The following is a 288,358-nucleotide window of genomic DNA, read 5'->3' as shown; positions in this document are numbered from 1 at the left end:
TTCTCTGTCTTTTCTTCTAGGACTTCTATGCTATCAGTGTTGGGATTTTGGAACTTGTGATAGAGGTCCTTCAGTTTATCTTCATTATTTTTTATTCTTTTTTCTTTCTGTTGCTTAGCTTGAGTGCTTTCTATTACTCTGTTTTCTATATCCTTATTCTGTTCTTTATTTCCTCTAGTGTATTTTTCATTTCACATTGTATTCATCATCTCTGATTGGTTCTTTCTCATATTTTCTATGTCTGCTGAGATCCTCCTTGAGTTTATTTACTCTTTTCTCAAGTGCTGTATTTTTATAATCATTATTTTGAACACTTTATCCTGCAGATTTCTTAACTTTGTTTCATTTAGTTCTTCTCTGAAGATTTTTCATTATCTTTTGTTTCAAGTATATTCCTCTGTCTCAACATTTTTTTTGACTTTATGTGTTTGTTTCTATAGGTTAGGTGGCTGGGACTTCTTTCTCTGTCTTGTAGGTGCGGCATGTAGGAATATTCCCTTTGCAGACTGTGTGTGCCTGGAAGCTTTGAGTGGTTGGCTAGGGGCCAGGTGGGTGTGAGCTATGGTGTCACAATGTCAAGGCTTCTATAGTGTTGGCCAAGAGTCTACCTACAGGTAAGTACCAGCTGGGGCCATGTTGGTGGAGTGGCCAGCGTCAGACTAAGGAGCTTCTCTTTAGGTAGCATGTTGGGCTCTTGCTATCAGGGTGACTTGGGGTGATAGTGCACAGTCCAGACACTTCCTGGGTGGGCACCAGCTGGTGCCTCATTGGTGGGGTGGCCGTAGAAGGAGGTGGCCTGGAGGATCCCCAGTGGGTGCCAGGCCTGGGCCTTGCTGGTGGTGTAATGTGGATAGGAGGAATGTGGTCCAGAATCTCCTGGGTGGGTACTCATCAAAGCCTTGCTAATGTGGTTCCTGCAAAAGGAAGGGACATGGGATGTGTGAATCTTGTGGGCACTACACCCATGCCAAGTTGGCAGGACTTGTTGATCTCTGTCAGATGTATTTTGTTTGCAGGTATGTCCTGGGTGAGTGAACTGGTTAAGTCTACAGCTGATCTGTGCACCATGACCTTACTCCCATCCACCCTTCAAGGTGATGGGGGAATTTTAACAATGGTGCTCACCCTGCTCCTTTCTGCCCTATCAACATGAAAGGGGGACATAAACGATGGCAGTCATCAGAACCTCTGGTCCCAGAGACAGTTCTAGCAGTTCCCTCACAGTTTGGCAGTTGCTTTAGTTAGGAAAATTGGTTTGATTGCAAATAGTGTTGTTACCCATTAAATCCTTTCAACCACGGCTTTTTTTTTTTTTCCTTTTTGGTGTCCAGTTCAGCAGAATCTGTGTTCTAGTCCTATGGTGATATCTCTCCCTACTATAAGGCCAAGTGGAGTTTAGGGTCCCTCTATCCCCTTTTCTCTGTGTAGTTTACTATTTTTAGGTGGTTCATCACTTGTTTTATATAAGTTGTTCACTCAGGCCTCTGTTCTTTCTCACAGTGAATTGCTCTGTATGTAGGTATAGATTCTGTGTGTATGTGTAAGGATGTGGTTACAGGTTTTATATGCGCTGCCATCTATGACCCACTTCCTCTCTCCCTGTTGTTTTAGTTTGATTTTACTTGATTAATAATTATGCTGAACACCATCTTGTATGCTTATTGGTCATTGTCTATGCTCTTATGAAATGCCATTTCAAGTCTCTGCTCAATTATTTACTGGGTTGCCTTTTCTTTGTTGATATGCAAGGGTTCTTTCAATATGGAAGTAGACATTTGAGTTTATAATTTCCTTAGTTTTCAAAATTTTAGTACCTTTTTATTGAGATATAAATTACATAAATTGACAAAAGTTTACTTCTAGACATTACAGTTTCCATGAGAATTTCAGCTTTCATATCAGAAAGTGAATTAAAAATAAGTTATTGAATTTCATAACTCTTTTTTGATCATTCTTCAACTTTAATGTGTCTATACTGTGATTAACATTTATACATGTTCTGAACAAGGGTCTGCCACATAGGAATGTACACATTTTCATTTCTAGTATTGTTTTTTAACACCTACTGCCTACTTTACTTCCCTGTTAGTGTAAACATAATTTTGATAAATGTATTTTTTTTTAAGAAACTAGTTTTGGAATTTTACTATCCCTTACTGTGTTTTGTTTTTAAGTCCATTAATTTTGGTATCTACCTTTATTACTTCCTTCCTAAAATTTATTTTAATTTGACATCCATTATAAGCCTTTTAAGATGGATAGAAATAACTTATTTCCACCCTTTCCTGTTTTGGAGTATGAAATTTTTTCTAATACTTAAAAATTCTGATAAAATATCCATAAGAAAAGAAGGAAGGATATCTGACTTGTGCTACAACATGGATGAACCATGAGGATGTTGTGCTATGTGAAACAAGCTGGTTTGAAAAGAAACACATATAATAATGAGGTACTTACAGTAGTCAAAATCTTAAAAACAGAAAGTAGAATAGGGACTATCTGGGGTTGGGAGGAGGGATGAATGGGAGTTACTTTTTAGTGTGTATATAGTTTGAGGTTTGTAAGATGGTAGAGTTATGTAGATGAATGGTGGTGATGGTTGTACCACATTATGAATGTATTTAATACTACTGAAATGTACATTTGAAAATGGCTAAGAGGGTACCCTTCATGTTATGAAGGTACCACAATAAAATTAACCAGAAAGAAAACATAAAATATGAAAAACCATGCTATATGTTGTTTGAGATTCTATGGGTAGGCAGTAAAAGCATAAAGGAATACAGGGAAATCAGCAATGCTAAACTGTAGATAGAGATGCATTTGGAGGTGGAAGAGATCATGACTGGAAAGTTAATACAGCGGACTTCCAATGTACTTGAAATGTTTAATTACTTAAGCTGAGCACTGGGTACATTTTTTATTTTATATTTTCTTGTTTATTTTATCCAAAAATGATTTTTATATTTATTTTTATTGAAGTATAGCTGGTATACAATATTATATTAGTTTCAGATGTACTACACTGTGATTTGATGATTATATGTGTTACAAAATGCACAGTATAATAAGTAGAATTACCATCAGTCACCATACAAAGTTATTAAAAATTTTTTATATATTCCTTATGCTGAACTTTTCACACCCATCACTCATTTACTTTACAATTACAGATTTGTACGTTTTTATCCCCTTCACCTAGTTGGCCTATCCTACCATGTCTCTCCTTATGGTGAACATCAGTTTGTTCTCTGTACTCATGAGTCTATTTCTGTTTTGTTTGTGTTTTCAAATTGTTTTTAAATTCCACATATAAACAAAATCATAAGGTATGTGCCTTTGTCCATTTGCCTAATTTCATTCAGCATAATACCGTCCAGGTCCACCCACATTGTCACAATGGCCAGGGTTCATTCCTTTGAATAGCTGAGTAATATTCCACTATACATATATTACTTCTTCTTCATCCATTCATCTATTGTTTAACACTTACATATCTTCTATATATTGGCTATACCTGAAAACTCTAAGACATTAATTAAAGAAATTGAAGATACAAATAATGGAGCTGTTAGAAAAGCTGGTGGAACAAGCATTGTTCCATTTGTTAATGTTCATGGATAGGAAGAATTAATATTGTTAAAATAGCCATAGTACTCAAAGCAATTGCAAATTCAATGCAATCCCTATCAACAGGCCAGTGGCATTTTTCACAGACTAGAGAAAATAATCCTAAAATTTGTATAGAAGTCCAGAAACCCTAGCTAGCTAAAGCAGTCTTGAGAAAGAAGAACAAAGCTGAATGTATCACACTACCTAATTTCAAACTATACTAAGAAGCTATAGTAATCAGAATGGCATGGTACTAATCCAAAAAATAGACGTATCTAAGAATGGAACAGAATAGAAACCCTGAAACAAATCCATGCTATAGTGTCCATCAATATATGACATAGGAGGCAAGAATATACAAAAGGGAAGACAGTCTCTTCAAAAAATGGTGTAGGGAAAACTGAACAGCTACATGCAAAAGAATGAAACTGGACCACTGTCTAATGCCATACACAAAAACAATCTAGAAATGGATTAAAGACCTTAATATAAAACCTGAAACCATTAATATCCTAAAGGAAAATATGAGCGGATATATTTGCATATATATTTATAAATGCATGCACAGTCTCCGAAGGAATTTGCTAGAAATAGTAATAGTATCTGCCTAAAGGAGAAAATATCAAGTGACTATGTCACAGGGAAAAACTTATATTTCATCCTTTATCTGTGTCTTTATGCTCTTAAAATTCACATTACGTGTACATTTAAACTATTTGGGAAATTAATTAAATTTAAAAACTGATGAAACAAGGCAAAAAAAAAGAAAGAAAATGCAGTCAGTAAACTCTTGAACATTGGCATTAGAATTTTCTTTCTGGATGTTTCTCCAGGTGAGGGAAACAAAAGCAAAAATAAACAAGTGTTTTATGCCATTCTTTATACTTTTCCTTAAGTATAAAATATTTTCTAGTAACAATTCATAAATGTCACATAATTCCTACCTGTACATTTCTTTAGGCTCCTTAGGAATCTATTATGGAAGAGTTGCACCCCCATTCATATATTGTAATCCAAATTCCCTGTACCTCAGAACATGACTGTGCTTGAATATAGGACGTTTAAAGAGGGAGTAAGTTAAAATTTTTTCCTTAGGGTGGGCCATAATTTAATATGACTATGTCCTTATAAGAAGAGATTAGGACACAGATATGTATAGAGGGAACCCAGGAGAAGATGACCAGCAAAAGAAAAGGCTTCTATAGAAACCAACCTTGTTAGTACCTTGATCTCGGGCTTTGAGATTCCTGAACTATGAGAAAACATATTTCTGTTCTGCCAAAAATAAAAATGCATTTCACAGCTTTTGGGTGTCATTTTTCTACATATATCTATTATCGATCTTGTTCATTTTATTGTTCAAATCTTCATTTTACTTACTCACTTCTTTTTCCTACTTTTTTTATTAATTACTAAGAAATTTATTAAACATTTTTTACTCTGCAGTTCAATCTATCTCAACTTTTAGATATATATGCACCTGGTCAGTGTATATTTATGTGTAAGGGCAAGAAATATATATATAATTATATATATATGTAATATGTACATATTAAGAAATTTATATATAAAGAAATGTATATTGAGAAATCTGCTTTTTCCTGGCAGAGAACTCATAACTTGCTGATTGATAGGAGTGTCTTTTTTTAGCTTCAGTTGACATAGGTTGGGGGTCCTAGATAGCTTCAGAATGCGCCTGGACATAAGAAAAACCCAATGATCAGGGGATTGGAAACTTCAGCTCATCCACTGATCTCTGAGGTGGGCAAGGGGAGAACTTAGATTAACCACTACAAGCTCGAAAAGGAGATTAGGGGAGTTTCTGGGTTGGTGTCCACACTGAGATGCTGGAGTGTGTGAACCAGGAAAGGGCATGCCACCCCATCCCCCATCCCCTGTCTTATGAATCTCTCCCATTTGCATGTTTCTGAGTGGTATCATTATAATAAGAAAATTAATAGTAAGTCTAGCACTTATATATTACTATGGGCAATATTCAAAAGAACAAGGATCAAAACAATGTTTATTTTTGTATATTACAGTTTCCATGACTCTTTCAGTTTTCATATCTACTCTGGATTTATGTATAGGTTAAATATTTTTATGAATGTAATTTTAGTTAAGAAGGCTATCTTCTTACTCATTGCACTGCATAAACCGTGTGTGAACAAATATATAAGAAATGTATAAGAATTGTCATTGGAATCTTGTATTTTTGCAGGTGGCTGATTTGGTTACTATTATTGCTCTTTTGTTTGTTTGAGGACATTATCCAGATTGGTGCTTGGGTTAGAACTGTTTATGGCAAAGTAAACTATATTTCAGATTCATCATAGACTTTGAATCAGCTCCTCCAAGGACTTGTTATTCAGTTGTTTTCTGCACACCTGTTGCAGATAGACAAAATATACAGGGTCATAGGTGTAAAAACTTGTCTAGAAAAATCAAAACATGCTTTTTCTCTGCGTCAGAAAGTCCTCCTTGCTCTTTGAACTTTTTTATCTTCTTTTTAGCTACCTAGAGTATTCAGAAATATTCTCTTTAATTTAGGATGGAATTTCTTATAAATTCAGAAACCACATTTATATAGAGAGTAAGAATATTTTTCTGGGGGCAAGAGTCTAGGAAGGAATTTAAATGATCCTACTAGTATATTTTTCTTCAACTGTGAGGCTCATTTGAGGTATAAATTCCTGGTGAAAAAAATGAACAATGTCAAAAAAAAAGTCATGGGATATTTTCAACCTCACAATATCAAAACTTTGGGTAGCACTCATTTAACATATCATTATGTTGCTTCACTCTCATAAAAAATGATTTTATTGGCACACGGAATATACTTTTAAATCTCTTTCTATTCTCCTTTTTCTTCTGTCTGCGTCTGTCTCTCAATTATCTATCTGCTATCTATCTATATAATTATATCCCATGCATGTGAATTATCATTGCAAACATTTCATTTTTTTTCCTTCCTTCAGTACCATTATCACCTATGTACAACCTGGTTGCCTTATAAACCCAGGTTAATATCCCATTTTCTGTGATATCTATATGCTGTCAATGTCCTGTGATAAATCTGTACTTGGGGGAATTAATACTACTCATTTAAACCTCACAGTGACTCCATGAAGTAGTATTCTTACTAACTCTACTTTACAGATTAAGAAATTGAGAGCACAGACATATTAAATGACCTGCCAAAGGTCACTCAGCTAATATATGATAGAGATGGGACATGCACTTAACCCCTGTGAATTACTGAAATATGTATTACACTTCTTGTCATGAAGGATGGGGAGCAAGATATGTCTTTATATCCTTCATCTGTTTATATTTTACCCATGATTTTTCAAGTTACATTAAAATAATCATACATAAAGTATTCTCTGCTGAAGACAGAAAATAAAGGAATAATAGAGGAACCTAGAGAAAGTCAGGAGAAAGGGCCATTGAAGACTGAAATCTGGGAAGAAACTCACTTGACCTGTAAGTAATGCCTAGTTCACTAGAGGACAGATCTATAGGTAGGGCATATCACCATCTCCTATATATTTCCATTTTATCAGACACCACAACTTGAAGTAAAGGAATTGTAGGATTTGGCTTTCGATTATTAAAGTTTTGGAACAAAGAGACTCTATTCACCATGAAAATATAGCTCAAAAGCAGTCAATTACTGGATCCTACAAGGGAAATATCAACCCAAGTATGGACTGAAAAATATTAATTGGAAATAGTGCTGTATATTGGGGGATCCTGCGATATTTAAAACAATCTCAGTAGCAAAGCAGGCAGTCTTAAGTGACATGCTCCCAAACCAGGAAGCTGCTATCCTGGGAGGAAATCAGAGCAGTAAAATTCTTATAAATAACCAGGAAGACTAATAAACTTAATGTCTCTTCAAAGATAAACATCATTTTGGGACCACTTAGCAGGTGTACATCCCTAGCCCTTTGTCTCTCAACCACCTATAAAACCTCTAGACAACGCAGCACCCCGGGACTCTCTTGTCCCCTCCTGGCTTGAGCCAGGAGCTCTGTCCTCTCACTTTCTCTCTAAATGAAAGCCTCTGCCTTGCTCTCCTACCTTGAGTGTTTGCAAAGTTCATTTTTGACTCCACGAACAAGAACCCCACTATCAGTTTGTCTTTGAGAGCATAAGGCCTCACCTCGGAGGAGGTCACAATTACAATGAGACCTAAAAATTCAAAAGGACAGACATATGAGAAGGTGGAGGAACTGAAAAAGGCCACAGTAAATGGAACTTGCTGAATGAGAGAAAGAGTAGGAAAGGCTCAAGTTGGAAAGATGTGCAGGGAACAGATCACAGGGGAATTTACAGAGCAAAATAGAAAATTTCAGGTTTATCCCAGTTCAGGAAGCCATTGAAGAGACTGAAGAAGGGAAGCAATATCACTCCGTGTATTTCTTTACAAGAGCATGGTTGCTATGCACATGATGCTTTGTTTTCCTCCAGTTTTGAAAGTGAAGTGAGTAGGAAGGTGGCAACTAATTTAAAGGAGCAAATTTGGCTGTGGACTCAGAAAAGGCAGAGACTCATAGAAGAAGCAGCTTTAGGAACCTCATGCCTTTCATTATAATCAACTCTACATTTCACTTTTTTATATTAATCCAGCCATAGAAAAGAAAGAAATCCTGGATGAACACACGGATTTTTAAAAAGTTTATAGTGTTTATGACTAGAAGGTTTATCATTATTAATTCTAAAATCTTGTATATAAAAAGAATACCAAAACCATATGGAGTGCTTGTGATAGGCCAGGCAATATTCCAACTGGTTTAAATGCATTATCTCATACATACCTTTTAACAATTCTTTGAGATAAGTTCAGTTATCCTCCATAGTTTATTTATTTTTAATGAAGTATAGTTGATATATAGTATTATATTGGTTTCAAGTATACAACACAGTGATTCAACAGTTGCACACAGTATTAAATCCTCACCCTTTAATTCGTGCAGTTATTATCTGTCAACACAGGAAGATGTTACAGAATCATTGGGTATATCCTCCATGCTGCACTTCCATCCCTGAGACCAACTTATATTATGACAGGGATTTTGTGCCTTTTTATGCCCCTCAGCCTCACCACCCAACCACCACTACCCCTACCCATGGTAATACATGAATCACTTCTCAGTGTCTATGCGTCTACTGCTGTTATGTTTATTATGTTTTGTTTTGTTTTTAGATCACACATATAAGTGAAATCATATGGTATTTCTCTTTCTCCACCTGGCTTATTTCACTTACCATAATATCCTCCAGGTTCATCCATGTGCTGCAAATGGCAGGATTTCTTTCTTTTCTATGGCTGGATTAATATTCCATTGTGAATATATACGACATTTTATTTATCCATTCATCTATCAATAGACACTTTGATAGCTTCCATGTCATGGCTATTGTAAATAATGTAGCAATAAACATAAGGGTACATAGATCTTTTTAAATCAGGAATTTTGTTTTCTTCTGGTAAATACCCAGAAGTGGAGTTACTGGGTCATATGATATTTTTACTTTCAGTTTTTTGAGAAACCTCCGTACTGTTTTCCATAGTGGCTGCACCAACTCACATTCTCACCAGCAGTGTAGGAGGGTTCCCATTTCTCCACATCCTTGCCAACATGTAATTTCCTGTCTTGGAGTGGCCATCCTAACTGGTGTGAGGTCATAGCTCATTGTGGCTTTGATTTGCATTTCCCTGATGATTAGTGATGTGGAGCGTCATTTCATGTGCCTATTGGCCATCTGTATTTCTTCTTCGGAAAAGTGTCTGTTCAGGTCTTCTTTCCTTTATTTAATTGGGATATTTGTTTTTTGGTGCTCAGCCATATGAATTTCTTACATATTTTGGATGTTGACCTCTTATTGGATAATTAGTGAATATATTATCCCATAATGTAAGTTGCCTTTTTATTGTGTTGATGGTGTCCTTTGCTTTACAGAAGTTTCATTTGATGTAACCCCACTTCTTCACTTTTGCTTTTGTTTCCCTTGCCCAGTGAGACATGTACAGAAATAAAATTGCTCATGCTTATGTTCAAGAGATTTTGCCTGTTTTCTGTTAAGAGTTTTATGGTTTGAGGTGTTATACTGAGGTATTTAATCCACTTCAAGTTTTACTTGGATGAACTTTTGTGTATGGAGTTAAATAGTAATCTAGTTTCATTCTCTTGCATATAGCTGCCCAGTTTTCCTAAGACCATTATTTGAAGAGACTGTCTTTTTCCTATTGTATATTCATGGTTCCTTTATCATATATTAATTACCCTTATATGTATGGGTTTATTTCTGTGCTCTCTATTCTGATCCAATGATCTATGCATCTGTTCTTATGCCAGTACCATACTCTTTTAGTTAGTGTAACTTTGTAGTATATCGTGAACTCAGAAACATGATAACCCCAGCTTTGTTCTTTCTCAAAATTTCTTTGACTCTTTGGGGTCTTTTGTGGTTACATATGAATTTGAGGTTTGTATTCTTTACTTCATTGAAAAATACCATTGATATTTTGATAATAATTGCATTGAATTTATAAATAGCTTTGTGTAGGTTAGATATTTTGACAATATTAACTTCCTATCCAAGAGCATGAGATAGATTTCCATTTATTTGCGTCTTCATTAGTTTCTCCCATCAGTGTCTTATAGTTTTCTGAGTTCAGGTCTTTCACTTCCTTGGTTAGGTTTATCCTAGGTATTTTATACTTTCTGATACAGTTTTAAATGGGATTTTTTCCTTTATTTCTCTTTCTGCTAATTCATTGTTAGAACCTAGGAATTCAACAGATTTCTGTGTATTAATTTTGCATCTTGCAACTTTACTAAATCCATCTATTAGTTCTAATAGTTTTTGGTGGAGTCTTTAAGGTTTCTTTATATAATATCATGACATCTGCCACTAGTGACAGTTTTACTTCTTCCTTAAAAATTTGGATGCCTTTTATCTCTTTATCTTACCTGACTGCCAAGGCCAGGACTTCCAGGACTATGTTACATAAAAGGGGTCAGAGTGGACATCCTTGTCTTGTTCCTGATCTTAGAGAAAAGCTTTCAGCTTTTTTGCTATTGATTATGATGTTAGTTGTGGGTTTTTCACAGGTGTACTTTATTATGATGAGGTCTGTTTCCCCTATACCCATTTGGTTGAGGGTTTTTATCATGAGTAAACACTGGATTTTGTCAAATGCTTTTTCAGCATCTATTGAGATGATCATATGGTTTTATCCTTCCTTTTGTTAATGTGGTGTATCACATTGATTGAATACAAATATTATCATCTTTGTATCACTGGAATAAATCACCGTTGGTCATGATGCAAGGCCCTTTTGATATATTTTTAATTTGATTTGCTAACATTTCATTGAAGATTTTTTCATCTATGTTCATCAGGGATATTGGTCTATAATTTTCTTTTTTTGTAGGGTCTGTCTGGCTTTATTACTACAGTGATACTGTCATGATCAAATGAGTATGGAAGTATTCTCTCGTCTTCTACTTTTTTGGGATACTTTAAGATAGGTGGTTATTAGCTTTCCTTTTACTTGTTTGGAAGAATTCAGCTGTGAAGCCATCTGGTCCTACAATTTCTGTTTTGGGAATATTTCGATTAACAATTCAATTTTAATACTGGTAATAAAAATCAGTTTAGATTTTCTGATTCTTCCTGGGTCAGTCTTGGAAGGTTGACCTTTTCTAGGAATTTTTCCATTTATTCCAGGTTGCCCAATTTATTACTATGTAATTTTTCATACAGTTCTGTTATAATTCTTTGTATTTCTTTGGTGTTGTCAGTTGTAACTTCTCCTTTTTCATTTCTGATTTTGTTTATTTGTGTCCTTTCTTTCTTTCTTGATAAGTCTAAATAGGGTTTTTCATTTTGTTTATCTTCTCAAAGAACCAGTTCTTAATTTCATTGATTTTTTCCTATCATTTTCTTTTTCTCTATTTTATTTATTTCTGCTCTGATATTTATTACATTCCTCCTTCTACTAACTTTGGGTTCTGTTTTTTCATCTTTTTTTAGTTCCTTTAGTTGTGAGTTTAGATTGTTTATCTGGTATTGTTCTAGTTTCTTGAGTTAGGCTTGTATTGCTACGTACTTCCCTCTTAAAACAGCTTTGCTGCTTCCCACACATTTTTAAACTGCATTTCTGTTTTGATTTGCCTTTATGTATTATATGATTTCCTTCTTTATTTGTTCATTGATCAATTGATTATTTAGAAGTATGTTGTTTGGCCTCCACATGTTTATGTTTTTTACTTTGGTTTTCTTCATGTAACTGATTTCTAGTTTCATACCATGGTGGTCTGTAAAGATGCTTGATACAATTTTAAACATTTTGAATTTATTGAGGTTCTGTTTGTGTCCTAATATGTGATCTATTCTAGAGAACATTCACAGCAGACTTCAGAAAAATGTGAATCCTGCTACTTGTGTGTAGAATGTTCTGTATGTATCTCTTAAATCCATTTGATCTAGTGTGTTGTTCAGTGCCTCTGCTTCCCAATTTCTTTTCTGTATGAATCTGTCCATTGATGTATATGGGGTTGTGAAATCTCCTAATATTGTATTGCTGTCTATATCTCCCTTTAGTTCTGTCAAAATTTGTTTTACATATTTAGATGCTCCTATATTAGGTGCACTGATATTTATGATCACTATATCCTCTTGCTGAACTGATCCCTTTATCATTATGTATTGTTCTTCTATGTCTCGTTACTTTCACTGTTTTGAAATCTATTTTGTCTGATACAAGTACTGCTACTCCTGATTTTTCCTCCCTTTTATTTTCATGAAATGTCTTTTTCCATCCATTCTCTATCAGTCTATGTATGTCTTTAGGTCTGAATTGACTCTCTTGTAGGCAGCATATAAGTGGGTCTTGTTTCCTTATCCATATACCACCCTATGTCATTTCATTGGTGCATCAGTCCAATTATATGTAAGGTAGCTATTGATGGGTGTGTACCTAGAGCCATTTTATGAACTGTTTTCTGGTTGTTCTTTTGTCGTTCCTCTCTGGTCCTTTCTTCCTCTCTTATACTCTTCTCTTGCTATTTGAGGATTTTCTTTAGTGTTATGCTTGGATTTCTTCCTTTTGGTTTTTTATGTATCTACTATAGGCTTTAGGTTTGTGGTTACCATACGGCTCATAGATAGTTTTCTAAATATATTGCAGTCTATATTTACTTGATGGTCACTTTATTTCAAACACAATCTAGATGTAGTACTTCTTTATTCTTCTTATTCCTCCACACTTTATGTATAACATGTCATTATCTACATCTTTTGGGTATCACTTGACAGATTTTGTAAGTTGATTATACTGCTTTTGTTTTTAACTTCATACTTGCTTAGTAAGTAATTGGTCTACTGCCTTTTCTGTAGGTTTCTTTTCACTGATGAAAAATATTAAGACTTAAAACATTTCCCTGTACAGAGTTCCCTTTAGCATATCCTATAAGGCCAGTTTGGTGGTGGTGAATTCTTTTAGCTTTCATTTATCTGGGAAACTTTTAATGTGTCCTTCAATTCTGAATGATAACCTTGCTGGCCAGAGGATTCCCCATTTATATTCTTCTGTTTCAATACATTAAATATTTCATGCCACTCCCTTTTGGCCTTTAAAGTCTCTGCTAAAAAATCTGCTGATAACCTTGAGGAGTTTCCCTTATAGGTAACTGTCTGCCTGTCTGGCTGCTTTTAAGATTCTCTGTTTTTACTCTTTGCTATTTTAATTACTATACATCTTGTTGTCTTCCTCAGATTCCTTTTGATAGGGGCTTACTGCGCTTGCAAGACCTGGTGGTCTATCTGCTTCCCCAGACTGGGGAAGTTTTCAGCTATTATTTCTTCAAAGAGACATTCTACTCCTTTGTCTCTCTCTTCTCCTTTGGGACACCTCTTATATAAGTACTGTTTCATGTGGAGTTGTCACACAGCTCTCTTAACATCTTCTCATTGTGAGAAATTCCTTTTTCTGTTGCTCAGCTTGGTTGCTCTCCTGTTCTGTATTTTCCATCTCATTAATTATTTCCTCTACTTACAGAAATCTATCATTCATTCCCTCCACTGCATTTTTCATTTCAGTTAGTGTATTCTTCAGCACTGAGTGGCTTTTTTTATATTTTCTATCTCTTTGTTGAAGTTGCCTCTGAGATCACTAATTGTTTTTCCTCCTACACTCTTCTTGGGAGTGTAGATTGGTGCCTCCACTATGGAAGGCAGTGTGGATACTCCTCCAAAACTAAAAGTAGAAATAGCATGGAACCTTGTATCTCCACTTCAAGGTGTTTATCTGAGAAAACAAAATCTCCCATTCAAAAAGATATATGCACCCCTATGTTTATTGCCACATTATCTACAGTAGCCAAGATATGGAAGCAACAAAAGTGTCTATTGATGATGAATGGATAAAGAAGATGTGTACATATACACAATAGAATATTATTCAATCATAAAAAAAGAAAAAGTCCTGCCACTTGTAAAAATATGGATGAACCTGGAGGGTATCACACTAAGTGAAATAAGCAAGGTGGAAAAGGCAAACTACACATAATTTAACTTATATGTGGAAAATAAAATCAAACAAAAAAAATGAACAAAACGGCAACAGATTCATAGACACTGAGAAGAGGCTGGTCATTGGCTGGGTAGAATAGGTAAAGGGTATAAAGAGGCACAAAATCTCAACCATAAGTTACTCATTGGGATGAAAGTGAAGAATAGAGAATAAAGCAATAGTTCTGTAGCATATTTCTGTGTTGACAAATAGTGACTTCTCAAGTTGAGCACTTAATAATGTATATAGCTGTTGAAACACAGTGTTTTATACTACAAACCAAAAGAATATTATATATCAAATATCCTTCGAGAAAGGAAATATATTTATAAAAACAGAAACGTTGTGCCTGCCTGCTCATCTCCCATACCTTGCCCCATGAATCTCTGCCATTTAGCTGTTCCTGCGTGGTATTATTTATATTAAACTGTCAATAGTAAGTACAGCACTTACATACTCCCATGGGAAATATTCAAAAGGACAAATATCAAAACAGTAAATGTTTATTCTGGATATTACACTTTCTGGAACTTTTTTAGTTTTTCATGTGTGTGTTTGAATTTTCAATGTAATTTGTTCTTCAAGATTTCCCTTTGTTATAACTCTCATTCACAATGGCCTATGTCCCCACATACTTGTACATTACATCAAATGGGAACAAAGCCATCAGTTTCAAATCCTGCTTCACCAAAGATTTTTGTTGTCCTTTTTGGAGGTACCAATTTTTTTCTCTTGGCTGTGATGTCCTATGACTGCTGCGTGTATATCTGCAAAAACCTTTATTACATGACCACCATGAGCAGGAGAGTCTGCAGGATTCTTATCCTGTGTTACTGGGTATCTGGTTTATTGATTATCCTTCCACCCCTTGGTTTGAGCTTCCATCTGGAATTCTATGACTCTGTTATTGACAATTTGATCTGTAATGCTTCTCCACTATTGAAGAATTCCTGCTCAGATACATGGTTCATAGAGCAGCTAGTTATATTCTGTGCTGTGTTGACATTTATAATGACCCTCATGTGTGTAGTTCTGTCATATGTGTGTGTGTGTGTGTGTGTGTCATTAGGACTATTCTAAGATTATCCTCTACCAAGTAAAGGAAAAAAGCCTTGTCTGACTGTTCTTCCTACATGATTGTGATTTCCTTCACCTATGGCAGCTGCGTCTTTATCTATATCAAATCTTCAGCTAAGGATGAAGTGGTGATTAATAAGTTGGTTTCTCTGTTCATTACATTTGCTGCCCTTTTGCTGAGTCCCTTCATTTATACCCTGAGAATTATTCAAATAAAGCAGTCTTTCCATAACTCCCTCAAAAGAATTGCATCTCCTTCAAAGAAATATTAGATTTTCATACCACAAATTTTAAATGAAATAAAAATAATTTATGAACATATAGATGAAAATTGAGCAATGGGAATTTTTCAGTCTCATACTATTGAGGAGCAATAAAAACAGTTGAAAAGAAAGTTTGTTTTCTTTATTTTTACTGATTCCTCATACATGTGAAATCCTATGGTATTTGCTTTCTCTGCCTATTTCACTTAGCACAATACCCTCTAGATCCATTCATTTGTTATAAATGGCAAGATTTCACAGCTATGCAATGTTCCATTATGTATTTACACCATATCTTCTTTATCTACTCTTCTATTGATGGACACTTTCGTTGCTTCCATATCTTGGCTATTACAAAAAATACCACATTAAACAGAGGGGGCATATATCTTTTCAAATTAGTGATTTTGTTTTCTTTGAGTAAATATCCAGAAATGGGGTTACTAGGTAATATGGTATTTTATTTTCTCTTCTCAGAAACCTCCATACTCTTTTCCATATTGGATGCACCAATTCATATTCCAACCAACAGTGAACAACGGTTCCCATTTTTCTACCCTCACCAACATTTGTTATTTCATGCCTTTTTTATAATAGCCATTCTACCAAAAGTTAGTTAATATCTGATTATGGTTTTAATTTGCAGTTCCCCGATTAGTGATGTTGAGGATCTTTTCACATGCCTATTAGACATCTGTATGTTCTCGGTGGAAAATTGTCTATCCAGGACTCCTGTCCATTCTTCAACAAGACTATTTGGGAGATATTTGGGGTTGAATTGCGTGTGTTGTTTATATATTTTGTATCTTAACCTCTTATCTCATCTATCATTTGCAAACATATCTCCCATTCCATAGGTTGCCTTTTCATTTTGTTGATGCTTTTCTTCACTGTGAAAAACCCTTTTAGTTCGATGTAGTCCTATTTGTTTTCTGAGGTTTTTTCAATAACATGAGCAACACTGTGGTTACTAGATTCCCCCCATTATCAAATCCCCACCACATACCCCCTTACAGTCACTGTCCATCAGCGTAGAAAGATGCTATAGAGTCACTACTTGTCTTTTCTGTGATGTACTGCCTTCCCCGTGCCCCCTCCACATTATGTGTGCTAATCGTAATGACTCTTTTTCCCCTTATCCCTCCCTTCCCACCCATCCTCCCCAGGCCCTTTCCCTTTGGTAACTGTTGGTCCATTCTTGGGTTCTGTGATTATGCTGATGTTTTGTTGCTTCAGTTTTTGCTTTGTTCTTCTACACTACAGATGAGTGAAATCATTCGGTACTTGTCTTTCTCCAACTGGCTTATTTCACTGAGCATAATACACTCAAGCTCCATCCATGCTGTTGCAAATGCTAGGATTTGTTTTCTTCTTATGGCTGAATAATATTCCATTGTGCATATGTGCCACATCTTCTTTATCCATTCATCTACTGACAGACACTTAGGTTGCTTTCATTTCTTGGCTATTGTAAATAGTGCTATGATAAACATAGGGGTGCATACGTCTATTTCAGACTGGACTCCTGCATTGTTAGGGTAAATTCCTAGGAGTAGAATTCCTGGGTCAAATGGTATTTCTATTTTGAGTTTTTTCAGGAACCTCCATACTGCTTTCCACAATAGTTGAACTAATTTACATTCCCACCAGCAGTGTAGGAGGGTTCCCCTTTCTCCACCTTCTTGCCAACATTTGTTGTTGTTTGTCTTTTGGATGTTTGCCATCCTAACTGGTGTGAGGTGATATCTCATTGTGGTTTTAATTTGCATTTCCCTGATGATTAGTGATGTGGAGCATCTTTTCATATGCCTATTGGCCATCTGAATTTCTTCTTTGGAGAAGTGTCTGTTCAGCTCCTCTGCCCATTTTTTAATTGGATTATTTGCTTTTTGTTTGTTGAGGTGCATGAGCTCTTTATATGTTTTGGATATCAACCTCTTAATGGATATGTCATTTATGAATATATTCTCCCATACTGTAGAATGTCTTTTTGTTCTACTGATGGTGTCCTTTGCTGTACAGAAGCTTTTTATTTGATATAGTCCCACTTGTTCATTTTTGCTTCTATTCCCCTTGCCCAGGGAGATATGTTCATGAAGAAGTCACTCAGGTTTATGTACAAGAGAGATTTGCCTATGTTTTCTTCCAAGAGTTTTATGATTTCATGACTTATGTTCAGGTCTTTGATCCATTTTGAGTTTACTTTTGTGAATGGAGTTAGGAAGTAATTCAGTTTTATTCTCTTACATGTAGCTGTCCAGTTTTGCAAACACCAGCTGTTGAAGAGGCTGTCATTTCCCCATTGTATATCAATGGCTCCTTTCTTGTATATTAATTGACCTTATATGCTTGGGTGAATATCTGGACTCTCTATTCTGTTCCACTGTTCTATGGGTCTGTTCTTGGGGCAGTCCCAAATTGTCTTGATTACTGTGGCTTTGTAGTAGAGCTTGAAGTTGGGAAGAAGATTCCCCCCTGCTTTATTCTCCCTTCTCAGAATTGCTTTGGCTATTTGGGGTCTTTTTTGGTTCCATATGAATTTTAGAACTATTTGTTCCAGTTTTTTGAAGAATGCTCTCAGGATTTTGATAGGGATTGCTTTGAATCTGTCAATTGCTTTAGGTGGGATGGCCATTTTAACAATATTAATTCTTCCTACCCAAACGCATGGGATGAGTTTCCATTACTGCCTCTTTAATTTCTCTTAAGAGTGTGTTGTAGTTTTCAGGGTATAGGTCTTTCACTTCCTGGGTTTTAGGTTTATTCCTAGGTATTTTACTCTTTTTGATGCAATTGTGAATGGAATTGTTTTCCTGATTTCTCTTTCTGTTAGTTCATTGTTAGTGTATAGGAAAGCAACAGATTTCTGTGTATTAATTTTGTATCCTGCAACTTTGCTGAATTCCAATATTAGTTCTAGTAGTTTTGGAGTGAATTCTTTATGGATTTTTATGTACAATTTCATGTCATCTGCAAACAGTGACAGTTTAACTTCTTCATTACCAATCTGGATGTCTTTTAAATCTTTGTGTTGTCTGATTGCTGTGGCTAGGATCTCCAGTACTATGTTGAATAAAAGCAGGGAGAGTGGGCATCCTTGTCTTATTCCCAAGCTTAGGGGAAAAGCTTTCAGCTTCTTGCTGCTAAGTATGATGTTGGCCATGGTTTTGTCATATATGGCCTTTATTAAGTTGAGATACTTGCCCTCTATACCAATTTTTGTTGAGAGTTTTTATCATGAATGGATGTTGAATTTTGTCAAATGCTTTTTCTGCATCTATGGAGATGATCATATGGTTTTTGTCCTTCTTTTTGTTGATGAGGTGCATGATGTTGATGGATTTTCCAATGTTGTACCATCCTTGCATCCCTGAGATGAATCCCATTTGCTTATGGTGTATGATACTCCTGAAGTATTTTTTAATTTGGTTTGCTAATATTTTGTTGACTCTTTTTGCATCTATGTTCATCAGGGGTATTGGTACTTAGTTTTCTTTTTTTGTGGGGTCTTTGCCTGGTTTTGGTATTAGAGTGATGCTGGCTTCATAGAATGAGTTCAGAAGTATACCCTCCTCTTCTATTTTTTGGAAAACTTTAAGGAGAATAGGTATTATGTCTTCCTTAAATGTCTGAAAGAATTCAGTGGTCAATCCATCTGTTCCAGGGGTTTTGTTCTTGGGTAGTTTTTTGATTACCGAATCAATTTCTATGCTGGTAATTGGTCTGCTTAGATTTTCAGTTTCTTCCTTGGTCAGTCTTGGAAGGTTGTATTTTTCTAGGAAGTTGCCCATTTCTCTTAGGTTTTCCAGCTTGTTAGCATATAGATTTTCATAGTATTCTCTAATTATTTTTTGTTTTTCTATGGGATCTGTCATGATTTTTCCTTTCTCATTTCTGATTCTGTTAATATGTGTAGATTCTCTTTTTCTCTTAATAAGCCTGGCTAGGGGTTTATCTATTTTGTTTATTTTCTCAAAGAACCAGCTCTTGGTTTCATTGATTTTTTTCTATTATTTTATTCTTCTCACTTTTATTTCTTTCTTCTCTGATATTTATTATGTCCCTCCTTCTGCTGACTTTGGGCCTCATTTGTTCTTATTTTTCCAGTTTCAATAATTGTGACTTTAGACTATTCATTTGGGATTGTTCTTCCTTCTTTAAACAGGCCTGGATTGCTATATACTTTCCTCTTAGAACTGCTTTTGCTGCATCCCACAGAGGTTGGGGTGTTGTGCTGTTGGGTTCATTTGTCACCATATATTGCTTGATCTCTGTTTTAATTTCATCATTGATCCATTGATTATTTAGGAGCATGTTGTTAAGCCTCCATGTGTTTGTGAGCCTTTTTGCTTTCTTTGTACAATTTATTTCTAGTTTTATACCTTTGTGGTCTGAAAAGTTGGTTGGTAGAATTTCAATCTTTTTGAATTTACTGAGGCTCTTTTTCTGGTGTAGTATGTGGTCTATTCTGGAAAATGTTCCATGTGCACTTGTGTATCCACTGCTTTTGGGTGGAGAGTTCTGTAGTTGTCTGTTATGCCCATCTGTTCTAATGTCTTATTCAGTGCCTGTGTGTCCTGTTTATTTTCTGTCTGGTTGATCTGTCTTTTGGAGTGAGTGGTGTGTTGAACTCTCCTAAAATGGATGCAGTGCATTCTATTTCCTCTTTTAATTCCATTAGTATTTGTTTCACATATGTCGGTGTTCCTGTGTTGGATGCATACATATTTTTAATGGTTATATCCACTTATTGGACTGACCCCTTTATCATTATGTAATGTACTTTCTTTGTTTTGAATTCTGTTTTGTCTGATACAAGTACTGCAACACCTGCTTTTTTCTCCCTACTCTTTGCATAAAATATCTTTTACCATCACTTCACTTTTAGTCTGTGTATGTCTTTGGGTTTGAAGTGAATCTCTTGTAGACAGCTTACAGATGGGTCTTGCTTTTCATACATTCTATTGCTCTGTGTCTTTTGATTGGTGCATTCAATCCACTTACATTTAGGGTGATTATCGATTGATGTGTACTTATTGCCATTGCAGACTTTGGATTTGTGGTTACCAAAGGTTCAGGGGCAGCTTCTTTAGTATCTAACTTTCTAACTTAACTCACTTATTATGCTATTATAAATACAGTCTGATGATTCTTTATTTCTCTCCCTTCTTTTTCTTCCTCCTCCACTCTCTGTATGTTAGGTGTTTTATTCTGTACTCTTTGTGTTTTCCTTGACTGATTTTGTGAATAGCTGATTTTATTTTTCATTTAGTTAGTATTTGGTTGGTCCACATTCTTTGCTGTGGTTTTATTTTCTCTGGTGACATCTATTTAGCCTTTAGCCTTAGGAGCACTTCCATCTAGAGCAGTCCCTTTAAAATACACTGTAGAGATGCTTTGTGGGAGGTAAATTCCCTCAACTTTTGCTTATCTGGAAATTGTTTAATCCCTCCTTCAAATTTAAGTGATAATCTTGCTGGATACAGTATTCTTGGTCCAAGGCCCTTCTGTTTCATTGCCATTCCCTTCTGGCCTGTAAGGTTTCTGCTGAGAAGGCTGATGATAGCCTAATGGGTTTTCCTTTGTAGGTGATCTTTTTCTCTCTCTGGCTGCTTTTAATACTCTGTCCGTGTCTTTGATCTTTGCCATTTTAATTATTATATGTCTTGGTGTTCTTGTCCTTGTGTCCATCTGTGGGCTTCCATGGTCTGAGAGACTATTTCCTTCCCAGGATTGGGGAAGTTTTCAGCAATTATTTCTTCCAAGACACTTCCTGTCCCTTCTTCTCTCTTCTTCTTCTGGTACCCGTATAATGTGAATATTTTTCCATTTGGATTGGTCACACAGTTTTCTTAATATTCTTTCATTCCTAGAGATCCTTTTATTTCTCTCTGCCGCAGCTTCTTTGTATTCCCATTCTCTGATTTCTATTCCATTATCAGTCTCTTCAACCTTATGCAGTCTGCTCTTAAATCCTTCCATTGCTTGTTTCATTTCTATTATTTCCCTCCAGAATTCATCCCTTAGCTCTTGCATATTTCTCTGTAGCTCCATCAGCATGCTTATGACTTTTATTTTGAATTCTTTTTCAGGAAGAGTGATGATTTCAGTCTCACCAGGCCCTGTCTCTGGTGTTTGAGGAATTTTGGGCTGAACAAGGTTCTTCTGCCTTTTTATGGTGATGGGAGTAGTTGCTGGCAAGTGGCGTGTTTGTCAGCCAGGTGAACAAAGTCCCTTCCTGCTTGCTGGTCACCTTGTCCATCTCCGCTGCCTGTGCCAGGCAACTGCACACAGGGAGCAGCCTCTGGGTTAATCCCCTGAGCTCCCATGGACAGAGTGGCCCTTGGGATAGTCTAGGGCACTGATGGGAGTTGCAGGCAAGCAGCACATGTTTGTCATGACAACAAAGCCCCTTTGTGCCTCCCAGACTCTGTGCCAGTCTCTGCTGTCAGTGCTGGTCCCCCACTCACAGGGGGAAGCCTCTGGGTCAGGACCAGTTAGCCCCTCACAGGGAGAAGTCTCTGTGTGGTTACTGTGGGAGGGACTGCTCCCTGGCTGTTCAGCACCAATGGCAGGTCAGCCAGTTTGATTGCAGTGCCGGTAGGGAAGAATGAATGGCAGGTTGCTTATTGCCATGAGGGGCTTCAGAGCTGTGTTGCCACCCAGGGGGTTAGGACGCCTGAAGTTCCTTGAAGTTCCCAGCCTGCTGGGCTGAGTGTGCCAGGACGATTTTGTCCTCCTATTAAACCCTTGTCCCTTTATGACTTTTAAAGTGCCTGCTTTTCTTTTGTCCCAGGGCAGCCAGCTGTGGGAACCTGTTCACAGTCTTAGTCTCAGATTTTGCATTTCCATTCCCCTAATATCCAGTACACCATGCAATGTGTGTCTGTGCTCCTGGTGCAGATTATTAGGGCTGGTTATTTAGCAGTCCTGTGCTCCCACTCCCTCCCCACTTTGATTCTTTTCCTCCCACCAGTGAGCTGGAGTAGAGAGAGTGCTCGGGTCCTTCTGGGTCACGGCTTTGTATCTCACCTTTTTTTTGTGAGATATTGAGTTCTCACAGATGTAGATGTAACCTGGCTGGTGTACTGTATCTTCTGGTCACTCTTTTAGGAATAGCTGTATTTACTGTATTTTCAAAATACATATGGTTTGGGGAGGAGATTTCCACCACCCTACTCACACCATCATCTTGAGGATCTCCTCCTTAAAGTCTTTTTTTTCTTATAGAAATGACTACAGAGACTCATAGAAGTTAAGTAGTTTAATGAGTGATGGATCCATGATCAAATTCACTTTAACAGACTCCAAACTTCTTTTACTATCAGTATCTGATAGAGCCTCAGACTGTTTTCTTGAATGAGACAATTTGAAGGCTGACTCAAGAAAGCCTACACTGTCAGAGATAAGCAAAATTTAAATCATGACTATACTAAAATATTTCAGAAAAATTTTTCATGTTAAAGGTTCCAGGAAAGTTATTTAAGATACATCACTGTTTAAGAAGTTTTAATTTGTATTTTTTCAGCTTTAAGATATAATTGACAAAAAACTTTAAAAATATTTAAAGTATATGTTGTGATAATTTGATATACATACATATTGTGAAAGTAGTTCTCCCACCTAGTTAGCACCAACTCACATATATATCTTTTTTGAGTATGTTTGAGGACAATTAAGCTCTACTTTCTTAGCAAATTTCAATGATACAGTGTTATCAACTAGAGTCACCATGTTATATGTTAGATCCTCAGAACTTATTCATGTTATAGCTGAAAGTTTGTACCCTTTCTCCCTATTTTTGCCAACTACAAATGTGTCACCTGCTTTCTACTCTATTTCTGAGTTTGACTTAGTGACTTCCATGTATAAGTGGCACCATGTAGTGGTGACATCCCTTCTTCTGTCTGGTATATTTCACTTATCATTATGCTCTCAAGGTCCATCCATGTTTTGACAAATGGAAGGATTTCCTTCCTACTCATGGATGAGTAATATTCCATTGTACATATACACACTACATCTTTGTCCATTCATCCACTAGTGGACACTTACTTTGTCTCCATTGTCTTGGCAATTATGAACGATGCTACAATCAACATGGGGTGTGGGTATCGTTTTTAGTCAGTGTTTTGTTTCCTTCACATAAATATTCAGAAGCAGAATTGCTGGATCAGAAATTGGGTCTATTTTAAATTTTTTGAGGAACCTCTAGTTTTTTCCATAGTGGCTGCACCAATTTACATTCCCACCAGCAGTACCTAAAGGTTCCCTTTTCCCAATGTTCTTGTCAACACTTATTATCATCTGTCTTATTTCTTTTTATTGATATATAACTGACATAAAACATTATGTTAGTTTCAAGTAAAATATAATTTGATATATGTATATATTGTGAAATGATCACCATGATAAGTCTAATTAATATCAATCACCACACAGTTATATTTTTTGTTACAATGAAAACTTTTAGCATCTACTCTCTTAGTAACTTTCAAATATACAACACAGTATTATTAACTATAGTTACCATGCTCTATATTACATCTCCAGGATTTATTTATCTTATAACTGAAGTTCGTTCCTTTTGACCACCTGCATCCATTTTGCTGACACTTCACTTCCTACCTCTGGCAGCCACCAATCTGTTCTAGTGTCTATGAGTTTGTTTGTTTGTGTTTGTTTGTTTGTTTGTTTTTCAGATTCCACACATAAATGAGATCATATATTATTGTCTTTCTTTATCTGACTTATTTCACTTAGCACAATGCCTCAAGGTCCATCCATGTTGTCTCAAACGGCAAAGATTTCCTTCTTTGTTGTGGCTGAATTGTTTATACAGACACACACACACACACATGCATATCACATATCCTTGTCCTTTTGTCCACACTTAGGTTGCTTCCATACCTTGGCTATTTGTAAGTCATGCAATAAACATGGGGGTGAAACACTTTTTGAATTTGTGTTTTTGTTTCCTTCAGATAAATACCCAGAACTGGAGTTGCTGGATCAGAAGGTAGCTCTATTTTTAATGTTTTGAGGAGCCCACATACTCTTCTCCATTTTTGGCTGCACCAATTTACATTCCCACGAATACCACCAATATCGTATTGTTCTGATTACTAAAGTTTCATATATGGTTACCACACCCTCTTTTTTAGCATAAAATGTTACTCCATTTAATTTTTTAATGTTTACGAGCATGATATAAGTCTCAAAACTCTATGACATAGGATATATTAGTACCACTTGATAAACAGGAACCTGTGTGCTAAGAGACTTCACATATACTGAAGGTCACCCAGCTGATAAGTGCAGCATTCAGCCTAGGGCCATGAGACCCAGAACCAGATCTTTACCCTACACTCTCTCCCCCAGTGCCAATGAAGTGAGCAGCCAGTTTGACCACTGGTTATTCAACAAATTGGGATGCATACATAAAATGGATCTATCTTTCCAATGTTCCCCTCTATGCTAGGTTGAGGGATTTTTTAATGTCATCACAGTCCAGCTGTAGAACTCTGCATCATTTTGGTTATTAAAATTCAGTCTTGTTTGTTTTAAATTCCAACCTGATATCTGATTCAAATCTTTCCTCCTTTCTGAAGTTCAGGCTAAAATTGTGACTTTAGAGGCCTGGAGTACAAGAGATGGAATGATCTTCCCCCTTTGCTGTTACCCTCCTCCTCCTGTGCTTTGGCAGAGGAGGAAAGCTGTCATAAAGCAAGAACCTGCATCAAAGTTTGGTCCCCTCTGTGTTGGTTGTCACCACCAATCCAGTTCCTTTGTTGGCAGCCCCTCACCCCCATGGCACTAGGTCCCTGGTCTGAGTGGTACCTGTGAGACATAGCTGCCCCCATGGTCCTCAGCTGTGCAGGACTCTTTGCTCCAAGCCCAGCAATCCCAGAATCCGGAACCTCAGTCTCCTCTTCCTCCCCTAGCCTGAGTCTAATGGGGCAAGGACCAGATCCCTCTTCTATATCTCTGAGAACTGGGGCTTACCACACTCTTAACAGTGATTTAAAATTGAAAAATTATATTGTAACCATAAAGGGAAAGAATAAATAGTCAAAAATATTCTCACAAAATATCCCCCAGACCTTTGGCTTAAATAAAAATTTTACAAATCACTCAAAAAGAAATTACTTCATAAACTCTTCTCCAACTCCCTGTAACATTAACTCAATACCCAAACCTGACAAGGACTGTCAAGAATAGAAAATTGCAGAGGAATTTCATTCAAAAACATAGATGCAGAAATCCTAAAGAAAGTGTTAGTAAAACAAGTCAGTAATATTTTTAAAGTATGATGTAGTTCAACCGAAGTGTATCCTCCCCAGAAATGAAGGTTGGTTTAATATTAGAGAACCTATTTATGTCTCACCACTTTAATTGAATTAGAAGAGACAAATATAATGATCTCCACTGATGTACAAAAGGCATTGGTAAAATCACTATGCATTCATTAATGATTTTTAAAAACTTATCAAAACCAGAAACTTCAGTACTTCTTTAACATGATTAGAGAAAAATCTATAGCAAAAACCATAGTGAAATAAAAAATGCTGTCTTTTATCTCGGTTGAAATTGGAAGATGTTTATTATACATTTTTAGGTAAAAATGGAAGTTAAAATGGTATTTATAATTAAAATATTTGTATAAATAAAATATATAAAATGTATACTTAAAATATATATGTGTACATAAATATGGACAACATTTGTAATGACAAACATCAAAATAATAATGCTTGTTTCTGGATGTTAGAAGTTCTGTGAATTTTTTTCCAGCTTTTTATATCTACTTTAAATTTTCTACATCAAATATGTATTACGTGTGCTATTAGATGAGAAGGCTACCTTATAACTCATTGCACTTCTCAAACTGTGTGAATAAATAATGAAGAATACTTTCTTAGTTGTAATTAGAATATTATTTTTCTATGTCTGGATTGAGTCTGTTGTCATTATTGCATCATTTTCTCTCCAGGGATATTAACCCCACTGGTCCTTGAATTGGGAATTTTTTGCCAAAATAAATGTCATTTTAGATTCACTAGAGGGTTTTGGTAAAAGGCCTCCAAGGATATCTTTATCAGTTTTTTTTCTGCACACTATTATCAATGAAGGAAATAAAGAGGGCATTTAATGTAAAAATCTGTTTGCCCCTTGGAAATCAGAACACCCACTCTTTTGAAAAACTAGAGAAGCTTCTTAAATTCTCTTTGTTTTTAAGCTTTGTTATCTTCCCTTTAGTTACCCAGAATGCATAGAAATATTTCCTAATCTAAAAACAGGGTGTCATATTTTGTAATTCAGAAACCATGTGAATATTCACAGTGAGTATGGCTTCCTAAATACGAGGGCCTAAAAATGCACTTAAATGCTCCTGTCTGTAATTTTTTTGTTTGGTTGAAGATTCACTTATGTCCAGCTTCTAAGTGAAATGATGAAGAATGTCAGAGGTAGGTACTGGGTGTTCTACTAGTCAGGTACCTTTCTGTTTGTAACTGACGGTAAAGCTATTTATGTTTGCCTAAATAATATATTTCACTTTATATGTGTTTCACTCTAGGAAAGAAAATAAGGCATTAGTTTCAGACTTTGTTTTTGTTACTTTATTAAGAGAATCAGTAATTTCTGAGATTCTTTAGAGAGCAAACAAACCATCAGATCAAACATGAGGGCACGACTCATTTAATGCATTACTCAACTGGTGGAATTCCAGGGACAGTGGTTTGCTTGGCATATGGAAACAACTCCCCAGATGTCTTCAAAACTCTCCCTTGTCTATCTTTCTATGATGTCTATCTCTCTTTTTATCAATCAAGTGTCCATCTGCACATCTACCTATTCTTTTTATCTCAATTATCAATGGTAAAAATTCAACTTAAAAATATCTCCCTCTCTTTCAACACAGGTGTCATCTATTCACCAACTATCAACCACTTAAACCCATTTGTTAATGTCTCTCCCCATTTTTGCTACCTGGGAGATGCTACCTGAACAGCTAAATTCCTTCTTGAGATGATCAGAGACTGGCTTCAGAAAATAAGAAAAATTATATCTGTACACTCCTCATTATTTCCTTAATGCTGTTGTGAGCATTTTATGTTAAAACCTCACAATAACTCTACGATGTAGTATTATAATTAAGTCCTTCATACAGAGGAGGAAACTGGGAGCACAGATTGGTTAAATGACTTGCCGAAGGTTACCCAGCTAGGAGATGACAGAGAAATGATGTGAACCCAGAGAAACTGTCTCCATCTTCCCTGTGGTCTATTCAGTGGAGTTCAGGGTATCACCTCATGAAAAATGAATTGTTGGGTTATAGAAGGAAATGTGTATGACTGGTCTAATTGTAATTTATGGTCTCTATTTGATCCATCATGCTTGACATTGCTCCTCAGATCCAATTCCTGTGAGTTTTATGTAAGACTGGCAAAAGACAAGTCAGTGATGAGAAACCATTCGACGATCACAACGTTCATCATACTGGGGCTGACAAATGACCTACGGCTGGAGATTTTCATTTTCATATTTATGCTTACCACATATATGTTAAGTATAATTGGGAATCTGACCATAATTTCACTCATTTTGGTGGATTCTCATTTAAAAACAGCTATGTATTTTTTTCTTCAAAATTTCTCTTTCTTAGAAATCTCATTCACAACGGCCTGTGTCCCCACATACCTGTACAGCATATCAAGTGGGAACAAAGCCATCAGCATCAAAGCCTGCTTCAGCCAAATATTTTTTATGGTCCTCTTTGGAGCTACGGAATTTTTTCTGTTGGCTGTGATGTCCTATGACCGCTATGTGGCCATCTGCAAACCCCTGCATTACATGACCATCATGAACAGCAGAGTCTGCAGGACCCTCATCCTCTGTTGTTGGACATCTGGTCTATTGATCATCCTTCCACCCCTTGGTCTGAGCCTTAATCTGGAATTCTGTGAGTTTCTTATTGACCATTTTGTCTGTGATGCTTCTCCAATACTGAAGAATTCCTGCTCAGATACATGGCTCATAGAGCAGCTGGCTATATTCTGCGCTGTGTTGTCCGTCATAATGACCCTTGCGTGTGTGGTTTTGTCCTACATATACATCATTAGGACAATTCTTAGATTACCCTCTGCCCAGCAAAGGAAAAAAGCCTTTTCCACCTGTTCTTCCCACATGATCGTGGTTTCCATCAGCTATGGCAGCTGCATTTTTATGTATGTCAAGCCTTCAGCAAAGGATGAAGTGGCCATTAATAAGGCAGTTTCTCTGCTTACTGTGTCTGTTGCCCCTGTGTTGAACCCCTTCATTTATACCCTGAGAAATAAACAAGTAAGGCAATCTTTCCACAATACTTTCAAAAGATTAGTATTTCATTCAAAGAAGTAGAACAGTATGCTGAAAATAAGAATAAAGCATCAGAATATGGAAGAAAATTGAAACTATTGAAAATGGCATATTTTGACTGGAATTAAAGAAAATTGAGAAGAAAGTCTAAGAAAAAACACTGAAAGACCCACCATTATGATATAGGCATTTTGCTACTCCCTTGAAACTACTAACTCATTTTACCTCTGTCTAAACACAATTCAATCAGCTCTACTTGGTCTCCTCAAACGTTCCCTTGTCACTATCTTGGGTGTGGATGCTACTCTGGACATGTAACTGCATTCCCTCCTTGCATCACAATGTGTTTCTAGAAGATAATTACACTGATTTTCAGGAAATGTAAAACTGCCTTTATCTTTTCTTAGGCTTTTCAGTGCTGTGTCACAGTATATAATATGTGAATTTGTACAAAACTAGAATATGATAATATTCTGTGACCATTCCTATTTGAATGTATTAAAAATGATGATAAAACTACCGTGAAAACTCCCAGCAATACAAAGAAGTGTAACTATATAGTCTTTCGGGTTTACTAATAGATTCCCTTCTCTTCTAGTATTTGCTTTGAGAGCCCTCAGAAAAGCCTGGTACAACACAAAAATCATTGGCTTAAAGCATCAGACTGCTAGGGAAACAGTGAGAACCAGAGGGCCAAGACTCTGCCAAGTGTAGAACTGTTGAAGGGTGAACTGATTGCATGTAGTTAAATACCTCTGGGGGCCTTTTCGGATTCATGGCTGTGGTGGGTTAAAGGTTGTTTCAAACTCTTTAATTTGCCATTTCCCCATTGGGAGATGTGATTTCCTTTCTCTCCCCTTAAACTTGGTCAGGTCTATGACTTACTTTTGATCATGAGAATGCAGTAGATATGAAGTTGCATGACTAAGAGATAAGCTTTGCACTTCCATCTAACATTACAGAGATGAATATTCATCTGTCTCATTACATTTATATATGATTTTTTGCCCAAACAATCCATATATAATCTAATATTTTTAAACTTAAAAGGAAAAATTATTAACTGTAGGCTCTCTAGTTATGTTTCTCTGGCTTTGTCACTGGTGGTTTTAAACTAGATTGGAACATACACACTGGGGCAGGACTCATGCTATTAGGATTAATGAATCTATACTATTTGGTCTGAAGAGTTTTCAGAGTGCTTAGGTGTACTTTCCTTTCTTGGTGTTTTTTACCTTATTTGTCTCTTTCTGGTATTATTACAGAATTGTATTTTGTATTTTTACTTATGAGCATACATTTTTTTTTACAACCTATTTTACTAAGTTTATGATTACTGTGCTGATGGAAGCTTTATTTAGGCATTAGATGGGAGAATCCTTGCTTTCTCAAGACACTGAACTGTTACAGTCCCATACTGATTTAGATGAGGCCACAATTCTACTCCAAGAAGGACTTATTTGATTTAGTGAGGATATTTAAGGTTTCAATAGTCACAGTAAAAAAAATTGGCTTTGTGTTGCTTGGTCCAAATCTGGCAGAGAATGGCAATGTTTTTCCAAAGAGAATTTTACAAAAGAATTTATATTATTATAGTATTAGATTATGTAAGAAAGTGTTTCCCATTATGACAGCTTTGGTGAGAGTGTGGATTTTGAGCTGCTTTTGTTTTATTCCATCAAAGACAATGACCTCATGTCCTACACACTGCCATATCTTCATAGTCCAGGTATCTGTCCCCAGCATGAGGGGAGTACGAGTGCCCCAAGTCACTGAAAGGTTGGCATCCAAAGAAGGCAGAAGGTGAAGACCAAGCACCTCTGGGCCACCACTGGTGGAAGGCTGCTTGCTGTGCATGAGGAGTTCTAGTTCCTGGCCTCAGCTGCTTTACATAAACAGCCATGTGTGTTGTGGAACTTGGGGAAGAGCAGCGATAGGGATCCATATAGATCTTCCTGCATCAGCGAACCAGGTTCCACCCTACCCTGTCCACGGGGAAGGAAGCGCCAAGTGAAGGTTGGCAGAGCACTTCCAAAGATGCAGGGCAAAGCCGTGGTGCATGTGCAGGGGCCAAAAGTAAGAGCCCCTGTGCCCCAGGCTCTCCTGACACTGAGAGATGTGCACAGGAGGTGGGGGCGCTGACCATGGGGGGAAAGCCAAAGGAAAGAATGGCTCTCTGCCTGTCTGGCCATCTCCCTGCTCCCTGGGTACCTTTCCCATCCTCTGCTCTCCCTGAGCTCCCAGCTGGAGATGACATGACTTTCTGGCAGCTGTTATAAACCCTAATGTTCAAGTGTTAGGACACCTTGGTCTGTTTTAGAGAAAAAGAGTGCCTGAATCCAACTGAGAGGATTTAATCAGACTCACTGTGAGATAAAAGGTTAAACTGACTATATGGATGGAGCTCCTCACTGATCCAAGGTACACCCATTGTAACTTCCATTGCTAAATGTATGATGAATCGATGTGCTCCTTGTCCAGTGTATGTTCATAAAGTGTCAAGAGACATTGCCCTGTTTGGGACCCAGTCACAGGTAGAAAGGTACTCAAGCACACGACAAGCTCCTGTGCCATTAACAACCAGTTAGTGTGTCAGGATTTATTGTGGATGGCTTCAGTTATTGTGGATGTATTTATCTACCCTCCAAGTCTTTGTTACATAGATGATGTCCATTTGGTTGGTAATTCAAGAAGACTCATTCTCACTTGCTCAGATTGTAGTGTTATCCTTTCTCTACCATCAGGGAAGTCTGAAAAACTGCAACAAAATCAGATGGCTTCTTAAAAAGTAAAGTGCTTGGGAACCTGTGGGCAGATTCCCAACCATTCACAACTCTCATCTCTCCAGCATTCAAGAAAAACTGTCTTTTACAAAGGAAAAGACTCAGTATTTCTGATGCAGAAGCCACCACCTCATGCCGGACTTATGACTCTTACCGAAGTTGTCCTGTTTCCCTTGAGGTGAAGGAGACCACATTACATGGGACACTGGCCCTGCCCTCTCATGGCAGATGGACTGCATGGTACTTTGACTCCTCTAGGAATAAGTCTTGGTGCTGCTGTTCCTCTGCTTACACCTTTTCCAGTTATGATATTCCCGTTCCATTCAACATAGCCCCACAGTAATAGTTGTGGCTCTTCAAATACCTATCATTTTGTACGCAACTCAGACCCTCTGTAATTGACACGGCACACATTGAATTGCAAAGCTACACAGCAGTGGGCCAACAGTCAACATGTTTTATGGATATTCAATACAGTCATACAACTATAATAATAATGCAGAATGTATTGCTTTAAAGGAGTAGACCCTGGCCTCAAGTATACCCTACCTGAACATCAGTTGCTAAATAGCTAATAATTAATTATTAACTAATCAACCACAAGTGTTGTTCTCTCCTGTCGTCAGTATTTTTTGGGTGGGTTACAGCAAAGCCCTAATAAGGAAGGCATTGTCCACCAAGCACCCATCCTTAAGTATAAACAGTGCATCCAAGGCAGGAGTAAGCCAGACTGTATGAAGAGGTGGCCTGAACCCCTTGTTCAGCTGTTCCTCTGCTGGAGTCTGACAGAGCTTCACACTTGTTGGGGTTTGACGCATGGAAGCACTCTGTGTGCCTGGGCCTGGTTGACACATGGATCGGCCAAGTTAAAGCAAGCAGCCATTGATGAAGATAATTACACTGGACCCCTTCTCTCTTGGAGTGAATAACATGTCTGGCTTACTTGGACTGAAATGTTTCAGATATAAGTTTGCCTTCCTTGTCCTCAGTGCCTTGTCCAGGATCAATGTCTGAGAGTTTATCCACTGTCTGACTTATCTTCACGGGATGTTACAGATTATCTCTGAATTTCAAGGAGCCACTTTATGGCAAAAGAGGTTGAACTAAGACACATGACCATGGTATCTCCTGTCCCACCACACACTGCATCACCCAGAAGATGAAGCCCTGAAAAGGCTTCATAAAAGACAATTGTTTAACTCAGGTGCCAGTGACATCCTGTGAGGATAGGGCACTGGTCCAAAGATGAAATATGTACTTGAAACAATGATCATTAAAGATACTGATTCCTGATAGGTAGGATACACAGGCCTAGGATCCAAGTGATAGACAGACAAGTGGCCCTGTCCTCTCTTTCTTCAGTGAAACATTTGTTGAATTTGTGCTTCAGGTTCCTGAGACTTTAGGCTTTGCTGGACTAGAAATGCTGGTATGAGTGTGAGTGGGGAAATACTTCTACTAGGGAAGAAAACAAGTTTGCCACTAAACTTCAAACTATCCATTTTGCCTGGTCGTTTTAGGCTACTTATGCCAGGAGGCAATCCACCTGGTTGGTCAGGGCCTCATGTGTAATAGATGCTTTCCAATGGCCACTGATGTGGGATACAGAAATACGCACACTTGTTGCCTGTCCCAGTTTCAACCTCTCCAATCTTCATTGTCTCAATGTTCAGTCTTTATTAGGCCCCAGTAGGTTGCCAGTAACTAGTTTGAATCATGAATACATTTTTGGTGTAATGGAATGAATTTGCTTCAGGACTTTTGATGTCCATGCAGGATCTCCACTATTTGGTCCCCAGACATTACATCCAGCAACTTCATATAAGATGAATGCTTCTAGCAACACAAGATTTGTCAGCTGATATGGCCCAATAGCAGGACCTCTTATAGTTCAGCCTGAATCTGCTGCTGAGCCTCCTTATACTCACCAGGCTGTATCCAGAGTGGGTAACTTTGAGTCATATGACAAATGTGTCAGAATTGCATTCCAAAGGGTGATATGATCTGTGTGTAGTATGAAGATGCCTATTAAATGCTTCAGGGTGCAGGAGTGAATCACTTGTCCTTTACCCTTGAAGGAGGTGTTTTCAAATGTTCCTGATAATGGACTTCTAAAAATTTCCTCATATAGCAGGCTCTGAATTTGTGTAAGGTGAATCTCCCACTTTCCATTGTGTACACTCTTACCTGACAGCCAGAACACCTGCAACTTCCTGTTCACTAAGTCTAATTAACACAGTGTCACCATTAAAGTGGACCAGAATAACATTCTGAGGAATGTCCAGATGATCAGGTTCCTTTTGGTGTCTAAAGTGATAGAGAGCAGAATCAACACAGCCTCGAGATGTGACTGTTAATGGTTTTCTATCCATTTCAGTGAATGCAAAGTGCCTTGGATGCAACTTCTTTATGGGGAATGAAAAAAAGCATAAAATGAAATTCTGAATAGCAAGCATCAGAGGTGGTATAGATCTGGTCTTCAAAGCAGCTAGACCAGTTTCAGTTTAAGATAGGTCACCATCATCACTGCATCACCCATACCATAAGTTTTTCAGGACCAAACAGGTGAATTAAGTAAGGCTCAGATGGGACCTATCAATCCTGCACTGTTTAAATGTTTTAGGGTGCCCCTTATCTCTGCCGTTCTCATTGGATATGTTATTACTTCTGATTTACTAACCTGGCCAAGGCAGGTAGTCTTAGGGCTTTCACTTGGCAGTTATATTTTGGTATTTACCCCACAAGTCAGAAGTGACCTGTAGGAAGAGCTCTGTCATTTCTAACTTTGCACATTCTGATGATACTCAAGAATCAGGGCAATTTCCTAAGGTGTGAATACAGAACTGTTGAACACACTGTGAGCTAGTCTTGGGTAAGGACTCCATCTATTGCCTCATTTCACATCACCTCAAACATGTTGGTTGCATTATTGATTTTATACCTGACACATGTCTCAGCTAAGACTCTACCCAATAGTCCTAGAAATGTCTACAATTCTCCTTTCTTCAGTGTTCATTTGATTTGGTGAATCCTTTTCGGTTGTTTTGGGAAAAGACTGGACTGTTCACTTCAGTTCTTTCTGTATTTCAGAATCTTGCATTGAAGGCAATAGTCTGCCCTTTATTGGAGGAATTCTGAGCCCAAAAAGTAGATCAGTTCTGAGAACTGGATGGAGAATCATGAGTTTTCCACTGTGACAGCTGATATTAGTCTTCTGCTCATGCACTCTTGTTCAGTTTTGGTTATAGTCAGTCAGTATTCTTGGTGGCCTTTTATCTCTCACACTCAGCACTACCACATTCCACTAGCCATTACCACAGATCCCCGCATATGAGGTGCACTTTGGGTGCCTACTTTCTCTTCTGGTGCTGTACAATGATTCTATTACCCTGTCTTTGACACTTAAGTTCTATTGTCTGGTGTCTGTTTTACTGGAATCCTGTGTCTCCTTTGGCAATAGGGAATATAGTTCCATAACAACCTCTACTCCTGTGGAGGATCTCAGAGGACAGTCAACACTGAGTGTTTCCGTGGTGCCCAGTCTCCTCCCACCAATGCATTCCTTAGTGCTTTAATGAAGGTGGATCCTCTCTGCCTGTCTGGGGGACACAGTCAGTTAGTTGGTGCTTTCATCAGTTGTAGCTAATAAATGTATTTTTCCATGCTCACCTTTTGGTTTCTTTGCATCTTCATTCTTTATTCTGACATGGCAGTTTCAGCAGCTCTGCTTTATGAACCTTGGTTCATTATTTTACACCTTCGGAGAGCCATCTCAGAATATCTTCGTACCATGTCCAGATGTCCATGCCTGAGGTGATCCTGAATTTTCCTTCAATGTCAGTAAACTCTTCCTTATCCAGCCTCATAATGCGACTGCGACTTCTCTCCAAGTTCATCTTTGTCAAGGTTCACTCCCAGCCCTGCCATTTCAGTTTCTGAAACCTGTTACTCTTCAGTGAATAGTCCTATTCCTTTCATAGCAGAACATTACTAAGAAGAAAGTGGATATAATAATAGGTGCTGGAATTTTTAGGATGATGACAGGAGGGTATTATGGAAAACTTTTCTCAATAAATTTGGTTAGAGAGTAGATAAATTCTTTAAATTAGTTTTTGTATTACAGGTAACAAAGTACCCAAAACATAGCAGTTTCAAACAACAAACATCTGTCAGATTCTGTGGGAAGGTGTCCAGGCACCGCTCAACTGGCTATCACGGGGCTGTAGTCACAGTACCATCCAGCCCAGGCCCATCTCAAGGGTCGGCTGTGAGAGGGTCTGGTTCCTGTTTTACTCCCAAGATTACTGGCAGGAGTCAAGTCCTCACAGGCAATTTGCCAGAGACTTAAGTTCCTTGCCATGTGGACCCCTCTAAATAAATGGTTACTCACAGCATGGTGGCTGGTATCCCAGAGCCAGGGCTCTGACAGAAAGAGAGCAAAACAGGACAAAAGCCACAGTCCTTTTATAACTGAATCTCAAAAAGAATATGCTGTCCATTTTTTTCCAAATAAATAATTTTGAATTATGATACATTACTTATTACAGTAAAAATTGGCATTTTCCCCTTCAAAAGCAGAAGCACCAGACTTAGAATGTATACTATCAATGATATTTTGAGTGAAACATAGCATAATATCTAATGTGAAAATATTATTTTAGTATAGAACATACTTTCTAAAAGTAAAATAATTTCACACACTGAAATCTGTTAGAATGGAAGTAATATCATGCTGAATAAAATAAAAAATCGCCACGGGGACCCCAGCAGCCAGCGAGTAGAGGAGCAAGGCAGGGCACGGCGCTGCTGTCCTCCAGGCCTGGGTAGGGCTTGCGGTAGGCGCTGTCATGGCAGAAGCAGCCCTGCACGTTCACGGCGAATGTGTCCATGACTTTCAAAGTCCACTTCAAATGAAATGTGGTATACTGGTGAACAGATAAATGAATAATTTAAAAAGCTGCACTAGCCCCAAATGGAGGGATTTCTTATACAAATATGACTTGTGTTGAGGTTATTTTTCGCATACTCTCAGTGATTCTGCAAGAAACTAAAGTGAATGTTTTATTTAGGAATCAATTTGTTCAGTAGGTCATCGCATTATTGAGCACCTACTTTTTGCAAGGCTTTGCTGTAGGTGCTGGGGATATAGAGAAGAAAAGACACAGTCCTGCCCTTGAGGAGCTCACAGTCTAGTGGGGGAAACAGATAAGTTGACACTGGTTTTTAAATTAAAAAATTTTAAGAAAACTTTATAAACTTCTTTTGTAATCAAACTTTGGGTGTTATGAATGGATGGTGAAAAGGGATGATGCCCTATGCAGTTAAAAACCGCTTGCTTCAGTATCATGTAACTTCTGCAAAGGTGGTGATGTGGTTCTTTTCCAAAGGACTTTCTACTTGAGGGATACTGATCATTGGCATTCGGGCCAGATCATCCATGTGTATGTGCTCATTTTCCGGTTGTCTTCCTTTGAAAGTATTTACCACACACACAATCAGAAATACTGCTATAGATCTTCCAACCAGAAAGCCTGCTATCACATCTGACCAGTGATTTCGATATTCTGCTACTCTGTTGAGTCCAGTAAGAAAGGCCAAACACAGTAATCCCAAACACAGAACGGGCTTAGCAAGTCTCGTTCCTTTCGCTTTGATTGTGCTGGTAATGTACATTGTCAGATACATAGCTGCATAGACACTGAGAGCTGCTTCTTTGGATGGAAATGTTCTCCTTGCCCTCACGATGAGATCTGGCTTGCCCGTGCAGGCCTCTTCCCCACTGATGAACTGGGTATACTGCTGACTTCCAAGTGTTGTATAGTTCTGCTTCCACAGGGCAAGAAAATGTGGAGCCAGATTCCCTGAAACTACTTGCCCAGCATTTACAAAGATATCAGTAGCAAATAGCCCAAATGTATACATTCCAAGAAATCATACAGCAGTTCCCCACACCAGTGGGTTTATATAGCAACAGTCTCCAGTTAAAACAGTTTTCTCCTGGTTTTCAAAATCCCTTGTCGCTAGTTGTAGACAAAACACAGCAGTTTCTCCAACTATTATCATGAGCATGGGTAGGGCTTGCAGTAGGCGCTGTCGTGGCAGAAGCAGCCCTGCACGTTCACGGCGAACGTGTCCGTGTACTCGAAGTAGTAAGCCAGTATCACTGTCCCTGCCATGATCACCATCTGGAAATGGAGCATGCTGCTGGTGATGGTCCCGGGCCAGGCCGAGCCACGCCGAGTGGGCGGCAGACGTGCAGGGGCCCCTCCTGGGTCCTCAGAGGCAGCCACCGGGGGCGTGGTGGCAGGGGCGGTGGGAGGATGAGGCAGGAAGGAGTGGTGGAGCCACCAGAGGAAGACGCACAGGAAGGTCCAGGTTTCCAGGCACCGGCAGGCTGCGGCAGAGGCGGCTACCCCCAGACAAGCCCCCGCTCCCCTCGCCATCCCCCTCCAGCCCCTGTCCTATCCATTTTGTTGCAAATGACTCTGTTTAACCCCCATTCCAAAGAAGGGTATCATGTAAGGGCCTGAACAAGGAGTTGGAGACCAGGGGGCCTGTTTTGGGGGTTGCCTACCACACTCAAGACAGTGGCTTTTAAAATGGAAAAAGTGTATTATAATCATTTAACCTTATGATTAAGGAAGGGGGTGAATATGGCAAAAAAAAAAATCTCAAAACACCACTAGCCTAGTTGGTTGAAATAACAAGTTCTACCAATTGTTCAAGGAAACAACCACTTTACAGGCGCTTCCAGAGAGTATGAGATGCATCCTTGACTCACTGAACCATTAACTCAATAACTAAATGGCCAAGCATTGTCAAGAATAGAAAATTACACTGGAATCTCACTCATAAATATAAATGCAGAAATTCTTTAAAAACATACTAGTAAACCAAGTCAGTTAAAAGTAGAACACAGTTCAAGGTGAATTCATCTCAGAGATGCAAGTTTGGTTTAATATTTAAAAATTTACCTATTTCTGTTTCATCACTTTAAACAAATAAAAGAAGAAACATATATCCGCGCATATACAAAAGGCATTGGAGAAATAAATATCCATTCATTAATAATTGAAAAATCACAGCAAACTAGGAAAAGAAAGGTATTTCCTTGTTTTTTAAAAATGTACAATTAATAACAGTGAAATATAAAATGCTCATTTAAATCTCTTTTATTAAAATAGAAGGAAAGATGTCTACCATACATATTTATGTGAAATAAGTTAATATTGTACTTAAATTATATGTGAGGACTAAAAGAGGAGCCAAGATGGCAGCGTGAGTAGGGCAGGGGAAATCTCCTCCAAAAACCATATATATTTTTTAAAATAAAACAAATACAACTATTCCTAAAAGAGAGACCAGAGGGTACAGTACAACACCCAGGCTACATCTACATCTGCGAGAACTCAGCATCGCCCAAAGGGGGTAAGGTACAAGCAGTGGCCCGGCATGACCCAAGCACTACCCCCACCCCAGCTTCCCAGTAGCAAGAAAGAAGTCGGAGAGGGGAGGGTGTGGGAGCCCAGGACTGCTAATTACTTAGCCCTAGTAATCCGCACCGGGAGCACAGACACACATTGCATGGTGTGTTGGATTTTAGAGAAACGCAAAAGTAAAATCTGCGAGTAGGTCGCCCAAGCTGGCTCCCCTGAGAAAAAAGAAAAGCAAGTGTTTTTTGAAAGTCTTAAAGGGACAGGGGCCTCACAGCTGGATGGAAGCATCCAGGCACACTCAGCCCAGCAGCTGGGAATCCTGGGGAACTTCAGCCCTGAGGCCTCTCATGGCAATAAACAGCCTTCCAGTAGTTCCCCCTCTGGTGCAACACAGCTGCACCTGCCAAGCAGCTTCCCAGAATCTCCTCCCAGCAAACAGCTGCCCAGGCCAGACTCAGACACCGCCGCTGATGTGCTGTTGCCCGACATAGGCAGGGGAAAAAAGGGTAAGGTGTGAAAGGACATCATTCTCACAGGAAAGCACATGCACTGTCCCTGCCACTCCCTGCAGGGCTCCGGGATAACCTGAGGGTGACCCCACCCATGGCAGCTTAGGGGATTAATCCAGAGGCTGTGCCAGGTGTGTGGGTAACTGACACAGGCAGCACAGAAGGGCAAGGTGACCAGAAAGCAGGAAAAGACTTTGTTCTCCCAGCTGACACATGAACTACCTGCCTACAACTACCTCTATTGCCATGAAAAGGCAGAAGAATTTGATCCACCCCAGAATTACCAAGACAACCCCTGAGAGAGGGCCTGGGGAGATACATTTAACCAATCTTCCTGAAAAAGAATTCAAAATAAAGGTCATAACCACGTTGATGGGCCTGCAGAGAAGTGTGCAAGAGTTAAGGATCAAGTTGGGAGAGAGAACACAGAAATAAAACAATCTCTGGAAGGACTTAACAGCAGACTGGATGAGGTGCAAGAGGCCATTAATGGAATAGAAATCAGAGAACTGGAACACAGAGAAGCTGAGGCAGAGAGAGATAAAAGGATCTCCAGGAAGGAAGGAATATTAAGAGAATTGTGTGATCAATCCAAATGGAACAATATTTGCATTATAGGAGTACCAGAAGAAGAAAAGAGAGAAATGGATAGAAAGTGTCTTTGAAGAAATAAATGCTGAAAACCTCCCCAACTGGGGGAGGAAATAGTCTCTCAGACCATGAAAGCACACAGAACTCCCAACACAAAGGATACAAGGAGGACAACACCAAGACATATAATAATTAAAATGGCAAAGATCAAAGACAAGGACAGAGTATTAAAGGCAGCCAGAGAGAGAAAAAAGGTCACCTACAAAGGAAAACCCATCAGGCTATCATCAGACTTCTCAACAGAAATATTATAGGCCAGAAGGGAATGGCATGATATATTTAATGCAATGAAACAGAAAGGCCTTGAACCAAGCATACTGTATCCAGCACAACTATCATTTAAATATGAAGGAGGGATTAAAAAAACAAAAGTTGATGGAATTTGCCTGCCACAAACCACCTCTACAGGATATTTTAAAGGGACTGCTCTAGATGGAAGCACTCCTAAGGCTAAATAGATGTCAACAGAGAAAATAAAATTACAGCAAAGAAAGCAGACCAACCAAATACTAACTAAAGGCAAAAAATAAAATCAACTACCCACAAAAGCAGGCAAAGGAAACACAAAAGAGTACAGAATAAACACCTAACATATAAAGAATGGAGGAGGAGGAATAAGAAGGGAGAGAAATAAAGAATCATCAGACTGTGTTTATAATAGTTTAATAAGAGAGTTAAGTTAGATGGTAAGATAGTAAAGAAGCTACCCCTGAACAATTGGTAACCATGAATCTAAAGCCTGCAATGGCAATACCTACATATCTTTCAAAAATCACCCTGAATGTAAATGGATTGAATGCACCAATCAAAAGACACAGAGTGATAGAATGGGTAAAAAAGCAACACCCATCTATATGCTGCTTATAAGGGACTCACCTCAAACCCAAAGACATGCACAGACTAAAAGTCAAGGGATGGAAAAAGATATTTCATGCCAACAATGGGGAGAAAAAAGCAGGTGTTGCAGTACTTGTATCAGAGAAAATAGACTTCAAAATAAAGAAAGTAACAAGAGATGAAGAAGGACATTACATAATGATAAAGGGCTCAGTCCAACAAGAGGATATAACCATTATAAATATATATGCACCCAATACTGGAGCACCAACATATCTGAAACAAATACTAACAGAACTAAAGAGGGAAATAGACTGCAATGCATTCGTTCTAGGAGACTTCAACACACCACTCATTCCAAAGGACAGATCCACCAGACAGAAAATAAGTAAGGACACAGAGGCACTGAACAACACACTAGAACAGATGACCTAACAGACATCTACAGAACTTTACACCCAAAAGCATCAGGATACACATTCTTCTCAAGTGCACATGGAACATTCTCCAAAATAGACCACATACTAGGCCACAAAAAGAGCCTCAGTAAATTCAAAAAGACTGAAATTCTACCAACCAACTTCTCAGACCACAAAGTCATAAAACTAGAAATAAATTGTACAAAGAAAACAAAAAGACTCACAACCACATGGCAGCTTAACAAAATGCTCCTAAATAATCAATGGATCAATGACCAAATTAAAACAGAGATCAAGCAATATATGGAGACAAATGACAACAACAGCACAAAGCCCCAACTTCTGTGGGACACAGCGAAGGCAGTTCTAAGAGGAAAGCATATAGCAATCCAGGCCTATTTAAATAAGGAAGAACAATCCCAAATGAATAGTCTAAAGTCACAATTATTGATACTGGAAAAAGAGGAACAAATGAGGCCCAAAGTCAGCAGAAGGAGGGTCATAATAAATATCAGAGAAGAAATAAATAAAATTAAGAATAAAACAATAGAAAAAAAATCAATGAAACCAAGAGCTGGTTCTTTGAGAAAATAAACCCCTAGCCAGACTTATTAAGAGAAAAAAAGAGAATCTACACACATCAACAGAATCAGAAGTGAGAAAGGAAAAATCATGACAGATCCCATAGAAAACAAAAAATTATTAGAGAATACTATGAAAATCCATATGCTAACAAGCTGGAAAACCTAAGAGAAATGGGCAACTTCCTAGAAAAATACAACCTTCCAAGACTGACCAAGGAAGAAACAGAAAATCTAAACAGACCAATTACCAGCATAGAAATTGAATTGGTAATCAAAAAAATGCCCAAGAACAAAACCCCTGGGCCAGATGGATTCACCACTGAATTGTACCAGACACATAGAGGAGATAATACCCATTCTCCTTAAAGTTTTCCAAAAAATGAAAGAGGAGGGAATACTTCCAAACTCATTCTATGAAGCCAGCATCACTCTAATACCAAAACCAGGCAAAGACCCCACAAAAAAAAGAGAATTACAGACCAATATCCTTCATGAACATAGATGCAAAAATATTCAACAAAACATTTGCAAACCGAATTCAAAAATACTTCAAGAGGATCATACACCATGAGCAAGTAGAATTCATCCCAGGGATGCAAGGATGGTACAGCATTCAAAAATCCATCAACATCATCCAACACATCAACAAAAAGAAGGACAGAAACCAAATGATCATCTCCATAGATGCTGAAAAAGCATTTGACAAAATTCAACATCCATTCATGATAAAAACTCTCAACAAAATGGGTATAGAGGGCAAGTACCTCAACATAATAAAGGCCATATATGATAAACCCACAGCCAACATCATACTGAACAGTGAGAAGCTGAAAGCTTTTCCTCTGTGATCGGGAACAAGACAGGGATGCCCACTATCCCCACTGTTATTCAACATAGTACTGGAGGCCCTAGCCATGGCAATTAGACAAAACAAATACAAGGAATCCAGATTGGTAAAGAAGTTAAACTGTCACTATTTGCAGATGACATGATATTGTACATAAAATATGCTAAAGACTCTACTCCAAACTACTAGAACTAATATCTGAATTCAGCAAAGTTGCAGAATACAAAATTAATACACAGAAATCTGTTGTTTACCTATATACTAATGAGAAACTAGCAGAAAGAGAAATCAGGAAAACAATTCCATTCAAAATTGCAACAAAAAGAATAAAATACCTAGGAATAAACAAAACCAAGAAAGTGAAAGACCTATACCCTGAAAACTGCAAGACCCTCTTAAGAGAAATTAAAGAAGACAATAACAAATGGAAACTCATCCCATGCGCCTGGCTAGGAAGAATTAATATTCTTAAAATGGCCATCCTGCCTAAAGCAATCTACAGATTCAATGCAATGCCTATCAAAATACCAACAGTATTCTTCAATGAACTGGAACAAATAGTTTTAAAATTCATATGGAAACACCAAAGACCCCGAATAGCTAAAGCAATCCTGAGGAGGAAGAATAAAGTGGGGGGGATCTCATTCCCTAACTTCAAGCTCTACTACAAAGCCACAGTAATCAAGACAATTTGGTACTGGCACAAGAACAGAGCCACAGACCAGTGGAACAGAATAGAGACCCCAGATATTAACCCAAACATATATGGTCAATTAATATATGATAAAGGAGCCATTAACATACAATGGGGAAATGACAGCCTCTTCAACAGCTGGTGTTGGCAAAACTGGACAGCTACATGTAGGAGAATGAAACTGAATCATTGTCTGATCCCATACACAAAAGTAAATTTGAAATAGATCAAAGACCTGAATGTAAGTCATGAAACCATAAAACTCTTAGAAAAAAACATAGGCAAAAATCTCTTGGACATAAACATGAGTGACTTCTTCATGAACATATCTCCCCAGGCAAGGGAAACAAAAGCAAAAAAAAAAAAGTGGGACTATATCAAACTGAAAAGCTTTTGTACAGCAAAGTGAAACTTGAGTTTTTGTAGAGTAATGATACTAAAAAGGCATCCTACAATATGGGAGAATATATTCATAAATGACATATGCAATAAAGGGTTGACATCCAAAATATAAAAAGAGCTCATGCACATCAACAAACAAAAAGCAAATAATACAATTAAAAAATGGTCAAAGGAGCTGAACAGACACTTCTCCAAAGAAGAAATTCGGATGGCCAACAGACACATGAAAAGATGCTCCCCATCACTAGTCATCAGAGAAATGCAAATTAAAACCAGAATGAGGTATCACCTCACACCAGTAAGGATCACCACCATCCAAAAGACAAACAACAACAAATGTTGGTGAGGTTGTGGAGAAAGGGGAACCCTCCTACACTGCTGATGGGAATGTAAACTAGTTTAGCCATTGTGGAAAGCAGTATGGAGGTTCTTCAAAAAGCTCAAAATAGAAATAACATTTGACCCAGGAATTACACTCCTAGGAATTTACCCTAAGAACACAGCAGCACAGTTTGAAAAAGACAAATGCACCCCTATGTTTATCACAGCACTATTCACAATAGCCAAGAAATGGAAGCAACCTGAGTGTCCATCAGTAGATGAAAGGATAAAGAAGATGTGGTACATATACACAATGGAATATTATTCAGCCATAAGAAGAAAACAAATCCTATCATTCACAACAACATGGATGGAGCTAGAGGGTATTATGCTCAGTGAAATAAGCCAGGTGGAGAATGACAAGTATCAAATGCTTTCACTCACCTGTGGAGTATAAGAACAAAGGAAAACCTGAAGGAGCAAAACACCAGAAGACTCACAGAACCGAAGAGTGGACTAACAGTTACCAAAGGGAAAAGAATTGGGGAGGATGGGTGGGAAGGGAAGGATAAGGGGGCAAAAAAAGAAAGGGGGGCATTACGATTAGCATGTATAATGTGGGGGGGGCACAGGGAGGGCTGTGCAACACAGAGAAGACAAGTAGTGATCCTACAACATCTTACTACGCTGATGGACAATGACTGTAGTCAGGAATGTCTAGGGAACTTGGTGATGGGGAAGTCTAGTAAACATAATGTTCCTCATGTAATTGTAGAATAATGAACATAAAATAAATAAATAAATAAATACATTTAAAAAATTTATATGTGTGATAAAATGTGAAAGGATAACACCAAAATAATATTTCTTAATATCAGAGTTTCTGAGATTATTTTCTCAGATTTTTATATTTCCATTTGTATTCTGTAGTCTGTATTATGCCTGTAATTTTAGATAGGAAAGCTACCTTCTTACTACATTGCATAAACCATGTGTGAATATATAGTGAAGAATAGATTTCTTACTTGTAATTAGCATCATACTTTTCTGTGCTTCCACTTAATTTGTTGTTATTGCATCTTGTTCTCTCTGAGGACATTAATCCCATTGGTGCTCCGGTTGGGATTCTTTTACCAAAAGAAATTATGGTTAGATTAGAGACTTTAGAATGAGGGCCTCTAAGGACATTGTGTTTTCATTCGTTTTCTGCAAATCTGGTGCAAATGGATGAAATAAAGATCTTAATGTAAACATCTGTTTGCCCATAGAAAACCAGAACCCTGTGGCTTTCAGAGCTAGTGAAGTTTCTTCACTTCCTTTGTTTTTGAACTTCTCTTCTCTCAGTTATTCATGGTACACAGAAATATTTCCTAATTTAAAAATAGGATGGAATATTTTATAATCCAGGAACCCTGTACATACTCACAGTGAGCATGGTTCCTATGGGCAAGGGCCTACAACACACTTCAGTGTCCCCACCGGTATCATTTTGTTCAGTTGGCAGTTCACTTAGGTCATGAGGTACAGTTTCCAAGTGAAACAATGAAAAATGTCAGAGTGAATACTGGATGGTTTACCTTTCTATTGTAGCTGATGGAACAGAAATTCATGTTTCACTCCATATAACATTTCACTTTATATGTTTCACTCTATGAAAGGAAATAAAGTTCTAGTTTCTAAACTTGAGTTTTTTATTATATTAGGAAGAACAATAATTTCTGAGATCATTTATAGAGCAAACAAACCATCAGATCAAACTGAGTACACCTCATTTAGTGGACCATCACATTGGTGGAATCCCAGGTACAGTGGTTTGAATGGCATACAGAAACGACTAGCCAGATGTCTTCAGAACTCTTACTTTGTCTCTCAGTGATGTCTGTGTCCCTTTTTTATCCAACAGGTGTCCATCTACACACCTTTCTATTCTGTTTATCTCAAATATCACAGAAAAATATTCCATTTAGAAAAAAATCTGCTTTTTCAACACCAGTATCACCAACTGAAAACCACCAGTCTCATGACCCAGTTTAATGTCCCCTCCTTGTGTTACAGAAAATACTGGAAAACCTGGACTGGATCACTGACAGAAGAACCAAGCAGCACTCAGAGGTCTTGGAGTGTTGAGGTTTTATTTTAAACCAGGGGGCTTAGAGGGGAGTAATCTCCCAACGTCTGAAATCCGAGCACAAGCAAGGGGAGCAATTTATATTATTTTTATATGTGGCATTTCGGCATGCGCAGGGCAAAAGAGGGGCCTGGAGCAGGGAGGAGGGAGGTGGGAGTGCTTTGCCAACCGGAGGGAAAGAGCAGTTCGCTGACCTTGATGTTTGTGTTGAATATTTTCCTTATCACTTGTATTTATCATATCTGTAAATCTGGTATTTTATTGAGAAATCTACTTGGTGGGAGCTGATACAGCTCACTCAGTTGACAAAGAGAAAAGAGTTTAATATCCTTGATCCATACTCTTAAGGGATATTTGTGTGGAATAATTAGAGTGAAAACTATTTAGATAACAAACTAATTTGGTCCCATGAGGATCTTTTTTTAAATTCTCTGAAAGAGGACTTGAAACCATTTAACACCTCTGGTCAAAACAAGTATAATGTAATCTAAATTTGTAATTTTAAATGTTCTAGAACCAATGAAAATGTGAAAAAAACAGAGAAATTAATTTAATTATGTATTTTCTTTATATCAACATACCTAGAATATTGTTTTAATGTATTCCTTTAATAAATTATTAAGGATAGACTGTATGTTATTGTTTTCTTACTAAGACTTCTAAACATTACATGTATTTGACACTGGCTGCACATCTTACTCAGACCAGCCACATCTTATGTGCATGATGTGGTTAGTGGCCACTGTATTGGACAGCACAGAACTAAAACACTAAATGAAGGCAACAAAGTTGAATAGACCAATGTAATAAGTTACAAATTTGAAAAACAACTATTATGTTCCCTTGCCCAGACCCAAGGGATTGTGTGGTTGGTTACTGATCTTTTTATTTCATTGATAGAGAAAATGAATAGATAAAAATTGTATTAAGAAAGAGAATGCCAGTCATCTGCTTGGAAGACATTTCTCTGGAGGAGAAATCCAAAACAGTTGACCATTATTCCTCATGAGAGTGGATATAGTTGGTGTGTTAAAGATAATATTTAATAGATATGGCAAAAAGCATCTCATGAAAATCTTTCTCCCACCTTCTCTTAAAAAATATTCTCATACCTTCTGTTACTGAAGTGAAAAATCTCTTAAAAATGTTCTCACACCTCTGTTACTGAGAGGAAAAATTCACTGAGGTAAAAAGGTGTAGAGATTCATTTCTTTGTTTATATTTCATATGTCTGTTTAAATGATTCTGGTTGAGAAAGAATAAATCTCAATGATTCAGCAGTTTGTCATGCTAAAATCTATGCCGGGTACTGTTCTGAGTGCAGAGTGTGAAGGACAGTATAAGAATTTAAGATCCTTGACTAAGGGGAATTTATATTACAGTTGGTGGTAATGGAGGGGAACACAGATAATTTCAAACTGTGTTAATTATTAGGAGGAAAGTAAAAAAAGCTGGTTAGTGGGTAGCCTCACCAAATTTGGTGGTTAGAGGAGAGACCTATACATAGGTGACCTTTGAACTGAGCCTTCAGTGATGAGATGCACCCAGGAGTGTGCTAACTGAACAGTCTAGACAGATGGCTCAGTATGTGCAAAGGCCAAACAAAGTCAAGTTGCCTTGAGGATGAGAGAGAGAGAGACAGATAACTAGGGTGTGGTCAAATACAGCAGGAATTACAGGAGACGGCTAGTAGGCTATGTTATAGACTTGTTCTTTTTTTTACTTGTGATGAGAACTTAAAGATGTACTCTTAGCAACTTTTAAATATAGTCTGTATTGTTAACTATGGTCACCATGCTATGTGTATGTCCTTGGAATTTATCTTACAACTGGAAGTTTGTTCCTTTTGACCACCTAACTCATTTTACCCACCCCACCACCTCTAGGAACCACAGGTTTGATCTCTTTTTATGAGTGTGTGTGTGCACGTTTTCTTAGATTCCACATATAAATCAAATCAGATGATATTTCTTTCTCTGTGTGTTATTTCACAAAGCATAAAGCACTCAAGTTCTATCCATGTTTTTGCAAATGACAGAATTTCCCTTTTTAATGGCTGAATAATATTCCATTGTGTATATAGCCACATTTTCTTTATCCATTCATCTGTAAACCTGTGTCAATACACACAGGTTGTTTCCATGTCTTGGCTATTGTAAATAAGGCTAAAATAAACATAGGGTGCAGATACTATTTGGGGATTGGGATATCTATTACTTCAGATAAATAACAAAATGGAATTGCTGGATCATGTGGTAGCTCTATTTTTAATTTTTTGAGAAACTTCCATAATGTTTTCCGTAGTGGCTGCACCAATTTGCATTCCAACAGTGCACAAGGCTTCCCTGTTGCCCACATCTTTGCCAATACTTATATCTCCTTTTTTTTATAATTGCCATTGTAACAGGTGTGAGGTGGTGTTTCACTGTGGTTTGATTTACTGTCCTCTGATGGTTAGTGATGGTAGGCAACTTTACATGTACCTGTTTGCCCTTTGTTTTCTTTGGAGAAATGTCCATTCATGCTCTCTGATGTTTTAATCAGATTTTTTTTCTATTGAATTGTATGAGTTCCTTATATATTTTGCATATTAATCACTTATCAGATATATAATTTGCAAATATTTTCTCTAATTCTGTGGGTTGCTTTTTCATTAAGTTGATGGTTTCCTTTGCTGTAGTCTTTAGTTTGACATAGTCCCATTGTTTGTTTTGCTTTTGTTGCCTTTGCTTTTGGTACCAAATAAAAAAAAATCAATGCCAATACTGGTGCCAAGGAGCTTACTCCCTATGTTTTCCTCTAGGAGTCGTAAGTTTCAGGTCTTACATTCAAATGTTTAATCAATTTGAGTTAATTTTGTGTATGGCACAAAGTAGGGGTTGAGTTTTATTCTTTTGTATGAGGCTGACCAGTTTTCTCAACAGCAATTGAATATTGAAGAGATTATCCTTTCCTGATTAAGTATTCTTAGTTCCTTTACTGTAAATTAATGGATCACATATGCATGGGCTCTCTATTCAATTTCATTTTCCTGTGTGGCCGTTTTGTATGCCAATACCACACTGTTTTGATTACTATAGATTTGTGGTTTGAAATCAGGAAGTGTTATGCCTCTGCTTTGTTCCTCTCTCAGGACTGCTTTATAGATAAATTCTGCATTTTATATATATATATATATGTGTGTGTGTGTGTGTGTATATACACATATATATACATATATATATATAATTTTCAGGAGTTACTGTTCTTGTTGCCCTTCATATAAATTTTATCTCATGATTCCTAATAATGATGCTTATTTATTTTAACACTTTAGGTATACATTTGTTCTGTGATATGTGCTACTCGTGGACAGGATTGTCAGTTTTTTCTGTTTTATTTCAGTTCTTAATCATGATTGTGTCTCTTATGAATCCAGGGATATTTTGAGAAGCTATGGATTGAAAAGGCAAAAGAAGCACTATTAATTGTTCTACTGAAAATCTTTTATTAATATTCACATTTTTTCTTTTAAAATTTTTGTTTCATTTACACTTTTTGTAAGGTCACATATGATGTGGAATATTTGTCCCTCATAGAAAACTATTAACATAACATCAGTTAAAGAGGTTTACAAGGAATAACTTTATTAAGTAAGGGAAGTGCTGGAGATTAGGAGGAAGCAAATTATTTTAGGAACTTAATAATAAATGCTTTGACTCTCATAAGTCAGTTATTTTAGGAACTTAATGATACATGTTTTGACTCTCATAAGTCAATCTCTTATGAGAACCCTTGAATTATACCCTTGACATTCCTTTACTTCTTGAAGAATAAGGTAACTCATTTGATTGAGTCATTGAAGATTTGTTTTACTTGTTTCTCAAGTTGTAAAAGAAGGAGTTCAACATAGAAGTGAGACAGGAACCATGGACTTGGACAGAGTAGGGTGAGGGCCTCTCGAGTAAAACAAAGCAAGATAATCCATTGTGGGATTTGCTTTGGCTTGCTGGGGGGCCCAGCTTATTTTTCTAACTTTACCCAGGTGCTACTTTTCTTCCTCCAGCCCTAAACAAATGATTTGCAACTTGGGCAATATAGCAGGCAAGCCCAAAACAATGTAGTAAAAACAGGAAGGATTCCATCTTGAAAATAAGATTGCATCTTAAAACCCAATTAGTTAAAACGTAAGTTTCTTAACAAACAGACAATAACTCAACCCACCTTGGGAGCAAAGCAGGCATCCTTGAGTGATATGCTTCCAGACCAGGAAGCTGCTATCCTGGGAGGAAATCAGAGCAGTAAAATTCTTGTAAATAACCAGGACTAATAAGAAATTTAGTGTTTTTTCAAAGGTAAACATTTTAGGACCACTTAGCAGGTGTACGTCCCTAGCCCTCTGTCCCTCAACTGCCTATAATATAACCCCTGGATAATGCACCACCCCGGGATTCTCTTGTCCCCTCCTGGCATGAGCCAGGAGCCCTGTCCTCTGGCTTCTTCTCTAAATAAAAGCCTCTGCCTTGCTCTCCTGTAAAAAAAAAGTACATTGATGTTTTAAGGTGAGAATCTACTAACATAAGTGAGGAAATAGCCAGGTTCCCAGTTGCACTTAATAGGCAAAAAATAGAAAAGTTAAAAGCAGACCTTGTAGTCGTGGGTCATATTTTAGTCCAGTAGAAGAATGCTTTTACTCTATGGTTCCTTATAATCTGCCTTTTGATTTTTGTCCAATCTTCATGAAAACATGTTGTTATTAAAATATAGAGATGTCAAAGTTCAGTAGTGTTCATCAATGACAAGTCAAGTAAAGCAGGTAACTTGTTCACATGAAATTCATTTTTTAATTTGACACATGGAACAATGTTGCAAACCTGTTCTCAGATATAGGAGGATGCAATAGAAACAACAGGCACAAGTTCTAGGCCAAAAAATAGGACCATATTTTAAGATAAAAGTATAGTTTATTCTTTCTGTCATGTAATGTACTTGGTAGATTATAAGGCATCCTTTTCTTTATTATGATTTTATTAGAGAAAAATGCATATCATTGAAAAGCCTTAAAATGATACACCAAAAGAAAAAAGTATAGAATCACATAGGGTAGAAATAACTAATCCAAATATTTGGGGCATATATTTCCCAACTTTACTTTCTGTGATTGTACCCAGAAATATTATATACTAATGTGATTAGTAAATGTGTGCACATATCTTATTATTCTTAAAACCTACTATGCACCTATCTACAGCTCATTAAAGATAGGCATCTATTTAACTTCAAGTTTTTGTGTGTGTTTTTCACCATATTTAAAAACTCATCTCCTTCTTTAAAATTTTGTGGTTTTTCCCTAAGAAGTCTCCACTTTTAATGTGGCAATACACCTCATTTTTAAGCCATAACTAATGACAATTTTTAGATTCTTTTTGCTTCTAAAAATTACCAAAAAAATTCTGATAGCATCCTTGTACAAACATTTCACATTTGTCATGACAATGTGAGTGGAATTTCGAGGACAAGGATGTGTTTATTTTTTAAAAGCTTTCAATGATGTTACCAAAGTGACATTCATGTTTTATCATCTTTAAGTCCACTATATGTTTGATTTTGCTTATATGAAAATCACTATTGCGTTCTATTTTTTTTTAAGCTTTAAAGGGTATTGGTACTTTGGTGTAGGAATTGTTAGTGGCTCTAAAATAACCCATGAAATGATTACCTATTCAGCTTGTGCATAAAACTTTCATATAAAACAAGACAAAACAAAAAATTTTTCTCCTCCCTGCCTTCTACAAAGCTTTCCCTAGAGAATTTTCTCTTTATATTTCTTTCAATTATATTAACATTTCTCTTTCAATTATCCCTTATCAACGTATCCTTCTGTAAGACAATTACAAAAATTAAGTTTAAGGGTTTTGTAAATCTTGGTTTTGTACCATAGCTGCTCCATAATAGTTCCTAAGTTATCATCAATTATGTATCATAGCAGCTAATCAAAGACTTCTTTCTTGAATAAGTATCTCCAGAGATCACAACCTTCTTAAATTGTTGTTTAAAGAAATTTTCCCAGGAGACTCAATTTGGCTTTTTTATGAGACTGGTTTTAATTACTTCCTTTAAAACTTTGCTTTCCTGTTGACATCAGCTCTTGTCAGTTCCCCCTCTGGGCAGTTCCCATAGATAAAACTGCTGCCATGTGACGGAGGGAGGACTGCCTGAGAGACGCAGTTTCCTGCTGAGCTGTGTCACAGTCTCCAGGCCACTCATTCATTCTGATATACTTGAAGGCACTGCCTCTACAAGACCCTGACTTGTTCTCGAGCCTTCCGATCCTCAGTCAGGAAGTTCCTAAAACACCCTGAATAGTCTGGGCAAATTCTGACAAGTCTTTTTTTCTTTTTTTCTTACTCTTTTTTTTCCTTTTAAACTTATTAAGAGGCAATATTTGGGGAAATGACTGACTGAAATGTGTCTGACTGACTCATGTTTGCCTCATTGGCTTTCAGAGATTTTTTTCATTCTAAAAGAGTTCATGGGTCACTAAATAAACCAATGTTAGGAAATACGTCAGTAAATATCTATGTCTGTGTCTGTATCTACATCAATATCATCTCTATCTATATAGAATATTTTGGTGAAGTATCTACATTATCGTGCACTCTTGATGAAAAATTTCAATCAGTAAGGATCTCACAGCTGTGAAAAGTCACAATTACTTAAGTAGCTTTTTCATCACAATATTGGTAAAAACAGATCAAATCTGTTACTCAGAGGATATTGTCATCTAAATCTTTCAAAGAGAAAAGTAAGTGAAATCTTAAAATCATATTTTTTGAGTGCCAATAGTAACTTTTATCTTTTAGTGTAGGAAACATCTTCTAGTTTTATCTCCACTTTAGTGTAAAATACTACTCAAAGGCTTCTAGACCATGAGTAACTCTCTTTGGTTTGAAGAGCTGATAATTCTCAACACTCAAACTTTACACCAAAAAGACTACCTTTTTGGGGGGAAGGGCATTGTTGACAAGACTAAAACTAAGTATATAAACAAAAGGGTTCTTAGTATCTCAGATTTAAAAATAAGTAATGAATCCCTTGTATAAGCACTCGAGCAAGAATCCTAATTGATGCAACAGTGGAGACAGTTCCTTAGAGACATGAAGTTTCAACAATAACATCAGGCAGTCTACTTCAATGAAAATCATCTGGTAAGAAACCAGACAGACTTCTTATTTTGTTCTCATTTAAAGCACTCAACAATCATAAAAGACTGTTTTCCTCTTCCTGATTATTTTTATCTAGACAAAAAAGGAAAAAGGAAATATGTCAGTATACTTACTCTTAATATTTTAAATGTATCATTTCAATTTTTTTGTAATATACCTGCTGCATCTGAATAAGTTAAAAGATTGCCCTTCTTTAAGGAGAACAACAACCAACTACTGAGATTTCAAATGTTTCAAGATAGTATATCTCTATATTCTATATACATATTGAAATAAAGAATACATATACCTACATATCTAGACAGATATTATATAGAACATAAATATAAAATTTCATATTTCAATCTCATATATTTCTATATTTATAGTAATGATAAACATAGAGACAAATGTGATAAAACTAAAAGGATATAAATGAATATAACTTGCTAATACCAATCAAAAGAAGTCTGGAAAGTCTATATTAATATTAGAAAAACTAAGTTTCAGAGTAAAATTTAATACCAGAAATAAAGAAGGTCATTTTATGATTACAGAGGTCAGCTTTATTAAAATGGCATAGAAATCCTCAGATTTTATGCTTTTAATAATAGATTTTCAAAGTACATGGGACAAAAACTGATAGGCTGTAAGGAGAAATAGAATACAACTATAGTTACATATTTCAATATTCTTCTCTCAATACTGACAGAACAAATAAACAGAAAATCAGTAAAAAAACTACAGGTCAATATTTCTGATGAACATAGATACAAATATCCTCAACAAAATAGTAGTGTGCCAAATTGAACAGTACATTAAAGAGATCATATAACATGAACAAGTGGAATTTATCCCTGGAATGCAAGAATGTTTCAACCTATGAAAATCAATATGGTTAACAGAATGGAGGATACAAATCACAAGATCATCTCATTAGATTCAGAAAACACATTTGACAAATTCAAACCTTTTCATCTAACTGGCTATAGAAGGAAGCTACCTCCCATAATAAAGGCAATATATGTGAACCTACAGCTAACATCATCCTCAGTGGTAAAAAACAGAGGCCCTTCCCTCTAAGATCAGGAACAAGAGAAAGATGCCTACTCTTACCACTTGTATTCAAACTAGTACTGGAAATCCTAGTCAGGACAATTAGGCAAGAAAAATAAATTAAAAGGCATGCATATAGGAAAGGAAGAAGTGAAATATCTTTGACTTGCCTTTATATGTAGTAAACCCTAAAGACTCCACTAAAAGCTGTTAGAATTAATAAACAAATGTAGTAAGTTGTGGTATAAAAATTAATATATTTTATATATTTTGTATCTATAATATATATAAATGCACTAACAATGAACTATCTGAAATGGAAATTTAAGAAAACAGTTCCATTTAAAAAATCATCAATAAAAATACAATACTTAGGAAAAATTTAATAAAGGAAGTGAAAGACTTGTACATCAAAAACTTTAAACCCATGGATGAAATAAAAGAAGACAAATAAATGGAAGGACATCCTGTGTTTGTGGACTGAAAGTCCTATTATTGTAAAAATCCATACTACCCAAAGTGATCTATGGATCCAGTGCAATCCCCATCAAAATCCCAGGGTAATTTTTTACAGAAATAGGACAACAATCCTAAAATTCATATGAAATCACAAAAGACCACAAAAAGTCAAAGCAACCTTGAAAAAGAATAATAAAGCTGGGAGCATCACACTTACTGATTTGAAAACATATTATAAAGCTTTAATAATCAAAACAGTACTACTTGCATAGACAGACATATAGACCAATGAAATAGAATAGAGAGCACAGAAACAAATTCACACATTTATGCTCAACTGATTTTTTACCAGGGTGCCAATACACAAGTGGGAAAGGACAATCTTCTTTACAAATATTGTTGGGAAAACTGGATATCCACTTGGAAGAATGAAATTTGATGCTTATCTCACACCATATACAAAATCAACATAAAATGGGCTAAAGACTTAAATACAGGACTTTAAACCATGAAATTCCTGCAAGTTTTTTGACATTGGTCTTGGAAATGATTTGTTGAATATGACACTAAAAGCAAAGGCAACAAAAGCACAAGTAAACAAGTAGGATTACATCAACCTAAAAAACTTCTGCAAAGTAAACCATTAACAAAATTAAAAGACAACATCCTGAGCAGGAGAAAATATTTGCATTCCATTTATATGATGAGAAGTTAACACTCAAAATATATAAAGAGCTCCTACAATTCAACAACAATAAAAGCAAATGACTGAATTAATAAATGGGCAAAGGATTTGAGTAGATGTTTCTGCAAAGTAGAGGTACCAATAACCAAAGGTGGAAAGACCTCACCATAGTCAATCATTAGGGAATTGCGAATCAAAACCACAATGAGAACTCACTTCACACCTGTAAAGATAGTCTAAAGAAAAATAAAAGCAAAAGATAAGTGTTGTCAAGAATGTCGAAAAATTATAATCCCAGTATACTGGGTTTGGGAATGTAAAATAGTGAAGCCACTGCAGTAAAGAGTATGGAGTTTCCTCAAACAATTAAAGATAGAATCATTGTATGATCAGCATTCCCACTTCTGTATATATATCCAAAATAATTGAAATCAGCATCTCAAAGAGCTATCTGCACCCCCATGCTCACTGCAGCATTCTTCACTATAGCTAAGATATGGGAACCACTTAAATGTCCATCTACAGATGAGTAGATAAAAAATATGCGGTAAAAACATACAATGGAGTATTATTCAGCCTTAAAAATTAAGTAAACCCTGCTGTATGCTACAACATGGAAAAAACCAGAAGACACTATGGTGACAAGCCAGTCACAAATATTGCTTAATTCCACTTATATGAAATATCTAAAATAATCAAACCCACAGAAGCAGAGAGTGGAATGATGGTTGCCTGGGCTTTGGAGTGGTGTTTATTCAGGGGTTTGGAGGAAGGAGAAATGGGAAGGATCAAGCTAAATAATATTTTCTTTTGAATATGCAATTTGGTAGGCTTAGTTTTTTTTATTCAGAACCTTCATGATAGTCCTCCACTGCTTGGCAAATTGGTGACAGCTGGCTCAATGCATGGGTGAATTTGTTTTGGCATCTGATGAACACCCAATTTTTAACTAGTCATTAAATTGAGAATTCCTGATAAGAACTTTTCCATGTTTTTTCTAGTAAGATTATAGTATGTCTCACTCTGGAAGGTGCAGGGATAGAAAAGTTAGAATTCTGACACCAAGGAGTAGCCTAGAGGCTGAATTTTTTCAATTCTAGAGTGTTCTTCATTCTTTGTAGGTTAATTTTTAATAGCCTTGTTCTGACAACCAGCAAAATACTGATACCCATTGTCCTCATTTCTTCATTCCAACTTTTAAGTCTTTTATGCTTTCAATTGCATTTTAAGGAACATCTGCCTCTTCCTTACTACTGTGTATTAGAATTATTTGAACTTCCTTTTCAATTATCTTAGACTTCCATGTATATTGCTGTTTTGGTTTCCCAGATTTCTTTTAAAGTTCTGTTTTCATGACACACAAAAACCTAATGCCTAATTTAGCTATATTCTGAGTTTGGATACTCATTTTAACGATTATTTTCAACAAGTTAATTCCACAACTGTAATTAATATTTTGACATTATACTTATAACTTTAGATCCTTTTAGAGTAGAGCTTTTCCTCATTTAGATATCATTTTTTCTGTGTGATCTGCAAATCTTTTTTTTAAATTTCAGCATTTTATATGTATGTGTGTATATGTATATGCATTATATGTCTATTTCAGCATTTTATACATGCATGTGTGTATATACAGTATTATTATACATATTCCAATAAAATATACCTTTATAAATAAGCTTCAGGATTGTAGATATCAAATTTACTTCCATTTAAAATATTTATTTGGATATGTATTTTTGTTTTCTTTCCTTTTACTTTACTATATCATGCTACTCTTGTTAAAGTTGCTTTAAAAATTTTAGTAATATAGGATTACTAGTTAGCATTGATCTGCTAAGAACTAGGTACTCAATACATTTTAATTTAATCCATTAAATTGTCAGTAACACCAAGATTGGAAGAACACTTTAAATCAATTATTTTCTTGAAAGTCTGAAAAAATATAAGCTATTTGTTTCCTGTTTGATTTTCACTAGTTTATTTTTCTTTATTTCAATTTCATTTGCTAAATCACGAGTAAAGTCAGGGTTACATTTGCTAGAAATTATTTTCGTGTCCTCTGAAAAGAATTTTACTCTAAGAGGTTTTGTTTGCATGGAAATTGAGAGTGAACTCATGGTGGAGTGTTCATTCTGGGCACAGTAAATGTTTGAGAAAGTTAACCTGAGTAGAGTCAGATCAAGAAGGAACAAACAGATTTAGAGCTTTAGTTTATGCTTAGCTTGATATTTTATTTCTGGAGTTAAACATACTCTTACTTCTTCGAGACCAATGCAGGTTTTTTTGGAGGAATGACTGAAGGCTTGTCTCTTGTTTATTTCTGAGTGTAAATAAATGGGCTCAACATGGAAACAATGGACGTCATTAGCACTGTCACATCCTTGTTAATGGCCACTGACTCCTTTGCTGAAGGTTTGACCCAGAGGAAGATAGAGCTGCCATAGGTGATGGAATCCACAATCATGCAAGAACAGGTGGAAAAGGCTCTTTACTGATTCCGGGCAGAGGGAAACGGTTTCAACGTAAATGTAAGAACAACTCACACAACAGTCAGAATGAAGGTCAGCATGGCACAGACAACAACCAACAGCTCTGTGAGCCTTGTGTCTGAGCATGAAATCTTCAAGACAGGAGATACCTCACAGAAAAAATGACATGTGAGTCACAGACTTCCAAATTTAGGAACAGAGTAAGTTGTGGGAATATGATTAACAAACAACAAGCCAGCCAGCCAACAGCAGAGGACAAGCCTCTTGCAGATTCCGCTGCTCATGATGGTCACATAATGCAGGGGTTTGCAGACCATACAGCAGTCATAAGATATGGCAGCAGGAGAAAAACTTGTTACTTTAGACATGTCAATAAAAACACTTGAATTACACAATTATGTGTAATTGACCTCTCACCTGTTGCTAAGTTGTATAGATACCTAGGAATACAAACAGATGTAAATGAAATGTCTAATGAGGCAAAATTCTGTAGGAAAAAAGTACATGTGTGTTTTAAGGTGGGAGTTCACTAAAGTGAGGAATGTGATAGTCAGATTCCCAGTTATACTCAGCATGTAAGTGAGAAATAGAAACATGAAAATTGTGATCTGAAGTTGAGGGTCATCTGTCATTCCCAACAGGATGAAGGGTGTTATTGTGTGATTTTTCCATCACTGAGAACTATTGAATTTTATTCAATTTCATGTAAACTTTGGAGATATCTTATTTGAATAGAGTGTTACTAAGCCAGAGAGCAATAAGCAGTGATTACTAGAGACAGGAAACCAATTCACCATATAGTTTCTTCTCTAAATTAGCAATTGATATTGCCAGTACTCTGGTGGGCTTAGCTACTCAATTATTTTATTTTATTGCTTTAGCTGTACTGTGATAGATTTGTAAACTTCTTTTTAAAAATAGTCCTTACCACCACCTTTTCCTCCTTTCACAGTTTTAGTCTATACCCAAGGCAGGATTTTCTCATCTAGGGATTATATTTGACCCACTATGTATTGTGATCCAACAAAATTAAGACTTCTTCTTATGTCTTAAGATTTTCTTATTTCAAAGGTGAATATTTATATTTAACCATTTGTTTTGTGTCTTTCCTTGAAGATTGGTCATAATAAAACATAAATATGTAAAAACTAACCTAAGCTCCATCCGGCTTTGTTGAAACATCTGCAACTTGTATTTTATGTTTTGCCACTATGGCCAAACATGTATTTACACTGTTTTGTTTTGGTTTCAACATGCAACTTCTACATTGTTGGATCATTCCTCTGACTCTTTTTGTGCTTCTCTGGTAGCATGTAGTTTACATCCAGTGCCCATTGGATACACAATACAGAGTATTTTAATGCACAGTCTATTTTCTACCTTTGAGAAATGTTTGGCCCAATGATATTACAGCTGGAAAAAAAAACATTTCTTTTATGCTTTCAGTCTGTTGAGTTAGGAGGTATGAAAAACACACTACTACTTTGTTATCACTTTCTCTAAGTTCAAAATCAAATTAAAAATTCTTACTATACTCTCCACATACCTGTCTTCATTCTCTCCCTCAGTCTTAGCCATAGTGGCAGCACCATGGTGAGTAAGAGCAGAATTTCTATAGCAAGGTTTCCATGGTCTAATACCCAGTTTCCTGCTCATGTCTGTATGACCTTGGGCAAGTTTCCCAACCTCTCAGGACTCCAGTTTCTTAATCTATAACATGCAGATAATAATATCTACTATATACAATTAAAATGATTAGAAAAGGTGATACATTTGTCATAAAATCTGATGCACAATGTGTGCTGCATATATATCAGCTGTTATTTTCTGGATTCCTACAGATAATTCATGTGATGTGAGTTCAAAAACCACAAACTCCTACATGGCTCTTAAACTGAGTAGCCCATATCTTTTTTCTACTTCATGTTCCTTCAGATTATATTTATTGAGACTTTACCATGTGATAGGTCTTGTAGTCAACACTTCACATTTATTACCTGTCTGGAAAAAATATCTCCCCTCCTATCTGTGTCCTTCTACATTCTCTTTATTTTCCAGGCTCCTGAATTACCCAGAAACAACTATTTATTTGTGATTTTCACTTTGAGCATCACTTCTACTGGAAAGTCTTCTAAAACTGTATTGTCTGTGATAACTGGTCATTTGCTTTCATAGCAAGTAATTGTTCCCGCCACCTTAGCACTCACTCTGAGTAAGTAAGCTTGTGCATATCAAGGATTGTTTTCCTTATTACTGGGATAGCTACCAAAACTAGCAATCTAAGACTTAAAGTCAATAGTAAGACATATGCTTATTGACTTACCTATACATTCAAATCTGTCATCTGTCCTATTTAGGTTTCATCTTAAAACTGCTTGGTCACCAAATTATTTAAAATTTGTATGTCCTCATATTTAACACTGGGGATGTTTTTTGTTTTTTTTTTTTTTTGGCCTTTGAAATAGCAGTTTTGCTAGTGAATAACATCATGTATACCATGAAACTATTATCCTCTTTACATATGTTACTACCTTCATTGGTGGCCAAATTGTTAACTGGCATCTCTTCTTTCTTTGTGCTGTCAAGCAGATAAATAATTGTATATTTCACGATGGCTCTTTTTGCTTTCCTGAGGAATCTGTAAGATATTCAAAGTGAAAATGAAGAAATTTGCATATTTGAGTATATAATGCTATTCATCTTAAAATGTTACAAATATTTTTACATTCCTACAAGATAAATATACTTAATGCCATTTAATTTCAACCCATGTTTATATAACTTGTTTTTTAATCCCTCTTTATTTTGGTAAATTCTTATGATTCCAAAATTTCAACTATTGAAAAACAGCTTTCTGTTCTTCTGTTAAATCTAGTGAATGGACCACTAGATTTAAATGAATTTCCAGCACACATTGATGTCTTTCTTTGTTTTCTACAATTGTTAAAATGTTGTCAAAAAGCATCTTTTTATAAACATTATTGCATGATTTCATAATAATTCCTGAAAATGAAATTTCAAGGAAAAAGGAGATATTCATTTAGAAATTTGTATAGATTTACAGAGGTGTATCATCATAAAATACTCACCCTCTTCAGATATTAGGGCAGGATCAACTCACTGTAAAACCAGTTACTACAGTTAAACCCCAAGGTTTACTGGTACCATCACTGGAAAGGAAAGATGACAATGATTTTTTGAAGAACTTTGACATTACTAGGGATTGTAGGGACACATCATAGTAAGTGCAATAGATCATTTTAATTACATGGGAGGATACTCTTTTGGGCCTTCTGAACTTCCTTAATCTGTTACTCATCACCCCAGTGGTTCCTAGAGCTTTACAGAGTAACATGCTTTTTCCTGTGCCCTTTGGGTAGCACTTGTTCCAAAATATTCTTCAATTTTTCCGCTCTTTAAAATGCTAGTTTTTAAGATGCAAAGTTTCTAGGAAATATTTTCTGGCTCTCTCTTGATAGAAAGTAAAATATTGTTAAAATATTTACCCCTCTTACTTTGAAATAATTGATTTTGTGACTTCTCTGAATAGAGTAAGAGGCTTTTACACTATTAAAATTTATATTTGATTTATAAATATATAAGATTTATATTTAATTATAATACCCTCAAACTAAATAACAAACAAATGGGTCTTTGGTGACCAAGGGTCAAACATCACTAATGAGTCTCCTTCATAATGAACCTGGGAGAAAAATCCCCGACAGATGTAGCAGTGGGAACAGTGTCCTTTAGATACAAAGATGCAACAATAGCTACAGGAACCAGTCAAGATACAAAGAAAAAAGCCAGGCAGTCCAGAAGTAGTCTGCCTTTTTTTTTTTTTTTTTAAGTACACAAAGATACATTTACCAGCTCTTCATGGCAGCACTGTTTTTCATGTTAAAGAATTTTTTTTTTAGATAATGTTAAAGAATTTTTTTTTTAGATAATTATTTTTTATTGAAGGGTAGTTGACACACAGTATTACATTAGTTTCAGGTGTACAACACAGTGATTGAACATTTATATACATGATAATTCTAGGTATCAGCTATCACCATACCAAGTTGTTACAATATTTTGACTATATTCCTTATGCTATACATTACATCCAGGTTACTTATGTATTTTACAATTGGAAGTGTGTACTTTTTTTTTTCTTTTTTTTTTGTGAGGGCATCTCCCCTATTTATTGATCAAATGGTTGTTAACAACAATAAAATTCTGTATAGGGGAGTCAATGCTCAAGGCACAATCATTAATCCACCCCAAGCCTAATTTTCGTCAGTCTCCAATCTTCTGAAGCATAACGAACAAGTTCTTACATGGAGAACAAATTCTTACATAGTGAATAAGTTACATGGTGAACAGTACAAGGCCAGTCATCACAGAAACTTTCAGTTTTGATCATGCATTATGAACTATAAACAGTCAGTCCAAATATGAATATTAGTTTGATTTTTATACTTGATTTATATGTGGATACCACATTTCTCTCTTTATTATTATTATTTTTAATAAAATGCTGAAGTGGTAGGTAGATGCAAGATAAAGGTAGAAAACATAGTTTAGTGTTGTAAGAGAGCAAATGTAGATGATCAGGTGTGTGCCTGAAGTGTGTTAATCCAAGCTAGACAAGGGCAATAAAATGTCCACGGATGCAGCAGATTTCTCTCAGAACCCGGGGGGGGAGAGGTTCTAAGCCTCACCACTGTTGATCCCCAATTTCTCACATGATGGCCCCCCTGTGACTGTGCCTATCTTAGATTGTTCCTCCCTTGAGGAATCTTACCCATCTCTGGCTAACCAGTCATCTTCCGGAGCCATACAGGGAAATGTAAAGTTGGTAAGTGAGAGAGAAGCCTTATTGTTTGAAAAGGTTAGTTTTTTACTTCTTTGCATATTTATGCCCTGTGGCTTCTATGCCCAGCATTTGTCTTGAGGTATCTTTACCACTTGGAAGAATTGTGATACACGGTAAATTCGATATGAGACACGAATTCTATTTAGGGGTTGTAATTACGAAGGAAGAGGAAAAGCTATAGAAGTAGCAGATGGAAGAAAACATGGGAAGATTGATTATTTCTTTGACATACCTTCTTGTAGAGTAACTTCAGCATGTATAGGTTTTAAACTACTAATTAAATTGTGCACACACATTAACATAATAGGAGTACAGTTACAAAACCAAAGCAGACCTATAATTACCAGCCATCTCCAGTGAAACCAAGAAAACCAGTTAGGCACCTTAGGCATTTGTGAAAACTTATCTATGATATGGTGGATACTGTCCAACTGAACTTGAACAGTCTGAGAGAAATCAGACAATTTAAAACAACCCATTCCTGGGGACTGTTCACATCCCATATGTTCTTTTAACAGTAAATAGTCTGTAGTTGTCAGATTTTGGAGTGCTGCAACTTGCACTTCTCCTAATTCTTGGTTGAGTTCCAACAGTGTAGATCCAGTCAAATTTGTTGTTTTACTGTATGCACAGGCCAGCTTAGATATCTCCTTCCTCATTCCCATGGCAAGTCCAGGAACCGGTGGGATGAGTGCATCTACACCTGTAGCAGCGCGTGGATCTTTGTTGGGGTTTTTTGATGATCATCTTCTGGCATGAGTCTTCCAGAGTGCTGATGTTGGAAGTTCTTTTTCATATCGTATCTTAGTTCATTTACAGGGTAGCCAAATTAGGCTTTGATCCTCTGTATAAACACAAACAAACCCTTTGCCTACACTTTTATATGCCCTTTATACCATTGTGTAGAACTCATTGGAGATCACCACACAGGAACTGTTTTTATTTTTTTGTTATCATTAATCTACACTTAAATGATGAATATTATGTTTACTAGGCTCTCACTTATACCAGGTCCCCCCTATATACCCATTTACAGTCACTGTCCATCAGCATAGCAAAGTGTTGTAGAATCACTACTTGTCTTCTCTGTGTTGTACAGCCCTCCCCTTTCTCCCACCCCCCCTAGCATGCTAATCTTAATACCCCCCTTCTTCTTCCCCCCCCATCCCTCCCTGCCCACCCATCCTCCCCAGTCCCTTTCCCTTTGGTACCTGTTAGTCCATTCTTGAGTTCTGTGATTCTGCTGTTTTGTTCCTTCAGTTTTTCCTTTATTCTTATACTCCACAGATGAGTAAAATCATTTGGTATTTCTCTTTCTCCGCTTGGCTTATTTCCCTGAGCATAATACCCTCCAGCTCCATCCATGTTGCTGCAAATGGTAGGATTTGCCCTTTTCTTACAGCTGAGTAGTATTCCATTGTGTATATGTACCACATCTTCTATATCCATTCATCTATCGATGGACATTTAGGTTGCTTCCAATTCTTGGCTATTGTAAATAGTGCTGCAATAAACATAGGGGTGCATCTGTCTTTCTCAAACTTGATTGCTGCATTCTTAGGGTAAATTCCTAGGAGTGGAATTCCGGGTCAAATGGTAAGTCTGTTTTGAGCATTTTGATGTACCTCCATACTGCTTTCCACAATGGTTGAACTAATTTACATTCCCACCAGCAGTGTAGGAGGGTTCCCCTTTCTACACAGCCACGACAACATTTGCTGTTGTCTGTCTTTTGGACGGCAGCCATTCTTACTGGTGTGAGGTGATACCTCATTGTAGTTTTAATTTGCATTTCTCTGATAATTAGCGATGTGGAGCATCTTTTCATGTGTCTGTTGGCCATCTGTATTTCTTTCTAGGAGAACTGTCTGTTCAGTTCCTCTGCCCATTTTTTAATTGGGTTATTTGTTTTTTGTTTGTTGAGGTGTGTGAGCTCTTTATATATTCTGGATGTCAAGCCTTTATCGGATCTGTCATTTTCAAATATATTCTCCCATACTGTGGGGTTACTTTTTGTTCTATTGATGCTATCTTTTGCTGTACAGAAGCTTTTCAGCTTAATATAGTCCCACTTGTTCATTTTTGCTGTTGTTTACCTTGCCCAGGGAGATATGTTCAAGAAGAGGTCACTCATGTTTATGTCTAAGAGGTTTTTGCCTGTTTTTTTCTAAGAGTTCAATGGTTTCATGACTTACATTCAGGTCTTTGATCCATTTTGAGTTTACTTTTGTATATGGGGTTAGGCAATGGTCCAGTTTCATTCTCCTACATGTAGCTGTCCAGTTTTGCCAGCACCATCTGTTGAAGAGACTGTCATTTCGCCATTGTATGTCCATGGCTCCTTTATCAAATATTAATTGACCATACATGTCTGGGTTAATGTCTGGATTCTATAGTCTGTTCCATTGGTCTGTGGCTCAGTTCCTGTGCCAGTACCAAATTGTCTTGATTACTATGGCTTTATAGTAGAGCTTGAAGTTGGGGAGTGAGATCCCCCCTACTTTATTCTTCTTAGGATCGCTTTGGCTATTCGGGGTCTTTGGTGTTTCCATATGAATTTTTGAATTATTTGTTCCAGTTTATTGAAGAATGTTGCCGGTAGTTTCACAGGGATTGCATCAAATCTGTATATTGCTTTGGGCAGGATGGCCATTTTGACGATATTAATTCTTCCTAGACACGAGCATGGGATAAGTTTCCACCTGTTAGTGTCCCCTTTAATTTCTCTTAAGAGTGACTTGTAGTTTTCAGAATATGTCTTTCACTTCTTTGGTTAGGTTTATTCCTAGGTATTTTATTCTTTTTGATGCAATTGTGAATGGAGTTGTTTTCCTGATTTCTCTTTCTGTTGGTTCATTGTTAGTGTATAGGAAAGCCACAGATTTCCATGTGTTGATTTTGTATCCTGCAACTTTGCTGTATTCTGATATCAGTTCTAGTAGTTTTGGGGTGGAGTCTTTAGGGTTTTTATGTATAGTATCATGTCTTCTGCAAATAGTGACAGTTTAACTTCTTCTTTACCAATCTGGATTCCTTGTATTTCTTTGTTTTGTCTAATTGCCGTGGCTAGGACCTCCAGTACTATGTTAAATAACAGTGGGGAGAGTGGGCATCCCTGTCTAGTTCCTGATCTCAGAGGAAATGCTTTCAGCTTCTCGCTGTTCAATATAATGTTGGCTGTGGGTTTATCATAGTTGGCCTTTATTATGTTGAGGTACTTACCCTCTATTCCCATTTTGCTGAGAGTTTTTATCATGAATGGATGTTGAACTTTGTCAAATGCTTTTTGAGCATCTATGGAGATGATCATGTGGTTTTTGTCTTTCTTTTTGTTGATGTGGTGGATGATGTTGATGGATTTTCGAATGTTGTACCATCCTTGCATCCCTGGGATGAATCCCACTTGGTCATGGTGTATGATCCTTTTGATGTATTTTTGAATTCAGTTTGCTAATATTTTGCTGAGTATTTTTGCATCTACATTCATCAGGTATATTGGTCTGTAATTTTCTTTTTTGGCGGGGTCTTTGTCTGGTTTTGGTATTAGGGTGATGTTAGCTTCATAGAATGAGTTAGGGAGTATCCCCTCCTCTTCTATTTTTTGGAAAACTTTAAGGAGAATGGGTATTATGTCTTCTCTATATGTCTCATAAAATTCCAAGGTAAATCCATCTGGCCCGGGGGTTTTGTTCTTTGGTAGTTTTTTGATTACCGCTTCAATTTCGTTGCTGGTAATTGTCTGTTTAGATTTTCTGTTTCTTTCTGGGTCAGTCTTGGAAGGTTGTATTTTTCTAGGAAGTTGTCCATTTCTCCTAGGTTTCCAAGCTTGTTAGCATATAGGTTTTCATAGTACTCACTAATAATTCTTTGTATTTCTGTGGGGTCCGTCGTGATTTTTTCCTTTCTCATTTCTGATACTGTTGATTTGTGTTGACTCTCTTTCCTCTTAATAAGTCTGGCTAGAGGCTTATCTATTTTGTTTATTTTCTCAAAGAACCAGCTCTTGGTTTCATTGATTTTTGCTATTGTTTTATTCTTCTCAATTTTATTTATTTCTTCTCTGATCTTTATTATGTCCCTCCTTCTGCTGACCTTAGGCCTCATTTGTTCTTCTTTTTCCAATTTCAATAATTGTGACATTAGACCATTCATTTGGGATTGTTCTTCCTTTTTTAAATATGCCTGGATTGCTATATACTTTCCTCTTAAGACTGCTTTTGCTGTGTCCCACAGAAGTTGGGGCTTAGTGTTGTTGTTGTCGTTTGTTTCATATATTGCTGGATCTCCGTTTTGATTTGGTCATTGATCCATTGATTATTTAGGAGTGTGTTGTTAAGCCTCCATGTGTTTGTGAGCCTTTTTGCCTTCTTTGTACAGTTTATTTCTAGTTTTATGCCTTTGTGGTCTGAAAAGTTGGTTAGTAGGATTTCAATCTTTTGGAATTTACTGATGCTCTTTTTGTGGCCTAGTATGTGGTCTATTCTGGAGAATGTTCCATGTGCACTTGAGAAGAATGTGTATCCTGTTGCTTTTATATGTAGAGTTCTGTAGATGTCTATCAGGTGCATCTGTTCTAGTGTGTTGTTCAGTGTCTCTGTGTCCTTACTTATTTTCTTTCTGGTGGATCTGTCCTTTGGAGTGAGTGGTGTGTTGAAGTCTCCCAGAATGAATGCACTGCATTCTATTTCCTCCTTTAGTTCTGTTAGTATTTGTTTCAGGTATGTTGGTGCTCCTGTATTGGGTGCATATATATTTATAATGGTTATGTCCTCTTGTTGGACTGAGCCCTTTATCATTATGTAATGTCCTTCTTTGTCTTTTGTTACTTTCTTTATTTTGAAGTCTGTTTTGTCTGATACCAGAATTACAACACCTGCTTTCTTCTCTCTGTTGTTTGCATGAAATATCTTTTTCTATCCCTTGACTTTGAGTCTGTGCATGTCTTTGGGTTTGAGGTGAGTCTCTTGTAAGCAGCATATGGATGGATCTTGCTTTTTTATCCATTCTATTACTCTGTGTCTTTTGATTGGTGCATTCAGTCTATTTACATTTAGGGTGATTATTGAAAGATATGTACTTACTGCCATTGCAGGCTTTAAGTTTGTGGATACCAAAGGTTCAGGGTTAGCCTCTTGACTATCTTACTGTCTAACTTGCTTATTGAGTTATTATAAACACGGTCCGATGATTCTTTATTTCTCTCCTTTCTTATTCCTCCTCCTCTGTTCTTCATATGTTGGGTGTTTTGTTCTGTGCTCTTTTTAGGAGTGCTCCCATCCAGGACAGTCCCTGTAGGATGCCCTGTAGAGATGTTTTGTGGGAGGCAAATTCCCTCGACTTTTGCTTGTCTGGGAATTGTTTGATCCCTCCTTCATATTTAAATGATATTTGTGCTGGATACAGCAGTCTTGGTTCGAGGTCCTTCTGTTTCATTGCATTAAGTATATCATGCCATTCTCTTCTGGCCTGTAGGGTTTCTGTTGAGAAGTCTCATGACAGCCTGATGGGTTTTCCTTTTCAGGTTACCTTTTTTTTCTCTCTGGCTGCCTTTAATACTTTGTCCCTGTCTTTGATCTTTGCCATTTTAATTATTATGTGTCTTGGTGTTGCCCTCCTTGGATCCTTTGTCATGGGAGTTCTGTGTAGCTCTTTGGTCTGAGAGGCCATTTCCTCCCCTAGTTTGGGAAAGTTTTCAGCAATTATTTCTTCAAAGACACTTTCTATCCCTTTTTCTCTCTCTTCTTCTTCTGGTACCCCATAATGCGGATATTTTTCCATTTCAATTGTTCACTCAGCTCTCTTAAAAGTCTTTCATTCCTGGAGATCCTTTTATCTCTCTCTGCATCGGCTTCTCTGCATTCCTGTTCTCTGTTTTCTAGATGTCTCTTGCATCTCGTCCATTCTGTTTTGAAGTCCTTCCAGAGCCTGTTTTATTTCTGTATTCTCCTTCCTTAGTTCTTGCATATTTCTCTGCAAGTCCATCGGCATGGTTATGACTTTTGTTTTGAATTCTTTTTCGGGAAGACTGGTTAAATCTATCTCCCCAGGTTCCTTCTCAGGGGAAGATGTAGCAGATGCCAAAGCTATCTGTGTTAATCTTGTCTGGATCATATTTTTTTGCCTTTTCATGTTGATAGGTGCTATTGACTGTCAGCTGGGAGGGCCAAACTTTTCACTTGCTACTGGCCTTTATTTACTGGGACAACTGCGACCCCTAGTGGCTTGTGTTGGGTAATTGCGTGTAGACTGGGTCTTTGTGTCTTGCCCAGCCCATATAGAGAAAACTCCCTTTCTGAGGGCGGGGCTTGCCTTAGGGTGCTTCTCTGCTTTCGCAGAGCCCAGAGGGGTAATGGACAGGAGGGGTTGTTTGGCTGTTTATCTCCGTGAGGGGTCTCAGAGCTGTTGCCTAGGGGGTTACTGCGCCCAGTTTTCCCTGTAATTTCCAGCCACTGGACTGTGACCTTTGTTGTTTCGGTCCAGCTGTTATGTCCGTCCCTTTAAGACTTTCAAAAAGCACTCGCTTTTCTTTGTCACAGGGGCATCAGCTTCGGAACCCACTCAGAGGTCTTGCTGCCCTATTTCCCTAGTTTCCAGCCCTCCATGCATGCACTGTGTCTGCGCTCTGGTGTGGGTGGCTGGGGCTGGGTGTTTAGCAGTCCTGGGCTCCCTCTCCCTCCCGCCGGGAGCTGGGAGAAGGTGTGCTCGGGTCCCGCCGGGCCGGGGCTTGTATCTTACCCCTTTAACCAAGCGCTGGGCTCTCGCACAAGTGGATGTAGTCTGGCTGTTGTCCTGTGTCTTCTGGTCTCTCTTTTATGATTAGTTGTATTTGTTGTATTTCAAAAATATATATGTTTTTGGGAGGAGATTCCCACTGTCCTACTCATGCCGCCATGGTGGCTCCGCCTCTCCAGAAGTAGTCTGCTTTTACTTCATTTCTTCCCTACCATATGGAAGCTGAAAGAGCACAACTCTATTCCACCTGCTACTTTCTCTCTATGATTTTAAACTGTGAAATAGGAAAATATTAGAAAACTCAAAGCAAGTGATAGCTATTTTTAATATTTTTAAGAAATAGATGAATATTTTTGGATATTTTAAAAATAAAAATCCTGTTTCCATCTTTCTCTTTAAACACTTCCTAAGATGTGGTCATACGTGGATTCTTGTAAAGAAAATTTTCTTTTAATTTGTGTATACATATATTTCTTTTCACCATGAATGTAACTGTGGATGTTATCATATATAGTTTTCACATACGATATTTGTCCTTTGTTTTCACAGTAAACACTGGTTTGGGTGTTCACTGTTGCTCCTCATTATTCATAGTTTTCTTGATTAATCCTGTGCAATTTTTTAAAAAACTGTAATATATTCCTTCAGTAATTTTTTGAGATGTGGGTTGTAAATGAAAACTTTTCTTTCACCTTAGATATTAGAAGGAAGGAGAGAGAACAAATAACAGATGGGTCAAATAAGAAAGCAAATAGCAAGAAGATAGATTTAAACACAATTATAGAAGTGACTATAGGAAACAAATGTATTAAAAATTGTCCGACTAAAGAGAAATCATACTCTTACATCATTCACTTACAACTTGAAAGTGTTTTTGAAAGCAATTTTAGACACAAATGGGAGTGGGCTATATCATGTTTTAATGGATTTGAACTCTCAGCGTTATTAAGACATTAATTTTCCCCAGCTTGGCCTACAAGTTGAATGAAACCTTAAAATCACTGAAGAAAATGTTTTATTTGTTTGCAGTAATGGAAAAGAGTTTTTAAGTATTCTAAAAAGCAAAATTTTATGAAAAACAAAGGATGAGAACAACAAAGAAACTTGAGGAAGTAGAAGAAAGTTGTTTGAAATTCACTACTCAACAGAATAACCTTATAAATCTCCTATAAATAAAACAGTATAGTATTGATTCAAAAGTAAACATATAAATGGAATGAAATTATTACACCTAAAAGTGATTCACTTATATAACAACTGATTAGGGCGAAGTTGTCACTGAAAGCAGGGAGAAAAGGGCACTCTTTTCAATAGATAACGCTGGGACACCAGGACATTCAAATGGGAAAAATACATAGACAAAATTTAATTTCAGATGAGCCGTTAACCCCATTTGTAAGATCTGTGAGTATAACTTGTAGAACACAGTTACTTACCTTCATGATAACAAATAAAAACTAGAGAATCAGGGATCTCCAAAGCAAAAGGGTTTATTGAGACTTTATAGTTGCTATTCAGAATAAGGACTGAGTACTGGGACAGAAGTTTCTGCTTCACCAGCAGCAAAGCCAGTTAACAGAAACTTGTCTGTTTATGTGAGGTGACCTTCCCTTGTCTTTTTTCCTCATTGTCTGGCCCTTATGTCACCTAATTTAGGACATTTCAAAATATTATTTTATAAAAATAATTTTATAAAGTATAGATTCATGAAAGGGATTCATTGGTCACAGCACTGACTGTTGCAGATCATGTGGCCATAAGAGACCCTATCTGGGTAGGGTATAAGGGTAGGCTTAGGGTGTAAGGGAAGTCAATGAGAAAGAAACATTACACTTCTCCCTTCTAAGTTTCAGACTTGAAGGAATAAAATACAGCTACTGAAACAATTCAGAAGTTAGAGTTAGTTAGACATCTTTTTACACATAAGTAACAGGACAGGAGAAGAGGAGAGGTGGGAAGATATGCTTAGATCACATGAATAACAACAAAAACCATTTTGAGTCTATCAGCACAATCCTGCTAAGTAGGCTAGACCACAGAGGAACCACAACTTGATGAACTTATCAATCTTGATCAAATATGAGTTTCTGCTTTGAAAATAATATTGTTAACTTCAAAAACAACAATAACATCAACAAAAACCCCTAATTCATCACTCCTTTTTTGAAACAGTCTCCTCTCTTGGCGTCCTAGACATACTGTCTTGGGTTCTCTTTCTTCTTCAGTCTCTTACTTATTCACATTACAGTGTCTTGAGGTGCACAGGCCTCTTTCCTTAGCTATTTACAATTACTTCCAGAGGTTATGAGAGGCTAAGATACTAACAGATGATGTGACCAACCTCCTTCTCTCCCACCTCCCCCAATAACAACCATAAAACCTGGACATACAACAAGAAGTCCTGCCTGAAGGTAATGAAGGGCACATGGAAGCAGACAGACTCTGAGGGCAAATCCAAGCTTCCTGGGAGTAAAGACAGGAAGCTGTACAAAGTCAGCATCTCTTCAGAGTTTCGCCTGAGGCTACCTGCAGTCTGCATGGTCAGAAGCAGTGGCAAAGGAACCACTTTGTGGAAGAGTAAAGTCAGGAGAGCTTATCCACTGAGAGAGCAAGGGAAACCCACAAAGGGAGGAACCATGTAAGAGATCCCTAACCCTGAACCTCTCATGCAGGAACAGGTTCAAAGTAGTTCACGACAAAAGATTTAAACTGAGGCTGGAGCTGCTATCAAAAAAAACAGTTTGAAGTCAAAACCAAACCATACAACAACCACTCTTTGCAAAAAAAAAGGAAGCAAACCCAGAATCTCTACTACTTAATCTTCGTAATATCCAGGTTAAAATACAATTGTACCCAGGATACAAAGAATCAGGAAATAAACATTTTTCCTCTCTTCAGGCAGAAATGGCTGTTATCACTATCCTCAATGATGTAAGAGGGAAAAAAATTCCTCTCAATGAACTGCAATCTTACCAGAGAAATAAAAAATCCCAGCAGAGAAATAGAAATGATAAAAAAGTGTTAACTGATTCTGTTGTAGAACATCACTGAATGAAAGACTAGAACAATGAAGACTAGTATGAGTCACAGTCTCAAACTTAACATTGCATAAAATACTTAGCAAGTATTAAAAAACCATGCCTTTAAATGGCAAAATCCAGCGGACAACATCTAAACCAAATGACTGTAACTCAGCATCACAAGCAAAGGGACAAACATGGATGTGATACACTGTATTATTATTATTACTATTATCATCATCATATTGTGGTATTACAATCCTTCTGTAGGTTTGAAGTATGTCCAAAATGTTGGAGGAAAACACAAAGCTAAAGGGGAGCTATTAAAAACTGCAGAGAGAATTAAAGCAGCTGCCCTGGGATCCATTCAAATCTTTACCAGGAGGAAATTCAGGGAAAAGTAGGTTAAGGAGTTTAATCTATGTGGTAATATACTAATAACTGGTCCTCCTGGAAACAGACTAATGATTTTTGTTAGAAGGAAAGTCCTTACCTGAAGAATGTTCTTTGTAGGATGTTCCTTGTTAATGATGCTTATAGTAAATAAACCCAGAATCCATGGATTTGAGACACGGCACACTGGGGAATAATATCATGTAAGTTATCTTTACAACCCTGGGGTACAGTGTGGAGAAGTTTCAAAATCTAAATGCTCTCTGTTATGAGGTAACAACTAGACTTCCTCATTTCAAGATCTCATCCACTCTGAGCTAGGAAAGTGCATGTCTGGTGTAGAAAGGCAGGCCATGTGGAACCACACAGAATCCCAGATCTTTTCTTGCTTCACTTGGGCTTTCTGCTTGCGTGTTTCCTTGGAACTATCAGTAAACCTGGATTTTAGGTAAGATCTCTAATATATGAGTCTGACTTGAATCTTTGTATTGGCTTACAAATAAAAGGTCAAACTGTCAAAAATAATTATACTTAGATTAAGTTATGTATTATTTTAGTAGAACAAGCAAGCTGAATGCTCATTTGACACAAATAATTAACATAGTATACTTACAGGATAAGGTATTATTTTTAAGCATTCATAAGAAAAAAACTCACAAAATCATAGTGTATGAAATTACACAGAGAAATCTCAATCAACTTTTTAAAAGCATGCATAACCAAAAGTATTGCAAAATTCTATTACATGAATATATTTGATGATAAGCCTGAAATCCAAAGGATGTGTGCAGTGTAGAACACTTATAACCATGTCCGGAAATACGATTCTGCTTAATTTATAGGGTTGTGGTAAAGTTCAAATGAGATGATATAGTTATTATCATAATCCACATCATTTTTCCTATTTGGGGTCCACTAACGACAACCACCTAGAAACAGGCTCTGAAGGAGCATGAGGGATGGCAATCCCAACATTTGATACAAGCTCAAGCCATGTCTTTAATAATAAAGACTGGGGCATGTAAAAATCAGGGAAGAATGAAACAGAGGGAGAAAGAGTTCTAAAACAGAGAAGAAAGGGGTAGCAGTCTGAGTAAGGTCTCACAGAAGAATATGCAAGTTCTCAGTGCATAGGAATAATCAGCATAGGAAAAAGTAATGGCCCAGAGAACAAGAAGGGAAAAAAAAAATGCAGACACAGGTAATTGCATATATTTAGCTGTGAGGCATGAAAGAATCTGAAAAAAAAAGTATATTGTACATCTTTGAGCCTTTTTCATGCTGAGGGGGCAAGTATCAATATTTACTAAATTATCTCAAGAATTCAACCTCTAGGAAGAGTAGCGTCCAGATATATTTCAGGAAGTTCCTGTCTAAGCAGTACAATCTGGCAGTTAACACCATTAGCTTTATATAATCAGTTGTGAACTTGGGAAAATTGCTTAACTTCTCTAAGTCTCTGTTTCTTAGTCTAAAAGACAGGGATAATAATGATCTCTACCTCATGTGACAATGAATATAAAACATACAATATAGTACCAGGCACACAGTAAATGCTCAGTAAAAGTTAGTTACTACATTTACTGTGGAGAAAGGGACTTCCTGTACATTTGGATTGACTGACTGATTTTATGCCTTAATTTTACCATCTTCTTCTCTAGCTAAGTAACTTAAGGATTTGTGAAAGTTGACAAACTGATTTCAGAAGAAAAACGTGGAACTATTTCAGAAGCCAGTATTTATACTAATACTGAAGTTTTCAGTATGAACACTACTAGAAAAGAGCAACAGAAGGGGTATTAGGTCCCCTGACTTCAAATTATACTCTAAAGTTACAGTAATCAGAAACAGTATGGTACTGGCATAAGAACAGACCCATAGATCAATGAAACAGAATTAAGCCCAGATATAAACCCATGCATATATGGTCAATTAATATATGATAAAGAGGCCATGGATATACAATGGAGAAAAGACTGCCTCTTCAACAACTGGTGTTCGGAAAACTGGACAGCTACACGCGAAAGAATGAAACTGGACTACTGCCTACTCCGTACACAAAGTAAACTCAAAACAGATCAAAGAAATGAAACCGCAAAACGCTTAGAAGAAAACATAGGCAAAAGTTGCTTGAACATAAGCATGAACAAAGACTTGGTATTCATCTATTATAGTCTATAAAATTAGAACCTATGAATCAATAGCATTATAAAGATCAGGTCAGTTTTTTTCTTGGCCAGAAAACACAAACCCACATTTCTAAAATATCTCAGGTTTTCTTCAAGGAAGTCATCTTGCAACAAAACACCCTATTATCATAGAAAACAAGTATAGGACAGTATGTCATGAACAGGCTATAAAAACATAGTGGTATATAAGCCAAGGAATAAAATCCATCTGGAAAAAACGAGTAAGTAGAGGTTTTTCTCCAAATTTAATTGGAACTGTGAGTTTTCAGTCTTGCCACCATTTCTTTGATATTCCCATGTACATGATAAACACTTCCTTAAGAAATCCTCTTTTGCCTCATTTAGAAAGGAAGACCAACTCTGAAAAAGAACCATGAATGAAAATTGAAATTTGACATGTAACGAAAGCAGTCTTCCTCATATTCTTTTTATTCTGGTTTCTACATTTAAACTTAATCCAACTTTCAAGTAACATTACAAAAAATGTTAAGTTACAGCAACCAATCTAGACTACCCTAAGCACTACCACAAATTCAAAGAATATATACACTACTAATTTTATGAATGCAAGGAACATACAGGCTATGAATTTTAGCTTTCTATAAGGCAACAATTTCATGAAGGTCTAATAAACCTATGAACTCTATGACTGAGCCTGATTTCTTACTGCTGATGAAATTTAAGGATAAGAAAAAACAACTTCCACACATAGATCAAACAGGATTTTCTTTTTTAATTAATTAAATTCAAGCAACTATTGAGAGTTACAGAAGGATAGTATTCTAAAGAGTAATGAATCTTCTGTTCTCAAACACTTCACACACTGCACATAGCCTTATTATGTATAATGTATCCTTCCATGATAAAATAAAACCAGCAATTGTACAGTAGTTCAAAGCCTCTGGATAATTTAGGACTATAATTATAAACTATTCAGAAGAAAATATATAGAAAAATTTTAGGTAAAGGAATGTAATTTAGTAAGGACCTTGGTGAAGAGAAAGTGAAAGAAGCAAAAAGGATAAACTGTAATTTCCCATCTTAGTGTCATCCTCAGAACAAAGATCTCTAAAGATTTTATTTCTATAGGAATTTCATAGGGGAAAAAAAACAGCATACGAAAAAGCCTGAACAATGTGTAACCCAAATTGACCCAAATGATAATCAGAAGTCAAATTTAGGGTATTTTTACTTAGCGATTGGATAAAAAGGGGATTGGAGCTTTGAGAATGATGTATCAAATGGATTCCATGAATTTCACAGTATTGTGAAAATAAAACAAATGAAAATACCTCACAAAAAACATACCTCACACCAAAGAAAAATCATGTCCTACAACTTCTACTCAGATTAACTGTGGTAATTTTGTCCTATAAAACACTTAATCGTCTCTTCAAAAGGAAAACATGATGAGAAGTTTAGATAATCTCAGTTAAAATATAACTGGAAAACTGTCTTGCTTTCTTATCTATCTCAAAACTTAGAAGTAATACCAAAATGTAATAGTCAAATATACATGCAAAAAGACCCTACAATTATGGCCCCAGAAGATGACTGGTTAGCCAGAGACGGGTAAGATTCCTCAAGGAAGGAACAACCTAAGACAGGCAGTCACAGGGGGGCCATCAGGTGAGAAATTGGGGATCAACAGAGGTGAGGCTTAGAACCTCACCCCCCCCTGTTTTGAGAGAAATCTTCTGCATCCGTGGATGTCTTGTTGCCCTTGTCTAGCTTGGATTAATACTTACTCTCTAGGCACACACCTGATCATCTACATTTGCCCTCTTACAGCACTAAACTATGTTTTCTACCTTTATCCTGCATCTACCTACCACTTCAGCATTTAATTAAAAATAATAATAATAATAATAATAATAATAATAATAATAATAATAATAAGGGAGAAATGTGGGATTCACATATAAATCAAGTATAAAAATCAAACGAATATTCATATTTGACCTGATTGTTTATAGTTCATAATGCGTGATAAAAACCGAAAGTTTCTGTGATGACTGCCCTTGTACTGTTCACCATGTAAGAACTTATTCACTTTGTAAGAATTTGTTCACCATGTAAGAACTTGTTCGTTATGCTTCAGAAGATTGGAGACTGTTGAGAATTAGGGTTGGGGTTGATTAATGATTATGCATTGAATCCCCTATACAGAATTTTATTGTTGTTAACAACCATTTGATCAATAAATATGAGAGATGCCCTCTCAAAAAAAAAAAGACCCTACAATTAAGGTAATTGTTGGTACCAAATGTTGTTTTTAAGTTCTGCAATAAAACAGTCTCCCTGACATTTAATAGTATGTCATTTGGTAAATGAAATTTTCCACAAAGTAACAGCAGTGAGAAGACCTAAAAATTATGCTAGTGAAGAGTCTGGCGGAAAGAAACAAAAATATGGATCATTTTGATCCAACACTAACTTTATTTCAAGTTACTACAGAGCTGAATAAAATGCTGACACCACCACACAAAAATTTATTGAGTTGGCAATAGGCAAAGCATGATGTCAGCCTCCAACATCACCTTCCACATTACCAAACAGCATGAACATTCAATGCTTGAACTTCTTAGACTTTATGGCTAACGTTACAGTAAAGACAAAAACCTTAGGCATGAGGCATCATTAAATATACATGAGTTAAGTTTGGCATGGTTTGGCTCAAATTAGTCTAGTACTTTAACAAATTCCATAAAACAACATGGAAAAGTGTAAGCTTAAACTACAATTTTCTAGATGTGCTACATTCTGCACCAAACAGACCCATATAAATAAGTCTTAGTCAACTCGAACTAATATTCAAGTAAATAACACCACCTACCTCTACCCCCTGCACACCCACAAAGTGTAGGCTGACAGGAGACATGGAGACACACACATGTACACACCCATGTAAGTCCTTACCTTCATGGCACAGATTTCTTCAAGCAATCGTTGTGCCTGTCTCTGGTTTTTTAACAGTGCATCTTCAGCACCCCTGCAGAAAATATGTAGCCAAGAAATATGTAGCCAAGAAAAGCATTTATCTTAGACTCCTATCAAATAAAATCTCATCTATCTTAAAAATGCATAATAAATCTGTAAATAACGAACATTCTCTCATCCTGTACTGTCCTCCCCTTGCCCAAGACATACCCCAATTCCATCAACAAACTCAAGTTTTTGGCAAAGATAAGCATTGTCCTAGCATTATATTAATGACTATTAACAGTAACAGTTTGTCTTCTATTCCCTCATAGGATGGCCAAGTAATATTTTTTAACTAAAAGATTAATAACACATTGTTTTAACGTAATACAAATTTCATAAGCTGTAATTAAAGGTTGAATTAAATTTTATTAAATGAAAACTTGTTCTCTGGAATTAATGGAATATATAGGTTAAAAATATGATTATATTGGAAAGGAAGGCTGTCTTCTGAAATATTTATTAGAATAAAACACATTAAAGCATAAAAACTTATAAATGGCATATTTTTCCTCTAATACAGGTGAAACTAAAATTACAAAGCGTATTTTCAAAAGAATTTAGATTGAACAAACACATTGTTTTCATAAGCACTTCCACAAGACACTGGGAATTTCAAATTAATTATCAATGCAAGGAATAAAGTGATATAAAATCTTTATAACTGATCCAAGGTATGAGTACATTTGTTAAAACTATAGCAACATGTTCAGGTAACTTCCAATAACATAAAACACATAAACAACCCCAAAGGGCTTTCATTCCAAAATGGCCAAAAGGTGAGTTTTGGAAAAAATCAGAAGTATTCATCACATATTTTAAAGTAAACAAGGTCCAAACCATATAATGACATGCTGACACAGCACATTTTATCTCACATTCTTTCTACATATAAAACAAAGTGCTGCATGAGAAGATATTTAATTAGTCCTCTAGGCCCCACCCTTCACTTTTGTAAATACTGCATAAAGACAACTTTTGAGATTTTATTAGTCCCACGACTATTAGTTTAAATGACTAACTTTTTTGACTTCAGCCTGCTCACACTCCTGACAAGTTTTCGGATAACCAAAGCTCGGATTCTCTTCACTTCTTTTCTCACGTTCACAACCTTTGAGGAATAAAGCCAAAATTAGGAAGGCTCTTAATTCAAGAAGAAACATACTTTGTTTTGAGGCTTATTATAGATTACTCTACCAAATGAAACAAATTTTTGTTTAACTATATTCAGTTTGATGAAATCAAATCTCTTTCCATAAAGAGCAAAGGAATAAATTCTAAAAACACGTCTGAGGATTTAAGAGAAATAAGTTGTGATTTTTAAAAAGGTCATAGCATTCCCTGTGGTTAGTATATTGATACTGCCCATACATCTTGTTCCTGGATCATAATAAACTATGAGTTTCCTGAGATCAGAGACTATCATGTTCATCTTTGTATCCTTGTGGTTTAAAACAGAACTTCACCACATGGTAGACATTTAATTTCCTGAAGGAGTGTTTGCAACAACAATGGCAAATACATCAAAGAATTGTATTTTGTTTATTTATAGAGCACCTCTGCATTTGTCGCGACCCTTCAGGGACCGAAGCAACACGCCCAAGGTCTTGATTCTTCTCTAGGCTTTATTGTCTAATCTCTCGCGGCGGTTACAGCAGTTGTCGGGAAGCTCTTCTCCCTCCCGATGGGCTTCCTTATATTCAGTCACCCAACCAATCCGGGACAGTATAATGCGTGACCTTTAAGCGGATAGGTGTCACACGCCACTCTAAGTGGGCAGCACGAGCTGTGCACGGGTACGGAAGTCTGCTGGGCCAATCCCCAACAGGGAAGAGGGGAAAGGGTGGTGAGCAGGAAGCAGGCACCATCTTTAGGGCATTGTCCAGCTAGAGTGGGGCTCAGCCTCAGCCGTAGGCCGGGCCCCCACATCTCCCCCTTTATTGTTTTATAACCAAAGGGCTGTCGGGATCATGCCTGTCTTAGGTCGTCCGGAGTCTGCGGCATTCTTACCCGTCCTCAGGCAACAGACAGCTTAGGTCTGCGCCCTGTCTTAGGTTGATATGCACAGCTCCCGATCTTACCCGTCCTTGACTACTGATCCAGCATATTAAGCCATACTCTAGGGGAGATGCCTTCCTCTAGCGCTGCCATGGCCTGCAACAGGACCTTCCGTTCTCCCCGTTGCTGTTTTTGTACGGAACAGACTTTCCTCCCAACCAGGAGGAGGCATTCCTATGACACCTACACCTAACCAGGCTTTGGTGGCGTTTAACACAGCTTCAGCTATTTGAGCTACGGAGCAAAATTTCTAACCATAGCTGAGTGGTGAGCTCGTCAAGCTCACTGGACCAATTTGTGGTTAACATCTTGCCTAACTGTCTGGACAAGTTGGCAGCTTTAGAATAATTATGAAAAGGAATACCAGTATTACACCCCCGTATAAGAATGGACGCAGCCCACAGACAAAACCTCCCCCAAGAGGTCCAATTGTTCTTGAAGAAGGTTCATGCGTTCGTTGACCAAGGCCATCCCATTCTTACAATGGCTGTTGATGACGTTCTGTGTTGTCATTGCAGAGGCAGTGGCCTGGGACAGACCATTCAGCATCTCTGCCGTAGGAATGGTGATGGCTGCAGCTGCAGCTCAGCTCTGCCGTCGCCTGCTGTAGGATCCACGGCAGGAGCAAAAGCAGTGCGATCATCTTGTACCTCTGCTCCGGGGGTTTCCACCCTGCGTATCAGACGTTCAGGCACCCAAAAGGGGTTCTGCTGGTCCTGTGGAAAAACACAAACTGAGCCTAGGGTCCAGATTATCACTGGGTCCAGGCCTTTCCATGTTCCTTCCAACACATCCTTCCACAAAACTTTAGGCATGTGTTTTGGATTGGATTGTTGGCCGTGCCACTCTGCTGCACTGCGGCCATTTTTGTCCAGTGTTCTAAAGTCTTCTCCTATTCCCCCTTTTTGTTTATATAAGGCATTCTTGAGGGTGAGGTGGGTGCGTTCCACCATACCCTGACCCTGAGGGTTGTCTCTAGCTCCCTGCTGCTCTCATGACACAAAAGGATGTCATCCATATAATGATAGATGATTATCAGGGGAAACTGTTTCCTGACAGTTTGTAAGGCCTTCTTTACATACACATGGTGGGGCTATTAGCCATGCCCTGTGGCAATAAACCTTTGACAGTCTCTGGGGTGAAGCGGGATGGAGAAGAAACAGTCTTTGATATCTACCACTATTGAATTCCATCCTCTGGGCAGGGCCACAGGAAGAGGAAGGCCTAATTGTACAGGTCCCATTAGCTCCATCTGTCTGTTCACTGCCCTGAGATTATGGAGTAATCTCCACTTGCCAGACTTTTTCCTAATTACAAAAATAGGTGTGTTCGAGGTACTAAAGTGCGGGCTGCTTCCTTCTTTTCTTTGGTGAGGGGCCACTGAGGTACCCACACGGGCCTTTTTGACTGCCATGTTATTTCTATAGGCTGTTTTCCCTCAGTGGCCCCGAAGAAAAACTCAATCCTGGTCCTCCGGGCCCTTTGGGCAGTCTCCCTGCTAAAAGGATTGGTTGTTCTTTCCCTTGGAGATCTTCATCCTCATCAGATGGCAGTCCCTGTTCAGATCCCCCTTCCGATGCCTTTGCGAAGGCACGCTCTTCTCGTACTTCCTCTAATATTTCCTCCCCCTCTTGGATGGCCTCTCGGCAGCTTGGCTTCTGTCCCTTCAGGCAATTTTTTACTCGACCCCAAATAGGGATTGTCCCTGGTGGAAGGGGCTCCCTCTTGTCTGCCCGGCGTAGGTCATCCCCAGCCTGTCCCATAAAGGGCTGGTGATTTCTCCTTCATCTAAGAACCATGGGGCATGATTCTCTATAGTGTTCAGGAATGCCCTGGCAGTCTTCGTTTTCAAAGGGGTTCCATTAGCTCTAAGGAGTGCTTTCAGAGTCCTTGGCCCTAACCCTAGAGGCCTCCGTCCCCATCCTCTCTCTAAAGGGGCAAGTATCCTAGTTATGATTTAGATGGACTACGTCGCTAATTCCGCGAACCTTTTGATTTCGTCGCCGCTCTGCGAACCTTCACTGGCGCCTCCTCAGTCCATATATTATAATAAACAATGTCACAAACACTAACAGGACACACACACTACACATAAACACCCACCGCAACTGCCTGCTGTCCGCCCTGCCACGTATACTTTCAGTTTGCTTGCCGATCCACTCACCCGCCTCGGTTCCCTCTCCCGGTCTGGCCAGCCAACCAAACGGCGTCCAGTGACATTCCTGAAGAGTTACAAGCTCTACTTCTTCGGCAGGCGCCAGGGTCAGCGGATCAGGTCGCAACAAGGTTTAGCGATTCCCAGGGTTCGGCACCACTTGTCGTGACCCTTCAGGGACCAAAGCAACACGCCCAAGGTCTTGATTCTTCTCTAGGCTTTATTGTCTAATCTCTCACGGCGGTTACAGCAGTTGTTGGGAAGCTCCTCTCCCTCCCGGCGGGCTTCCTTATATTCAGTCACCCAACCAATCCGGGACAGTACCATGTGTGACCTTTAAGCGGATAGGTGTCACGCGCCACTCTAAGCGGGCAGCACGAGCTGTGCACGGGTACGGAAGTCTGCTGGGCCAATCCCCAACAGGGAAGAGGGGAAAGGGTGGTGAGCAGGAAGCAGGCACCATCTTTAGGGCGTTGTCCAGCTAGAGTGGGGCTCAGCCTCGGCCGTAGGCCGGGCCCCCACAGCATTTATTTTTGGTAAAATATTATTTCAAGCTTAACTTTAAAAGAAACAACAAAAACACAAGGACATACGTACACCGGACACATGCTTTCAATCATCCCATTAGAGAACAATGTTGAACTCTAGAACAAAAAAATAGAACTATTGGCTAAGAGATGGAGATATTATAATGATAGAGAACTCCGCATTACAACAGTGCTTACTACGAGAACGGATGCTATCATTTTGAGTTTATGTTCGTCTGTCATTGTTAGGAACCGTACATCTTATAATTCTTACTGTAATGTCCTTCTCTTCCTCCACTTGAGAAACTACATAAACTTTTAGTTCAGATATTATCTCTCCTATGAAACTTTCAATGATTTCTGCAGCTAAACATAACCTGTACTTCCTTGAGGTTCCCACTATACTTTGTAGGTAGGATCTCACTGTACTGTCACTAACTGCACATGTGGCTGTCTTCTATAGTCTGAGCTCCTCTAAGAGGATAGGGCCTTGCAATATTTACACAGTGTTTTTTGTGCCTTGCAAGAGTGCCTGGCACACACAATCCCTCAAATTCTTCTCACCAAAATAACATTATCAACCTCATTCTGTTTCTTCAAGGCTCTTGGATTTAGCCTTAACACCTTCTCTTACACTCCATTAGTATCATTCATCTCTTATCCACTGAAGGTACTGGCAACCAATTTACAACTTCTCTCCATCCTAAATTTTGCCATCATTCTGGGTGAGGTAGATGTCCACTTGAATAACCCATCTGATTTTATATCCTCACTTCTTGACTTCCTCTTTTCTAATGACCTAATCTTTTCCATCTCACCCACCCAATTCCATGGTCACACTGTAGCCCTTGTCATCACTAATAACTATTCCATTTCTAAAATCATGAATTCAAATACTCCACACAATGAGAGCACAATTTCCATCAGCTTGCTTATTCAACTTCATCCACCACATGGTCTGTGACTTCACGGAAACCACCAGTTCACTGACCCCTTTCACCTTATCTCAAATAGTTAGGCCTTTTCATTTTCCTTCTTTTATCCAGTTTGGGTACATGATCAACACTTGCCAATACCTTAAACTCCCTCTAGTTAATCCTGGATGAAAGCAACATTCTGAGTCTTTTTCACAGCACCCCAGGAGGCAGGAAGTACTTGAGATTCTACTCTAAGTCCCCCATGGCTAACTTTGACTGGGCCTCTACACTTCCTAGCAACCCTACTGTATTTTCTTGGTCAATACACTCTACAACGACTATTTTAAACCTTTGCGTGCTTTCCTAAAACATCTGACCTTCTTCCTCTTTTTTTCAATTTCATGGAGAAAATAAATATCAGATGGAAACCATCATCTTTGATTACCACAAATACAAATTTACTTGCATCCTCATCCTCTATTAATAAAGATATAAGAAATACCCCTACACATATGTCAGGTTAGTCTCCTAATTGTGTTTTGGAAGCCCATCTTTTTCTGTTTTCTTAGAACCCTTTCTATAGACTATTCCTTCCCAAGAGCACTGTCAGTCTCCTAAATGGATGTTTCCCAGTGATTTTTAATCATGCCGGGATCATTTTCACTAAAGACAAAACAAAACATCCACACTACAAAGTTTACTAGGAGCACCCTCTCTCTTCAACTGCCTCAAAGCTAAGATTTTAAAGAATTCAAACTATTTCATGAATTCCACATAATTGCAGTTTCTCTTCCCAATGGTCCACTTAAAGCTATCACAAAATTCAACAGGAATTTTTCAGACTTCATTTACTTGACATCTCAGCAGCATTTGACACTGTTTACTGCTTCCTCCTTGAAACACTTTGTCCTTGGTTTCCAGGACAGATCACTCCCCTGGTTTTCCTCCTTCCTCTCTACACACTCTATCTCGGTTTTTTAAGACTCACAGACCTCTAATCAGTCATGAGTTCAAGGCCAACTCTTCTTTTCACAATATACTTTTGAACCCTAAGTGATCGTACATGTATGTATTGTTTTAATTTGCCACCTAGCCAAAGATGACTCAAAAATTTCTACCTTTGTCTGAGATCTCTCTTTTAGGTCCAGATCTAAATATACAACTGCCCACCTGGCATTTCCTGTTGAGGGTGTTTAAAATTATTTCCAACTCACACTTGTCCCTCCCCAGTTATCCACAATTCAGTCATGATACATTTTATTTAACATGCAGATCCGATGTCACACTTTTACTGAACTCTCCCCAGTGGTTTCCAATTGCTCTTAGGATGGTCATATGGGCCTTTTTTATTCCTTCATACTCGCCATGATCACATCTACCTCCAAGTCTTTACACTTGCAATGTCCTCTGGTATGAATGCTCTTTCTCCCCAAATTAGCTTGTAAACATCTTATCCCTCTGATGTTGGCTCAACTGTCATTTCTCAGTGAAATATTTTTTTGGCCTCCCAGAGACGGTAAAACATTCCATTTATGAGCTCTTAGAGTGCTGCTAGAACCTATCATGACTGTTAGTTTTAGTTTAATTTAGTTTAATTTTACTTTTAATCTAATTATGTTTAATGTGTCTTCCTTCCAGTAGGTTATAAATTCCATGAAGGTCAAGTATTTGGTTTTGCTCAACACTGAATCTTACCTAAAACAGTAGATGACATAGCAATTGTTCAATAAATATTTGTTAAATCAACAACCAGAAAGTTTGCAATAGTCACTTGTTCATTCACTGTTTCCAATGCAGAGTATATACTAACCGAATGCAGAGTAATCAGGTTTCTTTCCCAATAGATATGTTAACCTCTTTAGAATTTGTTTCAAAGTTAGATCCATTTAGAAAAAAATCACACTGTAAAAGTCTCTTCAGTAAATGTTGTTGGGAAAATTGGACAGCTACATGCAAAAGAATGAAACCAGACCACTGTCTTACACCACATCCAAAAATAAACTCAAAATGGATTAAACACCTAAATATAAAACCTGAAACTATAAAACATAGTTTTTATAGAACTAGAAGAAAACACAGGCAGTAAACTCTTGAACATTCACATTAGTAATTTTTGTGGGGATGTGTCTCCCCAGGCAAGGGAACCAAAAGCAAAAATAAACAAGTGGAACTACTTCAAACTAAAAAGCTTCTGCACAGCAAAGGAAACCACCAACAAAATGCAAAGGCAGCCTACTGTATGGGAGACTATATCTGCAAATTATATATCCAATACAGGGCTAATAAACAAAATATATAAAAAACTCATACAACTCAACTCCAGAAAAATAACAAGTAATCCAATTAAAAAGTTTGCACCATACTCAAATAGACATTTTTCCTAAGAAGGCATATAGATGGCCAACAGACATGAAAACATACTCAACATCACTAATCATCAAGAAAATGCATATCAAAATCACAATGAGATACTTCACACCAGTTAGAGTGGCTACTAATATCAAGAAGACAAGAAATAACAAGAATTGGAGAGGATGTGGAGAAAGGGAACTCTCCTAAATTGCTGATGAGAATGTAAGTTAGTGCAGCCACTATGGAAAGCAGTATGGAGGTTTCTCAAAAAATGAAAAATACCATACAATCTAGTAATTCCACTTCTGGGAATTTAACCTGAACAAAACAAAATCACTAATTCAAAAAGATATATGCACCCCTATGTTCACTGCAGTATCATTTACAATAGCCAAAATATAAAGCAATGTAAGTGTCCATCACCAGACAAATGGATAAGGAATATGAGGTACATATGTATATAATGGAGTACTACTCAGTCATAAAAATGAATGAAATCTCACCATTTGCAACACAGACGGACCTAGAGGATATTAAACTAAGTGAAATAAGACAAAGACGAATACTGTATGTGGAACCTAAAGACAAAACAAATGAACAAAGAAACAAAAGAGAAACAGATTCATAAACACAGAGAAGAGACTGATGGTTGCCACAGGGAAGGAGAGAGGGGGATGGGTAAAATACATGAAAGGGGAAAAAATTAGTTAGAATGTCTGATATCTTGATCTCAGTGATAGTGACATGAATATATACACATGTCAAAATGCCTCAAGCTATACACTAAGATTTGTGCATTTTATTGTAGGTATCTCAATTAGTAAAATACATGTATCAATGAAAAGTCATTTAGACTAGTTTTAAGTAAAAAAGAATTGCTACATTTTATAAGCAATATAATAGGGATTCACGACACATTTTTTTGAAAATTACATCATTCATACAATAAGTGATAAATTATGCATTAAAATTTATTAACAAATGTTTCTAAGTGCCATACCCTGCTGGTGCATGAGGTAACTATACAGCATTTGCTAACACTGTAAACCAAACTTAACTAATAAATTGCAGAGTTAGTACTCAGTTGCACTGCATTCCAATCATGGGAGAGTTAGACTCCAATTTTAAAATTCCAATTTAAGAAGTTCTATGGTTGCCAGTACTGCATCAGGGAATTTTTAAAAGCAAAGGGAATGTTTCATGCACTTAGTTTCATGCTGATGCCAAAAAATGCTTTCCTAGCCTTTTTTTTCAGTATGTATACTGACTTTAGTGCTTTTCCTTCAGTATGCTGACTTTTACAGTACCAGTGCATAGGGAGTAAGAAAATTTGAAAAGCTCAGTGTATTAAAAAACATAAGTATATTCACTTTACATAAAAATGGAGTTAGTTTTATTTTTCTCACAACTACTCACCTCAAGCACTTTCCTTTGAGCATTTACATTTTTGTTCCACTGACAGCTAGTGAGCTACCAATAGCCTTTCAGTTAGGATTGAAAAGGTTGACAATGCATTTGCACCTATTATGAAGCTGGTTGACAGATAACCCAAAAGTCAACAAACAGGCCTAAAACACCCAATATCATCAGAAGGTCATGCACTGTTTGAAGGGCAATGCTTTTTTTTTTAATTCTTCAACCAAAAGCACACAGAACTATCACTGTTAGAAATGTGGAAAAGTATGATTCTGATGGGGGAGAAGGAAGGAAAGAGAAATAAAGTGAGCAGGAGAAAACAGTGGCATAATAATGGAAATCCTATGTGCTGACAGAGATGAAATAAAATGAGAGAAACGACAGGAAAAAATATGAAGACAGAAACTGAAGGACAAATTCATAGGTCATCACTAAGACTGACAAGCCCAAGCTGAGCGCTTCCAAACAGCAAAAAAAATGCATTTAATATAATCTATGAGAGCAGGAGGAGGAGTGAAGATTTGCACACAGGAGCACACAGCACAGGTGCTGGAAGGGAGGCATCACCGAGAACCCAGCCGTGCAGAAGCCCTCAGTTAACCTGGTAATGTAACCTGCATCACCTCTTTGGTAGACAAGGACACAGAAAGGGAACCACAAAGAGCAAAAGCCAGCAATGTCCAACTCAAGGAGATTCCAAGGAGAGTTCCCCTGCTCAGAGACTTAAGAAATCCAATGTGTACTGGAATAACTCAATAATGGAGACAGATGTGTCATAACTAAACACGGAATCATGCAACTAAAACAAAACCCTTTCTGTGGTTCTTCATGCCAAGCAGCTAATGTAGGTCAAAGGAAAGGAAAATAATGTGTTTTACAAGGTGAATGCTCCTATCTACGTTAGATATATTTCTTAATAAGCCAGCTTTCTCATGTACATAGACTTCTATAAGCTTATGATTAATGTGAATTTGCTTTTGAGAGAATGACCTATACTTGCGGGGTGACAATGATAACACATTTCTGATCTATAAAGCTGAGAGCAAACATAATGGTAAAATCTACTTTGAATTGACTCTCAGTTGGCTATCTGCTAGCCAGTCAATTAGCCAGCCTCTTTTGGTAATGCATGACTCTGCCATGCATTTTAATTAACCTTCAACAAAACCCCAGGGTTCTTGGAAAACAATTATTCCAAGAGCTAGAACTCTTCTAGGGAAGCTTGCAGTACGAAGAAAAATGAGTTATTAAGGATCATAAAAATAATGCCTAAACCTAAGACAGGCACAGTCGCAGGGGGGCCATCAGGTGAGAAATCGGGAAACAACAGTGGTGAAGCTTAGAACCTCACAGCCCCCCTGTTTTGAGAGAAAGCTTCTGCATCCGTGGATGTTTTAGTGCCCTTGTCTAGCTCGGATTAGCACACAGTCTACAGGCACACACATGATCATATACAATTGCTCTCTTACAACACTAAACTATGTTTTCTACCTTTATCTTGCATCTACCTACCACTTCAGCATTTTATTAAAAATAAAAATAATAATAATAATAAAGGGAGAAATGTGGGATCCACATATAAATCAAGTATAAAAATCAAACAAATATTCATATTTGACCTGATTGTTTATAGTTCATAATGCGTGATCAAAACCGGAAGTTTCTGTGATGAATGCCCTTGTACTGTTCACCATGTAAGAACTTATTCACTATGTAAGAATTCGTTCACCATGTAAGAACTTGTTCGTTATGCTTCAGAAGATTGGAGACTGACAAGAATTAGGCTTGAGATGGATTAATGACTGTGCATTGAGCATTGACCCCCCTATACAGAATTTTATTGTTGTTAACAACCAATTGATCAATAAATATGAGAGATGCCCTCTCAAAAAAAAATAAATAAATAATGCCTCAAGTTTTCATTCAACAGATAAGCACTGAGGATATGATAAGTAAGCAAAAATTTACTGACAGGCAGAGGGCATAAGAAATCTCATGCGCACACACACAGAGCAATGACCAGAAGTGCTAAATAAATGGTGCAACAAGAGCTTATAAAAGGGGTAAATGAAAGTCAAGAAAGGTTTCCCTGAAAAAGAGAAAAGTAAGGTCGAAGTATGAAATGTAATAATGAGAGGAAAAAGAGCTTCAGGTAAAAGCACAAAGTATCTGTCGATGCTGTGCTAGACAGTGGAGGAAGGCCAGCGCAGCTGAAGCACAGAGACAGAGGAGGATGTGGTATATATGACACAAGGGGAGAGACTGGCCTCATTTAGACTGCTCTTCACCGAAACCAACAGAGCTACCAAGTAGGTTTCAAGAAAGGGGTGGGGAGGTCACATGATCAGATTTATGTTTTGAAGACAGGACGCCTGCTGCACTAGAGAGATCAGATTAGAAGTAGTGAATGGTCAAGGAAAATAGCTGGGAGTTGGTGGGAGATACAACCTAGACTAGGATGAGGGTGCTGAGTAAACTGTAATGCAGAGATCTGAAAGGTAATAGTGAATTTGAACTCTTTTTCAGATACATTTTTTTCCCTTGAAGTTAATTCTTTTGCCAATTTTCTATGACACATTCTCTTTAATTCTCATGAGCTATTTTATAGTAATGACATTAGCTGTTTATGTCATATTTGCTGTATTTTTTCTAATTGGTTGTCCAATTTTTTTTCCTTTGGCATGTTCTTCAGTTTTTCTGTAGATGTATCCATATTTTTTTTCCTTTTCTAGTTTTTCTTTCATTTATTTTCAGTTTCAATACCTTCCCTCCTCTCCACTTTTTTCTGCCTTTTTTTCCCACCTTCATACTAGAATATAAAAAATTACTTCAGTGTAGAATTTGTATAGACATCCAGCAAACATTTACAGAGCACCTACGTTGTAGGGCAGAGACATATACACAAAACAGAGAAATAGGTACAAGTGTTTCCAAAGTAGAAAGCACTCTGGCTGCACACAGAACAGCCACCTCGCCCAGACTGAGGAGAATTAGTCAAGACTCCCTGAAGGTCAAATTTTAACTGTTCCGAAGGGGCCAGGAAACTAAGTGCAAGAAGAAAGAGCCTTAAATGAAGAGTGGTAAATGACTATCACTCCTACTCTAGGAGTAATTTCAGAATTGAATAGGAAGCTCACTAGCATTTTCCATGAATTCCCAGGAATATCATTCCAGGGAAGGTCTCAGACTACCTCAGAGGTAACCTAATGGTAAAAGCCGACCAAATGTTTTCTGGAACTAGCACAAACTTAATGTATGCTTATGAATATGTACTAAATGCCCTCACAGGTTCCCTTTTCAATATATTTAAAATGAAATCTAGGTTTAAAACCTAGCGGCAAAGCAATAACATATTTCAGTTTTATTTCCTACTTCACCCCACAAGTTCCCATCAATGGAGAGTTATCTATCCCTATACGTTCCAAGAAGCTTCCTGCTGCCACCTCTTCCTTGCTTATTTCAGTCCCTCTGCCTGGAATGCCCTCTTCCCCTTCCCTAATCACAAACTGCGATTCCTGTGTAAGATCCTTAAAAACCAAGAACAAATATCACTCACATCATTTTGCTCTGGGCATTATTCTGTATCATAAGTGGATGTTTCTTACCCTTTCGTATGAGTGTGGCTTGCCTGACTACTGAAAGTGTCATACACAACTACATAAAGTATGAACAGTGACTTACTCACGGGCAGACACCTTCATACCCACTGAATAAAGATAACAAAAAAACTTCCTTTGCTGTAGCTGTGAGATCCTCATTTGACCCTTGCTTTCCCAGATGACTTTAAGTCTTCAGATGACTTATGACTCCCTTGAAGAGAAGGAGAAACTGGAAAGACGATAGGCGCAGAAAGGGTAGCCTACTGATATTGACACGTTATGGTGGAGGTGATGAGAGCAAATACCTGATTTAGGGCTGGATTTACGAAGGAGGAAGAGAACTGGACACAGCACGTATAAGCTTTCTCTTAAAATTTCGGTGTGAATGGAGAAAAGACATGCGGCAATGAACACACACTTATAAACGATGCTCATTCAAGAGCAGCCGTGTGTTAGGAAGAACCCACGCGTCTCAATCCCACCCTCCCCTTCCGGCGGTCAGGAAAGGCAGGTAAGGCGGAGTGGCAGTTTATTAACTTGGCACCAGGACTCCAGTCAGCACCGATCTCACGACCTTGGGAGGAAAGCACCACGAGCTTCGTGTACAGGCAAGTGCACCGAATGCAGAGACTAAGTCATCTCCCCAAAGCCCCACACAGGAATCCACGGGGCCCCGGGGCCAGACACACGCCCCTCGTGAGGCCGCCTGCAGACCGAGGGGGGCGTTCCCGCAGCCGCCTGCGCGCCCCGGGAAACCCGCCCGCAGCCGCGCTCCCCGCCGTTGCTCCGCGCCAGACCGCGCGCCCGCCGGAGGGACGCAGAGGGGCCATTCCGAGGCCCGAAGAGGCCCCCAGACCGCGGCACTTACCTCGTTACTGAGGCTCGGAGTCCCCGGCAGGGCCACGACGGATCCAGGAGGGGAGCCGCCCGTCGCGTGAACCGTGCCGGCCGGCCGGCGGCTGCGTGGCCACGCCCCCGTACGGCAGGCCCTTCCATCCAAAACTTGTCTGCAGGCGAGACCGGCTATGACGGGAAGAGTGGTGCTGAGGTGAACCATTTCCGGAGCAGAGGGACACGCACCGGAACTGCGCGCTCCTGTGGAACCCGGGCTCCGGCCAGCAGTGCCTGCGCTCTGTAGGTGTTCAGGATGCTCATTTTATTATACTCGTTTGTAGACGTGGCCTGGTTTTGAAAGGACATTAGGTTTGTGTCCCAATGTGAGTGAAGGAGCTTTGATAGAAGGATTAATTGAGTGACAGTCTTTGTGCCGAGTTTTTATCTAGTGTTTGTGATGATTCCTGCACTTCTAACAACCACTCCTTATCGTCCAGACTTACATTATAGCTCAACCTCGGACATACTCTTCTGCACACTATAAGATTTAAATTTAGATAGTAAATGCTTAAAGCAAGACCAGGATGCACATTTACTGCTGCCTATGGAAATACCTGTTTTGAAGGATTAGCCTGCGGAAGAGGAGGCGTAAGGAAGTGAATCTGAATTAGAAAATATACTAATAGTTAACACCTGGTTTAAGTGAGCGTTGAAATGGGTCAAGCGCAAGGGCAATCACTTTGCATGAATTATCTCCAAAATATTCATAGATATCCGGTGAGCTAGGAACTATTATTATGATTTTACAGATGTAGAAACAGACTTCGCAGGAGCCAACAATTTTATTAAGCCAGAGTTGCCCAGCTGGGACCGAACACTGCTGCTGGACTCCAGAGCTGGTTACATGGTCGGCGAGGCCCAGTGCAAAAAGAAAATACAAGAACCCTCATTCAAAAAGTAGGAAAAATGTCTTCTTTTTTTCCGTGGTGTCTTGGTGTGTCATGTGTTTTTATTTGGCATTTAATCTGGAGCTCCTCAAGCACAGGAATACTAATGGAGCTCATCTAGACCCTCACCTGTGCCTGGGACTCCTGCCGCAGGACTAAAAGATGCGGGTCCTGGAACAAGAGGATGGTAGTTTCTGGAAAAGACCCGGAGGTGGGAAGCCCGAGAACCCAACTGGGAGGATGTGGGAGGCAGGACACCACACGACCTGAAACTAATACCTTGTAAGGTTTTCCATTGGCCCCCTACATACAAAACTCAGAATTCAGATGAAATTATTGAGAGTTTCAAGACTGTGGTGAAAGCACATTTAAGCCAGTCCCTCTTACAACACTTAAGAAGACAGCCCTGTGTGGAGCCCATGTTCTTCATTTGTGACTCTGTTTTTAAATTTTGGGAATTCAGACTTTTATTTGGATTGGTGTTCTTCTAGTTTCATGTGTGATTTGGATACAAATACTTTAATGACTTCTTCCTGTTTGACTAGTGTCACATAAAGATAGTTTTTGCCATTAATAAATCATACACTGAATTGTAATTGTCTCCTTATTCATCTACTTCCCATCATTAAAACTGAGCTCTTGGAGTGTAGGGGCTTTTAACCCAGGTGGTCGTAGGCACAACATACAAAAATACCTAGGAAAAGACATCTTAAAGACAAATGTAGAGCTTTATGGAAAATGCTTCTTGTGTTTGGGAGAGAGGTGTTAAAAAAATTGATTCCATGTTGCTTCGTGTACTCTTCATGTTCTATCTACACATGTCACAGGCTCTATAGTGCTTTCTCTTGAGCACCCCTCTTGTTCTCCAGCACCTGGTTTCCCAGCCACCACAGTGTCCTTGAGCTCAGCACATTTGTTTTCTACCTTTCCATAGCCCAAGCGCTCTCCTTGGCCTGGTATTCCCCCTACCACATCTGGGTTCTCAAGTGCTACTTTTCAAGACCAGGTCAAATTCCACCCATCCTTTTTAAGAATCTTATTAATAGCCCCAAAGCAAGTTAATTTTTCTCATCAGCTCTTCATTCTTATATTGTTTTCAATAGTCTAATTTGAAATTTCTTTTGTACTATTTTTTTTCCATTATAAACTCTCAACAACCTTAGGTAGTCATTTTTAAAACAACTAATAGTTTTTCACTGTCTCTTGTGTATTATTCCCAGGTCAGTCTATTTCTTCCTTTTGGTGCTAAAATCTCAAAAATTATTTTCATTCCTTACGGAGATTATTCTACTAATCTGCTCTCATTATGCTATGCACATTTCCTCTAGTAATAATAATGTATTGTATTAATCAGGTTAACTTTCTCTAGAAAGCAACACATCAAAGCCTACCTCTACATTTTATTCTTGAAGGTCTGATCTGGATCAGTTAAATGCTGTCATATATCAGATAATGAAACTATTACCATTAAAAGCATCTAGTGTGAAACTGTTTCTCCTCTTTATTAGTGTTCCAATTAGTGGAAGTAAGGATCCACCAGCATGTTCAGTGGGGGCTCAAGTTTTTTAATTTCAGTTTTCTCAAGAGTTTCTCAAATCCCACTGTATGTGTCTGCTTGGTTGCCATAACAAAATATCACAGACTGGGTAGCTTAAACAACAGAAATTAATTTTCTTTCAGTTCTGGAGGCTAGAAGTCCAAGATCAAGGTGCTGTCAGGGTTGTTTCTGATGAGAGCTCTCTTCCTAGCTTGTGAAGGTTGCTTTCCTGCTTTATCCTCATGTGGCCTTTCCAACGTGAGGGTACAGACTCTAAGATAGAGTCTGAGATGCAGACTCCTCTGGGGACTCCTCCCCTTCTTATAAGTATACCCATCCCATTGGATTAGGGCTTCACATTTGTGAATTCATCTCATTTCCTTACCTCTCTAAAGACTTTTGTCTCCAACAACTATCACATCAAGAGTTAGAGCTTCAGTGTCAATTTGGGGGGACACACTTCAGTCCATAGCACCCACTTTCTTTAGGAAAAGAAAATTACCCCAAAAGTAATCTTTTCCTGACAACTTTTTTTGCACTATCATTTCACTTTCAAAAATTGTAGCCATACATTTATGGATTACAAGTAAACTCATGGGTATTTAGCAATCAGAAGGAAATTGAGAAGTAGACCCATACATATGTTGACAACCAATTTTCAACAAAGTTGCAAAGACATTTCAGTGGGCAAAGGTAGTTTATTTCAAAAATTGTTCTAGAACTATTGGACATCCACATGAAAAAATTTGACATTGACTCATATCTCACACCAATACAGAAACAATTTAAAAAGGATCATACCCCTAAATGTAAAACTTATAACTATTATACTTCTAGGGGACAACATAGGACAAAAACATTGTGACCTAGGGTTAAGTAAAGATTTCCTGGATATCAAACAAAAACAGAATACATGTAAAGATACATTAATAAATTAGAGTGAATCAACATTAAACTTACACTCTTCAAAATACACTCTTGAGAGTGAAGAGAGGCCACACAGAAAAATTTTGCAAATAATGTTTTATAAAGGATTCATCTATAATATGTAAAGAACTCTCCAATCTCAATAAGTAAAGAAACAACTCAATAAAAAAATAGGCAAAATATCTGAACAGATACATCACCAAAAAAAAATTTGTAGACAGCAAATTCATGGAAACATATTCAACATAATCATTAGGGAAGTGCAAATTAAAATCACAGTATGATATCATTACACACCTATTAGAATAGTTTAAAAGTCTGATTATATCAAGTGCTGGTGAGGATGTGGAACAACTGGAAATCTCAAGCATCATTTGTGCACATGGAAAATGGTACAGTCACTTTAGAAAGAGTCCAGGAGTTTCTTAAAGTATGCATTCAACACCCATATGATTAGCCTTTCTCTTCTGAGAGCAATAAAGAAATGAAACTAACTCCATATAAAGAATTGTACATAAATGTTCAGAGGAGGTTCTTTTGTAATATCCAAAATATAGAAAAAAACTCATTTCCATTTAATAGAAAAAGGAATAATCTGTGGTGTACACACAGACATATACATAACAAACCAACAGTCATAAATAAGAAAGCATGATATACACTACAATATGGATATATTTCAAAATAATTATACCAAGAGAATCTAGACAAAAGGAGTACATACTGTATTATTCCATTTATGTAAAATTCTAGAAAATGAAAGCTAATGTATAGTGACAACAAATAGATCAATGGTTGCCTGAGGACACTAGAAAAATATGTAACAGTTATATTGGTTCAAATTAATTATTCATATATATAAGGATATTCATTACATAACTATGTGTAATAAAAAAAGATTGGAGGCAACCTGCCCGTCAACACATAACTGATTAATGGATACATTAAGAATAATAATCAGCTATTTATTTACTGGAATGGAAGGCTCTTCATAATAAATTGTTTAATGAATAATTCAAGTGGCATTACACTATAGTATGCTATTTTTTAGTGTGTTTGGAGGTAAGATATGTACATACAAATATCATATTTACTTGTTGGTATAGCATCTTGTTCTCTGGAGGGCAAGTCAGTGCCAGGAAACATGCATTAAATCTTTCCACTAATGTGCCCTTTTATATCTTTGAAATTTTTACCATGTGTTAGTATAAACTTTTAAAATAATTTTTTGTTGCAGCTGTGAATGGAAGGCATATTTTCTCTCATTTCTGCCTATATTAACTGGCAGTGCTAGTACAGATACAAGCTATGATTTTTTTATGTATTTATTGTTCCATCACTTACCCAAATTTTTCTTTTTGGAGAGAGGAGAATTTCCTAGGCATACAATAAAATATCAGAGAATTACATCTATTTTTCCAGTTTTTATTACTAATTATCTCATTTTTAATATTAAATGTCCTAGAACTTTTAAAACAATGATAAGTAATAACACTAATAGCATTCATAGCTTGTTTCTGATTTTTTTCTAGTTTTATTAAGAAATAAATGACATATATCACTATGTAAGTTTAAGGTATACAGCATGATGCTTTGCTTTACATATGTTTGAAATGGTTACTACAGTAGGTTCAGCTAACATCCATCTTCTCTCAGGTAGGTAAAATAAAAAGGAAAGAAGAAAGAAAAAGGAAAAATTTTTCCTTGTGATAAGAGCTCTTAGAAATTACTCTGTTTTAACAACTTCCCATTATATCATACAGTAGTATTAGCTATAGTCATCATCTTGTACATTACATCCCTAGTACTTATTTATCTTATAAATGGAAGTTTGTTTCTTTTGACTACCTTCCTCCAATTCCTCCTCCCCCTTCTCTCCACCTCTGGTAACCACAATTCTGATCTCTTTTTCTGTGAGTTTGGTTGTATGTGTGTAGTTTCTGTTTTGTTTTGTTTTCATATTCCGCACATAAGTTAGACCATACAGTATTTATCTTTCTTTGTCTGGCTTATTTCACTTAGCATAATGCCTGTAAGGTCCATCCATGTTGTTGCAAATGGTAGGCTTTCCTCCTTTTTATGGGTGAAATATATCCCATTGTTTGTTTAGACCACAACTTCTTTATGTCTTCATCAATTGACATAAACTTAGGTTGTTTCCATTTCTTAACTATTGTAAATAATGCTTCTGTGAACATGGGGATGCAGATATCTTTTTGAGTTACTGTTTCTGTTTACTTTGGATGTATTTCCAGAAGTGGAATTGCTGGATCATATGGTACTCCTGTTTTTAATTTTTTGAGGCTTCACCATATTCTTTTCCATAGTGGCTGTACCAGTTTATAGCCCTTTTCTCCATATACATGCCAACATTAGTTATCTCTTGTCTTTTTCATGAAGACCATTCCAAAAGGCATGAGGTGATATCTCACTGTGGTTTTAATTTGCATTTCCCTAATGACTAGTCAGTCATGTTGAGCATTTTTTCATGTACCTATTAGCCTTTTGTGTATCTTCTTTGGAGAAATATATATTCAGGTCCTTTGCCCATTTTTTAATTGGTTTGTTTGTTTTACTATTGAGCCATATGAGTTATTTATGTATTTTAGATTTAACCCCTTATCAGATACATGGTTTAGGAATATTTTTTCCCATTCTGTAGGTTCTCTTTTGCTGTGGAGAAGCTTTTTAGTTTGATGTAGTACCGCTTGTTTGTTTTAGATTTTGTTGGTTGTGCTTTAGGTGTCATATCCAAAAAATCATTACTAAGACTAATGTCAAGGAATTTTATTCCTATGTTTTCTTCAGGAGTTTCATGGTTTTAGGTCTTTCATTAAGTCTTTGGTCCATTTTAAGTTAATTTTTCTGAGTGGTGTAAGAAAGGCTTCATTCTTTTACATGTGACTATCCAGTTACCCTAACATCATTTATTGATGGCACTGTACTTTCTTCATCAAGTATTCTTGGCTCCCCTGTCAAATATTAGTTGACTGATATGCTTGGGCTTATTTCTGGGGTCTTGATTCTGTTCCATTGTCTATTTGTCTGTTTTTCTATCAGTACTATACTGTTTAATTTACTATAGTTTATTGTAAAGCTTGAAATCAGGAAGTGTGATGCCTCCTGCTTTGTTCTTCTTTCTCAGAATTTCTTTGGCTGTTTGGGATCTTTTGTGGTCCCATATAACTTTTAGAAGTGTTCTACTTCTGTAAAAAAATGCCATTAGAATATTCCTAAGGATTGCATTCAATCTATGGATAGCTCTTGGTATCATTAACATTTTAATGATATTAATTATCCACGGCATGAACATGGGATGCCTTTCCATTTATTTGTATTTTCTTTGATTTATTTCTTCACTGACTTATAGTTTTCAGAGTAGAGATTTTTTACCTCCTTAGTTAAATTTATTCCTAAGTGGTTTTTACATTTTTGATGCTGTTGTAAAAAGGATCAAATTTTTTTTCTAGAAAATTTGTTGGAATTATATAGAAAGCTACTGCATTTTATATGTTAAATTTGTATCCTGTAACTTCATTGAATTCATTTATTAGGCCTAACAGTTTTTCAGTTTACTATTTAGATTTTTTTAATATATAAAATCATCTCATCTGTAAGTAGAGACAAATTTTACTTCTTCATTTTCCAATTTGGATACTTTTTATTACTTTTTCTTGCCTGATTACTCTATCTAGGACTACTAGTACTATGCTGAGTGGGAGTGGTGAGAGTGGACATCTTTATCTTGCTCCTAATCTTAGAGGAAAAGCCTTCAACCTTTCACCATTGAGTGTGTATGATGTTAGCTGTGAGTTTGTCTTATGTGTACTTTATTATGTTCAGGTATGTTTCCTTCTGTGTCTAATTTGTCAACAATTTTTATGATGAATAGTGTTGAATTTTGTCAAATGTTTTTTCTGCCTGTATTGAGAGGGGATCATATGATTATTTTATTCTATAAATGTGTTATGTCACATTGATTGATTTATGTCGTATATTATGTCATATATTGAACCAGCCTTGCATCCCTGGGATAATCGCACTTGACCATTGTGAATGACCTCTTTAATGTGTTGCTGAATTCAGTTTGCTAGTATTTTATGGAGAATTTTTGCATCTATATTCATCAGGAATATTGGCCTGGTCAGATGGGGCTGCAAGACACTCTCCCCAGTGAGAGGGGCTATGTCTGAGCTCCCTTGCCTGGGCAGAAGGAAGAGGGGTTGTTCCAGGCTACTCTCAATTTCCTAAAGAGGCTCTCGGGTGGGGAAGAGCCACAGCTACCTGCTGCCTTGTCTGTAATTTGATACCCCTTGTGTGCATAACACAGGAACCTTCCCCACCAGGTACTTGCTTTTCTCTGGGGACAATCAGGGCTGCTCACCTGCCTTTCAGCTCAAGCTCCACTGAACTACACCATTTCAGGACTTTGTCACCAGCCCTTTTGGTCAGATGGGGCTGGAAGATACACTCCACAGTGGATCGGACTATGATTCAGTTACTTGTCTGAGTATGAGCAAACCAGATGTTAGGGCCAGCAAAACTGCTTGAGGATCCAAATCAGGCAGGTCCGTTCCCCACTGAGTTCCATGATCAGATTACCTCCACAACTTGGTTCTGCTGATGAGCAAAGCTGCTGGTTGGAATTACTCCCTGGGCACTGCAGGTATGAACTTGGTCTGCCAAGATCCCTTTGCTGGTTATTGCAAGCTCCTCCTCTCTTTTCCATTGTGGTCAGATTCCAGTAATTTTCCCCACAAATTCCTCTGTAAAAAAATGCCCAAAATTCTGCAAGCTTAACAATATGTTCCTAAGTAATCAATGGATCAATGACTAAATAGAAAAAGAGATCAAGCAATATATGGAGACAGATAAAAACAACAACACAGCAGACCAAAACCTGTGGGATGCAGCAATGGCCATTCTAAGAGGAAAGTATATTGCAATACAGGCCTACCTCAAGAAAGAAGAACAATCCCACATGAACAGTCTAAACTCACAATTAATGAAACTAGAAAAAGAAAAACAAATGAGGTCCAAAGTCAGTAGGAGGGACATAATAAAGATCAGAGCAGAAATAAATAAATTTGAGAAGAATAAAACAATAGAAAGAATCAATGAAAACAGGAGCTCATTCTCCCAGAAAATAAACAAAATAGATAAACCCCCAGCTAAAGTTTACAATATAAAAAAGTTAATTGTTAATCTTCTCCACTTCTATCAGGATTAACTTACTGTAAATCTGAATTCTAATGCAGGTCCAAAAGAAGTGTCTGCAGCCAACACACAGATGAAACAGTTAAAAATGAAGAAAAAAAGAAGAAGGAGAAGGAAAAGGAGGAGAAGGAGAAAGTGTGGGAAGAGGAGTAGGAAGAGAAGAACCATCTTTGGTAAACGGGGCTCATATTCTTAATAGCAGAAATCTATGCAGCTTGCTCACTCAAGACCCTACAATAATGAGGCAAGCTTTCATGTCATTAGCAAAATTAAGAATTCACAAAATAACATCAAACTTGGAAACACATTAAAATTCCCAATTATTCTTACTCAGTGAAAAGTAATTTTACATATTATTTTTTAATAATCCCTAACATCCTTCTTTAAAGATATCTTTTTTTTTGGTTTTTTGGGTTTTTTTTAATCTTTATTAAGGTATTATTGATATACACTCTTATGAAGGTTTCACATGAAAAAACAATGTGGTTAGTACATTACCCATATTATCAAGTCCCACCCATACCCCAATGCAGTCACTGTCCATCAGTGCAGCAAGATGCCACAGATTCACTATTTGCCTTCTCTGTGCTACACTGTTCTCCCCGTGACCCCCCACACCATGTGTACTAAACATAATACCCCTCAATCCCCTTCTCTCTCCCTCGCCACCCACCCTCCCACACCCCACCCCTTTGGTAACCACTAGTCCCTTCTTGGAGTCTCTGAGTCTGCTGCTATTTTGTTCCTTCAGTTTTGCTTTGTTTGAGGGAAATCATTTGGCACTTGTCTTTCTCTGCCTGGCTTTTTTCACTGAGCATAATATCCTCCAGTTCCATCCATTTTGTTGCAAATGGTAGGATTTGTTTCTTTCTTATGGCTGAATAGTGTTCCATTTTGTGTATGTACCACATCATCTTTATCCATTCATCTACTGATGTTCCATATCTTGGCTATTGTAAATAGTGCTGTGATAAACATTGGGGTGCATATATCTTTTTGAGTCTGAGAAGTTATATTCTTTGGGTAAATTCCAAGGAGTGGGATTCCCGGGTCAAATGGTATTTCTACTTTTAGTTTTTTGAGGAACCTCCATATTGCTTTCCACAATGGTTGAACTAGTTTACATTCCCACCAGCAGTGTAGGAGGATTCCCCTTTCTCCACATCCTCACCAGCATTTGTCATTCTTAGTCTTTTCGATGCTGGCCATCTTTACTGGTGTGAGGTGATATCTTATTGTGGTTTTAATTTGCATTTCCCTGGATATCACTGTTTTTATAGATGAGATATCCTAGACAGGACAATGCTTTAGAGCATGTTGCTTAAATATAAATAGTTTAGTTAGTAATTAATCAGTACTCTGATTCAATGTGTGTGTCTATCCAATACCTCACAGATTCCTTATTCTGAAATTCATGGCCCACCTTGAGCTCCATGAAAGATTACTTTTGCCAAAGGTGTCAAGGTGTTCTTTTCTTAAGCAAAGGCTTGTCTTGTGGGACACAGAGTGGGTGACCAAAAGAGAATATCAAGCAATGCCAGACCTAGAAGAGATCAGTCCTCCCCAAAGATTGCATTTAACAACCATGGAATCTAACCTTCAAAAAGAAAAAAAAAAGAATCTAGATAATTTTCTTTAGTAATAAATGAACAAAGAAGTTCTACTACTCATTCTAAACCACTACTCTGTCTTCACTTGTCCAAAATGGGAAATGAGAAAAAGCAATCCACTGATATAATTTTAAAAAGGCATTTGTAACATGCCCTTTTTCACTTTATCAGTTTAAGCTTTAGTTTTAAAAAAGCTCCTCCATTGTTGTTTCCTGCATTTTCTAAGATAAGTGAAATATTTCACCTTAGACTGGAAAATAAAGAGGAAATTCCAAGGCAATGATAAAAATAGCTTTGAACCATGATCCATCATTTTATTAAGTCTGTGAAAGAACATTTGGCATGTTTATATCACATGGCACAGGGGAAATATCCTATTTCCAGATATGTTGAAAGAAACCCTTTCATCCTCCTGTAGCCACCAGATTCCTAATTAATGTGAACTATTCTCTTTTTTCTTCCCCCAGCTCTCAGTGAGCACAAGACCAACTAGAGATGTGAGAGCATTCCCAGGACAAGTCCTCTTTGCACATTTAAGAAGGAGCTGTTGTTCATTCCCTAACCCTTGGCTCCACCCACAAGGACCTGGGTGTATTTAAGGAAATGTACACATTGAAGTCTCAGTTTTTCCTCGGAACATAGAAACAGTTATTTCAGGAAGGACTGAGCTGTAACAGGCCTCACAGCAAAGCCGCACACCAGGGCCCCAGCTGTAGATTCCCTGCCTGACCTACCTGGAACAGAGAAGGCAGTAGAGAGTGAGGGCTTCAGTTCTAGGGACTGCCTGTTTTGTCCACCTTTCCCTCTCAACCATTTCCACCAACCGAGGAGCCTCCTTTATTGGAGTGTTGGTGAAGAACGTGATGGGATAAACAGATGGCCCAAGGCAGATAAGACCCTGAGGCATTCTGTGTTCTGCCTCATAAAGATGTCCCAATAGATCTCTCAGCAGGAGGTTTGGAGCAATTTGATCTGATGAACACAGAAGTATAAGGATGCAAAAAGATAGTGAGACTAGTTATAGATCCTAAGATAGACAAAAAATATATGTAAGCTTTCCAAGCTACTGAATTGGAAAAGACAAGAGAATCAAAGCCAGCAGAGAAAAGCAGTTTTCTGAACCATAATTAGATGCATACACAGATCCTTAGTATTTTGCTACACTAGAACATAGTAGACTCAATTGGAGATTTGTTTTAAATGTAAACTCTCCTTAAAGTTTAAATTTAAGCTTTTTATTTCAAGAAATAATAGAGAGTTCTCCTTAAACCAGTTTCTCCCAAAAGGAATGTCTTGTAAAACTATAGTACAAATTCCCAACCAGGAATTGATGTCAACTGGAGACCTTTTATCAGTGTCTGGTCTCACCACCAAGATTATGAACCAACTGTTTGCATGTGAGGTCTAGACAGTGGGATTTTTGGAAAGCTTGCAGATGAGTATTGGGGCAGCCAGCTAGCTTTGATACCTGGCCTAGAGGGTAGAATGTGAATAGTAGGAACAGGAGAGATAAACTTATTGAGGTGATCATTTCTCAATAGATACGTATATCCAATCATCATGCTGTATACCTTAAAGTTACACAATGTTATATGTTAATTGTATCTCAACAGATTTGGAAAAAAATAAAAGAAGATTCACAGGAGTGATCTTGAAACCACATGGAGCAATGCCTTAAATTACATGTTAAGTAAGGTAAGTAGGTGACATTGGAGGCTTTCAAGTAGGGTAAAATTTAATGAGTTATTGTCTCCCTAATTAACTATTCTCCTTAACAGTCTGATTTCTGGAAAAAGTTTTGGGGGTTGAAAGATCTGAGCTCAGTATCCATCTACCACTAAATAACCTTAACACAAGAGTTAAAATTTCTAATATAACCTTTTTTATTTTAAATGTGGGAGTAACAATTCCTATCTCTTAGATGTTTTGGATAAAATATTTAAACAGTCTACATTCAAGTTGCTCTACTGCAACTTGCTTCACTTAAAATGTTTACAATTCAGTGGATGGTACAACCACACAGCTGGTTACACAAGTCAGAAATTACACATCTCTTTGATGTACCCATTTATCCAGCTCACCAACGTTGTGCTTCTGTATTCTTTCAAATCCATTTATTCTCTCAGTCTTTACTATCAACCAAATGGTATAGGATATTATATTCTCTTGTACTATTACAATAATCTTCTAAGTATTTTGCATGTATCCATACAGCTTGCTTTATCCCAATATGGACTCTGTGTGATATATAACCACAGGGAAATTTTTTTAAGGCAAATCTTATCATAGTCTCTCTTTCCTTAAAATAGTTCTCATGCATCAAAGGCTCAAGGCACATAAGCACCATCCTTATCATGGCTTCAAATCCTGCATGTTTTGCCGTTCTTTACCTCTCCCCCTATACTCTATACCTTGTTTCATGTGTCCCTTTATTTTCTGTACTTGACCTTCATATTTCCTTATTTACATGGCATGCTACTTATGAACCCTGGGCAAGGAGCCCTATTAACTGCTACACTCTAAAATACCCCTCAATGGACCCATTCTTATACTAGAAAGGTACTCCTCTGATGGTGGACTTGTTCTCATAAATTGCATGATGCTTTCCAAAGCTCCTTTACAGTTCAGGGTAGTTCAGGACTCTCCCATCCAACTTCTTGTCCCTCACTCTTTCATGCTGAAGGAGTTCATGGTCTAAGATTCTACAAGCCTCCTGTTTTTCTGCCCAATTTTTCTTTTCTCTCCCCACACATATTTGGTCCCTAATGACTTCTTACATCTGGTCTGAAAACTGGGTGAGGACTGAGCAAGCAGGAAGTGTCTAGTGGCCCCAGAGTGGGCAGAAGACATATGCAAGGACAGTAAACAGCTGGAGACCAGCTGCTTGAACACATGGAGTACAGCCTTTCACTGTATCTGAGCTCAAATATTTCTTATTGAGTAGCACTTTGTGCATTTCCTAAGGAGCTTGTGTTCTTTGAAGTATTTCTTTTTCTTTGTTTCTCATTCTTCCTCTATGGGAAAAATGGTGGCATATTTAACTTTCCTCACTGTGTAAATGGCCAGTATTCAAAATTAGGTTGGGTTGTCAGCAAACCTCTGAGATAAATCTCAACAGCATCTTCCCCAAGATCAGATCCCTCAGTGTAGACTGATATTTGGAAAGCCACAAAACCAGAATGGACAGCGATATCAAGATCAAGATGACAAGATACAAGATGGGGAACTCTCAGACTCCACAGAAATTAAATGGGCAATGACATGACTTGATCTTGAGGAAGAGCAGGCTGGCTCTTACCCTTATAGGCACTCTTTCGTCAGGTCAAAAAACAAGATAAATATATGCTGCTTCAAGAAAAACACATTAAATGCAGATATGGATAGATTAAAAGTAAAAAGATGAGAAAAAAATATACCATAATGAAAAAAAGCTAGAGTGACTGTATCAATATAAGGCAAAACAGGTGCCATAGGAAATCATATTACCAGAGATGAGTTAGGTCATTTCACAGTGATGAAGGGGTCAGTTCATCAACAGTATTTAGCATCCAAAATGTTTGTGAACCTAATAACAGAGCTTCTACATAAATGAAAAAACAACCAACAGATCAGTGAAGAGAAAGAGAAAAATCCACTATTTTAGTTGGCTGTATCATATCCTTTTCTCAAAAATGAAAAGAATGGGAAGAGAGTAAATCAGTAAGGATCTAGAAGACTCAAAGAACACCATCAACCAACTTAACTGAATCTACATTTATAGACAAATAACTAAGGACCTAACCAAATAAGCATTCCTTTCAACTGCCCACAGAATGTACACCAGGATAGGCCATATGCTGAGCATTAAAAGCAAGACGCAAAATTTTAAAGTAGATTAAGCCATTCTAAGTATATCTCTGTACTAATTAAGTTAAATTAGGAATCACTAATAGAAGATATCTGAGAAGTCCCAAATATTTGAAAACTAAACAAAACACTTAGGTCAAATAAGTAATCTAAAATAAAATTAGAATATATATGCTAGGACTAGTCTGTGCCAAAGGAATCAGACACATTACCTTTATCTAGCTTAAGACAGAGTAAGGGAGGCAGATCTCAATAATTCATACAATTACAAGTTATCTATGCCATGAAAGAAAAGTATATGTGTATTTAAAGGATGATATTATATACCAAGAGGACAGTGGATATGGTCAGGGAAGACATCTATGAATGGAGTATTCTTAAAGTGCTAAACAAAGACTAAGTAAAGCTTAAATAGATAAGGTAAGGTGTCAAATAGTGTGTTAAATTTCTGAGAGGACAAAATGTATAAAGAACGTGTTCAAAGCAATAATGGAAACTTCTAGATTTGGGGGGAAAGTCACCACCATGCCTGGATTATAGCTTATAAGGAGGAGTTTAGTACAAGAAATATTTTAATACACTCAATGACTTGTACATCAGACATAGAATGTGGAGGTTGTCCTAAATATTAGGGGCCCAAGTGTTACCAGCTAAGATAGTAGAAGTGACATTATAAGATATGCATTTCAAACAGATCATCCTTGCTACTCTGTGAGGAATGGATTAGAAAGATGAAAAGTAAAGGTATCCAAACCATTTAGGGAGATCTTGCACCATTCAAGGAAGAGCGAATAAATGGCAGCTTGCACAAACACACAGGCAATTAAGGAGGCAAGTAAACAGCACCTGTGTCCCTGGTACACTGCTGCATTAATCCCTCATTGATTTATTCATTCAAACAAGCTCTACCAAGTTGCTTCTGTGTACAAAAAAAGAATAAAATTTTCTCCCTGAAGATGTTCGCTGTATATTTGAAAGATGCCATAAATATTTTTTCTTGTGATTATCATCAAATGCCTCTCTGTAGTGTATCATCACAGCCTAATTGTAGTGAACAGACTCAATTGTGGCTTGAACAACAAAATACTTTCCTGAGATAATTCTGATGGTAAAACATACAGAAATAGCTATTTTTGTTGTGTGTATGCAAAAAAAACCCCTCTGGTTTAAATATAGAACTTCATCTTTTATCCTCAAGTATTTAAGGAAAAGTTACAAATTCTGTCTCTGCAGTGGAATCTGTGTATCTGAAAGCTGAGGTCTATGTTTAGTCTAAATTGTATTGCTTGCTAATAATTTGAATGAAATTAATTTATTAAACAATAAGTTCTGAGGTATTTTGCAGCATTAAATTCTTTTCTTACTATGAACATATTAATTTCAAAATACTTATTCACTTCCTACCATATGAGGCATTTTGCTCAGAGCTCATTTAATTAAACTCTGTTTAATCTTCCATTAAATTATATCATAAGGAAACATGTTGGGGTACTGGGACTAGACCAACATAGAGCAAAGTTTATCTAGAGTCTGTTGATTGAATTTGGGATTGAGTTTCCAGCTGAACCTTCATCTTCCCTGAGCCAAACATATGAGGGGATTCCACATATGACCTCTGAGTTTCATTCATTGCTAGTTACATGTAGGATTGAATGCCCTTCCTAATGCACCTTTTTAAGGACCTATGTTTCCTTCAGCTATAGCCTTCTGCATCTTTTCTTCCTCGCTTTTCTAGACCATAGCTCTCCATAACACTTGGGGCTGCTATTATGTTTCCTTTTCCTTAGATGTAACCACTTATTCTATCTGATTCTACAGCCTCCGCACTTTATCTGGACCATGTGTCCTGTTCCATGGTCCGCTTTTCTGCTACATTTGTTGTGTCGGATCCATACAGTCCAAATATAAGTTGCTGTCTGAATTCCCTACTGCTAAAAAGAGCTCCCTTGGATATAAAAGAACTTGCATTTATCACTGACCTCCAGCTCTTGCTTCACCTCTCTGAAGTCATTTTCATTTAACTATTCTTTTTACCAGCTCTGGTTAATGCCGGGGTTCTTGAAGCCGAATGAGCTTCACAAACACTCAAGGTAGGAGAGCAAGGTACAGGCTTTTATTTAGAGATGAAGTGAGAGAACAGAGCTCCCAGCTCAGGCCAGGAGGGGACAAGAGAGTCCGTGGTTGGCTCATTGTCTAGGGGTTTTATGCGCGGTTGAGGATTTTCAGGAATGAGGGTAAAGGATTAGGGGTGCAGACTTGTAAGACCGCCTGCCCTGCCCACAAGGTGGTCTTGGGTTGTTTATAGTTGAGATTGCTTGCCAAAGTACTATTTTGCCTAGGTTGCAGATTACTTGATTATGATTAGAGAATGGAAAATAGCACATAGTTACAATTAAAATAAACTGGGTCTTTTAGCAGGATAAAGTAAAATTTACATTGTCATGATGTAATTGATACAACAAAATGATGGTTTATGCTGAGATACTTTTCTTTATCTGCAGAACACTCAAACATTCCAAGCCAAGTTGCTCCTGGCCTTGTGAGCTTTAAGCAATTTCACTAAAGAATGTCTATATTCCTAGTCATGTATACAAATCTTTACCCTAGAGAATTACTGTGACTCTGACTTTGCATAATGCTTAACACAGAGTTTTGATAGGGACTTCTTTGCATATTGTTACATTGTTCTGACTGTAATTATCTTGCTCTGCTTTTCTCTGGAGGCCCTCACCCTACTCTGCCTAAGCCCATGGTTCCTGTCTCAGGTCCTGTCATCATGTTGGGTCTTGTTTGCTTTCTTGAGCCCCATGTTACTAACCAATATGATAATGTCCTGGTGAAATCCTTCTAACCATCTGGGTTTTACACTATGCCAGACAGTAACTACAATGGGAAAATATGTTCCCCTCCTGGGGCAAATAACCTTTAAAGCCAAAATCAGCCAAAGGGAGAAATAAAGTGGGAGAAACCATTTATTGCTTACAAGCAGTTCTCTACTTCTGCTTACCATGTCTCTTGCAACCGGCTGCAAAAGGGGCCCCACCAAACCTCTCTGGTCCAGATCTGCCTTTGTTTCCCTTGTAATCACTTATTGATATAGAGATGGACTACTTCTCTCCACCCCTTGGAAACACCTATTGTTTTGGAGATGCACTAAGGCCAGGTGAGAGAATGTGGAAATATTGCACATGGAGATTCTGGAAATATTGTAATTTTACCCACACAGACTTAAAATACAACTCAGATAAACACACATTAAATTTCCATGTTTCAGTATCTTGTACGTCAGTTGTTTTTAAATCTATCTGTGCCCACATAGGGTTATATATCCCTTTAAGAATCTAATGAGAATTTTGGTCACTCTTAAGAAAAAATTACATGGAGAATTTATTTTACATTTGGTTCCATGTGTTAAGAAGGAAAGGACTTGGCTTGGTGTTGCAGTGAAGTCAGATAGAGTGAGATGAGAGACCAAAGTCAAGAAAGCAGAGTCAGTTTTAATGCACTCAGTACAGAGCAGCAGAGCGGGCCTGCCTAAGACAAGACAGGCAGGCATGGATGCTCATTATGAGGCTTCTTTTATGTGGTTTTGGCTGGGCAGAGAGGTCCTTGATTGACAGTTGTCAACTCTCTAGGCTTCTTCTGATTGGTGAAATGGGGACAGGGCTGTGCTGTGCCTGTGCCTCTGATGTTTCTTAACTGGGGGGACCCAGGACATTTCCTGAGTCACTCTTGGACCCTGTGGCTTTATCTGATTAACTCTTTGAGTCATTTCTGGTTTTCTGGTTCTATTTGATCAACTCCCTGAGTCATCTTTGGGGGGCGCTTTCTCCTTTTCATCCCACTCATTTCTTCTGTCTTTCTGCCTAACACATGGATCCTCTGAAGCACATCAATACATCCTTAAAAGATCATAAATCAGTTTCATGTCAAATGTCCAGAGACCACCTTTATTAGAAACACCTAAAATGTGGTTTAAAGCTGCAGTTTTTTTAACTCTATCAGAGACCTACAATTTCAATATTTCTGAAGTGGAAATCTTTATGTTTGACAAGCAATCCTGACACTCTTACATCTATGAGGGTTTACAAATTGCTGTTGTAGGTCCTGAAGTAGTACCCATTTTGGTGTGTTGGGCACAGATGGATTATAGACACAAGGTTTGGAAAAATCTAGAAAATAAATCTCCCAGAAATCAGAAGCAAGTCTGGACCTAGCTTTATTAGCAGTGGAACAAACTTGAAAATAATGCAGGATCCATCATACCTAAAGAACTCATGCTGACCTCAGTGAAACTCCCAGGGAAATCCATTGTTAAGAAGACTTGAAAGTAGATTTTGAGGTTCCAAGTAATTTGGTTCCTCTAAATATTTAGCATTTCCCTTCATGGTTCATATTCAGTTTTCCATTACTCAACCTGAAAAGAAGATAATGAGAAAAGCCAAGGGTCAAGTAATTGTATCACCACCATAGAGAGACAATGTGATTATTTAATAATCACATGAGAAAAGGCAGGCTTCAGCTCTGGCTCGCCTGGGTCACCTTGACTACTCTGAGAATTCATGCACATTATACAGATTTCTTGCCCTTGCACCTTATCTACAAAAATGAGAGAATGGGTGGTCAGTGTCCCTTCCAAGTCTAACTTTTAGACCATAGGGGACACTTACCTTAACATTTATTACTGCAATAATGATCCACCAAGCACTCAATAAATTTTGCAACTATTAAAAATGAAAAAGGTATAATTTTCACTTTATTCCTACCCTCATAGATAAACATTCATTAATTTTGAAAACTGAGGTATCTCTTTTTTTGCCATGTGATCTAATTTTAAGAAGCCTTCTTATCATCTTATTATTTATATATAGAGTTGTTTGAATGGCTCATCAGATCCAACCTTTAATATTGTTATTCAAGTTTAAAATATATTTTAGTGGTCAACACTAAGTAATCTGTGGGATTCATAATGCTCTTCATTCTCTGATATATTTTGATTGTTTGCTGTCTTCTGCAAAATGACAGCTCCATGGAAGCAGGAGGCAGGAGATTCGGTTTGTTTTGCTCACTACCTTACCTCTAGTGCTTAGAGCAATTCCTGGCACATAGTGGGTGTTTAATAAATACTGGCAGATGAATGACTCAATAATATATTTATTCCTACTTAAAAGCTGAATGTATCACATTTTCTCAGAAAATGAGTTTACTATTCAAGTGCTAAATATCCTCTTACGTTTCCTTTGGACAAACACCAAAGGCACATTTGAGAGAAAACTAGAGACACAGAAATATGTTCTATTACTCCCTCTGGATAAGAATAGCACTTCCTGATACAATGAAACATAACATCCTAACTTTTTGCCTCATTAAAGAGGTAGTGGTCACCACAGGCCTTCCCATCAGAGCCACAGATGGGTTGGTAGGCAGATTGACAGTTTGTTTGTCCAGTTGGATTCTCGTTGCTGGTACTGCCAGTCTACAGTAATGTTTAAGACCATTAGGTGAGTATAGGGAACTTAGTTTAATTCTGATATTATAATAAAATTAATTATTGATTAAGCATTGTGCTAAATCAATCATTTTGTGGTCCTTTGTATTTTTATTTAATCCATGCAACAATATTGAAAGGAAAGTATATTGTGCCCTATTGTAAAGTCTCAGGCACACAAGGTATTTCAGTGACAAGCCCACAACAATATGAGGATTAAATACCCATGCTGGGATCCAAACCCTGAGTTATGTGACTCTGGAGCCCCTGCTCTTACTACATGCCAGACCGCTGCCACTTTAATTCTTTGTAGACAAGCCTTTCCTTACCTGAGGAAGCAATAATTAAGGAAATAATTTGTACATATACAAATACAAAACACAAATGGCCATATTTTTTTAGCCTTTCTTATTTTATATCCCATGAAAGAAAATGAATCAGGAGGTGGAATTCTGCAGAGTTCAGTTGAGTAGTACTTGAAGCATTTTCTCAGAATCAAGTTATAGAATGACAAAAGCCTGTGAACATAAAGAAGCTTTGACTAGCGGATGAGGACAGAGACACTACATGGAAGGGAGAGGAACTTCAACAGAAGGCTCTCACACCGGTGAGAGGCTCTTCCTCTCACAACCGAGGAAGATGAACAGGTCTCTTGGTCTTTTCCATTGGTTCTAGGTAACCATGCTTTTCATACTAATCCATTACTTTCACTCACACATACTCTGTGAAATGGACAGGCTTAGCATCCCTGTTTCAGTAAAAAATATACAACTGAGAAATTTTAAGTGACAATCTAAACACTCAGAAACCTGCTGGTGGTGACATTAAGGTGTGGATGATATGAATGTCCCTGGGAGATTACTGCTTCATGCCAGCCTAGACATAGACCAGGAGAGACAGGCATATTTCATTTGAATGGGTATTGAGGAATGATAAGTTATGAGTTTAAAAACTCAGTTTCTGTTAAGATAATGTGATATAGGAAGTGTTCTTGAAAACTGTGTTGGATGTGTTAAGTGTAGTGTCTAGGGTTATTGTTAAATGGATTTAGGAGACTGGTGGTTGGGAGAAAGACGGGCTAGGGAGGCAGTGCCCAGCAGGACTGAAAAGGGAAGAGATGAGCCACGGATGTGCACGTGTGTGCAGTGATGACTTCCGAATATCTCTTGTTCACTCATCTGACAAATAGCTCATGAGAATCTATTATATACCTGCCTTGTTCTAAGATCTGGGGATATCATTTGAAAAGAAATGCCACTTTCTTTAAGGAGCTCATGATACAATTGAATAAACAAATCAATTACAGAGCGATATGACACAGTCTATGTTAAAGGATGTCTTTAGATTTTCCAATACTAATTCATGGAAAATCAAAGGATTCTGTACAACGTGGATGATGTCTGAGTGAGAGTGACATGAAATATCCAGTCATGTCCAATCATGGACATGGTTTAATCATGAAAATTTTTAAATGCCATGCTTAGGAATTTGGATTTTATCTTCTAGGTAGTGTGACATTACTGAAAATTTTTCAACAGGGGAAAATACATTAGATTTGTGCTTACAAGTAACACTTAAATGGTTTGTAGATCATAGATGGGATGGAGATGGGCATGAAAGTTAAATTTGGTGGAGATATGGGCTCAGTTAATAAGGATCTGAGCTAGTTCAGTATAGGTAGAAAGGCTTGAGTGAAAAACAGAAGGCAATGAGAGATGAAATGGAAGGGCATGCTTGCTACTCCTTAATAATCATAGGTGTATACAAAAACAATCATCCCTAAATTCTTTCTCATTTCATGGAATTAGTGTCATTAGTGTTTATCATTAGTTCAGTGTTTCTGTTAACTATTTCAAGTCTTGAAAAATATAATGGCTGAGGTAAGTTACTGAGGGAAAAAGAAGAAATTAACACTAACCTGAATCTCTTTTAGATTGTGATTCAAAAGGTTGTCTACACTTTTTCTTTCTTGTTGAGTGTAAAAAGGTCTTGATCTCTGTTGTTGCCTAGACAGTCCTGGTTTTCCTTGGTGGCCAGAAGATCCTGGCTTCCCTTGGTGGCCAGAAGATCCTGGCTTCCCTTGCTGGCAAGAAGATCCAGGTTTTCCTTGCTGGCAAGAAGATCCTGGTTTTCCTTGCTGGCCAGAAGATCCTGGTTTTCCTTGCTGGCCAGAAGATCCTGGTTTTCCTTGCTGGCCAGAAGATCCTGGTTTCTCTTGCTGGCCAAAAGATCCTGGCTTCCCTTTCTGGCCAGAAGATCCTGGTTTTCCTTGCTGGCCAGAAGATCCTGGTTTCCCTTGCTGGCCAAAAGATCCTGGCTTCCCTTGCTGGCCAGAAGATCCTGGTTTTCCTTGCTGGCCAGAAGATCCTGGTTTTCCTTGGTGGCCAAAAGATCCTGGCTTCCCTTGCTGGCCAGAAGATCCTGGTTTTCCTTGCTGGCCAAAAGATCCTGGCTTCCCTTGCTGGCCAGATGATCCTGGTTTTCCTTGCTGGCCAGAAGATCCTGGTTTTCCTTGGTGGCCAAAAGATCCTGGCTTCCCTTGCTGGCCAGAAGATCCAGGTTTTCCTTTGTGTCCAGAAGATCCTGGCTTCCCTTGCTCATTAGAAGCCTCTGGATTCCCTTCCTCATTAGATCCTCCTGAATTCCCTTGCAGACTCCCAGGCTGATTGGAATCCCCTGGTTCTCCTGGCTGGTTAGGATGCCCTGGTTGTCCTTGCATGTTGCTGCCTCCCGGCTTAGTCGATTCCTTTTGTCCCCTTTGAATATTAGCTTCGTTTGTTCCCTCTAGAATAAGTGCAGGTTCTGGACCTTCTTGTTTAAAAACACTTGTTTTCAAAGGTTGGGTTGAAGATACTGGAATATACCATAAACACAAAAGTAAAAATGAAGTTATTCAACTTAAAGAATTTAAATCAATAACATTCATTCCCACAATATAGTATGTATTTAATGCCTCTTTGATTTTTTTCACCAAACCTCAAGGCAGAATCTTCCCATTACATCTCATAACCTGAATATTTTGGTCCCTTCATTTTTTTTCTTGACCATGTTACATGGTTTCCAAAAATCATGGGATCAAGCAGGCTTGTCCTATTTCTAAATTGGAATCTAAATTATTTGAACTGGGCCTTCATACTATCCCAAATTCCTTTTAATGATTCCCTGATGAATCAAGCATGTGCTGTGTAATGCCTATTAAAACCTTCTCCACATCACAGAACCCTTTCCAGTATGTCCAGCCTTACCCTACAGAAGATGCCATCATAAACATTCCAGACACAAAAGCTGTCAGGCTGAGCTCCCCTTTGTACTCTCTTCTCCGTCTCTATGCTTTCTGTGGCCAGGTTCTTCTCCCTTGCCCCTGTCCTAAAGGCAGTGGTTTCCCTTCTTCAGAACATTCTTTTTCAATCAGCTTTAGGTCCACCATGTCCCATAAAGGCCCTAGCATCAATCAGTCAACCATACCCTCTCTGGTGGTTGGTTATTTGTTCCTTTCTTTAGTGGTCAGACTCCTCAAGGAGATGATAGATATTATCGGACTTTCTTAAAACCTACATTTCATAACTCATCTTTTCTACTGCTTCTCAAGTTTATTTTGGAAGTCCATCCATCACTACACACACACACACACACACACACATATAATATATATATATTATATATATATATATATATATATATAATATGTATATATACAATTCATATATTCCAAAATGAGAAACATCAAGAAAACAATGAATAAGAAAATGGAGTGGCTTTGGGGCCACTGAATACAATGGTATCCACTGGGTATTATGCTTCTTGTTCTCAGTTTGGTACAAATGTTTCTTTTTGGCCTTCTTACCTTTTCCATTTGATGATTTCTCTTTCTTCCCTCACTTCTTAAGTTGGGGTTTCCTCAAAAGTTTTATTCAGTCAGGCTCACTTTCACAAGGTTCCTTGGTAATTTTATCAGTTTATACAATCTTAAATTATTTCAATATGAATGGTTCCAAATCTATACCTAGGGTTCCACTTGCATTTACAATTGTCCTGCTTTACAGTCCAGTGAGTGTACACACTTGTGCCTTCAAATAAATTTAACTAAAGTTAAATCCATCCATTGAGCATCCTATGGAAACCTACCTTGTTGGTGGTTAGGGTTCTAGCCCAGGCACAGAAGTTTAGATTAGTAACCTGGCTTACTAAACTGTGATAGAGCATGGAGCAGGGGCTGCGGATGTAATCCAAGCATTCATTCAAATTTACCAAAAACATTACAACAAATTTAAAGTCTATTACTATGCCAGAACTATAGTAAGATCGAGAGAGACAATTATAAGGTACTTATGGTTCTGCCCTCAAGAAACTGGGAATCCAACAGTGGGTGCAAACAAACAAACAGTATGATCAATGCTACAATGTAAGAAGTAAATCAGACAATAGACCAGAAGTCAAGATAGCAGAGAGTGAGTATCATTTCTCCTTTCTCAAGGAGGTGACCCATAAGAAGTATAGGCTATAGTCAGAAAAATGGGTAAGGAAAGAAATATTTTATTTTCAGCTGAGAATTGAGTACATGGCATGATTTCTAAGAACCAAACATCGCTCTTAACAAGAACTAACTTCAAGTAGACATCAATTAAAATAGAGAAATAGATAAAATGGGGGGAAAAAACAGATTGGTGATCTTTTTAGTTGTTAATTGTTTTTAGTTTTTTAGTATGTTTACAAGAAAATTGAATCAAATCCTAAAGATGAAAAGGGTAAACAGTTTAAAATAGCTTTCTCTTCCCAATACCCTCCATCTCTCTCCCTACCTAGAACCCAATTATATGTACCAGGTTTTTCATGCAAAATACATTATCGATAATGTATTTTTAAATATATTTGAATGTCTTTCCACACAACTGGTAGCACACTGTATACACTGTTTTATTCTTTATTTTCTCCTTTGACAGTGCAATGAGGATATCTCAATGTCAATACACATAAAGCACCTTAATTATTTTCCCTAATTGGCTGTTTACTATCCCAGTTGTTAAGTTTACTATAATTTATTTAACCAGTTTCAAGGAATGAGCAGCTAGTTTATTTCCTCTTCTACTATTATAGTGATTTCATAAAAATCCTAATAATACATTATTTCTCATATGTATACATTTGTAAGATAAAAATTAGGGGTGGAATTCTTAGGTAAAAAAATAACTAAGATATCAGAATGTGGTTTTGATCATCTATTTTTTAAGTTAAATTTTTATAAAATAATTATCTTCAATTTTGTAGTATATTTTTCTCTTCTGATTTTTACAAACTCTAAATACAGGCTGGGCCTTGCTTTATTGTAATAGACATTATCTCTTCTTCACCCTCCAGATCAATATAACCACTACATCTAGTATTAATATACTTTCTTCCAACAACAAATACCTGCTGAATACATACTAAATGCCATTTAGCAAGACACTGAAGTACATAAGGGATGTGGTACCTGCCATCATGGAACACACATGTCCTAGTAAGGGATATTATCTGCATGCTATTTTTTCTCTAATATATATATTATATACATATATGTATATATATATATACATATATGTATATAATAACCACCAGAGAGAGTATGGTTTTAATATATATATTCTTTTCTCCTCCCTTTTCTATCCCATCACTTAGCTCTATATTCTTATTTCTTAACTCTGTTACTTCAACAGCTCCCTAAGTGGCATCTCTGTACAACTTTTCTCATACATAATCCATTTTTGATATCACTACAGATTGATATTTCCCAGCAGAAGGGTTCTGATCACACCTACATTTAACAATCTGAAACAACTATGATGTTTTCAATGAAAAGAGAACCACTATTTCTTGTGTTCTAACTACAAGAAGCTAAAGGTCATAGGCACTTTACTTTCGGTATTTCCTTTCACTAGATGTAAGAAAAAAATTGTCAAGTAGGAGGTCGTAATTTGGAGATAAGTTGGATTCTGTTTCATTTATTGTAATCTTACATTGAAAAACATATACTATTTGTGCCATTTATCTTGAGAAATCTACATCACCAGCTGAAAATTTCTATATCAAAAACAGGTAACCTAATGGTACTAAGGTAAGGAATACAGAAAAGTATGTTGAGTGATAGGCACTGAAGAATTCAAGTAATGGCAGCTGGTGCTAATGTACACATGAGTCCTGTAACAATCTATTTCTATTTTAAAAAATGAGAAAACTCAGGCTAAAGTAAGTTATATTTTCCAAGAGCACATAAATAGAAAATTGTAAACCCAGGATTTGAACCCCTTTCGATATGACCATACAGTCCTAGATGATTATGCAAAAACCATATCCTTAAAGGTAGATGAACCTGAATATTCAGATTTCATAATCCTTTTAGACAAGTTTTCTTTCTACTGTAAAGTTTTGCTTTCCCTCTTCCCTTTCCCCTGCTTCTCCTAAGCTACACCAAACTATTCATTGTTCTATCACCCAGTTACTGGTTTTATGCCTCTTGTCTATATTTATGTCATCTGAAATTACTTCTTCCATCTTTCTATGTGGCAGATATTTCCCATTTAAAAAATTTCTGACAAAGTATTACTAAGTCACTCAACATTTCTACTTCTTTACTTTGAGAGTTGAAAGGAAAGTCACTGAATGTGACTTTTCTTACCTGAGAATATGGCCAAGAACATCAGGGGAAGGAAAATGGAAGCCCCCATATTAGAGTCAGTTGTTTCAGACTTGGTTGTTGGATGGTTCTAAGGATAACTCTTCAGTAGATGCTTTCTGAATAAACCATGCTGATCACCACCATGTTATATATTTGAAAAATCCTCCACCCTAATTGCTACACATTGTCACTTTGTTAAAAAATTACAGAGTAACATTCACAAACTGGAAGGTGTTGCTTCTTGAGTGGATTGTCATTTTTAAAATTAGCTTCACACCCCAACTCCCATAATAACCAGACTTTAATATGCTTCTATCAGATATCTTCCTCACAGAAAAAAAAGAAAAAAAGGTGAAACCCATCTGGGAAAGTGGTAAATTCAATGTTTACTTTTTTATTGTTGATAGATGACTTATCTTCAGTCAGTACTGTTACTGACCCAGTAAATTTTTATATTCACAATAAGATTCCCATGACATTTTCCAGCAAATCAATTATGTGCCAATTATTTACCTCAAATTATATTTTAAAAGCAAGTAAAAATGCATTGAGTGTTGGTCATTAGTAAGTGATTAATGCATCTAGTATGGAATGATGATGGGTAATGTATTTTTATGAGTTAACAAGGGACAATAGATCTCACGTTGGAGAACAACATTACACCACTGGCCCTCGTGCTTCAAGCTATTATGCCAAACAGAAACTGCTGTGAAAATCACTTTGGGCTCTTAGTCTGTCATAAACTCAGTATTATAAAACACTGGAATGCTGTGTTCAAGACTGATTGCCTTATATAAGAGAAACTTGAATTAGTGGAATCATGTCCAAAAGAAGATGACCTTGATAAGTGAGGTCTAGAGGCCATATGGCATGAGGTTGGTTTATGGCAGGCGGAAATAAAAGCTTGAATAAAGGCTGTCTTAAGAGTGATGTTGCCACTGGGTTCATCACTGAAGGGCATTGACATGGAAAAGGAAGTTATTATTTTATCTGAGTAGATCCAGATGGAGATGCAGGATAAACATTTATGACTTCTAAAGAAAATTTCAGTTTTGGGAAGGGAGGTGAGCTAGATGATTCTTAACAATCCTTTCCAATTCTAAAATCCTCAGATTTAGTGTTTCTGGATTGTGTTCGATTTTCACTTTAGCTTATTTAGAAGAGAAATTTTGAAAATGAAAAATAATTTCTTTTAACAAAGCCAACAATTTCAAGACATCAAAAAGGACTGGTTTTAAATTTTTCTCTAGTAAGCAGGAAACATTTTTTTACTCCTACATAAACATTCTCTGTACTGACTGGGATTCATATAAATGTCAAAAGAGGCTTAGTGAGCCAGAACCTTGGATTATGCATATATATATATGACCATACAGTCCTTGTGTATATATATATATATATATATATCCTATATAATATACTTCTATTTAAAGATCAGATAATTTCTACCAAAATTTCATCATGAAGGGTTTTAAAATACAAATTGAAAGAACTGTACAGTGAAAACCCATATACATGCCATCAAGATTCTTCAATTAATATTTTGCTGCATTTGCTCAACCATATGTTGATCAAAGGGTAAATTTGATGCAAGTTGTTTTCACATCCAGATATTCATGTCAGAACTCAGTGCCGTAAATTCCCAAATATCAAATGGACCACAATAGCTGAATTTGCAATTTGCCCAAACAATGCTTTTTACATACTTAATGTCATCATCTGTCTTACCTATGGTTTTAGTATACTAGCACCTGGCACACAGAAGACATAAATAGTATGATGTGAGTGCCTTGTGCTTTAGGATACTGCAGTGAGACAATAAAGTCTCATGAAGCCTATGCTCTGTGGTCTCAGAGACTACCTCCGCAGGTTAGTTGAAGAATTTCTTGGTTGCATTAAGGCAGTGTTCTCTCTCTTTAGTTTCCAAATCATTCCAAAGGTCCTTTGAATAATTGCTTTGAATCCTCCTATTTTCTTAAATGAACATTTAATTTCTCCTTTAACGATGGGAATTCTCCCACCTTTAGAATTGTCTTCCATTATCTTCCTTTACATCTGGAAATATGGTCAAAATTCTGTCTTGGAGTAGGCTCAGAAAATGCTCACCACAGCCACACATTAGGGAAGGGGGAGGGTATCTCACATATCTTGGATTGGGATTCTAGGTCAGGGCTGTTCTTTCAGTAGTCATTTGGATGAAAGTAACAATAGCAATGGGGTCAGATAACCTGAGTTACCTTTCCCCTCCTTTTTAGGTATGTGATCTTATGCATGTTAATCTCTCTCTCTCCATTTCTCTTTTTTTCTAGTTTTTTTCTCCCTCTTTTTTCTTCCTATCTACCTTTCCTCTTATTTCTAAAATCATGATAATAATACCCACTGAAGGAGTATGTTACTGGAATTTGGTGGAAAAGCTTCTTATGTGCAATTTAGTGACCTTGGTTTCTGATTGTAAACTTTTATAGTTTTCTGTGTCCAGTTACCTGATTTGATCCTATCAAATCATTTGTCATGCAGCCAGAGGGAAGGGAACTTTGAACTCCTTTTTAGCTTTCTTTTGTTGTATACTTAAGCCGCTATGTTTCCTTTCAATTCTTCCTTAGAAAAGAATAGGACATGTCGCGTTTGGTTCCTTGCGTCCCAAGAGATGGGTAAAGATTGAGCACAGTAAAGGAAGGAAGGCATCAGCTGTACGGCATTCATCAGGATATTCAGACATAGACACAGATAGGTTGACCTGAATCCAGCAGACAAATTGAATGTTTGGTCAGGACTTTTAAATATAATTAATAATACATGGAAGACATAATTCCTCTTAAATTCAGTATCACCTTGCCAAAGTTGTCAGAGGCAGACTTGCCAGTTTGTTACCAAGTCTCATTAAATACTTCAGAGTATTAGGAAAGACACTAAAGGTCAAGCATTAGGTAACTGCTACCTAATGCAAGGCCCTTTGTCATTTCTCACCTGACTTACTTATTTGATCATTTCACCCAGTCTGCACTCTGATGGAGGCACTAGTTTCATAACGCCAAGTCATGAAGGGTAGCACATACTTGAGATAGAATCTTTGGTACCTTCTCTGCTTTGGGCATCAATTTCTTCACCACAAAATTTCAATACAAACTGAAATTCAAATGTATTCAGTTTCATCATTTATTGAGATGATGCATATGTCTGACACACACACTTACATGTCCCATTAATGTTAGCTATTGTTATTATACTTAGGTAAGCATCTGAGATTAGAAACATAACCTCTGCCACCTTCACTTTAGTTGAATACACATGTGGTAACTACAGAACAATAATAAAAAACAGCCCATAATTATAATAGTCATGGACTAAATTGGCTATAATAGGCACTTACTGACTTATTCCTGAAACTTTCATTATGTGGAAATTTTTTGATGTGCAAGTTTGCAAATTTAGGGATAGAATCTGAAATATAATCTCTTTCACACCCCCAGATTACCCTATTTATCACTGCCACCATAAATTATTATAGTGACTTTTCTTAAAGATCTCATCTTCATACTTAAAGAGAAAACAAGTTAAATGACTTGGTCCCATGTCGCTCATCAGATTTATTAGTTTTAGCCGTTCAGGTCCAGGTTTTCTATAACTCATTTCTCAGACTTTACTTTCAGTTGCTCTCCATATTATGTCCACTCCTAATCAGTCTTACAATTATATTTCAAAGGAAGCAGCATGTTTTTCAAGTATTATTTACAAAGCTTGACATCAAAAAGTCCTCACATCACTCTGGTGCATGTCACACCTCTCCTAAAGAAGAGTTCATGCCCCCTTCTTCCTGCCCTCGACCCTGAGCCGGTCATGTCACTTTCTGCGACAGTCAGAACAGCGGATATGAGGACATACCGATTTTAGGTCTAAGCCATAAGAGCCTGGCAGAGCTGGATGAGAGATTATGGAAAGAGAGACAAAGGCAGAAACAGAGAGAGGAATCTCTGTAGCCACCCCACTGAAACATCAGAGTTGTGACTGAAGTCACTGTGCATCCCAGCAGAGCCATCAGCCAGCATACAGAGCAGAAGTAGATCACACCTGCTGAGCCTGCATAAACTGTACAACTGTGGACCAGTGAATGACGGTTTTTGTTTTAAGCCATTAAATTAAAGGTGATTGTTGTGTAGCAATAGATAATTGTTATAATATTGTTGACAAAACAATGATTATTTTTTCACATTGAATCAAGACCCCATAGTAACTATAATAGGTGCCATTTATTGAGGTACTTTATATGCTTTTAATACTTGATTTAATACTTAAAACATTACTTTTGTAGTACTAAATATTTAATGAGGAAAGTGGGAATACCCTTCCTAGAAAGAGAGTTTTGGAAAATAAACATTTGATTTAGAGATTAGCCTGTGAGTTCCTCAGTTGGAGATCAGCTGGTCTTTGGTACAGAACTGCATTTCCAGTGTAAGTCAGGGCTGGAAAGAAATCTTGGTGCAGCAATATGGAAAAGATTTCTGAGTCTCCTCTAGTATACACTGGGTTATACCTCAAATATTAATGCTAGTTTACATCTCTGATACCTTGCTCAGTGGAGATATGGGAAAACCTCTAGCATAGTGATTTTTAATTTGAGATAAATGGTTCCATTAGTCTATGGAACAAAATTTACTGTGTATGAATATTTTCATTTCCTGAAGAGCAAGCTTGTGGATGCCATTGAATTTTCAAAATATCTGTGGCCATGACAAACCACACAAACAAATTAGTTCTATAATCTATTGATTGGGGAGTTCCCAAAAAAGAAATCAGTCTTTCTTGAACAAAGTCTACACGTTTTTTGGCGTATTACCTGTTATTTTAATACTTTTTTCTTTAAATTGATTAGCTATTTCTGCTTACAGCCATTTTAATATTACTTGTTTATGGGCTACTTATATTTTTCTAAATCCATCTTAAAACAAATGTATTACTATTAATTTATTCCAGAAGAGCATATTACATACTAGATAGCAGAAATACCAGTTAGGTACTTTAAGAAATATTGTGTTACTACTTCTGCCACCACATTTTCCAAGGATTTTAGGATGTTACATTTTTATTTCAATGCTTCATACACTGATCAACACCTACTATATGCAAAGAACTTTGGGAGATGTCTTAATTACAGAATTACACAACTATAATATGCCTTAAAGAACATCCAGCCCAAATCCTAGATTTTACTTATGGGAAAGGGAGGATCAAGAAAAAATCACTGGTATTCCAAATGTAATGGCAGAGCTTGGGCTAAATTCCTACTCCAGTCTTCCCTCCTCCGTGCATTTGCTTACCGTACAATGGCCACACAATATAAATGGCCACATGTATGAATATAGGTATTATGAGAGTATGTGGCCCTTTATGTGCTATGGCCAGGTCAGATATGGACAGCCTATGATGTCTGATGCCATCACATACTTGAGGCTGTTTTCTAGACTCAGAGGTCTTGGAACAGTGAGCTTGGGCTCCGTGGGACCCCACAGCTCTAAACGTGGCTGTAAAAGGGAAAACAGTTTGCCCAAGGACATAAGGTTTTTGTTCTCATATCATCTCTGTCACACTTGCATCCTGATTCACTGGTCTTTTCATAATATTTTGCTTTCTATTTCTATATCCTATATTAAAAATAACTAATATTTCTTAAAAACTTACTAAGGACCAAACACAGTGCCAAGTACTTGAGTAATCTCATTCAATTCTTAAAATAACCTATTATATAGATATTATTTTTGTTTCTCTAATGAGAAACAGAGATTGTCATAGAATTACATTGTGAGAGAGTCCATGTTCTAAATTTTATCTCTTAATTACCATAAAATACCACCTGCTTGTATCAGAACTCAAACAATACAACAGGCCCTTCATCTTTATCAGATGTTACCCACTTGGTGTAGTATGGCGCTCCAGGGTGTGTTGGGGGATGAATATTTCATAATTGGCCTTGCAGGTTTAATGCTCAGCCTATTTATTTCCTTTGAATTTCGTTGGTACCTTGGAACACTTTAGACACTAACTTAATAAGTCCATGAAAAGAGTATTTACACAATTCTTACATTAAGGGTCAGTTTGCCTGAATTTACATTCTGTCTCTGCCTCTTATTGACTTGGTTACTGGTCACAGACTTCTGTGCATCACAGTCCTCTTATGTAAGATAAATATTATACTACTACCTACCTCACTGGGCTTTTGTGAAGATTTAATGAGTTAATGTACATAAAGTGCTTAGAACAGTGTCTGGCACATAGAAAACACTGAAGTGCTTCGTGAATGTTGGCTAATATTACTGTATCCATAAATTGACACTAGTGTAACCTGACATTATGGAAACAAGGGATTTTAAATGATTGCTGATACAGCTAATGATATTCTATTGTAAGAAGGCAAGCCTAGAAAATATTTGAAGGAAAAGTGTGAAAAGGGAAGTGGAAGGGGTGTACACTGTGTGTCCCTCTGTGTGTGTGTGTGTGTGTGTGTGTGTTTCAAGGTTGTTAGGAAGCCATTTTTGGCGTGTCATTTTGAAGGAAAAAGAAATGTTACCACTTGGTGAAAGTGATAAAGAGGCAAATACTAACTCACTATAAAGAAATTGTTCTCTAGTGATGGAGTGGGCTGCTTCTTTAGATTGTGAGTTTCCAAAATCCAGACTAATCAGTGAGATGCTCACAACTGTTGTGGCTTAAAGTAGAAAAACAAACCTCATGTGCCTTCAGGAAGCAGAACCAGCATGAAAGGGTGAAGCTGATCCTGGGGCACTATGTGAATAACTCATCTAAAGGATCAGAAGTCAGCCAATTGTGGCTTAGTAAGGAATATGGGTGCTGTGTAAACAGATTTCATTTTTTAAGAGTTTCCAAAAATCCAGTTTTTTACGGGAACTTTTTCAATTTTTAAGTATTGGCGTCTAACTGAAAAACAGTAACACCATGTAATCTAAAACATCCATGAGAAACATGCAGCCATTTGGCCATTTGTTGGAGACCTGCTTTAGAAGCAGTGTGTTAAAGCCTCTAATTGAAGTACCCCATCTTGGGTTCTGACCTTGTTTTTTCCACATACTCAGAGACCCACATACTCAGAGACCCACATACTCAGTCCTTCTCAAAGACACCATTTTTTCACCATGTTTCTGTTGTTTTTTTCTTCTGCTTAGACTCTTACTCCCTTCTTTTCAACTGGTAAATTTCTCATATGTCCTGGAACAGCTAAAATGCCATCTCTTCTGTGAAGACTTTCTTTTTTTTTTTAATTTTATTTTGGTATCATTAATCTACAATTACATGAAGGACATTATGTTTACTAGGCTCCCCCCTTCACCAAGTCCCCCCCACATCCCCATTCACAGTCACTGTCCATCAACATACTAAGATGCTGTAAAATCACTACTTGTCACCAAGTTCACAGTCACTGTCCTTCAACATAGTAACATGCTGTAAAACCACTACCCATCTTCTCTGTGTTGCACAGCCCTCCCCGTTCCCCCCCAACACCTAATCGTAAAGCCCCCTTTCTTTTCTTCCCACCCTTATCCCTCCCTTCCCACCCGTCCTCCCCAGTACCTTTCCCTTTGGTAACGATTAGTCCATTCTTGGGTTCTGTGCTTCTGCTGTTGTTTTGTTCCTTCAGTTTTTCTTTTGTTCTTATACTCCACATATGAGTGAAATCATTTGGTACTTGTCTTTCTCCGCCTAGCTTATTTCACTGAGCATAATACCCTCTAGCTCCATCAATGCTGTTGCGAATGGTAAGATTTGTTTTTTTCTTATGGCTGCATAGTATTCCATTGTGCATATGTACCACATCTTTTTTATCCATTCATCTAGTGATGGTCATTTACGTTGCTTCCATATCTTGGCTATTGTAAAGAGTGCAGCAATAAACATAGGAGTGCATCTGTCTTTTTCAAACTGGAGTGCTGCATTCTTAGGGTAAATTCCTAGAAGTGGAATTCCTGGGTCAAATGGTATTTCTATTTTGAGCATTTTGAGGAACCTCCATACTGCTTTCCATAATGGTTGGACTAATTTACATTCCCACCAGCAGTGTAGGAGGGTTCCCCTTTCTCCACAACCTTGCCAACATTTGTTGTTTGTCTTTTGGATGGTAGCCATCCTTACTGGTGTGAGATGATATCTTATTGTGGTTTTAATTTGCATTTCTCTGATGACAAGTGATGTGGAGCATCTTTTCATGTGTCTGTTGGCCATCTGAATTTCTTCTTTAGAGAACTGTCTATTCAGCTTCTCTGCCCATTTTTTAATTGGACTATTTGCTTTTTGTTTGTTGAGGTGTGTGAGCTCTTTATATATTTTGGATGTCAACCCTTTATCGGATCTGTCATTTTCGAATATATTCTCCCATACTGTAGGATGCCTTTTTGTTCTATTGATGTGTCCGTTGCTGTACAGAAGCTTTTCAGCGTGATATAGTCCCATTTGTTCATTTTTGCATTTGTTTCCCTTGCCCGGGGAGATATGTTCAAGAAGAGGTCACTCATGTTTATGTCTAAGAGGTTTTTGCCTATGTTTTTTTCTAAGAGTTTTATGGTTTCATGACTTACATTCAAGTCTTTGATCCACTTCAAATTTACTTTTGTGTATGGGGTTAGACAGTGATCCAGTTTCATTCTCTTACATGTAGCTGTCCAGTTTTGCCAGCACCATCTGTTGAAGAGACTGTCATTTCCCCATTGTATGTCCATGGCCCCTTTATCGAATATTAGTTGACCATATATGTTTGGGTTAATGTTTGGAGTCTCTATTCTGTTCCATTGGTCTGTGGCTGTGTTCTTGTGCCAGTACCAAATTGTATTGATTACTGTGGCTTTGTAGTAGAGCTTGAAGTTAGGGAGTGAGATCCCCCCCCCCACTTTATTCTTCCTCCTCAGGATTGCTTTAGCTATTCGGGGTCTTTGGTGTTTCCATATGAATTTTTGAACTACTTGTTCCAGTTCATTGAAGAAAGCTGTTGGTAATTTGATAGGGATTGCATCGAATCTATATATTGCTTTGGGCAGGATGGCCATTTTGACAATATTAATTCTTCCTAGCCAAGGGCATGGGATGAGTTTCCATTTGTTAGTGACCTCTTTAATTTCTCTTAAGAGTGTCTTATAGTTTTCAGGGCATAGGTCTTTCACGTCCTTGGTTAGGTTTATTTCTAGATATTTTATTATTTTTGATGCTATTGTGAATGGAATTGTCTTCCTAATTTCTCTTTCTATTAGTTTATTGTTAGTGTATAGGAAAGCCACAGATTTCTGTATATTAATTTTGTATACTGCAACTTTACTGAATTCCAATATTATCTCTAGTAGTTTCGGAGTGGAGTCTTTAGGGTTTTTTATGTACAATATCATGTCATCTGCAAATAGTGACAGTTTAACTTCTTCTTTACCAATCTGGATTCCTTGTATTTCTTTGTTTTGTCTAATTGCTGTGGCTATGACCTCCAGTACTATGTTGAATAACAGTGGGGATAGTGGGCATCCCTGTCTTGTTCCTGATCGCAGAGGAAAAGCTTTCAGCTTCTCGCTGTTCAGTATAATGTAGGCTGTGGGTTTATCATATATGGCCTTTATTATGTTGAGGTACTTGCCCTCTATACCCATTTTGTTGAGAGTTTTTATCATGAATGGATGTTGAATTTTATCAAATGCTTTTTCAGCATCTATGGAGATGATCATGTGGTTTTTGTCTTTCTTTTGGTTGATGTGGTGGATGATGTTGATGGATTTTCGAATGTTGTACCATCCTTGCATCCCTGGGATGAATCCCACTTGGTCATGGTGTACGATCCTTTTGATGTATTTTTGAATTCAGTTTGCTAATATTTTGTTGAGTATTTTTGCATCTACGTTCATCAGGGATATTGGTCTGTAGTTTTCTTTTTTGGTGGGGTCTTTGCCTGGTTTTGGTATTAGGGTGATGTCGGCTTCATAGAATGAGTTTGTGAGTATTCCCTCCTCTTCTATTTTTGGAACACTTTAAGGAGAATGGGTATTATGTCTTCTCTGTATGTCTGATAAAATTCCGAGGTGAATCCATCTGGCCCGGGGGTTTTGTTCTTTGGTAGTTTTTTGATTACCACTTCAATTTCGTTGCGGGTAATCGGTCTGTTTAGATTTTCTGTTTCTTTCTGAGTCAGTCTTAGAAGGTTGTATTTTTCTAGGAAGTTATCCATTTCTCCTAGGTTTCCAGCTTGTTAGCATATAGGTTTTCACAGTACTCTCTAATAATTCTTTGTATTTCTGTGGGGTCCGTCGTGATTTTGCTTTTCTCGTTTCTGATTCTGTTGATTTGTGTTGACTCTCTTTTCCTCTTAATAAGTCTGGCTAGAGGCTTATCTATTTTGTTTATTTTCTCAAAGAACCAGCTCTTGGTTTCATTGATTTTTGCTATTGTTTTATTCTTCTCAATTTTATTTATTTCTTCTCTGATCTTTATTATGTCCCTCCTTCTTCTGACCTTAGGCCTCATTTGTTCTTCTTTTTCCAATTTCAATAATTGTGACATTAGACCATTCATTTGGGATTGTTCTTCCTTCTTTACATATGCCTGGATTGCTATATACTTTCCTCTTAAGACTGCTCTTGCTGTATCCCACAGTAGTTGGGGCTTTGTGTTGCTGTTGTCGTTTGTTTCCATATGTTGCTGGATCTCCATTTTGATTTGGTCATTGATCCATTGATTATTTAGGAGTGTGTTGTTAAGCCTCCATGTGTTTGTGAGTCTTTTGCTTTCTTTGTACAGTTTATTTCTAGTTTTATGCCTTTGTGGTCTGAAAAGATGGTTGGTAGGATCTCAATCTTTTGGAATTTACTGATGCTCTTTTTGTGGCCTAGTATGTGGTCTATTCTGGAGAATGTTCCATGTGCACTTGAGAAGAATGTGTATCCTGTTGCTTTTGGATGTAGAGTTCTGTAGATGTCTATTAGGTGCATCTGTTCTAGTGTGTTGTTCAGTACCTCTGTGTCCTTACTTATTTTCTTTCTGGTGGATCTGTCCTTTGGAGTGAGCAGTGGGTTAAAGTCTCCCAGAATGAATGCATTGCATTCTATTTCCTCCTTTAATTATGTTAGTATTTGTTTCACATATGTTGGTGCTCCTGTATTGGGTGCATATATATTTTTAATGGTTATATCCTCTTGTTGGACTGAGCCCTTTATCATTATGTAATGTCCTTCTTTATCTTTTGTTACTTTCTTTATTTTGAAGTCTGTTTTGTCTGATACCAGAATTGCAACACCTGCTTTCTTCTCTCTGTTGTTTGCATGAAATATCTTTTTCCATCCCTTGACTTTAAGTCTGTGCATGTCTTTGGGTTTGAGGTGAGTCTCTTGTAAGCAGCGTATGGATGGATCTTGCTTTTTTATCCATTCTATTACTCTGTGTCTTTTGATTGGTGCATTCAGTCCATTTACATTTAGGGTGATTATTGAAAGGTATGTACTTATTGCCATTGCAGGCTTTAAGTTTGTGGTTACCAAAGGTTCAGGGTTAGCTTCTTTACTATCTTACTGTCTAACTTACCTCACTTATTGAGCTATTATAAACATGGTCTGATGATTATTTCTCTCCCTTCTTATTCCTCCTCCTCCTTTCTTCATATGTTGGGTGTTTTGTTCTGTGCTCTTTTTAGGAGTGCTCCCATCCAGGACAGTCCCTGTAGGATGCCCTGTAGAGATGGTTTGTGGGAGGCAAATTCCCTCAACTTTTGCTTGTCTGGGAATTGTTTAATCTCTCCTTCATATTTAAATGATAATCGTGCTGGATACAGTAGTCTTGGTTCGAGGCCCTTCTGTTTCATTGCATTAAGTATATTATGCCAGTCTCTTCTGGCCTGTAGGGTTTTTGTTGAGAAGTCTGATGATAGCCTGATGGGTTTCCTTTGTAGGTGACCTTTTTTTCTCTCTGGCTGCCTGTAATACTTGTCCTTGTCTTTAATCTTTGCCATTTTCATTATTATGTGTCTTGGTGTTGTCCTCCTTGGATCCCTTGTCATGGGAGTTCTGTGTACCTCTGTGGTCTGAGAGGCTATTTCCTCCCCTAGTTTGGGGAAGTTTTCAGCAATTATTTCTTCAAAGACACTTTCCCTTTTTCTCTCTCTTCTTCTTCTGGTACCCCTATAATGCAGATATTGTTCCATTTCGATTGGTCACTCAGCTCTCTAAGAATTCTTTCATTCCTGGAGATCCTTTTATCTCTGCATCAGCTTCTCTGCATTCCTATTCTCTGTTTTCTAGTCCATTAATGGTCTCTTGCATCTCATCCATTCTCTTTTGAAGTCCTTCCAGAGCTTGTTTTATTTCTGTATTCTCCTTCCTTAGTTCTTGCATATTTCTCTGCAAGTTCATCAGCATTGTTATGACTTTTGTTTTGAATTTTTTCAGGAAGACTGGTTAAATCTATCTCCCCAGGTTCCTTCTCAGGGGAAGATGTAGCAGATGCCAAAGCTGTCTGGGTTAGTCTTGTCTGGATCAAATTTTTTTGCCTTTTCATGTTGATAGGTGCAATGGAGTGCTACTGACGCATCTATCAGCTGGGAGAGTCAGGCCTCTTTCCACTTGGCTCCTGGCCTTTCTTTACTGGGACAACTGTGACCCCTAGTGGCTTGTGTTGGGCAATTGCGTGTAGACTGGGTCTTTGTATCTTGCCTGGCTGGTTTGGAGGAAGCTCCCTTGCTGAGGGCGTGGCCAGCCTCAGGCTGCTACTCTGCTATGGCGGTGCCATAGCGGGGTAATTGACGGGCGGCCATTTGGGTGTTTACCTCCATGAGGGGTCTCAGAGCTGTTGCCTAGGGGGTTAGTGCGCTCAGAGTTCCCTGGAATTTCCAACTGCTGGACTGTGACCTGGGATGTTTCTGTCCAGTTGTGGCATCCCTGTCCCTTTAAGACTTTAAAAAAGCACTCACTTTTCTTTGTCACAGGGGTGCTGGCTTCAGGACCTGCTCACAGGTCTTGCTGCCCTGTGTCCCTAGTTTCCAGCACTCTATGCATGCACTGTGTCTGCACTGTGGTGCAGATGGCTAGGGCTCGGTGTTTAGCAGTCCTGGGCTCCCTCTCCCTCCCTACTCCAACTCCCCTCCTCCCGCCGGGAGCTGGATTAAGGGCCCTCAGGTCCCGCCTGGCTGCAGCTTGTATCTTACCCCTTTCACCGGGCACTGGGCTCTCGCAGGTTTGGATATAGTCTGGCTGTTGTCCTGTGTCTTCTGGTCTCTCTCTTAGGATTAGTTGTATTTGTTGTATTTTCAAAAATATATATGTTTTTGGGAGGAGATTCCCACACTCCTCCTCACGCCACCATGTTGGCTCTGCCACCTGTGAAGTCTTTCTTTAATGCACTTCAGTTATTTCCTGTAACTATTAGGGTGAGATCTGGATGCTTTGACTGAGCTCCCAGGGCTCTTTATGAACTGGCTCCCATTACCCTTGATCCTGCCAACCTTATTTGCATTTCAAGGCTTTGTAGTTTTGTTATTGCTTTTTTTTTTTTTTTTTGGCATTTTGTTGTCTTTATGTTTGTTCTCTTTGCTTGGAACACCCTTCCCCCAAATCCACACGTGCCTGCATTCTTCTCAGCTGTCAGGATTCAAAGTAACCAATTTCAAATGATTCCTCTTTCCAAACTGTACCAATTGTATCTATCACATGTCTCAATTTTTTTTGCTTTCTAAATGCATGAATAACTGAAAGGTATTTTAAAAATCTATTTTTGTGCACCCACTTAAACCCAAAGGCAGAAGATTCTTTAATGTAGGGATCTTGTCTTTGCAATAGTATCTCATCTATCATGAGCACTGAATAATTATTTGTGAAATTACTCAATGGAATGCTTCATTCCCTGGGTTTTTTAAACTATATTTTAGTTAGTTGATATATATATACATATGTGTGTGCTCTCCAAATTGTAAACACTGAAGATGTTGAACTTGTCTGTCCATTTTTAGGTTTCTAAGCATCCACAACATACCAATCAACATATACTTTCAACCTTTCTCACAGCCACACATTTAAAATTATAACATGTTATGTATTTACACTGCAGTAAACTGACAAAACCAGAGACAACTAGCCTAACAGTTTCAGGTGTCGCACAACCTATTCAGCTGCCCCAGCGATTGACATAACCAACATTCTGTCTCAGTTGTTACTTATTTATTGTCTTAGCATGCAATCTGAGAAGCTCTAAAACAAGTTCAGTGTGTCCCTTAGGGCAAAATGCTCCCTGAATACACCATATACTATCAAATACTAATTTATGTCAGATGCTGTATGTTTCCTTAGGTAGAGCTTTATTAACATTGAGTTCATCTGCATAATTCTGAGGAATTGAGACTCAAAGCACCAGTTGGAGAACTCCCGACCAGAAAAGTGTGGTAATATTCTGTGCCCTGTGATCATTTCCAGGTTACATCATTTCATAGGAAGATGGTCCAGCAATTACAAAGGTGACTCTATCATTATCTAAAAAACACATCAATGTAGAATGTCAGCCAAGATAGCTTTATTGAAACTGCTTTCTGTTATGCATAATAACTGGTGGGAAATACATTGCAAGGAAGTCTGGATAACAGGGAGTAAACCTGTGGCAAAAGGCAAACCAAGGCCCTTCCAGCATTGCAGCATCAGAGAAATCAACATTTCCCATCGTGTTTGAAACTGAGCTTTCCATTTCTTTCCCTGAAAGAAAAGAGATGGTGCTCAGAATGAAATGCAATGGAAATTGGTTAAGCCCAGGCTGGATGAACTGGGAAAGGGTACTCACACTGTGTAGGTCTGCTTGGGGAAAATACTATTGCCTTTTTAAAATAAGAATCATCTGTAAAATACTTAGCACAGTAAGGCTTAATCAGTAATTTCACTGACTCATACCCATTAGCCCAACCTAAGGGTGCTATTCTAGTAGCTTCCTCCATATGCTTACTTAGCTGCTTTGCAGAATTCACAGCGATTATGGTAAGTTTGTTCATCAGTACCACAAACTGGTTTGTGGATCTTGGGACAGGGTTTTCCACCTGTAGCTAGTTGCTCATAGTTGCTGCAAAAAGCCTGTAATTTAAATGAAGTTCTTTTTTTTATTTCATGGATAATGGCATTGACATCAGTAGCTCTATCAAAGAATGAAAAAATATGCTAAATTTATGCTTAGGAATTCTTTTTAAAAGCTTAGATTTTATTACAATTAAAATATATGTTGAAAATAAAAAGAAGTAGAAGTCATATATGTAGTCTTAGTGCCCAAGAATACCCTTTCTTAGCATTTTCTATTTTTATATCTATCTCTTCTGTATGCATTGTATTTCCATTTATATAATATTTAAAATAGAACCACACTGTATATATGTTCTATTTGTTCTTTATCATTTACCATTTCTATAACATTATGCATATTCTGAAAGGTGTGATTTTGTGGTATAATACACCACCATAAACGTATGAAATGATTTACTTTACTAATACTTCATTATTGTATGTTTCTTTTTTTTTAAAGCAGTTGGGCTGGGAAGACCATTTTACAATAAAATACTTGTATATAACAATATAGGGGGGCACAGGGAAGGCAGTACAGCACAGAGAAGACAAGTAGTGACTCTATAGCATCTTATTATGCTGATGGACAATGACTGCAATGTGGTGGGGGGGCCTTGATAATATGGGTGAATATAGTAACCACAGTGTTGCTCATGTGAAACCTGAGCATAAGATTGTATATCAGTGATACCTTAATAAAAAAAAATACTTGTACATATTCTGTATTTTCTCAGGGTATGTTCTTATAAGAAGAATTGTTGTCTCAAATATTACAATGTTTAAAGGCTTCCAATGCTTATTATCAATCAAATTGCTAAGTCATAAGTGTGTTTCCAAGTATAAATTCTTTATCTCTTTCTCAGAATTTCTGGAGATATTTGTCTACACCCCTCTTTTATGTCACCCCTCAACCCATCTGGAAGCATATTACCTTTTTATCCAATTCCTGGGACAGGTCCTGGTTAAAGTCAAATGTTGAAAAATATTTATTGAATGAATGGGAAAAAAAGAGCAGAAGTTAGAGTGTACATTGCAGATATCAGTGTTACAACTGACTTGCTTAATTGGCAATGATTCTTAGAAAATTCACACCACACCGTTCAAAATCCTATGCAGTATGGCCCCTCTATACGTTTCCAACTGTGCCTCTATTCTGTCCCAAATAAAAATATCTAAAATTTATGGAGTGCTTACTATGTGCTATGCACATAAAGAACTTTCAATGTAATTATCCATTTTAATCTCCTCAGCAGGCCTATGGAGTTGTTATCATTACCACCATTTTACAGATAAGGAAAACAAGACCTAGAGAAGCTTTTTCAAGCTCACATAGTTATTAAGTTGTAGAACCAGAATTCAGTGAGAAAAGTTTAACTCCAGAGCTTATGTTCTCAGCCATTACACCATTATGGCCATATAAGATCCCACTAATTAAACCAAATTGGTTCATTAATAAGCATTGAAAACTCTTTGCTTTTTTGCAACACTATACAACTCCTCCTCCTGGAATAAGTTTTCCTTTTCATATCTTTAAGGTACATCTCAATACTGTCTCATACTCTGAAATTTTCCTAGTAACACTCAGGCAAAAGCAAATCGCTCCTGTTTCCAAATGCCTACAACTGACACCAACCTTCAGTAACATAAACATGTTATCTTTTTTTTTACCTTTTTTTTTTCTACTTTGAATGCAAACTCCTTGAGGAAAAGGATCATAAAATACGTACATGTATAACAATAGCTCTATCATGGATCTATTCATTAGCTATCTCTCTACCTATCAATTATACAAACAATGCATATTTATAATAGAACCTCTAGATTTTATTTAGGAATTTATTTAAATCACAGTTAAGGAATTTATTTAAATGACCCATAATCTGTTATCCAGAAATTTGCACTATTTTTGCACAAACTATTAACAAGTTTGTGTATATCATCCCCTGATATTTTGTTTAAAGATTTCAAAAAAATGATCACCCAATTAATAGCATTTTATAAAATGTTTTTCAAACTTGAAATATGCTTCCAATACCCTATGTCAAGTAATATACATTCTATATTACCATTTTGAATAGTTACCATGTGTTGTACAAATTATTAAGCATTTGATTTGTTTTCATGTTTTTTACCAATGCAAACAACACTGCCAGGAATATCTGTATAAATGTATTTTTGGTATATTTCCAATTCTTTCCTCAGGATAGATTTTTAGAACTCAAATCTCTGTGTTTGCATTTGTCTTTTAAAAGAATTTTGATGAAATTATCAAGTAAAAAGTCAGGGATTATTTTTTCATATTTCTATTTTTTTTGGGCCTTGAACATAAGAGATGCTCAGTAAACTTTGTTGAATAGTGGAAGGATAGGATAAACATTACCATAAAATTATAAAATTTAATAGATAAACTGGAATAAACTCTGAAAATTTTTCTCATAAGTGAGAACAAACTTTCAGTGCCCACCTTTCTATCCTTCATTTACCCCTATTTCAACCAGAGAAAGTTTGAATTTATCTGGTATCATCTCTGTATGTTTTGCTTCTGATTTTATTAAATCAAAGGACATTTCTTTGAAAAATAGTAAGTCCAGCATTTTAATTCTGTAGGTAGGGGCACAGAGGCTCACTTCCTTCCAGAAGATATTCTCCCAGTGTCTCACATGATGTGGTGACAGAGTTAGAAGTAGGTCTTAGATATACCATTACATTGCGCTCTTCTAATTTACTTCTTATCTTTGTTTATCTATCATGCTGATGACTGGAAACCATTTTTCTTAGAGTCTGCCTTTGAATACTAGGTCCCTCCTCCCAAGAAGCTTCTATTTATTCTTATATATCTGTTTGCAAATTATTTGGCATTAAAATACCATAACAATGATGCAGTTTATAAAGTTGAAGTCATGATATAGTTGCAGTAATCTTCAAAATGTATTTCTAAACTTAAAAGTTCAACAAGAAAATATGTGACTCCACCAGCCACTTAGGAGTGATTCCAAGAAAGTAGGAGATGATTTTCAAGCTCTTTTCCACCATTAAGAAAAATGCATCTGTGCCAGTGACGACACTGTCTAAATGAGGGTGCAGTGTCATCATTTCCCCTTCTTACCAGACCAGCCGTATGAACTCAGGAGGTTTTAACGGAATAGCCCCTGTACTTCACATCTCGAAATCACCACTGTCAAGACAACCTCCTGGAAGAGCAAAGGGCCCCTGGGAGAGAAGCACATACCTGGCAGCCTCCCTGGCTCACAGCCTCTGCAAGGAGAGAACAGACACTGGTAAATCACAACAGCTCAGAGAAATTCCAAATTTTTCTGTTAAAATTATCCTTACAGATATTCCATTACAACTATCTTGCTTTATGAATGAGCAACTGAGACCCCAGAGAAGGGGGAAAAAACTGCTCCTGCACACACAGTGTGTTGCCTTTGCACCTGAGCAAGAGGCTGGTCACAAAGTTCTTTTCACTTCATTTGCTGTTTATGATTTCGGTTGCTTTTATCCAATCATGCTGCTCACTTCTTTAATGTATACCTTAAAACTAGATTATTACTGAAGAAAGGAGGGCAAACTCTAGATCTCGTCTTTGTCAAAGAGGCATGTATTTAATCAAACAGAAGTTGAAAATTCCAAAATCTAGAAGCCATGTAAATAAAGAAAACTCAAGACGAAATGCAGACAAGGTCCTAATACAATAACTTAATTCAAAACAATTTTGAGATCATTTGAAAAAAATCATGTGATTTGTCACCATCCCCACTAACATTACTAATATCTGCCATCAACTTGGAAGATTTCTGTATATTAAGCACTTTATTAACTCTAATATACATGGAGTCGTCCATTAATCCCATTTTAAAAATAAGAAGACTGAGCTCTGTGGTAAATAACTTCTCTAGTGTCATTCAGCTTGTAAAAGTCAGAGCCAGGAATCCAACCCGGGTCTCTGAGACTCTAAAGTCAATGTACTTAAGCATGACCTTTCATTGAAAGAAATCTTGGAGCATATAAGGCTCACACTCTATTTTCATGTAATGAAACAAAAGCCAGAGAAAGCGAGTGAGCTGCTCAAAATTAAATAAAAAAATATTAGCAGAATGAGGATTAGAAGCCAAATCTTAGACTCGTAGTTGTGGACTCTATTTGTGGACTCAATTTATCTTTTCCTATCTACCTCTTTATTTTGCTTACCTAGAGCGTAAGAATGACTCAGCTTTCAGTAAAATAGAAGCATCTCAGGAAAATCCAGTTGAAGCTCCTTAGATAAGAATTTCTTCAAGGGGACTTTAAATGAGAATTTATAATTTCAGGTTACATTGTTTCCTTAACGAATGAAGTTTCTTTGTAACCTTCCGCTATTAACGGTGGTCTACCGAGGGGAACACAGCTGGTCTGTAACGCCTAGACTAGTCACGTGGGGCCCACCTGACTTGAAACAGACCACCCCACCTGACTTGAAACAGACCACCCCATGCTGCAGATGTAACACTGTTTTTGCAGTTGGCTAAAGCTATCTATTTATAGTACTAGAGTTATAATTAAAGTAACTCATTTGTAAGAAAAATTCCTTTAAAAGTCAGTGTGATAGGCAGTCACTATCACTAACCCTCATCACCTTCAGCATCATCATTATAAACTACAACGTCACATCATGACTGCCGCCACTTACCAGCCAGCTCCAGAATTCCAATTCATATATAGTTATCTATACATACATAGCACTCACCTGCAAAGAGGAACAAATAAGCCACACTGACCAAAAGCAGAAGGCTGCTTGATGGCTTCATGATCAATGAGTTCTGCAAGCTTTGCAGGGAGCGTGTTAATAGAGTTCATCACTGTGGATGGTGTACAGGCTGTATTTATAAGTGGATGCATAGGCATGCACCTAAGTACCTATGCATTTGGCAGCCAGCCAAGTTCTCCACCCTAATTGTGTAATCTATTTCCCTAGTGACACCAGAAACCAAAGAAGCTCATTTTTATGCCCTTTTCAAACAGTCAGGAACGATACTCAAAAATTATGTTCAGGTAGAATGAAATGAATTACATATAACACACACAGAATTTGCTTCCGTCAGCACACAGTGATTAATTGCACTCATCATTTTCTTCTAATCTGTAGATTTTGAGTCTGCTCCCAGCAGAGCCTTGGGGCCAGAAAGCTTCCATCAGGCAGTAACCCGTAGGATGGTCTGTACAATTTGTGTACAACATTAATAATTTGGTGTCACGACTATCAGGAAAATAAAAATGTTGATGTGAGGGATTTTGAGGTCGAGGAATTCGTTAGACTAACAGCATACCTAAATGGTCATTGCATTAAAAACCCTGGATATTCAAGGTAAATGTAAGCTGGGGGGCTCTTTTGTTCAGCCCCTTGCTTTTAAGCAATACACACAGGATATTTCCTATTTAACATTTTTGTTTTAACAAGAAGGTGACAGGTGGATTTTAGTCATTGTGCATAAATACCTTCTACGCTTGCCTTCTTTCTCTTGTCAGATGTACTATGTACTCTTCACTCTAAGGCTTCTGCTCTTCCTGTGGACAAGGAACATAAATGGCTAGTTCCTTTTTTCTAGAAATATTAGTTCAAATATTATTTGCTCAGTGAATATTTCCCTGACAATTCAAAAAACCTCTACCCCAAATCAGATTGATATGCTCTATTGCCTTCATAGTGCTTTCTAATATCTACAGTTATCTTTCTCATTTAATTATTTATGTATTTTCTGCCACCAAATATATACATAAAGACACACAAATGCACACACATACATGCTAGGTTATAAGCTCATGGATCATTTTCTCCATGGGTCTCCATGCACAGAACAACACTTTACACATATAAGCACGTAGACATCATTCTGATTTTACAAATGACTAACCAATAAAAATTCCTTCCTTCTTTCAAAAATAGTAGTTGAGCACCAATTATTCCAAGTATTACTAGACGCTGAAAACATAGTAACAACAAAGACAGATTCATCGAGCTTACATTTTCCATTCTTTTCTCAAACACTTGCTGGGCAGAACCTACTGATTTCAGGAACTTTATTTTTCTGGAAATTTGAGGGTGAACAAGAGTAGCTCACAGGCTAAAGGAGACAAAAGCGTTTTGATTAAAGTTATACACAGTAAGTAAGGGAGCCCTGAAGGGTGCACATGCATTTGAGTAGGTGGAGGTGTGAGAGAGAGAGAAGGTGGTCATGGCCAGGCTTCAGAGAGGAGCTTTACTCTCAGAGTGGTTAAAAAGTCAAAGGCATTCCAAGAATAAGGAATAATCTGAGAAGAAGAAAATGAATCAGAACCAGCATGGATTTTAAGAAATGAGTGTTAGAATCAAATGCAGAGACAGAACTTAAGATAATAGATTTAATAGACTAGGCTAAGGATTGTAATATTTCTTGCACCTGGAGTACATTAAGATCCCTGGATCTGTAAGTTTACAGTTTTCATCAAACCTAAAAATTTTGTAACTATGATTTCTTCTAATATCTTTTTTGTTCTCTCATCAGCCTTCTCCCAGGCTGCATGAAGTGGTCCCACAACCTACTGATGGTTCCTTTAATATTTTTTTAGGTTTATTTTTCTTTCTGTGTTTTTATTCACTTCTAATGCTGTGTTTTCAAGTTTACTAGCCTTTTCTTCTGCAATAACTAACCTAATGTTAATACATATGTGTATTTTCCTTCTCAAGAACTTTGTTTTTTTTTTTCATCTTTGGAAATACACTTTGGTTCATTTTTTTATATGTTCTATCTATTTACTTAATATTATCTATCTTTCTTCTCCTTTCTTGAACATAAAGGATAACTGATTTAATAGCCTCATCTACCAATTACAACATTTGTGTTATTACTGGATCTGTTTACATGATTGATGTTTTTCTAGATGCAAAGTCATATTTTCCTTGTTCTTTGTATACCAGACATTGTGAACTTTACCTTTTAGATACTGGGTATTTTTTCTATTTCTGTAAGTATTTCTGATCTCTGTCCTTAGATTGCAATTAAATTAATTAGAAAAAGGAAATAATTATATATATATATATATTTTTTTTTTTTTCACCTCTTGTGACTGGCTTTAAAGTTTTGTTAGATGGAACCAGAATAGACTTTGGTCTAGAACCAATTTTACACCACTTCAGAGACAATGACCTCTGAACATTCTACTAAAAGCCCATGCTTTATGAAGAAATCCAGTCGGCTAGTAAAATATTTTCAAGTCTGACCATAAAACATTTTCAACACTGTGTGATCTCCCAGGATTGTTCTCTACCTGCCTCAGTGGGGTGGTTCTCTCCTTGTCCTCGTGTACTTTCCCAGCACTCAAATGCTGGTAAACATTCAGCTGAAGACTAAAGAGGGTCCCTCTGGAGGACTCCAGAGCTCTCCCTGCCCCGGGAACTCTAACAGCCTTGTCCTTCTTGACGTCTGCCACTCACAGAGACCTCAGGTCCTGCTCGGCTCTCTTCACGTGCTCGCCCCTGGCAGCTGCTCAGGAAGGAAGCTGTCACCCACTCAGGGCTCACCAGGCTCCTCTCCTCTCTCTGGATTCAGTGCCCTGTGCCTGGATCAGATCTTTGAAAACCATCGTTTCATATATTTTGCCTAGATTATTAGTCATTTCAGGTAGGAGAGTAAATCCAGTCTTCATCTTGGTCAAAGCTGAAATTCTATACTAAAGATTTTGGTTTATCTTATTCTTACTCTAAAGGTGATAAAATTTGTATACAGGAATAACATGATTAAAAATAATACAAAGATTACTTCTTCTATGTTATGGAAAATGGATTAAGGAGGGTAAGGGTGGGGAGTCACTGGAGTCTATTTCAGGAAATTATTGTTTAAGTATGCAATAGTAAGTGAGGTGTTCTGTGCTTAACTAAGACATTCCATGTTCACTCCTACAGCTCATCCTCTCTGACTTATGCATCTTATGCCAGCATTGTTGGGGGAGGTGTGGAGGGAGGGTGTTGAGTCTATTCTCCTCTGTTCTTGCCCCCACCACAACAAAGAATTGGAGGGCAGAGACACCTTAGTGAAGCAGAGCCAAAGTTTTATTCAAATACACTCCAAGGGAGGAGCAGACCAGAGTCAAGGTAGACAAAGGCAGGTTTACTTGAATAAAGCAGAAAGGAAGGAAAAACAGGGGGAGAAAAGGGAAGCTCATTGAACTGCTGCTTAGCATAAGGCAAACCCTTGCCAGCTCCTACAGCCAGTGTCACCTGGGGTCCAGTGTCTGCTTAAGTCTGCACAGCATGAGAACGAAGTTCCTACCTCCCCCTCACCCCAGGATCTGGGGGAGCCGCAGAGCACTGATGGAGTGAGATTATGTTCTGAGAACTTCCTAAAGGCAAAGAAAGGAGATTTCAGGCAGGCTACTAAGAAGCATGACTGTATAGCTGCAGTTCTGTTCAGGTCACCAGGCGATGGAAACTTTCAAGCACAAATCAGAGCTCTCAGCAGCCCCTCCCTACAAAGAGAGTGACACACTTGAATAAAGGTGAGTGAGGGAAACCTCAGAGAGGAAGAGGCATGCTCAAAAGCTGGGATTCTTTCTTTTAAGGAGTTTCAAGAATGGGATAAAGGTAAAGGGTCAGGGGCGTGGGTGTAGGCTTGAGAAACAATATGTCACTGTGTGTAGCCGGTCTTGTAGGTGGTTCTGTAGCAAGAACTTTTTGTTCCTCCCCAAGACAGTGCAGTGGCCTCTCCCAAGTACTGGGAGCACGTCAGTTAAGACTGCCTGCCCTGCCTTATGAGGATAAGATGGTGGCTGATTACTGAAGAATATGTTAGGAATCTAACCCCCCAACTTTCTACTCTTAGCCTCAAGATAAGTCCTTCTTGTTCCCACTAAGCTATTCACATCTCAGCATTTTTCATCATAGGCAGGAAAAGTTAATCATGATGCTTGTCCCATGTCTTAGCTCATTGAAAAAGAAAAGTTATGGAAAAGTTTGAGGAAGGAAATAATATTAATTATAAGGACAAGTGGTTATCATGCTTGGACACTAAGTTTGGAGCAAAACTTACTGGAAGCTCAGAAAAATAAAGTATGGTAAATAAATATGGATTATTTGAAAGAAAAAAGAATATAATTGATATCCTAGTTGCACATTTGTTAATATGTTTAAATGCCAAAGTATGTCTCACCCGCATTAGCTGAAGCAAGTCTCAAGGTCAGCCCAGATTCAGAGCATGTGGAAGGAACTCATACTGCAAAGGGCATTCAGTCTGTCTTTCCTGGTTCTCTGGCTTTATCTGATTAACTCCCTGAGTTCTTGGTGGGCCCCACTCTCTTTTCATCCTGCTTCTATCTGTCTTTCTGCTTAACAGTATCATTGATTCCTTAGTCTCATATTTTTACTTTTGATGCTGCCTCAAAACATCTTTTGCCCTTTACACAAAGCAATTCTTTCAATATTAAAGACCTTCTTTGTTCAGGGTAGGGAAGTGTTGTTGGTACATTGTTTTACAGGTCCCTGCAACTGGTTAGGGACTCCACTCCACTGGCTTTCTGAGACTGAAACAGGTAGAGAATTGGCTAAATTAGAGAGACAGTTAAATTCGCGTTTGTGCCAGAGGAAAAAAATATAGGCTTTAGCTTAGTAGACCTGGTTTCTCATTCTAGCTAGCTGAAAGACTTCTAGATAGTTTTTAAAATCAAACCTTAAATAACCACTATATCTACTTACAAGCTTTCTGTTTTCCAGAAAAAGATTTGGAGCAGCTCACTCTAAATTGCATATGCATATAGTTTTGAAAACAGACATTGAAAAAGAAGTTATGGAAAAGCTTGAGTAAGTAAATAATACTAATTATAAGGACAAGTGGTTATCATGTTTAGACATTAAGTTTGGAGTAAAATTTACCAGAAGCTCAGAAAATTAAGTATGTTAAATAAATGTGGATTATCTGAAAGAAAAAATAACATAATTGGTATCTGGTTGCACATTTGTTGATATTTTAAAATGCCAAAGTATGTCAAATACACACAGTAGAGTTCCCAAAGCAGTAAACAGACACACATACACTTACCACTCCTGTTTACTGGGAGTTAACATTCCTCGGATGTTTTTATGTTTATAAATAAATTTAAAACTTTTTCTAATTCTAAAATAAACATGGGACATACAAATATGAGAAGTTGTTAGTCAATACAATTTAAAAGAGAAGAATCAAGTTGGAAAATTGACACTATTTGACTAAAGACTTTCTATAGGGTCCCAATTATAAAGTTCTATGGTATTGGCAGAACAACAGGCAAATAAATCAGTGGAACAACCAGAAGTTACCCACATGGACATATTAAACTGATCCTGACAAATGAGGAAAGGTAGTTCAATGGAGCATGTATAGCTTTTCCAATACAAGTACTGAACAACTGGACATCCACATGCCAAAACAAAAAAGAAGAAGATGACTCTATACACAGACCTTTACATCCTTCACAAAAATTAACTCAATATGGATCATGGACCTAAATGCACAATGCAAAACTAAAAAATTCTTAGGTGATTATGACACTGATGGACAATGACTTCAATGGGGTATGGTGGCGACTCAATAATATGGGTGAATATAGTAACCACATTGCTTGTCGTGTAAAATCTTCATAAGGGTGTATATCAATGATACCTTAATAAAAAAAATAAGCTCTTAGATGATAACATAGGATAAAATGTAGATACCCTTGGGTTTGATGTCTTTCTAGATACAACACCAAGGCATGATGTATAAAAGAAAGAATTGATAAGTTAGACTTCATTAAAATTTAAAATTTCTGCTCTGCAAAAGACAAATGTCAAGAGAAGGAAAAGGTGACTGGCAGAAAATATTTGCCAAAGACACATATGACAAAGGACTGTTATCCAGAATGTACAGAATAAATCTTTTTAAACTGAACAATAAAGAAATGAACAACTTGAGTTAAAAATGAGCCAAAGAGCTAAACTTTTACCTCATCAGAGAAGATACACAGAGAGTAAATAAACATATGTAAAAATGCTCAACTTCATTTGTCCTTAGGGAACTGCAAATTAACATAATGAGATACCATTACTGTAACTCCAGGGAGAGGAAATCCCAGGGCAAAATACCTCTAAAACTGAAATCAGTCAAAGGGACACATAAAGTTTAAACCCCATTTATTGCTTACATACTGCAGCCTGGGGCCTTCTCTCTTTCCTGCTTCAGCAGAAGCAAACCCCGCCCTCCCCTCACCTCTCAGGTACAGATAAGCTCTTGGTTTCCCAGGTAATTACCCATTGACATGGAGATGAACCTTTCTCCACCCCAACAGCCTGATGCGCTAAACCCAGGCGACATATTCTGGAAATATTACAATTTTACCCACAACTACACACCATAGAATGGCTAAAATCCAAAGCACTGACACCACCAAATGCTGAAGGATGTGGAGCAGTCACAAAAGACAAGGAGGAAAGTTAAATGCATATTTTTAAGTGAAATCAATCTGGTAAGGTTTGACTTATCAAGCTTTATTATTTGATGTCAAGCCTTATCAGATATTACAGCAATTTTGTGATTTTTCTCATGTATATTTGGTCTTAATCCACAATTGCTGACTTACAGCTCCCAAAAACCCTCAGAATTTCCTAAGTGTTGAGAGTGACAAAGATGTCTTTTTTTATGTTAATAACTTGACTTTTGGAAAGTGCCTAAAGATGGAGGCTGGTTGCCAGAGGATCAAAACCATGTGATTGGAGGGGTGGACCTTTCAGTCTCGCCCCCTTGACCTATGGGAGGGGAGGAGGGCTTGGGGTTGGATCAGTCGCCAATGGGCAATGGTTTTGTCAATCAAACCCATGTAATGAAACATCCATCGAAGGATGGGATACAGAGTCCAAGCTGGTGAACACGTGGATTTCCCCACACCTTTTGACCTGTGCATCTCTATGATCTAGCTGGTCTGGAGTTACATCCTTTTATGATAAGACAGTAATCTGGTAATTAAAATGTTACTCTGAGTTCTGTGAACTGCTTTAGCAAATTAATCAAACCCAGCAAGGAAGTGTGGGAACTTCTGACCTATAACCTGCTCAGGTAACAATCTGGACTTATGATTGGCATTCTGAGTTGGAGGGGGGTCACTGGAACCCCCTGTAGGTCAGGTCACCTTTTAAAATAAAAAAGTGATTCAGTCCTTAGTATAGCGTTTATTCAGGATTAGCAGAGGAACGGCAATTCGGAACAAGCAAATTGTGAACCACAGATAAGTCAGGACAACAGAGAAGTGTTCTTTCGGAGAGGAAGGGATGAAGCTGATGGGTTGTTTTGAATACAAGTTCACTGGAGGAAAACGAGAGTTCTAAGATGCGGCAGCTTCTCATTGGGGCAGGTGATGGAAGGGTGGTGGCCGCTTATTGGTTGCAGAAGAGGGTAGCTTGCCTTAGCGCAGTGGCTGAGAGTAATTTTCCTTCTTCCTACTCGATGCGCAAGCTGTGACAAGTGACACATGCATGATCACCTCCAGTTCATGGCTTCCCGACTCCAGTTTTGAGTCACGTGTCCATGACACATGTTCAGTCAGAAGCACAGGTGACAATCTGGACTTGCGACTGATTTCTGAGGGAGGGGTCGTGAGGGGGCCGGCAGTCTTCTGGACTGAACTGTGATCCTATGAATCTGATGCTGTTTCCAAGTAGACAGTGCCTGGATTGGGCTGGATTCTGAGGCACCGGGCTGGTGTCTGAGAATTGCTTGGTGGTGGTGTGGGGGAATGCCCTCCCATGTGAAACTGGGAATCAGGAACTATAGATACATAGTCTATGATTCCCACTAAGTGACAGTTTTGGAAAAGGCAAAACTATGGAGACAGTAGAAAGATCAGTGATTGCCAGAGGTTCAAGGGGAAAGACTGATGAAAAGGTAAAGCACATGGGATTTTTAGGACTGTGAAACTATTCTGTGTGATAAGATGATAGTGGATACATGTTGCTACATTTGCCAAAACCTTGAAAGTACAACAGAAAGAGGGAACCCTATTTTAAACAATGGACTGTGGTTAACAATGATGTTCCAGTGTTGATTCATTGACTGAAACAAATGTATTAGTGGAGGCAGTTGGGGTGGGGGGGAGGGATGTGCATATTAAGGAACCCTCTATTTCCTGCTCCATTTTTCTGTGTAAAAGCACTCTCAAAATAAAGACTATTAATTGAAACAAAGAGGATAAGCATGCCAGAAGCTAAAGACAAAACGAAAAATGTTTAGAAGGTGTAGTTCCTTCTCCTTAAGGCTACTGAGTGCATAACAGGGCTGTTTTGCCAGAATGGGAAGATATTTTCCTTTGAAACGATTATTAACTAAAAACATTTCCTTCTAGGTACTTGACCAAGCACTTTCCAATATGCATGGAAACTTTATACACATTAATTTATTAATTTTTTCTAACATTAAATCTGTGACATCATAACATGATTGTACCTGTGACACTTTTTGAGACTTAGCAAGTTATGATGTAAGTCACAATTGCTAATGGGACTCAAACTAAAGACATCTAATTCCAAATACAGTTCCTTCCAAGGGCTCAGCATCCCTGGAGAAAATAGACTGAGAGACTGTTGACATTACAGAGGTAGCAAGATTACAGAGTGATTTCTAATACAGATGGGGTTGATGAGGGCCCAGAGGCTGCCAAGGGCCCCACTGAGCAGATGACATTTGAGCTAGAGCAGCAAAGAAGGAAATCCATGAAAAAGAATTATTACTGCCTTTTGCCATCTTTTTGTTTTGTTTAGTCTACTAGCCTACAAATTTCCATCAGACTTTCCCTCTTAGTCTGATTCTGCAGCTCATATTTCTCCTATAGGAAGCATGGAATGGTTTCCTTTAAGGAACGCATGTAAAGAGCTTATTAGCAGGTACAAGCAAGTCTCTTCCCAAATTTTAGAGTTTGAGGAGCAGAAAGGAGGTGTCCTTAGAGAGGAGGGAATGCAGTCATTCGAGGTGGCATGCTCTTGAGATTTCACAGGTTTCACCTACATAAAAGAGTATGAAGGTTTTTAGCAAGTCCAAGAAATTAACCTGTAATTAGTAATGACGCCTGGAGGAGAGGCTCAATGCCTTTTTAAGTACTCAGTAATAAAGTATTTAATGATGTCTGCTTAGATCTGTAAAACTGCTTTCAAAGCATTGTGCATCTAGCAAGATTATTACCACAAAATGAGTTAGATTTTATTGGGTGAGCAGTTTTGTGTGTTAGGAGAACAAAGACTGTATTTATTAAGTCAAACTATTCATAAGGAAGGTACAATAATTCAGGAAACCACCACTGCTGCTCTGACCTGAGAATCACGTGATCCCCTCTCCCACTACTGCTTCCCGTGCGCTGTAGATGGTTTTACATACTTTTTTCTTAGCACTTTTTTCAATACTCAAACTATAGTCACCATGTTTATAAATAGATCTCCAAAATGTATTCATCTTAAGTTGAAAGTTGGCCAAATTCCTCCTATTTCCCCACCTGTAAGCCCCTGGCAGCTCCCTTTCTCTCTTTGGTTCTATGAGCTTGGTGTTTTTGATTCCACATATTAAGTGAGATCAAGCAGTATTTGTCTTTCTGTGTCTGGCTATTAAATTTAGCATAATGTCCTCTAGATTCATCCTTGTTGCTAATGGCAGGACTTTCTTCCCATTTTTTGGCTGCATAACATTCAATCAGGTATACAGTTTTGTTTTGTTTTGTTCTTCTAAGGGCCATGAACCCTCCCAATGTGCCCAAATCACATACTTTTTGGTGTGGTATGTCTTTTTCCACTAAAATATGAGATACATTGTCAAAGGAGCTAAGCAAGGAGGCCATTAGACTGAGGTGGCCCTAACGCCTTGATAGCTTACACAGGAGCTGAGCCGAAAACTGAGCTGGAGTCAGTGCCCTGGAATCTGCAAAAATAAAACTTTAGAACAACTCATCACAACCAACTAACCAGGCTTTCCCAAATAAGACTGACTTAAGCTATAACCGATCAAATCATTGCTTTGCTCCCCTGCCTTTAGGAAAGCCCCTTCCTAACCTCCGCTGGTAGAGCACTTTTGCCACTTTCCTACTTTGGAGCTGCTTGACTTGAACTGATGTTTGCCCAAGTAAACTGTAAATTTTAGTGTGCCTCCGTTTATCTTTTAACAATATATACCAAAATTTCTTTATCTTTTCATCTGCGGACGGCCGCGTAAGTTGTCTGTGTATCCTGGCTCTCTCGGAGAGCGCCGGAGGGGCGGAGAGAGGCAGGTGGCCCTTTCGCATCGCATCCCGGTACCGTTTCCTCTGGACGCGCACCCAGAGCGGAACTGCTGAGCCGTACGGTAGTTTTATTTTTAACTTTTCGGAGGTATTTCCATACTGTTTTCCATACGGCTGTGCCAATTTGCAGTCTCACCAGTTATGTACAGAGTTCCCTTCCCTTTTCTCTAGTCTTGCCAACACGTGTTATCTCTCGTTTTTTTGATGATAGATATTTCATTGTGGTGTTGATTTACATCATCCTTACAACTAGTGATGTTGAATAGCTTTTCATGTACCTGTGGCCATTTTATGTCTTCTTGGAACATGTCTATTCAGTTCCTTTACCCGTTCTTTAATCAGATTTTTTTGAAGTTGCAAGAGTTTCTTACATACTTTGGGTATTAACCCTTTATCAGGTACATGCTTTGCAAATACATTCTCCCGTTCCGTAGGCTGCCCTTTCATTCTGTTGTTCATTTCTGTTGCTGGGCAGAAGCTTTGCACTGCGATGTAGTCCCACTTGTTTATTTTGCCTTTGTTGCTTGCACTTTAGGCATCCCATCCAAAAAAGCAAGGTCAACATCAGAGAACGCTTTCCCTATGCTTTCTTAGGAGTTGTGTGACTTTAGGTCCTACTTTTAAGTCTTTAACCCATTTCAAGTTGATTGTTGTGTATGATGTAAGATAAGGGTCCAATTTCATTATTTTGTGTGTGGATATCCAGTTTTCCTGACATCATTTATTAAAAAGAGTATTTTTCCCATTGTGTATTCCTGGCATCTTTGTTGAAAATTAGTTAATCACATATGTGTGAATTTATTTCTGCATTCTCTATTCCATACCATTGGTCTATATGTCCATTTTTATGCCAGTTCCATACCATACTTGATTACTATCCCTTTTTCATTTGAAATCAGATAGTGTTATGACTCCAGCTTTGTTCTTCCTTAACAAGCTGCTTTAGCTTTTCAGGATATTTTGTGGTTCAATTTGAATTTTAGGATTGTTTTTCTATATCTGTGAAATATGCCATTGGAATTTTTATAGGAATTGCATTGGATCTGTAGAACAGTTTGGGTTATGAACATTGTAACAATATTAACTCTTCCAACCTATGAACACAGGATCTTTCCATTTATTTGTGTTTTCTCCAATTTCTTTCATCAATTTTTTAACAAGAGACAAAGAAGATCATTTTATAATGATAAAAGTTACAACTCATCAAAAGATGTAAAAATTATAAAAATATATGCATCCAAATTAGACACACACACATACAGTAAATATTCACAGAGCTGTAGAGAGAAATAGACAACAGTACAATATTAAAGGGCTTCAATATTTCACTTTAATAGACAGGTAATCTAGATAGAAAATCAGTAAAGAAACTTTGGATTTGAACAATATCTGAGAAGGATGGGCCAGATGGAGCAGAACATCCCACCCAGCAGCAGCAGTGCACATGTTCTTCCCAAGTGCACACAGCATGTTCTCCAGGATAGATCATATGTTAGGCACAAAACAAGTCTTAATAAATTTAAGAAAACTGAAATCAAATCAAGTGTCTTTTTTATCAGAGTTTAATGGAACTGGAAATCAGTAACAGTAGGAAAACTGGAAACCCACAAATATGTGGAAATAAAACAATACATTCCAAAAGAAACCAATGGATCAAAGGAGAAATCAAAAGGGAATAAACAAAAACAAAACTTGAGACAAATAAAATGGAAACACAACATACCAAAGTTTGTGGAATTGTGCTTTATTATGTGCACTATCTTAGTATAGGCATCTTATCAGATTTAAAGGGTAACCACAGAGAGCTAAACTGGGCCTCAAGGATGCCCTTTTCTTAGTAGGTTAGTTATAAATTGTTTCAACCTAAAGCAAGAGAAATCTGTTCTGTGTATTTTCCTTTAAGTCAAACTACAGAACAGACATGAACCAAAATTCTGTAAATTTACAGTTACCAGCTCTGGGAAGACAAAAAGAAAGTCAGAAAGGAAGACAGAAAACATTTCACCTCATGCCTAGTTCATAGTTAACAGCCTCTTTGAAGCAGGGCTTCTCAAGCTAGAGCTATAGCCCCACAAAATCAACATGATTGTTCACGTATGAGGATACATCTTACCCTCTTTACATGTTTATGTAAGACTTTGTAGAATTATGAATACTTCTATTTCTGAGGTGTCCAAATATATAGGATTAATCCTTTAATTCAACAAATCCAAGTCACTCAAATTACTGTGATGACTGTGTGAAAGGGAGTTTAGGAATGTGGGATTGACGTGACCATCTTGAGGAAATCCATACTCTGAAACTGACAGTCATTTATGTCTCTCTACTCTTATAGAGTGGAAGTTGGAACTTCACCGGTATTGCTAAATTTAAATATAATAACATTTGTGTACTAATTCAGTGAACATCGGAAATACTCGGTAAATAGTTTGGCCAACCTTATTAGTGGTGAATTATTTCAGTCTTTATCTTAGTTATTATTTTCTCTGGTCTTTTTTTTCATGTTGTCCTTCTTTACATTTAAGAGTGTGTGTGTGTGTGTGTGTGTGTGTGTGTGTGTGTGTGCGTGTGTGTGTGTGTGGTGCATATGCTTGTGTATTTCACTTCAAGAAGCCTTTACATTAGTACATACAAGCCCCCAGACAAACTCCCTTCACTCAAGCCTAATCATTGACACACCATGCCATTTATGCAATGAATTTAGCTTCAGAAAAAACAAAAAACAAAACAAAGAGGAAAACAGCTGAGAAGATGTGACTTGGCAACTTGGCAACAGCTGGTGTAGAAAGAAAAATGCCTGAGGATAATTAGTGGTTATGTTTGGTGTGATCCAGTCTGATGAAGCTCCCACTGTCATCTGAAGGCATAGTGACAGCTGAATATTCAGAGCCAGTAAGTTGTTTTTTGTGTGCTTTGAAGAGAATAATACAGACCATACTTGAAACAGTGTGTTCTGTCCTGGGTATCACAATAATGAGGAACATAAACAGAATTATGAATATTGACTCCTATTGGCAGAGTCTATGGTTTTTCTTTAAATCATTTAACAAAACATTTTTAATGAATAATTTTAAACATGCAGCAATGTTAAAATAATTTCATAGTGAATCCTTGTAAAGCACCACCTGGATTGTATCATTAATAATTTTTAATACTTTTATCAATTATCTATTCATCTATCTACCCATTAATCCATCTGTGATGCAATTCAAAGTAAATTGCAGATATCAGTACCCTTCCCTTTAAAAACCCTCATATCACATATCACAGTTAAGACTACACTAAAAAGAATGTATGTTTACATTCTTTTTTTTTAATTTACAGTTTGCAGACTATGATATGCGTTATCTTGTGCATATTCACTGAGGTTTGACAAATGGATACATTTCCAAACCCAAACTCCTATACTTTGACTATTGATTTTCTATATGTAACTTGCCTCTTCTTTCTAAGAAATATAAGTTTTCTGGTCTTTGTGGTTTATTTTTTACATGCTTCCCTTTCATCCCCCAAAGATTAGCTCAGAACTAGACAATGTATGGTGTTTTGATCATTTATTTAGTTATGGCACGCACCTGAAACAGGCGTTGAGATAAATGGTGGTCTTCAGAGATTTGCATGAGGTCGGCCAAACAGCAGAAGGTGACCCAAGAGGCATTCCAGGCAGGACACGGCAAGGAGGTGGACATGCACTTTTTGTCTAGACAGCTTACCGGAACCTGACCTGGGTAAAGGGGACAGTTCCAAAAGAAGATGGGATGGCCAGTTGATAGGCACTATTTTCAAAGATGCACAATGACTCAGTTACCAAACTACATGTAGTATTCTATGTGTTTACACTAGAAGTGTCTAAATTACTTCAGGGAGTAAAAACCAAAGTGGAGAAGAGGGCTCGAGTTACCTAATGAGCAGGGAATTTCATGAACAGATAAAAAGAGGACAGCAAAAAACAGTTGATGTAAATTTTCAAAATGTTCAATGAACAGAAAATGGACATTTAGAAGACTGTTTAAATAAATACTGAGGAAAAGAACAAAAGTATCCTGCTCAGTGAAGACAGTATAAGGCTGAAACTGATGACAGAGTGCAATAATAAAAGCTATTCATTTTGAACTCTTTTTACATAGCAGAGATGAAGTGCTTACGTGCATCATTTTCTTAATCTTCACAAAAAGTTTAGGAGGGAGTATCTCCATTTTAGAGATGGAGAAATCATACTACAAAGAAGTACATGTCAGAGCTTATGTCAGAGCTGTGACTCACGTTCTGGTTGGTGTGACTCTAAGAGCCACCCTCCTTTAGTCACCTTACCCAAATTATATATTACATGGTTATTTTTCTCCAGCAAGGGGAATAGTCTTTAAGCTTGGAGAAGGGCAAGTACCACACTTGGAAGAGTAGAAGGTATACATTTTCCCAGCATAACCCAAACCACTCCCTAGCTCTTTATCTGAGTGTCAGATGCTTCCCCTAGTTTGGTGTGGTCCTCTTCAACTATATACATAAAGGGTAATATTTATGTGCATAAAATATAATTGAGATTTTTGAAGTAGGAAACAGTCTTAATATTTATTGTTAACACATTCTAAACATCAGAATAAAGGTGAAAATCTTAACAATGACTACAGAGGCTTGGGTGCTTCCAGCTCATTCCTCTCTGACCTCATCACCTACTTGCCCACTCACTCCACTTCCGTCGCCGCTGCGACCTTGCTGAACCTTGAACAACTCAGGCATGCTCCAGCCTTAAGGACTTTATTCTGGCTTCTGCTCTTCTGCCAGATATTCGCTTGGCCGACTCTCTCATCTCCACATCCTCCCAATAAAAACCCTCCTAACAACCTGACTTAGCACCGCGGTTGGCCTCCACCTCTACCCAAGTATTACTACGTCATGTACTTGTTCATCATGTTTACTGTTTTTGTTATTTCTCCCTGTTGGAAGGCAAACATCATTAAGATATGGAATTTTTGCCCTCCTCACCCTCTCCCATAACTGTATCCCAAGCACCTTAGAACAAAGCCTGCCACAGAGCAGGCACCCAGTAAATGTTTGTTGGCAGAAGGATGGTTATTACCTAGTACATAGATCTAGAGATGTCTTCTATGTGTGTTCATCCAGGAAGATGTTATTTGTAAAAACACGCTGTAGTGCATGAAAGCACTCAGAGGAAGATTCCCCAAAACTTCCATCTGAATTGCTCAGAATGAAATATTTAGATATCAAACTTGTCTTCATGGCATTGATACAGCTGCACGGAGACTGAACCCATCAAAACAGTTGTTTTGACCTAGACTTTTCCACTAACTGGAGCTTTTTTCTTTGACAGTAACTAATTAAAACTTTCCCTGAGCCTTAAGATTCCTCATGATTCATCCAGTTTTCTCATTTCATGATTAAGATCGATTGACTACATTCTTTAAATGCACACACTTTTAGGGACTTTATATATCTGTTCACAATTTATTGAATAGTGATTATTTATTAAATGTTTATTCCCTCCTTTCTATCTGCTAGACCCTTTGATATTGGTAGGAAGACATAGTATATAGTCCAAATCTACCATTCCATAGAAATGAGAAAACTATGGTCTAGAGAGGATAAGTGTTCTATATAAATATTTTATTTTTATACAAAATTTTTATATAAAATTTTTATATAAAATGCTTTGTTTTTATATAAAATAAAAGTAGTTCTTTCCTGAAATTGGGAAGAATGAATATCACATGGTATAAGACTTAAACAATAGATGTCATAAAATAATTTAAGTGTAATATATGATCATGGTATTAAAAATCCTTTATTATCCACAAGGAAATTCCAAGAATAAGAGAGGAGAAGGATTTTCCCAAGAGGAATTTTCTCAAGTCCCAGAGTGACTGCATGGTTGATTGAGATCAGAAAAAGGTCTTTTTATCCAAGTTTATTCTGGGTCAGGTATTCCATATCACATCTGTATGTTTTCTTGATCTCAAAGTAAAAAAATACAAGCAATACTTCTTCAGAGTTTACTTTATTGACAAATGAATCAAGGGAAATATATAGTGAACTGCCCAAGACCCAGAGTAGAAGATGTCTTTATAAATTTAAGAGATCTGCAAGAGAAAAGTAAAAGCAGAAACAAGAAAAGAAGGATGAGAGACATGGCAAGTCAGCACAAAACACGGGCTCTAATTCAGCATTTTCCATAATGCTTTAGGCTGATCTTCCCACCGCTTTTCCTATAAAAGAGAAAGACAAAAATATATTCATCACAGAAGTTATATATAGGTTTACTTATGTCTTAGTCCATGTAATCACTAGATTCTACAGGTACTCATGTCTATAATCTGGCAGAGGTTAATTAAATGCACTTAGAGATGACACCTGGTCAAATTACAGGAAGCATGAATCTTAAACAGTTTTCATAAGGCTTAGAACTTTCAGTTTCAAATGTTCATTTTCTGAGAGTAAATATTCATACAACTGGGAAAGGTAAAAGTGACAGGAGAGATAATGGCAAAGAGACTTTAGTGTCATAGTTCTATCCTGATAGAAGATGTAAGAAATTGAACTAAATATTCAGGCATTTGGCATTTTATAGCACACCATGTATTCAATCCTTCTCAGTGATATGTCCATTAAATTAAATCTCATCTTACCCTACTGTCTCTTTCACAGGAAAAAAAATGCTATTAATTAGATATGCTATATATGAACGTAGGCACATATTTATTATGTAGTGATTCAATATTTATTAATTTCATTCTATGTGATTGGCCATATTATTATTATTATTGATAGGGAGTTATATAATCTCCTTGCTCAGGAATTACACAGCAAAAAATGAGGGAAATTAAGCTAGTAGAAATTCTAAGATAAGAAAATGAAGACATGAAGACAGTGGTGAGGAAGTGAGGTAACTTTTATCTGGGTTAAATAAGGGTTATAATTCTCTACTTTTACAGCAAAAACAAATAATCCTAGAATGTGCATGGAACCACAAAGGACCCCTGAATAACCACAGCAATCTTAAGAGCAACAAAACTGGGTGATTTGTTCTTCTTAAAATGTCAACTCTTAGTTTCAGTCTATACTTTTGACCACACTTAGATGGTCAATTAATCTATGACAAACAGGCAAGAATACACCCTGGGGAAAAGATAGTCTATTTGATTAATGGTGTTGGGAAAACTGGACAGCTCCATGCAAAAGAATGAAACTGGACCACTTTGTATACCATATAATAAAATGGACTGAAGACTTAAATGTAAGACCTGAAACCATAAAGGTCTCAAATGAAGACATAGATGGCAAGCTCAGCTTTTTGACATCAGCTTTAATCATTTTTTTTGGATGTCTCTTTACTCAAGGGCAACAAAAACAAAAATAAACAATTGAAGCTACATTAAACTAGAAAGCTCTTGCACAGCAAAGGAAACCATCAGCAAAACAAAACAACCTACTGAATGGGAAGAAACTTGTAAACAATGTATCTGATAAGGGGTTGATACCCAAAATATATAAAGAACTCATACAACTCAACAACAACAAAACAACGAGTAAACAGTGGGTCGAGGACCTGAATGAGCACAGAGATGGCGAACAGGCACATGGAAAGGTGGTTGATATTGTTGGCCATCAGAGAAGAGCAAGGCAAACCCATGGTGAAATACTGCATGCCTGTCAGAATGGCTGTTATTAAAATGACAAGGAATAACAATTGTCAGTGAGGATGTGGGGGGAAGGGAACCCTCATGCCCTGCTGGGACTGTAAGCTGGTATAGTCCCTGTGGGCATCAGTATGGAGGCTCCTCAAAAATTAAAAATACCCTATGATCCAGAAATTCCACTTCTAGGAAGTGGAATGTTTAATGAAGAAAATGTGAACACTAATTTGAAAATACATATGTACTCCCACATTCATTGCAGTATTATTTACAATAGCTAAGGGATGAAAGCAACTTAAGTGCGTTGTGCACACACACACACACAATGGAATATTACTAATCCACAAAAAAGAATGAAATCTTGGCATTTTCAATAACATGGATAGACCTAGAGGGTATTATACTTAGTGAAATAAGTCAGACAGAGAAAGACAAATACCATGTTTCACTTACATGTTAAATTTAAATATCAAAAAAAGAAACAAAACAGAACAGAAACAGACTCAGAGAACAAACTGCTGACTGTAAGAGGGGTGAGGTTGGGGAATGGATGAAGAGGTGAAGGAGAGTAAAAGGTATTAATTTCTAGTTATAAAATGAAGTCCTGGGGATGTAATGTACAGCATAGAAAATATAGACAATAGTATTGTAATTATATTGTTTAGTGACAGAGGGTAACTAAACCTAATGAAGTGATCATTTCATAATGTCTAAAAATATTGAGTCACTATCTTGTATACCTGAAACTAATATATTGTACATCAATTATAATTCAATAACAATAGGATTGATTAATTAAATACATTTTTATTAATTATAAACTGTATTCCATAGGAAGCTCCCAGTATGTTGGCTAAAATCTATAACACCTGCTGTGTTCCTTAAAAATATGTGAGTTCAATAAAATTTGGCCCTTTATAAATCTCCCTAGTATACTATCACTAAAGTTTGAATAGTCCAGATAAAATAAAGGTAATCCTCTCCTCTATTCTTTGTTGGAAACCTCTTTTCATGAGACTAAAATAGGAAAGAACGGGAATTGATGTCTGAGCAACATATAATTTGGTATGAAATAAAATGTCTGAAAATCTAGATAAAATAATATTTTTACTGATGATACATGGTCTCCAAGTTTTCATGTTTCTAATGTTGATGCATTTTCAAACTTAACTGCATCTCTAAAAATTTCCTTCATCTTTTCCAAAGTTAATAATAATAACAAGAACAAACATAATTGGGTGAATATTATTGAAATTTTAAATTAGAAATAAATGGAAAAAAATGAGAAAATATATCAAAATTCTTAAAGATGTATAAATTAAAAAAAAATTTTCCAGGATTCATACCTATAATAACAAAGCAAATGATATATGTTTTCAAATAATTTAACATGTACTTTTTTTTAAAACCATTTGTTTTTGATCCGTTTGCCTGAAGTTTATTTCTTCAGTCTCTATGGGTGTATATGTGCAGAACTTTCTAGAATATGACAAGGAAAGTGTCATAGTCTTATTCTGGAAGGTTGTCCTAGCAAGGGACAGGGTTGGTGAGTGTGATACTTACACCACCGCCTTACAGAAGGCACATCTGTTGCCATATGTCTGGCCATCAGAGCCACAGTGGGGATTCGATTCTCGAGTGCAGAACACGTTAGGGTCCTGGAACTTGCTGCAGTCAACCTACCGAAGTGAATGCAGTGACATTGGCATTAGTGCATTCTGCCTGAGGGACTGCCCCTCAGAACAGAAGCAAAGCTTCTTGAAATAGAAAATCGCTTCCTGTATCTGCTTGACTAGAACATATTAAACATAACTGAAACTTTTCCTTAAGACACTGGAAACCTATTTCTGCAGGTTTGTATTCAGAGGAGTTAATGTTGCAAGGCAGATGCTATCTGTAGCAGATACATTGTAAGGAATAAGGCAAATTCTATCTATAGACATGTATATTCATCTGCTCCACACTGAATTGTTCCAACTGAGAGTAGTGTTTGTTTTTTAGATGACATTTGTTCCAGGTTTTTGTTTGTTGTTTTTTAGTGTATATTATTAATGTAATACCAACAGCACTCATTCTGCATGCTCGAAGATAGGGATAGTCAGTGCAAGGGCCTCCCAGATGTTAACTGATGGCTTGTTAGTTTCCCTGTGGTGGCTACATCCATTTATTATCTTGTCAAAACAAAATTCAAATGTCTTTTCATTAACTTCCTGCCTGAGAGTCTGTTTGGAGAATTTAAACTCTCAGTCTACCACAATCACCCATGAATGGCCACCTAAGCTGCTGTATTAGGAAGGGTTGTGAGGTTGTGTCTAGCCTTGTTGGGAACATGTGCTCTGAGTAATAATTACCATCACAGGCTCTATAGCAGGAAGGCTACCTAATACGCTAATGATATAGCCCTACTAATACAGCATTCTCTCAGAGGTAGTCTTAAGAGCTTTATGTTTGGAGTTCTAAGTTTCTGTTCAGTGTCAGATGAGTCAGTATCTGGTGTGCAAATGACATTTGAGCCATTTTATTCCAGGATACAGGTAATATGCAATAGGTAGACCTGAACTACTCCAAATGTTAGCTACGTGGGATGAAGTGACATTTGAACATGAATAGAGAGACTGTCCCTTTACCCCTATTTTGGTTCCATTAAAATAATACCATCTTACATTTATCAATTGCTTCATAATACCCAAACTAGTCTCATATGGATTATTAACTCAATGGAGTCTCACATTAATCCTGAGATATACATTGAACAATCCTGTATTAACCAGTTTACAAATGTGGATTCTGATCCTAAGGAAAATGATGCCTTACCAGTGCCACACAACCAGCAATCAATGAGACCAGTGCTTAAACATAGTCCTTGTTGCTGATCCTATTTTACCTATTGCATATTGCCTGTACCCGGATTACTGACGCAGAATTTCTAGCAAATCTACTGTGGTTAATTTCCAACTCATCTTCATGAAGAGAAGTAAAGATCAAAGGTCACTATGTACCCTTGACCACATTTGTAGTTGGGACATGTGGGCTTTATTAACATACCTTATTAGGGGACTGTACAGGCATAGATAAGAGGAATCATTTAAGATATCAGTAAGCTGTTGTGTACTGGTAAAGCTCTCTAAAAGTTTTCATGGGGAAATGCTCAGCCAGAGCCATACAGTTGAGTTTGAAATATTATCACATAGATTTAAGCCACCTGAGACCATTCAATAGACATTTTTTTGAAATTTGGCAGTCTTTTAGTATTGAGGTTGGAAAGTGTAGTACAGAGATCTTCTTAGGGCATGACTGGTTACAAGATGCTAGGGTTACAGTCCCACTTTGCAGTCCTACTTTCCCCACAGTTCTTAAAGACAACTGAATCCTTTCGTATTATTTCCAGGACAGTAATCTTCTTTTTAGATCTCCAAATGGAAACATGGTTAGAAAATCTTTAGGGCAGTATAAACCATAGGATAATTTCTTCTCAATTTCTAATGTATTTTCTATTTAAGTCACTGGTGTACAAATTTACAATTGTGTGTTTGAGTCCAGAAAGGACTGTACACCACAGAATCATCACTGATATTTTCATTTATTCCACAGACAGCAGGTAACTATTATTTGGAAGATATGTTGCTGGGTAATAGTGATACAAAGAGGAATCAGTTATAAACACTATCTTGATAAGCTCACCATCTTATCTGCACTAAGGAAGCAGAGAAGAACATGGATAATTACAGCATGATGTGTAATAAATGCCACAGTGGGACAAGGCCAGGCAATGTGGGAACTGAGAGAAAGGCATCTCGGTCAGATGTATGTTGTCTCTACAGCAGGTCAGTGCGGAAAATAAAAAGGAAAGTCTCTTACATGAAAGAGACACCTCCTTAAGATACCTTTTCTTGGCAATTGGCCCTCTGATCTTGTGATCCAGCCTCTTTTGTCCTTTAAAAGCAAATACAAAAGTGGCACTTGGGGAAGGTGTTCACTTTGAGAGATTCTAGGCACCACCTCCCTCCCCAAGCCCAGTTTTCTCCTTCCACTGCTCCCTGGGAATGAGACTAGGAAGAACAAAACATTTTAATAAATAAAACAGAATCAATCAAATGGCATATGTTCTTAGAACATAGATACGTTTCATGCTTTTAAATTGCTATAGTGGCCGTTGGTGATTCCTGAATTAAGCTAAAGACTCATGTTCTAGAACTTGACCGCTATTCGTCATCAGCTCATTGTGTCTTGGGCAAAGTACTCAACATCTCAATTTTCTTCACCAAAATTAAAAAAAACAGTTGCCATGCTTCTTTCCCAATGTGGTTTTAATAAGGATCAAATGTGGTCATACAAAAGTGGGAGAAAGTCAGTGTGGGATATTTGAAATAGCCTTAGACTAAGAGTGCAGGAAACAAGCTTCTGACTGTGGGCCTGCCCGAAATGTAGCTTTCCATGAAAGGGAAAGGTATTTGTAACTCCTACAAAATGCTAAGTACCATCAGACACTAGAAGGTCTCTAATGGCCCTTCCAGCTTTGAAGGTCCAAGATGTAGCAGTGACTTCTTTAGATGTGGTGGCTTAAATAAAGCTAAGACCTTAGGTCTTCGACTGGGTGGAGAAATAGCAACTACTGCCTAAATGCTCCTTCCTTGATATCTAGAGAACCCTCTTTACTCACTATGTGCCTGGGGACAGAAAAGGGCCACTGAGAGCCCCAGAAGCTAGGAAAGGTGAGTGGGAGCCTTACGGAAGTGACCGGGGTAAGGCAGGGAACTGTCAGGGTTGGGACTAGAAAGAGACCACGGCTGGCTACAGTTTCTGAGTGTCATGCATTTCCTCTAACGAAATTTCCTCTCTTTTACATTTTTTATTTAGGCTCCTTTAAATAGAGTCCAAACAATTGGCTTCTCAGTAGAAGTCAAGACAAATCTAAATGTAGGGTGATAATAGGATTTTTTTCTCTCTTTAACATTTCCTCTATGCGACGTTTAAGAGACCCAGGAGAGCTGAAATCCATTCTCCCACCTCTGCTGCAGACTATTTAAAGTGCCCTAATGCTCTGCAATGATGGGAGACTGTCCTGTAAGTGGAATTAGACTGACCTGGGTTTGAATTTTGCTTCTCCCACTTATTAGCTGTATTACCATGTGCAAACACGTCTCTGCTCTGAGTTTAAATTTATTCATCTTTAACAGGAAGCTGGCAACACCTATCATCTATGGTTATTGTAATGATAAATCCTTTGGAAACACTAAAGTTTCAACTATTGTGCAAGATTGCTATTACACTAGCAATGTAAATTGTATCACATTCTGTAATTTTCGGATCCTATTATTCTTTATTTTAGTGAGTTTTTTAACCTTTTTTAATATTTGATATTTAAAAATAAAAATAAAAAAACAAGCACCCCCATTTTTTAGTTGGGATGCCAGAGACTACTTGCAGGCACTTGGGTGCCAGTGTTTGGTATCAATCTGACCTCTTGTGGTTCTTTGAAGCACTGTACCCTCTAAAATAGCCCGGATGGAGCCTAGTCTTTACATCAGACATCACCACTTAACTTGTCCGGAAAATGAGCCTATATGGGCACTGAATCAGCTGAAGATTAGGGATCATTCGATATTCTAGTCCAGGGTCTTAATTCCACAAATAAAGCCAATGAAAATTTGCGAACACACACACACACACACACACACACACACACACACACACACACACACACACACATCTGGAGCGTGGGGTTTCATCTCTCCCTTTACTGAAAAATACTACCTTTGTGTTGAATCAGCTTCTTTCTTGATCATACTAGTTTTCTTAACCCTTCCCTGACTTGGCTTCTAATTCCCCGTTTTTACACTCTTTCCATGCCACTAAAACTTCTGAAGAGATGGCACCTCTCAGGGTACACCTATAGACTCTTGGCTATGTATAAAATGTGCATGATTTTTTTAAAAGATAACCTGCTGCTCTCGATCACTCCAGCCTCTTTGAAACTCTTTACTGACTTCTGTAGTATGCCTGTATCCTGATGTTCAACTATTTCTTCTCTATCCTTTTCATCGCCTTTTCTATTTTCCTCCCGAGTATTCATTTTGTCCATTTTCAAGAAAGTTGTATATACTTGATTTTTTCTAAGAATATATTTTCCAAGATGATAGTGATGAGATCCAGACTCTTGTTGTTCTTGAATCCTCATCAAAATCTCAAACCTAATTCGTAATTGTCACAAATACACAGTATACCTTTAGTCAACGATTTGATTCACATTTACTACTCCTCTGTGTCCAAAATGTAATTCTTTATCATTCCCTCCAAACTAGTTTTACATGCCAGTTTTTTAAGTTTTTCATAATAGCACCATTCTTCAGATTCCTCAACCTACCCTCAGATTAAATATTACCATTTCTTTCCCCTTGCAAGTGATTCCTTTCATGTATTTCTTTATTTCAAGTCTTCTTCAACAATTCCAAATTTACCACCTATACCCACCCTCAACTTCCCTGGCCTGAAATTCTGCCCTCTCTCTGCTTCCCTCCCTCCAAGTTTCAAAATCCCTCCTACAGGTGGAGACAAGTCATCTTATTTTAAACTACTGTTTTTATTATAGTACTTTGTTGCTTAAGAAGTGAGGATACTAAACTCTACTGTATGTTTATTTAGAAAAGTATACTGCTCAAAACACTTCCACGGGCACTGCACAGGGCTTTCCTTTGCTCACTAGCCGTAGCCTGGGGCTATGGATGCTCCATATGGAGACAGGGGTCCTGAAGTGTTGACCACACAGCTTTACTGCTCTTGGCAAACTTGAGTCACTTAGGTCCCCCTGTTTTCCTATCTGTGCTAATTAACATCTCCAAATTGTATTTACAGATTATGTTGGTATATTTATTTTACACGAATTCAAGCCAGTTAGAAAAAATGGACAGCTCCATACATACTCAGGTCATGGGGCATTGTTATATTAACTACTAAAATTTACCATATCTTTATCTTAAGATACAAATAAAAATAAACTTAGATATTCCAAAAATTATTATAAAAGAAAATGGTTGCCAATTATGGTTTTTAAGAGGTTTGTGATGTTAATACCAATCTGGAATATTTATTTAAACAGCTCTTTAAAGGTATGGTCGGTCCCCAGACACACAGCTTGCTGAGAAGTTAGAAAAATAAAGGCCATGTAGTCAATGGTTCCAAAAGAAAAATTTATTTAGTTCAAAGGGCGATTCTGACTCTGAGATTATGTCTTTCAAGCATTTTGGTGTAACACTGTAACTTACTTAATGAAGGCTGGTGATAGTAGATAGTAGTTTTATTTTTTAATTGCTATTATTATTTTGTTATTTTATATTCCTACTTGGCAAATTAAAGAGTTGGTAGCATATTAATTAGTCATTTACATTTACGGGAAAAATTTTATAGGACCATGAATTCCTAAAGTCCAGGAAGATGCTTTTTGTTTTGCATGAATAATTATTTTGAAAGTGTGTGAATCTTTTACAAACCTACAGTGTAGAGTGCTGACTATAACTTCCCCTGAGATGCTTTGTCATGGAGATGCTTTCTGGCAGGAGAAGGACAGTTTGAGGGCTGGAGAGCTTTCCTCCTTTTGTCTCTTCTGATCAGCTGTGACCAAGGGTGTCCCCAAGGTCAAGCTTTCTCTGCCCAGCTTTGGGGCTGCCACCCACCTGCCAACCATGCAGAAGATGAATAGTAGCCTTGATACCATCTGAAAGGTGGCACCCTCCCTGCCCTTAGTGTTTGAGTGGAAAAGAGACAGCTGTCTTAACAAGGAAGGCCTGGTTCAGTGATCATTGAACTCAAACCTTCATTTTAGAGAAGCAGAAACAAGTGAATGAGAAGGAAAGAGACACACCTCAGATCACACAGCCTGTAAGTGTTTGAATGAGGACTCATGTGTTGTCTTTATATATCTGATCACTCTAAAGTCAGTGCTTGCCAGGGCTAGGTAATTATTAAGAATGCAGATTTGAAACTCCCCACCTGTGTGATTATTATTCAGTAAGACTGGTAAATACATATTTAGTAGGCATCCCCAGTGATTCTAAAACAAGCAGTCCGTAAGATGTACACTCACCTAAAGGAAGAGAATCAGTAATTAGTAGATTTTAAATGAACTTTAGAAAACACTAAAAATCTGGGAAACTTGTGTGTTAATGAGGAAACTGGGATTAAATTCCATGTGTTTTAAATGTATGTGCAATGGTCTTACCACTTTTTTTCTCCCTAATGAGATATAAAATGTGTTGGCTAGATCTCGTGTCCTTTCCCTGTTCATTTTGACACTTTGACATATTCCATGCTACCATATGTATTTAAACATAAGAAGAAATCAGTTTTAAGATGTACAGTTATATATACCAATACAAGCATCATGGATTAGACACATACAAGTGCACACACACACACACACACACACACACACGCACCCACACACTGGAGGCTATTTGTAAAGCATCAACCATTGTAAGATGCATCCCAATTTCCTAGATGCTAAAATTTGAAACAAAAAAGTCTTATGCAATGTAGCAGGTAAACTAGGGTTGGAAAATATTTTTCAACTTCTTTGCCAAAGCCAATCAGTTGATAGTAGTGTCTGGAAACTTTTGATTCCAAGGGTTCTTGAGCACAAGGCTAAACAAAAACCAATGCCAAGATCAGGTAGAAATGTTCACTATGGACACAGGTGAAGGACAGGCAGAGTAAATACTTGTTTGTGTTGCCTTTTGGATAGAACAAGAAAAATGGAAACAAGTTGCTGGATTAATTTGGAAAAAATTAGCCCGGCAATGAAGATAACTTGTACCTATTTCAATTCTTAAGCCAAATTATTTTTAAGCTTGAGTGAATCTGTTTTTGTGTACACAGTACAAAATATTAAAGAAGGGTTGTCTCTACTCTTGCCTTACTTCCAGAAAGGAAATAATTTCTGTCATATTAAGCATCCCCAGTCATCCTAAAGCAAGCAGCTTCTGTCCTTTAGAAGCTGTTAATTAATAATCATTAAGTCAACCTCTCATAGTTTACCAAATCCTCCCACATAGTTTATGTAATTTAAATCTAATTCTATTATCCCTTATCTATACTTGTGTAAATTGCAGCTCAGAAAAGTTGAGTAAGTTGCCCAAGATCACACAGTGCAATCAGTGATACATTACCAGAAATTCAACCTATTTTTATTAATATTCATTCTATTTTAACAACATCTGACGATGGCCACTTAGATGCTTATAAACTGAAAACAGTTATGCTCATGTAAAGATTATATTTGCAAAGTGCATTATTTCCACTGATTTTTTTCATTTGTTTTGTTTGCTCATTGTTTTTGCTCTGTCACCCACCAACAGACCTCTCTGGCCAGGGAATACCAACCAAGCACCACCCAGATCTGAAGAACAGATTTAAAAATATGCACTGACCTGTCCTCCTTGACTGAAGACACCTGAAAACATAAAATTAGCACACTGTAATCTTTGAAATGTGAAAATAGTGGGATATGCAAAATTAGGAAATCCCCAAGCCTGGAATGATACTTGCTCTTTGTTCTTGACCATCTCAACAAGTCATGGCATGATTGTTCCTTATGTTTATGCCTGCTTACTTATTAGAGAGGAGTAGAAACTTGGAAAGTGATTTAAGAAGATGCACTGTGATGGGGTAATATTTTTTGGAGGTTGCTATGGGTGAGGGGAAATAGTTGAAAGATCTGGAGATTGATGTTGCAGTCCTGACCCAGTCACTGATTCGCTCGGGGAGCGATCTCCCCAGCTCTGGCCTTGCTCTGGAGAAGCTGGGCTATGAGAGTTCCCTCTGGCTGTGCCTGAGCTCACGGGGCTGCTCCCCAGAGCCTTTGTTACAGGCAGGAGGGGAAGGGGACGAATTTGTTCTTTGAGCCCAAATTGTTCTGCCCTCTGTATTCAACCAGCTTTAAAGAGTTGGCCCAAGTATAGACCGGTAAGGACAAATTCATTCTCTTTTCTATGACTCATTTCTCCTGCTACATCTCTGATTTCCTGAAAGAGAGAAGAAACTCATAAATACAGTCTTGCTTCTCCCTTTTACAGATGATTGTATATGTGACTTAATGAGCTCTGTGGTTTAAAATGCTGAAATCATAAAAAATCTTAGGTTCAATCCTTGTAAGAGCTGCTGAATTTTGATTTGTGGCTATTCTGTGGAACTTCCAATGCCAGCACCACCTCCGCATGGAAGCCCCGTACCACCGTGATGGGGGGAAGGGGGTGGGTAGGCACTGCCCAGCTCCGGTGCTGGCGACCGTTTGTGAGAGGAGAGATGGAAACGCCATGCAGGGCCTTCTCTGCTGAGGAGAATGAGGAGAGAGCAGGGCTTTTAAATCTGAAAAGAAGGTAGTGATCATCTACTGTGGTGCTTATCAGCCTTATTGCAGTAGTGTGGCTGGTTATTAAAAAATCAAATTTTTAGGACATTTACTTGAAAATTCCATTATATAGGTCAAACAGGGCCTGGAAGTCAATGTTTTTATAATGATTTCAAGTGATTTTTATGCTCAGGGAAAATCACTGTTACAGTTCTCACCAATCTCCCCCTGTACACATCTTTGATCAGAAGAGGGGAGGTCTTAACCGACATGTCATATGCAGAAAAGGGTTAATACCCACAGTGCCTGAGCCCAGCCTAGTACCCTTATTTTAACTTTAAAAGTGGCAATATTTATAGATATTGTTGAACCCTTACTCTGTCCCATCTACTATGTGAAGCACTTAGCATACATTTTCTCACTTAATTACCCAGAAAGGGCTAGTCCTTTTATATTCCCATTTTACAGATGAGGAAAAGGACACTCCGGAAGGCCATCACACCGCTGTAAAATGGAAATGCCAGGACCGAAATTCATTTCTTTTGAAGGCTTTTAGGTACTATGCCTCCCCAAATATGGATATGTCTACAAAGGATCCTGTTTTGGTGTATTTGGTATTAGTCAACCAGTCCCATTAAAAGATCACTTAGTTTTTTTGAAGAGAAGCAATAAGAGGATATCAGTTAATTTCTGGGACCATCTTTGCAAGAAGATTTTAATATAGATCTATTTTTATGCATCTCAGCAATTGACTGAGCCACTCACTCAAGTTATCTGGCTTTAGTAGTCAAACTTACTGCACAATGTCACAGAAATCCTTTATCTAATCTTTCTTTTTCTCCACATTTCTCAATGTATTTGTTTATGTAAATACGACAGCTCCCAGTGAACAGTCTAACTGACAAATTGTTGTTTTTTACATGTTCAGCTACTTAAAATCTCTGATGGCAGCAAAATTCAACTACTCTTGTGACAGAACATGATGCCTCCTACCCGGGAAGTCCCAGGACTCAGTCTCATTTCTCGCCTTCTACAAATGAGAGACCAGGTCAGAGCTTCCCTCAGGTTGACACAGGCCCCTGGGGAGCAGGCAGGCCCAGGTCCCTGGTCGAGAGTCTCCAGCACAAGCTTCGGCCACTATGGCCACGTGGAATGATAAAGGAGGGAAGAAAGAGACTCATAGGACCTGTTCACTCACATGGTCCTGCGATGAAAAACATCAGATTGAAGTGTAATTGTGCTTTGAACACTGTAAATTGATAGGCTACATGACTGCCACTCATTCAGGTGACCAAAGATAGTCCCCTGCTTCAGGAGAGTACTCCACCAGCAGCAGGTACGGTTCTGTGTTTTGAGGTTCAATCACTTTTTCTGAAAGATTCCCTAATTGAGTTGCCTTTTTACCCTTTGTTTCAATTTCAGTTATCTGAGGGCAGGAAATCTTTCCTTTGTCTTAAGAAGTAAAACTAATATTTAAAACAATTACCATCCTCCAGGCTAGTTCTGTGGTGCACACATCATCCGTGATATCTGGGAGACCTGGATTTGAATGCCAAATTCTACTTACTAGTTGAAAGTCCTCTGGCAATTTTCTAACTTCTTTGTGCCACCGTTTTCTTATATGTAAAATTTGGATTTGAATACCTTGCTGTGTATATTGGAGATAATGTATGCAACCCCTCAGTACAGGCCTGGAATATAGCATATGCTCAACAAAATGTTATTTTTATCATTAGTACTATCACCATTTTCATCCTCACCATCATTATCATTATGATGATCTCTCAGAATTGGTGTTTTATATCAAAATTGTTAGAATTTTGAAATATGGTAGATAAATACATACTTGTTATTTCCAGTTCAGTATAAATATTGGATTTTAATTTTAAGGAAAAAAAAACTCACCTGAGAGAAAGCAGAAAAGAGCCAGAGAGAGGAGCAGAGAGACACCTGATATTTTCATGGCGCCAGTTAGCTCACTCAGATCAAGGCTGCCTTGTCCAGCTCTGATTCTCTGTCCAGACACTTCCCAGAGCACTGAACCACACACTCAGACCTATATATAGACATGATTGAGGGAGTTGAGATCTCCACCTTCTTTATAAAATCACATTCTAAAACCATATGCAAATCTATACACTTTAGGCATTTATTGGGACCTCTCACCAACTTAAAGAAATGCTTCATGTTCCCTGTCAACTTGAAAAATCAGGACAATTATGTGAGTCGCACCTTAGATCTTATTAACAGAGGATGTCATTTTCTACCGGTAGTCTACATTTTCCTGACGACCAACATATCCTCTCTGCTCTTCCCTCTTAGGTTTCACTGTATTAAAGGGATGACTCATGGGCAGAGCCCCACTTGATGCCTGCCTCCTTCAGACAGGTCCTGCAGGTCTGTGGTCCAGATGAGTAAGCACAGTGGAATGAAATCCTGGGCGTAACTTGGATTTTCAGCGTCCACATCATCCGAGGTGTACCTAAAAGAAGTAGGTATTCTACACTGTCACAGAACTGCATCAGAAAAAGCATTTTCTGGGCAGGAATCAGCTTGTAAATTTTTTGAATCATTAGTCAAGTGCCAGTGATTTTCCATTTTTAACTCAAAACAAAAAAGGGAGTCAATATTTTTTTTTTGATCTGGTAAAAATACATCATTTGGTGAGGAGCCAAGATGGTGGCGTGAGTAGGGCAGCAGAAATCTCCTCCCAAAACCATATATATTTTTGAAAATACAAATACAACTATTCCTAAAAGAGACCAGTGGATACAGTACAACAGCCAGGCTATACCTACATCTGTGAGAACTCAGCGCCTCACGAAGGAGGTAAGATACAAGTCACGGCTCGGCAGGACCCAAGCGCTCCCCCTAACCTAGCAACCTGGCAGGAGGAAAGGAGTCAGAGTGGGGAGGGAGTGAAAGCCCAGGACTGCTAAACAACCAGCTCTAGTTATCCACACTGGGAGCACAGACACAGTGCATGGTGTGCTGGATATTAGAGAAACGAAAAAGCAAAATCAGCAAACGTGTCCCTGTAACAAGCTACCCTGGGACAAAAGAAAAGCGAGTACTTTTTGAAAGTCTTAAAGGGACAGGGGCCTCACAGCTGGACAGAATCATCCCGGCACACTCAGCCCAGCAGATGGGAATCCCGGGGAACTCCAGGTGCTCTAACCCCCTGGGCGGCAACGCAGCTCTAAAGCCCCTCATGGCAATAAGCAGCCTGCCAGTCATTCCCCTGGCCAGGGCCCCTGACACAGTGGCCCAGTAGCCTGAGAGTGGTGGAGCGGCCTGGAAGAGGACGAGTAAGCCAGCGGTGGCGACGGTCAAGCGGCCCGGGACCGGGGAGCAGCTGCGCGCTCGTGGCAGCAGTTGAGCAACTGGGCAGCGGCCATGCATGCTCATGGCAGCAGCAGAGTGGCCCAGGAGTGGCCGCACCCCCAGCAGCAACCCAGAATATCCTCCTGGTGTGCAGCCACCAGAGCCAGACCCAAAGGCCACTGCCAGTGTGCAGCTTCCCAGCACAGGCAGAAGAAACTGGGGCAAGACGCAAAAGGGTGCCACTCTCACAGGAGAGCACACCCAGTATGCCTGCCACTCACTGCAGGGCTCTGGGCTACCCTGACAGCGACCCCGGCAAGGCACCTTAGGGGATTAATACAGGCTGGCTCCAGGGGTGCAGGTAACCAACACAGGCAGCGGAGAAGGGCAAGGAGACCAACAAACAGGAAAGGACTTTGTTCTCCCAGCTGACACACGTGCTACCTGCCTACAACTATCTCTATCACCATGAAAAGGCAGAAGAATTTGGTCCAGTCCAGAATTACCTAGACAACCCCCGAAAGAGGGCCTGGGGAGATACACTTAACCAATATTCCTGAAAAGGAATTCAAAATAAAGGTCATAACCATGCTGATGGAACTGTGGAGAAATATACAAGAGCTAAAGGAGCAAGTAGGGAGGGAGAATACAGAAATAAAACAATCTCTGGAAGGACTTAAGAGCAGACTAGACCAGGTGCAAGAGGCTGTTAATGGAATAGAAATCAGAGAACAGGAATGCAGAGAAGTTGAGGCAGAGAGAGATAAAAGGACCTCCAGGAATGAAAGAATATTAAGAGAACTGTGTGACCAATCCAAAGGAACAATATTCGCATTATCAGAGTACCAGAAGAAGAAGAGAGAGAAAAAGGATTAGAAAGTGTCTTTGAAGAAATAAGTGCTGAAAATTTCCCCAAACTGGGGGAGGAAATAGTCTCTCAGACCATGGAGGCCCACAGAACTCCCAGCACAAGGAACCCAAGGAGGACAACACCAAGACATGTCATAATTAAAATGACAAAGATCAAAGACAAGGACAGAGTATTAAAGGCAGCCAGAGAGAGAAAAAAGGTCACCTACAAAGGAAAACCCATCAGTCTATCATCAGACTTCTCAACAGAAACCTTACAGGCCAGTAGAGAATGGCATGATATATTTAATGCAATGAAGCAGAAAGGCCTTGAACCAAGCATACTGTATCCAGCACAACTATCATTTAAATATGAAGAGGGATTAAAAAAACAAGAGTTGAGGGAATTTGCCTCCCACAAACCACCTCTACAGGATATTTTAAAGGGACTGCTCTAGATGGAAGCACTCCTAAGGCTAAACATATGTCACCAGAGAAATAAAATCACAGCAGAGAAAGCAGGCCAACAAAATACTAACTAAAGGCAAAAAATAAAATCAACTACTCACAAAAGCAGTCAAAGGAAACACAAGAGTACAGAATAAAACACCTAACATATAAAGAATGGAGGAGGAGGAATAAGAAGGGAGAGAAATAAAGAATCATCCGACTGTGTTTATAATAGCTTAATAAGAGAGTTAAGTTAGATGGCTAGATAGTAAAGAAGCTACCCTTGAACCTTTGGTAACCACGAATCTAAAGCCTGCAATGGCAATAAGTACATCTTTCAACAATCACCCTAAATATAAATAGACTGAATGCACCAATCAAAAGACAAAGAGTAACAGTATGGATAAAAAAACAAAACCCATCTATATGCTGCTTACAAGAGACTCACCTCAAACCCAAAGACATGCACAAACTAAAAGTCAAGGGATGGAAAAAGATATTTCATGCAAACAATAGGGAGAATAAATCAGGTGTTACAGTATTTGTTACAGATAAAATAGACTTCAAAACAAAGAAAATAACAAGAGATAAATAAGGACATTACATAATGATAAAGGGCTCAGTCCAACAAGAGGATATAACCATTATAAATATATATGCACCCAATACAGGAGCACCAACATATCTGAAACAAATACTAACATAATTAAAGGAGGAAATAGAATGCAATGCATTCATTCTGGGAGACTTCAACACACCACTCAATCCAAAGGAGAGATCCACCAGACAGAAAATAAGTAAGGACACAGAGGCACTGAACAACACACTAGAACAGATGGATCTAATAGACATCTATAGAACTCTCCACCCAAAACCAGCAGGATAAACATTCTTCTCAAGTGCACATGGAACATTTTCCAGAATAGACCACATACTAGGCCACAAAAAGAGCCTCAGTAAATTCAAAAAGACTGAAATTCTACCAACCAACTTCTCAGACCACAAAGTCATAAAACTAGAAATAAATTATACAAAGAAAACAAAAAGGCTCACAAACATATGGAGGCTTAACAACATGCTTCTAAATAATCAATGGATCAATGACCAAATTAAAACAGAGATCAAGCAATATATGGAGACAAATGACAATGACAGCATAAAGCCCAAGTTCTGTGGGACGCAGCGAAGGTAGTTCTAAGAGGAAAGTATATAGCAATCCAGGCATATTTAAAGAAGGAAGAACAATCCCTAATGAATAGTTTAAAGTCATAATTACTGAAACTGGAAAAAGAAGAACAAATGAGGCCCAAAGTCAGCAGAAGGAGGGCCATAATAAAGATCAGAAAAGAAATAAACAAAATTGAGAAGAATAGAAAAAAATCAATGAAACCAAGAGCTGGTTCTTTGAAAAAATAAACAAAATAGATAAGCCCCCAGCCAGACTTATTAAGAGAAAAAGAGAATCTACACACATTAACAGAATCAGAAATGAGAAAGGAAAAATCATGATGGACCCCACAGAAATACAAAAAATTATTAGAGAATACTACAAAAATCTATATGCTAACAAGCTGAAAAACCTAGAAGAAATGGACAACTTCCTAGAAAAATACAACCTTCCAAGACTGACCAAGGAAGAGTTAGAAAATCTAAACAGACCAATTACCAGCAAAAAATTGAATTGGTAATCAGAAAACTACCCAAGAACAAAACCCCTGGTCTGGATGGATTCACTGCTGAATTTTATCAGACATATAGAGAATACATAATACCCATCCTCCTTAAAGTTTTCCAAAAAATAGAAGAGGAGGGAATACTTTCAAACTCATTCAATGAAGCCAGCTTCACTCTAATACCAAAACCAGGCAAAGACCCCACCAAAAAAAAGTAAATTACAGACCAATATCCTTGATGAACATAGATGCAAAAATACTCAATGAAATATTTGCAAACCAAATTCAAAAATACTTCAAGAGGATCATACACCATGAGCAAGTGGAATTCATCCCAGGGATGCAAGGATGGTACAGCATTCAAAAATCCATCAACAAAAAGAAGGGCAGAAACCACATGATCATGTCCATAGATGCTGAAAAAGCATTCGACAAAATTCAACATCCATTAATGATAAAACCTCTCAACAAAATGGGTATAGATGGCAAGTACCTCAACATAATAAAGGCCATATATGAAAAACCCACAGCCAACATCATATGTAACAGAGAGAAGCTGAAAGCTTTCCCTCTAAGATCGGGAACAAGATACGGATGCCCACTCTCCGCACTGCTATTCAACATAGTACTGGAGGTCCTAGCCATGGCAATCAGACAAAACAAAGAAATACAAGGCATCCAGATTGGTAAAAAAGAAGTCAAACTGTCAGTATTTGCAGATGACATGATATTTTACATAAGAAACCCTACAGAATCCATTCCAAAACTATTACAACTAATATCTGAATTCAGCAAAGTTGCAGGATACAAAATTAATACACAGAAATCTGAGGCTTTCCTATACACTAACGATGAACTAATAGAAAGAGAAATCACGAAAACAATTCCATTCACAACTGCATCAAAAAGAATAAAATATCTGGGAATAAACCTAACCAAGGAAGTGAAAGACCTATACCCTGAAAACCACAGGACACTCAAGAGAAATTAAATAGGACACTAACAAATGGAAACTCATTCCATGCTCTTGGCTAGGAAGAATTAATATTGTCAAAAGGGCCATCCTACCTAAAGCACTCTACAGATTCAAACCAATGCCTAACAAAATATCAACCACATTCTTCAATGAACTAGAACAAATAGTTTTAAAATCTATATGGAACCACAAAAGACCCCAAAAAGCCAAAGCAATCCTGAGAAGGAAGAATAAGGCAGGGGGCATCTCACTTCCCAACTTCAAGCTCTACTACAAAGCCACAGTAATCAAGACAATTTGGTACTGGCACAAGAACAGAGCCATAGACCAGAGGAACAGGATAGAGAGTCCAGATATTAACAAACATATATGGTCAATTAATATTGAGCCATGGACATACAATGGGGAAATGACAGCCTCTTCAACAGCTGGGTTGGCAAAACTGGACAGCTGCATATAAGAGAATGAAACTAGATCACTGTCTCTAACCCCATACACAAAAGTAAATTCAAAATGGATCAAAGACCTGAATGTAGGTCATGAAACCATGAAACTCTTAGAAAAAAACATAGGCAAATATCTCTTGGACATAAACATGAGCGACTTCTTCATGAACATATCTCCCCAGGCAAGGGAAATAATAGCAAAAATGAACAAGTGGGACTATATCAAGCTGAAAAGTTTCTGTACAGCAATGGACACCACCAATAGAACAAAAAGGCATCCTACAGTATGGGAGAATATATTCATAAATGACAGATCCGATAAAGGGTTGACATCCAAAATATATAAAAAGCTCACACACCTCAACAAACAAAAAGCAAATAATCCAATTTAAAAATGGGCAGAGGAGCTGAACAGACAGTTCTCCAAAGAGGAAATTCAGATGGCCAACCGACACATGAAAAGATGCTGCACATCAGAGAAATGCAAATTAAAACCACAATGAGATATCACCTCACACCAGTAAGGTTCGCCGCCATCCAAAAGACAAACAACAACAAATGTTGGCAAGTATAGGGGAACCCTCCTATACTGCTGGTGTGAATGTAAACTAGTTCAACCATTGTGGAAAGCAGTATGGAGGTTCCTCAAAAAGCTCAAAATAGAAATACTGTTTGACCCAGAAATTCCACTTCTAGTAATTTACCCTAACAATGCAGCAGCCCAATTAGAAAAAGACAGATGCACCCCTATGTTTATTGCAGCACTATTTACAATAGCAAAGAAATGGAAGCAACCTAAGTGTCCATCAGTAGATGAATGGATAAAGAAGATGTGGTACATATACACAGTGGAATATTATTCAGCCATAAGAAGAAAACGAATCCTACCATTTGCAACAACATGGATGGAGCTAGAGGGTATTATGCTCAGTGAAATAAGCCAGGTCGAGAAAGACAAGTACCAAATAATTTCACTCATATGTGGAGTATAAGAACAAAGAAAAAACTGAAGGAACAAAACAGCAACAAAATCACAGAACCCAAGAATGAACTAACAGTTACCAAAGAGAAAGGGACTGGGGAGGATGGGTGGGAAGGGCGGGATAAGGGGCAGGGGGAAGAAAGGGGGCATTACGATTAGCATGTATAATGTTAGGGGGGCACTGGGAGGGCTGTGCAACACAGAGAAGACGAGTAGCCATTCTACATCATCTTACTACACTGATGGACAGTGACTGTAATGGGGTTTGTTGGGGGGGACTTGGTGATGGGGGGGTGTCTAGTAAACATAATGTTCCTCATGTAATTGTAGGTTGATGATACCAAAATGAAAAAAAATAAAAATAATAGAAATCATTTATTTTTGAAAGTTAGGCAATTGAGGACTATTTGAGATGGGGAAGTTTAACATTTTATCTTTTTCTGCAAAGTAAAAACATAGTCATAATAAAGTTGTTCTTTTTATACTGTGTAAGTTAGATAAATTCCATTAACTATTGTGGCCAATTTAATTGCAAAACAAATCAAAGAGTGAGATCCCAAAGCATTCTTTGGGTGAATGAAAAAATTAAACAATGGTTATACTGATAATGAGAAAGTCTCTAATCACAAACAACTCTTTAAATTATCATGAAGAAAAAATATAAAAATTTAAAGTTTGGGAAGAATGTGCAAAATGAGCCCAATTTAATCACAAATGATTAGTACAATGCACATATTCTTGTGATATGTATACAATATATATATATATATAAATAACCCAGAAGTCATATATCTAAATATTTGGTTTCCTTTCAAGGTAGTCACTTTTAAAAAATAGATGCATAGTTCAGATACTGTTACCTTTATTTCAGGATATTTTCTGTTTTGGAGATTACATGTTTTCAGGAACTTTAATATGATTCATCTCACTTTTTAGGATGAATTTTCTGTCTTTGGAAATAGCGAATATATTTTACTGAATTTGATAAATATGATATAACTGTTTAATCAACAATGAAGCATGATTGGAATAAACATAAGAATTATTTTCTTTTAATTGATTCTCTGACGATTTTAAAAGACTTTAACTTAAAAGGTAGAAGAAAGAGAAGGGAAGTAGTACAGATAGAAATAAGAGGGAAGGAAAATTATGTGCTTGGCAAGTATTGAAAATGTTTTCATTCTAAGGTGGTGAGATGTAAAACACACACACGCACACACACACACACACACACTCACATATGCATAATCTTAAAGTCCTTTCCAGAAGGTATAGGTCAGATGGTAGACCCCCAAAATTTCAAAGATACTAATGAACAGCCTTAAAAACTGTATTTTTCTTGGACACTTTATGGACTGAAGAGTCTGGCAATATTAAGAAAAAGTAATTGGGAACTTGCCCAAGGAAAACAATGAAGTTTTCAAATAAGAACTGTACAATTTTGTCTATTTGTCATTATCTTTAATTACTGCTGCCTGGTTAAATGAGATAATAATACAGAGCCATGCTTTGAACCTTTAAAACTTTACGTGAGCCTGGTTTTAGGTACTGCTACCACCTTCCTCCCACTTCTCCATTCCATTCCTAAGGTTTCCTCTTCTGTTTTCCCTTTTCCTTTCCCTTTATGAAGTGAGTATATAGAGACAGTCCACACATAACCTTATGTCTGTCCCCCAGTGACAACAGTTCAAAAGTATTAACAAAATAAAAAATAAAAAGAAGAAGAAAACAGTGTAACAGCGGTAGTCGGTTACGTTCCATCCTAAAATCTGTGGCGGTTTTTCTAAAATATGTTTAAACTTCTCCTCTCTCCAAAATTTCCTTTATGGTAATCACTTCTCATACCTTAGTCTAAACTCTAAACTCTCAAAATCGCTATTTACCTGAATGTTACTCTCTCTTTAGCTTCCATCCTCTCCCTCCCTACCTCCCCCATCTTTCAAGAGCTTCTCCTCAATAGATGTTCTTGGGTAGAATGAGTCTGCCCTCTTTTCCTGGATGTTTTCAAATCTGTATCTTCCACATCTACCTGGCTCACCACCCCAAAACTCAGGGACATGAAAACGCTAATTAAACAACCACTCTGGGCAGATGTCAAGGAAGGAATACTGTATCATAAGCATATGTATTTTAAGAAATCTTGTACCTTGAACATCAACTTTTGTTAGGTTTCTGAGCCCATGTGAAAGATTTTTTTCTCTTTTTATAGAACTTAAAGGAAAATGTGAAAAAAACATTCACTGGGAATCATTTAATTAGCTCCTCAAACAAGAAGCTGAAATAATGGAAGATCACAGAGATGTTACAGGCAATTACTAACAAACACCAAAGAAGTATATAATTTTCATCTTTTGGCCACAGAGTAAGTAGATGAGAATTGTTTGAGTTTTGTTTTCTCTAACACTCTGAAAGGGAAATAGGAAATGTTTAAAAATCATAACATTTAAAGGCAAGTGAATGTCAATGAATTGAATCCTGAGAGGGAAAAAAAAAACAGAAAAAATGAAGAGAGGCCTGAGAGAAGACAGTGCATGCTGTGGATTTCATGCTGGAGCAGTAGAAGGGAGTCCAGCAAACAGAGCTGACTTCCAGAAACTAACTGAGCACATTTCTTTTAGGTAATTAAAGACAGAAACTCTGTAAGATTTTATTTTCCATGTACAGTTTATTATATAAATATGACACTTTACTCACAAATATTACAATCCAGGGTAGATTACACAAAGTCATTACATTTTAATTCATATACATTTAAGGAAGTTTAAGGGATTATGGGCAATTTTGATTCCAAATTTTTTGCTGCTGATTCTATAATATCACTTTATCTACTGAGGTGCAGCTTCATTGCTTTTAGCTTGCTTAGGTCTGGGTTTAGAGATATACACATAAATGTGCTTGTATGTTTTAACATTTTATTCATTCATATATGTTTTCCTTTCCCCAGTATTGGTCATGCGTAGTAGAATGTATTATTTAGAAACATCACTTCTCAAACATCTATGTCCCTGTCTCCAAACCCTAGAGCCCTTCCACTATTTAGCAAAGGTCATGAGATAGAACAGCCACCACCTTTATCAAGGAAGTCACTGTTCAACATTCAATTATGAAGTTTTCAAAACATTCCTAGGCACACACGAGACTAAAATCAAGAATTTTTTATTTGCAACAATGAATCTTTGTTCTGAGTAAAAAAAATTGTATGGCATTCAAATATTTGTCTCTTCATTTAGAAATTTCTCTCTTCCTAATTTTCTTTTTTGTATTTCCTTCTTTTTCTTCTTGAATTCATTTTTTAAGGTTGAACTTTGTATATGTGTTTTTATATTAGGCCACTTCAAATCTCTTATTTTTATATTTGAGCATTACAATTTAGCATTAATTTGGATAAGATTCAAGAGATTATTATAGCATAAGTTTAGGAACATTACTAAAGGATGACATTATTTATTAGGCATCCAACAAACAGGTCAGAGTAACCTTGTTTTCTAATTTAACAAGGTAACTAGTCTAGTAGAATTAAGGTATTTAGTAGACCTCAATCTTGAATCAGCAAGGCATTAGGTAGCCTCCCTTGCTGTAATGGTGAAGGATAAAGACATAATAATTGACTATTGTAACTGGTTGAACGACTGAACAAAAGTTAGCAGTAGGTGAATTAGCATAACCGGGAGGAATAGAATACTGTCCCAGTCAGTGCTTTTATAACTGACTTAAATGAAGATATAAAAAGCATGCTGTAAATAGGAAGTCAGATCTCTGTCCTCTACTTTTGAGGTTCATTTTCTTGGCGTGCACAGGAAGCATCTGTCTTGCTCCTTTTGGCCAGTCATCACCCCCAATCTGTAGAAATCTTTTGGCTCCTGATAGAATCCCACCTTCAACACTGCACTGAACTTACCAGTCAAAATGTTCAAGATGACAGAGTGTCTATTCCTGTGATTATTTATCTCTCTCTTCTTAGAACTGTTATAAATCTGATCCATAAAAGTTGGTCCTGAATTGCTATTTACATCATTTACCAACTGATTGTTGTTTCATAGCTGTATCTACAACATGAAATTATAATGATCTTGAAGGCAAGACAGGGGTTTATCTTATTTTCCATTTAAATTCTCCTTCTTTTCCTTTAATAAGAAAGTGAAAACTGTTTTAACATTTATTTAATTTTTAAAATTTTTCAATCTTTTTGTTACCTTTACCTAGACTTCCTCGGAATTTTCTATGCCACTCAGAACATTTTCATTTTCCAGTGGTTTCTATAGGCTCTTTGATTTTGCTTCCTTTATCTTCTCATAACATCTTGCACATGTCTTGAACATAGTATTTATAACATTGTGTTATCCCTGCACCCAAGAAGCTGCCAGTTTAGCAAGTCAGATATATACCACACAGTACAGGCATACCTTAGAGATAATGTGTACTTGGTTCCAGACCTCTGTAATAAAGCAAATATTGCAATAAAGCAAATCAAATTAATTTCTTGGTTTCCCAGTACATAAAAAAAGTTGTCTGCACTATATATAATCTATTAAGTGTGCAATAGCATTGTCCAAAAAATATGTGCATAGCTTTGTTAAGAATGCTTCATTTATAAAAATGTTGACCATCATCTGAACTTTCAGTGAGTTGTAATCACTGGTCACAAATCACAGTAACAAATATAATAATAATGAAGAGTTGGAAATACTGTGAGAATTACCAAAACATGACACAGAGACACAGTGAGCAAATCCTGTTGGAAAAATGGTGCCAGTAGACTTTCTTGATGCAGTGTTGCCATGAACCTTTCATTTATATATAACAATATTTGCCAAGTGCAAGAAAGCAAAGTTCAATAAAATGAGGTATATCTGTGTAGTGTAATAACATTCTGGAAAATGTTTTCAAAATTCTATGTGTGCATAAAGATCCAATTAATTTTTCATCATATAATCATTAGAGAAGTTCTCATAAAAAAAATCACTTGTACAACTGTAAGTTTTGAAAGATAAGTGGGAATTCTGTGGCAAAATAAGACTGATTAGAAGTGAAGAAGGGATGCTAAAGAAGAGGAGGATACATAGGCATAGATAAAATTGAACTAAAATCCATGGGGATAGGCATGAATGTATGAAGACTACTGACTCTCTGGAAACAAAACAGTTCAGTAGGCTAAAGCATAGGATACCTGGTAAGGAAGGCTTCAAAGCAGGCTGGAAACAGCACAGGACCAAGAGGTTCCTGGAGTGTCATGCTGTCTACAGGGTGTGCAGTGGCTCAAGGTGATTCTGAATCAGACAGCTATAAAAATTCTTGCCGGCATACTGACTTTCCCTACCATTCTAAATTGGAACATTTATTCAACCTCTGGAAAATGTGATGGAAAACAAGCTAGGGTGAAGTGCACATCGCTAACAATAGTTTCAGTTCAACTAAATGGCTGTGCCTGTTCCCTCTGAAGCTTAATTATAGCCATCAGAGGAAGCCTCTTAAATGCTTGCTAACTCACTCTACAGTATGAGGGGAAGGTTCACCAAAGTCTTTTAAAATCACAAGAAAGCAGTATTGCCCAGGTGATGTATTAGGTTTGCCTGAAACACTGGAGAATTTATGTCTAAATTCAATAATCCTATTATCTGCTGTACAAATTTTCCCAAGCCTATCAACTGGTCCAGACAAGCTACCTGGGGAAAGAAGTGCAGGGAGTGCCTCCCCATTGCCTAAGAAAACTTAGCCAATAAAATTAAAGAGCTTCACTTGGGATTCAAGGTTCTTCTGTGATCTGTCACACCTTCGGTTTCAGTGTCATCTCCCAGTTTCCTTCCCCATCAAACACCAGAGGTTTAAACCACTAGAATCCGGAGTCACCTTCATTCTTCCTGTACTTCTGCCCATTAATTAATATTTTCTCTATCTAAAACACATTGTTTGTACCTCTGTCTGAATCGGACTCAATTTTCCTGACCAAGCTAAAGAAAAGCCTGTTTCTAAAATATTTTTCACAGTTTCCCAAGAAGGAATCAATCTCTCTCTTCTGACTTACAATAAAACATAGCATTTTATTTTGCATGGCATATAGCATATGGTGTATTATATTTACCTTATCAAAGTTATTCACTATTACTTAAAATAGATATAATCTTTGAGGATAGAGATTTATTTGAAATACACCAGTATCCTTCATAACCACTAGGAAAAATATTAGAAGTTAAATAGCTATGTTGGGTGGGAGGATCAATGCTTATATGATTCAGTTTTCAAAAGCCAAGTTTATTTTATTTAGTTATGTTGCATGAAGAGGGCAATATGTATGACTTGGGATTGTTCCCTGAATGTATGACAAACTGAATCCTGTTATCTATTAGATAATATAACCCCATAACTTCCTTACCTCCATCCCCTTGATGCAGGTAAATTTTGCATCATAACTTTTATTACAAATTGTTTTAATAACAATCCCAGTTGATATAACAAATTACTCCTATGTACAATAACTTACATAGGAGGAAGTCTCTTTCTCAATTGTGTAAAGCTGATTGACAGACAGCTTTTGTGCAATGATGAAGAGACCCAGTCTCCTTTTATTTTGGGCTTTAACACATGGCTCAAATCAGTCATGCTTACTTGCATCAAGGTGATAGGAAGAAGGAACTTATTGTGAAGGCTTCACATGTAATTCTTTACCAACTTGGCTTAAAAGCAAAGCACAAAACATTCACTATTGCTGAGAACTAGTTTCATGATCACATGCATAAGCAATGAGGGTGGAAAAATTAGTTCCCTTGTTGGGCTTCCCCTTTCCAGCTATGATTCTGTATTTATTCCAGCAGTGGAGTATGAATTGTGCAGACAGTTAGATTCCGTGACTACCAAATAACCTTTTTCTCACCCTTAGGATATACTCACTCAGCTCCTCATAGGAAACAATCTAAAGCATTACCCAGTCATTGCAACCAGCAAAAGTTCAGGATTTCTGAAAGTAGCTCTTTATGGAGGCCAGTGTGTAGAAGGGATGCTGTCAACCCCATTCCCTCTCCTGTACTCAGTATATGATGGAAGGACTTGGCCAGGCCCATCACCGCTCATGCTCTTATTCAGGATGAGAGAGCAATGAGACACACATGAATGTCTCTGGCACGCAGCACCGATAAAAATCTGCTCGCCTGGACTGGTGGAGGCTCCTGCCCTGGTGTTAGGGCACATTTGTCTGTAAGGCTCTGATTTTGTTATCTGAAACAATGCCCTTTTTCACAGTTCTTTGTGGTTTCTGGCTCCACCCTCCAACAGGATCTTCCCTGCCCTTTGTCATCGGGGACCAACCTGAGACGGAATTCGGAACATGTTCACCTGCATGGCAGCGTGACCTTCAAAACCCCCTTCTTTATGGCCAAGTTCAGAGACTCAGCTTATTGAAGATAAGAGAATATTTCATCTGGGCTTACAGTTTCTCTGACAATACAGATCATCAGAACTTAGAAAGTTCCCCAACTATTTCCTTTTACTTGTTTCCTTACACAGTTCACTGTGTTCAAAGTCCTTGCCCAGCTACTATTCCAAAGTCTACCTGTGTCTTTTCTTTCTTGATCTCCTGTCTCTATCTCTATATAGTGGATAATTGTGATATCTGAAATAATAAGCTTAGATAAGAAATCAGCATCCTTAATATGATCTTGGCAACAAACCTGAGTGATTTTTTAATATGAGAAAATGCATATGACTTCTGTTATTAGAGGGCTTTTAAAATGCTATTTCTTACCGTAGGGGGTCTAGAAGCAAACAGCTTTTTAATCTCCTTTGAAGCCTCACATTTCTGGGTGTTCTCCATATTCCCTTTGGTTTCTACTGGTATGCTTCCAAACACTTATCTAAATTCATCACTTTCTTATCATATGTTAAAATAAAAAAGTAAAAGCCAAAACATACTCCCACTCTGATTGTTTCCAGTCTTTTCCCCCAGAATTAGGCACACTAGGCATGTGGGATAGCTTTCGATTTATCCTAATGATGTCATTTTTAAACACAGTCTCAAAACTGCATGTACTCTTCCCATACTTAGAGGTAAGGTCTCTGGCCCATCCCCTTCAGTCTGGGCTGGTCTGGGACTTTGCCAGTTGTTAGAGTAGGTCAGAGGCGAGGCTATGTGACTTCTGAGGATAGGTCATACATGTCCACGCCATGTGTGCCTGGCTGTCTCAGGATGCTCCTCCTGAGAGCACCTTCCAGGACTTAGCTGCTGTGCTCTGAGAAGCCCACATTACATGGAGGTGCCCCACGTAAGTGTTCCGGTCAACAGTACCAAATGGACTCAGCCTCTGAGTCTTCCTGGCTAGATGTCAGAACCTCCGGATTTCTTTCACATAGATTACACTTACTTGTTCTTGAATTTCCTATAGCTGAATCATATAAAATGTGCTCTTTCTATTGCTGCACATAATGCTCATGAAATTCATACATGTTGATGCATGTATCTGTCGTTCATTCTTTTTAATTATCTAATACTACATATACCATGATTTATTTGTCTATTCTGTTGATGGACATTTGGACTGTTTCCAGTTTGGACTGTTATGAATAAAGCTACTCTGAACTTCTTGTACAAGTCTTTTAGTAGACATGCTTTCATTTGTTTGGGGAGTAGAACTGCTGGACTACAGGGTAGGTAAATTTTTAACTTTATAAGGAACAAACACTTTCTGAAGTGGTTTTTACCATTTTAACACTCCCATCAGCAATATATGAAAGTTTCAGTTGCTTTATTACTCAATATATTTTAGTAAATCAGAGAGGTTCCTATTTACTTTTCAGTGTCTTCTGTCTCTCTTCAGAGACTTTAACAGAATCTTTTTGGTAATGTTAATTTGCAGGTATGTGGGTGTCCAAATTCCAGATGCTTCTTGCCCAGTTTCTAATATGCATTCTCAACATAAACAAATAGAAGCATTTACACAACATACAGAGTCATCTAATTTTATCAAATAGTTCTGTTCCTGAAAAACTTGTTTGTAAGGCTAATTTTTTGTAAATCAAGTCACATACTGAGATAAGTTTCCCCTATTTTAATGTTCAGTTCAAATCCTCTTTTTCCATGATGTCCTCTCTTGTCCTGGCCTCAAGATATTTCTTCATTCTCTAAATTTCAGCAGTCCCAGTGATCAAATGTCACTCCTTTGGGCCTTTATCATGCATGACTTGATTGATTAACCTATTTATCCGCATGTATACATTTCATTTTCACACAAATATATTCCATACTCAGTATTTTTATTGAGAGAATGAACCACATTTCATACTTAAAAAAAAAACACATACTTTAAAAAAATCTTTCATAGGATGCAGTGTAGTTCCTTGTATGCAGGATTTACTGAATAAAATTTCTGACTCAATTAGTTTTCTGTTTTTGTTTTGCTTTTGGCAAGGCATAACTGTTACAATTTGGCTTAAATAATTACTTGTTTTAATTATATGGTAATTTCCTCAATTTTCCTTTTTTTTTGACTAATGAAAGCCACGCCTAAAGTTAAGATTGACTAGAATCTGCTTCCCAGACTTCCTTATTTCCTGGTTTAAAGCATACCCACACAATGTGGTTTGAAATAAAAAGCATGCCATAAGGAGATTAAGGATTCCATCTGGGGTTTCCCTTTAATTCTCCACTGGGGCTGTGGATTGCCATTTACAGGCCTCCACAAAGTACTGGATCCATTTGCCCATCCCTGGAGGTTGACATTCTTCGAAGCCCAGCGCACAGATCATCTGTCTCCAAGCCGTTTACTCCTCTTGGATGCAGAGGCCTGTCTGGTGTTTGGTGAACCTACTCTACTCTGTTCATGCCTCCTTTTTAGTACCTGGTACTGTGAAGCAGAATTTATTTATATGTATGTTTGTCCACAAGTGGCTATGACTTTTCAGGTATCCTAAACCTTTAAGGGTTTCTATTTTAACATTTTTTAAAAACATGCAAATCTCCAGAGAGGTTTCAGCTGGGGAAAAGACTAATCTCCTTATGGCATTTTACATAACAGGGCTGAAAGTAGAACCATTAATAAGAACAGTATCATCACTCAGAGCGCCCAAAGCTCACAGATGAGAAGCAGCCCCGTGACTTTCACTAATGCTTATGTACATGACTTGATTAATATTTAAAGAATATCTTGGTCTCATTTTTGCCACTATTAAGGTAACTAACCTGTAATTACAGACAAGTTCCTAATGGGTTGGGTTTTAAAGCTCGTTAGCTGTCTGTGGGGAATGGCGTGCTTTCTTTTAGCGGAGACTGGAGCAGGCCCTTGGGTGCTTCTGTGCACCAGACTCCGCCAGCTGGGTTTTTCGAATGTCATGGCCACCGTCCTCCGATCCGTGGGCCGCCTACCCCTAGCAGCAGTCCCCTTCCCCAGCTTTTGCACCCTCATAAAAAGTCAGTTGGTCTTTCAGGTAATGGAGAGACCATGCTCAGTTCGCGCGTCTGTCATTGTGTAGACTGGCCGGGGCAGGTAAAAGGGTGTTGTGTAAATGTGGAGTGTTTCTGAGAGGAACAACTAGTAATTACTCCACCTAGGGGGTGGGGGTGGGGTCTGAATTTTCAGTCGGGGTGCTGGGATAAACTTATTAGCCTTTGCTTATCCTGGCATGACTTTCTGATGAGCAAAATGGTATAATTTCATTAGTAGGCAGCTCATGTTGATGTCACGCTTTACAAATTTGCTAAATTTGTGTCCAGAATTCATTGTCTCCAACCCTCATTGCCAAATGAAATTTTTGGAGATGCCTAATTCTGACTTTGACTGTTTGCCCATGAATGCCTATCTGCATCCGTGAGAATGTTCTTGTCTCAGTCCCTGTGATTTTGTATGTGTGAATCTCTACTTTGCTTCTTAGTAAATACTTGAAAATGGTTCATAAAAAGTCTGAGGACTTGAGAAAATAAAATAGTTTAGACTGGCTTATAGTGAAAGGCAATAACAGTCTACTGCCTCTTCCCAGGAGGCAATTATGTTTAGCCCTCTATTTTTATTTCTTTAAGTATTTAGTTCCATAACTCAAAATAATGAGCTTAATATTCCTGTATCTTGGATTTACCAACATTTGGAGTCACACGACTCCTGTCTTTCTCCATAGTTTTTGTTATTGAATTTCTTAAATCTTAGATGCCTTTGCTTATATGACTTGTCATTATGTGTGCCACCTAGAAGGTAAAAATATCAGGGCCATGGATTGATCCTGTTGGACCCATCCTGGTTTCAGAGATGTTAAAATATGACACATTAAATATTTGTCATGTGCCAGTTGCTGATCCATGTGCAGAGCAAACAGGTTTGAAAGAAAAATTATTACTGCCCTTACGTTGCTGAGTGCAGTAGAGGAGATACCCAGCAAGCAAATAAAATTGTATTTTATTTAATCTGAAGCATTTTGATGCTGGTGGTTTATAAGCTTTCCAGAGGATAACAGCTAAGGTTTTTCACACAGTAGCAAGGCTGTCACCTGGCTGACTCTAGCTGTAAAATGCTCTGTATGGGGCCAGCGGTAACTGAAGGAAGGTTGTTAGAAGATACCCAATTCTGGTTACAAGATAAGTATTAGGGATATAATTTTCTTTTGGTAATTAGGTCTGTCCATACATTGCTATTGTCAGGAATAGATGTATTTTCTTCTGTAACATGTCATAATTGCTCAAAACATACCACATTTTACTTTCATATTTCAACCCTGATTTCCCTTGCACATTTTATCCCCAAATAGCCTTTCATTTTTGTTGGTGACTAAAGAAAAATTTGCCTTCAGCATATCTTCAAACTTTTTGACAATATCTAATTGTAAAATATCTATTACATGAGTGTACTTTCTTCCCTCAAGTTTGTTGGAGAATAACCCTAAGTAGCTTGGGATGGAAAGAGTTAAATGTTTTGTGTCCTCTGTGACCAAAAAACATTTTGTTTGCCTCATGCTTGATTGATAGTTGGGCTAGGTATAGAATACTAGTTCAACATTTCCCCACAGAACTTAGAAAGTATCATATTGCTCTATTGTCTTCCAACATCCAGTGTTGTAATGTCTGTCTAATGCCAGTGACAGTAATATTTTATTTTGGTAATCGTTTTTGTTTTTCCTCTCTGGAAGCTTTTGGGGTTTTCATCTATCCTGGGTTTTGGAAACTGTATGGTGATAGGTCTCGATATGGATATTCTGTTACACATCCTAGCTGTTACAAGTGTGTTCTTTCAGCTTAAAGGCTTGATCTTTATTTAACTCTGGGAAACTTTATTCCAGAATTTTTCTGTGCTGTTTTCTTTGTTCTCTCTAGTTGGAATCTTTTGTTTCTTGTTGTCTTCTAATGTTTTTCCTATTCTGGGAAATTACTTTGAATCTTATCCAGCTCAATGGTGACATTTTAACAATCATATTTTTAATTCCAAGAAATCTTTTTGTACTGGTATGTCTCTTTCAGCTGTTTCTGTTTTAAAGATGCATTTTCTTTACTCTGTCTTAGGATAATATTTAGGGCTGTCTTTTAAAAATTCTTTTCTGTTAATTGGATTATCTCTTTTTCCTCCTAATCACTTTTTTTTTGTTTGGCTTGGGTTTTTTTGTTTTTGTTTTTTCTTGCTAATGATTTTTGTCACAGACTTGATAATTGGTTGTTTACATTTATAAATGAAGGACTAAGTAATGGTTGAGTATTACTGCTTCTGTTCAGGTAGTCCCTCCCACCAATTTTTTAAATGGAAGAACAAATTAGGACTTCTTTCTACATGAATGGGATGTGCTATTGGCCAGCCTGTTGGAAAAAAATATTGAGTTAAGCTACCTTTTTCACAGATTTAAGTAACTTAGGAGACATAAGTAAGGGGTGTGGATGAGGGCCATGTACAAAGCTGTTCCATGAGTTAATCCCCACTTTCTCAGTCTGCGTCACTTTCCCCTGCAACCACTGTGTGCATGTTCTGTGATAAGTAGTTTTATCTACAATTCATCATCTAGAAATTTGTTGAAATGTTGGCTAATGATCCCTTTCCTATTTATTCACTTTGGTACAATGGATTTACATACACTTTATTGCCTTTATTTTATTGTCTGCATATAGCAATCTGGAAATCATTTAATTTTGAGCAATAAATGAAGTTTACTTTCTAAGAGAAAAGGAAGATATGTTTTATTGTCTGGGTTCATTTAGTTCATATGTCTAAAAATAATTTTCTCTGTTTAATTTTTTATTTGGAGTCAGAGTCTTTGTAATGAGCATGTCTTTCGGTGGATTTATATAAGAAAAAAGTCTTGACAAGTACCAAATGATCTCACTCATATGTGGAGTATAAGAACAAAAGAAAACTGAAGGAACAAAACAGCAGCAGAAGCACAAAACCCAAGAATGGACTAATAGTTACCAAAGGGAAAGGGACTGGGGAGGACGGGTGGGAAGGGAGGGAGAAGGGCAGGAAAAAAAGAAAGGGGGCTTTACAATTTGCATGTATAGTGTAGGGGGGGCACGGGAAGGGCTGTGCAACACAAAGAAGATAAGTAGTGATTTTACAGCATCTTACTATGTTGATGGACAGTGACTATGAACGGGGATGTGGGGGGGACTTGGTGAAGGGGAAGCCTAGTAAACATAATGTCCTTCATGTAATTGTAGACTAATGATACCAAAATAAAATTAATTTTAAAAAAAAGAAAAATGTCTTGAGAGAATTATAGATTACAAAATTACTTAGTTCCTTTATGGTTCCTCAGTATATAATATACTTCAAAGACAGGAGAATTCATGGGTATGCTTCCTGATGGAGAGAATTTGACAACAGTTTCCATGCAGCTGTTCTGTCATCTAACAATAGATTTTAGATCATAAGATACAACCACTCTGGGTACATACATACAATGGAATACTATTCAGCCATAAGAAGGAAACAGATCCTACCATTTGCAACAACATGGATGTAGCTAGAGGGTATTATGCTCGGTGAAATAAGTCAGGCAGAGAAAGACAAATATCAAATGATTTCCCTCATTGTGGTGTACAACAATGAAGCAAAACTGAAGGAACAAAACAGCAGCAGACTCACTGACTCTAAGAAGGGACTAGCAGTTACCAAAGGGGAGGGGTGGGGAGGGAGGGAGGGACTGAGGGGTATTATGATTAGCATACATGGTGTGGGGGAGGTCATGGGGAAGACAGTGTAGCACAGAGAAGACAAGTAGTGACTCTGGCATCTTATCTACACTGACGGACAGTGAGTGCAATGGGGTATGGGGGGGACTTGATAATATGTGTGAATGTAACCCATTGTTTTTCTTGTGAAACCTTCATAAGAGTGTGTATCAGTGATTCCTTAATAAAAAAAATTAGATATAACCACTCTGCTTCAGCCTGAGTTTAATTATACTTCATTGGAAGCCTTTTTGGGGAACCGTTTCTGAGAATGATGATGAATACCATCAGTCAACCCTAAACAAAAAAGCAAAATAAAATGGAATTATTTCAGAATTTCAGTATTTACTAATTATAGAAGAAAACTAGATTAAAGAGCAAATTAAGTAGATCTTATGGATGCATAAATTTTTTTTTCCCTTCAGTGATATAGGTCCACATTTTTTTTTTCCCTTCAGTGATATAGGTTCCCTTCAGTGTATGTAAAAGCCTTCTGGTGATGTGTTTTGGAAATTAAGCAGTTCCAGTTTTAAGAAGGCATTATGATGCATGTAACGTATATGATATCCCCAGTAGGGTCTGGGGTAGCACTCCCTAAAACATATTTCTGCAGGGAAAGTTATTAATAGTTACAGTAAGTGGAGACAGACAACTAAAAATGGCTTCACATCCACTCAGCTCAGGTTTTGTCATCCAATGAGTTAATGAAAATGTTAGGTTTTAGAACTATGAAAGTACAGAGAGTGTGTGGATTTGTGTTTTTAAATTGACTGCTTATTGAATTCACTTACCAGATTCTAGAAGTTCTTTTATTCCTCATTTGTTTTGTGTAGTTATTTAAGCTTGAAAAGCAGCAAAATTCACTGTAAAGTACATTTCTCTCTTGGAGAATGACGAGTTAGGAAAACTGTAATGGGGGCTCACTGGTATGTAATTAATATAATGAGTGTGTTAGGATCATTTGAGAGGCTGAGCAAGCCAATTTATTGTGCCTTCTTTGAAAAAAAATTTTTTAAAGGATGTCCCCAGAAACATGGTTTAATGTCATAGAGTTATTAGGCCCCAAACTCAAGATTAATCTTTGAGATAGTATACAAAGATTTTATTATTTAAAGCAGAATTTCATACTTTTTCAAAACAAATGGTGCTTCTTTTAAAATGTAATTTTATGATTTTTTTCCCCAGACACAGTAGGTATAGGATTGATTGAGTTTCTTCGTGGTACTTATGCACCTGAAGTTTGGTAGACTTGTACCTCTGTCCCCAAGCATCATTGCTTTGAGGGGATGGGTTTGAGGTTGAGAGATCAAGCCTATGTAGTATATTGGGGAAACATTCCTCTGATTTTGCTTCGTCAGTAGATTGGCGAGTAAACTTATAACGGGAAATGTGGATTTGTGTGTTTTCATTTAAAAATGGGCACAGATGTTGATTTGCTCCTAACAAGTACAATTGGGACACTGTCAATCACAGTAACAGGAGATGGGGTAGTGTCAAGTGAGACTACTACAGGAAATTGCAGCATCCTACGTCTTTGACTTGGGGCAGGTTAATCCTTTGCTTCTTCGTTTCCTCATCTGTATGATTGGATAAGGAGTAAGAAGTAGTTTTCTGAATCTCAGGAACAATTAAGAAACAGACCTTTTTCTAGCCTGTCATTACTTGTCTCATTATAATAGGTAATTTTTACCCAGTTTAGCAATTTGAAGAAATTAGGAAGTGTACAGAAATGCAAATATGATAGACTAATTTTTTCCTACTACTTCCTTAGTGGAGAATGCTGGGGAATTTTAGTATATATTTGGACTTTATACATTTACTGTTGGCTTTTTCCATAGTTTGTTCACAGATGGATTGAAATTTAGGAAATACATATAGGTTAAACAAAATCTGCAGGGGTGTTTTAACTTCCATATTTTTTAGTTTTCAAACCTAAAATAATAAATGGTGATCTGCTTAAGGAGTTTTCTTTGTAAGTAGGATAATTAATTGAAAAAACAAAAACCATCATCCCATATATTACTTGGCCGTTTGTTTGTGTCCTAATTTTGCTGTGGTAGAAGCAAGTTGACAGTAACACCCCGGTGTTAATATGACAGCTGTAGAACTTTGTGTTAGATACTCCTTTAATTTTCAAGGGAAGAACTGGAATGATGAAACCCATACAATTAGTCTTAAGTCTAGGAAGCAGGTCCTAAGAAATTTAAATTGCCATGACACTTCCTTCCCATGTTTTCAAAGGATGTTTGGTAGAGCAAGATATCATTTGGAGTTGTTTATTTAACCTAGGGGATTAGACTAGCTAATCTTCTGGTGTGCCCAGATTCAAGGAAGTAAACACGGAATGAAAGGTAAAGCACTTAAAATATGCCACTTAGTCTTTTTTCCTCACACAGTGTATATTCTTTCATATGTCCAGATGTTGTCATTTCTGGTATGCCTTGAGTTAGAGATCTTCAGAGTTTTATATCATCAGTGTAGATGTATTTCATGCACAGAGAGTGAGAATGAACCCCAGGTGTCAGTTAGGTGATGGGACCGTGTCTGACTGAAGTTCCCAGTTTTTTTTAGGGACCAAGGACATTTCCTAATCAGAATTTTTTTTAACTTTTTCCCCTTCTACCTCTGTGATAAGGTTATTGTGTTTTGGCTGCTACATTTTGGAGTATTTTTTAAAAGTTAACATTTTTGATACACAAAAATTAGTTTGGAAAAATACAAAATATAGATGAACACCAAGAAGAAAAAAATCACCTAGTTTCATAAATAAAAGCTCTGAAGATTCTCTATTCATATCCATATTATAGAAAAAATAGGTCCATGATAAATACTGATATGTAAGCTTTTTTTGTGAAACACTTATTTTGTAAGCATCTTTACATGTCATTAAATGTACTATACCATCATTTAACACATTTTGAAGACGGGTCAATAACCTTTATTGGCCACTTAGTTTGCTGTGTCCAAGAATGTGGGCTTTAGTGACTGTATCTGTTCTATTTCTCAGACGCCACAGAGGACCATGGTTATTATCCTCTTTTGCTGACAATATCAGATTTCTTCCCCACCTCTGTTAACTTTATGGTTAAATTTTAACTACTTCACTGGTTAAATGTTAACCATTTGATAAATTAATTACAATTTTGCCAATTTATTGATGCCACAAGCAGCAGATGAGTGTCCATTTCCTGTTTGAATTTAATTTTAATTTTTGGAGGTTCATTCTAGTTCTTGATCATTTTTGTTGTTATGCTCATGTTGCTAACATAAAGGGAGTAAAAAGGTCAAAATGTGGGTCATAAACTTAGGTTTCTGCTGATATTTTCGGAGCATGATAAATGTTCTTAGCTGATCTATTTATTTGGTCCTTTTTTAATTTTTTTTGCCTTCACTGCATTTGGATTTATTTTATTTTGTAGTTTTTGTAGTTGAAATTACTTATCCTCATTAAGTGGGATAAAGAAATAACAAAGTATTATAAACAGCAATTAAATGTAAAGGAATGAAGATATAATGTATCCTTGACTTGATTTTCCAACCTAAATATTTCTGTTAACCATGGATTAGCATGATTACTGTTTTTTTTATATTGAGATACATACAATAAAATGCACAGATCTGAGTATGCAGCCTAATGAGTTTTGATACAGGCATGTAACCACCACCCAGAGAAAGATGTCAAACATTCTCACTGATTCTTTCCCCCTACACCTACTGTACCCATCCCTCTACCCACCTCCCCGTGGATTTGGATTTATTGATCATAGATAGAATTGCAGCACTTTTTCCTCTCTAAGAGGTCTTAGAGCATATGATCCAACCAACTTATTGTGTAGATACAGAAATTGAGACCTAGAGAGATTAAAATCCTTGTGTAAGATGCAGGACAGAAAGAACTAACATTTATTTTGTGCTGCTGTTTGCCTGGCACTATCTAGATAACTTATAGATGCTCTCTTTTTTGCTGGTTTTGTTTTTTCTATTTTCTTTGTGGGGTTACATATTCTTTTTTATTTTTTATTATGGTATCATTGATACACAATCTTTTGAAGGTTTCACATGAGCAACATTGTGGTTACCACATTCACTCACATTATCAAGTCTCTCCCAACCCACTGCAGTCACTGTACAGACACTGTCTTTTAAGCCTTATAGTAACGCTGTTTGATGAGAGAGGAAGCGAGCTCAGAGAGGTTAAGTATTTTGCTCAGATAATTTAGCAAATACACGATAGGCCTAGAATAGATCCGCACTTTGTTTCTAGCATTGCCAGAGAGGTTTTATGGGTATCACTTAATTTAATCTTTATATCATTGCTGTTTTGTCGTCATTATTCCCGTTTACTTGACTGAAGCAGGCTCACAGAGCACTGCATCTCTCCTTGGGACTTAAGTCTTACATAAGACAGAAGTCTAACATAGGACAACAGAAGAAAAGTGTTACTTTTGGAACTGGCAGTAGATGTGTGCTTCACAGTGGTAGTTCACCTCCTGGGGAGTAGTTTTGGATTTGTCAGAATGGTACAGTGATAAAGCAGCTGTGTGAAATACCAACTGTGGGCTTCACTTACTAACAAGGAAAGGATGAAGATGAATTACTGAGAGACATCTTCAAACTTAAAAAGTGATTTTCTTACTTCACGCCTTAATCATAATTTTTAAAGTAATTAAAATCTTTAAATAAGTCTTTGGTACTCCTGACAGAAATGTTTTCATTTTTTATTCAGCACACATTTGTGGAACAAGTACTATGTGCCAGGCCTTGAACCAGATGCTGTGAATAGAGAAATGGGAGGCTCAGTCCCTGTTACCAAGTTGCTTACAGTTTAGTGGGGAAGACAGAAAACAAACATTGCATCAGTATAGTGATACTTTATATATAAACACATTCCATGATACAGTGCAGTGAGTGCTATGAGAGCAGTATCCACATGGTGCTTTGGAGAAAAAGTACCTAAGGCAGGCCAGAGGTTTTGTGAAGTTTTGAAAGACATCCCGGGGGACTTGGGGTTGCAGTGAAATCTGAGCGAGTGTTGGGAGGTAGGCAGGTGTTAGCTTCTACAGGGGAAAATGGTGTTGTCCTGAATGGCAAAACGGAGAGGGTGTTGTGTGAATGGCAAATTGTTCACCTAACAAGAGCCGTGTGTGTGTGTGTGTGTGTGTGTGTGTGTGTGTGTGTGTGTGTGTGCACATGTGTGTGTGCATGGTGAGGGGAGGAGTGTTAGGTTTTTAGGTAATGAGGAGTCTCAAGAATGACATTATCCGTCTGGCTATTCTCTTACTCCTTGGAGGAAAAAAGGAGTAGAGATAAGAACACTCATAAGGAGATGGTGAGCAGTGAGGTGGCCCCTGTACTGAGGTCTAGGCAGCGGGAAAGGACAGAAGGTGGGAGATTAGGGAAATAGAGTCAGGATGACTATGCTTCTGAGCCCAGGAAGTGAGCATTGCTCTTAAAAGAGATTGATGGGGGAAGGAACCGGTTTGGACGATCCTGCTCAGGGTTAGTGGTGAGTGAGTGGTATTTGTTGGACTTCCAGAAGTGAGCTGGCAATTTGGAGAACTGAAATTCTGACGAGAGACTGACTGGAGGTACAGTTTTAGGAACTTGTGTCATCATGGGTGATATTTGGGGGTAGACAGAGAAAAAAGAGTGGCAAAGTCAGAGAAATGGAAAACATCTACATATCAGGACTAGATAGAAAAGGGAAAACCCACAATAGAGATGATCAGTAATAGCCAGAGAGGTCCAACAAGAACGGAGTCATGGAACGAGGAGATACCGGAAGGAATGCTATACACTTTTGGTGTGATAAGGCCTAAAAAGTGCCCGGAATGCTATACACTTTTGGTGTGATAAGGCCTAAAAAGTGCCCATTGACTTTGGTGCCTGGGAGATTATTATTCACTGTGAGGAGTGCCTAGTGCCAGTCGAGGACAGTGGGGTCAAAACCACTGATCATTATCAAGGAAGGAATAGGAAGAAAGAGATGGTTTTAGCTTAGTTGTACAAGAATGTCGGCTGTGAAAAGGAGACATTCTTAAAGGTCTATTTAAAATAGACGCTTTCTTGTTACATAACAAAACATTGGGTAGGGAACAAGACTGTGCCTCTAAGATTGTGCACTAAAAAAATGTGCTCACTTCACCCCTTAACTTCAGTAGCCTCTAGGATAAAGACAAATCCTTAGTATACCGAATAGGATGACCACCTAATTTAGCATCTAAACAGGGATATTTTTTAGTGTGAAAAGAGAGAGCTTTATTAATAATTATGCTGGAACAGCTGGCATAAATGGAAATTGTCCTGGGCAAACTGGGACACAGTGGACATCCTACATGACAGTTCTCGCTGCATGAGCTCTGGCTCCTGCCGGTCTGTCCGGCTTTCTCTCACACCACACTTGGTCTTGCCCCCTCTTCTCTAACGGTGAAGTCGTTTATTCAGTCCCTTTTACATGCTCCCTCTTAGTATGGCAGGACCTTTGCATATGTGGTTTCCTTTGTCTGGACTTGGCGCATTGGGTTAACTCCTCACCCTTCAGATTCCCACAGCGTTCATCGCTTGGGTAACTCTTCCCTCTTGGTTTTCTAATAAGAGCCTGGGAAACATCCCCAGCCTATGAGTGTACAGCAGCATGTACGTGTGCATGTAATTTAAGGACTCAAGAAGAGTTCTCCAAAGCTTCTCATGACAAAGATTACCTTCAACTATTTTCACTGCTCTTTGGTATCTGTCTGTATATGTAAATGCCATTTTCGACTTTGTGCTGTGGCAGATGAAGAATTGAGTTTTTCATTGTATTTTCCATAGCACATCTTGTCCCTTTCCCAATAGTCATATATTGTATTTTAGTTTATATCGGTTTAGATAAGTTTTTGGTATTTAAAATATTAATTCAGTGTGTTTTGCTACAAATGCTTCTATAACACCAATTAGCTCATATTATAATTGGAGGTTGTGTTGATTTACATATGACTCCTCCTGGTGATGGGAAGCCAAAATACCAAGAGTAGAGTTCAGAGGGAAAGCCCTCAGCTCCACTTTCAACTCTGTTTCAAGAAAATTAAAAGTTCCTGTCCGCAGGTTTCCCTCCCCCAGAGAGGTATCAGGTGTTCTGTTCAGAGCTTTACTTTATCTCTGTTGTATCGGCCACTCTGGCCTTGTGCGTGTTCAAGCACTGTCTTGAGGCAGAGCTAGCCACATGAAGTTGACTGCCTGAGTTGTCCAGGTCATCTCCTGAGGTATTAATGATTTACATCATTGCTGGTGCTCTGATTACAAAGCTGAGTAGATTTGAGTGCTTTGTTCCAGCCTTATTTTTCCCATCTGCTGTTATTTTTAACGTATGCAGAATGCAAGACTTTTCAGGAACACATCTATTGTATTGTATCAAATACCTATGGTATATGAACATAGACCAGCAGAACTCAGTGGCGTACTATGATTCATTTTCTTCCCTTTACCACCCTTTGATTGCCTGTGAAAATAATATTTTTTCCCACTTAGTTTTGTCTAATTTTATAGAAAGACTTGATGCCAATAGTTAAACATTGAGTCGTTTGGAGTCAGGAGGTTTTCTGTTTTATCCTATTAAGGAATATGGTTTGGAGCCTTACACTCTTCTTTACTTGAATTGCATAAGCAATGATAGTTTGATACAGGATTTTAGTTGTAAAAAAGTATTTCCTCAGGATTTGAAGTCATGTTCTGTAGTTTCCTACCTTTCATTGTTACTAAGAAGCACTAACACATGAAAATTAAAAAGCTTGTAGGATCTTTTGGCCCAGTTCTGAAGTTCGACAAGGATGTTCCTTGTTGTGGGTCTCTCTCCATCTGTGGGAATTTTTCAGTCTGGAAATTTGTGTTCTCCAGTTCTTGGAGACGTTCTTACATTGTTGTCTTGATGAATTTTTCCCTCTTTTATTACTTTCTGAGACTCCTGTTATTCACATGTTGGGACTCTTAAATTGATTCTTCAGTTTTCTTTTCTGTAGTAGATGTTCTTGATTTTACCTTCTGATTTTTGCCATCATTTAAAATTTCTAATAGCTTCTTTTTAGTTTTCCTGGAGTTTCTTTATAGCATCCTGAGCTTGTTTAAATTTTATGGGTTCAATAGCTTCTCTTATTTTCAGAAGTCTTTATTTTCCTTCATAGTTCTTGTTTGTTACAAATTAATTTCTTTTTCTATTTGTCTAGGTCTTTGTATCTGTCAGTGCAGGAAATCAAACTTTTAGATATTTTGAGCAGAAAAGAAAACTATGGGAAGTAGATGCTTAGAAATAAATTATTAGATGGGCTAGAGGAGCAGGAACAATGCCTAGAACATTGTAGAACTGATATTTGGGAGCTTTTATGTCTTAGGTCACCACTGAAACCACTGAATTAAAAAAAAAACATTGTATAGCTACAAATCACCACCAGGAAGCTGCCACTCCTGCTGTTGAATGAACAGCTGCCTTGTGACACCAAGCAAACCAGAGAATGGATACTGGAACACTATTTCCTAAATACTTGACAGACCAGACAGAATTCACAGACCAATATCCCTTATGAATATAGGTGCAAAAATTCCCAACAAAATACTAGCAAACCAAACCTACCAACATGTGCAGAATACACCACCACCAACTGGGATTTGTCCTGGGGATGCAGAAGTGGCTAAGTCTATAAAGTCAACAATGTAATACACCATTATTTATAGAATAAAGGATAAAAACCATATATGATAATTTCAGTAGATGCAGAACAAACATTTGACACAGTATACCACTCTTCCATGATAAAAACATTCAAACATGGGATAAGAGGGAACTTCTAAACCTGATAAAGGCTATCTATGAAAAACCTACGGCTAACATCATAGTTAATCATAAAGACTGCCTGCTTTTTCCCTAAGATGAGGAGCAAAACAAAGATGCCCACTACACTCAGCATGTGCTGGAGGTTCTAGCCAGGGCAGTTAGGTAGGAAAAAGAAATAAAGGGCATTCAGAATGGAAGAGAAACTATTTGCAGATGACATGATTTCTTAGGAAGTCTAAGGACTATAGAAAAATGAAAAACTCACTTGAGAGCTAATTAACAGTTTAGCAAGGATACAAGAGCAATATATAAAACTCAGTTGTATTTCTATATGCTAGCAATAAACAATCCACAAATGAAATTTTAAAAACTCCATTTGCTATAGCATCAAAGAGAATGAACTACTTAGCAATAAATTAAACAGAAGCATGAGACTTGTGTAATGATATCTACAAAACATTGTTGAAAGAAATTAAGACCTAAATAAGTGTAAAGATACCCCAAGTTCATGAATTGGAAGACTTAATATTGTTAAATGACAATTCTCCCAAATTGACCTATAGATTCAGTGCAATCTCTATCAAAATCATAGCTGCCTTTCTCGCAGAAATTGACAAGCTGAGCATAAAATTAATATGGAAATGCATGGTACCCAGAATAGCCAAAACAATCTTGACAGTGAACAAAATCGGAGGATTTACTTCCTGATTTCAAAGCTTAATATAAGCTATAGTAATGTGTGCAGTATTGAGCTAAGGACAGAAACACTTAAGATTGGCAACCTTGCTTGTCAGCAGAAAAATTTCTGGCACAGGTCCAGGGAGGTGGCTCCATGGTACTTCCTTCTTTTATATGCTTATGGATGCCTTAGAGGTACTGAATTTGTATATAGAATCCTAGCTGCAGTTGATTCTGGGAAATGGGGTTTCTAGCTTTGTAGTTTAGGAAAGCACAACAAGAAGGGTGGAGTGAACATTGGGTGAGTTAATCCACAGTGAGAGTTTTTCCCAGATGTCTGATGACTAGTGTGTGTCCCCTTATATTCAGAAAAGGGGCTGTAAAAATCTGATGAGAAGTTCTGTGAATGAGTGGGGCTTGTTGACCAATCTTCATTGTGGGTGAAATGACAGCATCATTTTATTGGGAACACCAAATGTCAGTATCTTTGTCTTCTCTCTTGGGCTTTGCCTGCTCAATAAACTGTAAGCTGAGGGAAGTTGAGAGGTGATATCGTCATCTACAAAAAGTCCATTGAATTCCCTTACTTGTTCAGTATGGCACTGCTTCCTTCAGATGTGCCAGGGGACTGTCAGGTCTAAGATTCTGCTTTCCTGTCCTTGGAGTGTAAACCTTTCATTTTTTGCCTTGGTTGATGAGGGTCCATGTGCCCAGGGGCATGGAGTTAGGGTAGGGCTCTGCTTTATTTCTTAAACAGATGTTCTCCTGGTCCTACTTCAGAGTACTAGGGTGTTTCTTGCTGTCAACCATATCTGCAGTATAAATTAGGTTAGTTGTTACATAAGTACCAAATGATTTCCCTCATCTGTGTAGTACAACAACAAAGCAAAAACTGAAGGGACAGAACAGCAGCAGACTCACAGAACCCAAGAATGGACTAACAGTTACCAAAGGGAAAGGGACTGGGGAGGGTGAGTGGGAAAGGAGGCATAAGGGGATTAAGGGGCATTAGGATTAGTACACATAATGTGGGTAGGGCATGGGGGAGGCAGTATAGCACAGAGAAGACAAGTAGTGACTCTATAGCATCTTACCATGCTGATGGACAGTGACTGCAATGGGATCTTGATAATGGGGGGGTGGGGTCTTGATAATGGGGGGATCTAGTAACCACAATGTTGCTCATGTGATTGTATATTGATAATACCACAATAAAATAAATAAATTAGGGTACTTGTCAGATAGCCCTGTGTCTGGCTTAGGACTCAGCACTCATAGGTTGGCTAAGCTCATTTTCACTCATCCATCTGCTTTCAGCTTCCAAATTTTTGTGATTTCCTCTTCAGTTTTTTTCACTACAAATTTGTACCATTTTTTAGTTGGATTTCCAGAAGGAGTAATCATGGAGTTGTGTTTAATGTACCATTTTTACCAAGAAGTTACATCATATACTCTGGTAGCACTGTGTACTTTATTTTTTCTAGAATTTTTCAAGAAAGTTGCTGACAAGTTTGATTTTTTTGTTGTTATTTAATAAAATTTTGTATGACTGATTTGATTCCTTTATTAGAGTCGGATCTCTTTGTGGACAGGGCTAATGTATGATTTTGCTTTGTATTGTTACCAGCACATTTTCTTTTCTAGCACTCTCTAGGCTTCCCCAAGATAATTATTGACTTAGTAATTGTTGTTTTTGTAGGAGGCTGTTTTCCTATAAAATTGGGCTGCATATAACTCATAGAGGAGCAGTGATGTAGATCATGATACTAGTAATTGTATTGTGGATAAAACCTAGGTTTGAAAAGTAGTTTTCTGATGTTGAAAATGGCTGTTGGTTTTCATTATAGGCATAAAATCAACCTCTTTCTGACCACACTGTATAAAATGTCCATCCTTCCCTCCCCTAACTCCTTATTCTGATTTATTTTTCTTTGAAGCACTGATTACCCCTGTGATACATGTATCTGTACTGTGTGCCTTTAACCACTAGAACGTACCTTCCAGAAGAGCAGGGACTTAGTATGTTTTGTTCACCACTGGTTTCCAAACACCCACATGAGAGGCCTGGAACACATAATAAACCGTGGTTGGTTGTTTTTTTTCCAATAAGTTTTTTTATTAGGATTTAAGATGTAGTGTCTACTCCTCACCCCTGTGCCTATTTATGTGGGAATTTCTTTTGTTCAAAGAAATGGTTCTGTGGTCCAGTTTCAGTTTTACTTAGTATTTTTCCTTAATTTTAGTTTGATTTCAGTTAGGGTTTGTCTGGTTCTAATTGGCTTGTTGCTAATTTATTGATTGTTTAGTTTATTGAATGAGTAGCATAATTTTATTTCCACCAGAAATTATCCATTGCACCTTTTGAGTTTCTGCAGAAGCATCCTAGTCTTTTTGTTTGTGCCAAAAGAGACTCTTATTAATGAAAATTGTGATCACATGACTTTCTGGAGCTTTTTGTGTGTTATATTTATCTGAAATGAAGACAAGTTCATTTAATTTTCCTCAGCAGGAATACTGTGGATCACTGAACCCTTTCTCCCTTTGGACGAGAAGATGCTTTGAGGACAGTATCAAAGCTGATGAATGAATGTTGGAACGAATGCATATTTAATATGCAGTCTTGAGTCTATTATTTTGAAATGGTTTAGTTTCAAGACAGCAGGTTTTTGTTTGGGTGTATTAACCTTTATCTTAAATTCAAAATAAAGTTTATTCCTGTCAAAGTCAGGACCATGGCTAGAAAATAAAGGACATGTTGATTCTGAACTCTAGGTATGAAGAGAGCCTCAGAAACTGGATTATTAGATAGTCACTTGAATAAACTGCGCTAGTGTTGAGTGTTATTCAGCTGCCTCCAGACAGCTGTTCAGACGTACCTTATGGCATATTCAGACACAGAGCTTGGATAGCCGGGCCGGACTGGCCTGGTGCTCCAAGTAGAGTGGGTCTGTTTTGAGGGATTTAAAAATGCTTGCGGATATGGCTAGAAGCAACAGTTTTATATAGAATGGTTTCTGTTATGTTATCTGATTACAGGTGAAAAACTAAGTTGGCTTTTCCCTTTTATCCCCTGTAGTTTATTTGTTTTTCTAAGTAAGAACGGTACTGAAGTGAAATGTCAGTGATGAGTGCTGGGTTAAGAAAGGTAGCTGGACACGGGCAGAGAAAGGGCACCCCTGGGCTGCCGTCTGCTTGGTAGTCTTGTTTCCATCTAGCGATCTCACTTGGTGTTTGTTGAGTGTCTACTCTTCTATAGGATGGACCTGATAATCTACAACAGCATTTCAGAGTCGCTCAGAAATGATCTAAGCAACCTGAGAGTTGCATAGTAATTTCTATAGGATATTATGAGTGAAATTTAAAATTGGCTTTGGAAGTGCTCTGTTTTCAATTCCTTAAGCTATTTTTTTGTCTGACATATTAAGGCAGTAATAAAAAAATCCAGATACTTGTATTTCTATTTTTTATCTTTAGAAGCATGAATGTTTCTTGTGTAGTTCACTTGTTCAGATTTGTAGCTTTTTAAGTGTATTCTTGAGTTGAATAGACTATTACAGGTTGGATGGATTTTTCCGTAAGAGCACATACCTCCAACAGATTTAATACATTTTGCAAGCATTAATTGAACACAAATTCTTGCCCTTGTCTACTGTTGTATATATACAGTATAGTAATCATTGGTAAACTTCCTGGATTTGAAACCAAAATTGTTTTCATCACACCTCTCCCAGAAAAAAGAATCAGGAGAAAAACAAAAGCATGGCTGCTGCCAGTAAAACATCTCGAGATGAAGATACAGCCAAGTGCGGAACTGTTGAACCTTTTTATGCCTCAGAGAGTTTCAGATGGTCACTCATAGGCTCTTTGTGCTACTCAATGGACATCCTAAGATCTTGAGGACATATCTCATAAACTGCCCAACAGTAGAGCCACTAAGTGGTATTGTCTCAGAGCAAACATACTGGGACCAAAACCTGAGAAGGCCTTCTTTCAGATAGATTTGAAATGTCTTTTATTCAATAAAGTAGCACAAAATGATGCATAAAGATACCCAAAACATTTTTGAAGAAATTAAGCAAGCCTATACTAAAAGGGACAGATGGTAAAAAATGAAGAGACAATGCTTTTTGCAATTTGATACAAAACATCTACGGGCAGGAAGCAGGCTAAGAAAACTACTTAGCTGTAAACACAGGTCATTTTTATGGGAGGTGGGGAGTGGGTGGAGGTGACTTAGAATACCCAAGAGACTAGAAGACAGAACTGGAAACAACAGAGAACAATTCGAGGTAGCAGGACAGAGCCTTCATCAAAGGACTAGCAACCTGTGTCTGGTTAGAAGTGGTTCGTAATGAAGGAAGTGGTGTGATAAAAATTATATTTAGCCAGAATTCTTCTGGCTAAATGTACAGTGCTGTTGTATAATGCTGAATGTTGAATGCATACTGAACAAGTGGAAGCAAGGGTGGTAATGAGATTATTGTAATAATTCAAGCAAAATCAGGCAGTGGCTGCCTTAACAGTAGAGGTGATGAAAAGTGGTTAGCTTTAGGGTATATTTTCGAGACCCAAAATAATTTGCTGATGGGTCACATGCTGGGTGTGAGAAAAAGAGTGGCGGCGAGAATGATTGTAAGGTTTCTTATAGCAGCAGGAAAAACTGGAGTTGCTATTTTATGAACTGAGAACAATGCTGAAGAAACTACTATGGAAGGAAAGAATATCAGGAGCTCAGACACGGGTCGAGTAAATTAGAGATTCTAATTAGATATTCAAATAAAAATGCTGAGTGGGCTGTTGTATATAAAAATCTAGATTTCAGGGAAGAAGTACAGATTGGAGATATAAATCTAGATGAGGGAGATCAGTAAGAGAAGAAGTATAGGTGAAGCCCAGAATAAGTCCAAAGGCAGAAACCCGGCAGCACTCCCATGTTTAGTTACAGCTGATAAAGACGAACTTGCAGAGACTGAGATAGAGCATCTACAAGAGGTGACCCTGGAAGCCGGATGGGGGAGCAGAACACATGTTCTATAGAGGAAGGAGTGTTTCATTTGTATACAATGTGGTTGATATGTGAAAGGAAATGAGGACTGAGAACTGACCACTAGTTATTGCAACAGAGCAGCCTCTCAGACCTTGACAACAGCAGCTTTGCTGTAGTCATGCCTGGAATTTGATGAGAGGAGACTTTAGGGAAAAATAGAAGGAAATAAATTGGAATCAGTGACATAGCCTACCCGTTAGAGGAATTTTGGTCTATGGGAAAAACTAATAAGAAAAACCAAGGAAAATGTGGAATCCAGAAAGTATTTATTTTCTTTTTGTTTTCTTTTGTTTTGTTTATTTTTTAAATAGGAGAAATAACAGGAAGTGTATACGCTTTTGGGAAATGTCCAGAAGAAAGAGTAAAATTGAGAATTCGAGACACCGACAGAACTGCTAAGAAAACATTCTTGAGATGACAGGAGTGAAGGAGATACTGTGCACCGGTAGAGGGGTTGGTCTTTTATTTTTAACAAAAATTATATTTATTTAATGTGTACAACATGATTTGATATATATATAGAAAAATGATTACTACAGTTAATTAACATAAGTAGCACGTAGTCAACATTTTTGTGAGAGCACCTGAAATCTACTCTCTTAGAAAATTTCCAGGATTTAATACTACATTATTAACTATAGTTATCACGCTGTATATCAGATCTCTAGACTTACTCATCTTACCTAACTGCAGCATTGTGCCCTGTGACCAACATCTCCATTTTCCCCATGTGGATAAAATGAGAGTTCCTGTGGCCAGGATTCTCACCTGGCTGTGGTTGACTAGCTCACTGCACACCTGTGGGCAATACATGACTGTTGACTCTATAAAAAAAGCTCTGCCCAGTGCTCTGTGTACGACACAGTGGCAGGGCTGCAAGGCTGCAGGAGAGTGGAGCAGAGGCTGGAGTGGTGGCAGTGCTGAGGACAGAGGCCCAGCGGATGGCTGTGTGGGACGGCTGTGCAGACAGAGGGGCCCAGAGGTAGAGAATAGCTTGCTGCATACAGACTCTCTCTGAGTGAATGGGATTCTAGTGACTGACCTGCCACCTGGAAATAAAGTTGGGTATAACTCTTTCACCCCAAGAACGTTTTGCTGTCATTTTCTTTGGTCACACTGAATCCATAGCGAACTTGCCTAGGGCTGAGATCCACTGGCAAGACACCCCATCTCCCCACCCCTGGTAACCACCATTCTACTCTCTGTTTCTCTGTATTCAACAATTTTTTGGATTCCAGATATAAGTGAGATCACTGATTTCTACCCTTTATTATCTCCTTCCTTCTACTTGCTTTAGGTTGTATTTGTTTTTCTGTTTGTTTTTTAATGGAAACTTAGATTATTGATTTTATATATTTCTTTACTTATACCACTACATGCTACAAATTTTCCCTCTAAGCATTACTTCAGAAGCAAACAAGTTTTGCTTCATTGCTTTCATATTTCACTCCATTAAAAATGGCTTGATTCTTCCTTTATCACCCATGTGTTTTTTAGAAGTACACTGTTTAACTTCCAAATAATTGGGGATTTTCTAAATAATTCCATTTCTTCTTAGTCAAAGGACATACATTGTGTGATTTCTTAGTTATACATCCCAAGATATGGTCTAACCTGGTGAATGTTTATGTGCACTTGAAAAAAATTATGCAAAGCTGCCATTGTTGGGTGACATGCTCTATAAATGTCAATTAAGACAATTTGGTTGTATTGCTTAGGTCTTCTGTATTCTTAGTGATTCTTTGTCCACTTGTTCTATCAATTATGAGATAAATGCTGGCATCAACTATGTTAATTTTTTCTATTCTTAGAGTACTGTCAATTTTTGCTATATACATTTTGATGTTGTTATTTGAGAAGTACTATTGCTATCAGGTGCAAACACATCTACAGTTGATCCCTTTGTTATGATGTAATGTCCCTGTTTGTCCCTGGTGATATTCTTATTCTGAGGTTGGCTTTGTCTGCCATGCAGTTACTTTAGCTGTCAAAGAGATTAAGGAAAGGAGAAGGAAACTGAAAAACTTGTCCATTTTTCAAGAAGAATGTAGATGAAATACACAGGGTTTAGGACAGCCTCTCCAGCTGGTAAAAATATTGTAAAATTGAATTAACCTTATTTGTGGCAGGGAGGCTGAACAGAAAAGAACCAAAGAGCTGCAGCTGAGCTTCCAGGAATCAGGAGACACCAAGCGCAGCTGGAACTTCCAGCCACGCAGCCACGCCTGCTGACCCCGTGCGGAGAGAGGAACCAACCCGTCCATTGCGGAATAATGTAAAGGTACCTACCGAGTGTTACTCCTTTACACTACTAGGTTTTGGAGCATTTACTATTCAGCAGTAGACAACCAAAACAGTATGGCAGAATGCAATCAGGTCATAGATCTGTCTTCTTCTGCATTTAAACAAGTGAACCATAAGAGTGGAGTGTATCAAATAATCCTAGTATGAGAACAGGATTTATTATAAGATCAAAAACCAGATCAATAAAAAAACAGCTGAAACGTAAGGGAAAATGGAGATAACGCATTTATTAGCTAATTTGATGCCATCATTTTATATTTTGCACATTTTTCTATTGGGCTCTTTGTCTTGTTTATAGGAATTCTTTATGTATTTCTGAGATGAGCCACTTGTTGGATATATGTGTTAGAAACATTTTCTCCTAGTTGGTAGTTTACCTTTTACTCTCCTAGTGGTAGATTTTTGATGAAGGGCAGTTCTTAATATTTTAGAACACACATTTCTTGTTACACAATTTATCATATTTTTATTTATGGTTATGGAGTTTTTTTGTCAGTTAAAGGAATATTTGCATACTCTTAGTTCATAAAGTTCCCAATTTTTTTTAGTTGGTTTTTTGAATATTAGTTCAAATGAAATTGTCAAGATTCATTTTCTCCTATATGTATATCCAATAGACTCAGCATAATTGATTAAAAAGAACAACTTTTCACAATTTTACTACAGTGGTTTTCTTTGCCACAAATCGAATAACCATATATGTGTGAGTCTGTTTCTGGATTCTAAATTCTTTTCCAATGGTCTATTTGTTTATCTTTATACCAGTACTTTTTTTATTGTGATTGCTTGAAAGTAAGGCTTATTCGGTAGTGTAAGTCCTCCAGCTTTGTTCTTACTCAAAATTATCTTGTCTATTCTTTATTCCTATTATGTGTTCATACAAATTTGAAAATCGAACTAGTACTCTCTCAGAAAAAAACCCTGCTACTTATCTGAGTAAGATTATTGAATCTATAAAACAATTTAGAGTGACTGTACCTCTTTTTAATATTGAATTTCTAAGTTGATGAATGACTATGTACTTGCATTTATTTAGAGTTTCTTTGAAATATTTGATTAATACTTTGTAATATTCAGGGTAGAGATTACATATACCTTCTGTTACAGTTGTTTTTCCTCATGCATTTGCTGTTTTTAGTATTCTGAGCAGTAATGCCTTTTAAATAATTCCATTTTAAATTTATTACTGCATACATTTAGAATATAGTTTCTTCTTTTGCATAATGACTTTGTATTGAGTAAATTCTTATTTCCAAAGTAACATGTAAGTATGATCCTGTTTTTACAAGATCATTTCTACCACACTCTTAATCTGTATCATTAGTTATTGAGAGGAAGAGAGAGAGAGAGAGGAAGATAGAGTTTAGGAAAGATTTTCATCTAAAATTAAAGGCAATTAAATGCATGTCTGATTGTAATGTCTTGCTTAGTTTTTTTTATTAAAATTTACTTTTCTGCATTTCTGAATTCTTCAAGAGTATATATTATTATTTGAAAGCAACCTTAAAATATAATTTAAAACTTCAAGAAAATTAATCATAGTGTAGGCTGGTTTTATGTTTGCATATTACTTGACTCACTGACTGCCTTCACATACCCATAGACTACAAGGATTTCCTAATTTTTGTTTGGATAATACATGATAAGCAGTTTGCTCAAGTCTGTCTCTTTGAGTTGATTAAATTTCTTTATATCTTAAAAGAGCCTTATAAGGATCTAATCAAGGAAATAAACAGGAACTCCATAGAATAATAAGTAATGATTAGTCCATTAGTTAGATGAAAGCACTTCCTAACTCATCCAATATGAGATCTGAATAGGAGTTTGGGATGGACTATGTTAGGAGATTTCACCTTCCTGGGAAGAATAAAATACCAGAAATTGCAGAAAGCCATCTCCATTTTAAGCTCATCCCCTTACTTGGGTTCAGAAACAGGTGGCCTAAGTAAGTGGTGAGGGAAAGCCCTTTGATTCTACCTAAAGTTTTGCCCCCATTTGTCACTCACCTGGATATCCCTATTTAAACTTTTTGGGAGCATCCCTTCTCAAAATCAGGTGTGTACTATTATTATCATGTTTAGTGATGAGAAATCTGCAGCTCATAGAGCATTAGCCACTTCCCCCAAATCACCTTGTTGGCACGTGACCCAAGGGCCGTAGAGCCAGCCAATCAACGGTTTAAGCAGCAGTACTTTACTGCCACCTTATGGGCAGAAAGGGTTGTTACAAGTCCTACAGGGTTCATTATGGTTGAAGTTGGGCTTCAGAGAGTTACTATATCAAATGCAACGAAATGTCTGTCTTAAAAGTCATACTAGATGTTTATTTGTATTATAATTCACAAAAGAGAGTGATTTTCTAAGAGGTCAAATTTAAATGATTATAGAACAAAGACAAGATTATGGTTGGAAGAATAGATTGGAGGCTGAGGTAATAGTCAAGTAGAATATAAAAATAACCCACCAAAAACAAGAAGACTTGGATTAAATAAATGTTCATGAGCTCAATGTATACTTAAGATGAAATTAGGAATATAAATAAATTATATATTGAAATTGAGTTTGAGAAGACTCATTGAGTTAATTAAATCAAAACATGTGGAGGATCACATTTAGAAAGAAAAAAATAGGATTTATATTGATAGACTGAGTTTAAAAATGCTTTGAGTTAATGAAAGGTAGAGGTCTAGTATCTGATCATAGAAAGGTGAGTACAGTCTCACAAGGTGAGTATGTGAGTTATAAGCATATGGCAAGAGAGTGACTATAGATGTGAGTAGGATCGTAAAGCAAAGGGAGCATGTGGGGAAGAGAAGATAGCAATGAGAAAAACCTGGAACTGGTCAATAACTAGAGGATAAAAGATATGGGGAACAAGACAGAGGGATTTCAAAATTCAAAACACCTGCCGGAGAGGACGAGCATGAGCAAGCACACACAGGCAGTGGCTGTCAGACTAGGAATGCTAACGGAAATTTTATATTGGCAGTGGTAGAATATGTGTAGAAATGACCAGCTTTTAGGGTTTGCACTGGAAAAAGTGAACTCTTGCATTTAGATAAACATCCCGACCTCCGGATTCCCTCTTTGGGAATGACTACAGTCAAACGACAGGAAAAAAAATTATGAAAGTCTTTTTTGCTGTTGTGTACACCAATTTTAAGTAAATGTTTTCTTATCCACTGAAAAGTTTTGTATTATCACAGTGCACAAGTCTTATCCTTTGGAATCCTTAGAAAAAATACAGCAATGACGTGGGCTCCAGTCTAGACTTTAGAAACCATCAGAGGAAAACATAAGTACAATGACATGATAAAGATAAAACTGACTTCTAATTTCAAATAATATAGAGTAAGAGAAACCAGATATATCTCCTTCCTGAAAAGACAATTAAAAATCAGACAAAGTACACAAAACAATGATGCTAGACATCAACAATGGATGCTGATTCCTGAGTGATTGGAAATAAACATGATGAGCAATAAGATTGGCTTTGGATTCTGCACCGTGAGTCTAAAGGGAAGCCTGGATGGAACACATGGATTTCCTGAACTGAGGAGGCAAAGCTGAGAGACAAAGCTGTTTACCACCAAAAGTAAAGTGCTGATAGTTTGCAGGACCGCAGCCAGGAAGAGCTGGGCAGAAAGCTCAGCAGGTTACTATTAGTGCTGGTGTGCGAGGGGATCACCCAAAGCCAAGGAAGAGCCACCAGAGAAGATTAGAAATAACAGAGCCCAGATCTCTTTTGGAGCTGGTGATAGTGCCTGTTCCTATTAGCCAGATTAGAAAACCTTACAATTCATAGAGCACTGAGTACTTGTCTCAGTAATGAGGAATAATTAGCCCAATTACTAAATACTGCACTAGTCCTACCTAACAACTCTTAAAAGCAATATTCCAGAGGATCAGACTGTTTCCAAGTAATTGAGCTGTGTTTCAGAACAAAGCTCAAGAACATTTCTAGAAATACAAAAGATACTCAGAACCAAACAAGGTAACATTCATAACATCTGGTGTCCTAAGATATAATCCCTAATGAGAAGAAAATCAACCAGCTCAAAACTGACACAGATATTAGAATTAGCAGATAAACTCATAAAAATGGTTACCATATAACTGTATTCCAGATTTTTAAAAAGTTAGAAACATTGAAGAGATAAACTTGTAGAAATGAAAATAGAAATCTTTGAGATGAAAAAAAATTACTGAATGACATTAATGGCAGATTAATTTCTGAAGAACAAAAGGTCTGTGAACATGAAGTCCAGGCAATAGTGTTGAAAAACAATCTTCCCTGTGCTTCTTAGTGTTCCTGCATGGCCCAGAACTTGGAGCGATGGAAGTAGATAGGCCATAAAGATAGAGAATATTTCATTTTCTCCTGAGCTATTTCCTTTTCATATTCCAAAATATGAAAATAAATATAAAATCATACAGATGACAGGTGATTATTTCCTTTTGGGTGGAACTATGTGTCCATCGTGTAATCAGCATAGCAGTCAAGGTCAAGGAGCTAACAGAAGATATACACTGTGGCCACAGTCTTACAGGACATCCAGAGGTAGAAGAGACACTCTCTCCCAGGCCAGTAGGGAGCAAGCTGCTGAGAGGAAGAGGGCATTTAATGTATATTAGTCTTTCTCCATATTAGGAATATGTGTGTATATATGTATGTGTATGTGCACGTGTTATACTTCATATATATATAGTAAAACCTAAAGATGAACATGTCCCTATATGTTCCAGAGGTTGAGATGTGTCAAGAGAATTTAAGAAAAAGGCCAGTGACCAATGGCACATTCGTGGGCCTCTGTCTGTGGGGAAAAGTGGGGCCCGGGAAAAAGCTGAGTCCTGCTGATCCACGCCAGGTGTGTGCGAACGCTTCTGCCTCAAGGCCAAGCCTGGAAACAGGGCTGTTTGACAAGGAATCTGCAGGAAGTGGGCAGCAGGAATGTACAGGAGGAGCAAAATTCTCCATAATTCCTATTAATTATTGTTTTTTTTAATGCCAAAGGAATATGGAAGAAATTTGTGTTGTGTTCCTTGGAAAATAACCTGCAGCCTCTCCATAAATCATTGCACTGTTCACAGTATCAGAGAACTGATTAATCCCAATGTTTGCCTTTGACATTTGAGCCAAAGGTCAAATGTTCATTTCATTCTATTTCTGAGACTTGAGACACAGATCTAAGACCCAAATTGAATGAGACCTTTAGAACATTTTATTTATGAGGGAGCATATGGAAGGCAGAGGTCTCAAGAAGGGACCTTCAGCAACCTGATAGAAACTCCGTGAGGGGCGGCGCTGTCACTAAGATCACAGGCAAGGAAGGGAGAGCTGCAGGGAGGTCGTCGTGATGGAGAGAGGAAGGAAGTATCTTCTTTACATGCAACTCTATTCAGCTAGCATTTTCCATCATGTTGAAACCTAATTTTTCCCTGAGATTTCCTAAAGGAACAATCAGAATAAACATTTCATTAATAGAACTTCAAAACTACAAAAATACTTTTTGAATTATCTTATCCATCACCCTTATTTTATACTTGAGGAAACTAAGAACCAGAGCATAAAGGGAATTGACTAAACACAAAACCAGGTCGTTAGATTTCCTACCTAGTTACCCCTCCATGACTCCATGAAGCCACTGAAGACATTATGAACCATGCTACAATGTCTTTGAAAACAAATTATTTAATCAGGCCTGAGCTCACAATACATAAGGCATATCAATGCGCATCTTATTCTGACAATACTCTCACACTCGTTAGTGGGAATGACCTGGGGTTTGCACATTCCTGTCATTGCCCCGTGCGCAAAATTACAAAATGATGGTCGGGCTAAGGGCTCCAGTCCGATGCCGTGGAGAAAGTCTTACTTTCTGTGGCCTGCACCAGACTATACAGAGATCAAACCTGAAGCCAGGTTTTGTGAGATCTCAATGTTTAATTATAATATAATAATAACTATGTCACATAAAAGGACACAAACATTGCAGCCAACTCATCCTAGCTCAGAATTTCAGGCACGTAAGAGGTTGAAGATACCTGAGAGAAGGCAAAACCACAATCTATCTGAAGAATCAAAGAATTTCAACTTGAAGGGCTATTGGAGGCTTCAGGTGAAAATCCATCTACTGGTTATGGGAACTCAAGGTCCCTGGGAGAAGAAAGGGCCTGGTGATGCCTCCAAGCACTATGAGTATGTTTTCCACCCCAGGGTTTTCTGTTACCTCCTGCTCTTCTACATGGGGACTGGCTATTGTCTGTGTAAACAGGCACAAATTCCTGGCTTCAAGGCTGATGCATTGGGGAGGAGAGTTAGATAGTAATCGCTGTGGACTCAGCCATCACCGTTCTTTTCCTTTCCCCAAATAGTACTCACAAGCTCTCGACACACAAGGCCCAGGGGTTTGCAGAGGTCGTGGAAGTGGGTTGATTCAAACCAGGGCAGGGGTTCATTGTTGCACTGAGCCAACTCAAGTCTACTTTCTTACATGGACATTTCACCTGAAATTGACTCACAAAGAATGATATGATTAGAATCATGGTCACAGAAGGGTAGGTCACCTCTGGACCTTATTAGGAAAGAGAGGCAGAATCACATCCCAGTCTCTCCAAAGCTCTCACAGCTCCTGCCTGACAAAGCGAGGGAAACAGCAGCCATGTACACCCCACCCGGTGACCGCCAGATGGCCCAGTTGTTGACCTCCTGACCAAATAGGGAGCAGACGCCTGCTCTGCTACAGTGGGAGAAGGAACAGTGGATGAGCACAGTGTATTTGGAAAATTTAGTTTCTCCCTTCATCTCCTTTATTCCCAGACTGTTAAATCTGGGAGTGTGCTTAGAGACTTTCTATGCCACCTCTACTAAAGAAACAGAAGCCCCGTAGGTGGAGATGCTTCACTGAAGTCCACAAGCCTTGATTTCATATATTTACCACATTTTACCCACTCTCAAAATCCCCAAGCCAACTCTTATCTTGAAGTTGTGAAATGTGATTATCATTTAGACTCAGCCCCTGGTTTTGCAGGGAAAACTGGAAGCAGAGGAAGACACATGTTCCATCAGGGTTTAGAAGCCACATCTACTTTCAATGCTTATGTGAGTGATGGCTTGAGGCAGTGACCCTGCTGTGCTGGGGCTGGAGGATGGTGGGCCCATGGGGTATGTGAGTGCGACCAGATAGATAATGTACCCCTGATGTGAGGCGGGAGACAGTTTTGGCTGAGTATTAAGGGAAAGAGGGATCATACTGTAGCTTAGAAGCACCTTCCTTCTTTATCCAGTCCCACCACCATGGCCAGGCCACCACCTTCTGCCTCCTGTGTCTCTGTCCCCCAGCTATCCCTCTACTTCCTCAATTCCCCGTGTCCTCTAGTTTCTATAACTTAACATCAATAAAATCATTTTATTCCCTTGATAAAGATCTTTCCATTACACCTCATTGCATAAAACAAAATAAAGTAAAGCAAAAAAGTCCTTAGCATAGGCTAACAGGCCCTGGATGATTTAGATGCCCCCACATCTTCCGACCTTACTTTATACCACCTTATGCCACTTTCTTAGAACAGTTTTATTTCACAGAGTGCTCCACATCCCCTGCACCTCAGATCTTCTGGTTTTTTGTGACCACCCCATCAAACATATATTTTCTTCCTAATTTAAAGTCATTCCACCATCAGAGCCCACTTCCTCAGATATTTTTCAAAATACAATCCAAACTCTCTGTTCTTTCTTTTTACACCTCTAATCAGTGTGTAAAGCCTTCGTGTAATTATTTGAATAATTCCACACCCTAAAGGATTATAAGCCCATAAGGGTAAGGTCTGTGTCTGACTCAACTAACCACCGTGTGCCCAGTACATATACAGGTACTTAGTCATTGCTCTATAAATGTTTGCAGAATAAATAAGGTATTTAGTCTAATCTGAATGAATGTGGAGTAAGCAAATAAAAGAGCAGGTACAGTTATTATCACTGTCTATAAATATAGCTTCCTTTCTTTCCCTTTTGAGAAGAATCTGTCCCCCACCTGAGGGTCCCCAGCTATAGCTGTCACTGGCTTTTCGGCACACTCCTTCCTCCCTCTCTGTGTCTTCAGTCAGGGTCTCAAGTAGACGAAGTCTTCTCACTACGGTCCACCTGGCTGATTCCTTTTTACCCTTCAGATCTCAGCTGTGTGTCCCCAATCTCATTGTTTATCTCAATATCTCTACTCCTAATAGATATTGTCTATTGTACCATCCTACTTTTATTTATAGAATTTGCTACAAATAATATTGTTTGCCTTCCTTTTTCACAGCTATGTGTAAGCTTCCTGACAGAAGGGGATATGTCTGTTTCCCTCAATATTGTCTCCTAGAGCATGCACAGGAGATAAAGTATTCCTTAAAGAAAATATGTAAGAATGAGTAAGCTTATTTTTTATTGATTGATTTATGGGGAAAGGAAGGACTCCTCGTACAGGCAACTTTCTGGAAAGGCAGAATTCCAGGACTGACTCCTGTGAGACTAGAGTATACATTCTGAGGACAAATTCTGCAAGGTTTTTGGTTGGAGCTATAGCCTGACAGATTGGTTCAAAACTCTGATCTTTCAAAGTGGGTAAGACCCACTCTGATCTTTCAGAAAAAAGTATTCCAAAGACTTTTCTTTCTGATCACAACGTCACGGCCCACAAATTAACCCTAAGTGCTTGTCGGAACCAGCCAGTGCCTGTTACTCATCAGAAGGTAACACCCCGTGTATGAGGATAAAGAGCAAAAGTGAGCAGAGTCCTCAGAAAGATTCAGCCAAGCCGCCTTCAAAATACCTCTCTCACCAGTCAAGTCATGATTGACCATTTTTAAAGAAATAAACATTTAAGTTTTAAGACAAAAATTTCAAGGGCAAATACTCCTTTATATGTGTATAGTCATGCAAATCTACATTAAAAAAACAACAAAATAACATAATAATTCCTCTTTTAGATTTTCCCTCATGTAACAAATATTATTAACCTCAAAAAACACTCAATACCTAGAGAGGCAGGTTAAAATGAAAAAGCGTCTCCTTCATTTTGCCCTCATACATGTTGCAAACATAATTTGAAGCTCTGTCTAGAGGTTTCCGATTCCTCCACATTGTCCTTAGTCCATATCTCAGAAGTTGCTTTCCCTATTCACTGCCCATGTAAGCATTCTCTGCACATCTCAGGGCTTTTAGGAAGCATTCCCTCCCCCAAACTGAGTTCCTTGAGAGCTGAAACCATGTTATTCCCAAGTCTGTGGGCTCTGAAGAACCTGTACTGCCCCTGGCAATTGGTGCTCATGAACACTCCCAGGCACCATGGGGAGGAGTGGGGGAAAGGGGGGTGTCTGGGGCACACAAGACCAAATCTCAGCTGGGTCCCCATTTGAATCACTCTACCCTGGGCTGCTGCAATGTGCCACATTGATGTGAGTGGCCCTTGAAGAACGTCGCAGATGGCCTTGCTGCAGAGAGGTTCTAAAATAGCAATTCCAAAGAAAATTCAGATTAGAATCTTGGTCTTGGGAAATCTAGTGGAAGATTACCATAACAATTCCATGTGGTGGCCACCAGTGTCGAGGACCTGAAACCAAGACAGAAATAAAAATAGTTACAGAAATCAATAACTGGTAAATCACAGTCAGAAATTTTTAGTCAGGATAGTAACCAACAGTTTGATCTGTTGGCAGAATAAAAGAATTCTAATTTATCACCAAGAAATCTTACAATAATTAAAAACATTGTTTCATTTATACATGTTTTCATTCTTTTTTTTTTTAATGTGGAATAACTCTCCTACTCCTGAGATGTAATCAGCTGAGGTCTATATACAAGTGCTCTCATCAATATTGGCAGTCCAGATACCAAATAATTTTTGGATTAACAGTAATGAGCGTGGACTTGAGGATTCAGAACTGGCAGCTGATACATGAAAGAAATTAAGAAATGTGAGAACTTTAAAGAGGTCCTTTGGCCCAATCCCCATTATTTGACAGAGCAGAGAAAGACACTTGCTTCTGGGGTGCCCAGGAATTCACGGTAGACAGCGAAAAGTGCAGCTCCTCAGCCTTTGAGGCGAGCTCTCTTTGCAGCTCCCTACACAACTCTTCTCGGGAAGAGGACACAAAGGATCCCTCATTCAGTACCCGGCAAAGCGGTTCTGAGTTCTTGAGCTGCACTGTGGTGTAGACATATTGCTAATCATTTCACATGTGATTTCACTGAATCCCCCAAGCCCCCTGGTCCCCGTAAGTTAGGGGGTCCCCATTAGTTAATGCTGGTTCCCATGCATTAATAGATGGGAAAAACTAAGGCCTGTGCTCATTGGCCCAGAAATTTTGTTCTTTGGATCACATGCCATTGACTCCAAAGAGATACAGACATACTGATAGAGTAAACTGATACACTTAAGTAAATAGCTAAAAAAGTATTTCAAAGACTTCTTCAGATCACAATGTCAGAGCCCACAAATTAGCCAGCCAAACTACTCACCAGAAGGTAACACCCGACATGTGAGGATGAAGAACAGAAGTGAGCAGAGTCCTCGGAAAGACTCGGCTTCCTCCTGACGTGTCCTTAGAGCGATGCTGTCCAGTGTTGTCTAGGGTGGTTCCCTCTAGTGCAGCCACGAAAGCAGAGGTATCAGGTGATCAGACCAGCACTGAAGTGCATATCTGCCTCTGGTCTGCCCACAAGAACCGCTGTGTGCCACCCTCAGAAAGCCTGCTCCACGCTTCCCCAAGAACACCTGCTCAGGAAATGTTCAACCTTGGTTTGTCGTGAATGAAAGTATCGGCCTCAGCTGCAGACCTGTGACCGCTCAGAAGACAGAAGTCCATCAGAGATGACTCTGGGCATAGCTATTATTTTAGTATGGAGGTATTTTAGGTATCTTGAAAAGGTAACTCCTTAACTGAAGATTTCACCCCATATTTTTCTTGGATGGGATGCAAAGAAAATGGTGAGGCCACTAGAGGCTTCTAGACAAAAGAGCTTCTCAAAAGAAGATGTAGGTCTGTCCTGCTCATGAAGCAGAGACTACCTCTTTAGATTTAAGGCAAAGATTTCTCATATCCCAGGCGTACTTGGCTGGGCAGACAACCTTCTGACATGGAATGCTAGACTCACTTGGGCCATTCTGAGAGAGTGCATAGGGAGAAAAACATTCTGTGCCACCCCAAGGGGCACCCAAAGCCTCTGCTGATATGCTGTGGTGCATCTGGAGCATTGACATGCCTCCGGAGTACTCCACTCCCCAGGATGGCAGGAGGATCTTAGCACAATGTCCAGAGCTACCCAACTCTGCTTGCCTCTGAGACAGTCTAGACACACACCCCCATCTCTTCCTGACGTCTTCCCTGCATTCCTTCAGGAATAAAGCAGCAGCAACAGAAGACGCAGATGCACTGAAGCACAGCGCCAGGCGCCCACGCTCTAGCCCGCGTATGTCCCCGTTGACCCACCTCAGAAAAAGAAGAAAACTGTAACATGCTCTTCTGTGGCTGGTGCCTCTCCTTTAGGGCGCCTGGGTTAGGGCCTCAGGAGGAGCTGAGGGGCTGCACAGGAGGGAAGGCGCTGGCGCCGTGTGTGCCAGGCTGAGCAAGTCCTGGCAAGCCCGACATTCTTGTTGAGTCAGAACCAAATCTCAGCAGGAGGTGTTGGGGAAGAAAGCGCAGGGTCGCCTGGAAGACGGGGGTGGGGATGGGTCACTGCACAATGCAACCTTTGGCAGGCGATTGTAGATTACCAGTGGTCATACAACTAAATTAATCCAATATAAATCAATGAGTCAGAAATTTTTAGTCAGAATAGTAACCGAAAAGAAAGTCTTTTAAACGTGATTACTGGACCGCGGGCCGGGGCCGCCGCGGGAGCCGCAGTGAGTCCGGGCGGCGCGGCGGGGAGACGCTCGCGAGGCGGCTGAGTCGGCGCAACACGGCGGGGGCGCGCGGGAGCGAGGCGCGGCGGCGGCCAGCGCCCCAGGAGCTGTAGCCACCGCGGGCAGGCCGCCGCCATGGCCCGCTGGATCCCCACCAAGCGGCGGAAGTACGGGGTCGCAGAAGCTGCTGGTGAACCCACTGTAAGCAGCTTTCCCATCTACAGAAAGGAAGAAATGTTTGAGGAAATTTGCCGAGAAGTGTCTTCTGTACTTGATGCCACTGACAGCTCCCTGCCCAGCAGATGCCATGCCGTGTCAGCCCGTTCACTGATTCTGTCTCACCTCGGAGTAGTGCTCTGGTCAGCTGTCTCCATGGAAAGCTCTGGAACTGAGTATTTAATTCATCCATTCCTGCTAGGGTTCAGTGGTTTCCCCATGAGTCAAGATTAGGAGTATACATTCTAGTCTTACTCCTGTAAACAAAGTACATGTGCTGAAATGTTTTCTGATTGAAAAAAAAATGAGTGAGGGATTTTAATATACCCAACAACAAAGCATAAAAAGTGAAATGACAGAGATAGGAGTGGATTGCTATGATTGTCAAGAGAAGTATTGTCTTAGCTCAGGCTGCTGTAACAAAATACAATAGATCGGGTGGCTTAAATACTAGGCATTTATGTCTCACAGTTCTGGAGCAGGAAGCCTGAGATCAGGGTGCCAGCATGGGTGGGTTCTGGGAGGACTCTCTTCCTGGCTGACACACAGGCACCTTCTCACTCATGTCCTCACGTGCTGGAGGCCCCCACCCTCATGATCTCATCTAAACCTAATTTCATCCCAAAGCCCCACTTCTAGATACCACATTGAGGATTAGGGCTTCAGTATGCACAATTTGGGAGGGATACAAACATTCATTCCATGAGAGACACCTTCTTTTAAAAACATAAGCACACATTTATATAGTAAGTGATGTAGACCCTTTTTGGTAGATGATTATTTTAGATTTGTCAAAATCCTTCTGAGAATTAAATTCTAAGTAAGGAGCCCCTGAACCTCGTGAATGAAACATGGACGTTCATAACCTTGCACAACTGAGACTTGCCATGTGAGAAAGTTTCTCTAGTCACCCTCCTGAATGTTACCCACCCTCCTTACCCAGCCTTACTTTGTACACACTTAACCACCTTCCAGCTCTTTCTGTTTTGTGTAGTGATATCTCCTTTCACCAACTAGAACAAGACCAGGTTGCACTCAGTTAATATTTGTCAAATGAATGAATGAGGCACTTTTACCTTTAGCATTTTTTATGTTTCCCACATTTATATGATATCATTCAATTCCTAATTTTCTTACTATCTGGGTATTAACAAATGTCTCTTTTCCACACTATCGGAAATATTACAGATATTTTGTATGCACAAGAAATATGCATGGTATGCCAGTCTGAATCTCATTCCCGTGCATTTGGGAAAGGTACAGATGAAATAAGAACCAAACTGTCTTCACCTAGAAGAGATAAAGTTTAATTTAAAATAATTAGATTGTCCATCAGTAGATGAATGGCTAAAGAAGATGTGGTACATATACACAGTGGAATATTACTCAGCCATAAGAAGAAAACAAATCCTACCATTTGCAACATAGATGGAGCTGAAGGGTATTATGCTAAGTGAAATAAGCCAGGTGGAGAAAGACAAGTACCAGATGATTTCACTCATCTGTGGAGTGTAACAGCAAAGCAAAACTGAAGGAACAAAACAGCAGGAGACTCACAGACTCTAAGAAGGGACTAGTGGTTACCAAAGGAAAGGGGGTAAGGAGTAGGAGGAGAGGGAGAAGGGGATTGAGGGGCATTATGATTAGCACACATAATGTAGGAGGCGCACAGGGAAGACAGTATAGCACAGAGAAGAAAAGTAGTGACTCTACAGCATCTTACTACACTGATGGACAGTAACTGCATTGGGGTGTTGGGGGGGACTTGATAATATGGGTGAATGTAGTAACCACAATACTGCTCATGTGAAACCTTCATAAGATTGTATATCAGTGATACCTTAATAAAATAAAATAGATGGAGGGAAAACGGGCAAGATCTTGTAGGGGTGGCATGAGGCTCCACTCTGCGATGGAGGACATGGCTTTATCTTTCTATAATCCGTTAGGTATCAAAACAATCAGAAAGGCAATATATGTGTTTTATAACAAATCAAATTATACAGAGATGTATAAGGAAGAAGTTACTGGCTTCATTGCCCCTGCCCACACCCCCACCATGGCATGCCTCTTAGGTGACTGACATTAAGAAGCTACTCTGTCCTCCGACTTAACAATAAAAACCACCAACTAACCCAATTTAAAAACAGGAAAAGATTTGAGTAGACATTTCTCCAAAGACGTACCAAATGGCTAAGACGCACATGAAAATATGTTCAACACCATCAATCATTAGAGCAAGGCAAATCAAAGCTAAAGTGGCATATGAGCTCACATCCATTAAGATGGCTACTATCAAAAACAAAACAAAACAGAAAATAACAAAGTTGGCAAGGATGTAGAGAAATTGGACCTGTGTGCCCTGTTGGTGGGAATATAAAATGGTGTAACCACTATGGAAAACTGTGGAGGTTCCTCAATATTTTAAAAGAAAATTGCCATATAATCCAGCAATTCCACTTTTAGGAATATAAGCCGAAGATGGTTGAAAATAGGGTCTCGAGATATTTGTGCACCCATGTTCATAATAGCATTATTCACAATAGTCAAGAGGTGAATGGAGCCTAGGTATCCATCCATTGATGAATAAATGGATAAACAAAATGTTGTACATACAGTGGAGTATTACTCAGCCTTAAAAGAAGGAAACTCTGACAAAATACCACAGTGTGGGTGAACCCAAGGACATCATTCTAAATGAAATAAGCTAGTCACCAAAAACACATACTGTGTGATGATTCCCTGTGTACGATGTACCTAGAGTAGTGAAATTCATAGAAACAGAAAGTAGACTCGTGGTTGCCGAGGGCTGGGGATGGGGGAGAACAGAGAGTTAATGTTCACTGAGCACAGTTTCAGTTTTGCAAGATGAAAGGGTTCTGGAGATTGGTTGCACAGCAGTGTTGAATATACTTACTGAACTGTACACTCAAAATAGCTACAGTGTAAATTTTATTGTACATGTGTTTTACCACAATTTAAAAAGTTGCAAAGTAAAATTAAAAAGGGAGTCTATCACCCACAAAAAAAAAAAGTGATTACTGATTCAAAAATTTACAGGGTATTTATTCAAGATATTTAAAAAGGAGATATTTGGATATATTTTAGAAAAATGTATTTTTAATACATGGGAAAAATAGTTTTTTAGTAAGTGTGAAAATCCAAACTGTAAAGTAAAAAGTATAGAGAACTATTGACTATCTTAATTGTTTAGTTTTTGGTTCATGCTCTTATTAATAATAATCAGTTTTATGGCTTCATATTTTAATCATGTCCTAAAATTTGTCTTTTCTTTCTCTTGCAATTTGCGTCACAGCTGACGAATGTTCATAATTGTTCTAAGCAAACCTTAAATCATGTGTTTTTTACAATAGCATATGTTCCATGGGATATTATTAAAATATTTTAATTTATTTATATCTAAAAATTATAAGATAGATTTACATATATAACATATTTTTTTAATTATTTTTTATTGAAGGGTAGTTGACACACAGTATTACATTAGTTTCAGGTGTACAACACAGTGATTCAACATTTATATACATGATAATTCTAGCTACCAGCTATCACCATACAAAGTTGTTACAATATTTTGACTATATTCCTTATGCTATACATTACATCCTGGTTACTTATTTATTTTACAATTGGAAGTGTGTACTTTTTTTTTTTTTGAGAGGGCATCTCTCATATTTATTGATCAAATGGTTGTTAACAACAATAAAATTCTGTATAGAGGAGTCAATGCTCCATGCACAATCATTAATCCACCCCAAGCCTAATTTTCATCAGTCTCCAATCTTCTGAAGCATAGCGAACAAGTTCTTACATGGAGAACAAATTCTTACATAGTGAATAAATAACTTATATTTTTTAATGTATATGTATTTACACAATAATTACATATTGGGTTTTTACCTATAAATTGATAAAGTGAGTTTATTTGAATAAACTGTTTTGGCCTAAACAAATTTTTCCCAGTATTTAAAAAAATTTTTTTCCTAAAAGTGTAGTAATTGTTCTATTCATTCAGTGACACCACATCTTTACTATTATTTTATTAACAACTAATTGCTATCTTAATTTTACTTGCTATTTTTGACTTAGAAAGTATTTATTTGACATTAACCTAAAATTTGTAGTTTTTTGAAGCCTATGAGGAATATTTTATATTATGAATTATTTGGTTTACAACATATGTGTATTAAGAAATCAGACGTGAATATTAAGACTCATTTGATTAAATAGAAAAAAACACAATTACAAGTTATGATTGGTATTTTTAGTCTAATGTCAGCTTCAGGTTTCATTTATTCACTATTAGAAAATAATTCTCTTAACCAAAGCAAAATATCTTTATCTGTATATTACATTAATGATCTGAGTCCTCTCTACGGATCCCCAGATATGGGAAAGTTCTGATCTCTATCTTCTGTAGACCTGCATATACCTTTGTCTCTCCCAGCTACCTTTAATTTTCCTCAAGCCCTTTTAGTGACTCCAAAATTCAGTCAGCACATACTGTTTTTAATCTCTTCCCCAGCATGATCAACAGGATGCCTTCTTTTGCAGATGCCCTTATATGACTGGGTCCTCTAAATAGTGATGCATAAAGTATATATGTGTTCCTGGTCTGTTCTGATTAGTTTTTAGTATTATGGATTTTCACTCTATCTTTCTCCAAATCTGAATTTTCTAGTTTTCACCAGTGTAGCTAAAGTATTATAAGAATGTAATACTGTTAGACAGAAAAATAGACATGAGCTGGGCAGGGAGAGAATAAAGCCAGTAAAGCCCACTAGAAGGGACTCAAAGAATTAACCAGATAAAACCAGAGAGCCAGAAAGGACTCACAGAGTTAATGAATTAATTAGCTGAAGTTCCAAAGGCCAGGAGTGACTTAGAATTGTCTGGGGACTTAGAATTCCCCAGATAAAGAAAAATATCCGAGCACAGTCCATGTCTTCATTGTACCAATTATATAGTGACATTGTAAAATCTACTTAGCCTGAAAAAAGGCCCAGCTTATTCTTTAACTTAACATATATGCTGTTTTTTCCTCTTCTTCCAACCACTTAATCAAGTAACTTTGTAACCAGGACAGGAGACAGACCTCCAAAATATAAATAAATCTATGTGGACAAAGGATGCCAGTATCTGGACCAATGCAGTCACCTAAATAACCCTATTCTTAAGACAAAACTTCAAAGGAATTATGAATCACCTCTATACATCATGCCTTATGCTGACCCTTACCCAAAAGGCGCTACAAAAATCCCAAACCCTTAAGCACGCCCCCTTTCTGAGGTTGCCAAAACTCGCTTTTCTTCAAGTGTGTCACTCTCTCCATTCTGCTCCAGGTAAGCAGGGAGGGGCTGCTGAGAGCTCTGATTTGGGCTTGCAGCTCACCATGGCCTGGGTGAGCCAAACAGGACCGCAGCTGTACAGTCACACTCTTTGGTAGCCTGCCTGAAAGTCTCCTTTCTTTGCCATGGGGAAGTTCTCAGAACATAATCTCACTCCATGCAGTGCCCTGTGGCTCCCCCAGATCCTGAGGTGGGAGGGACTTAGCTCCCACACCATGCAGATTCAAGCAGACTCTGGATGCCAGGCAATCCTGGCTTTAGGAGTTGGCAGGGGATGTGCCCTGTGCCGAGCAGGAGTTCAATGACCTTCTCCTTCCTCCCTCTGTTTTCCTTCCTCTCTGCTTTATTCAGGTAAACCCGCCTTTGTCTGCCTTGACTCTGGCCTGCTCCTTCCTTGAAGTGCATTCAAATAAAACTTTGATTCCACTTCACTACTGTGTCTCTGCCCTTCAGTTCTCTGTTGTGATGGGAACAAGAACAGAGAACAGACTCAGCCCCCAGCAAAACTAATGGTCAATACATCCTTTGACCCATGTTTACTGAAACATTTTAAGTTCTTTTAAAAATGGAATTCAATGAGCAGAGTCTTCTCCCCAGTGTGTATGGAATCTCTCTAGCTCCCAACTTGTGTAGAATGAGAGAGTATCTTTTCACGTGACTCGTAGTTTAGGAAAATCACCATAGATATTCTCCTTAGGAAAAGAATCACGTCTAGAGACAAGCCTGACAGTTTTCTGCTGAGAATCTTTTATTTAAGAGTCAGGTCGACATATTTGTCACCTCAGCCATCCTGGAGAAACCAGTTCTGTGCGTGGAGTCTCCCGAAGGGAACATGCGTCCTGCAGCCTCAGGGTGACCCAGCACTGTCTGTAATTTGCCCAAAAAATGGCACCATGACTCTTCCTACAAGAGAAATCACTTTTTTTAAGAAAAGAAGGCTTCGGAGATTTTATCAAAAGTTTCATATTCTTATATCAAGCCATCAGAACAAGTGCCTAACATGAAAGGTGAGCAAGTCCTCACTGCCCTTCAGAGTGGTGGGAAAGGAATTCAGTGTGTCAGGAAAAGCTAGTGTTGGGAGCCAAAAAATTTATTTTGTCTTCCACTTAATAACACTATGATACTGATCAAGTCTCCCCTTTCCCTAGCTTCAGTTTCTTTCTACTCTCCACTTTCTTTATTTCTCTTGCCCTCTCTTTCTCTTCCTTTTTCACTTCTTTTTGCAAACTATTGTGATTATCAGTGGATCCTCTTACTTTATGCTTTGTAGGAACATCTAGCCTATCAACTAGGTAAGATGATTTTTGGCTCTGTGGGAGAGGCTTTTTCTGCAAATAACACATTGAATTCAGCACTTACACAACAGCATTGCAAAACAAACATTTGTTGGGATATTCATGTCCATCAGTCCACAGAAAGGCATGTATTCCAAGGTACATATGTCAGAGTATTCGGTACTCTCAATCTGTCTCAGTCCAAAACAGGGGGGAAAAACTCAAGTAATTAAACCATAGAAAATGAGCTTTTCAAAGGCCTTGAGGGATCATGTATTCCAAAGTTCCACATGCAAAAAGACAGATCCTCTGCAGCTTACATAATCCGACCCAACAATGGTGGGAATCTTGTGGCAGCAAGGGAGGTAGGTCGGCCCAAGTCAGGGCTTCCCTCTCACTCATTCCCCCTGTCTAAATGATGAATAGGATACATCCTGTGCATTCTATCTTGCACTTAATTTCTGAATGGTGCTCTCCTTGCCATAGTGTCATCCACTTTACTCAGGCCCTCAGCATGTCTTCCTATACAGCTGTAATTGTCTGCCAATTTATTGCCCAGCCTCCATGCTTATCTAAGATGTCAGTCACCCTCCAGAGTGATGCCAGAGTCATCTTTAAACTCAAATCAGACCTTGTTTTTCAAATACTTAACTGATTCCCCATCAACAGAAAGTTCCCTCAGGACCCGTGCTTGTCTCTCCAGTCCCATGTGTTGTGCCTATTTCTTTAGTTCAACTTAAAGACCAAGTTCCAAGAGCATTTCCTGATCTTATACATCCCTGCACTTGCTTATGGTATATTTCCTGTCTTGCACAACCTTACCCACTTTATCCATCAGACTGACTGATTCCTATTTCTCCTGGAAAGTCAGTTTTGCCACTTTGATAACAGTTTCATGAAGGCGTTTCTCTCCCTCTCCTATCATGGTGTTCCTCCTTAAAATGAACTGTCTTTACTAACACAACCCCATGTTTACAATTCTCTTATATCATATTTCAAACTGTATTAAAATTATTGACCTCCCATTCACAGAGCTCTTTACCCCAAATTGTGTCCACATTTGCTCCTGAGTTTTCTCCATGCTTTTCAAAAAATAATTTATTTTATTGTTATGAGAGTATTCCCTGAGTCCCTAATGTCCTCTTCTTAACCTACTAATTGGCTGCAGTCTTAGAAAATAACCACATTGTACCCACCTGCCCTAATTAAGGGCTATGAGTGAAATTTAAGGAGTCTTCCTTTGGGTAAACAAGTTAACTCTACTTCAGGCCTTCTGTTTAAGGCCAAATGTCTTATCTATGACTATACATAATAATAGATAATTTCTAGAATACATATTGTAAAATAGTTTCCCTCTATGAAAGTGAAGAATTATAATAATGTTTTATATTAAGAATAAATAAAATTTCTGTGTACACTTACACATTTACCATCATGAAGTTTTCTGGCTTGAAGTCCTTTGCCTCTGGAAGAAAAGATTTTATTGAATGGGTAATGCAGTTATTTGATATTTCATAATCTACAAAGTAAAATACATTCATATGTCATTCTGTGTTTTCTGCCCTGGACTTAAAATGATGAGTTCCAGTTAATAGTCTAGTTGGGTAATATTGACCAGTAACATATTTGATGGATGATCATTTATAAACACATGAAAATATAAGAAAATAAGATCCATGCTAAAAGGAGGATGGAAATTCTAAAAAATAAGCCCATGAGTCAGATGAAAATCAGAGACAAAATAGTGTGCAATCACTTTTGCAGTTAAGAAAAAGAAAATATGCTCAAATCCATCTCTGGCATGTACAGTCTGGATAAGTTTGTTAGGGTCACTTCTCCTTTCTGTCAGATTCCTGCCTCCTAATGAGAGGATTCTAGATAATGTAAAGGGTAAGACCTCATAGGTTGTAATCTCTTTTGAGTTTTATTAGCGCATAAATCTGCATATCCTGAGAGGCGTTATTCTGGAGGGCATTTGCTGTTACACTTCACTGTAAATTTTCAGAGGGGCTAGAAAATAAGGAACAATATATTAAAAAAGAAGAAAGGCTAATTTCTGTGTCAGCTGCTTAGCTAAGATTTGACATGTTTAACACAGTGACTTCCAGACACTACTACAATTTCTACCTTACAGATGGGAATACTGAAGCGCGCATGAAGGAATTGCCTATTGGTATTTGCCCAATGTCATGGACCCACTGAGTGTGATGTGGATTCGAATCCAGATTTCTGACACCAATCCCATGATTTTAACCTCTAATCATCAGTAGTGAATTCAAATTGCTGGAATGGCTGGTACTAACCCTTCTTTTGTTCTCCTAAAAACAGAGATGTTGTTTACAGTGAGGACTTACTATTTCATTTGTGGGGCTGGTGGTACTGGGGATTCCAACTGGTTCCAACCATCCATTTGTATTTTTGGCTCTTCCTTAGACTTTTCCAGACAATCATGAGAAGCAACATGGATTTCCTCTGGAGTATAAACAATAGGTCCAAATCTTATAATAGTGTCTATGGCTAACAGCTTAAATAGAGATAGCTCTCTTCTGAGCTCCCATTATGTATTAAGAAAGATGTAGCACAGGAGGTTCATGGAACATTCGTTAAGATACACTCTTGCCTGAGACCCAGCTTCCTTAAATCTAATGTGGGAATAAAAATGTCTCTATGTAACACTAATGCCTGAAGGAACAGTGTATAATATGAATGAGAATTTGGCTGGAGAACAAAGCAGCACGTATGTCCTCTTAGACATACAGCTAAGTTAATTTTTTTATTTTAACAAAGCAATATCGTAAGACTATTGTAAGAACATCACAAAAGGTAGGACTTCTCAAGCCATGTTTCCAAAAACCAAGAAGATTTCAGCCAATGTGGACTTTGCAATCTTTAAAAAGAAGTGGGGGGGGGCACTCCAAATTGAGTACCATACTTACTGGTTTAGCATGCAAAATACACATTCATTACTGTAAGTTCTCTGATCTGTGCCACAAATTGGTTGCAGCTCCTTTGTGCATATGATCTTGGAGTCTTCTCTTGTATTTGGAGCAGTCCACCTGTAATTGGAACAAAAATAATACCCTACGTTCTCTTTTTCAGTACGGTAGTCATTCACATATCAAGATGGTAGAGAGAAAGAAGAGTGGGGAAAAAGTACTCACCTCATCAATTTGTCAACTAACATGTCTAGAAGATCTTACGTGCCACATGCCGTGCTACATGGATAACTCAGACCTACAACTCCTTAAATAAAATGAGAATTAGCTATTTAAGAAGGAAATATTAATCTCTCTTTTTAGGGTTACTGCAAGAGTCCAGTGAAATAATGAACGTGAAACATACTCAGAAAAGTTTGAAATGCTACTCAAAGGTAAAGGTTCACTTTATTTGCTGTTCTACTTTTGCAAGAAGATGTCTTTTACCACCTTTAAAGAAAGAAACACCGGCAGAAGAACTAGAGCAGGAACAGTTAACAGTTTTCCCTCCTGAGGAATTATTTCAGCTGTGAGCCGGTTTCACTATTTTCACAGCTCCATATATACATTTGCTGATTTCATTTTTAGACACAGAGAAGGTTTCACTCACCTCTTTCCCTATGGCTTGATCACCAGAAGAGTGGAATGAGATGCAATTGGAGAGAAAGAATTGGAGAAAGAACAAATTCTACAGTTAGAAAAGCAAAGCTGAATTCATTGTTCAAAATTAACTATCTCCTGACATCCCTTGCCCTGGCCTAAGAGAGTTCACTGTTTACTCAGGGCCAACTCAGGATGAAGACAGAGATCTCTGTGAGCCTGACTCTTTTTAAAAATGGGGCAAATCCCTGGTCTTTGGAGAAAGGCTTCACAGGAATCCAGAAGTTCCTGTGGGCGCTCCCTAGGTAGGGTTGTGTCGTAGTCTCAAAGCTGCATAAAGGGCAACTTTGCTGCTTCTGAAAGGCAAGTCAGGAAGCTGAGCCATCCTGACCAGGAACCGAGGAGGGAGCCCATCGCCCTTTTATTCTTCTCCTGGGCCTGTCTTCTTCCAAAGGTCTGGCCCAGCCCCACTTTGTTAACCAGACCACTCCAAGTAGATGAGTTGTAGATTTTCTTCTGACTTTAGCATTCTCTAATTACTGAAGGCTGAATAAATTGCAGTTAACATAAAGGCTTCGAAAAGGAATCCTAACTCACCAGATGGAGAGACAGTCCAGGTAGTGGCCGCCAGGACAAGGACGGTAAAAGTGGTGATGCTCTGCATGGTGGTGACGGGTGAGGGAGGTACAGGTGGGCACTCTGAGCATGAAGTCCAGAGAGAGAGACAGAGCAGTCTGCCAGACACACACCATATATACACATACGTGCACATACACAGGGCAGGATCCCATCCTTATTAAAATTGACCTGCTCAGTGATGATTGGCTGTTAACCCAAACTAGAATATTTACTTTGTCAAGGAAAGCTTCCTTATTATCTTGATTTATAGGCTGTAGGAACAGTTACACCTAGAAACTTATCTACCAAAACACATTTGAATAATAATCTTCTGATCCCTCAGCAAATACAGTGACATAGCTATATTTAAGAACAAATAAAATTATAGGTGTAGTAAGTGGAAATAAACATTAAAATGGTACATATGGCATACTATATTCAAGAACTAATGAAAAATTATGTGTAGTAAATGGAAATAATCATTAAAATGACACGGATAAAGGTATTAAGAGAATATGAAAGTTGAAGTAGAAGCAACAAGGACATTTCTTTACAATGTAAAAAATCCTGATTTTAGCATACTGTTCTATGTCTTTTAAGATTATAATCATGACATTTTAACACATTCCCCTGCACCCATATCTATATTTCTGTCCATCTACATAACTAATGTTTTTTCAGTAATACAGTCCCAGTGATTTCCAAGTACTTCACACTTCCCCGACCCCCCAGTTATCTCATGTGATTCTCATATCAGCTCTCCAGAAGATGGAGTTAATACAGAATTAAGACAGAGTTAATTTACAAAGGCCAAACTCAGAGACTGGAGGAGTTAAGCAAATTCTCCAAAGCAGACAGCTTCTGAGTGACAGAATTTTGACCCAAACCACATTTTTCCAATTTCAGAAAATCCCAAAGTATCTGATTTCATTTGTTTCTGATTTTTTAAGGTGTATCTCTCTCATTGATGCTTTCCATTTTCCAATTCACCTTCTTTCTATATAAAATTCTGTAATTTTTATTTCTGCCATTTTGAAATTTGAGACTTTCAACTCACCTGTATGTCAATGCTTCATTTCATTTCAATGCTTCATCAGCATTTGAAATATGGATACGAGAATGAAATACTCTTGAGAAGTTTTCCTGATGGGGTAAATTATCTTTTTCTCAAATCAGAGTGAAGCATTTGATCACACTGGCCGTGGTCTAAGCCTGAGAGAGAAATGAGGGCAATGGCGCCACGGATGCTGGAGGAGCCCCGAGGCAGCACTGGGGGGCCTCCGGTTTTCAGTGTTCATTGTTGTTGTTTAATTAAGAAATTCTCCCCTTCCCAAATGTAGTTTTATGAGGCAAAGAATAAATGAAACCAATTTTTCTAAAGACAACCACTTAAATAGAAGCAAGACGGGTCAAGCAGACCTGTAGTTCCACCACACACCGTAAGATTCCGTGCAAATCCATTTGAACACATCTGGTCTAGAACACACACTGGAAGGTAGTGAGACCCTGAGACAGGGAGTGTATTTCCCATGGCCGCTCAGTGAATCAGATCCCCTAACTCTAGTAGAAGATTCTTGCTGCTAAGCCATACCTTCTCATGCCACCACACAGCCCGAGGTCAGCGAGGGATTTCTGCCCCTCTTTACTTCCCCAAAAGCAGTGAGGAGGCTCTGCCACCTGGGTCCTAGACTCTCTTCCCTGCTGCCTGCAGGCCTTCCCCTTCCATACGTCCCACGGGACCTTGCAGGCCAACGTATTCCAAAAAAACCTTGCTGTTCAATCTCATTTTGAGAGGGTTCTCTCCGGTTTCACTGCTAGTATCTGACAGTAGGACTCTGAGCCAAGGAAGCGCAGGAGTCTTCCTCTCTGACGTCCACACTCACACCCAACTTCTCACAAGCTCTTTGGTTTTGTGTGTGCCTTCCTCTCCTGGAAGAATACGTGAGTTTTGTTGTTTCGCGTGTTTGTTTTTTGTTTTTATTCAGAGTTCAAGAATAACAGCCTGAAACCACTTTTCAGGTTCTTTCCTATCTGGAAATTCTCATCGGACTGACAGAGAAATAAATCCTGTCAAAGTCTAACAAGACTGCATTTTTCTTTCTTCCTTTTGCCACCAAGGCAGTAACTGTCTGGGGATTTAAAAGCAGTATGTAGAATTACTCAATATCGTCACAATATATTGCCCAAATCAAAGTCACTTCAAATCCACACCCATTTCTATGACCATTTCCTTAATAGGCTTAAGGATTTTTTCCAAGAGGAATTGATTGGCTGTGATTATAGGGCAGCCTCCCTTGATGCGGCCATTCTCCACACATGAATTCCTAGTGACCCTCAGTATGGTCCTATACATAGTAGGAGTGAGTTTTGATCAATAAATATAGATGTAGAAAAGTATCTATTCTTTCTTTTTCTATAAATAAAATTCATCTCATTCTGAGCCCTCCTTCCTGCCTGGATTTGTGGGGATTTAGTCTCATTCATCATTGGAGTGTATAAGGATCTGGGATGCTTAAGCCACGCACAGAAAATGAGAGCAGGCCCTCTAATAGCTGGACAACAGTGGCTGCTGGCTGCACACTAATAGCCCAAGCCAGCCATAAACGGCTCCTGCACCGAGGTTGCTCCCCAATTCTGTGCCACATGCGAGGCAGGGTCATCTTTGAGACTGAGAACCCCGGAATCTAGGTTCAGCAGACACCTTCTGTAGTCAGACTCTCAACAATCTTATGTCTTTTCAGGATGCTGCCAAGCTGCAGGCTTGGTCAGCATTACAATTTGATTTCATTTCTCTTGGAAACTGTATTCCTTCTGTTTTGGTTGCTTTCCACATGCTCAAGCTACTAAGAGTAATTTCTTGCGTATTATTTCTGCTTTCACCCAGTTGAACTCCAATATCCTCTCAGGCAAAAATAGAAACTTTATCTGCTAGCTTGGTGCTGGGGGTAAGGAAAGATTCAAGGAAAATCTAGTTGATAACTTTTAACTATTGCTTTTATTGTTGATGCTGTGTTATCATTTCTTGTTTGACATATACATATAAATGTAACTATATCAAAGCTCCATTTTTCTCTAGAATCTTATCTTGTGCTTCCAGGTAAGTGTTCAGAGGTAAGCAGCTCCCGCAGAAATCCTTCAATGGCGTTTCCCTGGACCGCATCCAACTGCCTTCTCCCCTTGTGAGCACCAGTCTTTGGGTGGAGAGGAATGCGGCATTTCCTGATTGATTCACCAACGTCTACCCTCCTACCAGAAGCTGGGAAAGCAAATATCCTTTGTGAACACAACCTGTCAATAGGTTTTTTTTAAACACCTTGACCACAGGAGTTCTGGCAACTTTCTCACTTAAAAGTCTAGGAGCAAAGTGGCTCCAGAGATGAGAATATAATAGCTAATCACCTTTGATTTTGTTACTGATCTCAGGACTTCTTTCATGTAAGTCAAACTACTAGGAGGAGCGGGAGGGGGAGGAGAGGGAGAGGGAGGAAGGGGGAGGGGGAGGGGGAGAAGAAGGGGTGGGGAGGGGGAGGGGGAGGAACACTTTGGCAGGACATAGACTTTTCAGGCCCTAGAAAAGTGGAGGTGAAGTAGTCCAGACTCTACTGAGGGCCTTCATCTCTTAGCAGCCATGAAGGCCCACCTGTGAGTACCTAAACTGTGGGACTTTATTACTTTTTATTATGAACACAAGCATTTGGTGTTCAATTTTGAAAAGAATTTTAAGAATGTACAATGTGAACATAAAAATGAAAGGGCTCTCTGACATGCAATGTTCAATCCATTGAAATGCTGCCTTAAAAAATGGATTCTAAATGAAATAGTAGAGGTAAAATGCTAGTATCAGTACTTTTAATATTAACTGGACTTAATTTCAATTCTAGGTTTTACCTAATGTTATAAATCACCATGTTAATATTTGTGTTTATTAAAATATTTATAATTCCTCTGATGCATGATTCTAAAGTGTAGTTTTACACATATGGCATTTTGTTTTGTAGGCAGAGACCTGGACTTAGACCTTTCAAATTTTTAAGAAACTCAAACAATTTGTTATTGCAGTTCTAACTCCTTAAAAGTATTGTCTCTAGAAACTTCAAGTTTACAGTTCTTTTTTCAAGGGCATATATGACAATAAAATCCATACTCGTTTCTTAATTATATTTCCATGTGTTAGCAGTTTAAAGATCCTATGTCAGTTAATACTAGGATCATGTTACATTCAAATTTGTTTAAAATATAGTACCAAATCTGGCAAGGACTAAATGGTTTTTTGACACCTAATCATTGCTACTAATTCATGGTCCCAAGGGAATTCCTTCAGATATTTAGCTTCCGGATCTTATTTCTACATGTTAAATGCACTTTCATGCACCTTTAGGGATATTGAGGCAGTCTCTATCTTTAGAAGGCCCAACTATTCTAATTAGGTCAAAATTATAAAGAAATCTTGTTTTTCTCCCCCCACAAGAGGCAATGGTGATATACTATAGTATTTCACTATCACTTTCACTTTTAAATTAAGTGATCATTAAAATTACAAGGCAGCAGCATATTTCTTTATAATACTTATTCTTGATAAAATTGTGCACATAATACTTAGTAATTAGATTAGTAGAGTATTAAGAATATGGGCTATAGATTCAGATAGATTTGGATTGAATTCTGGCTTTGCCAAGCTCTAGAAGTGTAACTTTGGGCACAGTAATTATCCCTTATGTCCCGTTTCCACATCAGTAAATTGGCACTGAACCATAACTGCGTGCGCGCGTGCGCACGCACACACACACACGGGCTGCAGTAAAGGGTGTGGCACAGGGTAGGTGCTCAATAATTAACTAAAATTATTATTTATGAGCAGCAGTGTTCTTACATCTGAAATCAAGCTTCTTAGTGTTACAAACATTTAAGTCTGTGATGTGAACTTGTATAAAACAGTATCTTTGCTAACTTAGATTCAATTAAAGAAAATCATGAAAATCATCTCAATTTGGTAAAACAGTAATATTAATTACTTTTTAATTAAATTGTCACTTTTTCCAACAAATCTTCCCTGATTACTTGCTAGAAGCAAGTTCTTGCTCTTTTAAAATTTTCAAAACACCTATCATAATTTACATGTCTCTAAAATTTGTGAATAGTAGTTCCTTTCTTTAACAGTGCAAGATTTTTGCAGAGCAAAAACAATGAATCACATGGTACCTTCCTAAAAGACAGGTTTAATAAATGTCTCCTTGAAGCAGGAAAAAAGTCAGTCATTGCTTCCTATCTGGTTATGGTGCCTCCATGCTCCTCCAAATTTATCTTTCTAGAAAATAACACATGAATATTCAAAAACTTTTGTCATCCACATTTCCTAAAAGGCTTTGAACAGTAATCTCATCTACCATTGTAGCACTAATCTCCAACCACATGTTCTTCCATTCATTCCATATTCCAGCCAGGATATTAATTCACTGAAGAAATACTTGCTGAATGTCTGCATTATTCCAATTACTGCATTGTAATGCACTGGAGATAGAAAGACATCCCCTTTTCAAAAAAGGAAACAGATAACTGGATAAGTTCAATGTACTAAACCCTGTAATAGGAGCAGAGTACTGAACAGGGCTTTCAAATCACACCGTGCACTTTCAGACCTAATGCTTTGTTCTTGGAATGCTCTTTTTACCTAGACTGCCTTTTCCTAAGTAAAATCATACTTATTCTTCAAGTTGCAACTCAGTGCCCCCCACCCCCCATGTTCAATAAACTCTTCTGTAAATCCTGTAAGTAATTAAATTAATCCCTTCTCTAGGTCCCTACAACTCTTTGATTATAACACTGGTGTAGCATATATATATCATACAGATTCATGTTTGTTGCTGTGTCCCATAGTACAGCATGTTCTCTGGCAGTGGAAATCTATTTATCTACATTCATAGTAGGCTCTAAATTAAAATGTATTTAACTAACCTGAGCACTTAATACGGAATTTATAATAGCTGTTCTAGAAATTCCTAATCTTTTTTTCATTTGTACTTTTTGTTTTTCTTTTCTGGTTGCAAATGTTATACATCCTAAGAAGATAATACAATCATTAATAAACGGGAATGCTATTTTAGATTGTGGTGAATAAAAGAATAAGTTTGTTCTACTATGCTGTTTTATTTTACTATTTATAATAAGCTTTGTTTTACCACTGAGTTTCATCAAGAATAAAGAATTTAAAAAGTGAGACTTTCCCTACTTCCTATGTAAAAAATAAATAGACCATGTCAAGGAACTGATTACTTTTTATAGAAGAAATGAGAAAATAAAAGTGAATTACACATTTTCATTGTAAACTTCTTTTAAAAAAGCATTTAAATTGGAACAGTAATTCCCCTTGGGGATATTTTTATTTGGTAGGAGACTACACAGTTTACATAATATAGTAGTAGGTAGAGAAAATGGAAAAAAATTCTTCATATTCAAGAAAATACCCATGATTGAGTTTCTCCTGTTACCACAAAATGTTAATTCTTTGAGTAGCCAAATCACCAATACTGGTTATTCTAACATATAAGAAAAAAACAAAACGCATATATGATTTCCATTACAATAGAAATCTAGTAATATGTGGTCAAGTTAATGAGTGAAAATGTTTGAAAATAACTTGTCTCCATTTAACCCAAAATTCAGGTGACATTCCAGTTATATAAAAAACAAAATTCTGTTTTGTGAGATGACTAATTACTGTTACTACTGCTTTTCCCTAGAGCCCTTTGTCTCCCACTGTGTTTTTCCAAGAAAATATGTTGAAATATTTGCCTCTTCTCTCAATCACCACACTATTTCATACTGGGATGATAGTAGTATTAGTTGTCCAAAACTTTTTAATTAATAGTTTAAAATGGCTTAGGTATCAACACCTTCAGTTAGTAGAAATGTTCTGCCAAGGTTGTAAGTTCAAATTTCCAGAATTACAATACTTAAAAAAAAAGAGAAGCAGAATAAGGGGCATTACAATTAGCACATGTAACATGGGGTAACGTGGCTGCAACGGAAGGGCTGTAGCTAGACTGCTGGAAGCTAGTGGTCAAGCTGGGGATGTATAAGATACCAATAATAATGTCTTTTTTTAAAAAGTCACGTATGTATTAGCATGTATAATGTGGGGGGAGAGCACAGGGAGGGCTGTACAACACAGAGAAGATAAGTAGTGATTCTACAGCATCTTACTACACTGATGGACAGTGACTGTAATTGGGTATGTGGGGGGGACCTGGTGAAGCAGGGAGTCTAGTAAACATAATGCTCCTCATGTAATTGTATATTAATGACACCAAAATAAAAAACAAAAACAAAAGCAAAAACAACAAAACAAAACAAAAATTCACAGATGTATCTCTTAAAAGATAGAAGCTGAATTTGGGTGTGGCATTCAAATCAAATCTTCTTACCCTCAAACATTATTTTCTTTCCAATCCCCCGTTTATGTCCCTCCTTCTCTCCCCATCAGCCAAAACACAGCTAGGAAGCCAAGAAGGACATCTACCAAGAAGCGGAGAAAAGCCGACCCCATCCTGTCTCCCCAAGGTGGCCTTTGAACCCCTGATAGCCAAATGGCGGAAAGAGAATAATCCAAAATTGGGAGAATGTATAGCTATTTATATCAGACTAGATTAGATCTTTATTAAGTGACTAGAAAAGCTGAACTGGTCAAGATTATATTCAGGGCAGAGTCCTTAGAAGCTGAAGGATTAGCTGGTTTCTCCTTTTATTTTACAATAACCAGCTTGATAGTTCAATAAACATGAAGACATACATGTGTATCTTTATCCATATCTATACCTATATCTAGACACAAGCACACACACTCATGTATGTTAGCACAAGGCTGTTAATTACATTTTAAAATGTATTATGCTTTTCCCAACTTTTGACATTTTTCCCTTTTCCTTGAAATTCTTTCAATTTATCTTTATATAGTTTGAGGCTACATTGTTAGGCTCACATGGATTCAGAATTACAGCTTCCAGGTAAATTATTTTATCCATATGTACGAATTAGTTGTTCCTAATAAATCTTTTGCTCTGTAGCCTATTTGGTTTGACATTAATCTAAAGACAGTCACTTTCTATCTGTCTTAAATATCTATCTTCCTGCATCTGTGTTCATGAAGCATGTCTCTTCTAAACAGCCAGGGCTGGCTTTTGATATTTCATTCAATATGAGACCGTTTAGCTTTTCTCTGACACATTTAATCCATTTTATTATACTTATTTATATTTTAGATTTTCTTCTATGACCTTAGTTTGTGTTTTTATTTTAATGATTTTTCAATCCTTTTTTCTAATCTTCAATTTATCAAAATTTCCATATTTCCTTTTTTCTACTTCACTGACTGCCACCCACACTGACTTTATTTTCTAGACTTTGTAGGTACACTTAAAACAAGTTAATCTTCTTAGATAACAAGGAGTTTAAAAAAATTAAAGCCTTTGTCTTTTGGCTTCTGATGAAAAGAAGCAGGCCCAGCCTTCCTACTCTGAAATCCCACCCGGCTGAAGCAAGACTTTTAGCTCTTCCAAGTATCTTCAGATTTCTCAATAACATTTGTATGCTATTTTTTTAATGTGTTGTTTTGGATACTGTCTATTGAGTTACTGTTATGGGATTTTTTTCCTCTTTACAATTATCCCAGGACATCTATATTGCCTTTCCTACCCTCAGCACCCCATTAGTTCTCATTTTTTAGTGCACCCGCATGTTTTGAGAGAATCCCCCTGCTAATTCCTAAAAAGCAGGTGCCTGGGAGACAAACTTTTCTCAGAAATTTTTGTCTAAAATATCTATTTATTCTACATGTCTACAATATATATTTACCCCACTCTCACATGTGATTACTTGGCTGGGTATAGGAGCATGAAGTTCTACACTGAAAATCATTATCCCTTAAACTTTCTCATTGCCTCATTCCAATGTGTCTGTTGTCAAGTGCAATGACATTCTCTGTCTGATTCTGTGATTTCTCCTTGAAACTTTTCTCTTTGTCCCTTAATCACTCCTTTCTGATATTTCATAGTGGCGTGCATGGGTAACAGACTTTTCCCCCCAGTCATTCTGCTGTGCATTCAGTGGGGCGTCTCTGGTCTGGAGTCCCATGGTCTTTGGTCCTCACAAATTTCTCAGATGTCTTTGACATTTTCCTTTATTCCCTTTTTCTGAAGCTATTATTTGGATATTAGAGCTCTTGAACTGGTCCTTTAATTCTCTTATCCTTTTTCTCCTATTGCTGATTTGTTCATTTTTTGTTCTATTTCTGGACTATTTCTTGAACTTTGTATTCCAAATATTCTGTTAATGTTTTTGTTTCTGAAACCCAAAAGCTTTCCAAAGTCTTTTTTATTCTTTAATTTCTCAATGACGATCCTTATTATTATTTCAAGGATGTAATGACTTTTATATTTCATAGAATATTAATCATAGTTATATATAAGTATTTGCTCCATCTTCCAAGTTCCTTTTTTTTTCCTGTTTATTCAATCATTTTTCTTTCTTTCATGTTGGAGGTTTTCCTCTAATGTCTGGTGGTTATTGGCTGTCCATTCGTTTTGAAGAACAAGGCCCTTGAAAGCTAACTGGAATCTGTATGTCTCTTTGTTGATGACCAAATAATAGAGGATCCGTAGTGGGTTTTGCCTGTGTTCTCTTAGGCTGGTCAGTGTCAGCAGAGAGAGAAATCTGCATCTTCTGTCTGAGACTATCAGCCTGGCTTGGGTTCTTAGTGTGTGAGCCTGCAGAACTTAACTGCCTTTTTTCAGTTTAGCACCTCACCTCTGCCCTTAGTTATTTCCCACATCCCCAACACTGGGACTTCTCCAGCCCAGCTTCTTCAAAAAATAAACTTTCTCTCGATTTCTTGCTGTGGTGAGGGAGGGGATTGTCCTTGTTTGCAGCACACAGGTGCATTGAGATTCAAGCTTTGTATGCTGTTTTTCAGCCAACCCTACTGTACCCATTCCCCAGCCCCACCTTCCGCCCTTCTGCAAAACCTGCTGCCTCCAGTTCCTCAGCGTTTCCTGCGTGAACCAGATTGCTTCTTACTGGTTTCACGCACTAAATGTCCTTGCATTTTCGTCTTCCCTGCTTTAATCTACTTCCAGTTCCTACACTTTTTGTTGCCAGTTATATTTTAAACACCGGCTGTCCACGGTCACCACCTCTTGTTTTCTTTTTTCCTATGGGCTTACTTCTTTCATATTCATTCACTGCCATTTTAATGGGATTTGCAGAATAAGTGATACTAACCACACATAGTCAAACTGGCATATTTATAAGAAATCTTATTTTTTTATTCTTACTTAAGAAAGATAAATTTATTCGAATGCCTCTATCCTATCCTGAATAATAAAAAAGGTCTTCTACAGAATGCCATAACTACATATTTGCCCATCTTCTATGCTATTATGACCCAGTATTTTGGGTTGTTGTTTTTTTTTTTTAATCTCATTAATTACATCACTTGTTGTAGCTGTTTTTATATTTCTCATTTTAAAAATTCCCATATTTGTCACCAGTGATTCTGGAACCCATTCTTTCATGTTGGGTCCAATGTTCTTGCTTCTGAACTGCATTAGCAAGGGTCTAAGTCTTGTTTGTTTTACTAAAATGTTTTATTTTTGCCCTTTTAGATGATAGTTTATATCACAGTTTTGCCCTGAGGACCATTTTTCTCAGATCTCCATTTCAGATCTTGTTCTGCATTTGTTTGGATCCCCTGGGAAGCAGACATCAAGGTGAGATTAGGTTGGAAGACATTTGTTGAGGGAGGTGCTGGTGAAGAAAAAAGGGAGGGAGCTGGAGGAAGGGGAGGCCACGCCCTGTGGGGCAGGTCTGACTCCTGCGAAGGAGATGGGGAAGGAGGGCATGGTGGATGGGGCAGCAGGGTCTTAAGTTGCCCAAGAAAGTTCCAGCCAGGCTGGTGGGAGATGCAGTAAAGTCACTCATCAGAGCAGTCCTGAGACTCGCAGGGTGAGAACGCTCAGCCAGCGGCAGGGATCGGCTGCTGGAAGCGTGGCCTCAGCATGAACGTGGTGACAGATCCAGAGCGAGTCATGCTCCCGCCTCAGATCTGAGGGGCACGGATTCCTAGTCAGTGCGTGTCATTCGCTGTGTGGCCCTGACAAGGTCAATGGCTGTATGTTTCATCTCTAGACATTTCATTTTATTCTTTCTCAAATCTGCTTATTCTTTTGCCTTGATATCTTGGTTTACCTTAAGGATTCCATTCCTTCATTTATCCCTCTCTTTAATAGAAATATAATTATTTTGCTTTCTCTTTCAGATTACTTTATACTCTCAGATTCTTGGAGGTGTTACTCTTCTGCTTACAGTGTTTGCTGATTTTCACCCAGGCATATCATTTCCTTACAGATCTGGCAGTGTTTGTTCTGAGCTTATCTTCAGTAGGAATTATTTTGTCTTTGATAATCCAGTGTGGCCTGTGTTGTGGAAACAGCAGATTGTTGGTTTTTACATCTGATACCATAGGGATACCATTAGCCTCTGAATAATTTTTGTGCCTTATTTTCATCTTGATGATTGTTTAACCAATGAGTTATACATTTTTTTCTGGAGATTTTTTTTCTTTATATTATTCTGGACATTCTTTACCATTCTTGGTGCTGAAGACGTAGTTTATCTAGCTTTCCTTCACGGGGCAAGCAGCTCTTCCTATCTTTATGCAGGGTTCAAGGGAGGGCAGAAGATTTGACTCCTATTTCTGTGTGGACATTAACTCTGAAGCTTCTAGGCCTGCCAGTTCCTGTTGTGGGTCTGCTGTCCCACCTCCTGACCACAGCCGTATTAATCTCTACTCCCTGTTCTGCCTTTCAAGTAACTGTTTTTTCTGAGACCAGGTGGATTGCCCCCTCATACCTCCTTATTTTTTTTTAACTCTTACAACATCAGCCTTATATTTACATTATTTTTCTTATATTTTTCCCCAGAACCTTCAGATGTTTGTGGCAAGAGAGATTCCGTGTTAGCTAAATCCACTAAGTTTTGGCAAACAGAGAAACCCTTCTTTGATTATTCCTTCTACCTGGAGTGGTCTTCTGAATCTTTTTTATAAGTGCATTGTCTACTTATCCTTCAAGACCTGTCTTAGGAGATGTTCTTAGGGACCTTGCTTCCCACACCCTACTCCTTCAGCCAGAAATAATCACTTATTCTCTGAACAACAATACTATATTATTTAATATCTGCCTTATAGCATAGTGGGCCCCTTTTCATAATAACTATAGGATTACCTACAATTTTGAGGGAAAGGATATATCCACAGTCAAATACTACATTTGAGTATTATCAGTAAACACAGAGTATAGTGGTAGAAAATACCACATCAGGTGTTAACACACCTAACTTCCTTTTACTCGACTTACTGAATTATCACACCCACTCTATTCACTGTGCAGTATTGTAGGGGGATACAATTAAACTGTTTATATAGAAGAGCTTTATCAATTTCAGTGAGTTATGCAAATCTAAGATTTTTTTATTCCATATTCCTTCAATGTTTCTTGAATCAATAGAAAACACTTGAAAAGATTTTGCTTTTATGATTTCATGGAAATGCAGTAAAAAAGGCTTGAAGAGGATGTGGCTTGCATATTAACTAAAATGAATCTTTCATTTAAAGAGAAATTTAAAAAATAAAGAGAAATAAACTTATTGATGAAAATAGCAAACCTAAATTGTAAAGGATGTTCTAGGAGAATTTATAAGCTAAGAGTATTTCACATACACACAACAGAAATATCTCCTTGGTATTTAAGTTAAAGTTAAAGCATAAAATAAGTGAGAAAGTGAGTGAGAATACAATCACACCGTCCCACCTATAGAGTTATAAGATCTCTTTGGTCACACAAGTTTCTTCATCCACCTTTCAGTGTTTTTGGTCCTGGAATCTCTGTAAGTATGCAACCAAATCAATCAGTGCTGTGAAATTAATACCACTCGAGCCCAGCGGTTAAGAACATGGGGTCTGTAGGCAGACTGACTGAGTTTAAAGGCTGGCCCTCCACTGTGGACAAGTTATTTAACCTCTGGGTGTGTTATCTTACCATTAATACCCTCTGTTGTGAGCATTAAATGCAAGTACATGTAGAGTTAATCCATATAGAGCTTGGAACAACATTTGGCATGTATGTGCTGGTAACTACAAAGATCAACATCTACTACTGGCCAGGTGCCTAGTTAAGTTTTGGGAATACAAAGCTCAACAGGGTTCTTATAACAAGAAGACAGGAAACTGACTTTGAGCAAAACATGTGTCACAGTGCATAGAATGGTTGGATAGGCACAGAAACCAAAGAAACGTGGAAAAAATCTTGATGTAAACCATGAAATTACCTTTGATGCATTTAAGGGAAAGTATGTTTAGCTCTTAATAATACCTGTAGCAATAGGAAGGAGCAGGGGTGCCCATAATCACTGACAGAAGATGATTTGAAACTTATTTCCATTTGGCTTTGAAAAGCATAATGTGATCGTTAGGGGAACAATTTGTTCGTGTGTCTTACGGAAGTCAGTATTAAAGTGCTTTTTCATTTTGTGAAGACAACAGTCCACCATTTAAGGAATCAGCACGTAGTTTGTCAAAGGAAAGTCCATCTGGATCATTCATTGGTTGCAGAGAACTCACAAAGTATATAATATAGACAGGAAAATCTGCATCAATAAACTCTGTTAAATGAAAGAGTAATTCCACATCAGTGTAAATCGTTTTTGTAGAGAGAGGGGTTAAAATCTAAACCCATTCTATTATTATATTAAGCTAAATTCTTACTGTGAATGAAATTAAATTTTACCTTTATTTAACATAGATTACATTCTTTGTACTGTTATAACACATGTTCTTAGTAGGCAGTTGAAACAATATTACAACAATATAGTTTTCAAACTAACTAACTAACCATCTAAACTAACTGCTATGGAATACAAACCATTAGATAGTTTTCAAACCATCTAAACTAACTGCTATGGAATACAGAAAGAGCTATAGTTTCAAAGTGAAACAGAAGCTTTCTGATGTTAGAAATAGCGGTATAAAAGATCAGAGACAGGACTAAAGTAAGGAATACTGAATAATTCTAAGTTGTGTTAGTCATGTTTAAAACCTTCATTTTAAGTGAAAAATCTATTTGGACATATTGAAGGTAATGTTGATGTAATTCTTGTCTTCACTCAAAAGATTTGTAAATCCCATTTACTTTACTCCCCTTTTTCCTTCAGCTTTTGTTGTAAACTGGCTGTTGAGTAATAGTGAAACACTGTATGAATTGCCAGCTCTAGGTGTTTGCCACTCTTACCAACTAGAAAGCTTAAAGGGGCCATGGGAAAACTCATCTTGGAGACAGTTAGATTTGAGATAAACTCTAAATATAGAAAATAATTTTCAAATATTTCTTAGCAGGAAAATAAAAGAACAATGAGACAGCACAAATTCAGTGGAGTTGGAGTACATTTAAAATTAAAGGCATCAAACTTCAACGTGAGATTTCTGAAACGTTCCAGGTAAATCTGTCAGATGGGGGTCTACAACCACAATCCTTTCGCCCTTATGATAAGCTACTATGTCTCATACATAATAACATTCCTTTTTTTTTCTACCAGAAGCATGGATTCTGAACTCCAGCAGACAATGAACAGAAACCCAAAGATCAATGTGTTTCTAAAGAATTATATTGCTGCAGTGCTTCTAAGACTGTTTATTTATTGTGAGAAGCTTCACTCCTTCAAGGTTTTCAGTCATCCACCCCTTTTGTCCCTGTCAAGATGAAGCGGCCCCTTGTTTCTGACAATGGGCCACATCCGCAGAGCCCCTGGATGCACACAAAGGAGGTGGTACATCCCACTGTGCACACGGGCTTCTGCTGGGCAGCCATGGCATGGCCACCACTGTGTTGCACGCTGGCTAAGCCAATGCCACACGGGACAGAGCCGCTATGTGGCTCTCCCATTGCCCTCGATGGGAGAACACACTTAAAACACACAGTCTAAGACTAAACTCCTGAGCCATAGTACACAACAGAATTCCATATTTCAAATATTTTCCAAAAACGTTGATGGTAGCAGTGTAAGAAGAAAAAAATCATCACACAGTATTTTTTCCTGCTTTTAATAGAATATAGTTGCTGCAGCTAGGCACTTCTCTGTGCTCTATCTGCACAAATCTCTTTCATCATTTCTCATGCTGCCCTGTAATTTTTAAGTAAATGTTTGTCTTCTCCATTAGCCTATAAACTCCTCATGGGCACATATGATATCCTTCCCATTCATTGGTTTCTACTATTTTTTTTTTAATTTGCAAACCTAATATTTAGACATAGTTAACAAAAATCACTCCAGAAGTATATGTAATCAAACAGAGCTCTCCTTCCTGCTCTATCTTTTCTCTGGAAGCAACTATGATTGATTTGTGTATGTCCTTCAAGAAGACAGCTTTGGGGATGATGGATGTATTCATTATCTTTATTATGGTGATGGTTTCATGACTGGGTAAATATCATTTTATCAAGTTGTGTACTTTGTGCTGCTGTACATATGTGTAAATATGTGTGTGTGTGTGTGTATATAAAAACTGTATATATGTATTGCTTTCTACGGGTTAATTATAACTTAATAAAGCTGGAAAAAATTATAGGCACAGTGGAAAGTCCAAGAGCTTTGGAATCAGACAAATGTGGCATCGAAACCCTGACATATTCTGCATATTAGCTATGTGACCTGGGCAAATTACTCAACCTCTCTGAGCTTTAGTTTCCTCATCTGTAGGACAGTGACAATAAGGCATCCATTTGGCAACTAAATGAATAATGCATTACACAGTCACGATGAGGATTATAGCAGATGACATATGTGAAAATACTTAATGTTAGCTGGTACACTGTCACACAATACAAGGTAGTGATTATTTACTAGTATCCTTACCTTGATCGCATCCTGGGCTGCAGTAACAGGTCCCAGTGATGTGGTCACATGTGGAGCTGTTCAGACAGTCACATATCTGGCGACAGCCATAGCCATATGTTCCTGCAGGGCACTCTGGGAAGAAGATCAAAGTCCACTGTAGCTCTCCAGCCTTGGGAATCCAGGCCATGGCTGTCATTTACTATTTGATCCAGTGTGTCTGGAGGCCATCCCTTTCAGGGGATTCCTGTTTAGGCAGACTTGTACCACCTGGGATGTCCTAGAGATAGCCAGCATTCCCCAAACCATGGTGGGACTCACAGGCCAGGTGGCACAAGGCCAGAGACTGAGCCCCTCATCATTGCTCCTGATGCTTTCAGCTGCCTTGTACCCACCTCTTTGATGGGTACGTAGAGACTCTGTAGAACCCCAGTGGAACTGATGAAGATCATTACCAAGGGCAATTTGAGATGACCCCAGCAAGCAAAACTGTGTGATGGGAGGGGACTAGACTGGGAAGTATAAGGTGGAGATGCTTCCTTGAGAATGTATGTTTTTCTGTAGGGTCAGGAATCCTTCTAAAGGCACATTCTGACTTGGATTAGCTGGGAACAGGAGAAGAGGGAGGGGAGCAAATTTTGTGAATTTTCTAGATGAACTTCATTTACCACAAAATGGCTCAAAATTTGGATTTGCAGGTTGAAGCCTGAGAGACTAAAAGAGTGGGATTTTTATGATAAAGTCTTAATAAAAACTTGGCATGAATTTCAAAGAATAGCCTAGGCATGTTAAATCAAATATTCATGACAAAATACTGATGTTTTTTGCAAAGTGAGCAGCAGGGGGCAATGTGCTAGTATTATCAGAGTGCTCTGTTAAACACAAGGTTTCTGTTTACAAATGAACATTACAGAGAACTCCAAAAATAGGGACATTTTAATTTGGTGTACAGAGTGATCACAGATGCACTTAAGAGGCTTTTATTTAATAAGACCATAACCAGTATGGCATTCAAGAGAAAGTCAGTTTAGAGCCTATTCTGGCTTTGATGCATATGTGTGCACAGACATTTAGACATTTAGACATAAACACAAAATACTTTTATCAATGAAATGGGATGCAGGCAACTGTGTCACTTAGTAGCTATTTCATGATTTAATGAACTTGCAGTACAAAACTAAATTCGGGCTACCTCCATGCAGACTGATTCCTGGATGTCACTCTTGTATATTACCAGGTGGGTGGATACACAAAAATATTCCAGGGTTTAGCACATAAGATTGAGATAACCTGTCTGTCCAAGGGGGCTGTGAGGTGTGGGTGGGCTGGAGGGAGAAGGATGCTTTATTGCCAGAGTTCTGCTATGCTGATTGCTTTCCAGGCCACATTGCTCCCACAGCCAAGTAATCTTTGCTGTAGTCTTTCCCAAGGGCACACCCCCCAGTAAGCAGGAAATGCCCTGCATCTTTCCTGTCATTTATGATAAGAGAGTGAGCCCCACACAACTCTCAGACGTTTATTTATTCATTTGAATCTTGAATGAGAATCAGAGGAAAGGAATGATAAACTACCTGGCAATACTCAGTCTAAGACTAATGTTCTGCTAACCCTGTGAGCAGATGAATAACTGTTGGCCTGGGAATGGAAAAACAAGGATGAGTAATTCCAACAGAGCATATGCTCCCTGAGTGGGATTTTCACAACTAAAAAATGTAAGACAATATACTGTCTTGAAGGTTGTTGAGGCTAAGGTGAGGAGTTGTTAGTGGAAACAGATAAAAGTGCTGTCTGGGGAAGGCTGACAAATGGGGGGCAGTGTTTGCGTGAGCTTGTTCTCTTGCCGGTGGTGGGGCTGGCCCCGGTCTCCCAGCCTGGCCCACCGAGGGTGGACCCTTCCGCAAGAGCCCCGGGCCTCTGTCATGAAGAAAGCTTGACTGACTTTCTTAAAGCTGAGCGGCCATGTTCCAAAAAAAAGCAGGAGAGGAAGAGAGAGCTACGATGAACAAATGTAAAACCTGAATTCTGTCTTCATCCCTGTGGCCACACGCCCTCCACCCAGAGCACTGAGGAGTTACTCAGAAGAGTTTTAAGGGAAAAGACAGCCAGCAAGAATCCCAAGGTGGCCTGGTCTTTGGGAGGGGAAGTCAAGTGTGCTGATAAGTGACTGGCCAATCAACTCACACTAGAAAGTTGTGGCTTCTGCCATAATATTTTCTGGTGTGTAGGAAAACTGATTCCAGGGGGAAACACCACCCGTAGGTGTCACGCTGTCACACTCACTCTGTTCACAGTGCTTGCCCATGAACCCTGTGCGGCAGGTACACTGCCTGGAGATGTGGTTGCAGTCAGCTCTGTTCTGACACTGGCATATCAGTGTACAGTCTTTTCCATAAAACCTCAAAGGACATCCTGTGCAAGAAGGAAGGACACCGGAGTCAAGAGCCCTCTGAGCAGAAACACAGCTCATGCTTCCTGCAGGTTCGCATTTAAACCTGAAGGATGCTGAGCCATTGGAGAGTGAGCTAAAACACTGAAGCAAATCCCAACTTGTCACAAAGGCTTCTGAAGTCTCAAGATGGGGCTCTTGCAAGGAGGTGTAATTTGTGAGCAGGAGACAGAAGAGTTCCATACCTGGCAGGTTAGCCGTGAATGGAACAAGACTTATGTCTTCTAATGAAGCATCCCATTAATCCCACAGAAGCATGGGGGCATTGCCTTTCATTCTTTCACTCAGCTTGCTAGACTCCTGGATTAAATTCCATGGACTGAAATGAGTACTTTAGATTAAAATTACCTGTATGCTTTCACCTATAGTACAGAATGCTTCCAAGTTTGCTACTAGCTCTGTCCACTGTATCTGTTACTAACTGAGATAATATTATCTCCTTCACTGAAGTTATGTGGGAAATGCTGAACTTAAAAAAAAAAAAAAAACCTGCACTTCATAGGTGCTTTGAGAAAAAGCAATAAGGCTTTGCACTGCTGCACAATTTTCAAGACCCAGACCACCAGAGCCCTTGTGCCTGAAAGGAAAGGAGCGACACATAGCAGCAATTCACCGGAGAGTTCCGCTTTATTAGGGAAAGGTGCTGGGTTATATAGGAAGGGGCATGAATTGATTGAGGTGTTACTTCTACGGGGCTGGTGGCTGTTGGCTAGGTGCTGGGATTGGGAAGGGGGCGAGAGGTGATTGGGCTTCAGGTGGCGCCGGCGGGAACCGAGGACCCCGAAGAGAAGCTGGAAGTTTTGCCATCTTACTGGTGGGGACCCTTCATTCCCCCCTTTCTCCTCTATGGGTTTGTGGACGTTGCTTTCTCTCTGGCTGCTTCCTGCTGAACAGGGGCGGAGAAGGGAGTGAGGGCTTGAGGATTGGGAGGAAAGGGTTGATAGGACTCCCCGCAGTAAGGACAAGTAGATGTGGACTTCTTCATGTTTGGAAATTAATGAAGGTTCCCTGTAACTATAGGTTGAGGACTTGTTGATTTCAATGGTGCCAAGAGGATATGGGTGTCAGGAGCCAGGCGTCTGCGGCCATTGTTTCTAGGAACAGTTTCCAGTGGAGAGAGGGGTCCATCTCAGAGTGTGGTGAGGAGGTCACGTGAGGGTGAGGGATCTTCTGTGGCCAGAAGCTGGTAGTTCCTGAGTAAAAGCTGGTTGAAAGCTTGATTAGAGATTTTTCCGACTTGGGATTTGATGAACTTTATTATACAGGGTAAGAAGAGACAGGCAAGAAGAATGATTATTATGGGGCCTGCAATGGGCCAGAGCTAGGTGAGGAGGCGGTTTGTTAGTATTGAAGAGAATGGGTTGGAATTGGAAGCAGAGTGGAGGCTGGAGGCAAGGTCGGTGAGTTTGGTAATGTCAGTTTCTACAATGCCGGATTCGTTGATGTAATAGCAGCACTCTTCCTGGAGGAAGACGCAGGTGCCGCCCTTCTCGGCTGTAAGCAGATCTAGGGCCCGCCGGTTTTGAAGGGTGACTTTAGCTAGCGAAGTGACCTGTCTTTGGAGAGAGGCTAGGGAATCGGCAGTGGATGTCAGGGCTCCCTCAAGTTTGGCGTTGAGATCTCTAACTGCCTATAGAGAGTGATCAAAGGCTTCTCCCGAAAACCCTGCCCCAATGGCTGAGGTGATCAAAGAGCTACTGACCATGATGGGAAGGAAAGCAGCTCTTTTTGTGCGCGAGGGCAAGGGAGGTTGGAGCTCAAGGAATTCTGCCATGCTGTCAAGTGTAAGCTGTGGGATTAGGGTGACGAGAATGCAGGGTGTATCGGAGTTGAGAGGCAGTGAGTTGAAAAGACTGCCATTACACTAAAAGAAGTGTCCCGGTTGCGTAAAAGTCTTAGAGCCAGAGGTAGGGGTGTAGATAGAGAGGCAGTGAAGTGCGCTGGAGGGGGGTGGAGTTGGGCTTACACAGTGGTGGATGGTGAGATTATCTGCGTATTCTGGTTCCCATAGGGGTATGTCTGCCAGGGGGCAGAGGGGTTGTCCTTCTGCATGGAAGGAGTAGTTGGAAATATTAAGGGGCATGGCGGCCAGCAGTGGGCGCTGTAGTGATGCACACAAGAAACAATTGGCGGTGTTAAGGGTGTGGTTGAGAAAGATGGTGGTGTCCTGAATGAGCTGTAATGAAGAGTAGGAGAAATGGGAAGAGGGGCAGGGATAAGAAGATGAAGAGGCGCCATCAAGAGTTTGGATAATGACTTTTTCGGAATGTCTGATATCTGATGCAACTTGAGAGATCTGGGAATGAGAGGGAACATACTTTTGAGAGATATGAAGGGTACCGTGGGGGTTGAGGACCCCCTCAATAGTAAACTGAGGCTGTGACTCTGGCAGCTCATTGAGAGTCCCAGGGATCTGGGATTGATAAGGAGAATGAGCCTTTGGGATATTTCATGAAACGGTTGGAGGAGTAATACTGTGGGTACTGGAAGTTACTCATGTAGTGAATTGCACAAGACCAGTAGGGACATCTCCTGTAAGTGTCTGGCTATCGCCTGCAATAGGCTTGTTTTTGGTCATAGAGGAAGCAGAGGTAGGGAGAATAAGGGTAGCTGCTAGTGAACACTTCGGTGGAGGGAGGAAAGTGGAGGTATAAAGGCTCAGAGCAGCTTTTCAGAGGGCAGTCTGGTGTGGCAATGAGGGCAGTAACTTTTGTTTGATGCTGTGTGTAAGTCTGTCTGACTTTGAATCGCCATACAAAGGAGGCTGGAGTGGCAGGGAAGACAATAAGAATGAGGAAAAAAGCAAGAGAGCAGTAAAGGAGGAAAAAGTTATGATTCGGGTATGGATGGCAAAGGGGGTGAACGGGATTTTGGAGGAAAGAGGACAGTAAGGTCAGGAGTCTGGAGGGAGGGAGAGTCTGTAAACTTTTGTAGGTTAAGAGATCTTTTAGGTGATGTGGGGACAGAATGGTAAGGGGCACCCTGAATGTTAGTTTATGAGCTGCCTTCTGCAAGAGCTGTCTAGCGGCTAATGCTCGTAGGCAGGGGGCCCATCTCTGAACTGTGGGGTCTAATTGCTTGGAGAGATAACCTACTGGGGCAAAGGATGGGCCATAATATTGGCCTAGGACTCTTAGAGCTTGACTGGACCTCTCATGAGTGTATAATGAGAAGGGCTTCGACAAATCAGGAAGATGGAGAGCTGGGGCTTCCACAAGGGCTTGACAGAACTTAATGAAGGAGTGTCGGGGTGAGGAGGATAATGGTTTTTTAGGGGGGGCTCTTGCTGAGGTCGTATAGGGGTCTTGCCAACAGGGAGCAGGGAGAAGTTAAGGATCCATGCTCTAAAATACCCAGCCAGGCTTAGAAAGGAAAGGATTTCTGTCTTGGTTTTGGGAATGGGCAGGTCAGAGAGGAGCCATTTTCTGCCTAAGGTAATGGACTTTCTTTGTTGAGACAGAAGGAATCTGAGGTAAGTGACAGTAGGGGAAGAGATTTGAGCTTTGACGGGGGATACTCGGTAACTTCTGGACGCTAGAAGGTTAAGTAGGGAGGCAGTGTCAAGTTGAGACTGTTCCCACGAGAGACTGCAGAGTAGAAGACTGTCTATGTATTATAAGGTGGACTTGGAGTGATCATGATGAAACTGTTTGAGGTCCTGAGCTAGGACCTGTCTAAAAATATGGGGACTATCTTGGAAGCTTTGTGGCAAAACTGTCCAAGTGAGTTGTTTAGAATGTCTTGTGTATGGGTCCGTCCAGGTGAAGATGAAAAAATCATGGGAGCAAGGGTCTAGAGGGATAGAAAAATGGGTCTTTGAGATCTAGGACTGAGAAGTGGGATGCTGAGGCAGGGATCTGCAATAAAAGGCTGTATGGATTTGGAACTAAGGGATGGATAGGGACAACGGCTATGTTGATGAGGCGAAGGTCTTGGACAAGGCGGAAAGATCTGTTGGTTTTTTTAACAGCTAATATGGGGGTATTAAATGGGGAGTGAGTGGGTCTGAGGCAATTTTTGTTTAAGAGATCTTGAATGATGGGTTGGAGGCCTATGAGGGCTGAAGTGGTTAGGGGGTATTGGGCCTGACAGATATACTGAGAGGGGTCACGTAATTTGATAGAGGCAGGGGGACATAGGGCTACGGAGGGGCTTGTGTAAAATCTTAAACTTGGGGATTTACAGGGTGTATGAGGGCAGAACTGGAGCTTTCATTTGGTAGAGGGGGGTTGTTGGCTATAAGGGCTATCAGAAAGGGAGTACTGGGGGCTGTGGGAGTGGATATAGTTATGGAAACGTGGAGGAGGGAAAGGTTGTCTCGTCTTAGTGAAGGAACACTGGGGCATAACTAGGAAGGAGTGGGAGAAAGGTATGGGACTGTCTAGGATTGTGCATAAAAGGGGGGGGGTTTAATGGGAAAATCTGTTTACCTCCTACCCCGACTATAGGAGTAATGGCTGGCGTGGTAGGGCCCCGGTATTCTCGCAAGACTGAGAAGGTGGCTCCTGTATCTAGGAGGAAGGAGATGGGGCGACCGTCTACTGTTAAAGTAACCCTGGGCTCCTGTTTGGTGATGGAAATGGCCGGGCGAGAAGCTCCCAGGCCCCGTCAATCTTCTTCTGCCAGCCCCACTATGGCGGGCTTAGGATGGGGGTTGTTCGTCCAGCCTCCCCTTTGGGTGGTTGGGCAATCAGACCCCCAGTGGCCCTTTTTGTGGCATCTGGGGCATGGGATGGTAGGAGATCTGGGGGAGGGGCATGCCCTTGACCAATGTCCCTCTTTTCTACACTTGAAATAAGCTCTTGGTGGGGGCTTGTTTGTAGAGGGGCGCCCAGGTTGTGGTTTTATCAGCTGGGCCAACATCTGGAAATTGGCCTGATCAGCCTTTCGTTTACGGCGTTCTTTCTCCTCCTCCTCGTTATGGAAGACTTTAAAGGCCACTGTTAGGATCTCAGTCTGTGGGGTAGCGGGGCCCTGTTCTAACTTTTTGAGTTTAGCTTTAATGTCGGGGTAGCTTTGAGCTAGGAAGTATGTCATAAGGACATGTCTTCCTTCAGGTGTTTCTGGGTCCAGGCTGATATACTGTAATAGGGCTTGAGTGAGTCTGTCTAAGAACTCAGAGGGGATTTCGTCTCTCTTTTGAATTATGTCTTGGAGCTTTTGAAAATTGACTACTTTACAAGCTGCCTTTTTCAGACCTGCTATTAAGCAGGAGGCAAAAATATCTCGAGAGCGGAGACTCATGGCGGTGTTATAATCTCAGTGTGGGTCTTGTTGGGGGACAGCAGTGGGGCCAGGGGGATAGGTGGGGTCAGTCCTGTGGGTTTCGGTAGCATGTGTTTGGGCGAAGTCCCAAGCTCATCTACGCTCTTCAGGGAGGAGAGTATTGGCCAGGAGCATGAAAATGTCATGATGCGTGAGGCTGTAAGACTGGAGGGTCCATTGAAACTCCCTAATGTATGTCGTGGGATCAGTGGAAAAGGAACCTAGGCATTTCTCTAGTTGGGCTAAATCTCTTAAGGAGAAAGGGACGTGAACGCGCACAATGCCTTCGGATCCTGCTACCTCCTGGAGGGGGGCGATAATTTTGGGAGGCTCTCGGGACTGAGTCTGAGGGGGACTGAAGGGTTCTGGCTCAGTCTGTGGGGGAGTGACGCGGTCTAGCTGCGCCTAGTCGAGCAGGTCCTGAAGTGCAGAAGGGGGGCAAAGAAAATAAAGAAAGATAGAATCGGACCCACATGTCACCAGCTAGCAGCTTAGGTGCTTACTTCTGCCGCTCTAGTTGGGCTTGAACTCATGACTCTGAATTAAGAGTCCCATGCTCTACTAACTGAGCTGCAGCAGGGCTCTAGTTAATTGCTTATGGAATGCATAAACAGAATGTTCTTTGTTCTCCATTCCTGCCACATCCGCAAGTGGGGGAAGGGCCTAGGTAGAAGCAGGAGTGGTGTTTCTACACATCTTCAAGGTCTCCCTATTTTCAGAGTGAGGAGTCTTGGCAAGATATGTTTTTGTGGACAGATAACTTCTAAGGACTGCACCGGTTGTTCTCTAGCTTGTGCTTTCCCATGCTGCATTCAGACATGGGGGAAGGTGCTTTCCCATTCTCTCTACAAACATGTAAGAAGACAAAGGTGGTCCCTAACAGGGGAGAAACAGGTGATGAGGGCAAAGATGGAAGAGGCTCCTGGGACCTAGTTAAAGGGGGGCTGAAAGGCTCAGGCTTAATCTGCAGGGTATGAAGGTGGAGGAGGTGAGATGGGGGAGGAGATGGTTGGGGAGGAAGGGAGAAGGGCTGTTGTAGGAGAAGAAGGGGAAGGGAGTGAATGGGAGGCTTCTGCGGGGGCGGGGGCTTGCAGGCTAGGAGATCTTGGGAGGGGGCGGGGAGAGGAGGAGGCGGAAAGCTTCGATATAGGGAATCTCCTTCCATTTTTTCAGGCGCTGGCAGTAGTTAAAAAGATCGCAAGTGATGTTAGGATCAGGAGTTCCCCCTGCGGGCCATTGGTTGTTATTGTCTAGGGGGCATGTCGGCCAATCTTGGGAGCAATATTTATGGAGAAGTTTTGGTTTTATATTAGGCGTAAGGGAGAGGGTAGCCAGATGCTTAAGCAGGCATTCAAGAGGTGAACTTTCAGGGAGGGATGAGGAGGCTCCCATGGCTAAAGGACAGAGGAGACAAATAGGGGAAGACGAACAGAGATCCTCGGACTGGAAGCAGACCACAAGGAGACAAAGGGCATCCCTGATGATCCTTGGTGGTCTGCAGAAATTCGTATACGAGTTGGAATTTCTTAGGAAGTGTGAGTCGTCACCCAGACTTCCCTAAGAAGGCAGAGTGCCGGAGTCACGAGGTACCTAGCGCTAGGCGTTTTCGGCGGACGGAGCAGAAGGAGGAGGGGGGGAAAAGGGAGCGTTCTCATCCACAAAGGAGTCACCTCGTTTATGGCTGTTGGAGGGGGGTGCCTGAGAGTCGGCCGCAGCTGTGAAGGCCTGAGGCGGGGATTTATGACTGTCGGAGGAGGGGCCTGAGCGTCTGCCGCAGCCGTAAAGGCCTGAGGCGGGGATTTATGGTGTTGGAGGAGGGGCCTGAGGGTCCGCCGCAGCCGTGAAGGCCTGAGGCGGGGAGAGTTCCCTCCTCATCCCCGAGCGTCAGGGCCTTGCCGGACGATCACGGTCAATGGCACTGCGATAGCTCGGGGAAGAGTGGCCCACCCTGGGGAAATTTTGCTTAAAAACTTTCAGCACTGATGGAAGGGACGGTGAATGCGTTTATGACTGTCGGAGGAGGGGCGTGAGCCTCCGCCGCAGCCGTAAAGGCTTGAGGCGGGGATTTATGGCTTTTGGAGGAGGGGCCTGAGGGTCTGCCGCAGCCGTGAAGGCCTGAGGCGGGGAGTGTTCCTCCTCATCCCCGAGCATCAGGGCCTTGCCGGACGATCACGGTCAATGGCACTGCAATAGCTCGGGGAAGAGTGGCCCACTCTGGGGGGGAAAACTTACCTAAAGGCCAGAGAGGAGTGGTGAGTGTGATGAGCCAGTGCCGGAAAAAGAGGATGAGGGCAAGCTGCTGCTGGTGTCGGGGGGAAGACGGGGCCCAGTTGGGGTGTCCCGTCTCCCGGGTTTCGGCACCAATGAAAGGAAAGGAGCGACACATAGCAGCAATTCACCGGAGAGTTCCGCTTTATTAGGGAAAGGTGCTGGGTTATATAGGAAGGGGCATGAATTGATTGAGGTGTTACTTCTACGGGGCTGGTGGCTGTTGGCTAGGTGCTGGGATTGGGAGGGGGGCGAGAGGTGATTGGGCTTCAGGTGGCACCGGCAGGAACCGAGGACCCCGAAGAGAAGCCGGAAGTTTGCCATCTTACTGGTGGGGACCCTTCAGTGCCAAGGACATGCATAGGCCCGACTGGCTATTGTGGGCCAGCAGCTGCCCTGCAAGCATGTTTCAGAGCTTGTAATGAAAACTTTGAAACAGGCAGCTTTGATGGCTATCCAAGTATCATGTGTGCTTTATTTTCCCCTTTTCTCACAGAGGTTTTAATGAAAGCTCAACTTTCAAGAAACAGAGGTAGAGCCAATGCCAGCATCCAATGACAACGACCATTGCCAGGTACTTACTTAGCACCTACTCTGTGCCAGATTCTTTTCATGCAGCTTCTCATTGGCTATTTACAGTAGCCTAGAAACACAGGGGTGGACATTCTACCCTGTAGATGGGAACCGAGCCCCAGATGTCCTGAGTCACATGGCCAGCCAAGGGCAGGAGGGCAGGGCTACAGCACAAATGCAATGAGGTCTGGCTCCAGACCTCCAGGTAAAACCTGTTTTACTGTTACCTAAGTTCATCTACTGCCTTGTACAGATCCCACTTTAAAAATCCTCTTCTTAAAACAGGCCTTAATTTGGAATTATAAATAATAATTTATAAGTATTTTTCTCTAAGGAGATCAGAAATCTTTCCATAGATACAATCTTGGTGAAATATACTTGCGACAACCTCCCTCATTGCCAATTCGACTCTTCAAATCATGGCTCAAGGTCTACATGCACTTCTAGAAGGTTCCAAAAGACCTATTCAGCCTATTCTGTAATTATGTTCTCTAATTAGTATTAAAAAGAATTGCCTAATTTCTGAGCCACCTTTCCTCCTCAGTGCATTTCTGTGATTTAAAATTATGTGTCAATATTAATGAATAATGATCTTGTCTCCATTATTCAATTAAGGCAAGAGGGCAGAGAACAGTCTTTTCTTCCCCAGCAGTGCCAGGCTTTGGGTACTTTGCCCTTTATACCCCATGATGCTAAAAAACCTTACAGAAGAAAAAATGCTTGGGATACTGTGGGATATATAACAGAAAAAAGAACTAGTGGTTCTGAAAGCATGGGCCCAGACTTGCATCACCACCTGGAAAAGTTGTTAGAAATGTGAATTCCCAGGTCCCACCCCAGTCCTACTGAATCAGATGCTCTGAGAATGGGGCCAGCCATCTGTTTATGGAGCCATCTGGGTGAACTCAAGCTCCTTCAAGTTTGAGAATCGGTAAACTCAATCTTCTCCGAGAGCAGACATTAAATCAGGCGGTGAGGCTTGTCTTCACTACCTTCCTAATCACTGGCACGTATCCCACCCTTTGCACTGTTAGAATTTGATGCATATAAACAGGATCCGATTAAAGGGGGGCAGAGAAGGGAGCTGTGCACCGACACCTTCAGCACTGCTCTACCTCTGCGTCCTGAGGTGACACAGACACAGAACGATCACAACACTCAGCTCTCAGCCACCTAGAGAAACTTCCATGTCTAGAGGTCCCTGGGTAGCTGAAACATCCAGCGGGGGTAGGAGGCCTCGGTGCGCAGCCCGCGTGTGCCCCGCCCCGGCGGCCACGTGCTCCCTAGGTGCGGGTCCTTGGTGAGCCTTAGGAGGCTGGTCACTTACTCTGGGTGCAGTAGAGCCCCCTCCAGCCGGAAGCACACTTACACTCCCCATGGTAGGTGCTGCAGAAGGCCCGGTTGTGACAGCTGCACGTGTGGATACAGTTGGGGCCCCAGTGGGCAAGTGAACAGGCTGCAACCACAACAACACACGAGAGCCCCGTTAGAGCTCTGAGGCCAGCCCCCAACACAGAGAACCTCACCCGCCCTTTCACACCTCAGGGAGCGAGGTGTGTTACCAGTGCGCAGAAGGATGAAGTCTGACTAAACCGGACTACGATGCTGCCTGCAACAGCCATCCTTCCTGACGTCCTCACTCCCAGACAGAAGGGAGAGGCAGGCAGAGCAGAAACCATCTCAGGTTCACAGACTGAGTTCTTTAATAAACACACGTGGAGCACCTACATGCCCAGCACCGTTACAGGCACAGGGGGAGACAGCGGAGGACAAGGTCCAGAGCACCCTGAACGCTTACATTGTAGTAGGGGAGACAGGTAAAGTCAACTACCAACCAACCAGCCAACCGAAGAAATGATGGCAGGAAGCACCGTGAGAAAAAATGAAACAGGGTAAAGGGGGACAAGAATGGGGAGAGCTGCTCCTCTAGGGAAGGCCTCCGAAGAGAGGACGCTTGAGCAGAGACGAGCTGGGCAAAATGACATGACTCAGGAGGAGTGAAAGGGCCACGGTCACATAATTTATCTCTGTGATCTCTAAACCCTGCATTTGTCCACTCGTCCAGAGTTGTCACTAGAGGATTGTTTTAAATGTCTCCCAAACGTATGTGAGACTTGGTTTACTCATAAAACCTCTTAATTGGAAGCAGAAAATAGTAAAACTGGCCAAATGAAGAACAATCAGAACCTCAGACAAAGCATCTGTGAAATAAGGTAAGATTACGGGATGACATGATTTGATTTACAAAAACAAAAAAACAACTTGTTATTTATACCAATGCTCCAAGTACATGTATCTGCTAGAATGAGGATTATCTATATGAGAAGACAGATGTTAGTTGAATGTACTAAGGTAATCATTTCACAACATATGTAAGTCAAACCATCATGCTGTATACTTTGAACTTATACAGTGATGTATGTCAATTTCTCAATAAACTGGGGGAAAAAAAGAGGACCACCATAATTTCTATACAGTTACCTAGGAGGGAATATGGCCCAATAAAGATAATAAATCTGATGTAATTTGTTAAATGAAAAAAAAATTTTCCATAATTCTGTGTACCATCATTGCCCAACAGCATGGGAAAAATAATAGCCAACACTTGAGGTCTGTAATGAACCTTAGTTCTCAAGTTACTATTTGGGTTTAAATATAGGACAACTGCAAAGAGCTCTTAATGAAAAACAAAGTAATTAAAAAATTAGAAAAACTCAATTTTTAGTCAGTCAAATATTTTTCCTTGATTATATTTACTAAAAGATTTAGTAAAATCTTAGGCATCATTTGCTAACTCCAGTAGTCTACTGGCCAATGTCAATAGCCCCCATTTTGAACTCTGCAATTCTATTTTCCCCACAGCACTGACTTTTAAAGTCTACTAGCAGGACATACGATTTGCCGCAAGGTTTGGCTGATGTTGACTCCTGGTAATTGAGGTAAGGCCAATGCCAAACTTGGTGAATAAAATATTTACAGGTCAATGTATTTCTGGGACACCATTTGCAAGATTTAAGGCAGGATCAAGAAACATATCCTGATGATGCCAATGAAGTTATTACTGAGAAGAAATGGCTAAAGCCCCATCTGTTAGGTTGGTCCTGAAGGTTGGAAAGAATAAAGCTCCTGGGGAAGCACTGTCCAGGGTAGTTCTGCAAAGGACAGGGTGACCTATCACACTCTCCTCTGCCCTCAACCGCAATGGAACATTACAGTGACCTGAGGGCTGGGCCTCCGAGGATGGTTCTGCACATGGAGCCCCAAGAAGGGAAGATGGAAATTACCGCCAAAGGAGTCACTTACTTCTCTGACAAGTGGTGCCTCAGAAGCCGGGCGCACACTCGCAGATGCCATCATCGTCAGGGGAGCACAAAGCCCCATTTTTACAGTAACGGGGCAGGGAGCAGTTGGGGCCCCAGCGTCCCTCAGCGTACACACTGTCACAGTGGATACCTGAAACAACGCCCAGGGGCAAGGCCGAGTGAGAGGCAGTGTGGGCGGGCGCCTGGGGGGCCTAGGCCAGAGGCTTGGACTAAGGTCACAGTATCAGAGCTGAGTTATCCCAGGCAACGGTGAGCAGGGATGACAGAAGGCTTAAAACCCATTTACACACATCAACAAACCATCATACATTGTGTGGTTGTGTATGTGTCAACAAAACATTAAAATAATCCCAGAACTATTTTCTATAGAGCCACCACGGAGAGGGATCAAACACCTTTGTGATAATGCTTTTTCTTCTTTGGGAAGAAGAAGCACAGAGGAAACTCAAAGACTCTGTCTATTATAGCCAAAATTTATCAAAAATATTGTATCATTTAGCCCTCAGATGACTTCCTCCCTTCCCTCACTCTTTCTTTTTACAGAGAAATGGACAAAGTGTAAGAAGATAAGTACATGGTGGTTAAATTATTTTACATAAAGAAAACTCTCTCCCTGGGGCAAACAAGCAAACACAATCTTAAAATAGTTTGATGATATGTTGTGCAGGACAGAAAGATACACTAATGTCTGCCACCAACTCCTCTTTAACAATTTAATCTGACATTGGACAGATAGATATAGGCAGAATATCACAATTGACATTATTTATAGCTGTTGTCGAAGCTACGGATTATTAGGAAACTGTACATAGGTGTTTAACTCTCATCCTGGAAACAAACTTCAGAGTCAGTCACAGAATGAACAAATGCCTAATGGAAACATTAAGGGAAATCAAAATTGCAAAAATGAAAATAAAACCAGGTTTTATTTTGACATAGGCAGAAGTCTCTTTTGCAAATTGGTATTTAGCATTCTTTCTTGCAAGTCAGAATTCCTCACAACTCTAAGAAATGCTCTTTGCATTGAGAGGCAAGAGTAAGTAAGGCATTGAGAGTAAGAATGAGCTATAATTAGGAGTGACTGACAGCTGCTGGCCTCAGACCAAGTGAAAACATGGTAAGAACCAGCATGCACACACTCGAGGAGACCAGAACACTAACACGACCCGGCACCAAGCAAGCTGAGAAGGCCATGTTTTGTATTACACTTTTTGCTTCTAAATTGGTTAGAAGTTAGCGTGGCCTGAACCTTAAAACATAAGTAGCCCCAAACCATAATGTGAACATTGCTAATTGGTGCACAGCCATTTCTACTGAACCATAACTCCACATTTGACTGTTCTGTTTTTCCCCTCCTGAAAGTCTCCCACATAGTAAAGGCTGTTAAGTAGGAATGAAAGCCCATAGACCTCACTGTGCCTCGCTTGAACCAACAATAGACTATTATTTTAGCGTGGACTGTGAACTGAGGAAAGATCAGTTCTGTCCCAAGCTGACTGTGGTTTAAGTGTCCCCCATAGAATACAATATGAAATTTTGGCTTACTATGATTTTTTTGTGACTTCAGAAATATACAAACTTTCTTTCAAATCTGCTTTGAAAAGCTGAGATGGAATTGCAAACTCTATGCTCCCCAAATTCACCAGCAACAGGTCTTATCTGTTGCTTTGACTCAGCATCAGATGTATGGAGGAGCAACCCACTTGGAAAGGAGGCTGCAAACCTAAACTGTTCTTTGAATATGAAGTACCAACAAAGATAACCTGCTACAGGCTTCACCCTCTATTCAAATTCAGGTCCTGAGCCCTGGCTGTGAGTCAGGACTCCTGTTTAACCACAGCTAAAATGGGGACACCTTTTTCATAGAGAATCAGACAACCCGTGGCCTTTTGGTCTGGAGCCATTCAGACAAACCCCAGTTAGGATTCCGGAGAGGCAGAAGCTGAATCATTAGGTGATTCATCTAAAAATCATCCTGAAAATTAATCCTGATTTTTGTTACTTTTTCTGTGGGGTAGGAGTTTGGGGAAAGGGGAGATTTAGCTACTTGCAGTGATTCAGTTTATCAGCTACTTGCCAAATCTTTCCTTCACCTTAAGTAAATGTAGTTAAGATGGAATGGAGTACAGTTCAGGTCAAAAAGTATATGCTTCCTTTTTACATCATTGATGATCATAATTTATGTATGACTTACACATCCTCAATCAGAGCATGTTAAGAAAAATGACTCTAGGGAAGATTGGCAAACCTGAATAAAGTGACCAGTTATTTCATACCTGATTCCTCTTTTCCCTAACATAACCATCAGTCACAATCAACTTCACCAGGGTAGTTTTCATGTAAGTAACAAGGCCCACAGTATAGCAAGAGATCCCTTACAAAGATAAGCTTGTTTAACACGATTTACCTATCATTTCAATTCCAGAGAATCACAGGGTATTCTAGAGACCATCTATCAAATCGTCTGTCTCCAATCATGTAAGCATATTTCAAGAGGAACCAAGCTTAGTTGTAAATAACTTTTTCTATAGGACTGCAAAGTCTTTCCTTGGAAAGTAAATTATAACAATTCAATTACCAACTTCCCCTAAAAATTCAATCCATTTCTTTTTTCTCTATCATCACTAAAAATCAGCCATCATTTTGCAGATATTGATGCCTAATCTATTTGAAGGCAAATGTAAAATGTCTCAGTCAGGGGGACAGTGGGAACTCAGGGAGACTCAGGGGAAAGTGGGAAGCTGTCTTTTTTCTTCTTGCTGCATCATTTTCTCTTATTTCTGCTTCTTGCTTCAGACCTCATGCTCTCCTGTTATCTTTCCCTTCTTCTATAGTCAGGAAAGGATAGGATAAATTTATTGATGCTGAAATATTACCCTTTCCAGAGAATGTTACTATTTTAAGAGAATATACATGTTAAGAGCTTAAAAAATAAATCTCTAATTGTGGAATTTAAGACAGCAGGGCTCAGAGTGGGTACTGGGGTAAGCGTTTCACTAGGTCACACTAGGTATATGGCTATTGATGTGACCTCTATGTAAGGCTAACCCTACAGTGAAACTTTTTCCAGGAGAGGGAATTTAAGTTTACTGTAACCATTTCTTTTTTTTGGTTGTGTGTTTGTATGTATGTGTGTGCATTTTATTCGTGAATTAGTTCCATTGATCTCATCCTACTCTTTGCAAACTTTGCTAGCTCCTACAAGACTTCTTTTTGTTCCCTAGTTTGTCAGATACAGAAAAGAGAATTCAACTCAACAAGCACTCAAGGGGTCCAGTGGCTGTTGGCCTGCTGGTGAGAGATTCCCTAAGAAAGACTCCAACTCTGGAGTGATACAGGCATACCCAACTCTGTACTGGGATCAGTTAGGGAAGGAGTAGTTTACAAAGGTGAAGGAGGGTTCCAAGCTAACAGAACAGGGGGTGTAAGGGTTAGAAGCCCAATGAAGTATGTGTCTATGCTTCAGGAATCCTAAATTGGGGACTGCTGAGATTGGGTCTGGGAAGCGCGAGAGGTGTCTGGGCAGCCAGGTGGTGGCCACGTCGGGGAGGAGGCTCCTTGCTGGGGCGTGGGAGCTTCCTCCTGCTACTAACAGGGACCAAAGGCATAATTAAACAGGAGACACACATAATTAAATTAGTATTTGGTAGGAGGGTGGAGATGCTTTGAAGATGATGAATCTGAAAGAAAGAAGACTTGCCAGGTGGCTGTTTTGGGTTATCCAGGTAAAAATGATAGAAATGACAAGGTCTTAAACTAAATCAGTGGCAGGTGGGATGCAAGGAAAGATGAATTCCAGAGAAACATAGGAGAGAATGCAGATGAAAGATCCTATACCCACCTCACACTCCACCCAGGGTAACTAATGAATTCTGGCAGCACCACGAAGGAGAGACGGGGCCTGTTTTTGTTCATGACAATGCTTAGTGCACGGAGGGTGTTAAATATTAGTTGAATAAATCAATAAGCATGTTCCCTCTTTCCAACACGACACTCAGGATCATTTTCCAACTGGATGGAGCAACCATATCATTCTTTCCTTCCCTGAAGAAGTGATGAGAAGTATACTCAAGCCAGGAAACCCAACATATTTATACTTTGTATACCAGCTAAGAGGTTGAAAATGTCTGCCTTGCTTATTTTTGAGACTATATACTGTAATGAGCTCAGGTCTGTGCTTTTTAATGTTAGCCTATTAGATTATAAAGCAACAGAAAAATTATGAGACATCCCAAAGAAACTCTCTTGGAATGTTCACCAAAGGACAGCTAAAGGCTTTAATAGGCATTACTTTAGGAAAGAACTCCATGAAATATTTGGAAGGGACAAAATGGAAAGGGGTTATCTTTAAATTTGCAGCAATCTCTGTGGTTCAATGGAAGCATTTCTTCCTGATAAATGTTCTAACGCTGATAAGGAAATCTGTGAGGGAATGTTTTTTGCCAACACTGAGGACAAAGAGCTCCTTGATAGCCTTCACAAGTTGCTAGGCAATGACTGAATGATCGTGATAAACTTCAGCTAAGCAGCTCTAAAGAAACGTTTGTGCATTTACTGCCTGATGCATTATGCCAGTGGCCTCAATGTGAAATCAGCATTCACTAGGCATTTGTGATTTCATGAATGCAATAAATAAATCATCTGGGTGTCATTATTTCCCCCTCTCAGGGATAGAACCCAGACTCCCTGTCTTGATTAATTGTTTATATTCTTTATGCCTATATTGTGACATTTGGAGCATTAGTGATGGAAGGAAATCATTTTGATTCGATGTCTCGTTTCTGAGCAACAAGCTGTTAAACATCTATTAGAGCAAAGAGAGAGATTTGTTAATAATAATAATTGCGCTTGGTGATTATAGGAGAGAGGAATTACAGTATTTAGTCATACCACTTTCTCTGCTTTTCTAGTCCTCTGGCTGACGAAGCTGGCTTACTGTGAGTGTACTGCGTGGTGGACCCACCTCTGCCCATACAGCACCTGCCCTGAGTGAACATGAGCTTCAAGCCAGGAGCCAGCCCACTTCATCTCTGTGGGCCCAGAGCCCAGGGCTATGCTTGCATACATCTTGGAAACGCCAACAAACAGCTGTTAAACCAAATCTATTTGGATACTACAAATTTTAAAGATCCATTAAAAAAGGATCTGCTTTATACAGATAACCAAGTTGAAAAAACATCTTGATAGGTCATATAAATCAGAGATGTCTGCATGTGCAGATGCAAGACAAAACCACCAGGGAGCATGGCCTGCCTTAGTCTGAACCCGGATAAAAGCAAACGGAACAGACTGCTACGCAGACTGGGGGATCCAGGAGCTTGCACTTTTTCTGCATGCAGCCTTTCCTTTGGGAAGGCAGATCCCTCCCTCCACCCTTGCTTCAGGACTCCCATTCTGCTTTTATGTTAACTCCCTCTCCACAAGCACATGCAGACAGACAGAGAGATACTGCTGCAAAGGCACTCTCCACCCCTCAATAGCCTAAAGAGTCTGTGAGTCATTTGCACTTGTGGCTGACTAGGAGCATGCATGTCATTAAAACTCACTTGCATGCACGTGTTACTGGACAAAGAAAGGTAGGTCTTCCCTTATTATAACACTCAGACATCACTAAGTTGCAGGAGATTATTCTGGAACTATTGGTACCTGAAATAAAAGTTCACTTACTCAGCTGGCCAAACCTGGTGTGTTTAGGAAAACTTAGAAAGGAGGGCTGTGCTTGTGGACAGGGGCTGGGAACATTGTAGGCCTAGTTCTGCTTGCTGGGAAGAGAAGAGCCAGACTCTTCTCATAAACTTGCTTTCAGATTTTTCTCCCTCTGATGCCGCTCCTCCTGTCTGGGCTCCCACTAGTGCCCCACCTCTCTTCCTGCTGTTTCTCCCCTCCTTACCAGTGTACCATGCCTCACTAGTCCCTCTTTCCCAAGACTCCTAGGTTGTGCACTACACAAGAGCCCTTGGTGACAGGGCTACGTCAGGGCAGAACCCCGGCTCATGATCCATCCCCCAAGAAGTGCATCCTGAGGAATTTCCAAACCTTTTCCAAATTTGTATAAAAGGTGCTTTATGGGCTGTCAATGGCTTCATCCTCCTACTTATCCACCCTACAGATTGTTATTCAGTAGGTGTAAGGTGGGGACCAGGAATATACAAGTTAAAACAGTTCACAGGTGACAGGGATGTTACATAGGGCTGGGAACCAGGATGGAGACAGAGTATATTTCCCACACAGCTGGAATGACATCCTAATTAGCTGTAATGCTCAGTGAAGAGGTGTTCTGGCTGACCGTCAGAGCAGAAGGGAAGAAAAAAGTCAGCATGTTTTTACTGTTTGGGGAAAATACTTTATAAAGCATATAACTGCACTACTCTGGACACACACACACATATACACACACACCTAATTAGATTTCTTTGACATCTGGAATTTCAGAGTAATCATTTTGAAAAGTCAGTTTCATTTTATAGTTGTGTGTGTGTGTGTGTGTGTGTGTGTGTGTACTTGTGTGGAAGAAAGAACACAGGGCACAGCCTATATCATGGATGGTGTTCCATTTTTCACCCTTTTTTATTGTACTGCCCCTTTTTTGATAAGGTAGTTGATTGGCTAAAAATATCAATAAAGTTTTACATAACCACATATAATAAAAGTACATGGCTTTTCTTTTGAAAAATGGTACACTTCTTTTGGAAATACTTTCTGGGATATCAGCGGCAATTTATGTTTAGTTATACAGTATGGTAGCACATTTTGAAAACTTATTTTATAATGAGGTAAAATGGGACTATCAGTTATAGTGAAAACAGTCACAGTTCCTTTGAGAGAAAAAGATAGTTAACCATTAGAAAAGAAGGTGAAGTTATGAGGAGTGGTAGATGACCCCATGGCACGAAAGCAAGCCCACTTCCTCAGCATATCAGGTTAGCACATGACTCCTCACCTTAGGTATGTCCCTTTCTTTGAAAGAGGGATGGATGACCTCTGGCTCCAAACCCGGAGGCCTGATCAGTCTCTCCCCACTGCATCCTGTTGGTATCTCTACACCACCCCGCTGATTTGGGCAGAGGAAGGGCCCAGGTCCCTGTGTTAGACTGCACTGATTTTTCACCAAAGCCTCACTGTTGCCCCCACAATGCTACCTTGTCTGCTAATACTTAACATTTTACCTACAGTGATGTCAGGGACAGGGATGAGAAGAGAGAGAATCACTTGCTTCCCTGGGTTTATGTTGTTTAGTTGGCCTCACACCTGGTATCTGAATGGAAAGCAAAGCTTCCTTTATATTGAGACAACTTATGAACTACTTACTGGAAAATTAGGAGTCTATCCAGGGTGGACAATGAAATGGTATTCTCTGTAAATTATACAGAGTCTACTCTTCTTCCCTTTTAGAAAAATAAGCCAATTTTTGGTCAAGTTGTAGGGTGCTTTGGGGAACTTCAGGGGCTTTCTTTTCCACTCCACATGGTAGATTACACCAAGGGTTTTTGTGAGCATGGGGGATAACTGCTCTGAAGAAAAAGGTCTCATAGCAGCCTTAAATACTTAAAGACCAGCAGCCCAACAGGAAACCTAAAGAAATTAGACTGTGGGGCCACAAAGCAAAGAGATGATAAGCAACAAGTGATAGAACAACACAAGACAGCAAAGCTTCTTCCTTGGAGCAGCAGGCCCGTCACAGATGGACACAGGATGACAAGATCACGTTGTGTGAAAAAGCCACCACATTCCCACAGGAGCTCTGAAGGTCTGTGACCAGGCGGGATAATCTGTTTTACCCCATGACCCAGACCATGGAATGCGGCTAACACATTTTCTGGCTGGCTTCAGGCCAAATCACATCTACTGCTTTTCTCAAGTATACTATTCTCTGTCTGACTCTAAATCATCAAAGCAGGTAGACATTTGAGCAGCGACTGGTGTGTTCAGGAACACCTTGAATTTTCTCTACACCCCTAAAAGAGAGGGAGATTTGGTGGAGCACAGCCCCAAACAAATGATGTGGCCTCTCTGTTAGGAAAGTTCTGAGTTTGCCTGGGGGTTAAAAACATAATTTGGCTTCACTGCAGTCACTGGGAATTTAGTACTGGTCACTCTATTTGAGAACATCAAGAATCCAAGGAAAGCAACAAAATCTAGTTTAATCTCTGGCATGATGTGGTTTTACATTTAGCAACTAAAAGCAAAATAGAAACATGGATAAGTGAAATTTCATATTGTATGAAGTCAGAGTTATCTCAGCTTTTGCAAGTAAAGAGGAATAGGGAGTTTTGCATCTGTGGCCAACTCCTTTGACAGAAAATAAAGCCCACTGCAGCCTTGGCCTCAAGATAGCTCTCAGACCCTAGAAATGAAGCACATGGCAGCTTGTCTCAGTTACTCTTCTCAGAAGCCAAAGGAAGCTCTAGACAAATTTCAAAGGACTCAGAGACACCACTGAAGATGTTACGGATAATATCCTATATTCCAGTACCTGAAGACAGACAATTGTTAAATTGACAATACTATTCCCCATGTTGATCTACACATTCAATTCTCATTAAATTATCATCTTGTTTCTTTGCAGGAATTGATATGCTGATACTAAGATTCATATGGCAATTCAAGGGACCCAGCGTGGCCAAAACAATCTTGAAAAAGAAGACAGATGTTGGAGGACTCCCACTTCCCCATTTTAAAACATTCTACAAAGCTACAGTAATCAAAACAGTATGGTACTAACAGGATAGGTGTATGTATCAATGCAATAGAAATAAATGCCCCCACATTTATGGTCAGTTGATTTTTTACAAGGGTATCATGACAGTACAGTGGGGCAAGAATGGTCTCCCCAACAAATGGTGCAAGGACAACTGGATATCGCCATGCGACAGAATGAAGCTGGACCCTTCCTTCATACCACATATAACAATGAACTTGAAATGGGTCAAAGACCTAAATATAAAAGCTAAAACTATAAAATAATTAGCAGAACACACAGGCATAAGTCTTTCTGAGCTTGCATTAGACATTGGTTTCTTAGATTTGACTAAAAGCATAAGAAACAAAAGAAAAAAATAGAAAAATGGAACTTCATCGAAATAAAAACTTTTCTGTGGCAAAGGAAACCATTAAGAAAGTGAAAAAAAGCCTCACAAAATGAGAGAAAATATTTATGAATTACATATCTAAAAAGGCATATATAGCTAGAATATATAAAAAAATATTACAACTCAATTAGAAAAAGCCAATCCAATTAAAAAATGAGCAAAGTATCTGACAGACATGTCTACAAAGAAGATATTCAATGGCCAATAAACACATGAAAAGATGCTCAACATCATTACTTATTAGGAGAATGCCAATCAAAACCACAACGAGATAACATTTCACACCCACTAGGATACCTATAATCCAAAAGACAGATAATAATGAATTTTGGTGAGGATATGGAAACCTCACACATTGCTGATGGGAAGGTAAAGTAGTTCGGCTGCTTTTAGAAAACAGTGTAGCAATTCTTCAGAGGGTTAAACTGAGAGTTATCACATAACCCAGCAATTCTACTCCTAAGAATATACCAAACATATATACATCTACACAAAAACCTGTATATGAATGTTCACAGCAGCATTTTTCAGAAAAGCCAGAAAAGTGGAAATAACCCAAATGTCCATTAACTGATAAATAGGTAAATAATGGCCCATCCATACAGTGGAATGTTACTTGGCAGTCAAAAGGAATGAAGTATTGATACATGCTCCAAAATGGATGAACCTTGAATAAATATGCTAAGAGAAGGAAGTCAGGCACAAAAACCATCAATCCATATAATATCTAGAATAGGCAAATCTTTAAGAGACAGAAAGTAGATTAGTAGTTGCTGAGACATGGAATAAGCGAGAGAAGAGAGAGAAGAAAAGTTTGTGACATGGGGGTGTGTTTTCTTCCTTCACAACAGTAATAGTATCATACAGCAGCATAATAGTATTATAACTCCTTTCAGGTTCTGGGACCTGATTTCACTGTGTTTGTGTGAGAGGGAACTCGATCCATGCACAACACCAAGCAATTTTCGAACACCAGCAGGGTGTCCAAGAACTCAATTCAATTCTGACACTGTCTGCCCACAGACTGCACCAGATTCCCCAGGTTAAGGGTTCCACCCTAAAACACTGCCCTCCAACCCCCACTCCAGACACTGGTTGCAAGCCCCAGGCAGTTACCTGTGCTTCTGACCTGTGGGCTACAGACTGGAGGTTACCATGACCTTTCCCTTAGTTTTGATTAATTTGCTAGAGCGCCATTCCTGAGTTCTAGCAAACAGAGCTCAGTAAAACACTTCTACCATTTTAATAAAGGATACAAATTAACAGCCAGATGAAGAGATATCTAGGGCAAGGTCCTAAATAAAGGAGCTTCTATCCTCCTGGAGCTTGGGGCCTGACTCATGGCATGTGGAGGTGTCCTAGTTCCCCGAGCACAGAAGCTTTCTCTGACAAAGAGAGCAACAAGCTGTTCTCAGGGGGTTCTTGAGAGGGCTTCATTGCACAATATTGACTAAATTTTTGCCATTGGCTGATTCAACCTCCAGCCTGCCCTTGGGTGGGTCCAAAAGTCTCTCATTAACATGGCAAGACACCCATTTCACCTTTAAGACTCTGCAATGTTTTCAGGAACTGCAGGTGAAGTCCAAATATACCTGCAAAGTATACATTTGGTCATATGAATGACCAAATATGTATTTCTTATGACTCATTATATCACAGGGGTAAATGAAGAATGACTGCTAATAATTACTAATGGGGTTTCTTTGTGGTGTGATGATAATCTTCTAAAATTGGTAGTGGGGATGGTTGTATAATTCTTTGAAAATACTAAAAACCACTGAATCATACACTTTAAATAGGTGAATTCTATGGTATGTGATTATCTCGCCCATTCTCTTCTCATATCAATCTATCTATCTATCTATCTATCTATCTATATCTAGAGAGAGAGAGCTTGCTTATTATCTATCTATCTATCTATCTATCATCTATCTGTCTATCTATTATCTGTCTATTGAGAGAGAGAGAGAGAGAGAGAGAGAGCTTGCTAGTTATCATCACTAATCACCAGGGTCCTCTCATATAATTCTCAGAAGTCTTCATCCATGCTCAAAATAAGTCGCAGCATAATTATGCCCTCTCCCCTAGCACTTTCTGGAAGAAGTCTGTGTGTGGTAGCAGGGTGTTATTAAGAGAGCTGGCTATGCAGTAGGACAGCATTGGTGCAAACCCTTCTCTCATGTTTACTGACTCTGGGAACTTAGTCAAGCCACGGAATATCTCTGCCTCAACTTCCTCATCTGTTAAGAGTCAGAAATAATATTTCCTACATCATAAAGCTGTTGGGAGCCTACAGTAAATGCTCAATAAGTATTACTTGTTATTTCTCTTGAGTCTTCTTTGTATGCAATTTTGCTAAAAGGTAAGACCATCCTGACTCTGTAATTTCCTGAATGTGACATCTCTGATATGGAGGCATAAGATTCCCCTCTATAAGATCCATCTTCCAAAAATATGAATCATCATGAAAGAGGATACTTGACTTGTTACTACAAGTTTCTCTTTTAGAGGACAAGTTGAAAAACTGTTCTGGAAGTAAGCAAAACATCATCAATATGGAAACAGTTCTGTCTTAAATTGCCCTTTCTTCTCTAAATATATATACAAATATATTTAGATTCAAATACAACATATACATACATGCACACACTTCTAATGTTTTTACTTTGGAAGAAATGTTCAATATATTCAATTTATTCATCCCAGTGTTCAATCACTTTCCTATTATATTCCCATTAGTAGTTTTTCTTAATAAGTGTTTAAAGTTCTATTCATTTTGTTTTGCTTTGTCTTTTTAGAAGAGGTTGGCTTGATGTGTAGAACAGAAAAGCAAGATCCCAATTTCCTTGGGCACTTATTTAGTGTCATGTCCAGGGTCTGTATATCATGACCAAGAATGGGCCAGAATTCCGGGTGAAAAGATCTACATACCTGATCACTGAATGAATAGCAGCCAAAGAAATAAAGGGAACAATGTCAACCAGGATATTGTCTAATGAGTGACTGGGGCCCGTTATGCTAGTGTAGGCACAAAAGACCAAGGCCAATCTGCTAAGCCATTTGTACTTTACCTCCTCCCATTTCTCTCTGAGTATCCGGTCCCGGAAACAACAAAAGAGGGCTGGGGTTTACTTGAAAAGGAATGTGGAGATGAGGCCAAGTCAAGCCTTATCTGATTCTGGAGTAGGCACAGAACAAAGAGCAGAGCCCTCCTTGAGACCATTAAGCATTTCTCAACTTCTGCTGCCGCTCAAATCAGCAATGTTCCAATACCAAGCGAGGAGAGTGGGAAACCCCTTAATTGTCAGGGTTTAGTATTCAATGCATGTAGATGCTCCACATGGGGTGTGTCGCCTTGCCCTCCACTCCGCCTGGCCATGGCCATCTCTGTCAGGGTCCCTGCCACACTGGGAGTCCAGAGCCCTTAAACAAACTGCTGCAATCATTTAACGTGGTTAGCTGAATAATGTCCCTCAAAGATGCCCACAACCTGATTCCTGGAACCTGCGAACATGTTATCTTATATGGAAAAAGGGACTTTGCAGCTGTGGTTAAATTAAGGATTTTGAGATGAGGAGATGATCTTGGATTATCCAGGTGGGCCCTAAATGCAATCACAAAGATCCTTATAAGAGGGAGGCTGAGAAAGATTTGATACAAGATTCCACTCGGCTATCTCTGGAGATGAGGAAGGGACCGTGAACCAGGGAACATAAGAAGTGTAGCCCTAGAAGCTGGAAAAGGCTAGGAAAAGGATTCTCCCCTGCGGCCAAGTGAAGCCCATTTCAGACTTCCAGCCTTCAGAACTATGAGAATAAGTGTGCATTGTTTTAAGACACCAAAATTGAGGTCGTTTGTTATGGCAGCCACAGGGAACTCATACATTTAGTGATGTGTCTACACTACAAGCTGCTACATAACACTGTCATGCTGTAGGAACACTGTGGACTGGACCCGCAGTCGGCCCCAACCACCAGAGGGCCTGGCAGCTCTCTCCACCCAGATGTGCCAGCTTCAGGGGAGCCCTTGCAATGGCTCAGGCACTGGGAAAAGCAGGAAGCTCATTGGGAACAGAAACAGCTCAGCCTCTGCCTTCCACAAGGCCAGCGTCTAGCAGAAGAGAGACATTGCACATGTACTCACAATGACGAACGTGGGCAAGGCTTCCGAGGAAAGGCTCACGGTTAGGGGGATAAGGCCAGACACAGATGCGCAAGTGCTGGGAAGGCTTCCTTCAGATTTGAGCCCTGGAGGCAGAGGGAGAGTTAAGCAGGCAAAGGGTGGAGGCAGGAAGAGGAGGCCCAGGCAGAGGGAGCAGCGGGAACAAAAAGGTCCCTGGGGAGGGAAGGGAACTGCCCAGGGAAAGGAACTGAAGGAGGTCATTAGGGTGGAGAACAGGGGTAGGGGCTGCGGGTGGAGAATGGTTGGAGGAGAGAAGGGGCAACAGCCAGGACCTTGTAGGCCTTGTCATACTGACAAAGTCTGAAAAGCATTTAAAGCTGGGAGCTACGATCTGATTTGCATTTTGAGAACATCTTCAGGCCCCGAGGGTAGCAGGGTGAAAAGCTGGGGGGCTGTCGAGAGCCAAGACAGACAGGAGAATGAGGGCTTGGGTGACGGCCACAGAGGGGAGGAAAGTGGGCAGTGAAAACTATTTTAGGAGGTAAAACTGACACAATGTGGTGATGGATTGAATGTGCAAGGTGGCAAATTGGGAGGCACAAGGGTGGTATCTGACTTCGGAAGTGAAGGTTTCCACGGGCAGATGGAGGTGCTGGTTTGAAGTAGACTTGGCAGGGATGGAGTAGAGGGCAGGAAGACCATGAATTTGGACTTGAACATAATGAGTTTGATGTACCTTTGAGACATGTAAATGAAGAGATCAGATATCCTATACTTTCTCCACTTTCTCAGCAATTTTCCTTTAAATATGTGTGTGCCCAAAAGACATGGTATAGTTCCACTTATTTGAGGTACTAAAAGAGTCAAAAATCATAGAGAAAGAAAATAGAATGGTGGTTGCCAAGGGCTGGGGAGAGAGGGAAATGGTGAGTTAATGTTTAATAGGGAAGAGTTTCAGTTTTGCAAGATGGAGAGTTCTCAGATGGTGATGAGAGTTGCACAACAATGTGAATGTACTTAATACCACCAAACAGTACACTTAAAAATGGTCAAGGTGGTAAATTTTATGTGATGCATAATCTGCCACAATAAAAAAATTAGACCAAAAATGAGTGTGTAGGAGGGAATACTTCCAAACTCATTCTATGAGGCCAGCATCACTCTAATATCAAAACCAGGCAAAGACACCACAAAAAAAGAAAGTTACAGACCAATATCCCTGATGAACATAGATGCAAAAATGCCCCACAAAATCTTAGCAAACCAAATTCAAAAATACATCAAAAGATCATCCATCATGATCAAGTGGGATTTATTCCAGGGTGGCAAGGATGGCACTATATTCAAAAATCCATCAACATCATACTCCACATCAACAAAAAGGACAAAAATTATTACATGATCATCTCCATAGATGCCAAAAAAGCATTCAACAAAATTCAACATCCATTCATGATAAAAACTCTAAACAAAGTGAGTATAGACAGCAAGTACCTCAACATAATAAAAGCCACATATAACAAATCCACAGCCAACATCATACTTAACAGTGAAAAGCTGAAAGCTTTTCCTCTAAGATCGGAAACAAAACAAGGATGCCCACTCTCCCCACTTTTATTCCACATAGTACTGGAGGTCTAGCCATGGCAATCAGACAACACAAAGCAATAAAAGGCATCCAGATTGGTAAGGAAGAAGTCAAACTGTCACTGTTTGCAGATGACATGATATCATACATAAAAAACCCTAAAGAATTCACTCTAAAACTATTAAAACTAATAACTGAATTCAGCAAAGTTGCAGGATACAAAATTAATACACAGAAATCTGTTGTATTCCTATTTACTAAAGATGAACTAGCAGAAAGAGAAATCAGGAAAACAATTCCATTTACAAGGGCATCAAAAAGAATAAAATACCTAGGAATAAACCTAACAAAGTAGGTGAAAGACCTATACCCTGAAAACTACAAGACACTCATGAGAGAAATTAAAGATGACACCAATAAGTGAAAATACATCCCATGCTAGGGATATATTAATAATTAATAGGAAGAATTAATATTGTCAAAATGGCCATCTTGCCTAAAGCATCTATACATATTCAATGCAATTCCTGTCAAAATAGCAACAGCATTCTTCAAGGAACTAGAACAAATAGTTCTAAAATTCATATGGAACCACAAAAGAGCCCAAATAGCCAAAGCAATTCTGAGAAGGAAAAATAAAGCTGGGGGGATTATGATATGCTCCCCAACTTCAAGTTATACTACAAAGCCACAGTAATCAAAACAATTTGGTACTGGCACAAGAAGAGACACTTAGATCAATGGAACAGAATAGAGAGCCCTGATATAAAACAACCCACATATATGTCCAATTCATATATGATAAAAGGGCCATGGATATACAATGGGGAAATGACAGCCCCTTCAACAACTGGTGTTGGCAAAACTGGACAGCTACATGCAAGAGAATGAAACTGGATTACTGTCTAACTCCATACACAGAAGTAAACTTGAAATGGATCAAAGACCTGAATGTAAGATATGAAACCATAAAACTCTTAGAAGAAAATATTAGGCAAAGATCTCTTGAACATAAACATGAGCAACATTTTCCTGAACACATTTCCTTGGGTAAGGGTAACAAAAGCAAAAATGAACAAGTGGGACTATATCAAACTAAAAAGCTTCTGTACAGCAAAGGACACCATCAGTAGAACAAAAAGAGATCCTACAGTATGGGAAAATATATTTGTAAACAACATATCTAACAAGGGGTTAACATCCAAAATATATAAAGAACTCACACGTGCCAACACCCAGAAAGCAAGTAACCTGATTAAAGAATGGGCAGAGGATATGAACAGACACTTCTACAATGAAGAAATATGGATGGCCAACAGGCACATGAAAAGATGCTCCACATTGCTAATTATCAGGGAAATGCAAATTAAAGCCACAATGAGATAGCACCTCACACCAGTTACATGGCCAACATCCAAAAGACAAGGAATAACAAATTCTGTTGAGGATGTGGAGAAAGGGGAACCCTCCTACACTGTTGATGGGAATTTAAATTAGTTTAACCACGATGGAAAGCAGTATGGAGGTTCCTCAAAAAACTAAAAGTAGAAATACCATTTGACCCAGCAACTAGGAATTTATCCAAAGAAAACAAGATCTCTGATTTAAGAAGATATGTGCACCCCTATGTTTATCACAGCACTGTTTACGATAACCAAGATATGGAAGCAATCTAAGTGTCCATCAGTAGATGAATGGATAAAAAAGATGTGGTACATATACACAATGGAATATTATTCAGCCATAAGAAGAAAACAAATCCTACCATTTGCAACAACATGGATGGAGCTAGAGGGTATTATGCTCAGTGAAATAAGCCAAGCAGAGAAAGACAGGTATCAAATGATTTCACTCATCTATGGAGTATAAGAACAAAGAAAAAACTGAAGGAACAAAACAGCAGCAGATTCACAGACTCCAAGAAGGGACTAGCAGTTACCAAAGGGGAGGGGTGAGGGAGGGCGGGTGGTGAGGGAGGGAGAAGGGGATTAAGAGGCATTATGATTAGCACACATAATGTAGGGGGGACATGGGGAAGGCAGTATAGCAGAGAGAAGACAAGTAGTGACTCTCTAGCATCTTACTACACTGATGGACAGTGACTGCAATAGGGTTGGGGGGGACTTGATAATAGGGGTGAATGTTGAAACCACAATGTTGCTCAATTGAAACCTTCATATAATTGTATATCAATGATACCTTAATTAAAAACATGAGTGTGTATGTGTGTTGGTGAACCATATACAAAAATGTGCATAAAATACATATATACAGTTTGTGGAGTAATAAACAATTCTATGGCCATTGTCCTGCTCTTAAGTGAAAATCTGTACATGACACTTAGAGGCCTGGGGATGTCCCATTCCCTCATAGATTTCTCATTGTCCCAGAGGTAAGCAACTATGATGAGTTTGTGTGAATGCTTTTTCTTTTTATAGTTTACCATTTCTGTGTGGATGCCTGTACAATTATATTTATTAGTTGTACATATTTGACCTTTATGTAAATATTTTGCTCAAAATCTTGTTTTGGAGATTCATCCAGGTTAATGCCTGTATGTGTTCATTTTCACTGTTGTATAGTATTCTGTGGCATGACAAGACCACAGCTGCTTTGTCCTGCCACTGATATATATTTGAATTATTTCCAATTTTTGCTCTTACCAACAAGGCTGATCTGAACATTCTGATACACCTCCTGATGCTCAGGTGTGTGAGTTTCTTTAAGGCTGTGCCACCCAGTAGAACTTTCTGTGATGAAAGAAGTGCTCTACAAACATCTGTGCTTCCTAGTAGGGTGCCTGCTACCCATAACTGACTTGAAAGCACTTATTTGAAAGGTAGCCAGGACTACTGAAGGACTGTGTTTTTTATTTTTTCTAATTTTAATTAATTTAAATCAAAATAGCCACATGAGACTAGTGCCTATCCAATTATACAGAGCAACTCTGCGGTATACCCAGGAGAGAAGCACTTGGTCATAGAGTAAGTACATGTTCACCTTTACTAAGTAAAGCCAAACTGCTTTCCAAAGCACTGCAGCCAATTTCCCTTTATCTTAACCAGTATTTCCCAACCGTCTAGGTCTTTGATAGCCAGATAAGTATCCAGATGGAAATTCCTAAGAATAAACAAGGCTGTACCATTTGCAACCACATGGGTGGAGCTAGAGGGTAATATGCTCAGTGAAATAAGCCAGGCAGAGAAAGACAAATATCAAATAATTTCACTCATCTGTGGAGTATAAGAACAAAGAAAAAACTGAAGGAACAAAACAGCAGCAGATTCACAGAACTCAAGAATGGACTAACAGTTACCAAAGGGAAGGGGACTGGGGAGGATGGGTGGGAAGGGAGGGATAAGGGGAAAAAGGGACATTATGTTCAGCACACATAATGTAGGGGATGGGGCACGGGGAAGGCAGTATAGCACAGACAAGTAGTGATTCTATAGCACCTTACTACACTGATGGACAGTGACTGTAATGGGGTATGTGGTAGGGACTTGATAGTGGGGGGAAATCTAGTAACCACAGTGTTGTTCATGTAAGTGTATATTAATGATACCAAAAAAAAGAAAAAGAAAAAAATAAACAAGGCTGAATTTGTCAGGATACTCACAATCAAAAAGGCAGGCTCAAGACCCTAGAACAGTCAGTTTTTCAGTTCAAGACCAAAGGCAGGAAAAGTTCAGCTCATTCAGTCTGGCGAAGTTCCCTCTTACTCAGCCTTTTTGTCCTATCCTGGTCTTCACCTGATTGGATGAGGCCCACCCAGATTAGGGAGGGTAACCCATTTACTCAGCCTACTGATCCAAATGTTAATCTCACCCCAAAATGCCCTCACAGACTCACTCAGAAAAACGTAAGACCAAATGTCCTGGCACCCCATGGCCCAGTCAAGTTGCACATAAAATTAACCCTCATAAGAGCTCTCCCAGCTCACCAGAACCCAGGAGTTTCAGAGAAGATCCTTGAAGTTAAGAATGAGTCCTCTATGGTAAGGCAGTCAGAGCTCCCAGAGAGTTTCCTTTCTGAAAGCTTATTCTGGCTGCAAAGGCAACTTGGAGCAGCAGGAGCCTGTCCAGTGGGGGTCATGTCTTTCTCCAGTCGATGAGCCCAGTCCTCATCCTTACCTCCCAGGGCACTTAGAAATTCAAGAGGAGCCTTCCATTCAGAGGTCTCTCTTGGAACATTCCTCCACCTCTCTTCTCTCCCTAGTCTCTGTCCCTTTCCTTTCCTCCCTTCCCTCACCAACTCCTTGTACATTTTTGTCTAAGACAAGTTATAATTCTTGTGTATTGTCTAAGGCATATTGCTTTTTAGATATTCTGCAAGTAAAGGCATCTTTTCCCACCTGGTATGTACAGTGACTCTGGCAAGTGCGACCTGCTCTTAGGAGATGCTCTTTAACATCCAGAGTGCAGAGTGACACAGAACTCCTGAATATGGCGGAGATGTATCAAGCTGCACAAACACACATGCTTCATTTTACCCTTGGCTTAAAGCTTTTCCTAACAGATGCCAGAATTATCAGCTCGTTAAAGGGAAAAAAAATGCAGGTGTGTCAAATTCTAAAAAAATAACAATGACAATAATAATAAAGTCAAGGCCCCAGGGTAGAGTTGGACTTGATTTACTGGGAGTCACTCCCCAGCTTCTAAGATAGAGGAGTATTTTCTGGGTATTCTCTGAAAATGACTGAGCAGCCCTGATCCCCTACTCTCCCTCAAAGCACAGTGTTAACAATTTAAGGAGGGGAGGCAATTTCGATTTGCATATTCCTAGGAAGAGCCACCCACATGTGTCCTCTCTTTTCACCCCTTGCTACAACACTGCCAGGGAAACATCAATGTCCCTTTGTACAGATGGGGAAACCGAGGCCAGAACAAGCCAAAAGACTTGCTCCAGACCACACAATTGGTAAGAAGTAGAAGTGGCATTTAAAACCAGTTAAGAAACTCCATGGCATGAGTTGAGATCATGACTGGATCCAGAATGCCTGGATCATTCATGGACCCTGTGTAACCCTGGGCAAGTTACTTGACCTCTCTGTGCATCAGTCTTCTCATCTATAAAATGGGGGGAAGGTGTTGTCTACCTATATAGCTACAGTGAGGGTTAAACGAACCAATGCCTGTAAAACACTTAGAACACTGCCCAGCACAGCAAGTGTTCCCAGGCTGCTATTTACAATGCATGCACTTTATACCACCCCACACTGAATCTTTGCCAGGTTCTAGGGCCTGACCTCTCCACCACACTTCGTACTTCCTAATAAAATGAAGTTCCAAGCCCAGACCCCAGAAATATGGGAACTCAAGGGTTGCGCTCCTGAAATCTGTCCTTCACATGCACGCCTCCCCGGCCTTCTGACGTTCTGACACCTGCTGATTAAAAGCTGTTCCTGCCCAGAGCAGACAGACAGAGCACACTGTCCCTTTTATGAAAATCCAGCAGCAAGCAGGTGTGAAATGAAGATAATCACTCTCCACCCCTGTTCAGAGGCTGAAGATACTTCATTATCTGAAACCCAGATAAACAGCAGGACCAGGACTGGGTGCAGGAGAGCTGAGGCGGGCAAATGGGGGCTGCAGGTGGAGTTAGCAAGAGCTAACTGGGTGATTCAGTGCTGGAATGCAAGGTGAGAAAATGAGTCTGAGACTGCTGACAGCCTCTGTAGGACTGGATGGGGAGAGGCGCAGAGATGGGGCAGCAGTGGGAGGGAAGGGCAGGTGGGTGGCACGGAGGGTCAAGGACAGAGAAAAACAAGCTTCCAGCTTTATCTCCTGGACATTGCTGCCTATTACAGAGACATTTTCACACTACTGAGGAGTTTATTGACTTGTTCAAATAAAGCTCATGAAATTGTCACACGTCAAGAAGGATATCGCTAAAGGCCATTTAGCAACTTGGAAAACAGAGGACAAGCTAAGGGGAGGCCGTGAGAGAAGCACTTGGCTCATGAAGTGAAGCCACATGCCTTTCAGGGGACACTCACTGCCTTTCTCTGATCGGACTCATGAGCCTTATTCAGGGTGAGCAGGAATGTTGGGCGTTCCTCCTGATTCATCCTTCTGTTAATAAGCACTTGTCATAAATTATGTGATACTGTATGTGAAAGGCTCAGCACCAGGCTGGGCCCACAGTAAGTGCTCAATAAATGTGGCAGCTGGGGACCCTGAGAACCCCTACAGACATAGGGCTCCATGGTGAATCCCAGCAGGTTAACTTGCTAACCTTGACTGTCTAAATTGGTGCTCATCATTTTAATCTCAAGTAAATCACTTTATCTCCAGGGAAAGGACACAGAGAAGTCCAAAGCCTGACTCAGTAGAATGGTTTCACTCAATTCAAGATAGTGGAACAAGACAAAACCCAGTGGGGGATTATAGGCCTGTGGGCATTTGTCTTTGCATTCTACAGCAGTTGGGCAAAGAGAAAACAGTAAACATAACATGCTGGAATAAAGATAACAGAGTTTAGGGTTGTGGGCTCTGCCTCCAGGACAGACACCTGGAGCTCAAATCCTGATCTGTGCATTCAAGCTGGTGACCTTGAACAAGTTGTTTTACCTCACCAACCTCGGTTTCCTCATCCATGTAGCAGAAGGAATAGAATCCACCCCCTAAGGGTTCTCATAGGGATTCAATAAGCCAAAGTATGTGAGCAAGTGCATGCAACAAACATGGCGTGTGTGTGGCAGATCAGTGTCCTCAGTGGTGGGCAGTTCTCACGTGTTCTGCCAAGGGCCCAAGGTCACAGACGGAGGGCGCAGTGGAGCAGGGATAACCCCGGAGCCCACCCGTGAGTTCAGGCTAGTTCCCTGGGAATGCATACACCTTCCCGTTCTACCTCCTCCCTGTTCTGGCAAGAGAAGAGGGAGACCCAGGAAAGGCAGGGAGGCCCAGGAGCAGAGCAAGACAGAGCAGACAAGAAAAGGCAAATCCATGAGAACATAATGCTAAACATTGGAGGTGTTAGGGAAGCAGCCATTGGACACATTCTTTTATTTTTTGTCTGTAGAGAAATTTATTTAAAGATACTTAAGGGGAAACAGGGTTCTGTATGTGTACATTTGCAAGTTAACATTATTTTTGGCCTTAGGGATGGCTCATTAGCAACTGAGAACCCCAGTCAGGAATCTGTAATCTGGAATGGTCACGAGGCCCTTCAATAGTGGGTACCAAGACCCATGGCAATGGATTTGCCAATGAAAACAAGGTGCTAGAGACATGTAGCCAGAGATGATATGACTAGTGTCAAGATATACATGTGGTTAGAAATATTGGTAAAGCCCTGCCACCCTTATGTGACTGGGTTTCTAACTTGAGAATTTTGTGGTGCTCAGGCTTGAGATCTGAAGACCTGTGGGTCCCCTAATCCCTAACTCCTGAGTATTCTGTCTCTAGGAATGACCTGGAGATTGGCCATTCCTACCTCTAAAATGCTGCTGCATCTGTCTTAGGGTGAACCTCTCCCCTGTCCTGGAAGGTACTGACCCCAGGGCCTGAAGGCAAAGGGCAGAACTCCCCCAAGCCACAGTCACAGGCTGTGTGACTTCTTTGTTTGCTGGGCAATGAATACTTGGACATGAGGCCAAATGGAGTTTCAAACTAGATTCTTTTAAACCACATGATTGTTGTAGGCACTAGATTATTTATCTCCCATCTATTAGTAACCATCTGAGAATATGGATATTTACTAAAATAATCTTTGAATCATTCAATTAGTATACTCATTATATATTTAGACATTGTGAGCCTTTCTGAAATCCTCATTTCACACTTGCTTCCCATTTAGAATTATACCAACTACCTTATAAAAGAAAACTTTGAATTAGTCACTGAGGGAGTTAAGGCCAAAAGAAATACTGTACTCAAGCTGAGTCTGGAATGCCCATTTGATGGAGGCAAATTTGTATCCAAAACTTAGCTAACTCAGAATATAATATAACTTGAAGCTCAGAAAAACGTACAGCTTAAAAAAGCAATCCTATAGCATTCAGTATGTAATTTTCAAGGTAAATTACTATTTCTAAATTATATAGGAATGATGGAGTTATCTGTATAGAAAGGATTTTGAATAATTCTGTTCTAGATACCTAAGAGCATATCCTTCTGAGTAATTTTAAAGACAATAAATCAAACAAGATCTTTCGAATCCGCTATTTTGATTGAAAATTAATCGATTAATCTCTTTATAGCCCTTTTTCCATGAAAATATTTCTTAAATGTATTCAAAATTGTGCTCTGAATAAAACTTAAACTATCTGCATCATCTTGGGTTAGCTCTGAAGTCCCCATTCATATTCATGGTTTTGCTAAAGATCTAGTAAATCTGTAGCATGCTTTGTATTTAGGAGTCTACAAAACCAGTTTTCAAACTAAGCTTTTATTTGATTATGTTCCCGTGAGGATATTGCTTTTTATTGAATCACTTTTTCCCTGTGAGTTTCTCTTGAGCACCAAAGCAGAGTTAAAAATAGATCAGTGATGGCTTGAATTATGTAGAACCAACATGTGCATTTCTTATTTATGAATTATAAAAGAATTTCCATTATTTTTGGTCTCCTTCTCTGAATATCTACAAATGTAATGTACCTTACTGAAAGAAGCCTTTGGCTTTTCAGAGCATTTAATTTTTCAACATGGACCCATTCTTAAAAGAGTCAGCATAGCAGGGAATGTGAAAGGGACAAGACTCTCAGCTCCACTCCCAACCCTGAAATACGGTCTGACTCATGCAGTCTCCATGGGAGCTGATGAGTATTAACTGGTTACTTTGGAGTAGGTGTGACAAAACCAATCTCACCATGGCTATTACAGCTAGGCTCACTGAGACTGTTTCAGTCAAAGGCTGTCACATTCCTGTCACTCAGAGCTTCCCCACCTAAGCCTGTAAGTGCTTAGATGGGTCTGAAATTCTATTTCCATCTTACCCTAAACCAAGGGGTCTCACGTGCTGTGTGTGTGTGTGTGTGCGTGTGTGTGTGTGTGTGTGTGTGTGTGTGTTATTAGCATGCACGTGCATGTGATGAGAAGTTGGGATAAGGATGAAGTGGGAAAAATAATTTATTGCACATTCAACAAATACAAATTAGCCTAATGAACACCAGACACTGTTCAAGATGCTGGAAAGATACAGCAGAAAGCAAGATGCATAGATCCCTGCCCTCATGGAACTTAGACTCTTTAAGGAATTTCCTTCCTTCTTCTTCTCTCATTAACTCACTCAATAAGTTCCCTGGGGTCAGACTGCATCCTAGCCTTGACTGCTTAGCTAGTGCAAATATCTTCACCTCCAATTCCCTCTTCTCTCAAATGGAAACAAGAATAGGACCATTAAAGCCTACAGCTATGTGAGGGTGGCTTTGAGAAACGGCCAGGAAACTGGATTCTAAAAAGGCCCACACATGCCCTGTTAGCTGGCAGGCATAGGATGATGGATGAGGAGCTTGTCCAGATCTAAGTGGGCCAGGACCTCTCCCTGGGGTCCATTGTGCACCTCTGAGATTGACCACCAGGCAAGGCTACACGCTGCACGAGGCTGGGCCTGGGCAGCTGTCTTACCTGCAGCTGTCTGCAAGTGGCTAGCAAGCTGGCCCTGTCCCGGAGAATGGCATGGAGCCCCACTCTATGTCTTGACTACACTGACATGCTTCTGTATCCTTGAGATAATTTGATTTATTCAAGTGTCTACTCTTGACATTTGTCCCTAAGTGGTCAGACTCATGGGCATGAGGGGGAAATTCAGTGAGGTCACAAGTCAAGAGCTTAGTGTAGGGCTTAGCCCAGAGATGCAATTATATGTTAGCTATTCTTGTCATTGAGCGTTTGCTGTGTGCCAGAAGCCACATGCACACACACACAGGCTTGATGCAAAGGACAGTAAATGCAAAGTGACAGGTATTGTCCCCACACTAGCAAAAGCAACCTCTGGCCCCTCTTGAGCACCTGTAAGCTGAAGGAGCTCATGTTCTGCGTCTTCCTTCCTTTTAAAACATGGGGAGGGTATTGTAAATGCCAGTCACGTGTTTGTAATACTAGAAGCATTCTATACATAAGAACAGAGGCTTAATTATAGTTTTAGAACCGAAGTACTACACTCTTTGAGAACATAAAAAGTAAAACTTGGAAGTATAAAAATAGAAATAGATGGGAAAGTAAGACCCAAGCACTCATTGAATCGTCTTTTATGGGGCAGGGGGTGGGGAGGTAGTTAGTACGTCCTGATTAACAGTTACATATTAAGAAATACAAGAGTACTCTTAAAACTATACACTAGAAGTAATGAAAACCAATACTACTAACAGAAGTCACCTTTCTGAGTTGGGATCAAAGATAAACCAAAGGAAGACAGACTTTTAAGTTTCATGACTGTGATATGTATGTATTATTTATAGACTATGAACACCCCAAACTCTGTTGTAGCCACTGAACTCACAATTATCCATGATTTTTCACCAAAAGCTTTAGAGCTGGCTTTCCCCTCTCCCCCGACTCCATCCTTAGGGAGGAGCTGCATGGAGATTTCAGCATTTCCTGGATCCAATGCATGGACTGTTGATGTCTTTGTCTGTTCTTTTATTCAGGTTGACCACATCTGTTCCTTTAATTCAGTAACTGCCTGGAAGTGGGTGAGCCCTGAGTCTCTACATCTAGTTCAGTGGTTCCGCCTATACTTCACACAAAAACACAGAACTACCAGTCATGTCTACTTGGCAAACCTGCAGGTACCTCAAACTCATCATATCCAATCTTGGTTCTCTTGTTATTGGAATCACCTGACCTAATAGAACACATGGTCTTCATTGATAACTTCTCCCACACAACCAATCCTTCATGGAGTTGTTTTGAAAAATAAACCCCCAAAAACATGGGGTGGGGAGGGATTGTTTCTGAACACTCATGCACTGGTGTACTTTATTCCCAGATGAAAGGGAGGAGGTTTCTGATCCGCAGAGTGTGGATGTTCTAGAACCTTCTTCTCAGAACTGTGCAAAGCAATCATGTGTGTGAAGAGAGCTGAATAAATGGCGGCTGTGAATATCACAGTCCCTTGCAGGGGGAAGGTCCAAGAAAGAAGCAGTGAGAACATGGGTTTTGAAAGCAGAAGAGCTGGGTTGGAGCAGGTTGTTCTGTTTCTCCGAGCCTCAGTCTTCCTTGTCTTCAGAATGGGATAATCCCATGACAGGCCCCATGGAGTTGAGAGAAATCAGTGAAAGTGGGTAAGGGGTGCCCGGCACGTGTGTGGAAAGGGCGCTGCTATGGCTCTTTTGGGTGGCACTGTGGGTTGGGAGGCCAGGTAGCGAGTCTCCCAGAAAGGCTGTCTCCTAACCCTCTGCTTTTGCTTTGTTTTGCTTTTAAACTCTCACTGTTTAATTGCCGGAGCCCAATATCTCTGGGAAGAAGACTTGTCATTCTTTGGGAATGCTCTGTGTTCTGTCCGAGGTCGCTAACGACCAGAGGAGAGGTACTGGCATTTCCGCCCATGCTACACACGAGGGCCCTGCAGCTCAGAGAGAGCCCGCCCAGCTCACCCGGCACTGTGGATCTCAGGCCTCTCTGAACCCGGAGCAGGCGCCTTTCCCGACACCACCATGGGAGGGTGCCACCTCCGGGTCCAGCCTCTCCTCTTGCCCCTTTCCTCTTCTCTAAGGGGTAATGTAGAAAGAGACAGCCCCACCTGAACTCAATTCCGACACCAGGGTCTCAATTACAGCGGGAGATTCCAAAACCCACCTTCTCTAGGCGGTACGAGAATTAGATGAACTTTTAGAATAAATGCACACAATGCCTTTATCCCAGCGCCTGGCCCACAGCAATAAATCATAAATGTTAGGCTCTGCGGGGTCCTCCCCCTCCATACCCCGTCCTTTGCTCGGCCGCTTCCCCGAGGCACTCACATAAACCTGAGCTCAGACTCCCATCGGACCAAGACTTCCCGGAGACGCTGAATTTTTACCATTTCCAATTCCATCTCCTCGGGCATCATGCTGGTCTCCGCCATGGAGATGAAGTCCAGCTGATCTGTGCAGAAGACATGAAACGCAGGCGTCAAGACCCAGAGGCTGCACCGGTTTCCAAGAACTCCCTAGGGACAGCCCTTGTCCTTGTTCCAGGGACCCTCACACACCAGAAGGCACACAGATCCCAGCCTGCACGTCACGTGTCTGTGAGCCAGCCCTTTGGAAACTGCAAAATGTATTTCCCGTGGGAACTCTGTGACAATGGGAAGAAGAGGCCCAGGCAAGCTCACCAAAACCTGCTCAAGGTTATAGATGTGGCCTTGACATCTCTGCCTGCTCCTGGCTCCAGAGCCTCTGCTCCCCTTGACTGTGGCCACGTTGCCCTGTTGCAGCCTCTAAGACCCAGAGGAAAGCCTGCTTTCCTCTAAGCAGAAGAAAATTGTATAATAATTCTTACAGCAATTAATTATAATCTTACAGGAATACATTTTAATAGTAATATGAAGCCAAACAGGTTTGCTGGGTAGAAAATTCAGATAATACAGGTAGGCAGATCAAAGTAAGAAGCCATCTGTAACCCCACTGCCTAGGGAGAACTGTTATCCACACTCTCTGATGGACATTCTTCCAGTCTTCTCTTTGTAGTTAGTTATATATATTGTCATATGCATAAAGCCATATAAATAACTATATATATATTGTCATATATAGGGAAGGCACCACATATATATGCATATATGTATGTATATGCATGTGCATTAGTTCATTTGGGCTGCCATAACAAAATACTAGAGGCTGGGCAACTTTGTGCACATTTATTTTCTCACAGCTCTGGAGGCTGGAAGTCCCAGATCAAGGTCTGGCAGGGTCACTTCCTGATGGTAGCTCTCTTCCTGGCTTGTAGACAGGCACCTTCTCGCTGTGTGACCACATGGCCTCTTTCTGTGACCAAACAGAGAGCCCTCTCATGTCTTTTCTATAAGAATGCTAATCCTATCAGATCAGGCTCCACCCTTATGACCTCATCTAACCTGTTACTTCCTCAAAGGCTCTATCTCCAAATCAGCCACACTAAGAGCTAGGGAGGGTTTCAACATATGAATTCAGGGGGGTCATAAACAGTCAATTCACAACAGTATGTATATATATATGTATATTTGTGTGTATACATATTGCTACACATATTGCCATTAACATTCCTCTGATGTATATGTGTGGTAATTTATATGATTATATATTATATATGTGGTGTACATACATAGGTAATATGTATGGTTTGACATATGTGTTTTATTTGAATAATATTATATATACACAGGTATTTTCTAATTGAATATATTTGACATATAATATTACATAAATTTATGCACACCTATGTTTATCACAGCATTATTCAAAATAACCAAGATATAGAAACAACTTAAATTCCCATTAATGGATGAATGGGTAAAAAAATATGGAGTATATTTACAATGGAGTATTATTCAGCCATGAAAAAGGAAGCTATCCTGTCATTTGCTCAACATGGATGGACCCAGAGCATATTAAGGGAAGTGAAAGACATCAGACAGAGAAAGATAAGTACTGTATGATATCACTTTATGTGGAATCTAAAAAGGTCAAATTCATGAAAAACAGAGCAAAATGGTGGTTACCAGGGGTTGGGCCATGGGGGGATAACATGTATGTTATTTAAAGGTGCAAACTTGCAACAAGTGGTGAATACACACACACATATTTTTTAAGGACTGGAAAGACCCAATATTGGTAGTTAAAAATGTTGATACATGCATACATATTAATATACATGAGTATGCACATATCCCATTATCTATACCATTTTATATAGGTCTGGTGTTTGTAATATAAAGTCAGGGTCTCACATTTTATTACCTGCTCTTTTCACTTACCAACCTTTCATGAGCATTTTCACACATTCTGGCATGTTCTTCCCACCAGGAGTGTGAAAGGTTGTGTAGTCTTCTACTTGTGGCTGTATCTTGAATCACTTCACCAACCCCCAGACATTAAGGTCATTTTCCATTTTCCCCATGATAAACAGCCCTGTGATGAACATTCTCAGAGTTCAATCTCTACATGCACATTAAGAGGTGACTTTAGGCCACATTTCCAGAGTGAATGGCTGGGTTTTAAAGGATGCAATACTCTAGGGTCTTTCGCAGGTAGAGAAAGAGACATAGGGGAGAGGAACTTTGCTT

The 288,358-nt window shown here is 38.7% G+C and overlaps 5 protein-coding genes, 2 long non-coding RNA genes and 1 pseudogene across 14 annotated transcripts; 3 read left to right on the top strand and 5 right to left on the bottom strand.

Annotated features, from left to right (window-relative positions):
• Positions 1 to 27,720: 27,720 nt before the first annotated feature.
• Positions 27,721 to 28,941, top strand: LOC118969082 (olfactory receptor 6C2-like). Its single transcript, XM_037002189.2, has one exon. The coding sequence runs from the start codon at positions 27,862 to 27,864 to the stop codon at positions 28,939 to 28,941; it is 1,080 nt and encodes a 359-aa protein (XP_036858084.2). The 5' UTR covers positions 27,721 to 27,861.
• Positions 28,942 to 37,025: 8,084 nt separating this feature from the next.
• On the bottom strand, positions 37,026 to 38,076 carry LOC140843751 (phospholipid phosphatase-related protein type 5 pseudogene; annotated as a pseudogene).
• An 11,897-nt stretch (positions 38,077 to 49,973) lies between these two features.
• Positions 49,974 to 92,722, bottom strand: LOC108405737 (serum response factor-binding protein 1-like). 5 transcript variants are annotated; one of them, XM_073213413.1, is made up of 7 exons: positions 92,462 to 92,722; positions 81,110 to 81,343; positions 79,592 to 79,680; positions 78,507 to 78,579; positions 61,479 to 61,559; positions 60,921 to 61,027; positions 49,974 to 53,787 (listed from the first exon to the last, which is right to left on the bottom strand). In XM_073213413.1, exons 1-2 carry the CDS (start codon positions 92,648 to 92,650, stop codon positions 81,170 to 81,172), a joined length of 363 nt encoding a protein of 120 aa, XP_073069514.1. In that variant the 5' UTR covers positions 92,651 to 92,722; the 3' UTR covers positions 49,974 to 53,787; positions 60,921 to 61,027; positions 61,479 to 61,559; positions 78,507 to 78,579; positions 79,592 to 79,680; positions 81,110 to 81,169. The 5 variants fall into 5 exon arrangements, with proteins under 5 accessions (XP_073069514.1, XP_073069512.1, XP_073069516.1 ...); XM_073213411.1 differs by having other exon boundaries at positions 79,592 to 81,343; positions 92,462 to 92,721; XM_073213415.1 differs by lacking the exon at positions 81,110 to 81,343 and having other exon boundaries at positions 92,462 to 92,709.
• LOC118967235 (uncharacterized) lies at positions 92,614 to 245,311 on the top strand. 2 transcript variants are annotated; one of them, XR_005054128.2, is made up of 14 exons: positions 92,614 to 92,727; positions 93,237 to 93,384; positions 101,097 to 101,228; positions 104,279 to 104,360; positions 167,897 to 168,016; positions 169,291 to 169,459; positions 177,878 to 178,030; positions 204,630 to 204,771; positions 206,448 to 206,599; positions 228,668 to 228,738; positions 232,659 to 232,996; positions 240,217 to 240,321; positions 243,999 to 244,102; positions 244,202 to 245,311. It is a non-coding gene; the product is annotated as an uncharacterized lncRNA (long non-coding RNA). The 2 variants fall into 2 exon arrangements; XR_012121441.1 differs by lacking the exons at positions 204,630 to 204,771; positions 206,448 to 206,599; positions 228,668 to 228,738; ... (2 more) ...; positions 243,999 to 244,102; positions 244,202 to 245,311 and adding an exon at positions 182,935 to 184,070.
• Positions 111,862 to 117,476, bottom strand: MARCOL (MARCO like). The gene is made up of 3 exons (XM_073214140.1): positions 117,470 to 117,476; positions 113,918 to 114,852; positions 111,862 to 111,987 (listed from the first exon to the last, which is right to left on the bottom strand). The coding sequence occupies exons 1-3, from the start codon at positions 117,474 to 117,476 to the stop codon at positions 111,862 to 111,864; spliced, it is 1,068 nt and encodes a 355-aa protein (XP_073070241.1).
• Positions 133,084 to 139,245, bottom strand: LOC118967315 (serine protease inhibitor Kazal-type 12-like). Of its 2 annotated transcripts, none has more exons than XR_012121440.1 (5): positions 137,896 to 138,182; positions 136,934 to 136,959; positions 134,636 to 134,662; positions 133,598 to 133,722; positions 133,084 to 133,353 (listed from the first exon to the last, which is right to left on the bottom strand). XR_012121440.1 is itself a non-coding variant. In XM_036992597.2 (5 exons), exons 1-5 carry the CDS (start codon positions 138,489 to 138,491, stop codon positions 133,308 to 133,310), a joined length of 285 nt encoding a protein of 94 aa, XP_036848492.1. In that variant the 5' UTR covers positions 138,492 to 139,245; the 3' UTR covers positions 133,084 to 133,307. The 2 variants fall into 2 exon arrangements, 1 of the variants encoding a protein (XP_036848492.1); XM_036992597.2 differs by lacking the exon at positions 137,896 to 138,182 and adding an exon at positions 138,431 to 139,245.
• LOC108405399 (serine protease inhibitor Kazal-type 6-like) lies at positions 154,840 to 169,294 on the bottom strand. The gene is made up of 6 exons (XM_036992598.2): positions 169,201 to 169,294; positions 168,874 to 169,024; positions 166,049 to 166,071; positions 160,485 to 160,559; positions 158,190 to 158,305; positions 154,840 to 155,198 (listed from the first exon to the last, which is right to left on the bottom strand). Exons 2-6 carry the CDS (start codon positions 168,929 to 168,931, stop codon positions 155,153 to 155,155), a joined length of 318 nt encoding a protein of 105 aa, XP_036848493.1. The 5' UTR covers positions 168,932 to 169,024; positions 169,201 to 169,294; the 3' UTR covers positions 154,840 to 155,152.
• Positions 245,312 to 255,815: 10,504 nt separating the features above from the next.
• On the top strand, positions 255,816 to 268,127 carry LOC118967289 (uncharacterized). Of its 2 annotated transcripts, none has more exons than XR_005054196.2 (3): positions 255,816 to 256,050; positions 258,912 to 258,988; positions 267,939 to 268,127. It is a non-coding gene; the product is annotated as an uncharacterized lncRNA (long non-coding RNA). The 2 variants fall into 2 exon arrangements; XR_005054197.2 differs by lacking the exon at positions 267,939 to 268,127 and adding an exon at positions 264,283 to 265,925.
• Positions 268,128 to 288,358: the final 20,231 nt, after the last annotated feature.

The sequence above is a fragment of the Manis javanica genome, chromosome 10 (assembly GCF_040802235.1).
Source record: "Manis javanica isolate MJ-LG chromosome 10, MJ_LKY, whole genome shotgun sequence".
NCBI lineage: Eukaryota > Metazoa > Chordata > Mammalia > Pholidota > Manidae > Manis > Manis javanica.
This window is presented reverse-complemented; position numbering and strand designations above follow the sequence as displayed.

Coding starts and splice junctions, on each gene's coding strand:
- LOC108405399 (XM_036992598.2), bottom strand. CDS start 168,931: ATGAAAATATCAGGTGTCTCTCTGCTCCTCTCTCTGGCTCTTTTCTGC. Junction 160,560..166,048: donor TCTTCAGTCAAGGAGGACAG/GTCAGTGCATAT, acceptor TTGCTTTTAAAG/GACAAAAGAGGCTGGATCAC. Junction 155,199..158,189: donor GCCTTCTGTAAGGCGGTGGT/GTAAGTATCACA, acceptor TCTCTTTTATAG/GAAAAGCGGTGGGAAGATCA.
- LOC118969082 (XM_037002189.2), top strand. CDS start 27,862: ATGAATTGTTGGGTTATAGAAGGAAATGTGTATGACTGGTCTAATTGT.
- LOC108405737 (XM_073213413.1), bottom strand. CDS start 92,650: ATGGTTCACCTCAGCACCACTCTTCCCGTCATAGCCGGTCTCGCCTGC. Junction 81,344..92,461: donor CTCCGAGCCTCAGTAACGAG/GTAAGTGCCGCG, acceptor GTTTTTCCACAG/GACCAGCAGAACCCCTTTTG.
- LOC118967315 (XM_036992597.2), bottom strand. CDS start 138,491: ATGAAGCCATCAAGCAGCCTTCTGCTTTTGGTCAGTGTGGCTTATTTG. Junction 136,960..138,430: donor TTATTTGTTCCTCTTTGCAG/GTGAGTGCTATG, acceptor CTCTCCTTGCAG/AGGCTGTGAGCCAGGGAGGC. Junction 133,723..134,635: donor CCCAGGAATTGGATAAAAAG/GTAATATGCTTC, acceptor TTTAAATTACAG/GCTTTTTGCAGCAACTATGA.
- MARCOL (XM_073214140.1), bottom strand. Junction 111,988..113,917: donor ACAATCTAAAAGAGATTCAG/GTTAGTGTTAAT, acceptor ACATTACTGTAG/ACTGGCAGTACCAGCAACGA.